Source organism: Budorcas taxicolor, chromosome 20, assembly GCF_023091745.1.
Source record: "Budorcas taxicolor isolate Tak-1 chromosome 20, Takin1.1, whole genome shotgun sequence".
Lineage (NCBI taxonomy): Eukaryota > Metazoa > Chordata > Mammalia > Artiodactyla > Bovidae > Budorcas > Budorcas taxicolor.
In genome coordinates, this window is record NC_068929.1 from 21,758,366 (window position 1) to 22,046,723 (window position 288,358).

Genomic DNA, 288,358 nt, shown 5'->3' on the forward strand with positions numbered 1-288,358 from the left:
ACACTGAAAAGTTTTTTAAATGTGCAGATAAGGCCATAGGCAGCAAGGAGTAATCAATGAGATAAGCATCTGCTATCTTTCTCTTGCAATCTTCATTGGGAATCATAAAGCTGGGAAATATCTAGAGAGGGCATCTAGCCTGCATAATACATACTCTTACCTCATTTTCAAAGATCTCTATTTAGACCTCTAGTCTAGCTTGTTGTTATCTTCAATCTTAGCACCTACAGTCTAGGACTAATTCCTTTTATCTTATCAATGAAGATGATGAATCACTAGGTTCCCTGAACATACTTTCTACATACTTGGAAATCCTTAAGCAACTAGTCTTCTTTCATTAACAAGATAACCACAATTATTTTTATCTTTCCGAAACACCTTATTTACTAATCTTTTCTGCGGCCTATTCTAACTGGGGCATCTAACAGTTTGATACTTTAACATCAGCTTCATAGATTCCCAGGATTTAGATTGTTTCATGATTCATTCAAACACTAACAGCTTTATTTGTAAGTGGTAATGTTGTATCTTGGAATCAATTATTCAAAACAATATTTTAGGTAATGTGGTAACTGATCTCATCTAGCTTATATTATACCAGGGAAAAGATAAGCAATAAACCAATAAACAAATGTCAGATTGAAGTGTTATGAGAAAAATAAAATAGGGGTAGAGAGGGCTTCTGTGAGGTATCATCTGATTTGAAATCTCTAGGAAGTAGCCCTGCAAGGACAATGTTCCAAGAAATTTTTGGCTAAGGTAAGTTTAGCTAGTTATTCTTATACACACACACACACCACAGAAGCGCGCGCGCGCGTGCACATCCTTTTAAATTATATGAACTTTCACTGTTCCCTACTGAATCTTCTTGTTCTTATTTTGAAGACAAATTCTACCTTTTAAAAGCTTTTCATTACCTTCTTAACTGGTATATCCCATTACATTTAAGACACATGTCTTCTAATTTAAACAAGTATTTCATAATAACATCAGCCACTTATTTAGTTTATGATGTGCTTTTGTCAAATTACATCTAACAAAAATGGGTGAAAACTAACAATATTTGAAGAAAAAAAAAGTCTTTGTGTTACTGAAATTTCCAAAAAATAATACTTTGGTGATGCTTTCATTGTAGGGAAAATAAGCAAGTAAGTGTTAGTCACTCAGTTGTGTCTTTGCGACCCCATGGACTGCAGCTGGACAGGCTCGTCTGTCCTTGGGATAGGCTGAAAGCAAATTGGCAGAGTATGACCCATTCAGAAGATGAGGCAGAAGGGAGGATGGAAGATGGAGTGAATCACTGATGGGTTGGTCTAATAGCAGTGAAAGGGCCCAAGAGAGAAGTAGAGATTAACAGAAAGGTCACGGATGTATGTGGGATGAAGAAGCAAATCAACTGGCAAGGCTGGAGAAAACCTACACCACACTAGCTCTTTGAGACATGCTGCCACCACCTGGGCAATGGGCAATTTGGAGTACGGCAAGATTTTCTTGCGATTATTAGTTAAATCAACAATTATAGAATAAAAAATTTACTTTCATTTTATGAGATTGGCATTTTGTCTAATCTCTGGAATTAAACAAGAGCAGGGCTTTTTTGGGCCAGATCTGTTTAGAACTCTGCTCTACTTTTTAAGTCTCTGGTCCCATATCTGTAAAACAGGTATAATACCATCCTGCAGAGTTTAGTCTCAGCAATAGTGATGAGACGCGAAGCAGCTAGCCTAGTACCTGGAACACAGCAGTCAACAAATAGCCTTAAAACATTACAATTCTGCAGTATAATCTCCCAAATATCACTAAAACCTATGACCTTTGTAGTTACATAAATGTGCCTAACAAGAAAATCTATCTGCATTGTGTCTTAATGGTTAGGAAAAACTCATAAACTTAGGGAAGAAACCAGTTTTACCAAAGCCAAAACACAAATTGTTAAGCAGGTAAGAAAACTCTTAAAATCTTTAATCAAGTCTAGATTATTATAATAGAATCTTATGGAGGTTTCAGTCATTCACAATTTTGACATGAGTCAGGGTGAAATGTACCACCTAAGAGAGAAAGACTTAAACAGAACTAATGAAAGACGAGTTCTTACTTAATAATTATTAAGAATAAAAAACTTAAAAATTTGGAAGGCTCCATTTTCAAACTATCATTGCAACAGAGTAACTGGTATGGATATGATGTGATATGCTACAAAGTAATTATTTTTATTCAAAGACAATCCTCATTAATTAAAGTGTAAGCTTTAGTTATTTCGGTTAAAGCTACATGAATGGCTAAGATTTTATTTCTTAAATAAAAATACAAGCAGACTTTATTTCCATGTTATTCTAAGTAAATTCTGAAAGACATCTGAGAGAACACTCAATCAAGAATGTTTTAAATAAAGAACAAGCCCTTATGAAAATTGGCCATGATGTTTCCCTTAAATTCCTTATTCTGCTGCTGCTTATGAAGCTGAAGTAAGAAAAATGGCCAAATCAAGTTTAATCAATAGAATTTTCAAGCTGAAAGAACCCCAGAGATAACCTAACAGCTTTCCACATACAAAAGAGGAAACTTTTTCAGAGTATCAAATCACCAGACAAGGCCTGTGAATCACAACTCACAGGCTAAAACTCCTGACTCTAGGAAGTAGCCTGCACCGTCTGAACCAATCTTGACACCACCTTTCATGAAGGCAAGTCAGGCAGCAGCAGGGAGCTTAGCTGTGGCAACTTCTACGCTATTTCTGGGCTTGTAGCCATTCCTGGAACTGGAAAGGAGACCAGTAATATTAGACAGTGAAAGCCTGATTTACACTAGCGCCAAGGAGCTACAGACGCTTCCTTCTTAGGTGCCTTTCCATCCACTCCCATGCATTTCACAAGGGACACAGCAGAGCGAATTATTGGGGACGCAGTCATCCGGAAAACTGTCTAACCATGATTACAATAACACATACACATACTGGTCTCTGGAGTGAAGGATGTTAAAATAAATTCTGACCCTCTCCTGGAATTACTATTTGGGCAAGTTAAAAAAAACACACAAAAAACCCCACAAAGTCTTACTGCCAGCAAGTCAAGTTTTCTGTACACACAATCCAATGGCTGAGTCTGCTTTTTCTGGCTACTACAGGTACAGGCTAGGTCCAAGCAGCACAAGCTTTGAAACCATCATCCAAGTTTTCAAACAAGAATGAGTAAGAAAACAACTGCTACTAATACAACATACAAACATTAACATATGCCCAACAAACAGTATTTTAGATCATTAGATTATTTGCCAAAAGTCTGTTCCCTGGTAAATAATGGTTACTGTTGTTATCCCTAAACTAGTTATACATGTCACAGCCTGCTCCTCAAAGAGAACATTCTATAGTCTTTCAAGAATAAAAACCTGCTTTATTTGGCACACACCAGTGAAGAGGTCTTGCAACATTTGAAGAGGTAGTCAAACAGAGCAGTTCAGTGCAAGAGATCACAAAACTTGATCACCAAGCAAACCCGAGTTAATCTCTCAGTTCCTGTAGATTAGAAGACAATAAGAACTCACTCTTTCTGCTTTGAATCTCTTTATTTGTGCACTGAAAGAACAAGTACCTCTGTGGGAACTCTATGCCCACACAGTTTAGTTATTTTTCAAGTTTACTTTGGGCAAATATCGATCATTCTTTTGTGAAGAGGTTCTTAAATTGAAAACAGCAAAAACTTCTTCACGCAGCATGGCTGCATTTCCCCTTAGAAACAACGTTCAGTGGCTCCACCACGGTCCTGCTGCGCTTGGTCTCCTCGACGTGAGGCTCTAACTATCGTCCAGCCAGAAGAGGAGAGGGTCAAAGAGTGGATGTGAACCAGAGGAACTCGCTAGAATCCTTCAGGAGTCGCTGGGTGTGACCTTCACCTTGACTCTGGGCGGTTTGTGGGGACCAACTCCTTTCTTGGCCGCCGTTCCTTGGTCGGGGTCTCCGGGGGTCACGGACCTCACCCACCAGGGCCCTCCACCCTTGGCCAGGCTCCCGCAGGGGAGCGGCAGTTCTGATGACCTCGGGGGCAAAGGTAGGGGGTCCTCAGCGCTTCCAGACCGGCTCCCAGAGACCGGAGCTCACCCGCGCCTCAGGCAGGAGGCGCGGGCCTCGGGCTTCGGGCCAGACACCAGCCGGGCGCCGCCGTTCACCTCGAGCGGCCTCACCTGCCTCTCCCCGGAAACCCAGGAGCCGCCCCACCCTCCCCGCTTTCCCGGGACCCACACAGCAATGGCGCAGCCGGAAACTGGCCCCGCGACTTCCTCAGGCCGGATCCGGGCGAGGGCCGGCCTGTGGGGGGGTTGGGAGAGTCGCGGCTTCCGCCTGCCTGCTTCCGGCCTGGAGGTGAGTCGCGGGTTGGGGTCCGGACCCATCGTCCCCGGCGAGGTGAAGGGGAGGCGGCTGGGGGTCGCTGCCGCGCTCTTGCCCCGGTGCTCAGCGGAGGTGGCTGCGGCGCCAGCGGCCCAGGGGGTGGCGGGGACGACCCCTGATTCCCGGGGACCGCCGGCTGTTCGAGCCCCGCCGGGCCCGCGCTCGCCGAGGCGGAGGGTCGGGGAAGCGTGGCCCCACAGGCGGGCCACCGGCTAGGGCGAGGAAGGGTGAGCGAGGGGAAAACGCGAGGAAAGGGAAGTGCGGGTGGCTGTGAAGTGCCCTCCGCTTCAGGCGCCGTGCGGGTCTGATCCGAATATCATGCCCGGTGGATCCTTTTCGGAAGGAAGAAGAAGGATATTTATTCCTTCAAGTGTGGAGGGCGCTTGCACCTGGGGTCCGAAATTGAGGTGGACGAGAGGTGTGTATCTGGTGGATGGTAACTCCTTTCTCTGTATTAATGTCTAAAACTCTGCCATAACTAGGTCCTTCACTTCCCCCTTCCTCTTTATTGCAAAGTTCTTTTGCAGGTCTCTGAATTAGTTAATTCATTACTGGGCTGGAGAAGCTGAAAAAACAGATGGGAATCTGTAGTGTCTAGTCTTCACTGTGTGGGTGGGGGCGTACGAATTGGGGTTGGGGGAAGGCTAGGAACTTTATGTCTTAAGGTAAAAATATGAAGGAATTGTGATAGGATATAATTAAAAACCAAGCATGGTAGTTTTGTTTAGGTAATGGAATTGTGAGTGACATACTTTGTTTTGCTTATCTCTGATTTTTCTGTAAAGGGCACAAATTACATAGAGACTAAAAAACCTTTTTAAGAGTAAAGCCTTGTTTGATTTTGAAATTAGTAAGGCCCTCCCTTACTAACTCGAAACAAACCTAACCCTGTAAAAATATAAAAAGTTCAAGAACTAGGAATGGATATGCTGCAACAGGTCAGTTAGCTTTTTATGAGTGAGCTTTCTAAATTTATTGTTGAAATAAGTAACTGAGTAAAATATTTGATCCCCAGTAATTAGGAGCTTTTTCCAGGGCATTTTGGTTGTGTAATTATGCCTTAAGATTAGAAAGAAATAGATACTGAATGTATTTAATATGCCAGGCAACTTAACATGTTATTTATAGGTTGCATATAGAGAATTTACAGTTTTAACATTTAAAATTGTATTATAATTTATTCCTTAAGGTTGTGACTTTACGGTTTTTCTTTTGTCTATTCTTTTCAACCCAGCCAGTATATAGAATTTAAGCCTTCTCTCAGAAGTGTTTTGGTAGAGTTAAAGAAGACGACAGCCAACCAACCGTCATCTGAAATTGTGACTGGCTGATAATCCCAGGACAAAATTAGAGATCACTACTCAAGCATAAGGTACATGACTTTTTAAATCCCAGCTATTCTAATTCTCTACTTTGAATGGAGATTGACACAAACATGAAAGGTTGAAAAGTCTCTGGGGGCAAAATAGATGATATCACTCAAATCCACAACATCCTGATTTGCAAGATGGCCCTTCTTTACTAACTCACAATGGAACAAAAGGCATGGGACGTGTAATGGTTAATTTTCTCATCTGTTAAGTTTGTTCTCATTTACTATATTATGTCCTCAAAGCTGAAGGAGGGCATAAAATTGCATGTCATCTTTTGCTTTTCTCTCTTTGCATATGAATGGATAATATCATGGTTCCCTTACCTTCTTGTTTCATTTCGGAAACAGCCATCCATTATGTCCCTTTCTCCAGGCATTTCACATACTCCTGACTTTCAGACACCAGATTTGATGACTGTACTTTTGCCCTGGTGGTTCAGAGGTTAAAGTGTCTGCCTGGAATGTGGGAGACCTGGATTCGATCCCTGGTTCGGGAAGATCCCCTGGAGAAGGAAATGGCAACCCACTCCAGTACTCTTGCCTGGAGAATCCCATGGAGGGAGGAGCCTGGTAGGCTACAGTCCATGGGGTCGCAAAGAGTCAGACACGACTGAGCGACTTCACGTCACTTCTTCATTTTGCAACCTCATGGACAGTAGCCCACCAGGCTCCTCCGTCCATTGGATTCTCCAGGCATGAATACTGGAGTGGGTTGCTATTTCCTTCTCCAGTGGATCTTCCTGACCCAGGGATCAAACCCATGTCTCCTACATTGCAGGCAGATTCTTTACTGACTGAACCACCGCTTTTGTTAATTAGAACTTAATAAGGCTGTGTCAGAAAATGACATATGGGATTCAGCTGTTCCCTGGAATAAGCACATAAAACTTAAGATTCTTATAAAACTCTGCTGCTAAAGTTTATCTTGAGTGTAGGAGGCATGTGAGAATGCATAGTCCTTATAGCAGATTTCACATACTTTTTTTTTCCTCTTCTGTATCTTCACATCTAAGTACTACTCTTCTGGTTGTTTTAAGTGAATTATTTTTTCTTATTGGAAATATTAGTCCTTATTAAAATAGTACTAATTAGTACTTTTTAAAACCAAATAAAAAAACTATTGAGTGATAACAGAATTCTGATTTAACTGTTTGGCGTAACCTTTTCAAAATTTGATTAACCACATAATCTTTTTTCTCGTCTTTACCCCCCTTCCCACCCTTTTCCTAAGGCCTCCACGAACATGTTTGATTTAAAGGCTTGGGCTGAGTACGTTGTGGAATGGGCTGCGAAGGATCCATATGGCTTCCTTACAACAGTTATTTTGGCTCTGACTCCATTGTTTCTAGCAAGTGCTGTGCTGTCTTGGAAATTGGCCAAGATGATTGAGGCCAGGGAAAAGGAGCAAAAGAAGAAACAAAAACGTCAAGAAAATATTGCAAAAGCTAAACGACTGAAAAAGGATTGAAGGAATGAACAGGCTGTGCGTCCAGAGGAAAATTGTTCGGAAAATTGTGCATCTTTGAAAGGACCCATTAAGGTTTCTTTTTGGATCTTATGACAGCATTACTAAATGAAGTCTGAGTCTATGGAAGAATCATGTCAGTTCTCACCTGTACTGTAGCAACTTTTCGGCTTCGGTATAGAAGTCTCTTGACAGTTACTGTAAATTGGCATTTATTATGCTACAGACTCTTATAACTGACTTTCATTTGCCTTTTTGCAGCTTATGTATGAATACTAAAATGAAAACATCCTGTGAAGAAAAGTGGCTTTAGATTATGAACTCTGTTCAAAAATGGCTTAAAATGTAGTCCTGTTCTGGACAAAGATTAAGAATGTAAAAATCAACAGTTGTTCTGAGCAGAAGAGCGTGGTTTGGCTTAAAAGATATATGGTGTATTAATTACATCTCTTTATCATTATTACTTATTTCTTGAAATAGAATCATTTCTGGTTTCCTCAGAGCAAACTAATATTATTCAATGAGTACTTCTTTATTTTCTGTATTTTTCTTATTTTAGCTTTTGAGATACTGGTAATTACCAGATAGTCTGCATTTTTAAAAATCTAATTTTATAAAGAATTTTCATATTATTTTGACTATGTAGAATACCACCTACTGGATATAATCATTTTTGTACTTAATGAGCACTGCCATTTTCTTAGAGATGACTTGAGTAGAGTAACACTATGATTTAAAGCTTAAGAGTAAAAACGCCAAACCTTGGAACCAGTTTATTGTCATTTGTGCTAAGTAGAAATGTGAAGTAGTTAACATGTCTCATCAGATAATTTGCTGATTATATAGATACCACTTTTGTTTTTTATTGCATTCTTTGTTTTAATTCATGTGGTGGTGATGTCCTTTACTTTTTGATCAGACAGGTTCACGGTGAAAATTAAAATTTCAGCTTTCTTTTAAGGAACTTTTAAAGAGTTACAGTTATGTCATGTATCATAAATGGTAAAGAAAGTCTTAATATTTGGAAAAATTTTGTTTGCATTGTATTAATTGGGTGAAAAAGGTATAAATTGTGTCAAAATGAGACTGTTAGAAATAAAGAGGTAAAGGGTATTTCCTTCAGTTAAATAGTATAATTGGAACTTTTTACTCTTTAACATGGCTTTTTTAAATGCATGGTTGATAATTTTGTTTTCAGTAATTAATAGCTTATTAATGTTTTCCTCACCTCTAATAATGAATTTTAAATTGCAAAAAATTGTCCAATAGCTTTAATTTAAAAATGAAACTAGATATTGAAATAAATTTGATACTTTTTTATAAAGAGGTCCTGAGCTTTTTTTGGGGAGAAGGGATAATAACTCAGGTTAGATACATTATAGAAGTTAAACCTTTCAAAGGGTTATGAATTTCATTTGTAGATAAGCATTCAGCTGACCCTCGAACAGCGCAGGGTTAGGAACATTTGCCCTCCCTCACAGTTGAAAATAACTTACAGTGGATCCTCACTGTACACTGTTCCTATGTGCAGATTCTCTGTATCTGCAGTTCCTCATCCATGGATTCAACCGACCCTGGATCATGCAGTATTATAGTACTATTGAAAGAAATCTGTATAAGTGACCCCACACAGTTTGGACCCATGTTCTTCAAGGGTCAACTGTACTTGTAAAAGTTGAGAGCAGTGTTTCTCCAATATGAGAGCCTAAGGACCTCTGAGAATATTTATGGACTGGTTTAAACAATAATTAGTATTATTTTAGGTTGTCAGTTTCTTCTTGATGCCAGTGCAAGCAACACACTGCAACTCTAGGCACTGAAATAATTGTGTTTAATTACAAATTAGTTATTCAGGTGATCTAGGATGTGCTTTTTATATTATTGAAATTAAAATTTTTAGTTATCTACTAAACCTATGGTTTCATTGTTCATTTTGACAGTTAAAAGGTATTTAACTAAAATGGGCTTTTCCATGGTTCCTGTTGGTCTTAATACAATTTTGTATTTCTTTGACATAGGCTGTTGTTTCTTCAGCTTTCCCAGCGTTTATGGAGCCAGTTTACACATTTGAGATCAACAAGGTTTTACAGTATTTGTGTCTATATGTTGTGTGTATTGCAGGGGGTAGGGATGTATTACATCTTGATAAACCCATTACAGATTGAAAATTTACTGAATAATGTACTGAAAGTCAACAACAGGATGGTTGTGTGGGAACAGGATGAGTGTGGGTATCAGTTGTTTACTGGCGATTGCGTGACTGGCAGCTGTGGCTCCATGCCACTGCTCAGCATCAAGAGTGTCCTAGTGTATACCACTAGTCTGAGAAAAGATCAAACTTCAGCAGTTTCTGTTCAGTATCATAAAGCTGAAAAATTAAGTTGGGGACTTAATTATTACGGGGTTTGATAATTATTGTGAGGTTTGATATTCTTCAGAAAAGTCAGTCTGTTGTTATACTATTACAGTTGAATCCCATTTACTGTTACCCAGAATACTTTTAAAAACTACCAACCTATTATGTTGTTTCTGAAGTTCTTAGAAGTAGTATAATCAATGACCTTTTATGGCTGGTTTTGAAGGAAAAACAGACTGCCTGTAACAAACATTATACTGCTTCCCTCCCCAGAAGTTTGTGCATCAGAATTTGACTCATAGTGTCCTGTGGTAAACTTCAGTATGGTGTTATTGTATCAGATACACAAGGGCATTTTAAACTTATTTCCTGACATCACAGTGAGCAAAAGAAAATAAGCTTCTGATGCAGTGAGCTGGAAACCCAATGCTGAGGTCCACTATAACAAACAGCTTCTCACCTATCCTTAGGGGCCCTTTATACCTCATCTGGTTTTAAGTTAGAGGAAGTGTGATTCCTATTTAGGAATGATTGTTTTTTTGTTTGCAACTGAGTATGGGCTCACTTTGATGTGCTTCATATCTGTAATAAACGTATAAGAACAAATTCTGTATTTCTCAAACATATTAAAAGGGGTTCTGTGTTCAAATACCAAAAGTTTGGGAAACAGGGTAAAGCAATTCATTTCTGCATGATTTCTTGGAGTCTTTTAGGTTACTTTGATTATCATAGACTTTGCTCCCCTCTTTTCCACCCTTCCTCAAAGAACATAAACAGTTTGAAAAAGCCTAGTCTAAGTGAATTCAGGTTACATTTTAAATAGTGTGCTTAATGAGATAGCATTAAAAAAAATCAATATGATGGTATTGAATCAAGGCTGATGAAAGTAAATGACAGATCTGTTTGTAAACATAGGAATGAAAAAGGATAACAGTGGGAAAATTATTTCCTCCATTTAAAAAAATTTTTTTTAATTACAGATATCTAACAGGCTAGACTTAAATGGTTATACCCAACAAGCTTTACATGCATACTTGAACAATTTGTATAATAAGGACTTTGGGGAGAAAAATGCTATATGCATGTATAGCAGAGGCACAGGAAGTCAGGAAGGATTTACCTGAGAGTAGTTAAGGTAAATATGATACTATTTTAAAATGAACATTTTAACTTCTGAAATTAAAACTGCATGGGTTTGGAGTCTGTCTGGAAGAGATGATGAAAAACATTTTCATTAGAAAACTTGCAAATACTCCAAATATAACTTTAAAATATGAAATACGGTAGACAAGTAAATATTTTATGTAAAACTTTGATTCTGCTGTGCATGTGTCTGGCCTAGAAGCCTTGTATAAAAACAAGATTATTTAGAAAGGCAGTCTTAATTTAGGTCAAGCTTATAGTCTCATTTTTATGTAGGACTAGTCAAGGCTATGATTTTTCCTGTGGTCATGTATGGATGTGAGAGTTGGACTGTGAAGAAAGCTGAGCACTGAAGAATTGATGCTTTTGAACTGTGGTGTTGGAGAAGACTCTTGAGAGTCCCTTGGACTGCAAGGAGATCCAACCAGTCCATTCTGAAGGAGATCAGCCCTGGGATTTCTTTGGAAGGAATGATGCTAAAACTGAAACTCCAGTACTTTGGCCAGCTCATGCGACGAGTTGACTCATTGGAAAAGGCTCTGATCCTGGGAGGGACTGGGGGCAGGAGGAGAAGGGGACGACAGAGGATGAGATGGCTGGATGGCATCACTGACTTGATGGACATGAGTGAACTCCGGGAGATGGTGATGGACAGGGAGGCCTGGCGTGCTGCAATTCATGGGGTCGCAAAGAGTCGGACACGACTGAGCGACTGAACTGAACTGAACTGAAATGTTCTCAGAACCCTGTTCTGATAACACCTAACAGTATAACCAGTCATCCTAAAAATGTTAGTCTAGAGGGAAGTAATGTGGATGGATTACTACAAACTTTATTCTTACCTCTCAAAATCACTTTGAAAGTGCATACTTTAATGAGTGGGCCAGTATCATCTTACTGTTAACTACTGGCTAAGATTTTTTTTTGTAAAACAGATATTTTAAAATGAAAACTATACAAATTAAAATTAATGTAAATTCTGTCATATATATTAAGATACTTCTAAACTCTCACTCCAGTATTCTTGCCTGGAGAATTCCATGGACAGAGGAGCCTGATGGGCTACAGTCCATATGGCTGCAAAGACTAGGACTGGACTGAGTGAGCACACACGTATGCACAGAACAGCCTACACGGCAAACATCTGCAAAAGATGCACACAGAGTACAATCAATGAGCTGGCAGGAATTCGGTAGTAGAAGCATTCTATTCTATCATGTTCGAATTTATAATTTTTCCTGTAATTAAGGATTCAAGGACATGTTACTTTACAGTCAATTCCACAACAAATTTTATGTCTTTATATTGCCTAGGAGCTAGTTCCTTTTTTGCCTAACGTTGGTAAAATGTACTACTACTTTATAATAATGTAAACAGACAGAATAATTAACCTGATAGTAACAGGACTGCTTAAGTGTTAATATTACCTGAGGGCTTTTTTGGTCATTCCTTAAGTATTACGGTGATTACATTTGATTACTTGTTTTAGTATAACATTTTATAAATGTTTCTGTAGTTTATTTCTTAAGCAATTAAACATTTTAACCTTCTATTAAGTAAAACTCTCAACCTATGTGTTTTTAGGAATTCATTATTAAACACTTAACCAGGGATTTTCTTATATTATTCAGAGCATTAAGATCTGAGTCTTTTCTTCAGTCCATGTTTACTGAGTAGTTGTTACAATGGCAAACACTGTTAGAGGATCTCTATATTAGAATTAGAACTATTAGAACCATGTTAGAATTAGAACTGGGAGAGGGGTTAGGGAGAAAATGGATACATTTTATGGCTGACTCGCTTTGTTGTTCACCTGAAACTACCATAACACTGATAATCAGCTATACCTCAATACAAAATAAAAAGTTCAAAGTTTGAGAAAGCAAACCATAAATGGAAAAAAAAAGAATTATAACTATTAACAACAGAAACTTGGTTGCGCACTTCAGAAAGTGTATGACCTTTCTAAAACACTTTTGTATATAATCTGTTTTAATGTTATCATGTGTCTATACTTTTCAATATACAAATCACTGTAATCTTGAGTAACAGTGGAATCACTTTCTGAGAACTCTGCTCTATTTTCTATTTCTTCAAAGTAATTTTTAATCTTACAGAACTAAACTATTACTGTAGCATTTGTTTGTTTACTGTCCTTTCAAACTATTGTGATAGATTCTTTACTTCTACTGGTCCGAATACCTTTCTTTAAAACTCCAACCTCAATCCCACCATAAACTAGCTTTTGTCCCATCTACTCATCAAGATAGTTTTTTTTTTTTTTTCATTTATCAAGTAAATTTTCTTGGCCTCCACATGCCTCATCCAAGTTCATGTTTTTGATTAGTCCTTTAGAATCTTACTGTCCTTTAGAATCCTTTAGAATCTATAGAAATTATAGTCCTTTAGAATCCTTTAGAATCTATAGAAATAGCAGTCTTCTGAGCTCAGTATTTATTTACCCTTACCATTTCTACCAAGATATATGGAAACAAATAAAAGAGGAAAAAAACTAAGCAAATTCATAAACAGAATGATGACTGAATAAGCCAAGTGAAGGATTTAAGCCTACAAGGAGTTAGGTTTTGATGGTTGATAATCTCACACTTACACAACAGTGAAAACAAGATCTTAAGCTTAACGGCAAAGAGAACTAGAGTAGAGATGGAAAGCACAAAGTAACTTTTTACTTTTATTTGTTAAAATAGTCACATACATATAAAGCTTTACCACAGAACACTCATTGACTGTGGCGCTTGTCGTCTTGCGGCATCCAGGATCCTGGCTGAAAGGTTTTGCCAGTGCTGGTGGGAGTCACTGAGGGTTCGTCTTTTCCAAAGTACGGAGCAGAGGCGTGCCCTTTGATCTGAGTTTGAACTGGTGGAGGAAGTTCCTTGTTGCTCTCCTGAAGCAGCTTTTCTTTTTCATAAAAATCTCGGCTTTTCATTTGAATTTCTTCTCTGTATATTTCATTCTTCATTATTTCCTGCATGCATATATAAATGGAAGAAATCATTAAATTTCTAGTTAGAAGAAAACCCAAACTACAGGTTTTATAAAAATAAAATAGCTGGTAAAAAAAATAAAGTACATATAGACATGATTCTTGCTTTGCATTTAAATAATATATAGATACACACAGCATAACTTTGAAAAAGCTATCTGATTATATATTGATGTTATTTTGAATGAAACAGCTATATCCTGGTATACAATAATAAAAAGAAGGGAGGGAACACGAAATAGAGATACTTACTTCCCAGGAAGTGGAACAAACTACTTAACATGAAATATTAGTATATATACCTATGAAGTATTACACAAGGGCATAAAAGTCACTCTTATCAAAAGATTTTCCAAATATAACAGCTATTTACTGCCTCAGTGACTAATCAGTGATGTGTACTTCTACTGGAGATGAAGTGACGGTGAGAAGGCCTCAGAGAGGTGCTCCTGCCAGTCTTTTCTCTGTGGGACTCAATGGATGCCAGGACCAAGACTCATCAATTTTTCTTTTTCCACTGGAGTGCTATGGCAGTGAAGAGGAGGACAGACGCAGAATCAGAGTCCAGCATGCCTTAGACACCAGTTCCACAAAGGCACTCTGCTATTGGAAATGCTTCCTCCAGTAAGTGCAAGCAATTTGTGCGATGCAGGTCTATCACTCAGATTTGCTATTCTATCTGTAAGGATCTATGAAGCAGGGCAAAGGCTAATACAGTTTTGACAAGAGAGCACACTGGTCATAGCAAACACCCTCTTCCAACAACACAAGAGAAGACAATACACATGGACATCACCAGATGGTCAACACTGAAATCAGACTGATTATATTCTTTGCAGCCAAAGATGGAGAAGCTCTATACAGTCAGCAAAAATAAGACCGGGAGCTGACTGTGGCTCTGATCATGAACCCCTTATTGCCAAATTCAGACTTAAATTGAAGAAAGTAGGGAAAACCACTAGACCATTCAGGTATGACCTCAATCAAATCCCTTATGATTATACAGTGGAAGTAAGAAATAGATTTAAAGGACTAGATCTGATACAGTGCCTGATGAACTATGGACGGATGCTCATTACATTGTATAGGAGACGGATCAAGACCATCCCCCCCAAAAAAATGCGAAAAAGCAAAACGGCTGTCTGGGGAGGCCTTACAAATAGCTGTGAAAAGAAGAGAAGCAAAAAGCAAAGGAGAAAAGGAAAGATATAAGCATCTGAATGCAGAGTTCCAAAGAATAGCAAGAAGAGATAAAATCTTCCTCAATGATCAATGCAAAGAAATAGAGGAAAACAACAGAATGGGAAAGACTAGAGATCTCTTCAAGAAAATTAGAGACACCAAGGGAACATTTCATGCAAAGATGGGCTCGATAAAGGACAGAAATGGTATGGACCTAACAGAAGCAGAAGATACTAAGAGGTGGCAAGAATACACAGAAGAACTGTACAAAAAAGATCTTCACGACCTGGATAATCACTATGGTGTGATCACTCACCTAGAGCCAGATATCCTGGAATGTGAAGTCAAGTGGGCCTTAGGAAGCATCGCTATGACCAAAGCTAGTGGATGTGATGGAATTCCAGTGGAGCTATTTCAAATCCTGAAAGACGATGCTGTGAAAGTGCTGCACTCAATATGCCAGCAAATTTGGAAAACTCAGCAGTGGCCACAGGACTGGAAAAGGTTAGTTTTCATTCCAATCCCAAAGAAAGGCAATGCCAAAGAATGCTCAAACTACTGCACAAGTGCACTCATCTCACACACTAGTAAAGTAATGCTCAAAATTCTCCAAGCCAGGCTTCAGCAGTATGTGAACCGTGAACTTCCAGATGTTCAAGCTGGTTTTAGAAAAGGCAGAGGAACCAGAGATCAAATTGCCAACATCTGCTGGATCATTGAAAAAGCAAGAGAGTTCCAGAAAAACATCTACTTCTGCTTTATTGACTATGCCAAAGCCTTTGATTGTGTGGATTACAATAAACTGTGGAAAATTCTCAAAGAAGTGGAAATACCAGACCACCTGACCTGCCTCTTGAGAAACATATATGCAGGTCAGGAAGCAACAGTTAGAACTGGACACGGAACAACAGACTGGTTCCAAATAGGAAAAGGAGTACGTCAAGGCTGTATATTGTCACCCTGCTTATTTAACTTCTATGCAGAGTACATCATGAGAAACACTGGGCTGGAAGAAGCACAAGCTGGAATCAAGACTGCTGGGAGAAATATCAATAACCTCAGCTATGCAGATGACACCACCCTTGTGGCAGAAAGTGAAGAGGAACTAAAGAGCCTCTTGATGAATGTGAAAGAGGAGAATGAAAAAGTTGGCTTAAAGCTCAACATTCAGAAAACTAAGATCATGGCATCTGGTCCCATCACTTCATGGCAAATAGATGGGGAAACAGTGGAAACAGTGGCAGACTATTTTCTTGGGCTCCAAAATCACTGCAAATGGTGACTGCAGCCATGAAATTAAAAGATGCTTACTCCTTGGAAGGAAAGTTATGACCAACCTAGGTAGCATATTCAAAAGCAGAGACATTACTTTGCCAACAAAGATCCACCTAGTCAAGGCTATGGTTTTTCCAGTGGTCATGTATGGATGTGAGAGTTGGACTGTGAAGAAGGCTGAGTGCCGAAGAATTGATGCTTTTGAACTGTGGTGTTGGAGAAGACTCTTGAGAGTCCCTTGGACTGCAAGGAGATCCAACCAGTCAATCCTAAAGGAAATCAGTCCTGAATATTCATGGGAAGGACTAATGGTAAAACTGAAACTCCAAACTTTGGCCACCTCACGTGAAGAGTTGACTCATTGGAAAAGACTCTGATGGTGGGAGGGATTGAGGGCAGGAAGAGAAGGGGAAAACAGAGGATGAGATAGCTGGATGGCATCACTGACTTGATGGACATGAGTTTGAGTAAATTCCGGGAGTTGGTGATTGATAGACAGGGAGACCTGGCATGCTGCGATTTATAGGGTTGCAAAAGTCGGACACGACTGAGCGACTGAACTGACTGAACTGATGCCCCCAACTGGCGAAGGAAATGGCCACCCACTCCAGAATTCTTGCCTGGAGAATCTCATGGACAGGGGAGCCTGGTGGGCTACAGTTGTGGGACTGCAAAGAGTCGGACATGACTGAGCACACAGCACAAACCCCCAAACAACAATGAATCTATAACTGTATTTTACTGAAAATAAGACCATCAAATTTAAAATGCATCACTGATACATACCACTAAAAAAGGCAGTTAAATTTCACATTCTGATTTCAGAGATGTCAAAATTGGAAAAGATAAGCATCTTAAAAACAGGTGAAATAGTAAAAAAAATAGTAAATTTTGCTTATCTGTATTTTCTGATTTTTCTTTAAGAAGATCACAAAAACATCTGATATTTCTTGAAGAATACAGACGTTATTTAAAATGTGTGTGTTAGTCATTTAATCGTGTCCAATTCTTTGTGACCTCATGGACTGAGACCCGCTAGGCTTCTCCGTCTATGCAATTTTCCAGGCAAGAATACTGGAGTGGGTTGCCATTTCCTTCTCCAGGGGAATCTTCCTGACCCAGGGATAGACCCTAGGTCTCCTGCATTGCAGGCAGACTCTTTACTGTTTGAGCTACCAGGTAAGCCCTGAATATTTCTTGAAGAATAAGTATGTTATTTATAATATGTTAACGTAATTAATATCTGACAACATTGTCAAAAACAAGTTCTCCCAAGTTATTTTTTAATATCAAGATTTTTAAAAATTACACATCTGGGTATTTAAAAGCATGATGAAATCTTTCTGTTTCTAACATGAATTTCAATCAAAAATAGTTCTTCAACAAGGTAAACACTGATATTTAAAATCATATTTAAAATAATGGTCTGTACATCTAGGAAAAGATTTAGAGAGGTTATAACTATCACTAAACCAAAATTTCTAAGCACAAAGAAGGAAACTAATGAAACTTCCCCACCAAAGCAAACATGTGAGGGAAGGAATATTTATAAATATTCCTATAATTTCCATAACACAGATCAATTCTGTATGAGTTTAACAACCATAGTAACTATGAGTTTAGAGATAGCTGCTCTGACTGAGAATGAGAATAGTCAGGCTTTTCTTTCATATATATACCCTGTAGAATCCTCAGGCCAGGTGACCACTTGTCACAAAGGAAGTCCCTCAATATGATACTGGAAGTAATGGAAGTAGATGGAACTCCTTTTTCAGTCTGAGGCCATCTCCACTCAAGACCCTCTATGAAGTGATATGTCAGTATGAAAGCTCTTTCTCCTGGGCAGAATGAAAGGATCAGGACTGCGCTAAATTTGCACTAGTAGCCACCACAGGTAGCAAAACCTACTGAGAAGCTGGTATGCAGCTTGCTTTGCTTTGGTGTAAGAGGGACAGTCATAACACCTTTATGGATTTCAGCTTGCCTGCTGTAGTCTTACAGCTAGTGCAAGGCTATGCCTTCTGCATAAAAGGCAACCCAGGGCAGAGGGCTGGTTTGTTTTTTTTCTGCCTTCACTTTTTTCTGCCTCTTTACTCACCATATTCTGCCAAGTAGTATCTTATAGCACCTACTGAGGCAAATAAAAAGCCAATCTGTACATGTTAATTACTTTAACATGAAGATTAAAGATTTTAAAGTTGAACAACATGGAAACCATAGTTTTTCCCTAGAAAATAATTTTTATCTTTGTTTTTTTTTTTAAAACTAATGCTTACCAGACCCCTGCCAACAGCTTCCAGAAGAATTAAACTGAACATAAATCATTTATGAGGGGAAATCTAGTTTTGTAAATATTTGGAGTTGATAAAATGAAAGCAGTTAGGTAGAAAAAATAGGAATTTGTAGACTTAAAGATAAACAGAAGCAATTTTTAAACAAAGCTGATTTTACAGCAGAAATTACTACAAAACAAAGTTTTTCCCCTAAATTATTTCCTTGGAACAAAGTCACCTTAAGTCTCAAAATGGTTATCAACAAAAACATTGATTATTTCAGCATCTTAGGAATAAACCAAGGGTAAGTAGGTCTTACATAAATGTTTATATGTTTAAAACAAATATTTATCCTTTAACATGGGCTTCCCTGGTGGCTCAGCAGTAAGGAATCCGCCTGCAATGCAGGAGACGTGGGCTTGATCCCTGGGTCGGGAAGATCCCCTGGAGAAGGAAATGGCAATCCACTCCAAAATTCTTGCCTGGGAAATCCCATGGACAGAGGAGCCTGGTGGACCTTGGGTCCATTGTGTCCACTGGGTCACAAGAGTCAGACACACTCAGTGACTAAACCACTACCACCTTTTTACATTCTCTAACATTAAAAAAAAAAAAAACAGTTGTATGGTATTTTACCACTTGCATTACACCATGACTTACTTAATGACTACCTCTATTTTTGTTTCCAATATTTCAGTTTTTCATTTAAAAAACAGCACTCTGATGACTATTCACATAGACAGTTCTTTTACCCAAACACACATAGTTTCAATCCCAAATCTACCTTTTACTATCTGTGACACAAAGAAAGTCACCTAATTTTTTCAGGTGCAGTTTCTTTATCTGAAAATGGGAATAGAGTGACCATGTATGTACAAACATTTATATCTCAAATACCCATATGGATACTATTCACATTGTTTGATCTTCTGAAAATTTGCAGCTAAACACATGGGCTCTGAAGCAAGACTAATTGCATACAAATCTCAGTTTTGCCATTTACTAGCTGTGTGGCCCTGTTAATGTTGCTTAGCCTCGCTGTGTCTCACAGTTTCTTCAGCAGGCTACTGCAAAGACTGGGAAATAAACTGGCTACTACTGGGAAATAAGCTGGCTACTACTGGGCAGTTAACAGTACAACGGAACAGCGTATGAGTGAATTTTTAAATAGTGATTGTTTACTCTGTTCCATTCAAAATAAATACACCAAACAGGTGTAAACCTGTCCTTCTTTCTCACCTCAGGGTAGAAATAAAGTCTCAATACTATACCTCTAAGTACTTAAAAATTTAAGCCACTAATTTGTGACATACATTGATTAACTATTTGTTGTGAACATTTTGTAAACAGCAGAATTCCTACATTAATTACTATCTTTATGAAGAATGAACAAAACTCGTAATTTTGCCAGGATAAAAAAAAAAAATCTCCAATTTAATGTGCTACAGTCTCCACAAAGCCAGTAACCATTACCACTGGATTGAGAACTAAGGTGTTAGTAAGACACAGTCTTCTGGCTTGGAAACACAAGATGGAATAACTGGTGCCAGACAAGTTCTTCTGCCATAAACAACTAGTGAGTGAATGAGTGCAAGTTGCTCAGTTTGTGTCTGACTCTGCGACCCCATTGACTGTAGAGTCCATGGAATTGTCCAGGCCAGAATACTGGAGTCGGTAGCCTTTTTCTCCAAGGGATCTTCCCAACCAAGGGATTGAACGCAGGACCCCCGTATTGCAGGTGGATTCTTTACCAGCTGAGCCACAAAGGAAGCCCATAAACAACTAGAAAACTGGAAAAAACACTAAACTCTCCAAACACTAAACAGCAGCCGGTGCCTTAACTGTGATCCTTGAGGGAAGCGAAACAAATGAGATGACCCCTGTTTCACCTCAGCTTTCGGCCTGGAGGCATATTATGGGCTGCTGCACATTAACAGGGGACCCGAGCAGAGGTTGGTGATCTCGGTGAGGTAAAGAGATAGATAGAGATAGTTGGTTAGGGAGTCTGAGGAAGCTGGAATCTGTGGGGCAGAGCATCAGAACACACACAGAGAAGAGTTCTAGAAACCTGCATAGGAGTACCCTTAGTGTTCAGCAGAGTATTAATCTGCGTGTGGATGAGACTCTACAGGGTCACGAAGGTCAATTTCTAGCTAAAGAATAACTACTGAGGAACTATAAACTGAACAGCTGTGGTAGCTTGCATGAGACTAGGAGACATTTAATTTCTAATGGACTAGAGATTCCTCACCAAACCTGAAGGGCATTTAGCATAGAGACTTCAGAACGAAACCTCCATAAGAGTAAAGATAAATTAGCCCACAAATCCTGGAATGTGAAGTCAAGTGGGCCTTAGAAAGCATCACTATGAACAAAGCTAGTGGAGGTGATGGAATTCCAGTGGAGCTATTTCAGATCCTGAAAGATGATACTCTGAAAGTGCTGCACTCAATATGTCAGCAAATTTGGAAAACTTAGCAGTGGCCACAGGACTGGAAAAGGTCAGTTTTCATTCCAATCCCTAAGAAAGGCAATGCCAAAGAATGCTCAAACTACTGCACAATTGCACTCATCTCACACGCTAGTAAAGTAATGCTCAAAATTCTCCAAGCCAGGCTTCAGCAATACCTGAACCGTGAAGTTTCAGATGTTCAGGCTGGTTTTAGAAAAGGCAGAGGAACCAGAGATCAAATTGCCAACATCCGCTGGATCACTGAAAAAGCAAGACAGTTTCAGAAAAAACATCTACTTCTGCTTTATTGACTATGCCAAAGCCTTTGATTGTGTGGATCACAATAAATTGTGGAAAATTCTGAAAGAGATGGGAATACCAGACCACCTGACCTGGCTCTTGAGAAACCTATACGCAGGTCAGGAAGCAACAGTTAGAACAGGACATGGAACAACAGACTGGTTCCAAAAAGGAAAAGGAGTATGTCAAGGCTGTATATTGTCACCCTGCTTATTTAACTGATGTTCAGAGTACATCATGCAAAATACCAGGCTGGATGAAGCACAAGCTGGAATCAAGACTGCTGGGAGAAATATCAATAACCTAAGCTATGCAGATGACACCACCCTTGTGGCAGAAAGTGAAGAGGAACTAAAGAGCCTCTTGATGAAAGTGAAAAAAGAGAGTGAAAAAGTTGGCTTAAAGCTCAACATTCAGAAAACTAAGATCATGACATCTGGTCCTATCACTTCATGGCAAATAGATGGGGAAACAGTGGAAACAGTGGCAGACTTTATTTTTTTGGGCTCCAAAATCACTGCAGATGGTGACCGCATCCATGAAATTAAAAGATGCTTACTCCTTGGAAGGAAATTTATGACCAACCTAGATAGCATATAAAAGAGCAGAGACATTACTTTGCTAACAAAGGTCCGTCTAGTCAAGGCTATGGTTTTTCCAGTGGTCATGAATGGATGTGAGAGTTGGACTGTGAAGAAAGCTGAGCACTGAAGAACTGACGCTTTTGAACTGTGGTGTTGGAGAAGACTCTTGAGAGTCCCTTGCACTCCAAGGAAATCCAACCAGTCCATCCTAAAGGAGATCAGTCCTGGGTGTTCACTGGAAGGACTGATGTTGAAGCTGAAGCTCCAATACTTTGGCCACCTCATGCGAAGAGCTGACTCACTGGAAAAGAATCTGATGCTGGGAGGGATTGGGGGCAGGAGGAGAAGGGGATGACAGAGGATGAGATGGCTGGATGGCATCACCAACTCGATGGACGTGAGTCTGAGTGAACTCCGGTTTTGGCGATGGACAGGGAGGCCTGGTGTGCTGCAATTCATGGGGTTGCAAAGAGTCAGACACGACTGAGCGACTGAACTGAACTGAGAGATAACTCTCGGAGAAGGCAATGGCATCCCACTCCAGTACTCTTGCCTGGAATATCCCATGGGCGGAGGAGCCTGGTAGGCTGCAGTCCATGGTGTCTCTAAGAGTCGGACACGACTGAGCGACTTCACTTTCACTTTTCACTTTCATGCACTGGAGAAGGAAATGGCAACCCACTCCAGTGTTCTTGCTTGGAGAATCCCAGGGATGGGGGAGCCTGCTGGGCTGCCGTCTATGGGGTCACACAGAGTTGGACATGACTGAAGTGACTTAGCAGGAGCAGCAGAGATAACTCTAAACTTGCACTGTCCAATACAGTAGAATTTCAATTAATTAAAATGTAAAATTTAGTTCCTTAAATGTACTAGACACATTTCAAGTTTTTACTATTCAAATGTGACTGGTGGCTACCATCTTGGAAAGTACAGACATAAAACATTCCCTTCACTGCAGAAACTCCTATTGAACAGTACTTCTCTAGATCTACCTGAACAAAACTCAAAAATAAAGCCTCTAAAAGCCTGGGCTGATTCACATGTAAATTAACATACTCCAAAACTAACCAACCAAAAAACAAAACCTCAACATTTTTAAATGGATGATAAAAAATACAGACAGTAAATAACATCCTGTTTCAATGTTCATCATCCAGTCACAAAGAAGGAAAGTGTAATTAAAACTGGTTAACAGAAACATGATAGAAATGAGGAAATTAATAGATAGGGACTTTGTCATAGCTGCTATAAATATGTTCAAAGATGTAAAAGAAAATGCAACATAAAGAAAAAAAAACTAGAAACATTTAAAAAGAACCAAACAGAACTTCTAGAAGTGAAAAATAATACATGAAATAAAAAATGTAATGGATATGGTTAACAGCAGATGAAACACTGCAGAAAAACAATAAATCTGAAAATGGAAAGTATACAAACTGAAGCAAAAGAGAGAAAAAGGTTAAAAACTGAACCAGAGCCTCACTGAGCTCTGGGGCAATATTAAGCAGTCTCACATACACGTAACTGGAATCACAGAACGAGAAGAGAGGAGACACAAAATGATGACTAAAAATATATCAAGTAAATAAACATATAAATCTACATATCCAAGACACTAAAAAACACTCCAAGTAGGAAAATTATAAAACCAAAGCTTATCAAATCAAACTGTGGAAAACTAATGATAAAGAGAAAATCTTTTAAAATCTACAAAAAGACATTTATGAGACAAAGATTAATAATGTTGAGTTCTCATCAGAAACAATGCAAGGCGTATAGAACAATGACATGACTTTAATGTACTGAAAGAAAACAAAAACTGTCTGTTTAGAAACCTATATTCAGTGGAAATATCCTTTAAAAATAAGGTATGATGAGATTTTCAGACCAAAAAAAAAGAGGGGGTGTGTGTTTTTGTCACAAGCAAACCTCTATTATAAGAACATGAAAGGAATTACTTTAGGTTGAAAAATGATACAATATGGAAATGTGAATCTACATAAAGGAATGAATAGTGCCAGAAATATCAGAACGAAGGCCTTCATTGCAGGGAAAAATGCTAGACTTTGGGATACTCTGCTAGGTACTCAGTGCCCTGTGACTTTATGTCAATCCACTCTCAGCTACTTGAGCCCATGAGTAGCATCATCACATTGTGCATTGAAACTACTGCTATAGATTTTGAAGGTTATCATCATTGTATTCCCACCAGAAGGACTTTTCAAGCTTTGCAAAAATGTCAGTAATAGAGGAGAAGTATAGCTGGAAATGAAAGAGGATTGTTGTGAGCATATGCAGCACTCAAATTAATAGCACTACCTGGGGGACAGATGATGCCTCATTCCCTCCCTACTCCCACCTGACAAACAGCCTTTGCCCACCAAACCTTCCATGTCTTGCAAACCTTCCATTGTCCTGGCTTCCAAAGGCCCTTCTCCACTGAAGCTGACTCTGATAGGGTGGAGAAACAGAAAGCCATGCATGAGGTCAACCTGTTTCTGAGAAGGTCACATCAAAGAGTCCCCTGGAGTGAAGCACTGAAGAATACCATTCTCAACCAATCTCAGGGAAGAAGAGGAAAAAACCAAAAAACCACATACTGACAACAGAGAAAGCACAAGCTGTACCAAAATCTGGTGTTTCAGAACTTTCCCAAATATGTTGTTTATGAATGACCATTGCTCTGTGACAGTCTCATTTCAACAGGCACCAGGGGTGTTTAGCTGGAGCAAATTAGCTTAGGCTTGAGGTGTTTACAGCAGAGACTTGATATTGGACAAACAGACACTCATTTGTGAAAAGTATCATGTGAAATGTTTGAATTTCTGTATTTCTTTAGTCAAATTATAAATCACCATTGTTTGTGAAGGATTACATTGAAAAAGAGATTAAAAAAAAAAAAAAGTGTTGTATGCCCTTAACAAGCTTAACCTTGTTTTCATAGGGTAGACAAGTTAATGGTTACTTACTATGTTAGTGCTATTGTTTAGTCGCTAAGTTGTGTCCAACTCTTTGCAACCCTATGGACTGTAGTCCGCCAGCCTCCTCTGTCCACGGGATTTTCCGGGCAAGAATACTGAACTGGGTAGCCATTTCCTTTTCCAGGGGATCTTCCTGACCCAGGGATCGAACCTGCATCTCCTACACTGGCAGGTGGATTCTTTACTGCTGAGCACCAGAGAAGCCGTACTTATTGTGTACTATTTATTAATTCGGTGATAAGAACTCAAGGCCCTAAAATGTTGCAGCTCAAGTCCTTTTCAATGCTGCTTCTTTGCTAAGTTCAGTTCAGTTCAGTCCAGTCGCTCAGTCGTGTCTGACTCTGCGACCCCATGGACTGCAGCACGCCAGGCTTCCTGGTCCATCACCAACTCCCAGAAGCTACGCAAACTCATGTCCATTGAATCAGTGATGTCATCCAACCACCTCATCCTCTGTCATCCCTTTTGCTAACAGCCCTACTTAAGATAAGCCCTTTTAGTAGCTGTACTATTGTTCTCCTGAATGTTGGAAATTAATAGGTGTGGTAATGACAAGAGAGCTATCTCCAGAAGATGGTGAAGGACAGGGAAGCCTGGCATGCTGCAGCCCATGGGGTCACAAGAGTCGGACACACACTGAGCGACCGAACAACAGCAATGACAAGAGTTTTTACAGTTGTTTTTTCCTTTAATGAACAAAATATAGATAAAAACGAAGCTTGAAAATGCAATTTTCAGACATGTTGACTCAAAGACATTAGGAATTATTAATATATAATTCCATTTCAATCATATAGTCCTGTATGTGAAAATCTAGTACATGTGACTTTTCCAAGATGGTGAAGAAATAGGCTCAAATATACAGTTATAGCCATTGGAGATATTACATAACAGAACAGGCTGCTGCTGCTGCTGCTAACTCGCTTCAGTCATGTCCGACTCTGTGCGACCCCAGAGATGGCAGCCCACTAGGCTCCCCTGTCCCTGGGATTCTGCAGGCAAGAACACTGGAGTGGGTTGCCACTTCCTTCTCCAATGCATGAAAGTGAAAAGTGACAGTGAAGTCGCTTAGTCATGTCCGACTCTTAGCGACCCCATGGACTGCAGCCTACCAGGCTCCTCCATCCATGGGATTTTCCAGGCAAGAGTACTGGAGTGGGGTGCCATTGCCTTCTCCAAACAGAACAGGCTACTTGAACTATAAAAAAGAGGTAAAACAACTGATGGAATAGAACTAAAGATCTCTAAGATTATATCTTGGGAGAGATAAAGGGAACTGGGGCAATGCAAACTTGAACCCTGGAACCATACTCTAGTTAGCAGAGAGAAGGGAGAGGGCGATCTCTAAGTGCCCTCTTGTGGATACCCCAGCTTGCCTGGAACAAAGCTTAGATTACTTAGTAAGTATATGGCAAATAGCAGGGGGAGAAGTGGAAGCAGTGACAGATTTTCTTTTCTTGGACTCCAAATTCACTGCAGATGGTGACTGCAGCCACAAAATTAAAAGATGCTTGCTCCTTGGAAGGAAAGCTATGATAAACCTAGACAACGTATTAAAAAGCAGAGACATCACTTTGCCGACAAAAGTCAAAGCTATGTTTTTTCCAGTAGATATGTACAGATGTGACACTCCCTGGTTGTCTAGAGGTTAGGAGTCAGCTCTCTCATGGCTTGGGTTTGATTTCTGGTCAGCGAAGCCTTTCTGGGCTTCCCTGCTAACTCAGCTAGTAAAAAATCCACCTGCAATGCAGGAGATCCCAGTTTGATCCCTGCATTGGGAAGATTCCCTGGAGAAGGGATAGGCTACCCACTCCAGTATTCTTGGGCTTCCCTGGTGCCTCAGATAGTAAAGAATCCACCCGCAATGCAGGAGATCTGGTTTTGATCCCTAGGTTGGGAAGATCCCCTAGAGGAGGGCATGGCAACCCACTCCAGTGTTCTTGCCTGGAGAATCCCATGGACAGAGGAGCCTGGTGGGTTACAGTCCACAGGGTCGCCAAGAGTCACACACAACTGAAGTTACTGAGCACTAGCATAACGTATGGATGTCAGAGTTGGACCATAAATAAGGCTGAGTGCTGAAGAATTAAGCTTTTGAATTGTGGTGCTGGAGAAGATTCTTGCCAGTCCCCCAGACAGCAAGGAGATCAAATGAGTCAATCTTAAAGGAAATCAATCCTGAATATTCACTGGAAGGGCTGATGCTGAAGTTGAAGCTGAAGCTCCAATACTTTGGCCACTTGATGCAAAGAGCCAACTCACTGGAAAAGACCCTGATGCTGAGAAAGACTGAAGGCAAACGGAGAAGGGGGTGGCAAAGGATGAAATGGTTAGATAGCACACTGACTCAATGGATATGAATTTGAGCAAACTCTGGGAGACAACAGAAAACAAAGGAGCCTGGTGTGCCACAGTCCATGGGGTTCCCAAGAGTAGGGCATGACCTAGAGACTGAACAACAACTGGAGAAAGGAAAGGGCTGAGAACTGAGTGAGTTAAAATGGTGACCCAAAGATTTTTCCGTCTCAAGTATCCATGTCATTCCGCATGTCTGGGGCCACGCTGGGACAAGAGGTATAGGAATGAACAATTCTGAGTCTAAATTATTTAACGGAATTGAGTATTTGGACACTGATCTAAGCACACATATAACGGCATTTAGGAATATTTACTATTACACATATACCTTTTGAACAAGAGGAAGATAAATACAAATGACCCATTATTAATAACTGAAGATATGTAAAGTGTCACTAGTATTTTTTAAATTCGTCTATTTGTATGTGCCACATGTACGTATAAATAAAAATGAAAAACTGTTTTCATGATGTAATTCAGGAGCTCAATCCCCTAACCTTATTTCTCTCTTTAGAGTCTCAGCCAGGTCAATGGAAAATTCTTCCGTCATTTTAGTAACATACCCTATATACATATATATGATGGTGTGATATTCATTTAAAGATAAAATTCTGTAATAGACTTCAAAATTATTTTGTAATTTTTATACAAACAGAACTGGAAATGGAATATAGAGCTAATGGTCAGTCCTTTATTAGGAAATTCTACTGTTTATTTTTAAACTGCTATGAATCCAGCTAGGAAAAAAGGCAGACAGAACAGTTACATATAATATAACCCATTTTTTCTTTAAGATTCTGCCTTCACACTCCTCTGGAGTTTGGTATTTATAAATGGTCTCCATTTGGTTTCAAGTACTTGTGAATTTCAAGTATATCACATATAACTATGTTCAAACTTAAGTACAAAAGAAATCTCAAGATTAAAAAAATCTAAATACAGTTTAAAGTAAATTCGGCAGTGTTTCATTGTTAGAAAGTTTAGTATATTCAAAAGCAAGTAAAAGCTTAGGAGTCAGTCTTATGACTAATGATGAAATTGCCCATGGCACTGGATGATTTTTCAGCCTTCTATGGGAACAACAAAAACATGGCTGTTTCATAATGATCCAGTTATATTACATACAAAAAACATGAACCTAAATTCTTTAAAGTCTTAATTTAAAATTTTAAATTCACAATACATTTGTGGCAAAAGCTTAATATAAATGTATGTCGAATAATTACTGAATGTAGATACATACCTTTCAAAGTACACATAAGATAAAGATATTACAATGCTAATTTTGGCCTTAGAAACAGATTAATTTTCTAAAATATTTAAATTACTAAACACATTCTCCCCTATCCATACATTTTTCACCTCTTACTAGATCATGTGACATATACAATATATTTTACTTTGACATCTCTGTGTTCTTTCCATAATTTAAACTCTATATACCAATAAATAATTTTCAGCATAATGGATACCCACTCCAGTGTTCTTGCCTGGAGAATGCTGGGGACGGGGGAGCCTGGTGGGCTGCTGTCTATGGGGTAGCACAGAGTCGGACACGACTGAAGCGACTTAGCAGCAGCAGCAGGAGCATAATGGATACTAAAAATTTTAAGTATGAACATATTGCCTTCGCTTGCTCAGTCACATCAGTCTTGTCTGACTCTTTGTGACCCCAAGGACTGTAGCCCCCAGCTCCTCTGTCCGAAAGATTCTCCAGATAAGAATACTGGACTGGGTTGCCATGCTCTCCTCCAGAGGATCTTTCCGACCCAGAGATGGAACCCAGGTTCCCTGAGTCTCCTGCATTGTAGGTGGATTCTTTGCCCACTGAGCCACCTGGGAAGCCCCATGTTACCTTTGAGTCCATTAAAAAAACATTTTGAAGAATACAAAAAGATTTAATAACTAGATTTAAGTGAAGGTTTGGCATGAAGTATGACACAGGTCCTCAAACCTTAGAGACATTTGGCTTAGTGGTCTCATCCAGAAAGTAGCCTCCCAGTATATGCCACACACTCCACCCCCACAACCAACACATTATAATGGGAATTTGGCTTATAACTGTTTCAAAATATTCTAAAATGAATATTATCTTTTGCAGTGTCAATTCTGCAACATCAGCTCAGTTCAGTCGCTCAGTCATGTCCGACTCTTTGCAACCCCATGAAACGCGGCATGCCAGGCCTCCCTGTCCATCACCAACTCCCGGAGTTCACTCAAACTCACGTCCATCAAGTCAGTGATACCATCCAGCCATCTCATCCTCTGTTGTCCCCTTCTCCTCCTGCCCCCAATCCCTCCCGGCATCAGAGTCTTTTCCAATGAGTCAACTCTTTGCATGCGGTGGCCAAAGTACTGGAGTTTCAGCTTTAGCACCAGTCCTTCCAATGAACATCCAGGACTGATCTCCTTTAGGATGGACTGGTTGGATCTCCTTGCAGTCCAAGGGACTCTCAAGAGTCTTCTCCAACACCACAGTTCAAAAGCATCAATTCTTCGGTGCTCAGCTTTCTTCACAGTCCAACTCTCACATCCATACATGACCACTGGAAAAACCATAGCCTTGACTAGATGGACCTTTGTTGGCAAAGTAATGTCTCTGCTTTTGAATATGCTATCTAGGTTGGTCATAACTTTTCTTCCAAGGAGTAAGCGTCTTTTAATTTCATGGCTGCAGTCACCATCTGCAGTGATTTTGCAACATACCAAGAAACAATTCAAACCTCACAAAAGCAGTAAGGATGCCTAAGCTTGAAAATATTGCCAAATTGTTTCAACTACATTTTCTAGTTCTACAAGTTGCACTGCCAGGATGAAATAATAAGTTATTAGATCACCCTTTCTAAAATACATGAAAGAGAGAATAGGAAGAAAATGGGGGAGGGGAGGTACATATGTCATCAAAGGTACTTTTTGTTCAGACCAGAGGCAACGCCTGTTAGATCAGTAATCAAAAATGAATTTAATCTTGCCTGGATGGGAGTAGAAGCCAAAAGGGTAAATAAATGGCAGAGCTTAGGTGAGAACGATAGCATTGGGTTGCTTAGAAATCTATTAGAATGAAACAACCACGAAGCAAGCTCTGCTTTAACAGAAGCTGCTCCTGCTATGTGTTCCCGCCAGTCACTCGTGTGCTTCTGCCAAATCAAAATCACATTTGATTTATTCACATCCAAGTCTACTGCAAACAGACTTTGATCAATTACAATAATGAAAATGCAGACTGAGTCTCGTTGTTTTGACATGCTTTCTTGAACTTTCCTCCTGCATTTTCTCAAAACATTTCTAATTGCAAGAAGTTGATCTCAATGGTTCTTATTATTTGAGGGAACAAATTGTAAGGGTTGTTTATATTCCTTGCTGGCTAGGAATTTCTGGCATTGAGTTTTCCTTCTTTGAACTTGAGCCAGATTAATTATTAAATCTCAAAATGTCACTGAAATGAACTAATCACAGAGCTCAAGTCATTAATAGTTTTGCAGGTGGTACTTCCCTTAATAAAACAAATGAACTTCCATATATATGAAAAAAAAGACCTTTGAGCATAAAGACACAATTATTTAATTGAAAAAGGAATTTAGCAGTTAAACATTAATAAAAAATTAATTAGAGCCATTTAATATTAGTCCTCTTTAATTGAACTGCCCTGGTGGGAGACAAAGAAAACCTTGCTCCCTGTTTGAGAAATGGTAAAGACCACAATCCCTGGAAGAGAAAGCGATGTCAGGTCCCCACGGCTTTCAAGGCATGGGCTTTGAGAGTGGGAGAGAAATGACAGAGGGGCTGAGCCCTGGAGGCTCCATATGTGAATGACTGCTAACATTTATTGAGCTGTTATATGCCAGCTTCCATAGGGAGAAAAGAGGTCTTCTCCCCTAGGTTGGGAGAGGGAAGTAGTGGAGTTATGTGAGAAGAGGTGAGACACAAGTCAGAGAAGCTGCAGCTCCCACTGTACAGAATCTGCCCTACTAGAGATTCGAAAATGTCATGGTTGGGGGTTTCCCTCCCCAGGACCTAATGCAGCGATAATGTCCCCTGATAGAAGGGATAACAGGACCTGGAGTCCTGCAAGATGTACTCATCCATTCATGCACTCTCCATTCAGTACATACATACTGGGGCACCTACACGTCAAGGCCCTGGGTATACAGAGGATAAAACCTGGCTCTGACTCTTACGCAGCATCCTTGGGGGCAGAGAGGAGGACAGGCCAAGGAAGCAGCTTGCTGCAACACAGACTTACGGAGGAGTCAAGGCAGGGAAGAGCAGAGTTATGGGTTCTCTCCTACTCTCTTCACTCACTCTCATTCATTAGTTCCTTCACACATGAAGAGCCCACTATCTACCAAGGGTACAGAGTTAAAGGAAACAATTTTTACCCTGTTGTTAAGGAACTCACCATCTAGGAAAGAGAGACAGGTAAAAAATTAATTAGATTTGCAATATGAGAAGTTCTCTGATAATATCAAGCAAAGAATGTTACCAGATGGCAGAAGAAAAGCTGGTGTTTCTATTATCATCCACAAGGTGGGGAGAAGGGGGTTAGAAATGACTTCCTATAGAGGATAATGGCTGAGTCTTAGCAACTGGAATTAACCAGAAAACTGAGAAGAGGGGGCATCCTGGGAAAAGGTAAGTGCACGCTCAGAGGCATGAAGGAGTAAAGCAGCAAGCACGGTGAATTCAGGACGCCGTAAGCAGTTCACACAGCACGAAGAGGCCAGGACACTCTGAATTTATAATGTGACGGCAGGACATTCATATTTTACCCTGAACTATTATGACTTTTGAAGCAAGACTGGATTTCTGGACAGAGAGTAGAGAAACCTCAGTTAATTTGAATTTCAGATAAACAAACAATAATTACTCTAAGTATGTCCTAAATGTTGCCTGGGGCATACTCATAATTATTGCCTGGAAGTTATATTTAACTAGGTGCCATGTATTTCTTGGAGGGGGTCTTACCTGGTGGCGCAGTGGTAAAGAATCTGCCTGTCAAAGCAGGAAACACAAGATACATGGCTTCTATCCTTCAGTCAGGAGGATGCCCTGGAGAAGGAAATGGCAACCCACTCCAGTATTCTTGCTTGGGAAATCCCACAGACAGAGGAGCCCGGCAGGCCACAGTCCATGGGGCTGCCAAGAGTTGGACACGATTGAGCACACAAACTACGTGTATTTTTATTTGCAAAATACGCCAACCAGAGCAAGAGACTTAATATTTTTAAAAAAGGTTCTGGAAACTGTGGAAACTGGACTGGAGGGAAGGTGAGGTTGGAAGAGAGAAATCAGCAGGGTGCATCTGCAGAAATATAAGTGAGAAATCATCAGGACAGGAACCAAGGCAATGGGGGTGAGACGGACAGTAAAGGACAGACTGGTAAGATGTTCAAAAGGAGAAAGGTCTTGGTCCGCAAGTACGTGGAGGTGAAGGAGACCAGGACAATCCCTACATTTCTGATGAAGGATGATGGATAATGCCACTAACCCGGTAGGAAGGAGAGAAAAAGAGGAGCTCCATCTTCAGTTCAGTTCAGTTCAGTCGCTCAGTCGTGTCCGACTCTTTGCGACCCCATGAATTGCAGCACGCCAGGCCTCCCTGTCCATCACCAACTCCAGGAGTTCATTTAGACTCACGTCCATTGAGTCAGTGATGCCATCCAGCCATCTCATTCTCTGTCGTCCCCTTCTCCTCCTGCCCCCAACCCCTCCCAGCATCAGAGTCTTTTCCAATGAGTCAACTCTTCGCATGAGGTGGCCAAAGTACTGGAGTTTCAGCTTTAGCATCATTCCTTCCAAAGAAATCCCAGGGCTGACCTCCTTCAGAATGGACTGGTTGGATCTCCTTGCAGTCCAAGGGACTCTCAAGAGTCTTCTCCAACACCACAGTTCAAAAGCATCAATTCTTCGGCGCTCAGCCTTCTTCACAGTCCAACACTCACATCCACACATGACCACAGGAAAAACCATAGCCTTGACTAGACGGACCTTAGTCGGCTCCATCTTAGACATACCGAATTTGAGGTATCTATAAAATATCCTCATATTTTGTATGGAACTGGTAGCACCTTCTCAGCCAAACCTCCAAATCCTGAAGTGCTTTAGGACTCAATTCTAGACCCACTTTGTCTATAGTTTCTCCCCAGGTAACTGTTTCCATATAGAACTGAAGAATCTCAAATTTGCACTTTCAGGTGTGACCACTCTCCAAGCTCCAAAATCACACAGTCAACTGTCTAACTGAAGTCTTCCCTTGGATATCTAAGGGATATTTTAAATTAAATATATCCAAGACCAATGAGGCTCAAAAGGACCAGCTCAAGGTCACATCATTAGCTTAGACTTGAGACGGAACCTTCCAGCTCCACTGTGTTCCTTCCTCTATTCACCATTGCCTCGTGCAGTTCTCAGCAGGCCCTGCACAGTGCTCTGCACACAGCTGGGCTCAGGAGCACTGCCTCACTGCCTTGCTCCCCCAGTACGGGGCAGCTTTGCCGTATTCCCCTTCTTCATGTGTTAAGATACAGACAAGCTCCAAGGTGACACCCCACTGCACGTACATAGAGAGGGGCATGCTGCTAACAGGCAGCCTGGAGAAGTTAACCACCATACTCTGGGAGTATGACATATCAAAGGCAAACCTGGGCAGGACCTGGGGAGGAGAAGAGGCTGCTGGGATGTCCCCATGGTGGGAAGCAGCACTTCAGCTAAGCAGGTACCTCAGCCTCCCTTATACAACTGTGTGCATTTACTAAAACTATTCCTGTTTCCCCTTACCTCCCACATCCTCCTAGCACTAAATCCTCCAAAATGTATCTGGAATTGTGTAGTTCTCTCCATCTTCAGTGCCAACAGCATTTCTTGCCTAGATTATAATAGCTTTCTAACAGCTCTCCTGGGTCCTCTATGATTTAATGTCTACATAGAAACCTCTGATACTTGATGCCACTTCCCATTAACAATTCTTTAACAGGTCATTAGAACAAAACCCAAACTTGCTGATGATAGACATGGAGATACTCGGATCAGCTCCCCCTTCAAGAAAGGACTTGCTTCCAAGGTACGGAGAGTGAGAGTGTGGTGGGCAGACAGCCTCCACTGTGCAGGCATACCATGGCTTATCAACAGATAGATATCTGTGTTGTTCCTAGTCTTTCACTATGCCATATTTTGCACCAAATTATGTATTTTCACCAGCTAATTCTGGGTAGATTTCTAGAAGCTGGATTGCTAAAATAAAGGGTAAATGCACATAAACATTTTGCTATGTCAAAGAGAATGGGTTTCTGGCTGCCTTTGTACCTCTTTGCTCCCTGCACACTCAGTGCCTAGAATACTTAGCATAGAATAGATATTCAATATAATCTTGGAATTAATGGATTTGGTATACGCATTTTACTAACTGCCGAATGAGCAGATTAATTCTGTATTTTGCAGTTGTGTTATAAATCCAAATCTAAACTTCAATAGCTAGTTATCAAGGAGAAATCATATTCCATGGTTAATAAAGCAAATTCTGATTCTAAATGACTTAAAGCCCTTCTCTTCATATGCTAGAAATGCTTTAATAACTTGAAAAGTGAGAAAAGATAGGTACAAATTTATTTGTACTCTTGGTAGCTTACATTCATTAAAAAAAATCAATGTAGTAAGCATGACTCAATTTGCTCTTTTGAAAATTAATAAAATTATTTGTCTCTTTTTCTTTGTATATCTTTTATCTGTCAACCATTAACTTAAAAATATCACCGCTCAAATACAAAGTTCTAACTTAGGAAGACATTAAAATAAGAAGGTTTAATAATAAACCAATTATTTTGGACTTAAAACACTCTTATCCCCTCAGAGAAACAGTTTTACAATAATGGTTATAGTCCCTGTCTAGTATATATTAAGCAATTTAACTAGAGTGTGGCTATTTGCAATAAAAAATACCACGTGATAAATGACAATATCACATCCATAGTGACTATGACTGACTGAGACGTGAAAGCAAGCTGCTGCCATCTGAGAGGGACTGGTGGTGCTGTCCCCTCAAAAAGGCAAGGGTACTGTGGGGAGGCAGGTGGGTAGGTGACCCTTCACTTAAGGTGGAGCTCAGGACTCCACTCTCCACACCTCCAGAGAGTACCCATGTATCTCCCTTCCTATGGAAGGACTGGAGGAGGCAGAAAGAAGAGGACAGGCTTGGGAAAGGTGGAGAGCAGCAGAGAGTAGGAGGAGACCACGTGGCCACTGGAAATGCAGCAGTCAGATAAACCACCACCACTACACCAGCAACAGCAACACCATCCCATCCAGGCAATGGAAGTAGCACCGACAGACCGCAGTTGGGCCTGTCTGTAGCAATTATACTGGGAGCAGAGCAGAATTCCCCGAAGAGTAGTGACTGACGAAACCATCCGAAATGATACAGGGAAGGAGGGACGATAAAAGGGAGGAATCACAGTAACATCTTTTCTTCTAAGAGAGAAATGAAAATGCTAGGATACTAATTAGGATTGTAGAGTGAGTGCCAAAGGTCAGGCAATCAGGTGAGCAGGTAGGTGAAAACTCAGCTGGACATGAGTGGCAGCCCAGAAGCCAGGCTTCCTTTAGGTTTGGTGCCAGGAGAGAAAGAAAGGCTCAGGACTGTCCAAGTCTGATGGAGACAGAAAAGAGAAGAAACAGGCTGGGTGAGAACTCTCACGAGAACTGCGGGAAGGGTGGCAACATGGTCACTGAGAAATAACACTGGGAAATGGCAGCAATGGCAAAAGGAAATCAAGGGCAGAGAAAGAAGGGGCTTCCTCAGACATTCACCAAGATGATCTCAGCTGAAACTTCTCTTTCACTTTCACTTATTAATATATACTCATTTGATACAACTGAGCTCCTACTTTGAGCTGGGCACTGTTCTAGATTCAAGAGATATGGCAGGGAACATGAGGCAGTTCCTGCTCTCATGGGGCTTAAATTCTAGTAAAAGGAGAGAAATGATAAACCAGTGAAAAACATAGTGAATATAAGTTAAGTGGCAACTGCCTGCTATTGCCATATCCTTCTCATTTAATCAGCCTGCCCTTTGGGTTTACTAAGAAACAGGAAATTCGAAACAGTAAACTAGCAAAGGAGTAAACAACATTTTTAAGCTCCTTTTGAATGTTCTTTTTCCCACTCAAAATCACTTTTTTTCCCCTACAAAACTAACACATTTTGAACAAATACTGAAATTTCAACAAAAATCCATGAAGTCAAAAGGTAAATCTTTTATAATTTCATATTCACTGTTGAAAAGTCTGGAGTATATAATTATAGACTTTCCTCTACAATATATACACATTTTACCATACATAGATTGTATAAATATTGTATTATATATTCATTATAATTATATAAATAATATATAATAAACTATAATTAATTATATATTACTATATATTATATAACTATACTATATATTATACTTTATAATATATTTATACTATATATTATATATTATAATTTATAATATATAATTATATATAATAATATAATAAATAAATAAATATATCTCGATCCCTGGGTTGGGAACATCCTGGAGAAGGAAATGGCAACACATGCCAGTATTCTTGCCTGGAAAATCCCATGGACAGAGGAGTCTGGCAGGGTACAGTCCTTAGGGTCACAAAAGAGTCAGACGTGACTTAGCTACTAAACTCATTATTTAACCTGTTTTCTTTTAAAAAATATTAAGTTGCATGAGTTCTTTATATATTTTAAAATTAACCCTTTATGACACCAATCATTTGCAAGTATCTTCTCCCACTCAGTGGGTTGCTTTTTCCTTTAGTTGATGGTTCCCTTCACTGTGTATATTATCCTTCTTAATAGCTGCATGTGTATTTGTGCTCATTCAGTCATGTCCGACTCTGTGACCCCATGGACTGTAGCCCACCAGGCTCCTCTGTCCATGTGATTTTCCAGGTAAGAATACTGGAGTGGGTTGCCATTTCCTACTCCAGGGTATCTTCCCAACCCAGGGATCAAACACATGTCTCTTGCATCTCCTGCTTTGGCAGGCAGATTCTTTACCACCGAACCTCCTAGGAGGCCCTAATAACTGCACAGCAGCTAGTATTCCATTGCACAGAAGTAACATCATTTATTTACTCAACCCCTTATAGATTGATGTTTAGGATGCTTTATATTTTACAATACTACAAACATTCTTGTATAAAATATTACACACTTGCCAATCATTCCGTAGGATACCTTCTCACAACCAAAACCACGATATTAAAAGGTTCCCACAGGACTTCGCAGTGGATGGGAGTCCACGTGGCAGTGCTCAATCCCTTGTCCGGAAAGATCCCGCATGCCTTGGAGCAGCTAAGTGTGCGCACCACGATTACTGAACCTGCACTCTGGGGCCCCTGGGCAGCAACTGTGGAGCCTGTGTGCTGCAACCACTAACGCCCCTCAAGCCCGAGGGTCTGCGTGGTCCAAGGGCCTTAATAAAAGAAGCTACCGCAGTGAGAAGCCCCCGCACCACAAGGAAGAGTGGTCCCCGCTGGTGGCAACTAGAGAAAAGCTCACACAGCAATGAAGACCCAGCACAGCCAAGGAAACAGGTTCCCATATAGAGATGTCCCTTGATAGCCCAGGGAGATTGGCTCCAGAACCCTTGCAGACACCGAAACTTCTGATGCTCATCTCTTACAATTGGCCTCCACATGCGAGCGTTTGGCATCTGTGAATTCAGCCAACAGCAAATGCAATCCATGGTTGGCTGAATCCAGGGATGTGGAACCCATGGATACGGAGGCCCAACTTTATTTGGAAAACTGATTTCTAAAGAGTCAGCATTAACTTATACCTACCTGTACCTATTGCGAATGAGAATACATATCTTCCCACAACGTGATCAATACAAAAAGTCCTTGTCAGTTTTGTATTTAAAAACCACCCCCACCTCATCTTTGTTTTGCCTCCAACCTTGTCTAGGATATTTTAGAGAAAAAGTAAAAATTTCTTACGCTGTCAAATTTGTCAACTCTTCATTATAGTATCTGGCTTAGTTGTCATGCCACTCACTCTTTTCTTGCTTGTTCCTTTTTATTCTTCAAGTCTCAGCCTAAACAGAACTGTCACAGAGTAGCTTCCCTAAACGCTCATTTAAAGAAAGCTGTCCCTATTATTCTGTCTTACTTCGCTTTTCTCCTCAGAGCTCTTTTTACAGTTTGCAATGACCAATTTTGGTAGCTGCTACATGTCTGTTTTCCCCACTAGAGTGTAAGTTCCATAACACTGGAATAATGTGGCAACTGAGTCAGACGAGTTATAATGTGATCTTTGAGGAAATTCTTCTCATGCAGAACCTTGCAATATTGTTTCTGTGACAGTCAAGAGTGCATCCACATCCTATATCTGAAGAATTTTTGATGGTTCCAAAATCTATCACTAGAGTTCACTTTCAAAAATGAACACATACTGCATTACTAATTTAGGATAAAAGAAAGTGTTGCGATGCTAGAGCACTCCAAAACTTAGGAACTGGTAACCTGGTTTCTTCAGATATTTAGGCACAAGCTTCAGCAACAGTGAAAGTCAATTCTTTGAGCAGAACTGGTTAATAAGGATATAGACTGAAAGTTAGGATAGGATGTTTTGCCACTTGCTAGATAAAAGAGTTCACTTCAAGATATGAGGGCTGGACCCTTTTCATTCTGGCAAAAAAAAACTCTGTGATACTCAGGTTAGATGGATTTTTAGAAATATTCTGAAGAATGTTTCTTTCCTTTTAGACTAAAATATCTTTTAATTGTGGCAGGAATTAGTAAAGTTCCTATCTAGGAATTTTTAAAGAATATCTGTGGATTAGAATTCAAAAGTCTAATACAAATATAAGTTGAACAAAAGCTGAGTTCTATTTTCATAGTATAGGTTAATAGTGTTTACAGTCTATGCTATCTTTTATTTTTGTTTATTAAATTGAGAGGCAACTGTGACATTTTGTTGGGTGACAATGTAATATATTAATCTTCACTGACTACATCATTGGACTTACTAGATGCAAATATTTTTCCAATATGCAAATGAATATTGTCAACAAGTATTACTCTAGTGTGATAATATGCTTTGGCTTTTTATAATTATTGCATTCAAATTACTGTGCAATGTAAATTTCTTGGCAAAAATACACATCTAGTGATAAAAATTTGGGAACCATTCAATAGAAAATCTTGTTAGTGATGGTATTTCAACAAACACGTATGAAATGAAACGTTTTTATGATAAACTGTCATGTAATTTGGTGACCACAGATAACACAATTAGTGTGAGTTTGTGGGGGAGATGATTACTGAACCCCTATGCTTATTAGTCCTCACTAAATTATACCTTTTCCCTATCAGAAGAAGAGAGACTGTCACAACAAATAATTATCTAAAAGCCAGAAATAGTTTGAAAGAGGACAGGGAAAAAAAACTTTACTTTCTTCTTGAACATTTCACCAACTGTGCAATTCAGAAAACACTTCAACCTTATTACTACATGTCAAGAATTTCATACATTAAAGATAAAAAGCAATTTTAACCCAATAAAAGTATTTAAGTACAAATAAAAGGAAAACATTTTTAATAAAAAGTAAATTAAATTAAAAGCAGGTACCTAAACTTGTGGCATATACGTAAATAGTATTTCAACATCTTCCATCAGAAATGGACCTTTCTTTTAGTACTACTGTATTTTGGCTTTTAGTATAATCAAGTTTCTAAGCTAATGATAATGACTGGATACACAAGTTTGTGGGAAATGCACTGATTTGAAATAATATTTCTAATGTGTTGGTTATTTATTATCATTGTAGTACTCTTGCCTGGCAAATCCCATGGATGGAGGAGCCTGCTAGGCTGCAGTCCATGGGGTCGCTAGCAGTCAGACACGACTGAGTGACTTCACTTTCACTTTTCACTTTCATGCATTGCAGAAGGAAATGGCAACCCACTCCAGTGTTCTTGCCTGGAGAATCCCAGAGATGGGGGAGCTTGGTGGGCTGCCGTCTCTGGGGTTGCACAGAGTTGGACACGACTGAAGCGACTTAGCAGCAGCAGCAGCAGCAGCCAGGCTTTAAGGTTATTTAAGATCAAAAATAGAAAAATTGGCCCATCACAAACAAAACCATTCATTCCTAAATTTGAATATATAAACTCATAATTAATATAAAACTAGCAACAAGCTTTGTAAACATTCAGTTGGTTTTCTGTTAGTTATTTAGATTGTTTGCATTTAAGTTAAAATTTTCTCAGCTTTATTAAGGTATAACTAACAAATAAAACTGTAACATATTTAAAGTATGCAACATGACTTGACATGCATAAATAATGTGAGAGGACTCCCTTAACTGTGTTAATGAACACATCCACCACCTCAAATATTTAACATTTTCCCTTTTGTGAGAACATTTAAGTTTTACTTTGTTAGCAGTTTAGTTGTACAATACAGTGCTATCAACTATAGTTACCATGTTATACATTAGATCCTTAGAGCTTATTCATCTTATAATTGCAAGTTGGTATTTTTTTTTTTACCAGTTTCTTCCGATTTTCCATACCTCCCAGCCCCTGGCAAACACATTCTATTCTTTGTTTCTATAAGTTTGGCTTAAAAACAAACAAACAAACAAACAAAGACTTCACCTGTAACTTATACTTGTCTTTCTGTGTCTAGCTTATTTCACTTAGCATAATATCCTGCAGTTTCATATGCTTTGCTGTAAATGACAGTGTTTCCTTCTTTCTCGTGGCTGAAACATACTCCATTGTGCATACAGACCACATTGTCTTGATCCACTCACCCACAGATGGACATTTAGGTTGTTTCCTGAGTGGCTCTCATGAATAACACTGCAAAGATGAGACAACTACAAATATCCTCTGAGATAAGGTTTTCATTTCCTTTGAATATATACCGAAAAGTGGGATTTCTGGGTCATATGGTAATTCATACCACAGAGTAGCCACCATACGTCTTTTGACTGGAGAATTTAGTCTGTTTACATTTTAAGTAATTATTGATAATTACGAACTTACTATTTCTATTTTGTTCATTGTTTTCAGGTTGTCTAGTAATTTCTTTTTTTCTTGCTATCCTCCTTTGTAACTTGATGATTTTTCTGTAGTGCTATGCTTTGATTCCCTTCCCTTTGTCTTTTGTGTATCTATCATAGGTTTTTGCTCTGTGATCACCATAAAACATTTTGCATTTTGCGCTTACATAAAACATCGTATATTTATAACAGTTTTAAGCTGACAACAACTTCATATACATATAAAGCTCTACATTTTTACATTCCCCCTCAACATTTTTGTTTCTGATATTACAGTTTACATTTTTACATTGTGTATCCATTAACAAATTATTGTAGTTGTCACTTTTAATATTTTTGTCTTTTAATCTTCACACTAGGGTTCTAAGTGATTTACCTACTACTATTATAACATTATTCTGATTTTATCTATGTATTTATTTATACGTGTTATATGTATTATATAAAATATGTATTATATAAAACATATGTATTAATATGTATTATATAAAACATATAATACATATTATATTTTCATGTTATCCTTTTCCTAATTAATATCCATTCATTTCAGCTTAAAGAAATTCCTTTAACATTTCTTTTACAGCCTGTAGAGTGGTGATAAACTCCTTCAGCTTTTGTTTGTCTGGAAAACCCATTTTCTCTCCTTCAGTTCTGAAGGACAACTTTGCTTGGTAGAGAGTTCTTGGCAGTATTTTTCTTATAGCACTTTGAATATACCATGTTACTGCCTTCCAGTCTACAAAATTTCTCATAGTCTTATGGGGGCTCCCTTGTGTGTACCAAGTTGCTCTTCCCTTGCTGTTTTTACAGTCCTCTCCTTGTCTTTAACTTTTGACAATTTACTTATGTGTCTTGGTGTGAGTCTTTTTGGATTCCTTTTATTTGGAACTCTCTGGGCTTCCTGGATCTGGATCTGTTTCTTTCGCCAGGTTAAGGAAGTTTTCAGCCATTACTTCTTCTTCTTCTTTTTTTTTTTTAAATAACTTTGACTTTTATGTACTTATTATTGAAGAAATTCACCCTACTTACAAGTGAAATACTGTGAGTTTATAAATGAAATTAAAAATCTGAATTGCTGCCACTTTTAGCTAACACCTTCTAAAGGGTTTGAGTTACTGTGTTTTAAAAAGGAAAATAACAACATGCAGAATTTTAAGCAAACAATATTTCAGAGAAAAAAACAGTACAAAGGAAATGTATTTTAAAAAGAAAAACACAGTATTTCAACATAAAGTACTTCAACCTAAACAAATACATTTTTGCGAAAGGCAAACCTCTAGAAAATTTATTAATTTTGTACCAGCCATTTATTTGCAAAAAACAGACAAAATTTAATTCTTCTTCTTTCCAAAATTGATGATTTACCCAAGAATGCAGCTTTGAATTCCAAGGTTATGTTTCTTCAGTGAGAAGATAATTATAATTATTTATGTGGAATATTCATTATCTTGGTTACACAAAGGTCCAAGGGACTAGGAGGCCAGTCCCTGCTAGCACAAAGAAGTCTGGAAAAACACTGCTTTGCCATATGTTCAGATACTGGCAAAAGGAGCTTTCTTTGTTGGTACTGTCTAACAGGAAGGACTTTTAACCACTTCCCTGACAGGCATTGCTACTGCCTCTGAAGTACAAATAAGTAATTTTCAATTTGAGGCTTTGGTTAACCAATTATCATTGAGGCTGCATGCACCTTGTTTTGTTTTGTTTTTTCATTATTCCACTTCATTTACATTTATTAAACTGTCTATGCAGCAACCAACAAAAAGGTAAAAGCTAAAATTCTCTCATTAACTGATTTAACATAAATTAAGCATTCATCTGGAGATATCTGATCACTTGAGCTATCTCTTCTAGTCATCACTGTAGATCATTCAGCATCTGGCTCTGATGTAAGAAGTTCAAATGCATCTTCTTGCACTTTCCCTTAACTAACAGTCACAATCATTACCTAAAAGAGTCAAAGTCCCTTCTATACTTTGGAGCGAGGAATTAGAGCAATGCAAATAAGAACTGACTTTTAGAGACACTGATACTCACGGCAAACTTAACGATAAAAAATTTAATAGATCAAAAGATATATAGTGTCCATGGCCAATAACCTATGATGTATGAGTATGTTTGGAAGAAAGTGATAACAAGAAACAAATCACTTAAAGCCTTTGGAGGTAAGAAGGCTATCTTGGGGACTTTCCCTGTTGGGCCAACAGTTAAGACTCTGCACTCCCAATGCAGGCAGCCTGGGATTCAATCTCTGGTCTGGGAACTAAGATCCCACATACCACAACTAACTCTGCACAGCTAAGCCCATGTGCTGCAACAAAGACTCAGCACAGCCAAAATAAAGATAATTAAGAAATGTATTTTAAGAAAAAAAAGGTTATCTTTTGAGTCATAATTCCCCAGGGGTGGGGGTATCATCCAAACTTCTCAACTTTCCCTGAAAATTCCATTAAGACCTCAGTTTAGGAAAACTGAGAGGAGAGAGTTGGGTACTGCTGCTGCTGCTGCTAAGTCGCTTCAGTCGTGTCCAACTCTTTGTGACCCTACAGACTGTGGCCTGCCAGGCTGCTCCGTCCATGGGATTCTCCAGGCAAGAATACTGGAGTTGCCATTCCCTCCTCCAGGGGATTTTCCCAACCCACGGATCAAACCTGTGTCTCTTGTATCTCCTGCATCGACAGGTAGGTTCTTTACCACTAGTGCCATTTTCAGTTCTGTTCAGTTCAGTTGCTCAGTTGTGTCCAAATCTTTGTGACCCCATGGACTGTAGCACACCAGGCTTCCCTGCCCATCACCAACTCCCAGAGTTTACTCAAACTCATGTCCATTGAGTCGGTGATGCCGTCCAACCATCTCACCCTCCGTTGTCCCCTTCTCCTCCCGCCTTCAATCTTTCCCAGCATCAGGGTCTTTTCAAATGAGTCAGTTCTTCGCATCAGGTCAGCCATTACTTCTTTAAAAATAGTTTAGGGTGTGTCAAGACCTATCAATGTCTCGAAGGGATAACTGCATTGAACACCGAGACGCTGGATGATTGGAAGCTGAATCAGAAAGCAGCTATTGTTGTTCAGTTGCTCAGTCATGTCCGACTCTTTGTGACCCCATGGACTACAGCACGTCAGGCTTCCCTGTCCTTCAGCATCTCTCAGAGCTTGCTCAAACTCATGTCCATCAAGTCAGTGATGCCATCCAACCATCTTATCCTCTGCTGTTCCCTTCTTCTCCTGCCTTCAATCTTTCCCAGCATCAGGGTCTTTTCTAATGAGTCAGCTCTTCACATCAGGCGGCCAAAGTATTGAAACTTCAGCATCATTCATTCCAATCAATATTCAGGGTTGACGTACTTTAGGGTTGATTGGTTTGATCTCCTTGCAGACTTTATTGGGCTCCAAAATCACTGCAGATAATGACTATTTGCCATGAAATGATGGGACTAGATGCCATGATTTTAATCTTTTGAATGTTGAGTTTTAAGCCAGTCTCATTCTCCTCTTCACTCTTCTCTTTCACCTTCATCAAGAGGCTCTTCAGTTCCTCTTTGCTTTCTGTCATAAAGGTGGTATCATCTGCATATCTGAGGTTATCGATATTTCTCCCAGCAAAATCCTGATTCCAGCTCGTGCTTCATCCAGCCCAGCATTTTGCATGATGTACTCTGCAAATAAGTTAAATAAGCAGGGTGACAATATACAGCCTCGATGTACTCCTTCCCCAACTTTGAACCACTCTGCTGTTCCATGTCCAGTTCTAACTCTTGCTTCTTGACCTGCATACAGGAGGAGTATGGTAGTTTGTCAGGAGGCAGGTAAGGTGGTTTGGTATTCCCACATCTTTTTTTTTTTTTTTTTTTTACTATTTATTTAGGTGTGCTCTGCCTCATTTGAGAAAGGATTATAGAGAATTATGACTTTTTGTAGAGCATAGACAATTCTACTGTATTAAGTTTCTGTAATGCTCATTGGGTACAATCAACTGACTGCTTTTTAGGAGACACAATTTTTCATCAAGCGTACCACCATTGATAGTAACACTGTTGTTTGAGCAGCTAGTTAATCCAATGACATTAGGTCCTTTCTTTTTTTTTTTTTTATTTACTTTGTGCCTTCTGGCTTTTATTTTATCTTTTTTTAATTTTAAAATCTTTAATTCTTACATGTGTTCCCAAACATGAACCCCCCTCCCACCTCCCTCCCCATAACATCTCTGTGGGTCATCCCCATGCACCAGCCCCAAGCATGCTGTATCCTGCGTCAGACATAGACTGGCGATTCAATTCTTACATGATAGTATACATGATAGAATGCCATTCTCCCAAATCATCCCACCCTCTCCCTCTTCCTCTGAGTCCAAAAGTCCGTTATACACAGCTGTGTCTTTTTTCCTGTCTTGCATACAGGGTCGTCATTGCCATCTTTCTAAATTCCATATATATGTGTTAGTATACTGTATTGGTGTTTTTCTTTCTGGCTTACTTCACTCTGTATAATCGGCTCCAGTTTCATCCATCTCATCAGAACTGAATCAAATGAATTCTTTAAGAACTTTTCAGTTTGTTGTGATCCACACAGTCAAAGACATTAGGCAGCAGCTAAGCTGTTTCAAAAGTATATAGTTAAGCTTCTTGCAGGGAGAAGCTAGCAGGTGGGTGTTTTTCCTGTTTTCGGTAGCCGTGGGGTTGGGGAGAGAAAAGTGGGTGCTCCTGCGCTCATTAAGAGCTGCTTCTTTGTGTGCTATAGTCCTGTGGGGCTCATGAATGCAAGCCCCAGCGGCTATCAGAGCCAGGTGATTCAGTCCATTTTGGCAGCTGCTGCAAAAGCTGGGGCACAAGATGCATGTACAAGCTTTTTGCAGGGAGATACCAGCAACTCAGAGTGGTCTGGAGGGAGAAGGTAGATAGGTGTCTGCTGGTTTATCCAATGTCCACGGAGGGTTGCTGCTGTCCCCTAGACAGTGTGCTAAATTGAAGCCTGACCCATAGGCAGCAACTTTCAAAGTATGCAGGTAGGCCCCTTTCAGGGAAATGGGCAATTTCATCTGCTCCCTCTGCACAGATGGAGTGAGTATACCTGTCCATTAACAAGCACATCTTTGTTTGCTATAGTCTTGTGTGTCTCATGGATGTAAGCCCAAATGGCTTTAACAGCTATGTGTTTTGGGGGCCCATTCCTTAGGTGGGAGTCTCAGAAGAAAGGGTGCTAAGCACGGCATCCACACTCTTTGCTCCTCAGCGGGCAAATCCAATGATCAGATTACATTTGATAAAAGTGATGAGCAGCAATTAATTCTTCTAAAATTTAGATTGTAAAGAATATCACAATAATGAATAAGGAAAATGATAAGAAATTGTTTTGGTGAGATAACAGAGGAAAAGTGTGACTCAAACAAACAAAAACCCTCATCTCATTTTAACTCCTTTAACCTTTTTCCTCTCTGGAGGTAAACCCAGTTTTAAATGGGACTTGTCTTAGTGACTGGTGACATGACTCAGAAGGTTAACTACTCACAACTAATTCTACACTTTTAAATATGTACCCAGTAGGTTATGATGAATCTCAGAAGAACCTGACCACAAGTATACCCAAAAATAATGAATAATAGCACTTTACTTATATATAACTTTAAAAAAGCTTAGATATAATGCTTTAAAAGTCAGATAAAGGTCAAAATAGTAGAAAATATGTACCAAAACTAAGGTTAAACCCAGTCCTCGGCTTTGTACAGAAGTATATAAGAAGCAATCCTTTCAGACTGAGAAAGGTGGGAGGCTTGAAATTTGAGATACTACTTTTTTGTAAGACTCATCTAAAATCAAGGTTTTGAAAACCAAAGATTTATAGCATAAACTAACAAAAATTTCTAGCACAATTAATAAATAAATACCTATAGTTAGAGATGCTCACTAGCTTATGGTTAGAGTATAGTTTCTGGGGAGCTCAAAACACACAAATGATTCACTTTCATCCTTACTACACTTTTCTAGAGAAGCATGGCAGATTTCATATTTTCTCAGTTTTTACAAAGGTAGAGATCAATACCAAAGGGCCACCCTGGTAGCTCAGCTGATAAAGAATCTGCCTGCAATGCAGGAGACCCCAGTTCAATTTGGATTGGGAAGATTCCCTGGAGAAGGGAATACTCCAGTATTCTGGCCTGGAGAATTCTATGGACAGAGGAGCCTGGCAGGCTACAGTCCATGGGGTCACAAAGAGTCAGACATGACTGAGTGATACCAAAGAAGAGTTGGACACAACTGAGCAATACCAAAGAAGGTACAACAGAAAAGGCATCTCTAAGTGTTATGCTGTTGTGTTTCAAGTGCCTTTTTATATTCCTAGACTATGACAGTTATGTGAAAACATCAGATACAAAGCAATAAACATACTAAAATTACAAATATGTGCCAATGAATACATGGGTAAATTACCTTGTTAGAAGTTAAGAGCTGTGCAGCCAGCCATAGGATTTGGGGTAATTTATTATTTCTAGGAAATATTATTGTTTACTAATTTTTAAATAAAACAAAGGAAAAAAATCAAGTAAGGTCATAGTGTATAGGCCAAGCCATAGAGTCACAAAAGTGCCCCAAAATTACACTGGCAGATATAAGCTTCTGAGCTTCAGGCAGTCCTGACTGGGGACAGGACTGCTCCTGGTCTGATTAAAGGCAGCCACAAATGAGTTAGGTATGAAAGAGGTCAAATAACTGGCATAAAACTTGGCTCAACAGGGACCTTTCATTGTGGATGGTGGTAAACCCATTCAACCACATCTTTTCCTTTGGGGAGGCAGAAATGCTAGTAGATAAATAAACAATGGTACGTTGATGAAGCTCAGGATATATCCTTTCCAATCTTGTAAACCAAAGATCTCATAAGACTATATCACTGACGATACAAAGCTTCTGTGTAAACCTGCAATAAGATCCAGTTTCAGAAGGCAATATGTGACTGTTTTTTCCTTGCAACCTTAAAGAATGAGACTAATTCGGTTTCACAGAGGAAAAAAGATGATACTAAAAATGGTTTACACATAATTTAACAGAGTTAAGATATCTAGGACAAACTGGTACATACGTCTACAAAGAAATTATGTTACCTATTAAGCACATACTAGGTGCCTGATAAGTAACTGAATGAACAATAAAACCATAAAAGCATTAAATATTTAAAAAGGAATTCCCAATACTAAACCACATTGATTCTTTTCCTTTTTTTTAACTGTTTCTTATACATATTGCCATTTAACTCCTTAAGTGCTTTTGCTATTTTAGAATTTCAAGCATTTAATTTTTCAGTTTATTCTGAATATCTTATTTTTCTATCAGGGATCCAACATGTTCACTTAAAATATATTATTATAAGGTTTCACTGTATTCTTTTTAAAGGAAATATTTCACGTGTATAAATAAACGTGGCGGTGGTAGTTTAGACGCTAAGCATGTCCGACTCTTGCGACCCTATGGAATGCAGCCTGCCAGGCTCTTCTGTCCATGGGATTCTCCGGGCAAGAATAGTAGAGTGGGTTGTCATTTCCTTCTCCAGAGGATCTTCCCGACCCAGGGATTGAACCTGGGTCTCCTACATTGCAGACAGATTCTTTACCAACTTAGCTATGAGGGAAGCCCATAAATAAATATAGCTAATAATATAATATATGCCCATGTGCCCACCATCCAACTTAAGAAATAAAACACTACAAATATGACCAACTTAAGAAAGAAAACACTACAGGTATGACCACCATCCAATTTAAGAAAATTAAAACTACAGATATGACCAAGAAAATACTGTGACGCCCTGTCCACACTGTCCTTCCCCAGCAGCAACAACTACATGCATGTTTTTATACTTATATTACATCTTTATAGATCCATAAACAAAACAGCAGTGGTTTTTTAAAACTTTAATATGTTCATCTCCTAAGACCTTTAAAAACTATGTACCACCATGCTTATTTGACACTTAAATAATGGCAGTTTACTGTTGATTGAATGCATGCTTCAAACATTTTTGTCAAAGCTTTGGACTGCAGTTTAGTTTATTCAATTTATGGAAAATATAACCATATAACTTAATTGGCAAAACCAGTTCCCAATGTCAAATCCAATCACCCAAATCTGTCAGAAAAAAAGTCTAACTTAATTTTTAAATTCAAATAAATGTGTTATTATATGTGCCCATGACAACTTTCTCACTTGTGGGATTTTAATTTTAAGATAGATAAGTGGATAGCTAGGTAGACAGAGACACTATAAGGCTTGGGGTCTTTGTCACCTGAATAAAATAATGGGTTGCCCCTTTCAGTAATTTTTATTGAAGCTTTCTGTTTTGTTCTCAAGGGATTTTCCCTCAGGACAGATTCTCCAATGTCTCATTGTTTGGTGCCCTCATTTTTAAATTCCAAGGCAATGCACCATAGTTAGATTTAGGGTGGACAAGAAGTAAGCTTTTCTTCTGAAAGACAGATGATTATGAAAGAAGAAAGAACGGAGTACTGGCAGACCAGAAGGATCTCTGGCAAATCTTTTTTAGGAAGGACTACATTTGGAAAGGGAGAACATGGAAATTAATTGCTTTAAAGCTGTCCATACCTGTATATCCCACAGGAAGTCTCTGTGTACCCAGGGTACAGGTATCACAATTTCAAATCCACCGATCGAAAGCAGGGGTTGACAAACTAGGATCCAGTTGCTGCTTGCCTTGTAAATAAAGTTGTGTTGGGCGTAGTCACACTCACTGGTTTACAGATTGTCCATGAGCACTTTCAGAGAAAAACTGGCAGGGTTAAACAGCTGCAACAGAGATTGTCTCACAATGGCCAAAATATTTATCTGGTGCTCTGAAGAAAAAGTTCTGCTACTCCTCAGCTACAGCATTGTGTATGTGGTTTCTCAAATTCTTTCTTTAAATCAAAGTTATGTAAGGCCACGTTGTCCTAAAAGGCTTATTATGAAAAATATTATTTTCTTCTCCTAGGAAACAACTACTTTATATTCTTCTGGCTGGTATTTACAGTACAGGTCAAATCAGGGAGCCACAAAAGTGTTGACAGCTATCAAGAAGACTTTGTCCCAACCCCTCCATAACATTCTTCTATTATCACTGCTTTATTTTTCAGTTTTAAGCATTATATACTAACTCCTCATTACTGAAAATGAGGATGGCTCATTCCCAGGTGGCTCAGTGGTAAAGAATCCGCCTGCCAACACAGGAGATGCGAGTTCAATTCCTGGGCTGGGAAGATCCCTTGGAGACGGAAATGGCAACCCATTCCAGTATTCTTGCCTGGAAAATTCCATGGACAGAGGACCCTGGTGGGTTACAGTCCAGTCCATGAGACTGCAAAGGGTCGGGCATGACTGAGCGAATGAGCATATCCTCAATATAGCTGTAGGTCAATATTCAATATTTATATTAGTATTATGAATAAACACTATCAAAAAGTGAGTTTTCTGTATACTAGGATTACTTTTCCTTTTCCTACCCGAGGTTTTTCTTGGAAATAATGACATTTATTTATTTCCCACATACTTATCTGTAATTCAACTTTATATGTTCAGTATGTATGTGTTCATTTAATCCCTTTATTTTTCAGAATGTACCTCTTCCTTCATATTTGTCTGAAAAACAGCCTGTACTATGTTCCTTTCTCCATGAATAAAACCTCCAGTTTTCCATTGGGTAGAGAAGTTGTATGGTTTTCAGACTTTCACAAAGGGAATTTAACAGCGTCCTTTTCTTTTTCTTCAGGAGATTTAACACTGATACAATGCTATCATTTAATACATGGTTCATGTTCAAATTTAAAGAAATATCCCAAAGCTATCCTTTATAGCTTTATATCCTTTATAGCAACCCCAGGTCCAAGGAGTGGTGGCTGCATGGGCGCAAGAGGGCCAAGAGGAGCTACTCCATGTTCAAGGTCAGGAGGGGTGGTGGTGAGGAGATACCCCTTGTCCAAGGTAAGGAGCAGCAGCTGCACTTTGCTGGAGCAGACATGAAGAGACACCTCACATCCAAGGTAAGAGAAACCCAAGTAAGATGGCAAGCGTTGCAAGAGGGCATCAGGGGGCAGGCACACTGAAACCATAATCACAGAAAACTAGTCAATCTAATCACACTAGGACCACAGCCTTGTCTTAACTCAATGAAACCAAGCCATGCCTGCGGGGCAACCCAAGACGGGCGGGTCATGGTAGAGAGGTCTGACAGAATGTGGTCCACTGGAGAAGGGAATGGCAAACCACTTCAGTATTCTTTCCTTGAGAACCCTAAGAACAGTATGAAAAGGCAAAATGATAGGATACTGAAAGAGGAACTCCCCAGGTCAGTAGGTGCCCAATATGCGACTGGAGATCAGTGGAGAAATAACTCCAGAAAGAATGAAGGGATGGAGCCAAAGCAAAAACAATACCCAGTTGTGGATGTGACTGGTGATAGAAGCAAGATCCGATGCTGTAAAGAGCAATATTGCATAGGAACCTGGAATGTCAGGTCCATGAATCAAGGCAAACTGGAAGTGGTCAAACAGGAGATGGCAAGAGTGAATGTCAACATTCTAGGAATCAGTGAACTAAAGTGGACTGGAATGGGTGAATTTAACTCAGATGACCATTATATATACTACTGTGGGCAGGAATCCCTTAGAAGAAATGGAGTAGCCATCATAGTCAACAAAAGAGTCCGAAATGCAGTACTTGGATGATGCAATCTCAAAAACGACAGAATGATCTCTGTTCATTTCCAAGGGAAACCATTCAATATCACAGTAATCCAAGCCTATGCCCCAACCAGTAACGCTGAAGAAGCTGAAGTTCTATGAAGACCTACAAGACCTTTTAGAGCGAACACCCAAAAAAGATGTCCTTTTCAGTATAGGGGACTGGAGTGCAAAAGTAGGAAGTCAAGAAACACCTGGAGTAACAGGCAAATTTGGCCTTAGAATATGGAATGAAGCAGGGCAAAGGCTAATAGAGTTTTGCCAAGAAAATGCACTGGTCATAGAAAACACCCTCTTCCAACAACACAAGAGAAGACTCTACACATGGACATCACCAGATGGTCAACACAGAAATCAGATTGATTATATTCTTTGGAGCCAAAGATGGAGAAGCTCTATACAGTCAGCAAAAACAAGACTGGGAGCTGACTGTGGCTCAGATCATGACCCCTTATTGCCAAATTCAGACTTAAATTGAAGAAAGTAGGGAAAACCACTAGACCATTCAGGTATGACCTCAATCAAATCCCTTATGATTATACAGTGGAAGTGAGAAATAGATTTAAGGGCCTAGATCTGATAGATAAGAGTGCCTGATGAACTATGGAATGAGGTTCATGACATTGTACAGGAGACAGGGATCAAGACCATCCCCAAGAAAAAGAAATGCAAAAAAGCAAAATGGCTGTCTGAGGAGGCTTTACAAATAGCTGTGAAAAGAAGAGAAGCGAAAAGCAAAGGAGAAAAGGAAAGATGTAAGCATCTGAATGCAGAGTTCCAAAGAATAGCAAGGAGAGTTAAGAAAGCCTTCCTCAGTGATCAATGCAAAGAAATAGAGGAAAACAACAGAATGGAAAGACTAGAGATCTGTTCAAGAAAATTAGAGATACCAAGGGAACATTTCATGCAAAGATAGGCTTGATAAAGGACAGAAATGGTCTGGACCTAACAGAAGCAGAAGATATTATGAAGAGGAGGCAAGAATGCACAGAAGAACTGTACAAAAAAGATCTTCACGACCAAGATAATCATGATGGTGTGATCACTCACCTAGAGCCAGACATCCTGGAGTGTGAAGTCAAGTGGGCCTTAGAAAGCATCATTACGAACAAAGCTAGTGGAGGTGATGGAATTCCAGTTGAGCTATTTCAAATCCTGAAAGATGATGCTGTGAAAGTGCTGCACTCAATATGTCAGCAAATTTGGAAAACTCAGCATTGGCCACAGGACTGGAAAAGGTCAGTTTTCATTCTAATCCCGAAGAAAGGCAATGCCAAAGAATGCTCAAACTACTGCACAATTGCACTCATCTCACACGCTAGTAAAGTAATGCTCAAAATTCTCCAAGCCAGACTTCAGCAATACGTGAACTGTGAACTTCTAGATGTTCAAGCTGGTTTTAAAAAAGGCAGAGGAACCAGAGATAAAATTGCCAACATCCGCTGGATCATCGAAAACACAAGAGAGTTCCAGAAAATCATCTATTTCTGCTTTCTTGACTATGCCAAAGCCTTTGACTGTGTGGATCACAATAAACTGTGGGAAATTCTGAAAGAGATGGGAATACCAGACCACCTGACCTGCCTCTTGAGAAATCTGTATGCAGGTCAAGAAGCAACAGTTAGAACTGGACATGGAACAACAGACTGGTTCCAAATAGGAAAAGGAGTCCATCAAGGCTGTATATTGTCACCCTGCTTATTTAACTTATACGCAAAGTACATCATGAGAAATGCTGGGCTGAGGAAGCACAAGCTGGAATCAAGATTGCTGGGAGAAATATCAATAACCTCAGCTATGCAGATGACACTACCCTAATGGCAAAGTGAAGAGGAACTAAAAAGTGTCTTGATGAAAGTGAAAGTGGAGAGTGAAAAAGGTGGCTTAAAGCTCAACATTCAGAAAACTAAGATCATGGCATCTGGTCCCATCACTTCATGGGAAATAGATGGGGAAACAGTGGAAACAGTGGCAGACTTTATTTTTTTGGGCTCCAAAATCACTGCAGATGGTGACCACATCCATGAAATTAAAAGATGTTTACTCCTTGGAAGGAAAGTTATGACCAACCTAGATAGCATATTCAAAAGCAGAGACATTACTTTGCCAACAAATGTTCGTCTAGTCAAGACTATGGTTCTTCCAGTGGTCATGTATGGATGTGAGAGTTGGACTGTGAAGAATGGTGAGCACCGAAGAATTGATGCTTTTGAACTGTGGTGTTGGAGAAGACTCTTGAGAGTCCCTTGGACTACAAGGAGATCCTACCAGTCCATTCTAAAGGAGATCAGTCCTGGGTGTTCTGTGGAAGGACTGATGCTAAAGCTGAAACTCCAGTACTTTGGCCACCTCATGTGAAGAGTTGACTCATTGGAAAAGACTCTGATGCTGGGAGGGATTGGGGGCAGGAGGAGAAGGGGACGACAGAGGATGAGATGGCTGGATGGCATCACCGACACGATGGATGTAGTTTGAGTGAACTCCAGGAGTTGGTGATAGACCGGGAGGCCTGGAGTGTTGCAATTCATGGGGTCGCAAAGAGTCAGACACGACTGAGCGACTGAACTGAACTGATCCTTTATAGCTAAGTTTTCCCCCATTCAGGACCACATGTCACATTTAGTTGTTATGTTGATTAGGTTTTCTTTGTCGTTCATTACACTGACATGACTAGCCCGGCATTTCATGAGGTTTTTCTGGTTATTTCCTTGTGAACTGATTAAGGCTGTTAGTTAAAAAAAGAAAAAAAAAACAACTACATGAATGATGTTTTACTCTCACTGCATTATACAAAGAGGCATACTGTGATGTGAAGTCTGTTCTACTTGATACAACTTTTGACTAACTGGTTAAGGTGGTATGGTGAAATTTGTCCACTATAAAGTTACTTTCTTCCCCTTTGTAATTAATAAGTAATCTGTAGGGCCATACCTTGAGACCATGTAAATATCCTATTCCCCAACAAAATCTGATCCAATGGTTTTAATATCCACTAATGATTTTTCCTTGAATCGATTATCACAATGACTGTTGAAAAATGGTGACTTTCCAACTCTATTATTTCTTCTACATTTATTGGTTAATACCTAATTGCTTCTTAAACAGATTTTCAACCAGGTTACTGTTTTTAGCATCAGCCTCAACTCCACTTTCAGGTTCCTGGCACTGCTAATTGCTGAGCATTCTGGGGTTCTGTGGTTTAAACTGGCTTCCTTCTAAGCTTTCTTCTCTGCTAGGAGTGATGCTTCTTAGTTTTGCTAAGTTTGCCAACATTTGCTCATCTGCTTTTCCAGTTTCTAAAACATTGTTACTGCTTTTGTGTCTTCAATTTTTCATTGACCTTGTAAATTTATGCTTTTAAAAATAAACGCTTCACTTTCATTTTCATTAAGCTCAAAAGGAGAAAGTAAACTCCTATGTCTAACCAACTAACTTTACTTAGAAGTCCATTTTTCTTTCCCTGCTTTCAAACTTTATATAAACGATACTGCTTTAGTCACTCAGACATGTCTGACTCTTGGACTGTAGACCATAGGCTCCCCTGTCTATGGGGTTTATCAGGAAAGAATACTGGAGTGGGTTGTTTTTCCTTCTCCAGGGGATCTTCCCAACCCAGGGATCGAACCTGCATCTCCTGTGTCTCCTGCACTGCAGGCAGTTATTTACCTGCTGAGCCGTTGGGGAAGCCCATAAATGGTACTGCAATCTTCTGCAATTTGCTCTTTTTACTCAATATTATGTTTCTGAGATTTATCCATCTTGGTACATGCATCTCTAGCTCATTCACTTTAAATGAATGATGTTACAACTCAGAGTATGAAGTTGGTACAATTTTTTAATCTAATTCCACCGTATTTCCAATAGTGATACTGTGAGCTTTAGGGCAGGGGGTTTATTTTTGCATAAGAACATACACTCCCCATATAACTCTGTAGAAAAATAGGATTATATATGCAAAACGTTAATCCTAAAACATTTCGATTCTGTAACTTATAGAACGAGCTAATAATACTAGGCACCAAGAACATGCTCAACAAATGTCAGTCACCTGGAGACAACAGTGAGATGGGCCTCAGAAATTCAGAAAGAAGAGCCCTCTTTGAAAGTTAAACTGCAAGACAGGCCAGGGCAGAGATATGAAGAGTAAAACAAAAGAAGAGCTGCAGGGCCAGCAACATTTGACCATAATATAATTACTGTAATAGCAAAATAAATAATAGGTCAATTAGAAAAGAGAAGCAAAGAAAAAAGGGAATCATAAAAACAAATGCTGACAATCCATGAAAACACTGTTCATGGGAAGAAAAACCTTAACAAGCACGTGGCAACTTTTTTCTATTCGAAATCATAAGGCTATTCGTGTGGTCAGATTATCCTTATGGTGAAATGGACACAACAGGTGATTCTGGGCCTGATGCAATTAAACATTAATTTTACTACTTTTCTCATCCAAATATCATACTCATATCCTACTGCTTTTTCCTATGCCAATTTAATTTCTTACTATAAATTAATATACTGGAATTCTAGCAACACTTACAAACTCTCTTGTGTTTTAGTCAGTGTGATATCTTTCAGAGCCAAATCACTTTGGACACGGACAAAAAATGAGTCATTGGAGCCTTCAGCCCAGATCTGAGAACATGGCCAAGTTAACAAGCTGCTACCTCACAGCTCCGGCCTCTCCTTCGACTACAGTATCACCATGCAGCTCCATTCTCTACTCGTTTCAAGAATTTCTTCTTCCTCTTTCATGGAGCATGCTTGTGGGGTCATGTCCATCTCTTTGTGACCCATGGACTGTGGCCCACCAGGCTCCCCTCTCCATGTGACTTTCCAGGCAATACTGGAGTGGGTTGCCATTTCCTTCTGCAGGGGATCTTTCTGACCCAGAGACTGAATCTGTGTCTCTTGGGTCTCCTGCATTGTCAGGCGGGTTTTTTTTTTGTTTTTTTTTTTTTACCAGCTGAGCCACCAGAGGAGCCCTTCGATGAGCATATGTATTAAAAAGGAAGTGAGTATGCTCTAATATTACTGCTTTCTTCTACTGTCTGTAAACCTACTTGCTGAGTCATATATTTTGTCAATGCATTGATCCACTTTTTCAAACAGAAAACTGTGTTTCCTACCATCTTGTCAGTATGAAAGGAGAAGCGATATTTCAAAATAACTTGCTATATATGGCTTCTAATAGGACATAGTTAAGACTATGAACAGTCTGCCTTATTACTTTTTATGAAATGTTACTTCAACTTGTATTGAACTGATGAACAGGCATTGAATGATATTGGCAACCTTAAGTAAAATGTGAATTTTCATGAAAAAAAGTACAAGCAATGCTCAATTTCAAAATATATTCAGTGTCTCAGGGTTATTTGATAGTTGGCTGCTGGAAATTCAAACTCTGTCATACAAACCATGTAATATAGTTACATGGCATTGAGATTTTCAAGTCTGTCAATAAGCCTATCTAATAAAGAATCAGGTTCTGTGTTAAGTGTTTATGATATATAAATTAATAAGATATAATCCCTGTGCCATATAGCCCATAACAGACTCTGAAAGATGGATAAATAAGTAATTATAATACTGAACTCAAAGGCTTATATAAGTACACAAGGCAGTGTAGCTATATCAAGAAAGAAATGACTAGCTCTGAGTTAAGAAGCTGGGAGAAAAGCGGAAGAAAGCATTATACAATTTTGTTTTTAAATTTATTTATTTTTAACTCAAGGATACTTGCTTTACAGAATTTTGTTGTTTTCTGTCAAACATCAACACGAATCAGCCATAGGTGTACATATGTCCTCTCCCTCTTGAACCTCCCTCCCATCTCCCTCCCCATTCCAACCCTCTAGGTTGATATGGAGGCCCTGCTTAAGTTCCCTGAGGCAAACAGCAAATTCCCATTGGCTGTCTATTTTACATATGGTAATGTAAGTTTTCATGTTGCTCTCTCCATACATCTCACCCTATCCTCCCTTCTCCCCGTGTCCATAAATCTGTTCTCTCTGTTTGTTTCTCCATTGTTGCCTTGCAAATAAATTCATCAGTACCATCCTTCTCAGTTCAGTTCAGTCGCTCAGTAGTATCTGACTCTTTGTGACCCCATGAATCGCAGCACACCAGGCCTCCCTGTCCATCACCAACTCCCAGAGTTCACTCAGACTCACGTCCATTGAGTCAGTGATGCCATCCAGCCATCTCATCCTGTCATCCCCTTCTCCTCCTGCCCCCAATCCCTCTAGATTCCATATGTATGTGACAGTATACAACATTAATCTTTCTGACTTACTTCACTCTGTGTAATAGGCTCTAGGTTCATCTACCTCATTAGAACTGACTCAAATCTGTTCCTTTTTATGGCCGAGTAATATTCCATTGTGCATAGGCATCACAACTTTACCCATTCATCTGTCAACAGACTTCTAGGTTGCTTCCATGTTCTAGCTATTGCAAAGAGTGCTGCAATGATTTTAAAGGGCTTTTAAAATGAAATTAAGCATGAGCAGAAGAGCCCAGCTGATGGAAAAGAAGACATTCAACTTGGGAAACAGCAAGGAGTACCTTCGAAGGTAGGCTAGATATAGCAAATATAAAGAGGAAAGCTAGAAAGTTGGGCTGGGCATGAATCAGGAAGTTTAAATAGTATTTCAAGGAACTAGATTCTTTTGGTCAGAGCTTCTCAAGAAGTGAGCCTAAAACTGGATTCCTTTGCCTTCAAGGTGGCCTATAACTCCTAGTTATAGGATAGGAAGAAACTGTCAGTTTTTTAACATGGTTATATAATTTCCCTACCAATCAGCACCATATGGTTATATATGTACGTTTACTGTTGCTCTAGTTACGGCTACTGTCAATCTTCTAAATTTTAGCCATTTTCATACATGTGTGATGGCATCCCATTATGATGACGAGTGATGTTAAGTATCTTTCCGTATACTTAGTGGCTATTCTTGAATCTTATTAAAGCCAATTCAAGATTTTCACCCCATTTTTATTAGCTTTGTCTTCTATCATTGAGTTGAAGTGGTTTTTATACAGTCTGAATACAAGTCCTTTGCCAGATACATGTACTGGGATTATTTTCTCCCAGTCTGTTCATTTCTTCATGTTCTCTTTAGATTTTAACATTAGTTTTTAATTTGATTAGGTTCAATTTATCAGTGTTTCTTCTTATGATGGTGCTTGGTATCTCCTGTCTTTCCCAAAGTTGTGAAGATATCCCACTGATCTCTCCTTTTTCTATAATTTTATTTCACTTATTTCTGGCTGTGCCAGGTCTTTGCTGCTATGCAGGCTTTTCTCCAGTTTCAGCGAGTGGGGGCTACTCTTCATTGTGGTGCACATGTTTCTAATTGTGGTTTCTCTTGTTGTAGGGCACGGGCTTCAGCAGTTGCAGTTAATGGGCTCTAGAGCACAGGCTCAACAGTTGTGGCTCACTGGTTTAGCTGCTCTGTGGCATGTGGGATCTTCCCGGATCAGGGATCAAACCATGTCTCCTGTGTTGGCACACAGATTCTTTACCACTGAGACACCAGGGAAGCCCTCCATTATGTTTTCTTGTAGAAGCATTATAGTCTTAACATTTACATTTAGTTTAGGAGCCACACCTTTAATTAATATCTGTGTATGATGTGAGGTAGGGATCGAGTTCAGCTTTCCCATATGGATATTATTCTAGCATCACTTGTTATAAAGACTCTTCATTTCTATTGTGTTCCTTTGGTGCTACCGCTGAAAACCAGCTGGTTGTACACTATCTACTTTTAAACTCTCTATTCTTTTCCATTTATTTGTTTATATATCCTTACACCAGCACCATGCTGTCTTAATTATTATGGTTTTAGAGTAGTCTTAAAGTCAGTTCTCTAATTGTTAGAGCATAAGTTCTCTAATGAGAGCATAAGTCCTCTATTATTGTCTCCTTTTTCATGATTGCTTTCAGCTACTCTAGGCTCTGAATTTCCACAGGTATTTTAGAATCAGCATCTTGATTTCTACCAAAATAAGTCGAATGGGATTTTAACTGGATTTTTACTTGACTGAGTCTATACAGAAGTGGTTCACAAAGTATGGGGTCTGGATCAGCAGCATTAGTTAGCATCACTACGGAACTTGCTATAAATGCAAATATTCAGGGCTTACTCCAGACTTTGTGGATCAAAAACACTGGGGAAAAGGTTCTGCGATTTGTGTTATAATAAGACTTCTCTGTAACTGATTCATAACAAAGTGTTAAGAATTACTGCTGCGAATCAGTAGCTTTTGGGAGAACTAACATCTTAGCAATACTAAATATTCCAATCAATGAACAGATATATCTCCCCATTAATTCAGGTTCTTCCTTAATTTCTCTTACCAATGTTTTATAGTGTTAAGTCTACATGTCCTGCATATAGTTTGTTAAATTTATATCAGGGTATTTTATGCTTTCTGATGCTACTGTAAATGGTAATTTTAATTGCTACTGGCTACCTTCAGCCATGAGCCTGGCAGGCTATAGTCTATGGGGCTGCAAGAGAGTTGGAGATGACATAGTGACTAAATAACAAACCTTCTGCCATAGTCTATAGATGACATGGTGGAAGTCTATTTGGGGGTGGGAGTTCACTAACAGATTTGAAAAAAAGTAGATAACTCAAATTACTGGCAGCATCTTAAAAACAAACTAGTTTCAAAAGATATGTAAGAACAGGAGGTTGTTTCCAATGAACTGACCATACGCATTAAGCATGAGCATCTACAAAGATCAGAAAAAGGACACCAGACACAATGCTCTCCTGTAGTCTTGCCAAACACTTTACACATTCTTCACAAAAAGATCAAACATCAGTATCTAGCTGCTGGATCCAGCTGCCAATTTGGAAGACAGAGGAACAGGAGAACGTGTTGGATTATGCAGAGAACGTGTGCATGCGTGCTAAGTCACTTCAGTCTTGTCCAATTCTTTGAGACCCTTTGGACTGTAGCCCATCAGGCTCCTCTGTCATGGGATTCTCTAGGCAAGAAGACTGGAGTGGGTTGCCATGCCTTCTTCCAGGGGATCTTCCCAACCCAGGGATCAAACCTACATCTCTTATGTCTCCTGGATTGGTAGGCAGGTTCTTTACCACTCGTGCCACCTGGGAAGCCTACACAGAGAGCATAAGATTAGCAAAATCTAGACTGTGGCAAACTTTGGGTGGGTTTTTCAATAGATAAATCGGTCAGGAAATAAAAGGGATAGAGGAAGAATATATAAACTGAAAGAGACTTAAGTATGAAGTTTTTACAAAATAGGCAAGTCTAAACTATAGTGTACATTTGGCTGAGAAGAAAGATTATTTAAACATGTGAGGAAACAATTACTACAAAAGTCAGGGTTCCAGGTTGCTTTTGTGGGTAGAAAGGAGGTTGTATTGAGATGGGGCATATGAGTAGCTGGCAAAGTTATATTTCTTGATCTGGGTGGAATTTGCTTTATAATAACCTATTAAACAACCCCATTTAATTCTTGTGGTTTTCTGTATACATGCCTTATTTTTATTGTAAATAGGTTTTTCCTCTCCCTTAAGATGATATATGTAGAATCTGGGATTGAAAAGTTTGTAAGTTCTCACAGTAGAATGGTGTTTGGTGATGATATGCACTAAGGTGTGGTTATGGAAGTGGTTGTTCTTTGAGCTAGGGATATAGGTGAGGACAAAGTCAAAGAACTAAATGGCTAAAAACTTGGAAAGACAGTAACAGAAAAAAACTGGAAGTCTGGTTCTAATCGCTGCCATCAGTGTGGGAGAGTGCCCTGGACATTAGCAAAGATAAAAAATGATGAATAGGTTGAAAGAAATCTACTTAGATTGCAAAGGTACTACACTCTCCTAGGCCCACAAAATGGAAGAATATTTTAGAAATGATAGGGGCAAGGTCCTACTTTCTTTCTATGCATTGTAGGAAAATGAGCACACTCCAAGGAAAGAAGAGTCTCACTATCTTTTAGACACAGGTAGATTTTAGTAGAGGTTCTGTGGTAGAGAAAGTTCCTAGAACAATATTAAATGTGAACAGTAATTTGCTACTAAAAAATGGAAATTCCTGAAACACAATGGAACGGATCAGGAGGGAGAGAAGAGGATGTGCGTGTGTGTGTATTGGGGGCCCACAGACATGGGGGCTCTTCTGTATAAAGAACACTGCAACTAACAGTTTATTTGAAAAGAGGAAACAGAAGGCTCCTTTTCAGATATTTGAGAATGTGAGCACCATGGACAGAATGACCTGGTCTCACTGTTTTAACTGGAGCTTGTCTGAGATGATGGGATTACCTAACATGTACAGGAGTGGTGACTTAGGCCTGATAATTGCAGTTACTTCCATCTAATCACTTTACATGTATCAATGTTTCTATGAAAGAAGGCTTCCAAAGTCCTGAGGATAGAAGAAGCGCCCTTTTCTGTAAGAACAGTAGCTCTTATTATAGCCAACACAAGAAGGGATATAATAAGCCCTTACCACTGGAAACCACAGAAGATACTTCTGCATCCTGGATCACATTGATTTTTTTTCCTACTTTTATTCCAAGGTCCACTGGATACTAGAAAACAGAGTCTGAGAAGCGTAGGACAAGGGCAAGATGGAAGCAACATATACAGCTAAAAATAGGTTTAGTAATATGCTCACTTAGACCTTGGTCAGACAAACACTGATAGGGTCAGTCCAGGAGGAATGGAACAGTAAAGATAGGTATGTTAATTTACAGGTTATCCTAAACTCTTCCTTGGAGTATCCACCTCTTAAAAAGTGTGGCCTGAGTACTGGAACTCATTTATGTTGTCAACAGGGTTTGTGGTAGGAAGGGAAAAGAAGAATCCTCGATAGTAAAAGAAAAGGAATAGACAGTATATAAATTAATTTGAAAACTTCCCTTCTATGAAATACATTTATGTCTTACAAACATTTTGCTACTGTTTTAAAATAAAAATTATGAAGTAATTGTTTTAAAATTATGAAATAACCTTTTTTTTCTTTTTAAAAAATCTATTTTCAATTGAAGGATAATTGCTTTACAATATTATGCTGGTTTCTGCCACTGAAATAACCATGTTTTAAAAACACAAATACCACAGCTTTGCTATGTTTTTCATTCTGCATACCACCAAAATTATGCTTCTAAAGCTTTTATTTTGGCTGCTCCATGTAGCTTGCAGGATCTTAGTTCACCAATCAGGAACAGAACCCAGGCCTAGACCACCAGGTAATTTCCTATGTTTCTAAAGTTTTAAATACAAATTCAAGTATTAGTTACTGAGTGCTACATATTACCTGTTAATTGTATATTTTAAAGTTTATTCAGCTACCTGATGGCATTAAAATTATGAACAGCATGATTTGGACAGGACCAAGAGATTTAGTGTTTCTCAACTCTTCCACCAAAGCATCCATATCAGAACAGAGAACTCCCAGAGGCCAGGGAAATGTTCTGATGCAAGCCGCTGTAACTCCAAACATCCTCTAAAGTATTTTTATCTTGTTTTAAATTTTTATCACTTCATTTAAAATTTTATATAAATTTTATGTTATATTCCATGATTTGTACATTTATTATAAATATGTTTGAAATTATTTTCTATGGAGTAAAATTAACATTTTGGAGAGGTGGCATCACATATGTTTTAGAGGTTTCACGTATCTCTGAGAGTACAAACTCTCAACTGAGAAGCACAGCATTACAGACACATATCTGAATATTTTCCTTGTGTATTCTTACCTCCATAGTATGTATTCTTACCTCCATAGTAGGCGGAGTCTTTCTTGTTTTTCTGATCCAAGCTAGAAAGAAAAATAATAACTAAATATAAGTTATCTATAAGCTGCACAAACATTTTATTTACCCACGCATGAAACAAATATGTATTAAGCACCTGCTATATATTGTTTCAGGGCTTCCCAGGTGGCGCTAGTGGTAAAGAACCCGCCTGCCAAGGCAGCAGTCGTAAGAGACATGGCTTCGAGCCTTGAATCGGGGAGATCCCCTGGAGCAGGGCACGGCAGCCCACTCCAGTATTCTTGCCTGGAGAACCCCATGGAAAGAGGAGCCTGGCAGGCTGCTGTCCACAGGGTCACAGAGTCAGACATGATTGAAGCAACTTAGCACGCACGCATGTTTTAGGCACTAGAGATACAATAGGGAACCAAACATGTGTTCCCTCCTCTTCTGGAGCATATATACTCGTGAAGGGGCCACAGAAAAGAATCAGCAAAACACATGTCAGGTAATGATCTGCATCATAAGAAATACTTGAGTGTGGGGAGAGTGTAGAGGGGATAGTTTCATAACTAAAATCATACCTCATAAGCATCTGAATTCAATTTAGTGTATATAATGGCATACCGGCCAAATGATAAGGCAGTAAACTACAAGGCAACATTAAACTTATCCTGGCAATGTTAACCAATTATTGCTCGACATATAAAAGAATGGATGGAGAAAAGTTTTCATTTTCAGAGACTTCTCTTCTAATCTGTTCTAGCAAGCAGTCTATCTCCTATGGTTGGTGTAACAGGCCTTAAGCTCCAACACTTGGGAGATGAGATGCACAGCAGAAAGAGTTCATGCTTGTTAAGTTCCTACTGGACACTGGGTACTGCTAATGCAGTGCTTACATGCGTTATAGCAACGGGAAGGGAGTGGAGGCAGCTGCCTCTGAGGAAGCGTGTCAGAATCACATGAAGACATGTAATACAGTGCTTAGGAGAGCAGAGGTAGAATTTTGGGGTTCAAATCCCCACTTAAGTACTTACTAGCTGTGTAACCTGAGGCAAATTATTTAATTTTCTAGACATCAGATTCCTTATCTATAAAATTACAATACTAGTGTCTACATTTTAGGGTTATTGCGAAAGTTATATGAAATAATATATATAAATTCTTAGCTCACAGTCTGACATACAGTAAACATAAAAGTCTAAGTTTTTGCTATTTTTCAACAAACCTGTATTTTTTTTTCTTAACAGACTCCAAAAAACAAAGATCAATAAAACTTGCTTGACTTATGAGAACATATACTGATATACTGCAAGGAATATGGCCTTTGAAACGTAGAAACTATTTTATTACTTTCGTTGGTTCAATCTTCATTACAAATTGTGAAGTATGCTTATTTTATAGAAAAATTAACTAACTTTCCCAAGTTTACACATTAAGTAGTAATGCTGGAATTTGAATCCAGATCTGACCCTGTCTCTGGCCGCAAAAACCATCCATGCTCTACCAAGCAGGTTCTCAAAGTTTATAAACAACAAGCAAGGAACACTAAACTAGGAAGAGGAATAGGTCACAACACGAACTACATGTCAGAAAAATAAGCATTATTAACCCCATTTTACAGATTGGGAAGCTGAGGTTCAAGAAGATCAAGCAACTTGCCAAAACTCACATATCTGGCAGGTAACAGACTGAGAATCAAATGCTAGTTTAACTGGCTCTAAAATCAGCTCTGTCCATTCACCAGCCACCTTCCCTTCTGACGGGTTAGCTCCACTAGCCTGTCTGGACCAAGTAATAGCAGCAGCACCCATTCTCATGACAAGCCCAGTAGTGAATGACTGTGAGGGAGGAAAGAGCAGCATTCAGTTGTGGGCCTGTGACTGGTCATTTCTCCCTGTTCTGTTCATGCTGGCACTAACCCCATACATGTATTTTCAATACAGTACCCAGTGTTTTGCCTTCTCTATCTATTCCTGTTTCTGAACTCCTATCCCTGTTGCCATCATCTGCATTCTCTTCTTTTTGGCTTCCAGCTCTATTTAGTTCATTTTTAGCCACAACTTGCACAGATTTTACATTCCTTTCTAGGCTGGAAGTTTGTCAAGGGCAGAATGTATCCATGGGAGATTTGTTTGTCTACCACCTAAATGCTTCGAAAGAGTAGGTACTTAAATACAGTTGTTGAATGAGTACTTCCACTATAAAAATATTCACTGTAATAGGATTTTGACCTGTATTAAAAAAAAAAATCCAGCTTAGCAATATCAAGATTCTTCTGCACAATCAAGGAAATAAGTAAGCTATGGAATTTTTCAACTGCCTCTTTATGGTCAAAATATTGTCTATATTTATGGGCACTTTCTCCCTAGCAGAGACTGCTTTTAAAATAATTCACTATGAGCCATGTACCTTAAAAATGTTTTAAGCAATAAATATTCAGTTCTGATTAAGATTAGAAAGTTAATTCAGAAAAATCAACTGCTGGAGGGGGGCACTGACAAACTATAGACTACAAGCAAAATTGTAACACGTGGCTTGCTTTTTGTTTTTTATTTTAAAGGCTGAAAAAATAAAAAAAAAAGAAGAATATTTCATGACATATGAAAATTACACAGAATTCAAATTTCAGTGTCTGTAAATAAGCTTTTACTGGAACACAGTCATACTTATTTACATATCTATTATAACTTGTGCTACAGTGGCAGAGATGAGTAAGCTGTAACAAAGACCATACGGCCTGCAAAGTCTAAACTATTTAGCATCTGGCCCTTTAAGGAAAAGTTTGTCAACTTCTGTGCTAGGGCTACCATTAAATATAATCCTTTTAGCAACAATTATATATCTTGATTTTAAAACACTCATGTATTATCGAAAATAAAAGTCATTATTATTACACTTTTTTCACTTTGCTGTATACCTGCATCTAACACAATATTGTAAATCAACTACACTCCAATAAACATAAAAACAAACAAACAAAAAAAAAACCTGAAAAAACGATTACACTTTTTACCTGATTGCTATGTATTCTAGAGTCTGTGAACCCTAGCACTGACATTAGATCATCCAAAAAAGTATAATCGCACAATAACACACTGTCACTATGAGAAAAACAACAATTTGTCTTACTGATAAGTCTATCAAACAGAATTTTCAATTTTTGTTTTCAGAGGGTTGAGAAAAGAAAAACTATTTCAGTAGAATCCAAATCCAAATCCAAATCCAAAATTTTCTAAAGATTTGTTTGTTTATTTATGGCTGCACCGGGCTTCATGGCTGCACGCGGGCTTTCTCTAGTTAGGGGCTACTCTCTAGTTGTGATGTGCAAGCTTCTCATTGTGCGGGCTTCTCGGTTGCTGAGCACAGGCTCTAGGTGCACGGGCTTCAGGAGCTGTGGCTCGCAGGCTCTAGAGTGCTAGCTTAGTAGCTGTGGTGCACAGGCTTAGTTGTCCTGTGACATGTGGGAATCCTCCAGGAACAGGGATTAAACCTGTGTCCCCAGCATAAGCAAGTGGATTCTTAACTACTGGATCACCTGGGAACCCTCAAATAACTTTTTTTTAATTCCAAGGTAGATGAATAGGTTGAAGAAACTCTGATACGTGTTTTTCTAAACTCTATTGGTTTTGTATAAGTTTATAAAATTCATTCGTAGATATAATATTAAGTATTAAGGTAATATATTAATACAACCTAGACTATTCATTCTCATCAGACACTCTTCTCTAAGGCAAGATATCAGGGCTTCCTTTAATTTTGTTTAAATGGTTCAAGGAAAAGAGATTTTTATTTAGATAGATACATGCAATTTCTGAAATAAATAATCCTACAATATTTATAATTCTACAATAACCAGATACTTGAAATGTCTTCTTGAGATGATGGTTGATGCCTGTTCAGTGTTATGTATCCAATAAAAGTTACAGCTGGAAATTTTCAATGTTATCACTCATTTATATAATCATCCCTAGTTTCCCCATCACTACATACAGCAAAGGAAATGTCTTGCTGAAGGCTGGCAAAGGTTATAAGGAGGAAGGAACAGAAATAAGCACTAATATCAAATCATTACATTTCTTTTTTTTAAACTCAGAACAATCTGGAACTGAACCTCTATTCAATTACAAATTATATAATGATTTTGCCATTGCTAATTATATTTGTATGATGGATTCTGTATCAGTCTTCATTATAATGTAACTATTGTTTGAACAGAATATAGCAAGTTAACTGGACAGCTTATGCCTTAAGATCCTAGCATTCTTCCACCAATGTTCATTTGCATTCTCATCAGTATGCATGAGGTTTTCACTGAACCTTAATACTCTTATTGGAATATAACACACTATAATGAGTGTAAAAGTGAACATGCAAGTTGAAGTTCCCATTAACCACTAAAAAAGACTAGAAGATGCAGGTAGGAAAATACTTCACGAGGCATACCTTCTTCAAAATTCGGTAAGAACTGAAAATGGCTAATACACTTTTAGAAGTAGTATCAACAGGGGTTGAGGTAAATGAGACATTTATCAGTAGATTCAGCAAGTGACTATTCAGAACGAAATTATAGGCTGACACACAGTAAAGAACATATAAAAAAAATCTGTATAAACTGTATTAAAAAAAAGAAAAAAAAGACATTTTTAACTACGAAAACTCTTCAAATAATATATTATGAAATGAGTTATTTTCTAATTATTGACTCTAAAAAATTTCTTAAGGATGTTACTAGATTTAGTTGGCATAATTAAGTTACAAATTTTGTGATGTTCATGGCTATTATTGTTCTTTTTCCTTAATCAACTTTACTGAGGTATAATTTATGTACAATATATAGTAAAACCATTTTAAGTGTGTAATTCCATGAGTTCTGACAAATGTATACAACTGTGTGACTAGCACCACAATCAGCGTATAGAATATTTCCATCACCCTAAAAGTTCCCAAGTGTCTGACTACATGCAAACACCCACCTTAACTCACCCATAGCCCCCAACAAGTGGTGCTTTCTGTCACTGCTGATTACCTTTGCTTATCTACGATTTCATTTAAGTGGAATCTTATCTTATATACTCTTTTGTACTCAACATACTGTTCCTTTGTTACTGTATACAGAAAACAGACTCCGAAGGTAGCCTGACAACCCCTGCCACTCGGTGATCATGTCTCTGTATGATCTCTTCCCCTTGAGTGAGCTCAGAACCTGACTTATTTCTAACTATGAAAATATGGCAAAGGTTATGGGATGCACATGCTTGTATGATGATGTTACATAAAATACAGCAATCTTTCTTGTTGAAATCTCTCTTTCCCTCACTGGCTGTAAGGAAAAAAAAAGTCATGCTGGGGAATATCATGTGGCAGTAACTGCTGGTGACCTCTGGGAGGTTATGGTGGTGTCTGGCCAATATCAAGCAAAAACCTGTTTCTCACAGCCCTGCAGCCATGAGAAACTGGATGCTGCCAACAACTCCACCTGTGCAAAAGTGGGTCCTTCCACACTCAAACATCCAGATGAGAATGTGAGACAGGCTGGGACCTGTGATCCTCTGTTGCAGTGCTTGCCCTTGGACAAATGTCTCCTCCAGCAACAAAATACAAAGAAACTATGAGGGACTAAAAATAACTGTGCATGCACAGTTGGGGAAAATTATGAACAAGGCATAAAAAGACCAGAAGAAAGAGTGGGAGCTATTGTTTAACAGAAGATGAAAAGAGTTATGGAAATGGATGGTGGTGACAGCTCTACAACAAAGTGAATGTATTTAGTACGACTCAACTGTACGCTTAAAAATGATTAAGATAGGAAGCTTTATGCTGTACATATTTTACACAATTAAAAAATAGCGTTGCAAAAACTGACTATCCATATCCATGTCCAAACTGACTGATATCTACACCAGGCACAAAATATAATTCAAAATGAATCAGAGCTATAAATGTAAAACCACCAACTCTAAAACTTCTAGAAGAAATCACCAAAGAAAATATTTGTGAGCTTGGGTTAGGCAAAAATTTCCTATGTACAACACCAAAAGCATGATGAGGCATTAAAAAAAAAAGATTAAAAATCTGATTTCATTAAAATCAACAATGTGTCCTCTTCAAGCAGCAAAGGGAAGAGAACGAAAACACAGACTGGGAAAAAATACTTGCAAATCACATGTGTGGTAAAGACTTGTAAAGAGGACATATGAGAAATTCTTAAAAGGAAACAAATAGGGGAAAAAAGCCAACCAAATAAGGCATAGCTGGGCAAAAAGAAGAAGATATACAGATGGCACAGCAGCTCCACTTAACAATTGCTATCAAGTGTAAATGACCCCAATGTCTTTCAGCTGGTGACTAGATTAAACAAACTGGTATATCAACATGATATAATTCTACTCAGCAATAAAAAGGAATAAACCACTGATTCACACAAGAACAAATGAATCTCAAATGCATTAAGCTCACTGAAAGAAAGCTGTCTTCCGCTTCTACCCAAGATGGAACAACAGGGACAAATGATATGAAACAGCAATTTTCAAGACAGTGGATATCGAGTAATAAATGCAGTGGTCCCTGGGAATGTAAAACAAACAAGAATTACCCTTACAATTGCCGCAGCTTAATGCTCTGACAGTTTCTAGGCTGTGGCAACAGGGAGGGGATCCAGCCAAAACCTATCAGACCACCTAAATTATGGAGATGAGGCTGAGAGTCCAGGGAGAGCCGGCGGTGGCGGGGGTGGGTGGGTTAAATTCACAGGACAGACTACCAGACAGGAAACTGCTAGCAAGAGCACACTCCGGATGGAGTTAGCAGAAGACCGAGTATTTAGCAGAGCACTGGTCAGTTCAGGTGCGTGAGCAACTCTGGACGTCAGAAGAGAGCCACGTGAAAGGATCAGAAGGAACAGAACTCAGGATTTGCACAGGGTCAAGAGCAATGTCAATTCCCACCACCCAGAGTGGAAAACCTCATTATCGACGCGGCAGAGTAGTGCACTGAGAAACAATTTGCATCAACAGTGCAGAATTATTAGTTGTAGATGAAACTATGCTCTAGTCCCATCTAACAAATCTTAAAAGTCAGCCCTGAAAGGATCAACCTGTTTCCCAGTAACTGTCTCAGAACAAAGCTCAAATATACATATATATATACACATATGAACACAGAAATATCCACTATCCAATTAGGCAAAAATTTTAAATGTCTGACATCCAATCAGATATTGCCGAGCAAACAAAGAAGCAGAAAAACACTTTCCATACTGAGGAGAAAAAAAAAAACTAACTTACCCAAACCAACTGAAAACAGATACAGATGGTAGAATTAGAAGAAAAGAACATTAAAACAGTTACAACAGCACCCCATATGCTCACAAAGCTAAGGGAAAGTTTGAACATGTTAAGCAGAGACCTGGAAGATATAAAACAGACCCATATCAAACTGGTAGAGATGAAAACTACAATGCCAATGTGAAAAATACTCTGGATGGATTAATAGTTATTTGACATTGTGAAGGAAAAGATCAGTGAACTTGAAGACACAGGAAGAGAAACTATACAAACTCAAAGAGGAAAAAGTTTCTACAAGTAAAAAGAACATCTGGGAGCTGTGACACACCTTCAAGCAGCTTAACACTGTGAGTGGAGGACCTGAAAGAGAGGACAAAGCAGGACCCAGGAAAAAATGCTTGAAGAAATGGTGGCCAAAATTTTTCTAAATTTGATGGAAACCAAATCAGTAGGTCTAAGAAGCTCAAGAAACATCAAGCACAAGAGACTATATTACGGTACATCATAATCAAATTGCTCCAAACCAGTTAAAAAAAGAAAAACTTTAAATCAGCTACAGGAAAAAATACATATCACATACATACGAATAAAGATAAGCATGACAACAGATTTCTCAACAGAAACTTCCAAGTAAGGTAGAATATGTTAAAACTACAGAAAGCAAAGCAGCTATCAACCTAAAATGTTACATGCAGAGAAATATCTTTAAAACATCTTTAAAAATGTATCTCAGACATGCAAAAGTTGAAAGAGTTCAATGCCAGTAGACTCACATTTAAAGAAATGTTAAAGGAAGTCTTATAGACTAAAAGAAAATAATTCCAGATGGAAATCTGCATCTCCAAACAGGACTGAAGAACATTAGAAATGCTAACAATATGGATAAATGTTATATTTCTCTTATTAATTAAACATCTCTAAATGCTAGCTCACTGTTTCAATAAAAATAATGGAGACTGTAGATTATAACATATGTAGAACTAAAATACATGACAGTAACAGAGATGTTAGAAAGAAAAAATGGTTGTATACTTCTATAAGGTTCTTGTACTCTGTATGAAATAGAATCACTACATAAAGAAAGACTCTGATACGTTGAAGATGGTAGTCTACAAATCCTGAAGCAGCCTCTAAAATAAGAAATCAAAGAAATATAGCTGATAATCCACAAAGGGAAATACAACTGAATCATAAAAAAGCCTCAGAACTAGAAGGGGGGAAAGATCATGATGGTGGAACAGAATACTGTGGAGCTTACCTCCTCCAACAAATACATCAAACACATCTGCACATGGAACAATTCTCATAGAATACTTACTGAACAGGGTCAGAAGATCTTGCACATCCAAAGCTGCAAAAATGATCACCATGTAACTGGGAAGGATGAGAGGGAAAAAAAACAAAGGAAATAGGGATAGGTCCTGACCCCTGGGAGGGACCTGTGAAAGAAGAAAGGTTCCTTTACCCTCGGAACTGCCTTCAACAGCTGGGAGATCAGCCAGGACAGACTGGGATCAGGACCCTCCGGAGGCTCAGAGGAAAGGGCAGCCGCTGGCTTGTGGCTGGCAGAACCAAGAAGGACCAGCACAGATGGTCCTGACCACCTCACTGCACTACCCAGCCAAGATGTGAGTCTTCTGCTGGTGTGCACAGGGGCTGGGTGCTGAAACTCGACTTCAGTGGACTGCCCTGGGGAAAGGACTGGGGCTGGCTGCCCAGAGACAGTCTGCAGCATGGCCCAGGCCTCAAACAGGGGTGTGCAAAGGCAGGGGGCTGGCCGGCTATCGGAGCCCCACACAGCAGCCTCACTCTCATGCTCAGGTACTCACAGCAGGTGTAGCTCCACCTCCAAGAGGTCTGGCAGTGTGCAAGTGCCTGTGGGCGGCCCACATGTGGAGGTGGGGTTGAAATCTGAGCCACGTCCTGGTGTCTTTGGAGGATTTAGGTGCTGGCGCCTCTGTAAGCTCAGCGCCCTCAGGACATCCGAGGGAATTACTGGTACTCCTGTGGGTGTGCAGGTCTGGCACTAGCAGCTGCGGGCTCTGCAAGTGTGCACACGTACAAGCGCAGCTGGGTACTGGGCTGACCCTGCAGCTCCCACAATGGGGCCAGGTGTGAGAATACACGCGACTATGGCAGGTCCCAGTACCTACCCAGTGGATCTGCGCCGTCAGAGCTGTGCTGGTGGCTGTGGGAGCACAGTGCCTGAGGGGCTTCTGGGGCGACTGCCTGCATTCCAGTGGGTGAGGAGGGGCCCAGGTCAGCGCCCACAAGAGTGCACTTTGTAAACGCACACATCAGGCAACTGGCAACACCACAGAGTGCATGTCTTGGAATTCTCGGTAGCTCCTCCCCCAGTGGAAGCACTCTAGTCCCACCTACCTCAAGCCGCAACTCAGAAACGGACCTGGGGGCTTCAACAGGTAGGGAGCAGATTCTGCCCCAGACAGGGCTATGACAACCACAGAACAAAGAAGAGACCCCGCTCATCATCCAGTTGCAGGCTCTGGTCCCCGCAAGACCGATGACATCCCCTACCAAGGGATAATGGCCAACAGACGCTGAGGAAAACTGTAGCAGGCACCTGTTCTAAAAACATCCCTGATGCTGAAAAACCTTAGACTCACACATTCTGAATACTGAAAAGTCTGAGATGAAGGTGGTGGCAAGGCTGGTGTACCTGAGGCTTTTCTCCTCAGCTTATAGACTGCAGTCTTCTCCCCGCATCTTCACAAGGTCCCCCCTCTGCTCACACCTCTGTCTTAAAGGACTTTTCTTATAAGGACATTAGTCATATTGGATTAAGACTTATCCTGAGGACCTCATTTTAACTTAATTATCTCTGTAAAGACTGTCTCTAAATATAGCCTGAGGTGTGCTCAGTCACTCAGTTGGGTCCAACTCTTTGTGACCCCCATGACTTTTTAGCCCATCAGGCTCCTCTGTCTCAGGCAAGAATACTACAGTGGGTTGCCACTTCGTACTCCAGGGGATCTTCTCGAGCCAGGGACCAAACCTACTTCTCTTGCATCTCTTGGATTGGCAGGTGAATTCTTTACCACTAGCGCCACCTGAGAAGCCCCTCGTCTGAGGTACTGGGGGTTAAGACTTCACTACAGAATCTGGGGGTACCCACTGTAGCTATAACAACTAGGAATGAAAGAGGTTAACACCACACAGCTTCTGAAGCTATTAAAAGAAAAATAAGATAATACTATAGGCTGTTTTCAGAGAGGGCAATGGCACCCCACTCTAGTACTCTTGCCTGGAAAATCCCATGGACGGAGGAGCCTGGTAGGCTGCAGTTTATGGGGTCGCTAAGAGTCAGACACGACTGAGCGACTTCACTTTCACTTTTCACTTTCATGCATTGGAGAAGGAAATGGCAACCCACTCCAGTGTTCTTGCCTGGAGCATTCCAGGGACAGGGGAGCCTGGTGGGCTGCCGTCTATGGGGTCGCACAGAGTTGGACAGGACAGGAGACAGGGATCAAGACCATCCCCATAGAAAAGAAATGCAAAAAAGCAAAATGGCTGTCCGGGGAGGCCTTACAAATAGCTGTGAAAAGAAGAGAGGCGAAAAGCAAAGGAGAAAAGGAAAGATATAAGCATCTGAATGCAGAGTTCCAAAGAATAGCAAGGAGAGACAAGAAAGCCTTCTTCAGTGATCAATGCAAAGAAATAGAGGAAAACAACAGCATGGGAAAGACTAGAGATCTCTTCAAGAAAATTAGAGATACCAAGGGAACATTTCATGCAAAGATGGGCTCAATAAAGGACAGAAATGGTATGGACCTAACAGAAGCAGAAGATATTAAGAAGAGGTGGCAAGAATACACAGAAGAACTGTACAAAAAAGATCTTCACAACCCAGATAATCATGATGATGTGATCACTAATCTAGAGCCAGACATCTTGGAATATGAAGTCAAGTGGGCCTTAGAAAGCAGCACTACGAACAAAGCTAGTACAGGTGATGGAATTCCAGTTGAGCTGTTTCAAATCCTGAAAGATGATGCTGTGAAAGTGCTGCACTCAATATGCCAGCACATTTGGAAAACTCAGCAGTGGCCACAGGACTGGAAAAGGTCCGTTTTCATTCCAGTCCCAAAGAAAAGCAATGCCAAAGAATGTTCAAACTACCGCACAATTGCACTCATCTCATACGCTAGTAAACTAATGCTCAAAATTCTCCAAGCCAGGCTTCAGCAGTACGTGAACCGTGAACCCCCTGATGTTCAAGCTGGTTTTAGAAAAGGCAGAGGAACCAGAGATCAAATTGCCAACATCCGCTGGATCATGGAAAAAGCAAGAGAGTTCCAGGAAAACATCTATTTCTGCTTTATTGACTATGCCAAAGCCTTTGATTGTGTGGATCACAATAAACTGTGGAAAATTCTGAAAGAGATGGGAATACCAGACCACCTGACCTGCCTCTTGAGAAATCTGTATGCAGGTCAGGAAGCAACAGTTAGAGCTGGACATGGAACAACAGACTGGTTCCAAATAGGAAAAGGAGTACGTCAAGGCTGCATATTGTCACCCTGCTTATTTAACTTATATGCAGAGTACATCATGAGAAACGCTGGGCTAGAAGAAACACAAGCTGGAATCAAGATTGCTGGGAGAAACATCAATAACCTCAGATATGCAGATGACACCACCCTTATGGCAGAAAGTGAAGAGAAACTAAAAAGCCTCTTGATGAAAATGAAAGAGGGGAGTGAAGAAGTTGGCTTAAAGCTCAACATTCAGAAAACGAAGATCATGGCATCCAGTCCCATCACTTCATGGAAAATAGATGGGGAAACAGTGGAAATAGTGTCAGACTTTATTTTTTTGGGCTCCAAAATCACTGCAGATGGTGACTGCAGCCTTGAAATTAAAAGATGCTTACTCCTTGGAAGAAAAGTTATGACCAACCTAGATAGTATATTCAAAAGCAGAGACATTACTTTGCCGACTAAGGTCCGTCTAGTCAAGGCTATGGTTTTTCCTGTGGTCATGTATGGATGTGAGAGTTGGACTGTGAAGAAAGTTGAGTGCTGAAGAATTGATGCTTTTGAACTGTGGTGTTGGAGAAGACTCTTGAGAGTCCCTTGGACTGCAAGGAGATCCAACCAGTCCATTCTGAAGGAGATCAACCCTGGGATTTCTTTGGAAGGAATGATGCTAAAGCTGAAACTCCAGTACTTTGGCCACCTCATGCGAAGAGTTGACTCATTAGAAGACTCTGATGCTGGGAGGGATTGGGGGCAGGAGGAGAAGGGGATGACAGAGGATGAGATGGCTGGATGGCATCACAGACTCGATGGACGTCAGTCTGAGTGAGCTCCGGGAGTTGGTGATGGACAGGGAGGCCTGGCGTGCTGTGATTCATGGGGTCGCAAAGAGTCAGACACGACTGAGCCACTGAACTGAATTGAACTGAAGCAACTTAGCAGCAGCAGCAGCATGGTCTGTTTTATGCCAAAAAAAACCCTGGAAACTTAGATGAAATGGCAGATTCTTTGGAAAATACAACCCAGCAAATATCATTCAAGAAGAAACAGATAACCTGAATATCCTGTCTAGGAAAGAAATTATGCCAAACTGCTTCAGTCATATCCGACTCTTTGCAACCCCATGGACTATACAGTCCATGGAATTCTCCAGGTCAGAACACTGGAGTGGGTAGCCGTTCCCTTCTCCAGGGGATCTTCCCAGCCTAGGTATAAAACCCAGGCCTCCTGCTTTTCAGGAGGATTTTTTACCAGTAGAGCTACGAGGGAAGGCCTAAAAAAGTAGTATAACTTGACACAAACTCTTACAGACTTGTGAAGAAGGAATACATCCAAATGCATTTCACGAGATTAGCATTACCCTGATACGCAAATCACAAAAAGACAAGAAAAAAGGAATTACTAACTAGTATCCCTCAAGAACATAGACATAAAAATTCGAAACAAAATTTTAGATAACTCAAAAATACATTTAAAAAAGTAAAACATAAGGAATAAGACAAGACTGTTCATTCTTATCTCTTCTCTACTAGACAGTTTATTGGAATTTCTAGCCAATGCAAATCAGTGAGAATAAAACAAATTAAAGATAGCCAAGTTGGAAAGAATTAAGAAACATGTTTTATTCACAAATAACATGATCTCCTATGTAGAAAATCTAATGGCATTATTTTTAAAAGGCTACTATAATTAAAAACTGAATTTAGCAAAATAATGGATACAAAATCAATATACAAAAGTCTACTGAATATTTATTCAATAATGAGAAATTAAATTTGAAAAATGTTATCATTATGATATCATCAAAAATATGAAGTAGTTAGGAAAAACTCTGACAAAAAGTGTGCAATATAGGTATAATGAAAGCTACAAACTGATGAGAGAAATTAAAGAATGCCTAAATTAAATGAAGAGATATACAATGTTCAGGGGTCAAGAGATCCTTATTGTTAAGATACTAGTTCTTTGCAAAGAGATCTATAGATTCAACACAATCCCAACTAAACACCTAGGAGGTATTTTTACAGACATTAACAAAGTGATTCTGAAATCCATATGAAAATATAAAGGACCTCAAATAGTCAAAACAACTTCAAAAAAGAAGGACTAACAGTACCTGATATCAAGACTTAGAAAGCTAAAGTTATCAGGGAACTAAGGCCCTAAGTCATATAGCTAGGAAGAACCTGAAGCCAGGCAATGACCATCTGAGTGAGCTTGAACACAGATCTTCCACAGCCTGACAAAACCAAGTGAATGAGCTTCAGAACAGATGGGCCCTCAGAGAAGCACTGAGACAACTGCAGACCAGGCCAGCACCTGGTCTGCAGGCTTGGCGGAGACCCTAAGACAGAAGACCCACTTAAGCCATGCCTAGATTCCCGACTCATGGAAACTATGAGACAATATATGTTCGTCATTTTAGGCCTTTAATTTTGGGGGTATTGTTAAGCAGCGATAGATAATTAATACACGCACCTATCCTATCATCTAATAAAGGAGATGACCATCAACTCTCAATAATTCCCAGCCAAGCAATTTGGTTTTACAGTAGGTCCAGAGACTTTGAATTGGGACATCAGTTGATTAGAGATAATTCTAGATTCATATAATCACAGAACATCAAACATAGGTGGGGCCTTAAAGGATACTGAACCCAGCCTTTTAATTTGACAGATCGAAAACAGAGGTAAATCAATCTGCCCAAAATGACCAACATAATAAATGGACATTGGAGGACCTGAGCATAACCCAGGTCTTTTGATGCTGGGACATGCCCTTACATTAGTTTTTGAAGTTTATTTTGAAAATTATTGGTGGGTAGTCCTTTAAGGCCCCATCTATGTCTGATGTTCCTGTGGTTTGAGAAAAGCATGTTAAAAAATTATTATTTATTAATAACAATGCAATGAAAGTACTTTTATACTGAGATATTCATTATTGAGATATTAAAGCTCAACATTCAGGAAACTAAGATCATGGCATCCGGTCCCATCACTTCATGGCAAATAGATGGGGAAACAGTGGAAACAGTGGCTGACTTTATTTTTCTGGGCTCCAAAATCACTTCAGATGGTGACTGCAGCCATGAAATTAAAAGACGCTTACTCCTTGGAAGGAAAGTTATGACCAACCTAGACAGCATATTAAAAAGCAGAGACATTACTGAGGGCAGGATAAGAAGGGTACAACAGAGAATGAGATGGTTGGATGGCATCACCAATTCAATGGACATGGGTTTGGGTGGACTCTGGGAGTTGGTGATGGACAGGGAGGCCTGGCGTGCTATGGTTCATGGGGTCACAAAGAGTTGGACACGACTGAGCGACTGAACTGAACTGATTCATTATTGTGTTAAGGATAGACAGGTATGGATTAATATATCTGAAAATTAATTATCTGACTTTATTTAGAAATTTATTTTTACAATTTAATGAGTATGTGTGGTTAAGTAAAGTTTAACATTCCATTAAAAATAAATACTGGATCAGAACCTTTCTGTCTCTTCCTATTATACTCTACTTTGCATGTATTTTTAGGGTTCTTATTAACAATGTTTATTATTATCAACAAAAGACTAGTTTAAACTTACCAAAAACAACAAGACAGGAAAAAGGAAGATAAACTGTGATCTGAATCAGAAACATAAAGCTTTTGAGACGCTCTGTATAAGAACTACATATCATAACATGGATGAAACTTAAAGGTTCCCTGAAATTTTTTTATATAAGAAACTTTTTTTTATAAGAAAGTTCAGTAGCTGGTACTATACTACCTCCCACATCTGAACCTTGAGTGTCCTTTATGTTTGGAACCAGCTGCTTTGGTGTACCATTTCATGTCTTTCTTTTTAAAATGGACTATTTTCAGCATGCCCCCAAAATGTTTCTTCCTCGTGTAGTTTCAATGTAAAACACATTCATTCACCAAATATTGACTGAGCTTGCACTTATTTTATGTTAAGTGTTGAACTAGGCCCTAAGAATACAATGATGAACAAGGTAATGACTCTGTTCTAAAGAATCTTCAAGTCCAGGGAGAAAAGGTAGATATTCTACAGTGAATATTCTAAGAGAGTATTCTGCAGTGTGTTGTGTTATGTTTGGGGGGAGGCATAAAGTGAGATGAAAAACCTGAAAGGAGTATCCCACTTAGCATTAGGGGGTGAGGAGTGGGGTTGGAAAGACTTCCAAAGAAATTCATGTCTACTCTAACACTTGAGGGGTAAGTAGAAATAGGCCTCGTCATTATGAGGTGGGTAATACAAGGTAATACTAAGAGTAAAGACTCTGGAGACAGACAAAAGTGAGGGTGAAAGTTGCTCAGTCGTGTCCAATCTTCCCGACTCAGGCATCAAACCTGGGTCTCCCAAATTGGGGGCAGATTCTTTACCATCTGAGCCACTAGGGAGACAAATAATTCGGGTTAAAATCATGGCTATAGCTGCTCTTTGTGTTTAGGAAGCTATTTAATCTCTCTGCTTCATTTGGAGGAATCAAAAAGGAATTAACACAAGTTATCACCACATCACTGATCTGCCTCCCTCTATGACAATATGCTCTAATTTTCTGCAATCCCTCCTGATGAACTTTTCATGCTCTTGTCAAAGGCCAATTCTTCCCCAAGTGTATTAGATTCCGTCCCATCTTGCTTTCTCAAGGTCTTTCTCCTGCGTCATTAATGCTTCCTTTTCAACTGGAACTTTCTCAGCACTATTACAAAATTTGGTTACTTCTATTGCCTTTAAGAACACAATAGAATTCCTCTCAATTCCACTTTCCCACCCAGGTACACCCTCACTCTCCTCTGTTTTTCACAGATAAATTCTCATAAGCGTTACTCATACTCATTCTCTTGAAATTTTCTCTTGCTATTCTTTTTTCTAAAGGCTTTTCTTCCTAACACTCTACAGAACTATTTTTGTCAGGATCGGTGACCTGTTCTTAAAGCGAAGAATTAATTCTTGGTCCTCATTCGATGGTCGATCACCTGTTTCTTCTTGAAGCTTTTCCTTTTTTCCTCCTACTTTTCTGGCTGCTCCTTTTTGTCTTTGTTGCCTCTAAACTTTAGAAAAACCTAAGGCTCAGTCTTTGAACTTCACGCTTTCTTTTTTTCTTCATAATTCTTTTTTTCAACTGGAGTATAGTTGATTTTGGGCCTCTCTGGTGGCTCAATGGTAAAGAATTCGTGAGACACAGGTTTGATCCCTGAGTCAGGAAGATCTCCGGAGAAGGAAATGGCAACCCACTCCGGTATTCTTGTCTTTCTTGCCTGGGAAACCCCATGGACAGAGAAGCCCAGTGGGCTACAGACCATGGGGGTGCAGAGAGTCAGACATGACTGAGAGCACGTGCACACATACACACAGTGTGTATATGTTAATCCCAAGCTCCTAATTTATCCCGTCCTCCTCCCCTTTTGTCTTCCGTAACCATAAATTTGTTTTTCTACATTTGTGACACTATTTCTGTTTTGTAAATAAGTCTATTTGTATTATATTTTTAGATTTCAAATATAAGCAATATTATATGATGTTTGTCTTTGACTGACTCACTTCACTTAGTATGATAATATCTAGGCCCATTCATCTTGCTACAAATGGCATATTTTGCTCTTTTATGGCTGAGTAGTATTCCGTTAATGAAAGAGGAGAGTGAAAAAGTTGGCTTAAAGCTCAACATTCAGAAAACGAAGATCATGGCATCCGGTCCCATCACTTCATGGGAAACAGATGGGGAAACAGTGTCAGACTTTATTTTTGGGGGCTCCAAAATCACTGCAGATGGTGATTGCAGCCATGAAATTAAAAGACGCTTACTCCTTGGAAGGAAAGTCATGACCAACCTAGATCAGTTCAGTTCAGTTCAGTTCAGTCGCTCAGTCGTGTCCGACTCTTTGCAACCCCATGAATTGCAGCACGCCAGGCCTCCCTGTCCATCATCAGCTCCCGGAGTTCACTCAGACTCACGTCATCGAGTCGGTGATGCCATCCAGCCATCTTATCCTCGGTCGTCCCCTTCTCCTCCTGCCCCCAATCTCTCCCAGCATCACAGTCTTTTTCAATGAGTCAACTCTTCTCATGAGGTGTCCAAAGTACTGGAGCTTCAGCTTTAGCATCATTCCTTCCAAAGAAATCCCAGGGTTGATCTCCTTCAGGATGGACTGGTTGGATCTCCTTGCAGTCCAAGGGACCTTCAAGAGTCTTCAACACCACAGTTCAAACGCACAATTCTTTGGCGCAGCCTTCTTCACAGTCCAACTCTCACATACATACATGACCGACCTAGACAGCATATTGAAAAGCAAAGACATTACTTTGCCAACAAAGGTCTGTCTACTCAAGGCTATGGTTTTTCCAGTGGTCATGTATGGATGTGAGAGTTGGACTGTGAAGAAAGCTGAGCGCCGAAGAATTGATGTTTTTGAACTGTGGTGTTGGAGAAGACTCTTGAGAATCCCTTGGACTGCAAGGAGATCCAACCAGTCCATCCTAAAGGAGATCAGTCCTGGGTGTTCTTTGGAAGGAGTGATGCTAAAGCTGAAACTCCAATACTTTGGCCACCTCATGTGAAGAGTTGACTCATTGGAAAAGACCCTGATGCTGGGAGGGATTGGGGGCAGGAGGAGAAGGGGATGACAGAGGATGAGATGGCTGGGTGGCATCACTGACTCGATGGACATGAGTTTGAGTGAGCTCCAGGAGTTGGTGATGAACAGGGAGGCCTGGTGTGCCGCAATTCATGGGGTTGCAAAGAGTCAGACACGACTGAGCGACTGAACTGAATTGAACTGAGTATTCCACTATACCACATTCTCTTTTTTTAACCACATCTTCTTTATCTATGTGTCTGTTGATGGACACTTAGGTTGCTTCTACGTCTTAGTTATTGTAAATAGTACTGAAATGAACATTAGGGTATTTTTATGTTTTTCTCCAGATATGTGCCCAGGAGCGGGATTGCTGGGTCATACTGTATGAACTTCTCACTTTCTATTTACATATATCCTCTCTGTGATCTCATCCTATCTCCTGGCTTTTCAATACCATTTATTTGCTGTCAACTCTCACGTTTTATTGCCAGTCCAAACTTTTCCACTAAATTCTTGGCTTATATACAACTTAATATCTCTACCTGGATATCTAACAGTTATCGCTAGCTTCATTTTCAAAACTGATCTAATTTCTTCTCACAAATTTGCTCCTTCCAGTCTTGCCCCACTCAGTCAACAGCAACTGCACTTTCCCAGGTGAGGTCCAAAAGTTTAAGTCAGCACTGACTGTTCTCTCACTTTCCACATCCAATGTGTCAGCAAAACTCACTTGCTTTACTTTTACAAGAGATGCAGAATGCAACCACTTCTTTCCACTCACACTGTTACTCTGGTCCATGCCACAATTAGCTCTTGCCTGAATTATTTCAAGAGAATCCTGTTTCCAAGGTTTATTTATGCGCCGGCCCCCTCCCCAACCACTCTCTGCAATGTAGCAGCCAGTGATCCTGTTAAATGTAATTCAGAGCACATGAGTACTCTTTTCAAACCTTCCACTGCCTTCCAATCTCAGAGTAAAAGCCAGAGTCCTCACAAAAGGACTGCAAGGTCGGGTACCCTATTGCTCTTCTAACCTCACCTGCTACCACCCACACTGGCTTCCATGCTGTTCCTTAAAAACCAGAGCATGCTCCTGCCTCAGGGCTTCAGCCCTGGTTCTCTAGGAATGCTCCTCTGCTACTTATCAGCATGACTAGCTTCTTCCTCTGCCTTTATCCAAAACCCATGTTCTCAACAAGGCCATTTTTAAAAATTACTTAAAACTGCAAAACCCTCCCCAACACTCCTTACTCCCTTTATCAGATTTATTTTCTGGGGCCAATAACATACCATAGAGTTATTTACCTGATTTATTGTTTCCCACTCCAGAATGTAAACTTCATGAATCCAGAGGTCCTCAATAGATGTTTAGTATACAAATAGATGAAAAGGTTGAGCTGTTTAATACATATTGTGGCAGAAAATGCAGCTTGTGGGAACCTGTACGCTACTACTAATAATTAAATATAATATTCATTTGGACCTGGAAATACTTTAGATTCATTTGGGGTTGACATTATTTAAGGTTTTTGTCTTTCTTTTCCTGTATACAGTGTTTTGTGTACATATTTATATTTTACTTTACTTTTCATGGCATGGAGTTCTTTTAAAATTTTTTTATTGAAGGATAATTGCTTTATAGAATTTTGTTGTCTTCTGTCAAACCTCAACATGAATCAGCCATAGGTACACATATATCCCCTCCCTTTTGAACCTCCCTCCCATCTTCCTCCCCATCCCACCCCTCTAGGTTGATACAGAGCCCCTGTTTGAGTTTCCTGAGCCATACAGCAAATTCCCAGTGACTATCTATTTTAGATATGGTAATGTAAGCTTCCATGTTACTCTTTCCATACATCTCGCCTTCTCCTCCCCTCTCCCCATGTCCATAAGTCTACTCTCTATGTCTGTTTCTCCACTGCTGCCCTGTAAATAAATTCTTCAGAACCATTTCTCTAGATTCCGTACATGTGCGTTAGAATACGGTATTTACGTTTCTCTTTCTGACTCACTTTACTCATGGAGTTCTTATTTTTTACATTTACTTGATATGCAACACTATAAAAATAATTTTTGTTTCAGTGCTTAGATGATACATTTATTTTAAGAGTATGACCCACAGGACACTTATGCTGAATTACTAGATCAGTACAGACCCATAATAAGCATCAGAACTTCATTCTGATTTTTTGGAAGTCTCAAACACTCAAAAATGAATCATTACCTATTTCTTTATTTCTATAAACATTTTAATTCTATACTAATATTGGAAAAAATGATAAAAATAGGTTCATTATAAGAAGGTGGGAGGCATTATCTGAGAATTTCAAATGTAGCTTATAACACTGAAAGTGAAACTGAAGTTGCTCAGTCGTGTCTGACTCTTTGCGACCCCGTGAACTGTAGCATATCAAGCTCCTCTGTCCATGGGGTTTTCCAGATAAGGGTACTGGAGTGGGTTGCCATTTTCTTCTCCAGGGGATCTTCCCAACCCAGGGACTGAACTCGGGTCTCCTGCATTGCAGGCAGACGCTTTACCATCTGAGCCACCCAGGCTTATAACACTGGTGCTGCTGCTGCTGCTAAGTCGCGTCAGTCATGTCCGACTCTGTGCGACCCCATAGACGGCAGCCCACCAGCCTCCCCCGTCCCTGGGATTCTCCAGGCAAGAACACTGGAGTGGGTTGCCATTTCCTTCTCACTTATAACACTGGAAACAGTTAAAATAAGAAAGCTCAATTACTCCTAGAAGTTGCCAGTTTATATTCTGTATTTCTTCAAAAAGTCTCTGTTTTTATGTTCTTTTCTCATAGTTCTACTATTTTCATAGTTAATACGGAAAAATAGAAAAGGTATTTCCAGGGACATATTTACACTTACATGCTGACATAAAAATAACTCAATGACTATAGCTACCATGTGTAAGGTATTATACTAAACCCACTAGGAAACAAAGGGCTGACTGCTTACAGTGCATAGCTATATTACCCAGGTAAGTTATCTAATCTTTCTAGAACTTAGGTTCTCTGTTAAATGGGTAAAACTGCCATGTCTACCTCATAGGATTATAGTGGTAAAGAACCTGCCTGCCAATGCAAGAAACACAAGAGACACAGGTTTGATCCCTGGGTCGGGAAGATTCCCTGGAGACAGCAATGGCAACCTGCTCCAGTTTTCTTGCCTGGAGAATCCCATGGACACAGGAGCCTGGTGGGCTACATACAGTCCATGGGGTTGCAGAGAGTTGGACACAACTGAGCGACTGAGCATATATAGTGTGCGATATATATAATGATTTAAAGCAATGGCATAATATGAGGTATACAGGTAAGCACTTGACAAATATAAGATAGATAAGATAGGCATGGGGCTTCCCATGTGGCTCAGTGGTAAAGAATCTGCCTGCCAATGCAGCAGACACAGGAGTTGCAGGTTCAATCCCTGAGTAGGGAAGATCCCCTGGAGTAGGAAATGGCAACCCTCTCCAGTATTCTTGCCTGGAAAATTCCATGGATAGAGGAACGTGAAGGGCTGCAGTTCATGGGGTTGCAAAGAGTCAGACATGACTGAGCAACTGAGCATGATTTGGTGTTTCAGTTAAGTTTCCTTTAGTTGCAAATAACAAGCAAGAGTTTTAAGTATTCAATATATACTTACTGAGCACTTACTATGTGCCAAGCACTAGGTTAAGAACTAGTAAAGAGAAAGGGAAAATTTATAACACAGAACTCAAAGGCAAACTTGCAGCTGAACATCATTCAGAAAGAAATGGAACTGGGTACTGGAAAGTTGCTGGAAACCTAGGAAACATTCTGTCTTTCTACACAGGGTTAGGAGCACTGACCTCCTTGCACTTAAAAATCCACCCGTAACTTTGCAGTCAGATTTCCACATCTGCAGTTCTGCATCAGTGGAATAAACCAACCAATGATCATGTAATACCATAGCATGAACTGACTGAAAAAAATCTGTGTCTAAGTGGACCTATTTTAAACCTGTGTTGTTCAAAACAAACAAAATCAAAAAACAAAATGAAAACCTGTGCTGTTCAAGGGTTAATTGTACTTCTCTTTCCAGACTGGTTTCCATTTTCTTCTTAATAGATAAAGAGATTTTTTTCTGTAACAAAGGTTAAGTGGTGGACTGAAGATAGTACCCCCAAAGCTACCTAGTTCATAAGTTACTATTCCCAGTCATATGGAAAGACTGCTATTATTAGCTCTTTCTTTGACTTTTTACCTTAATTCCAAAGGCCTGACAGGGATCAAGTGTCCATCCTTGTCTAAACACAGGGGCAGCTAATTGTTAAGTTGAACAAATATTCTAAATGGCATTTAAAATAAATAATGGCATTAAAATAAAAATATTTATTAAAAATAAATATCCACAATTTAGAAAAGAGGAGACTAAGTCTGAGAAGTATGAGTTACTTTCCCATGTTCATGTGGGTTGCTGTTTAGTCACTAAGTTGTACCTGACTCTTTGCGACCACATGGACTGTAGCTGACCCAGCTCCTCTGTCCATGGGATTTTCCAGGCGAGAATACTGGAGTGGGTTGCCATTTCCTTCTCCAAGGAATCTTCCCAACCTAGGAATCAAGCCTGTGTCTCCTGCTTGGCAGGTGGATTCTTTACCACTGAGCCTCCTGGGAAGATGTTCATGTGGGTAGAGAATGAAACAGAAACAGAATTCAAATCCTGAGGCTGGGCAAGTTTAGGACCAGCACACAAAAATGAGTGCCTCCTTCAATTCTGCATATACGGAGCTCTGCTGCCCTCACCCTAGTCTGAACTCTGCTAATGCTTCATAGTTCTTCTCACTGTCCCCTTCCTGAAATGTAACACAGTCACAACTTTCAAAGAACTACAAAAGCTTTAAAAAAGTTTCATCAATTCAGATTATAAAAGTTTCTGCAAAGAGAATAAACATGAAATTATGCATGTTCTTAATGATTTTATATATAAATAATTTGCTTTCCAGGAGTTATAACTAAAAGCAGAAACTTACCTTCCCATTCTGTTGGGATATCCCCCACTTCATAGTCTATTTCTCTTTTATTTGCTGCTTCTACAATTCTTTTCTCTCGAATAGTTTGTCCTGTAAGACAAAAGTGAGTATCACATTTTTAAAAGAACACATGGCACAGTCAGAACTTTCCTGGTAGCCTAGCTGGTAAAGAATCCACCTGCAGTGCAGGAGACCCTATTTTGATTCCTGGGTTGGGAAGATCTCCTGGCAAATGGACAGGCTACCCATTTCAGTATTCCTGGGCTTCCCAGGTGGCTCAGAGGTTAAAGAATCCATTTGCAATGTGGGAGAACTGGATTCAGTCCCTGAGTTGGGAAGATCCCCTGGAGGAGGGCATGGCAACTCACTCCAGTATTCTTGCCTAGAGAATCCCCATGGACCAAGGAGCCTGGAAGACTACATCCCTTGGATCGAAAAGAGTTGGACACTACTGAGCGGCTAAGAGCAAAGCACATGACACAGTCACCACTAAAAGTAGTATTTTCTCTTTAGATATTGCACACTTCCTCCTATGATAAGAGAATGAACAGGAAAAAGAACAGATTTCATTTAGATTTAGGTATATTAGAAAAAGCAGCTTCTAAACTACTTGACTTCAGTTCAGTTGCTCAGTCGTGTCTGACTTTGTGACCCCATGAACCGCAGCATGGCAGGCCTCCCTGTCCATCACCAACGGCCGGAGTTTACACAAACTCATGTTCATTTGAGTCGGTGATGCCATCCAACCATCTCATCCCCTATCGTCCCCTTCTTCTCTTGCCCTCAATCTTGCCCAGCATTAGGGTCTTTTCAAATGAGTCAGCTCTTTGCATCAGGTGGCCAAAGTATTGGAGTTTCAGCTTCAACATCAGTCCTGCCAATGAACACCCAGGACTGATCTCCTTCAGGATGGACTGGTTGGATCTCCTTGCAGTCCAAGGGACTCTCAAGAGTCTTCTCCAACACCACAGTTCAAAAGGATCAGTTCTTCTGTGCTCAGCTTTCTTTATAGTCCAACTCTCACATCCATACGTGACCACAGGAAAAACCATAGCCTTGACTAGACGGACCTTTGTTGACAAAGTAACGTCTCTGTTTTTTAATATGCTGTCTAGGTGGGTCATAACTTTCCTTCCAAGGAGTAAGTGTCTTTTAATTTCATGGCTGCAATCACCATCTGCAGTGATTTTGGAACCCCCCAAATATAAAGTCAGCCACTGTTTTCCCATCTATTTGCAATGAAGTGATGGGACCAGATGCCATGATCTTCGTTTTCTGGAGCTTTAAGCCAACTTTTTCACTCTCTTTTTTCACTTTCATCAAGAGGCTCTTTAGTTCCTCTTCACTTTCTGCCACAAGGGTAGTATCATCTGCATATCTGAGGTTATTGATATTTCTCCTGGCAATCTTGATTCCAGCCTGTGCTTCTTCCAGCCCAGTGTTTCTCATGACGTACTCTGCATATAAGTTAAATAAGCAGGGCGACAATATACAGCCTTGACGTACTCCTTTTCCTATTTGGAACCAGTCTGTTGTTTCATGTCCAGTTCTAACTGTTGCTTCTTGACCTGCATACAGATTTCTCAAGAGGCAGGTCAGGTGGTCTGGTATTCCCATCTCTTTCAGAATTTTCCACAGTTTATTGTGATCCACACAGTCAAAGGCTTTGGCATAGTCAAGAAAGCAGAAATAGATGATTTTCTGGAACTCTCTTGTGTTTTCGATGATCCAGCGGATGTTGGCAATTTGATCTCTGGTTCCTCTGCCTTTTCTAAAACCAGCTTGAACATCAGGGAGTTCATGGTTCACGTATTGCTGAAGCCTGGCTTGGAGAATTTTGAGCATTACTTTACTAGCATGTGAGATGAGTGCAATTGTGCAGTAGTTTGAGCATTCTTTGGCATTGCCTTTCTTCGGGATTGGAATGAAAACAGACCTTTTCCAGTCCTGTGGCCACTGCTGAGTTTTCCAAATTGGCTGACATACTGAGTGCAGCACTTTCACAGCATCATCTTTCAGGATTTGAAACAGCTCAACTGGAATTCCATCACCTCCACTAGCTTTGTTTGTAGTGATGCTTCCTAAGGCCCACTTGACTTAGGATGTCTGGCTCTAAGTGAGTGATCACACCATCGTGATTATCTGGGTCATGAAGATCTTTTTTGTACAGTTCTTCTGTGTGTTCTTGCCACCTCTTCTTAATATCTTCTGCTTCTGTTAGGTCCAAATCATTTCTGTCCTTTATTGAGCCCATCTTTGCATGAAATGTTCCCTTGGTATCTCTAATTTTCTTGAAGAGATATCTAGTCTTTCCTATTCTATTGTTTTCCTCTATTTCTTTGCATTAATCGCTGAAGGCTTTCTTATCTCTCCTTGCTATTCTTTGGAACTCTGCATTCAAATGGGCATATCTTTCCTTTTCTCCTTTGGTTTTTGCTTCTCTTCTTATCCCAGCTATTTGTAAGGCCTCCTCAGACAGCCATTTTGCTTTTTTTGCATTTCTTTTTCTTGGGGATGGTCTTGATCCCTGTCTCCTGTACAATGTTACTACTACTTCTGTCACTAAAACTACTTCAGAAATTTTAAATTTCCTACCATAGTATGAAAAAGTAATTTTGGCAGAATAAGTCTAGGTTCTGTGTAGAAAAAAAGAGAAATCAATTAATTTGTAGGCCAATTAAAAAAACATTTTTATTAACAACAAAGTGTTTAACTCTTTCACATCCTGCAAGTATATATAGGAGAGATGCCAGAGGCTGCTGTTACTGCCTAAGGGAATCAACATTTTTGGCCCCACTATGGAAAATAATAGGGGGTTCCTTAAAAAACTAAAAACAGAGATACCAAATTATTCAGCAATCCCACTCCTGGGCATGTATCTGGAAAAGATGAAAACTCTAATTTGAAAAGAGCAACGTACCCCAATGTTCACAGCACACTATTTACAATAGCCAAGCTATGGAAGCAACATAGGTGTCTATCAGAAGGTGGAATACACTACACTGTGGAATATTACTTGGCCATAAAAAAGAAAGAAATATTGCCATGTGAAGCAACCTGGAAGGACCTAAAGATCAGCATACTAAATTAAGTCACAGAAAGACAAATATTATATATTACTTATATGTGAAATCTAAAAAATAATACAAATGAACTTATTTTCAAAACAGAAAGACTCACAGACATAGAAAACAAACTTATGGTGACCAAAGGGGAAAGGGAGGAAAGTGAGGAATTAATTAGGCATATGGGATTAATAGGAATAAACTGCTATACGTAAAATAGATGAGCAACAAGGATTTACTGTATAGCACAGGGAATAATATTCAATATCTTCTGATAATCTATAATGGAAAACAATCTGAAAAGTATGTGTGTGTATATATATATGTGTCTCTGTGTGTGTATTTATATATATGTGCATGTGTGTGAGTATATATATATCTGAATCATTTTTCTACATACTTCAAACTAACACAATATTGTAAAACAACTATATGTCAATAAACAAAAAGTCCTGATTATATCCTTTTGAAGCAACTTTATCAAAATGATGGTTTCAAAACACATTTCTTTGTCATTGAAACTTTAATCCTGAAGAAACCAGGTAATTTTCTACGGTCCAACAGTTAACAAGTCTGCCTGCCTATTTCAGGCAATGCAAGTTTAAAGAGAGAAGACACTGGTAAATAATGGTGAGGGGAGGAGTATGGCTTAACAATGATCAAACCAGTCAGGGAGAGAAATCTGGGCCTTGCAAAATACTACTTTCTCCTCCCACTCCTAGGCCAACCTTACACTAATCCAAACGGACTAGGTGACATAATTCAAGAAGCTGACTTTGTTCCCTGCAAATCTCTCTCCCATATGACATGAAATTCTACCAATTAAAAAATTCCTTCGGGACTTTCCCTGCTGGTCCAGTGGCTAAGACTCCACGCTAAGATGCAGCCAAAAAAAATTGTTTTTTCAATTATAGACAAGGAAACTTCTAGGAGTGACTGTGCAGGAGATGGGGAACTACAAAAGGGAAGCCTAAGATTACCGAGCGGCTAATTTTATTTCCTTTGCCTTAGTAATAGTAAGTGAAAGGTTAGGATTTCACAGAAAAGCCATTAATGACTAAAAACTCTGAGACGAGATCAAGGAATCTCTGCATTTTATTACGGACTCATTTAATCAGGCTGGTTTAATCCTGAGGTTCTCCAAGAGGAGTTTCCTTTTGCTTATCTTATCTTACCTAATAAATACACAGTAGGACAAGGGATCAGTAGTAAAGCTCCCAGGCTATAGAGACAAGAATTAGGGTAAAAGGAGCCTACAACAATGACCACTGCATTACTTTCACAGCAGAAGCTCAACATATATACATATATTTTTACTAAAATGCTACTTATATCCACATATATAAACACATCATAATAATAAGAGTTCCTATAAATTTAGCATAGACTAAATTTACTGAAGTATGTTTACATGACAATTTTCAAAACGTTTGAGAGTCAAAATATCTGTGCCTTCATATAGTCCCTAACTTAATACTAAGATGTAAGTATGTCTTTTTAGCAATAACAAGTACAGAAAATTATCGTCTAAAATACAAAATGCTAACAGATGGGCTTCTGAAAGTTCATATGTGTTCTATAAGGTTTTAAGTGTATATCAATAAAATTGAGCATATGAGGAGCAAATGGAGAGGTCTACCATTCACAGCAGCACCAGTAAATGTATACACATGTATATCTATACATTTCCTACCCTCGAGTTTATAAACCTCATTTAACCTATCTTAAGAATTTTAAAATCAAAAGTCCTATCTATTGGTGTATATATGGAAAGACAAGAGTAATTCATGAATTAGTCGCTAATAGATGACATCAAAGGTTTATAAAATACATGTACACACCTTCAACAATACAAAATAAGGCCTTTATTTTATTGCATAAACTCTTAGTAACCAGATATGGGTTTTCCCCCTCAAATAAACTGGTTTAAGACTACTCCATTCTTTGGAATAAATGCTACTTGTACAACTATGAACTGGGAATAAAACTTATGCTTTGTACTTAGTAAGAAATTATGCACAAATTGAACACTTACTCATTCTAATATGTTTTCATACAAGAGTTGTAAAGAGAATCCTATGTACCATAGTAAAAAAAAAATTCCATCTAGTAAATGAAGTAAATATAAGTACTTACTCAAGTGTCTAATTTTATGGTCTAATTTACATTTAAAAATTAACTTAATAACAAAGACATTAAATCTAATGTATGTATAGGTTTAATAAGGCCTAATACAACAGTAAACAATGAACAGTGGTATACTCCATGAATATTAAGTAAAACAATATAATACTATATTTTACTTAATATTAAACAATATTAAATTAAAATAGTCAAAAGTCTGAATTTAGGTAGATCAATAATGGTCAATGGTATATGGATTTAAAGTCTGTGTAAGTAATAGTGCTGTGCTAAGTTGCTTCAGTTGTGTCTGACTCTTTGTGACCCTATGGCCTGTAGCCCACCTGGTTCCTCTATCCATGGGATTCTCCAGGCAAGAACACTGGAGTGGGTTGCCATGCTCTCCTCTAGGTGATCTTCCTGACCCAGGGACTGAACTTGTGTCTCTTAATAGGCGGGTTCTTTATCACTAGTGCAACCTGGGAAGCCCAATGTATTGTTTCCCAAACTTAAAACGTTGTTTTAAAAAATATGGAATCCATTTAGTTAAAAGAAGAAAAAAGGCACGATTTTTTGGTATCAGGTAGATGATGGGTTTAGGTAAAAGATTTCATCTGTTCTACTGGGCTTCGGGCTTCCCTGGTGGCTCAGAGGTTAAAGTGTCTGCCTCCAATGCGGGAGACCCAGGTTCGATCCCTGGGTCAGGAAGATCCTTTGGAGAAGGAAATGGCAATCCACGCCAGTATTCTTGCCTGGAGAATCCCATGGACGGAGAAGCCGAGTAGGTTACAGTCCATGGGGTCGCAAAGAGTTGGACACGACTGAGCGACTTCACCGACTACTGGGTTTCTGGCACAGAGCATAAGGACCCTGGACACAGACAAAGGAAAGAAGAGCTCGAGCAGAGAGCCCTGAACTTCACTCATGCAAGTGCCTGCTTTGCAATTTTGGTCACACTATGTGGTATTAATTCCCTAATATTTTTCTTTAATTTTGACTTGCTTTATTCTTCAATATTCACTTTTACTTTACCCCACCTTCCCCTCAAAACCAGAAAAATCACTGATTTAATATACTAGTTGTATTGTGTTCAAACATACATAAAATAGATAAATATCTTTAAAATGCAATGGGTTGTCTTTGTACCTCGTGAAGTCATCTTGAACACTAGTCTGGAGAGACAGGCCCAGTGGCACATATGTTGATACAGGGCATAGGAATCAACATACCAGTAAGAAATTACTATGGATAGGAAATGGTCAGTGAACACTGAAGTATTGTTTGGATTGTGTTTACTCTTCATTGCAAAAAACCCTACGTTATGTACAATCTTAGGTTAGGTTTGAAAGGCGGCGGCAAAGATCTTAGAAGTAGTAAGGGAGTGGTACTTGTCTCAGTATATACTTTTGAATAAGTCTGAAAACATGCTTATGTTCTATATATTCAAAAAATTAAATAAACATAGATGTGAAAGGAAAATAAAGGAAATGAAAGCAAGCTGAAACAAATAAACCCAACTTTATTTCAGACTAAAAACACAACCACACAGAATGGGGAAAGAAAAGAAAGAACTATAGCAGGTAACTTATGAACATGGTATTTGCATATGTACCCTAAGTCTTGGGCAGGAAAAGACCCACAGATACATCCTGAACTGTTTATAGTATCTTTGTTTTCTGTAGTGGTATGGGTAAGGCAATTCTGAAACTACTTTAGATACATGATTCAGCAAATGTGTATATGTATTAATGTTACTGGAAGCCAGAGCTCTCATTGTGGAAGGATATATAGACATGCAATGGGAAAAGGCAAAAAAGACCAGGGGTCAGATTGAAACTGGAGATACTGGCTTATGATAAATAAGATAGACATGTATTTGTACACAGATATATGTATTTTCACATATACATGTATACACTTTTCTGGTTCTATTTGCAGAAAGAGCCTAGAAGCAAAGGCCTTAGTAGCAAGAAGGATTCCTAATTCTCAAATCTTGGTCTCTATGCCATCATCCAGCAAAAGAAATCAGGATTCCTCAGAAAAATGGTTGATTTCAGGCCTAGGGCAGGGTGGATTCAAGGGGAGCCTGGAACATCTTGCTATGCCAAAAATACAAGAGTTAAAAAAAAAAAAATGATGATAATAGGGGCCTGTTACAAGAACTTAAGAGCCAGCTTGAAGGTGCAGACACTGGCTAAATCTGGGATAATCTGAGCACCAAAATAATCCAGGAATTACAGACCAGCAATTGTCAAAGTGTAAAAGAGAGATCTGCAGGGTGCCTATGACCCTTTTAGGTGATTCTGAGGCTTTTAATAATGCTAAGATGTTATTTTCCTCTTAATTTTTTCATGAATGTACAATGGAGTTTTCTAGAGGTTACATCATATGTGATATAGTAACACACTGAATGAGGAAACAGATATGAAAAATCCACCTATCTTTTATTAAGTCACACATTAGGAGGATTTGCATATAAAACAAAGCAATGCTACTCTTTTCTCTAAATGTTTCTGTTTTGGAAAGTATAGTTATTTCTGATCAAAATATATTCTTTCCATAAATATGTAATGAATTTATTAGAGTTATTTTTAATGAATTTTTAAATACTTTTAAAATTCCATTTTAGTTTCAATATAATAAATATTAAATATATACCTTATAAACAAAGCTCTTTCAATAATTATTAAGAGTTTAAAGGGATTCTGAGACCAAAACGCATAAGAACTATATAGCACTGAAAAGAATGGAATCCACAAAGCCAAACCACTAAAAATATAAACAATGAATAAGTAAATAAATTGAGATTAAAACACTCTTGCTTACCACAGTGCCAAACAGGATATGTGCAGTAACTGTAAGAGCTGGAAAATCATCATTTTGTAACCATCCTGGTAAAGAATGGTTCTGGTCAGAATCATTAAGAGGAGAGGATTTTGTCTTTTGTTTTTATTTGGATGTAATTTCCCTTTCCTCTACATTTAGGTTGTCCCTACACATTGGAAAACTAAATAAAACTTACTTGGTTAGAAATTTATAAAATTTCTAATTTGTTACCTCAAATACTGCTTTCCTAGGGTCTCAGTGACCCTGTTGATGAGTAAGACTCTTGACAGGTACCAGTCTGAGGCAGACGACACCAATGGCCCAGAAGAATGAAACTGCAGACTTACGCGTTTCTCCTTACTTGGGCCACTGCTCCTTTCCTAATCCATCCACAGAGGCTAGGAAAAATATTTAAGCAGACTTTAATCTTTAAATGTTGAAGCATCAGACTCACAAAATATCTACCACAGGGGAGAAGAAGCTTTCTCCCATGAACACCAAGTCAAAGATGGAGGCCTATGTTGGTTGTGGTTCACGAGCACATGCAGTCCTGGTGAGGGTTTTCAGCCAGCTGTCTACCTCCAGCCCAGTATTTCCTGCTGGTGGAGCACCGCGAGGAGAATGGACGGAATTCAGGGGCGACTCTGAGGTGGAAAGAGAGACTGGGCTGAGTACAGTGGCACATCTCTCGGATCGCTATCCCCTTGAAAACAAGCAAGATTCAGGCCTTTGATGCCTGACAGGAGGCCCTGGCTTGGAGGAATGGTAATGAAGGAGGCAGAATGGCCAAGTAAGATCTTTGCTGCCTGACTGACGTCTGGTCCTTTACCCCAGTGGCAGAGATCAGTGCAAACCAGGTAATAATTCTCAATCAGTCTGTGTGGTGATGTATAGAAGACTGAATTTTGCATACGAAAGGAGGCTTAGAAGTGTTGATGCATAATATATGAAAGCGTGGGCTACTGAAAGCCAAGACCCATACTATATATGTTAGATTTGGATACCTAAAACCTTGTTATTCTGAACTCTTTACATTTTTTAAAAAAACATCAATTAAGAGTACTAAATAAGAAGCCTTACACTGAAAGTCATTTTCCAATTTGACTTACAGCATAATTTGACTGAAGTTACTCAGAGGTAACTTTTTTTTTTTACTATGAATCTGCTATGTACCAGGCAATGTTTATGTGCCCTTGATATATTATCCATTATCTATAAAATAATCTTTTACAGATGAGGAAAATGAGACATAAGGTGATTAGCTTATCCAAATACAAACAACTAATTAAAGTAGTAGAACCAGTATTTGCCCCCAAGCTTTTTTTGGAATCCTAACAGGAAGCATTTTCCATTTAACACTTTAAAATTAGCATTTACAAAGTCTGCACATAGTATCATTATAGATATCCAATTAAAAACTAACATTTTATTCATAACTATCATAAGCTATTATTTTTCCATAGTGATCAAATGAGGCATTCCTGCTTGAAAATGAAATGATTGTATAATTTGACATATTCTACATATATTTATGTGGGCACTGAAGACTATCTCAGCAGGTCTCAGCAGGTAATACTTTTTTAAAAGTAATTAAAGAGGCCTTCCAGATAAGCTTTCAGAATTTTTAAGACTGCCAACTAGTTCAATGGATTACCTAAAATCTTATTAGCTTCCCCATTCTTACAGGTTTCCCATAAGGAATCTCAGCTTCTTCTATCTTAGAAAATCTGAAATTATATAAAAATGCTGGGTTATTCTAAAATGCCTTATACAATATGGTTTAACTTTTCAGAACTCAAAAGTGAGAGGTCTTAAACTATACCCAGAAAAACAGTGGAAAAATCACAAGGGATCTACTTCCTTTATTATCATAAACATTTTGTGGCAAGTTTATAGCACAACAGTACTCTTTTGTTTAAATCTGACTTCATAAATTTTTCAAAGGCTGTAAATAACATTCGTAAAATTTAGGTCTGAATGTATACAGGAAGAACATCAAAATTTAAGACAAAAAAACATGAACCTACCGCCAATTTGTGTCTGTGCTTTTTCACATGGACAATAAACTCTTATTTACTGTCTTTTTTTAGAGTTCCATAGTAATATTATATGTAGAGTACATCATGCGAAATGCCTGGCTGGGTGAATCACAAGCTGGGGTTGCTGGGAGAAATATCAACAACCTCAGATATGCAGATGACATCACTCTAATGGCAGAAAGTGAAGAGGAACTAAAGAGCGTCTTGATTAGGGTGAAAAAGGAGAGAGAAAAAGCTGGCTTGAAACTCAACATTAAAAAAAGGATGATCATGGCATTGGGTCCTATCACTTCATGGCAAATAGAAGGGGAAAAAGTGGAAGCAGTGACAGATTTTATTTTCTTGGGCTTTAAAACTACTGCAGATGGTGATTGCAGCCATGAAACTTAAAGATGCTTGCTCACTGGAAAGAAAGCTATGACAAACCTAGATAGCATATTAAAAATTAGATATATCACTTTGCCAACAAAGGTTCACATAGTCAAAGCTACAGTTTTTCCAGTAGTCATGTCATGTACAGGTGTGAGAGTTGGACCATAAAGAAGGCTGAGCATTGAAGAATTGATAGTTTTGAATCGTGGTGCTGGAAAAGACTCTTGAGAGTCCCCTGGACAGCAAGGAGATCAAACCAGTCAACCCTAAAGGAAATCAACCCTGAATATTCACTAGAAGGACTGATGCTGAAGTTGAAACTCCAGTACTTTGGCCACCTGATAGGAAGAGCCGAAATGCTGGAAAAGATCCTAATGATGGGAAAGGTTGAAGGCAAAAGAAGTGGGCAGCAGAGGATGAGATGGTTAGATAGCATCACCAACTCAATGCACATGAATCTGCGCAAACTCCAGGAGACAGATGACAACACCTTTATGGCAGAAAGTGAAGAACTAAAGAGCTTCTTGATGTGAAAGAGGAGAGTGAAAAAGCTGGCTTAAAGCTCAACATTCAGAAAACTAAGATCATGGCATCTGGTCCCACCACTTCATGGCAAATAGATGGGGAAACAGTGGAAACAGTGTTAGACTTTATTTTTCTGGGCTCCAAAATCACTGCAGATGGTGACTGCAGCCATGAAAGTAAAAGACGCTTACTCCTTGGAAGGAAAGTTATGACCAACCTAGACAGCATACTAAAAAGCAGAGACATTACTTTGCCAACAAAGGTCTGTCTAGTCAAGGCTATGGTTTTTCCAGTGGTCATGTATGGATGTGAGAGTTGGACTGTAAAGAAAGCTGAGCACCAAGAATTGATGCTTTTGAACTGTGGTGTTGGAGAAGACTCTTGAGAGTCCCTTGGACTAGAAGGAGATCCAGCCAGTCCATCCTAAAGGAGATCAGTCCTGGGTGTTCATCGAAAGGACTGATGTTGAAGCTGAAACTCCAATACTTTGGCCACCTGATGTGAAGAGCTGACTCATTTGAAAAGGCTACAATGCTGGGCAAGACTGAGGGCAAGAGGAGAAGGGGACGACAGGATGAGATGGTTGGATGGCGTCACCAAATCAATGGACATGGGTTTGGGTGAACTCCTGGAGTTGGTGATGGACAGGGAGGCCTGGCATACTGCAGTTCATGGGGTCACAAAGAGTCGGACACGACTGAGCGACTGAACTGACTGACCAGGAGACAGTGAAGGACGGAGGAACCTGGTGTGCTGCAGTCCATGGGGTCACAAAGATCGTACATGACTAAGCGACTGAACCACCACCAACAGTATATTATAAGCAAATAAAACTTGAAAATTCTCAAAATGTTATTCAAACAATAAGGTGGTTTAGTCGCTAAGTCATGTCCAACTCTTGTGACCCCATGGACTAGACTACCAGACTCCTCTGTCCATGGGATTCTCCATGCAAGAACACTCAAGTGGGTTGCCATTTTCTTCTCCAGGGGACTTTCTTGACCTAGGAATTGAACCCTGGTCTCTTGAACTGCAGGCAGATTCTTTACTGACTGAGCTATGAGGGAAGTCCCTATATATTGAAGAGTCTATTACAATAATCTAAAAAGATTCAAAGTCAAAAGTTCAGTAGGTTTTCTGATTCTAGTCCCAAATCAGGCACATACATCTTAGAAATGTCCAGTATTTTACTTCATTTATGTCTTTTCCATTACTGTAGAAATCAAACATTGAAACTATGTTCTTTAAAAAATAGACACCAGAACGTTCTGTATAAAATCACCTAGTTTCCAAACTGCAAGGAATTTTTTATGCTCAGAAAAAGTGCAGCTGTAATTACACTTGTCCCTCACCCCCAAAAGAATTAATCATTAAAAAGAAAAATTCAAATGATGGATTCATACTATTTATGAACATACATAATAATGTGTTCACTTTGAAGAGCTGAAAGAGAAGCAGCCTTCTGGTTTTGATTGATGTTTAGGAAATCAGTATCTTGAAGTACTTTATTCATCTAATATATTCTACAGTTCTTTGTAAAGCTAAATTATATTCAATGTATAAAGTATATTTATGTTGAGAATTGGAGCATTTGAAGAAATAACACAAAAAACTAACATTTGATGATTCTGCTATATAACTATGTCTGAATCATGACAGATGAGTTAAATGTCTTAAATACACATAAAAAGGGAAGGAAAATAAAGGAGGGTATGAAATTTTTTTTAGCCAAATTAAACAGGCTTTAAAACATATACGGAAATTTCAGGTTTTAAAAAGACTATTCTTACAATGAGGAAATTTATAATTGACTGAAAAAAAAATTTTTTTTTCATTTTGAAGTGAAAGTTGTTAGCTAAAGCAAACAAATTTCAATCTGGTACATTCTTAATATAAAAAGGAATAGTATTTTCTCCTCTCAAAATTAGCAAATACTCATAGTGTTGTAAAACAAATATAATCAAAGCATTTGATTTCCATTTGAATACTTGGGTCTGTCAATAGAGAGGCAAAGAGAGAAGCTGAAGGAATTAATTTTTAAAAGTGGCAAATATTATTTAAATTTAGAGAATTATTAAACTACGCTATACCACTTGCAAAGCTTGGGACTACCTCAAATTTTATTTTCAGATTTGAAAGGTAGATGACATGGCTGATCATTTGATTAATTTCTAGACCCAAACAGTTTCACAGAAATCAAATAGTTGTTGGCCATTTCTCAAAGATCATAAAAGCATCAAGGACTGCACTGTTAGCTACCATGACTAATTCACAAAACAGATGACAGTTATAAACATGGATAATTTAGTGAAAATAGAGTATATTTTGTGATATATTAGTCTTAATTTTAAAATATATATATATTTAGTTATTAGTCCATGAAATTATTAATATCTTTCATTCATCTATTTAGTTTGGTTAACATCAGGCACTACTTATGAATGAACAGAAATCTATTCTGATATAGAAAGAGACCACATATACTCATCTAATGAAACATGATACATTCATCTATTTAACAGGAACTATACTAGTATTTGTGAACCAGATTTCTAAGTGTAAAAACTGGACTCAGTTGCTAAGAGACTGAGGTGTCAATAATTTTCAAACTCTTAAGTTTTTAAAAATACCTTCTTTAGTAGATGAATTTATGAAACTGTTCAAAGCAGAGCTTCTCTGGTTGAAGCAGGCAGGGGTCCGTCCAAAGTACAATTTACTCTCCTCCCCTTCCCTGGAGACAACCTCCTTACATTGTTAGAGTCCCAAGAAGCACTGTGCAATTCACTAATGCAGACCACATCCTGCACTTCTGAAACTGCAAAATTCACCCATGAACATATATTCGTTCTCCAGACAAAATCAAGATCTTGTGAATAGCAGAAAGACCATATTGCTTCTCTTCCTACCCAATCTTTCACGTAGTTAATCCTGTGATCTGTCTCAAATCCTGAGTGATCCATGTAAGACAATGCAGGATTGTTCCTTAAATTTCATACACTAAGGAGTGGTGGTGATGTAGTCGCTAAATCGTGTCTGACTCTTGCAACCTCATGGACTGTAGCCTACCAGACTCCCCTGTCCATGGGATTTTCCAGGCAAGAATACTGGAGTGGGTTGCCATTTCCTTCTCCAGGGGATCTTCCCAACCCAGGGATTAAACCCAGGTCTCCTGCACTGCAGGCAGATTCTTTCCTGACCGAGCTACCAGGGAAGCCCTAAGGAGATACAGGCCCACTTCAGTTGTGGAGTACTTTAAGATGGGTGTCTCCAAATCACTGTGCACAGGAATGTGGGGACTGTTTCTAGTCAAAAGTATGCTGGTAATGCTCCTCAGGATATTACCTGCAAAAGAATCAAATAACTGGACTTAAAATTTCTTTTTTAGTAGTAATAAATGATAAAGCCTAACACTTTTTTCCTAAGCCTTGCTACTTCTTTATAAGCTTCCAGAGTCCAGAGACAATATAATTTAGCAACATATCAATAACATTTTGCTAAAGTGGTTTTATTCATCAGTATTATCGGATTCATTCAGAAAAGCAGAATCATATTTATTGAGCAATATTTATGTGCATAGTACTTAGTTGACATTTTTACTTCAGGCCACGAGCAACTTAACTACTGTATGACAATAGCACCACCTATTGGTTGCCAAGGGCTCATAACAATCCAAAATCCACCTGCTTCCTTGCCCTTCAGAAAGACTAAAGCATAATTTGGGCTCTTCTTTTATTCCACCTTTTATTATTAAACCCACTTGAAAAAATTTTCAGCTGAGTTAAACCTACTTGAAAAAGTTATCATATATATATATATATATATATATATATATATATATATATAAATAAAAGTAAGTGTAAGTAAGTGTTGCTCAGTCGTGCCCGACTCTTTGCGACCCCATGGACTACAGCCCACCAGTCTCCTCTGTCCATGAGATTTTCCAGGCAGGGATCCTGGAGTGGGTTGCCATTTCCTTCTCCAGGGTATCTTCCCAACCCAGGGATCAAACCCAGGGGTCTCCTGCACTGCAGGCAGATTCTTTACCGACTGAGCTACTAGGGAAGCTATATACACACAAACATATCCTTTTCTTCTCCTTCATCTCTCTTTTTAGAAAACTGTAGAGTTCACTGGTGGCTCAGAGGTTAAAGCATCTGCCTCTGATGCGGGAGACCTGGGTTCAATCCCTGGGTTGGGAAGATCCCCTGGAGAAGGAAATGGTAACCCGCTCCAGTATTCCTGCCTAGAGAATCCCGTGGACAGAGAAGCCTGGTAGGCTACACAGGTCCACGGGGTGGCAAAGAGTTGGACACGACTGAGCGACTTCACTTTCACTTTCAGATGGTAAAGAATCTGCCTGGAATTGGGGTTTGATTCCTGGGTCAGGAAGATCCCCTGGAGAAGAAAATGGCAACCCATTGAAGTATTCTTGCCTGGAGAATTCCATAGACAGAGTAGCCTGGCGGGCTATAGTCCATGGGGTCACAAAAAGTCAGACACAACTGAGCAACTAATATCTCTCATCCTTCAGAGTTAATGCAACTCTCTTAATTCCACTGCTAAACAATATGTGTTTTTGCTGCTGCTGCTAAGTCGCTTCAGTTGTGTCCGACTCTGTGCGACCCCATAGATGGCAGCCCACCAGGCTCCTCCGTCCATGGGATTTTCCAGGCAAGAGTACTGGAGTGGGTTGCCATTGCCTTCTCCGGTGTTTTTGCTAACATTCAGCAATTCAGATGAATTGAGGGTTAAAAGGGATTTGAGAATTATTCTGGAAACCGAACCGCCATTTATAACACAATTACTACTGAAAAATGTGTTCAATTTAAGCAAGCTGCTTATGTGGAACTTTTGGAATTCAAGTAGGTTGGGAACTTGCTTTAAAACAAAAATATAAAAGCATTAAGACCTCACTGTGGTTTCCAAGGCAAACGCAGGAACAGAATTCTGATACAAAACTATATTGCATATACCTTCCCCCTTTTTAGAGTTGATGAACATCTGTCTTGTCCTGTGGAATCTGAATCTTTCAGTACACACACTGGAATACTCAAAAAAAATGATGGAGGTATATTGCTACTCTACAGTGGCTCATTAAAGTTACACCAATGATATTAGATAATATTAGATCTCATTATTTAAACTTCATCTCTATGATGAAAATTACCAGGATTACATCTATTACTCTAACCACTTCAGTTCAGTCCCTCATTCATGTCCGACTCTTTGCGACCCATGGACTGCAGCACGCCAGGCCTCCCTTGTCTAACTAACCACTTAATGAGCACCAACCATGAACTGAAGTCCTTACACTTCTGTTACACAGAGCTTTGTATCTTTCTGTAATACATCCTTAGTATCTAGCCCCTGAAGCTGTCCTGTCTTCATGGTAAACTCGGTAAGTTCTCATGTGTGGGAATACCATGTTGAAGTGGGGAAATAAGATACCCCAAGCTAAGCAATCAATATGAAGCAACTTTTGAAAATGTAATTTATTTGTTTTGGGGTTTTTCTTGGCTTCATGGCACAGCATGTGGGGTCTTAGTTCCTCAACCAGGAATCAAATCCGTGCCCCTTGCAGTGGAAGTATGGAGTCTTAACCAACTGGACCGCTAGTGAAGTACCAATAGGAGGTCATTTTTGTTTTGGTACCGGTCAAGTAGCAAAGGTTTTGTCCCTTGGCCTTTCCCCTGTACTTTAGTTCTAGAAACTGCTCCTGATAACCTGATTTGAATGCAATTTGTTACAGGCATTTGTTATATGCCTCTGCTCCATATACATTGTACTCGTAACTGCTCTCACCTGTCTGGACAGAACCCATTCTTGGTGGAAAGACAGATCCTACTCCTGTACACCAATTCCATGGTCTACTGAAACTCGTCTATGGCTTAAGGATGATGTCAAGTGCCCAAGTTGCCAAGCCCTCTCTAGCCTTGCAAATCTCCTGTCTAGCACTAACTCATCAGGACTGGAAACCTATGGTCGGGTCTGCTGATTCATCCGTCGTTATGACATCTGGGCTTCCCAGGTGGCTCAGTGGTAAAGAATCTGCCTGCCAATGCAGGACACACAGGTGACTCATGTTTGATTACTGGGTCAGGAAGATCCCCTGGAATAGAAAATGGCCAGCCACTCCAGTACTTTTGCCTGGGACAGAGGAGCCCGGTGGCTACAGTCCAAAGTGTCACAAACAGTCAGACATGACTGAGCATGAGCACTCCTCTTCCCTCCTATGACACCTGTCTTGAGCCTCAGCTGCTTTTCCCTTAAAATCTCTCAAGTCTTTGGACTGTACTATTGCTTTACGCACTTCCTAATTTAAAAACTTCAATTGTTTTCCTAATATTCATAAGAATATACTTAACATTATATTTTTCTTGTTAAATTGGTCAATAGTATGTTTTAAAATTATTTTAAGACAATTTCAATTGATTTTACTACTGCTCGCCATCCATGATGCAAACTTTCAACAAAATACATAAATACTTATTAATGTTCTTCTAATTTAATCTTTTTATATCATTATTACACACACACACCCCCCACCCAGGCCCTTGTTTCATGTCTATATTAATAGACATATTATATTTCTTTCTTATATAACCATCCTGGGTAGACATTCAGGTAAGTCCATCATTTAAGGATCCACACTGATGGCTATTCAGCCACTGTCAACATATGACTTTCAAGGTTTCCTGAGCACTGCCATTTCACTCAGCTAAAAAGAAGAGAGGGCCCCGAGAAACATATATGCAGAGTTTTATTGGCCAGGTCAGGAAGTGACTCACATTACTTCCACTCACAGTGCACTAGAAAAAAACCCTAGTCATAAAAAACCCAGCTATACCTAATTTTAAAAGATGCTGGTAAATGTAGTCTAGCTGTGTGTTCAGGAAGGAGAAAATGGATTTTAGTGGAGAGTAGTGGTCTGAAGTGACTTAGCAGCAGCAGCAGCAGCAGTGGTCTCTACAAATATATTCCTGGATAAAGCCAAATCAACGAAGACATTGAGATGTGGAGGTCAGAGTGGAAGCAGGTGTGAGTGAGCCCAGCCAAAGGAGACATGGCTGCCAAAGTGTCTGAGTCCATTGGCAAGTTTGGCCTGGCCTTAGCCATTGCAGGAGGCGTGGTGAACTCTGCCTTGTATAATATGGATGCTGGGCACAGAGCTGTCCTCTTTGATGGGTTCGGTGGAGTGCAGGACATTGTCATAGAAGAAGGGACTCACTTCCTCATCCCTTGGGTACAGAAACCAATTATCTTTGACTGCCGCTCTCAACCACGTAATGTGCCAGTAAACACTGGAAGCAAAGATGTACAGAAAGTCATCATCATCCTATGCATCCTCTTCTGGCTGGTGTCTAGCCAGCCTCCTCGCATCTTCCCCAGCACGGGAGAGGACTACGATGGGAGTGTGCTGCCAGTCCATCACTACAGAGATCCGCCAGTCCGTGGTGGCTCGGCGGGAGAACTGATCACCCAGAGAGAGCTGGCCCCAGACGGGTGAGCGATGACCTCACAGAGCGAGCAGCGACCTTTGGGCTCATCTTGGATGACCTATTCTTGACCTTTTGGGAAGTTCACAGAGAGGCAGAAGCCAAACAGGTGGCTCAGCAGGAAGCAGAGAGGGCCAGATTGGAGGAGGAAAAGGCTGGGCCTCAAAAGAAGGAAGCCATCATCTCTGTGGAGGGTGACTTCAAGGCAGCGGAGCGGATCGCCAACTCACTCACAACCGCCACTGCCATCGCAGCCGGTGATCCAGCTGCGCAAGCGGGAGGCCGCGGAGGACATCGCATAGGAGCTGCGGCGCTCCCGGAACATCACCTACCTGCCCGGAGGGCAGTCGGTGCTCCTCCTGCCGCCCCAGTGAGGCCCATACCTCCTGGGCCATCTGGACCACAGCCCCCAAGATGTTCAGCACCACCTTCCTTCTGCTACCCCAGAAATCACTGTGAAACTTCATGATTGGCTTAAAGTGAAGAAAACAAAAGTAAAATCACTTCAGATCTTTTAATCAGATAAAACTTTGATTCTTCTCATTTCCATCCCCCTTTTTTCAATCCACCTCCCAACCCAAAATCGCCAAGTGCCTACATAGACCAGCTTGGCTCCTGTCTTTGGGGCCACCTAGCACTCCAGCCCAGGCACTGGCAACTGGCAGAAGAAAGGCAGGGCTTGGTGTGTGAGGAGCTGGGAGTCAGCAAGTAAACTTGTAGCCTCCAACCAACCCTTCATTTAAGACTTGAGGAAGATGGCACACGCAGATGAATGGGGGACACAGGCCTCAGATTTCTCCAGTGGTTCCTGCACAGACCCAGCTGAAGAGAGGTGCTGGGGAAGGTCAGAGAGGAAGTGATCCTTCTCTTACCATAAAGCTGATGCTCTTTAACTGCGGGACCAGCGGAAGCAGGTGTGTACAAACAGCACAGACTGAAGAATCTGCCCCCATGAAGGTGGTGGGCCTGATTTGCTGCCCTCCCCAAAGTCCTGGAATGGACTTGGATAGTGAGAGCAGGCCTGGACTGAAACGAGAGTCCTGTGGCCTTGCTTTCTACCTCCCACCTCTGTGTCTCAAATACCCGGTGGATTTCCAGGTTGAAGGACTGCATCTGCCCAGGGCTGCACGGGCCTGCCGAAGACATGTGCATCCAGGGTTCCTGTCTCCCTGGTTCAGAGACTGTCCTTCTAGAGGGCTCTGTGCCTGCGCCTTGAAGGAAATGACCATGGGAAGAAGACATTTATGTAAACTACTATCAATAAATGACACCCAGACCTTCCAGCTCAAAAACCGCCCCCCCCCCCAAAACCCAAAGAAATAGAATACCAGACCACATCATTTTGGCCCACAGAGAATGTTCTCCCACTTTTTAACTGAATTATGGTGACTCAAAATATCAGTTTCAGGTGTACAACACAGCGATGTTATTTTTAAGGATTTTACTCCACATAAAAATATTGGCTATTTTCACTGTGCTGCACATTACATTTCTGTACCCTATTTTATCTCTAGCAGTTTCTACCTCTTAATCCACTTCGCCTATCTTGTCCCGCCTTCTAATTACTCAAAACGGTTTTTACTGAATTAAAAATCTGGTGAAATACCATTACCCATATTTTAATGCAATTATAAGAAATACTTAAGGAAAACAATGTATCAAATCTATCAAGTGATGTTGTAAAAGACACCTGTTCATTACACTGTATAATACCTACATAGGAAAACCGTGGGAGACTCATATCAGATATGAATACTGAGGATAATAGAAAACAAATATCATTTTTCTTTTACAGGACTAGGAAAAATTAACCACACTGACCCAGTGTTATTATTGATGGTGCAGAAAAATTTATAAGCTCTTATACTATTGGGAAAGTAAATCAGCCAGTAGGAACTGTGTGACCAACTGTTTCCTTTTCTGGACAGACCACCAAGAAGCTCAGCAGAATGTTCACAAATTATCTCTAGCAGGGTAATTACAAGAGAAATTTTGTACTTTTTTGATTGGTTGGCTTTTTTAAAATAAGAAACATGCATTTTTTAAGAACTAAAAGCAAAAGGAGGCTATTTTCATTTTTGTAAACTAAAAATTAGTCATATTTCTCCAAGATAGTTGTTTAGATGACTGATCTCATAGCCACTGTGAAGTTCTGACTGGAAGGTTTTCTCTTTTTGAATTTGCTGCTATAAAGCTCAGAGTTATATTTGTGGTTCACTCTTAGAAAATGTGCAGGTAACGAGTTTATGTGAGAGCCTTATACCTGGCTCCACGTTCCCCTCACGCTGATTTTCCTCTCTCCTTTCATTGCAGTTTTATGTCTTTGTCTTTGAGTCCTCAATCTCATGTCTTCTCCAGAAGGAAGAGAATTATCTTATAAAACAGCTTTATTGTCTCACAACTCTATCACTCTTTGTATACAAAACTTAAAGATTCTACTCCACGTATTTTTCTTTTAAGAATCAAAATTCTTCACTTCATTTACAAAAAAATATCTAAATAGAAAATATAGTTATAAGTGAAGTGAAGTCGCTCAGTCGTGTCTGACTCTTTGCGACCCCGTGGACTGTAGCCCACCATGCTCCTCTGTCCATGGGATTTTCCAGGCAAGAGTACTGGAGTGGGTTGCCTAAACATATATTTATATAAACACACACACAAATACATAGGTCAAACACTTTACTATATATGGGAGAAAGAGAGGAAGGTTCACAACTCTCTGAGTCTGGTTTAGCGGTGCCAGTATTTTTTCACTATGACTCATATCAATCTATGGAGAAGGAAATAGCAACCCACTCCAGTACTCTTGCCTGGAGAATCCCAGGGAGGGAAGAGCCTGCAAGGCTACAGTCCATGGGGTCGCAAAGAGTCGGACACGACTGAGTGACTTCACTCACTCACATCAATCTAATGGCCTCACATTCCGGAAGGGACACCAAGACATACTGCATGTACAGTTCTCAGCAGGATAGTAACAACTTCGGCTCTTTGGCTATTACTGATCTGAAACATACTGGTGGTCTCAGGGGTCAAATGGTTAAGAACAGAGATTGACTACAACACAGAGACAACTGTAAGAGAGAAAATGCTCTATGCTATATCACACACTGGGCTTTCCAGGTGGCGCTGGTGGTAAAGAACCCACTTGCCAATGCAGAAGATTTAAGAGATGTAGATACGGCCTTGGGTAGAGAAGACCCCCTGGAGGAGGGCATGGCAACCCACACCAGTATTCCTGCTTGGAGAATCCCACGAACAGAGGAGCCTGGTGGGCTACAGCCCATAGGGCCGCACAGAGTCAGACACAACTGAAGTGACTTAGCACTCACACACATACCACACACACACACAAATATGGTACCCCAAACTGTGGAGTATAATGGAGTATAAAAGAGTCAACTGGCACAATACTCAAATTTAGGCTTTCGCCATGATCTCGAAACAAGATTGTATATTCCATAATAATGTTCTCTGTGTTAAAGTTTGGCTTAAATTATACTACTATACCTCACACCTATTAAGATATCTACTATTGAAAAAAAAAGAAAATAACAAGTGTCAGCAAGGATGTGGACACAATGGAACCCTTGTGCACTGCTGGTGGGAATGTAAATCTGTACAGCTGCTATGGAAGAGTATGGTGCTCCTCAAAACAGTTAAAACTTGAATTATCATGTGATCCAGATTCTGGGCAAATAAGCAAAAGAACTGAAAGCAGGGTCTTGAAGAGATATGTGTACACCCATGCTCACAGCAGTACCACTTACAACAGACAGAAGATGGAAGCAGCCCAAGAGTCCATGACAGATTAACAGAAAAACAACACTGGTGGTATACAGATACAATTCAGTATTATTCAGCCTTGAAAAGGAAGGAAATTGTGACAAATGCTACAACATGGAAGGACCTTGATGACATTATGCTAAGTGAAATAAACCAGTCACCAAAAGACAAACACTGCATGATTCTACTTATACGAGGTACCTACTTTCTTCTGTGTTCATAGAAATAGAAAACGGAATGGTGGTTGATGGGAACAAATGGGGAAGGGAAGTTTTTGTTTAATGGGTATAGAGTTTCAGGTTTTCAAGATGAAGAGTTTTAGAGATTGGATGTAAAACAATGTGAATGTGCTTAACACTACTAAGTTGTGCACTTAACACTGGCTAAGATAGAAAATTTCATGTTATTTGTGTTTTGCCATAATTACATACATATATGTATGTGTATGTACATGCATGTATGTGCAAGCACATGTATATAAAATTTACAGATTTTGTAGCCCTGTTATGACAGTTCTTCAACTTCTGGTAACTAAGACGTAGTCCCCTGAAAGGAAGTGAATGGACACATTTAAAAGGTCTGGGGCTTATCACAGAAGTAAGAACGAGCATGTTTTTCTATATATTTCATCTGTAGCTTTTCCTCCAACTGAATTACAAACTCCTTATGTATAAACACAGTATCTTCTGCTTATCGCAGACAGTCAATATTCCATGCCAGGCAAACAGAAAGCTGGTTGCCACAAGAATGTTTAGGTTGCATGTTACTCATATCTCCAAATTTTAACAATTTTAAAATAAGCTAGAACTGAAAGGAAATTTGGGAGATCATACTAGAATCATCATCAAGCCGTTTCTTAAAGCTCTTAAAAACCAAGGAATATAAACTTATTCCATCATTACTCATTCAAAGACCTTACACATTAGGTTAAAAAAGTGTCCTCATAAAACATCGTCAAACTATACAGAGGTGATCGCTGACAACAGTGTGAATTAACTAAATGCCACTTAAACATAAACTTGGATCAAGGTCACACAATTTCTCAGTACAGAACACAGAATTTAAATTCTGGTCTGCATGACTTCAAAGCCTGTGCATATACCATTTCCTATCACCCTTTAATGTCAACAAATGTACAACCAAAATAGTTAAACTACTCTATAAAACTAAACGTAAGTTTGGGTACACTCAGTACTTCTTGTCAAGAGCACAGTTAGCTCTGATAGAGGATAAATCAGTTCAGTTCAGTCGCTCAGTCATGTCCGACTCTTTGCGACCCAACGATCTGCAGCACACCAGGCCTCTTGTCCATCACCAACTCCCGGATCCACCCAAACCCATGTCCATTGAGTCGGTGATGCCATCCAACCATCTCATCCTCTGTCGTCCCCTTCTCCTGCCCTCCCATGTTTTACTCCTCAAATAACTTTTTAGTACTTGATGAGATCCTAAATTACTAAAAACAACTTTTTCCCTAGAAGTGATTTTTTTCTTTTAATCTTTCTTAATAAAGGAAACTCTTTCTAACAAGGAAGAGTGGGTTTATTAAAAAATAACTATGTCCTCTTGTGACCTATTTATATTATTTTTAATAAAGGGCTATTTGAATATATTGACTCAAATAGTATATAATTAGAGGATGTAATACCACAGGGATAAACTTGATCTTTAAAATTGCCAGATTAATATCCTTTCTATATATATTACAAATACAAAACTCTGATATAAATCCAAAATGCTTAATTTTGTAGATTAGTATGAATAGGCTTTACAAATATATCTTGGCTTCCACAGAGCTGAAGGAGGGCATAAAATTGCATCTCATCTTTTGCTTTTCTCTCTTTGAATATGAATGGATAGTATCAGGGTTCCCTTACCTTCTTGTTTCATTTATGGAAATAGCCATCCATTATGTGCCTTTCTCCAGGCATCTCACATACTCTGTGGCTTTCAAACACCAAATTTGACGACTGTACTTTTGTTGTGGTGGAGATTTAGTCGCTAAGTTGTGTCTGACTTTTGCAATCTCATGGACTGTAGCCCACCAGGCTCCTCTGTCCATGGAAAGCCTGGAGTGCTGCAGTCCATGGGGTTGCAAAGAGTCAGACACAACGCAGCAACTGAACTGAACTGAACTGGCTTCCACATAGAGATGTAGGGATGGATAGTTTCACTTGCATGTTATGTCAAAAGCAACTTTGACATGCAACCGACAAAGCCTATAAAAGCAGATCCAATTGTGAACGTTCTGCCACCACTCCTCTCCCAAATCGCCCATCTTAATCCACTCTAGTCAGACTCTGATGTCCTTATAGTCTCAAAGATGATATTTTGCACTGCCTCACTGCTTCTAGCAAAAGAATGAGAAACATCTAAATTACAAAGAAGAATGAGGAATGATACTTCTCCACTACCATGTCTTCAAGGAAAAAACACAAAGGTTACAAGCAGAACTCTTATTCAGGTGTTAGGGTTAAGATCAACTTTTCTGACATTGAGAAATAAGGTGATTAGACCAGGTATAATGGCTTGAAGAGGGCTGTCTTGGGAGACAGTTTTGGTAACATTAATTTCTCAATGCAAATTATTAAACATTTCCATTGCCCTTACCCTTAGGAAAGTTCATTTATCCAACAAGAATCTTAAGTTTATAACTCCAACGCCTCATTCTTTACTTCATACAAAAACAAAACCTGTTATGCCTTTGAAACAGTTCAAGGTACCCTATCATATTAAAGAGCATCCACATTTTTAACTCAGTCTCCTTCCCAAAAAGTTTAATCTGAGTAAGCACTAACCCTGGGATACAAAAATAATTTGACAACTGAGTTATTCTGTAAGAAATGATATGAATATTTATTTTTTGTTTTTTCTTTTTACTTAAAATGGATAAACAAGAAAACATATCTCCTCAGTTGAAAGCCGTCCAAACATAATTTCCCAACTCTTCAAATCTTAAAGGGGGGAAAAAATCCAAGGAAATGAATTCTCAAAGTTAGCTCCAGAACATATCAGGAGTTTAAAAATGTATTAGAACTGGCTAGGTCTTATTCAGATAGACACTTAAATTTGTGATATGAAAGAGAATGAGTTCATGGGTCAATAATAAGGATGCCATTTTAAAGGGAAGAAAATGAAAATAAACAAGTTTATCTTGTTTTTTTCACTTCATGTTTAATAAATTACTTTGAAAGTAAACTTTCTTTGCTCTTTTATTCCATACTCCATGAAATGTGAACTATAAAATCACTGATAAACGGCTTGAAAGACTTTCCCTTCACCATAGTGACGGTATACACCCTTACATAAATGCCACTTAAGCTGACCCTAGGCAAACACGGCACCACCAGACACTCCATTTTACTCCTTTTATTTTTCCTGTCCTTAATACCTCAGAGGAAACCCAACTGGGATGAGATAGTATTCTGGGAATAGTTGGGTCGATTCTTTTTTAGGCTGTGGGCTCTGTGGCAGGTTATAATCCTACCAGACAAAGATAAGGTTCTCATCATGGTTTAAACAACATGAAATATCAGAGAGAAAAATGTGGTTGTTACAGCACTGAGGTTCACAGGAAGTGCGCACCTAGTGCAAACCATGATTGGATCAGAAATCGCTGAGGTCAACCCTCATCTCAAAAAGTTATGGCAATGTTTTACTTTGCAGATCTCTACAAATAACTAATATGACCTTGACACCAATTAAGCTGAAAAACATATGCTGAATAAAAGATTTTTTAACTTCATAGGATTGTGGTGCTAGAGAAGACTTTTTTCATTAAATTTTGAGTAAGATTTTTTTTTAATTTATTTTAATTGGAGGCTAATTACTTTACAATAGTGTAGTAGTTTGTGCCATACATTGACATGAATCAGCCATGGGTGTACATGTGTTCCCCATCCTGAACCCCCGTCCCACCTCCCTCCTTATCCCATCCCTCTGGGTCATCCCAGTGCACCAGCCCTGAGCAGCCTGTCTCATGCATCAAACCTGGACTGGCAATCTATTTCACACATGATAATATACATGTTTCAAAGTTATTCTCTCAGATCATCCCACCCTCACCTTCTCCCACAGAGTCCAGAACACTGTTCTATACATCTGTGTCTCTTTTGCTGTCTCACATATAGAGTCATTGTTACCATCTTTCTAAATTCCATATATATGCATTAGTATACTGTAATGGTGTCTTTCTGACTTACTTCACTCTGTATAATAGGCTCCAGTTTCATCCACCTCACTAGAACTGATTCAAATGTATTCTTTTTAATGGCTGAGTAATATTCCATTGTGTATATGTACCACAGCTTTCTTATCCATTCATCTGCTGATGGACTTCTAGGTTGCTTCCGTGTCCTAGCTATTATAAACAGTGCTGCGATGAACACTGGGGTACATGTTATCTCTTTCAATTCTGACTTCCTTGGTGTGTATGCCCAGCAGTGGGATTGCTGGGTCATATGGCAGTTCTATTTCCAGTTTTTAAAGGAATCTTCACACTGTTCTCCATAGTGGCTGTACTAGTTTGCATTCCCATCAACAGTGTAAGAGGGTTCCCTTTTCACCACACCCTCTCCAGCGTTTATTGTTTGTAGACTTTTGGATAGCAGTCATTCTGACTGGTATGAAATGGTACCTCATTGTGGTTTTGATTTGCATTTCTCTAATAATGAGTGATGTTGGGCATCTTTTCATGTGTTTGTTAGCCATCTGTATGTCTTCTTTGGAGAAGGGTCTGTTTAGTTCTTTGGCCCATTTTTTGATTGGGTCGTTTATCTTTCTGGAATTGAGCTGCAGGAGTTGCTTGTATATTTTTGAGATTAATTCTTTCTCAGTTGCTTCGTTTGCTATTATTTTCTTCCATCTGAAGGCTGTCTTTTCACCTCATTTATAGTTTCCTTCATTGTGCAAAAGCTTTTAAGTTTAATTAGGTCCCATTTGTTTATTTTTGCTTTTAATTCCACTACTCTGGGAGGTGGGTTATAGAGGATCCTGCTGTGATTTATGTCAGAGAGTGTTTTGCCTATGTTTTCCTCTAGGAGTTTCATAGTTTCTGGTCTTACATTTAGATCATTAACCCATTTTGAGTTTATTTTTGTGTATGGTGTTAGGTGTTCTAGTTTCATTCTTTTATAAGTAGTTGACCAGTTTTCCCAGCACCACTTGTTAAAGAGATTGTCTTTAATCCATTGTACATTTTTGCCTCCTTTGTTAAAGATAAGGTGTCCATAGGTGCGTGGATTTATCTCTGGACTTTTTATTTTGTTCCATTGATCTGTATTTCTGTCTTTGTGCCAGTACCATACTGTTTTGATGACTGTAGCTTTGCTATATAGCCTGAAGTCAGGCAGGTTGATTCCTCCAGTTCCATTCTTCTTTCTCAAGATTGCTTTGGCTATTCGGTGTTTTCTGTATTTCCATACAAATTGTGAAATTATTTGTTCTAGTTCTGTGAAAAATACCATCGGTAGCTTGATAGGGATTGCACTGAATCTATAGATTGCTTTCGGTAGTATACTCATTTTCACTATATTGATTCTCCCAATCCATGAACATGGTATATTTTTCCATCTATTTGTGTCCTCTTTGATATCTTTCATCAGTGTTTTATAGTTTTCTATATATAGGTCTTTTGTTTCTTTAGGTGGAGAAGACTCTTGAGAGTCCCTTGGACTGTAAGATCAAACCAGTCAATCCTAAAGGAAATCAAGCCTGAATATTCATTGGAAGGACTGATGCTGAAGCTGAAGCTCCAATACTTTGGCCACCTGATGTGAGGAGCTGACTCACTGGAAAAAGACCCTGATGCTAGGAAAGACTAAAGGTAAGAGAACTGCAGGGCACTTCCATGGTGGCTCAGACCGTAAAGAATGCCTGCAGTGCAGGAAACGCTGGTTCAATCCTGGGTTCAGGAAGATCCCCTGGAGAAGGGAATTGCTACCCACTCCAGTACTCTTGGAGAAGGCAATGGCACCCCACTCCAGTACTCTTGCCTGGAAAATCCCATGGACAGAGGAACCTGGTAGGGGTCGTTAAGAGTCGGACACGACTGAGCAACTTCACTTTCACTTTTCACTTTCATGCACTGGAAAAGGAAATGGCAACCCACTCCAGTGTTCTTGCCTGGAGAATCCCAGGGATGGGGAGCCTGGTGGGCTGCTGTCTCTGGGGTCGCAGAGTCGGACACAACTGAAGTGACTTAGCGGCAGCGGCAGCAGTAGCAGCAACCAGTACTCTTGTCAGAATCCCATGGACAGAGGAGCCTGGCAAGCTACAGTCCATAGGATCGTAAAGAGTCAGACACAACTGAGCAACTTTCACTTTTGGGTTCGTATCCCATCCTTGGCTTCCCTCATAGCTCTGATGGTAAAGAATCTATCTGCAATGAAAGAGACCTAGGTTTGGCCCCTGGGTGGGGGAAGATCCCCTGGAGAAGAGAATGGCAACCCACTCCAATATTCTTGCTGGAGAATCCCATAGACAGAGGAGCCTGGTGGGCTACAGTCCATGGGGTCACAAAGAGTCAGACACAATTGAGCAACTAACATTTTCACACTCTCAAGAGAAGGGGGAGTGACAGAGGATGAGATGGTTGGATGTCATCACTAACTCATGGAAATGAGTCTGAGCAAACTCTGGGAGACAGTGAAGGACAGGGAAGCCTGGCGTGCTGCAGTCCACAGTGTCACAAAGAGTCAGAACTGACTTAGCGACTGAGCAACAAGAAGGCAATTGGTTAAGAGCACAGTCATGGGAGCCAGACCATGTGGCTTTGTAATTTGCGAGGTTACATAATTTAGTATTACTTAAATTCCCTGTGCTCTCTGTTCAGTTCAGTTCAGTAGCTCAGTCGTGTCCAACTCTTTGTGACCCCATGAACTGTAGCACACCAGGCCTCCCTGTCCATCACCAACTCCCGGAGTTCACTCAGACTCACATCCATCGAGTCTGTGATGCCATCCAGCCATCTCATCCTCTGTCATCCCCTTCTCCTCGTGCCCCCAATCTCTCCCAGCATCAGAGTCTTTTCCAATGCGTCAACTCTTCACATGAGGTGGCCAAAGTATAAAATAGGAAAAATAAGATAAAATACACTAGCAGGATAATTTAGTGACTGTATATAAAGTACTAAGAATAGTACTTGGCACTTAGTGTTAGATGTATTAGCAATTATTGTTATTATAAATTATTCTGTTGGCCGATTATAGTTTAAAAATCATACTACAAACCAAATAAATAGTTTTTTATACTGAACTTATTTTGCTGTTGAAGGGGAGTAGTAGGCAAGGGAAGTTCTGACACATTGAAGTTCAAATTTGCCTGGAGCCCTGCAGAGTGTAGTGACTTCAGGATCAAAGAAGTGTTTCAGAAAAGTTGGTAGGAAGGTCAAAGGTGAGGTGGCCAAGATGGGGAAGGAAGACCCTGGGCTCACTTCCTCTAAACAAACATATCAAAATTGCAACTATTTACAGAGCAATTACTTACGACAACAATCTGAAAACTAGCAGAAGACTGTCAACAACTAAATACATAAAGAAGGAACCACAAAGAAACAGGAAGGAGGGGTAGAGATATGGGAGTGCACTCCCACACACTTTGGTAGGCAACATACAAATAGGAGAACTATCACAAATGCAGAGGTTCTCCTCAAGGGGCAAAAGGTCTGAGCCCCCCTTGCCTGGGGGTCTTGCACTGGGAAGATGAACCCCCAAACATCTGGCTTTGAAGGCCAATGGGGCTTGTATACAGGAGAGCTGGAAAGCTGCAGGAAGCACAGACTCCACTCTTAAAGAGATTATGCAAACTTTCACATGCTCTGAGTCCTGGACTTTTGTTTGGTTGGAGATTTTTAAAATTACTGATTCAGTTTTGTTACCGATACTTGGTCAGTTCATATTTTCTTTCTGGTTTTCAGTCTTGGAATAGTATATGTTTCTAAAGATTTATCCACTTATAAATAGTCTATTTTACTATGCATAATTATTCACAGTAATCTCTTATGATTCTTTGTATTTCTGTGGTATTATTTGAAACTTCCTCTCTTTTATTTCAATTTTATTGATTTGGACCCTCTCTTTTTAATGAATCTGACTAAAGGTTTATCAGATTGTGTATCTTGTCAAAGAGCCAGCTTTTAGTTTCACTGATCTTTTCTATTGTTTTATTTCATTTATTTCTGCTTGGATCTTTATGTTTTATTTTCTTTTACTGACTTTGGTTTTTGTTTGCTATTCTTTCTCTAGTGGCTTTAGGTATAAAGTTAGGTTATTTAAGATTTTTCTTATTTCCCCAGGTAAGCTTGTATTGTATAAACTTCCCTCTTAGAACTGCTTTTACTGTGTCTCATTGGTTTTAGATCATTGTGTTTTTGCTTTCCTTCATCTCTAGATACTTTTTTATTTTTTCTTTGATTTCTTCAGTGATCCATCTTGTTTCGTAGCATATTGTTTAGTCTCCACATGTTTGTGTTTTTTTCAGTTGATTTCCAGGGACATAATGTTGTGGTTGGAAAAGATACTTGATGTGATTTCAGTCTTAAATTAACTGAGTTTTGTTTTGTGGACTAGCTTGTGATACTGAGAAATGTGAGAAATGTTCATTTCTCAGTGTGTGCATCTGGAAAAAAACGTGTATATTCAGCTTCTTTTGGATGAAATGTTCTCTATATATCTATTACGTCTATCTGAGCTAATGTGTCATTTAAAGCCAATATTTCCATATTGATTTTCTTTCTGGATAACCTATTGATGTAAACGGGGTGTTAAAATCTCCTACTATTACTATGAGTCTGGCTGAAGGTTTATCAGTTTACCGTTTCAAAGAAACAACTTTTCCCCTCCTTCCTTTATATTTGTCACTTCCTCTCTTTATATTAATCTTTGTTTTATGTATTAAATGGTCCTATGTTAGTGCATATGTACTTACAATTATTTTATCTTATTGGATTGATCCCTTACAATTATTATATATTATTTAATTGGAAAGGCTTTCCAATAAATGATAAATAACTCAGAAACTTTTAAGAAAAGTGCTGTATATTTTTCTTTCTAAAAAAACTTCTAGGGAGCAAAAAAAAACCAAAAAACTATTAAACGAAGTCAAAAGACCAAGGAAAAAACTGGATGTTTAACCAACTGAAAACTGAATGTGGTTATTTCAATGGGTTGAGAAAGGACTATGGTAAACTTTTGATGCTTATATTAAATAACTTTTTTTTTTATTACTTTCATAATTAGAAAAAAAAGGTAAAAATATAAGAACAAAATGCTGACATCCAAAATACAAACACTTCTAACAATTTCTGCAGATGGACACTACTTAATTTGAAGAATTATTTACTTAGGTTAACACACCCTTCTCTAAAAGACTATCTAAAGAGAAGGCATCCTTCTATATATAAATTGCTTTTGGTAGGGCTACATTGGATTTGCTACCAACATTGAGGTCCCAAAGATGATTATTTCCATTGAATACACAGAATTGGGATGAGGTACACAGAAAAAATGATCAAATATAAGAAAGAAAGGTTATATACTATACATAAGTCCTATTTGCTGAGTGCTCATCTCTGCACATACACATAGCTGGCAACTTCCTTTTATTAGTTCAACCTTCTAGAAATTATTTTCATGCACACAAAGTCAACAGAAAAGTCAACATATGTATTAATATATATATATATGTAAGTTATATATCTTCCCCAATGGCTCAGACAGTAAAGAATCTGCCTGAAATGTAGGAGACTCAGGTTCATCCCTGGGTTGGGAAGATCCCCTGGAAAAGGAAATGGCAACCCACTCGAGTACTCTTGCCTGGAGAATTCCATGGACAGAGCCTGGTGGGCTAGAGTCCATGGGGTCACAAAGAGTTGGACACAAACTGAGCGACTAACACACACGCATGCGCGCACATGCACACATGTATCTTATACATATCTACACACATATAATTTTACCCCTTTTGCTTTTCCACAAAAAAATAGCTAACTCTACAAAATTTCTGCAATTTTCCATTTTATGCAGTTCAGTTCAGTTGCTCAGTCGTGTCCGACTCTTTGTGACCCCATGAATTGCAGCACACCAGGCCTCCCTGTCCATCACCAACTTCCGGAGTTCACTCAAACTCACATCCATTGAGTTGGTGATGCCATCCAGCCATCTCATCCTCTGTCATCCCCTTTTCCTCCTGCCCCCAATCTCTCCCAGCATCAGAGTCTTTTCCAATGAGTCAACTCTTTGCATAAGGTGGCCAAAGTACTGGAGTTTCAGCTTTAGCATCATTCCTTCCAAAGAACACCCAGGACTGATCTCCTTCAGAATGGACTGGTTGGATCCCCCTGCAGTCCAAGGGACTCTCAAGAGTCTTCTCCAACACCACAGTTCAAAAGCATCAATTCTTTGGTGCTCAGCTTTCTTCACAGTAATATCTATTGGAATTTTTTATACAAAATATTAATACACAAAGCATGCCCTCGTTATTTTTTACAGCTGCATCCACTGCATATATATACTATCATTTATGGTACTGGCTTGCTAATGATAAGCACTTGAGTTAAAGAGGAATTTAAATTACAATCATAGAATTATTCCTTTATCAAAGACCAACAAATTTCAAGGACTTCCCAGGTAGCTCAGTGGTAAAAGAATCCACCTGCCAATGCAGGAGCTGCAAGAGACGCAGGTCCGATCCCTGGATAGGGAAGATCCCCTGGAAGAGGAAATGGCAACCCATTCCAGCATTCTAGATGGGATAATCTTATAGACAGAGGAGCCTAGAGGACTACAGTCCAAAGGGTAGTAAGGAGTCAGACATGACAGAGCTCAAAGGCATGTACAACAACAAATTTTGAACAAAAGGTAAAAATCTTATATGGTTAATATAGTACCATCAAGGTTATTGGGCTTATTGGGGTATTAGAGTAACAGTAGTAGGTCCAAAAGTACAAATATATTTCTAAAAATATATTCCAGCATATTAGTTACAGATCTACTTGCTCATATTTAGATTTTTAATTCGAGTTTATTATGGATAATTTTACCCATATGATCCAGTCACAAGATATGTCAGAGAAACTGTTAGAATTCAAGAAGGATACCTGGTTTGCCCATGGCTGCCACAGAGATTTTTATTTTGATCTATGGAATGTGAAAACATCGTTGGAAAGCAGAAGATAATTACCAAGTGGCCCTTAAAATCATCTCTTTCCTCTAGAAAACATAATGAACAAATGTCTAAAAAGATATCCTTTACTAACTAAAATCAGTGATCCTTTTCTTATTAGTAGAAGATAACTTGAGTGTCCACCCACAGATTTGTATATATAAAGATTTAGCCATTACAAGAGATGTTTATATTCACCTTGTTGGATAAACTAAATTTTGATTATAATTCATAATTTATTAGTTTATGTAGCTAAAAGACATATACATTTAAGTATTTGCCAATTTTTAAAATTGGCATTCTTTTTTTTTTCTAATACTGGTCCATTTCCTGTAGTGAATTAAATCAGTATTTCTTACTTAGTCTCTATAAGAAGGGTGAGAATTCAATATACAAAGACTAGGAATTCCTATATGCTAAAATTCATGGAAAAAACTCTCAAAACCTGAGACAGGTTAAAACAACCTACAAGCACCTAGAAGAGTCATTAGTGCCTCTACTAGCAGTATTTCAACTACTGGGTAATAAACTCTCCAAGGGACAATTTAAAACTACTTGTAATCAGAGAGAAACAAAAAAATGATACTAGCAAATGGAGAATAAATTTAAACTGAGACATAAGAATATTATTTACTGACCATTTTTTCATTTCTTAGAAATTCAGGCTATAAGCCAATCCTTTAAGAATAAAAATTAAAAATTTTTATATATCCCCTTGAATGTTATTTTGGAATATCAGTTCTTCATAAAATACCATGACTTTAAATTACATATTTTAGTCTTTTTACTAAAATGTTAATCTTTATAAGTGATCTGTACTTTGGACAAAGTTTTGATAGTTAAGCAATCATTTATTTTCAGTTGTGCTCTATAAAGTTAAAGCAAAATTGTGACAAACTGAATATTCTCTGGAAAATTCAGATTGACAGCTCTTTAGAAATTTCATTTACTTTAAAATTCACTTCAGATCTTATCTTTCATATGAATGGGATCTAAAAGTGGTAGTAACAGCTAGCATACCTTTGCTAACTATAGAAACCTATGCCTGGTAATTATCTCCAACCTTTTCCATACAGAATATCCTTATGATTATTTATACTCTTGTCTTCCTCGAATATCCAAATCTAATTTAAAAATAACATGTTTATTCATGAAGAATACATTTGGGATCCTTAAAAAATAAGTGTCCACACACTTATGTGATAACTATTTGGGGGACACTGAATCATGTGCATACTATGGATAAGTATAACATGGTTTCACTTGCAAGGACCTCACAGTATAGCACACAGGACAAACGTGTAAAAGTAAGTAGTAAAACATATGTTCTTAGGAGAATGGTTAGGAATACTGTCTTAGTCTCCTAGGGTTGCCATAACAAAATACCACAAACTGGGTAGTTTAAAACAAGAGAAGTGGAACTTCCCTGGAGGTCCAGTAGTTAAGAATCCACCTATCAATGCAGCGGATGCAGGTTCGCTCTCTGCTCTGGAAGCTAAGATCTCCCATGCCACAAGGGCAACTAAGGCTGTGTGCTGCAAAGAAGATTCCATGCGCTGCAGTTAAGACTCAACGCAGCCAAAAGTAAATCAATACACATTAAAAATGGAGAAATCTATTCTCTCAGAGTTCTGTAGACTAGAAGTCCAAAATCAAGGTGCAGGCAGAGTCAGGCTCCCTCTGGAGATGCTAGGGAAGATGTCGTCCTTGCATCTTCTAGCGGCCCTGGCATTCCATGACATTTCTGGGCTTGCAGCTGCATCACTCCAGTCTCTGCCTGCATCATCACAGGACAGTCTTCTCTCTGTGCTCTCTCCTCGTCTTGTAAGGCACTAGTCATTGGATTTAGGGCCCGCTCTAACCTAGCAGGACCCCACCTCAACAAATTACATTACACAAAGACCTTATTTGGGGCAGATAAGAACTTCTGGGGGATACTACTCAACCCATTACACTAACCATGTATGAGGAAAAAAAGGAGAAAAAAAAAAAGACTTATCAGACTGTGTAAACTTCAGGTTGAAGTGTTTTATAATTTGTTCTTGGTTGAAGCCAGGGAAAGAGCACAATTTCACAACTACTTAAAACTTTTTTAAACATGTTCAGTTGTTGTTGTTGGTGGTTTAGTCACTGAGTCGTGTCCAACTCTTGTGATCCCCATGGACTGTAGCCAGCCAGGCTCCTCTGTCCATGGGATTTCCCAGGCAAGACTACTGGAGTGGGCTGCCATTTCCTTCACCAAGAAAGGAATCCTTCTTGACTCAATGATTGAACCTGTGTTTCCTACACTGTAATCGGTCTTCTGAATTGCAGGCAGATTCTCTACAATTGAGCCACCAGTTGTTGTTCAGTCACCAAGTGGTATCTGACTCTTTGTGACCCCATGGACTGCAGCACGCCAGGCTTCACTATCTCCCAGAGTTTGCTCAAACTCATGTCCTTTGAGTCAGTGATGCCATCCAACCATCTCATCTTCTGTCGCCCTCTTCTTCTCCTGCCCTCAATCCTTCTAAGCATCAGGGTATTTTCCAAATGGGTCATGGTGGAGTTCTCACAAAACATGAATCACTGGAGAAGGGAATGGCAACCACTTCAATATTCTTGCCTGGAGAACCCCATGAACATTATGAAAATGAGCCACCAGGGGGTTGTGCAAATCTTCATTTCAACAATGGATCTGAGATGATTTAATAGAGTATCCTCAAAGTCCAAAAGAGTTATTGTGCTTTGATCTATATCAATGACCCTTCAAAGTTTCATCCTATAGTATGAAAAATGACAAAATAAAGTAGAAATGACAGTCCCATCTGTTGTTACCTGTAACACCATGTATCTCATCACAATTAAGGGCAAGGTTGTTTTTCTCTTTGATGAGCCATAAGTAAGATGCTGTTTGATTTTTATTGAATGTAATTATTCATACTTGCCAGAAAGAATAGAAATATAGTCATAGTCACTGAAACAAAAGAACCAGCTATCCCATCTCTTGAGGAATGCTTAGGGCTATCAAAAGTCCCCCAAACCACAATTAGGTCATAATCATTCAAAAAAGAGGAAAAACCCAGCAACAACTCTTAACATTGTTTTCAGGAGTCATATTTCTTAATTGATGCTTTTATTCTGGTTGTAACTTTTTTTTTCATGTTTGTTAGGTGTTTGACAATTAACATCTAAGTTAATTGGCAAAACAGAGGTTAAATATAATTATTTCTTTACTTGCACTGTTCACTAAAAAGCATTCTGTGGTAAAAAATGACAAAATTATTCATGCACATTCAGTTTGAAACTTGGGTTTAATTACTATTTTCTAGGAGGTAAATATATTTCTTTGAATTTTGGGATAAAAAAAAGGTTTATGTCACAACAACATTCATGATTTCTAGCTCTTTTTGAGAACTATTATCTATTTGTTTTGTGTGCTTTATAAAATGCCTGATAGATGTTATATCTTCTTCAAAAACATGATACTTTAGAAAATGAATTCTACAGTACACTTGCTACAAATATGGTCTCTTCCCACCCCCCTTTTCAACAGTAGCTTAAATAATGCAAGTACAAATGCCACTTCTTTAAATATCTGATGGGTCCTCAGCACTCTGGCATGTGCTAGCTTTGTCCCCAAGCTTTTTTTTTTTTTTTTGGCCTGTCAGCTGTGAGAAACAGTTTTCTACCAATTACTGTCACAATATGAATAAATTCAAAACTGAAAATATAAGCACTGAATATTTTCAGTAAATTTATCCCAAAACTACATTAAAATAGGGATTTAGCATGTAAACAAGGAATTTAGCAAGTAATAAGAAGCATCACATTGTACTTTGTCTTCTATAAATAAAAATACAATAGAAGAAGATAAAGGGAAATGCGCTCAAGCACAGAGAGAAATGGGCAAATGACAGCGAGTATATAAAATGAAAAGAAAGTTACAGGCAAAAAAAAAGCATCAATTAAGAAACATGACTCCCCAAAACAATGTTAGAGTTGTTGCTGGGTTTTTCCTCGTTTTCAAATGATTATGACCTAATAATAAATAATTTTAAAAAGATTTATATAGTATTTCTCTCTTTGTCCAACACTGGTTTCTTTAGTATGTGCCTTTAGACATTAGGCCAGCAGCTGGTTGCTAACATGATTATTGTTCAAAAGGTGTTAAAAAAAACGTGCTATAAAAATTACCAACATTCTTAGGTTATGACTGTTAATAAAACATCAAATAAACAAGATGGAGTTGGCTCTTACTCTAGACTGGTTCTCTGCCAAAAATTGTGTGGGGAGAGGTTTAACAAAAATCCTAAATTTACAGGTACAACTAATAAATATTCAGTTTGTGTGGGCGCTATATGTATGATCCCAATGGTGCAGCAGAACATTGCTCTTTTAGTCCTAAATCACTATTAAGTTTGTATACCGTGGTGATGATGACCATTATTTCCAAGACACACACTTTTAAACTTATTTTCAGACTAGGCATTATGGTGTCCTTTGTGTACTGTCACTTTTTTTTTTTTCCCCACAAAGAACTAGAAGATTGGGCCTGAAAATCATAGCTTGTGTCGTTACTTACCTCTACCTGTCTCTGACTTTCCCTCCCTATTTTTAATTCACCCATATTCAGTCGAAGTCATGTTATCATTTCTTTCCCCTAAATGCCCCTCACAAGTATGCATCTTTTACAGACTACCACCACCCTTTACTTCAGATTGGCACTGTTTGCCTGTATTATTGCAGTAGCAATAGCTTCCTAAATAATCATGTGCATCCAAATCCATACTGCCAAAGTATCTCCCTAAATTCCCCCTTTAATCATGTCATAGCTCTTTCAGACCTATCCAAAGGCTTACCATTACCTATACCGAAGCATTTCTCAAAACATGTTTTATAGAATACCAGGGTTTCACAAGATTTTAACCTGTTTCAGTTTTTTTAAAAAAGGACTTTTTTTAGCCACATGAAGCTTAGCCGCAAAAGTGGTTTCTGCTTTTGATGTACTAAAGACATATTACATATATCCAAGGGTGGGAGAGTACACATTCCCCAAATTTATTTCATTGCATAACTCTTCTACCACACAATACCTTGCCATCTCTCCTAGAACACTATGGCAGTTTTTAAAAGCACGAACTCCTTAGTTTGCTCTTTATAACTCTCTAACATCTGACCTCAAACTATTTCTAAACTTACCTCTCACTGACTTCTATATGAATTTCCACCTTCAACTAGACTTCACATTCGCTATATTCTGAGCAGGTTATACGTAGGACTCTGTCCTCCTTGTCTATACAATCTCTGTAAACCTTTCACAGCCAAGTTCAAGATTCAGGTCTTTCACAAAGCTTCCTCTAACAATTCAAAGGCATAAAATCTCTTTCTCTTCTGAATCACACCACTTACATTTCCTCTAATGCTCCATGTGGCACCTGATCACTGCTTGAACACAAATCTTCTAGAGACTTGCCTCTGAATCTAGTTTTCACTTGAGGTTCCCTCTTGCTTACCAGACAGCAAGAGGTCCTTGAAGGAAAAGGCATACCTTTTGTACATGCCCCATAGTATTTACAGCTTTGCAATGAACAGGGCCCAGATAATATTTGCAAAACAGATGAAACAAATTTTAGAATAGTGTGCTGTTTGCCCATCTAAATCCAGTCCCCCGCCTTTCTGCCCTTTGCCCTAGAAAGTTGACCAGTATGGATTACATCAAAGGTTCCCTGACTTCTACTGAGATTCGGATATTAGGGAATACCAATGAGACTAGGGCTTCCCTGGTGGCTCAGTGGTAAAGAATCCACCTGTGATGTAGGAGTCACAGGTTTGATCCCTGGATCAGGAAGATTCTTTGGAGAAGGAAATGGCAACCCACTCCAGTATTCTTGTCTGGGAAATCTCATGGACAGAGGAGCGTGGCGGGCTACAGTCCATGGGATCTCTAAAGAGTTGGACATGACTTAGTGACTAAACAATAACGAGAGACTAGAGGGAAGGAGGAGAATGAGGTCAGAGAATTTATTTTGCTGGCTCACTCCCTGCAAGGTCAAATGGGCTGGCTGTTTCCCTTAGCTCAAGATCACAACCCCAGGTCCAAGAAACCACTTCTCCTCACCCTTTCACCCTTAGTGGGGAAGATTCCCTGGAGAAGGGAATGGCTGCCCACTCCAGTATTCTAGCCTGGAGAACCCCATCAATAGAGGAGCCTGGTGGGCTACAGTCCAAGGAGTCGCAAAGAGTCTCACACAACTAAAAGACTGGCTTGGAAATGGTAGGGACACCGTGCTGTTAATGCTCCAGTATTGCACTTGTGGTTTCCTACACCCTGTGGTTTCCCTCCTAAACCCTGCCCACACCTTTATACAGTCCCTTTATTATCTAATTTGAATGTACCATCTGTTTCTTACCTGAATCCTAACTGATACAGACGGTATACAGATCGTTTGGCTGTTTTAAAAAATATTTCTTAGTCTTGTAATACTGAGAATAGGCAACGGATTTGTTTTGAAAATATAAAACTGAATACAGGCTATAGTCTGCGATGAGTTGTGGGTTATGGTTCAGTTGAGGGAAGAAACCATGACTTATTCATCTCTCAATCCAAATCCAGGGCCTAGAAAAGTACAGGCACATTGTTCACAATAAACATTCATGTAGCTGGATTAAACCAACCACGGCAAAGACAGCTGGTACGCACCTATTAGGCACAGGCTCGCCTTATCTTCCAGCCTCCCCTGCAGTGTGGTGTTAGTCACGTGACTGGGTTCTGGACAGCGGAATGTGGGGAAAGGTGATATATGCCTCCTCCAGCCTAGCCCTCAAAATCATCCCAGGGGAACTTTCAGCTCTCTTCTCCTCTAGTCAACCTTGAAGATTCTTCCAATTGATGAAAATATAAAATAAATGACAGATGCCTGACTCAAGAAATAAATGCTTGGGTTAAGCCACTGAGTTTTGTAGTTTATTTATTATCTATCTAATTGAGTTCAAGTATCCCCTACTTGTAACAACTTTGCGTTTTAAAAACAACTGATTTTTCATTTCTATTTGGATATGATAGCTTTCTCATGATTTTGTTTTTTTGCTATTCACTATATTCAAGATATAGTGAAGACTAATCACTGACCCAGACTATGCAATGAATGAAAATAAATGCCTAATGTATTACTGTCAGAAGAAAAGAACCAAAGGTATTCTTGTCATTTGTTTGCCGTTAAGTACACCTCAGAATAAGATAACTGTAACATGATGTGTCATGACCTGAGGAGTTCTACTTCCAGGCTGAGTCCCCAGGAGCAGGCCCATGTTTCATTTCTTTAGGTATTGCAGTGAAGGGAAGAAAGGGGGCGGTTCTGTGGTTGAACACAGAAAGAGTAAAGAATGGTCTTTCTAGCAGTTTGGAACATTTATAGATTTTGTAAGTATTTTCTTTATGTTCCCTCTTGCCTATGCATGCCTTATATTTTCAGCTTAAAAGCATTTCTCAAAAAATAAGAGAAAAAAAAAAAGAGAACTGAGCTGTCTTATTCTCTTTCATCTATTAAAAATACACCATTTTCTTAGGCAATGAGTTAAGCTTTTGAAATTTTCAAGCTCCAAATGTTGTTAGTTTTTTCTGGCTACTTAATACTATTTAGACTATGGGATATTATCAAAGAAGAACATATTTGTTACCTATATATATTTACCCATCTAAGAAAAACCAAATGCATACATACATAAATTTATATACATGTATAAATTCATACATAAAAGTAGATGAGCATTTTGTGTCATTTGAGAACCTTGAAGCTCTCATCTTTTTGAGATTTAGTCTTTTAAGTATTATGCTTCATTGATTTGAGCCACTGCCTCCTCGGCTTTGTGTTCTGTTCGCAGACTGAAGATGCCATTTTGCTGAATTTTGATGATTATGTGGGAACACATCAGGCCCCCTATCTTGCTACCATTACATTTCGTCTGGCTACAGTTACAGGCATTTTTGTGTTCTTGGCCTTTTAAAACACTAGTTAGAATACTGCCTTTAGCAGACTTTCCATCTCCATCTCATTAGGATTAGGAACAGATATATTGTCAGTAATTTTTGTTTGTTTGTTTGTTTAGATCTTTTCCACTCCTCTTGAAATATAAATACATACCTGTTTCTCCTACAGAGCTATCTGAAGCCACCTCTTCTAATGTATGGGTTAGAATATTCTTCTAAGTCTTTATAGCACTGCTTTCCTTAGCAACAATAAAGTCTAAAATTATATACTGACTTCTCTGAAGTTTCTACTTTACTGGTCAATTTTCTCCTTAATGATCAGAATTAGACCACGAATAAGAGATGTTTTACTCTCCTTCCAACAAAACAAATGAGAACCTCAGTCACTGATTTATCATATGGAACAGGGGTGTATGTGTATGTGCCCACACTATATACATGTAACTATTCCCCATGAAGTTAAAGATAAAAAACACTCCTTTTGTTTGTCTCACCTCTCCCATTCCTTCTGTGAGAAGCCTTAATGTCTTTGAAGTGGTCTACTTAGTATAGCTTTGGTTTATCCCTAATCTGATTTTTAAAAATACGTATAAACTAAACATTTTCCAAAAAAGAAATAATTCTACCAAAGGAGAGTTTAAGATTATCATTGTCAGGACAACTGAATTTCTGTTGAACAAATATTGAAATAAATAAATTTATAAATAAATTATACTTGTATGTATAAAAGAACTTTCAATACTTATCATACAAGAAGTATCCTATGTCATCCTAAGTTTACTAATTAGAGGCACCATTAAATGAAAATGTAAAAAATTTTATGATAAAAATTAAATCTATATCACAAAATGGGTATCAAATGGACTATAAAGCATACTTGTATCATGAGAGATAATATATAAAAAAGGCCATACCTGAAATGATACCTTTAATATTTTCCATAGTACTATAATAAATTATGTACTGGTATAAATAGATAGCATAAAAATCTACATCACTATCTTCATATAGTGCATAACTAAGGTTCAAAAAAACTCTATATAAACCAGCTTCTTAGAAGTTATCTGGGTGAAAGTATAATAGTTATTTGATGGTTGCTGAGAGATACAGAACTTGCCACCTATATCCATAACTCTCACATGAATGGAAATGGTTGATAAACATGATGGATACTATAAAAGAGTCTGTACAAAACTAAGTCTAAAAGAGGTCAAAGGAACTAATGAGAAGAGATGACAGTGATAGGGCAGCCAGGAAAAAGAGCTAAGGAGGCAGAGAAATGGGATACCAAAGGCAAAGAACACTGTAATGATAACAAACGAAGAAATGGGTGTTTGGTCAAAGGAGGCTCAGGAAAAATCTTAATGTTCTCAGTTCAGTTCAGTTCAGTCGCTCAGTCGTGTCCGACTCTTTGCGACCCCATGAACTGCAGCACGCCAGGCCTCCCTGTCCATCACCATCTCCCAGATTTCACTCAAACTCACGTCCGTCGAGTCGGTGATACCATCCAGCCATCTCATCCTCTGTCGTCCCCTTCTCCTCCTGCCCCCAATCCCTCCCAGCATCAGAGTCTTTTCCAATGCGTCAACTTTTTGCATGAGGTGGCCAAAGTATTGGAGTTTCAGCTTTAGCATCATTCCTGCCAAAGAACACCCAGGACTGATCTCCTTTAGGATGGACTGGTTGGATCTCCTTGCAGTCCAAGGGACTCTCAAGAGTCTTCTCCAACACCATAGTTCAAAAGCATTGATTCTTCGGCGCTCAGCTTTCTTCACAGTCCAAATCTCACATCCATACGTGACTACTGGAAAAACCATAGCCTTGACTAGACGGACCTTTGTTGGCAAAGTAATGTTTCTGCTTTTGAATATGTTCTAGTCAAAATAAAAAGGTTACATTACAGAAACTGCTTGATCTTCTGCTATTTAAAAAAAAAACCTCATTAGCTGTCTGGAGATTTAGAAGTAAACTTCAATATGCTTTCAAATATTAAAGAAAAAAAGAAAAAGAGGAAGGAAGGGAGAGGAAAACAGAGGAAACTTAAATATTTAGATATTGTATAACCTATCTTACTTGTGAATTTAGGTTTATTAATCTTTTAATAGATTGAAAACACTTCAAATTTTAAAAATGCTTAGAAAACAGTTAATGCAAAAAGCTAAGTAGAAAACACAATCAACAATTCTACACATTAAAAAATCTGAATTAAGAAATTGATATGTCACAAGAAAAGTGGTCCAAACTAACAAAATAGTAAGATTCAGTAAAGGATCTTAGAGCTGAGGTCTGCTGGTGACAGCGGAGCTTGAAACAGTTTATTCCAAGTCTCAATTTCTGAACTACACCATGAATCTCTAACAAATAGTAGAAGAGCAATATATACATACTCTGATCACATTAAATGATAAAAATGAATAAAACAGGGAGTGAGAAAACCCAGAACAGGAAGGCAAAGCAGAACTGGCTACTCTGTATAAGGCAACTCCAGACTTAACTTAAAGAGTTGGTAAGTTTCCCTACTTGTCATTCCCATTCTGCCTATATTCTCAAAACTCTATTTTTCAGAAGTCTCTTGAATTAACCAATATGCTCTCCCTAACTACCCATAAAAGACAGTACAGCTTATCCCCTAAGATACCTATATGCCCTCTTACTAAAATCTACTCCAAAGACCTCCATGCTCATCCAGTGCTATAAAAAAAACTTGAAATACCATCAGGGTCCTTACACTTGTAAGCAACTGAATAAGCTTTTAGACCCACCATTTAAAGGCATGATCTCAATCAGAGCTTCATCAGGATTTCACTTTCCCTTTTCTCTAAGATCCAGTTGCTAATGCAGTCTACAGTCACCCAGGCTCTTGCTGGATTGTCATAGCCTCCAATTAAAGAATAAATACAGGCAGAAACTGAAATATACTATAAACATAACCTTCTGGAATGGGTGGCTGTGAAAAGAAGACTGAGCTAGCTGACAGCAAAGGGACATTTCAACATTAAGATTCTAAAATGAAGAGACTGGTTGAGACTAGATATGTAACTTGTTTATACTTTAAATCTGAAAATGGGAATACACTTTTATCTGGTTGTAACAAACTGCTTGGCAAATGACAAACAGCTTTCCCCCTTACCTGACCTCTGTTTACTGGTGCACATCACATACTCAAGTGAAGACACTTGCCCAGTAAAATGCTCACAATATCACTTTAAAAAAATCATAGAGGACAGGCCTAGACTGTGTATGCCATTTCAGAGCCAGAAAAAAATGAATAGGAGCCAAGCAACAATCTGACAAATAGATCTATGCCTTGATCATAGCAATATGCAACATAGGGAAATGCATGCTTAAACCCCAGAGAAAAACAGTGTGAAGGAAAGACTATGTTTGATCTCTCAGGTAACAACCTCTAAACGTAGTGAACTCTTATGCGCATTGACAAAAGAAGTCAATGGTGCAGATAATCCAACAGGCATGGCAATCGAAGATCTCATTCATTTGGTTTTGAAAGCAAGTATTCATCCTTACCACTCACCTACAATGTGCCAGGCGTTGTGTTACTGAAGTGCTGAGGGTCAGACTTGGTGAAGAATGTAACTTAAACATGTTAAAACCCAACATAGTAAGACTGCTAAAAAGTGGTCTGTATAGTTCCATAAGCACACACTGTCTCATTATTTCAAAGGGCATGCCCAGGGTACATGCAAGCTGAACATCAGGGAGACAGATGACTGATGAGTTACAATAGTCAGAGGCAATAAATGAAACATATTACAAAAGTCACCTAATGCTAGTAAGGCTGTAGAGGAAAGGGACACTCACACTGCTGTGAGGGATGTGAATTGCTCAGACTTTTCTGGAAGGTACTATGGTAATATTTATTAATAAAAATTAGACATATCTTTGGTTCTGCAATGCTCACTCTGGGAATTTATCTTACAGATGTAAAAACATCAGTAGAAAAGGATATTTTATAGGGTGTTTACTGAAACATATTCAATAGTAGCAAAAAAAAAACACAAAACCTGCAAGCAACTGAAATATCCATTAGTGTATTAATGAAAGGTTAAATAAACTGTGGCATACCGATACTATAAAAATAAAAATTTCAAAGAGTTGAACTTCCCTGGTGGTCCAGTGGTTAAGAATCCACCTGCCAATGCAGGGGACACAGGATCTACCCCTGGTCCGGAAGATTCCATATGCCGGGGGGGATCTAAGCCCATGCACTGCAACTAGAAGCCCTCCATTCGCTGCAACTAGAGAAAGCTTGTGTGCAGCAACAAGCACCAGGCAAAGTCAAATTTTAATTAATTAATTTTTAAAAAGAATTGCTTTTGATCTGTAGCTTCTAAATCATGGTCATGCTATTGAGTAAGAAACACAAGCGCCAGGCAAAGGTAAATATAATGATTCCACTTTTATTTAAAAAAAAAAATCCCCCTTCCAAAAAACCTTATTTGTACATATCTATATATAAATATATACAATGTAATGAGCATGGAAAAGCTATGGGAGCTGTGGAAACATAATTTCAGACTACTAATATCGAGGGTGACTAGAGGATGGGGATAAGTGAGAGAGAACCACTCATACAGCAAAATCGGGGAAAATGTTCACACTGTACAAACTAAAAGGAAAACACATAGAACTCCAAAGTATTACACATTCCCTCACTTCACTCAGGTTTCTTTACAAATGGGACATCCTCTGAAAGATCCTTCCAGAACTCCCTATTTAGTCACCACATCCTCACTCTGTCTCATTTTAGCCTCTTATCTTGCTTTATAGTTATTCATATACCTGAGTAGGATTATAGTACATATTCATTTATTTACTGTCTGTTTCCCAAGAAAATGCAAACTCTGTGAAGGTAGAAAGGGGGCTTTGTGTTGTTTACTACTATATTGCAAGGACCTAAAATCATTTCTGATACATAGATACCAATAATAAATGTTTGCTGCATAAAGAGAGAATAAATTATATCTCATGGATTAAAAACTAAAAATACACATGAGCAGAAGCAAGAAGCTAAAACAGCAAATGAAGATACTGATTTGATTTCATGACGGAACTGAAAGCAACTTAAAGAAAAAGGTGACTTTTAATGAGCCGTAAATTAAATTACCTAGGCTCATATATTTTGGAATGTTAAATACCACAAATCCGCTAATGGGCAGACAGGGAGAGAGAAGAAGAAAGAGGGCCAAGTCTAGACTGAATGACTGACCAACAAGTGTACATGCCTGAGTAATGCTAGCAAGAAAATGCACAAATAAGAAAATGATTGTTCTGTACACCTGCAAAATCTATGCTGGACACAGTGGTACCTCTCTCATAAAACAGTATTGCTTTGGTCCAGAAAGTAATAATGCATAGGAAGTAAAAATGTATTTAAACGGCAGAGTCTGATATTAACATAAAAGAGTAAAATAGTAGCAAGGATGTTGAAAAAAGCAAGCCTTCATAAACTCTTAGCAGAGTAAGCACACTCTTGTTACTTACTCTGAAGATGCTCTTTTAACACCTAAAGCAAATTCTGAAGCTCTGAAAAATGTCCATGTACATATTCTAAGTACAAATGCCAGAAATGTATACTGTTCTTCTCAAATTAAAATAGTTTATGACATAGGTATAGTAGATGTTCTCAAATATAATTAAATATAATAAAACAAATGAAATAAGCTTCTATATTCTTATTCTTTTAAATAATCCAGTATGTTAAAAAAAAAGGTAAAGTTTAAAAGTTACATATATATTCTCTGGGTAACAATCTCACTTTAATACTTAGACTACATAATTTTAAACAAAATACTTTTTCACAGTAGGGATACTACATTTACATACAGTTATGAAATACTAATTTTTCAATAAAGCTATCTGAGGGCATCCTATTATGGTTAAAACACACACTGTCGACAGAGACAAAGAACTCTGCAGGAACAATGAACAAATTCTTAAGTTGTTTAGTTCACCTAAAATTCATGAATCTTTTAAAATCGTGTACAATACGAAATCGCTATAAAACAAGCATTAAACAAAAGAATTAACTTTTTGTCAATTTTGCTCAAAAAAAAAAAATCAAAAACTTTGAAGTAAGAATGAAATAATCTCCTTGAAAAAGCAACTCGTTATCTGTGATTGTTACCTGACTGTCTGTTCAAAATTTTTTTTAATATTTAAAATAATGAGTTGGTATTCTCAAAAAGTGAATTGTATGTTACTTGCAAGAACACAGAATGATTTTTCAGTCCCATACAGAATAAGCTTGTAACTCTGTTCCTACAATACTTATCTTTTATCTTGAAAGGCTCTTACGAAAATAACCCACACAATAAAACCTTCTATAACTTTAAGAACACCTTATTTTTCCTGTTTAAATAATAAAGATGAATAAAATGACTTTTAGGTATGTATTACATTTTCCACATATGACTAAACACATACTAAGATATCAAATGTAGACATATTTAGTTAAAATCAGTTAAACTGAGAAGTCCTTCCCTTCTGGCTGTCCATATTTTTCTTTAATCCTGGTCAGTGTAAACCCTTATTACCAGTAATTTGCCACTATAACACTGAGGAAAAATGCTAGCCTCACAATTTTTGTCATTTCTCCCCCCCTCTTCCCCTGCAGGCTGCTACTGTTGATGGCCTTTATGGAAATATAAATTCAATCAGCAGCTGCAAATTTCATGAGACGTCCATCTTCATGCTGAATTTCTAACTGAGTGTCAAAACAATCTGTGGATTTCTCCCTGATGAAACACACATTGAATTGTAAATTTCTGCAATTTCCTCATGTTTGAATTTCAGCTGCAACAAAATAGTGCTAGCCCAGATACACTGCCTACCAGGCTGAAACAAGTAATTTTTCTCTTCTTATCCCTGCATGCTTGTTAAACAGTTAAATATTTTTAAAAGCCATGAGACAAAATATTTCCTCCCAAATTAAACAATTAAATTTCCTATACTATTAAAAGAAAATGAGGATATACAAATCATTAATATATTTGTATGTTTCAAAAAGAGTTTTTTTTCCCCTTCAAGACATTTACTTGTTCTATATGGTTGCTTTTCATTCTTTCTTTTGAATTTGGTGGTGAATAATCCTACGAACTTTCATAAAATTAATACTTCTTATAGAACTTACAGTACAATGTCAAGATAGTACATAAATGTAGTCACAAAATAATGACTAGTAACTTCAAGTTTAATGAGGTATATTTTCATTCAATATTTCAACTTAAATATTGCCAAGAGTAGCAATATTAAAACAAAGAATTATACCAGCTAAAGTAGGCATTCTCTTTTTATTTTTTGGTCACACTGTACGGTATGCAGGATCTTAGTTCCCTGACCAGGGACAGAATCTGCTTCCCCTTCAGTGGAAGCATGGAGTCTTAACCCCTGGACTGTCAGGGAAGTTCCAAGGCATTCTTCTTAACACACAGTTATAATGAGTTAATTTTTTCACCAAAGAATCATTTACAGCTGAGTAGCTAAAAAGAACTGCTTTTAAGTAACATACTATTAAGGAACCTATCTTATTTTACAAATAAATAAGCAAAAATATTATGTGCTTAAAAAAGATATCTTAAGAAATCCATTAAGTGGCTCATTCCAATATAGCAACTTCTTATTGGTATATAAATATCTTTTCATTAATGTCACTAACAAAATAATTCATAGCCCTAGAGTGAGAATGTCACAAGTTACATGTGAATGAGTTCATAGTCAATAAAATACATGTCTACTAGAAAATACCCCAAAAATGTACAACATAAAATAAAAATTCAACAAGACACTGCAGTAAGCAAATCTTTTTATGGGGGGAGGTGGTCTGTAAAACAAGTTATAAAACAGCAATCATTCATCCTTTCAACAAACATTTACTGAATATCTCCTATTGGCAGGTAATTTTTACCAGGCCATGGGGACAAAGATATGTGCAGAACACAATCTTTTACCTTCAAGAAGTTAGTCAAGTTGAGAAGAAAATCATTTATTAAAACATAGTGAAATAAGTGCTTTAAACTGGTACATTAAAAAAAGTATTTTGACTGCATGCATACAAAATCTCAGTTCATGTCCCCTGCAGTTGGAGAAAGTCTTAACCACTGAACTACCTAAAGTGGTACATTAGGGGAGGAAAGTGAAAGTGAAAGCCACTCAGTCCTGTCCAACTCTTTGCGACCCCATGGACTGTATAGTCCATGGAATCTTTCAGGCCAGAATAGTGGAGCAGGTAGTCTTTCCCTTCTCCAGGGGGTCTTTCCACCCCAGGAAATCGAACCCAGGTCTCCCGCACTGCAGGCGGATTCTTTACCAGCCGAGCCACAAGGAAAGCCCACATTAAGGGAGGGAAATTTAGGAAAGCACTAAGGAGACAACTATTTCATGAGCAGTTATGGAAGCTTTCAGAAACAGTTATAGTTTCTAAGGACATATAGGAGTCAGTCAAGAAAGAAAAAGAAGGAAGACACATTCCAGCCAGAAGGCAGCATGTAATACAAAAAACATGGAAGCATGAAATAGCATGGTGCCTTTGGAAAATTGTTAGTGACTGGAGACAGAGAACAGGGTTGATATGTGATATGCTGGAGTAGAGTAGGCTGGGATAATGGTCTTGAAGAGCTAAGAATGCCATTTAAACTATTTAGTTAAACATTATACAGAAGGCAGTGGGGGTTCTCGGAAGGATGTAAACAGAGGTAAAACAATAATGAATGATATTTTTCAACAGGATATAAAAGTTAAAGTATAATGATTAAGAATACAGACTGCTGGTCAAATCCAGCTTTGCTATTTTCAGGCCATAGTTTTGGGCAAGTTACTTTTTCTATGACTCAATTACCTCATCAGTAAAATGGTAACAATACTACTACATGGCATAAGATTAGCATGAGAATTAAGTGCCTTCTATTTATATATTTGAAGCTATTTTATTATCATCATCATTTTACAGGTTGGTAGGGTCTTTAGGTCTAACTCTAACACACAAGAGTCCCAAAGCATAGAATTTAACTAAATCATCTGGAACACTCTGTTTGACACAAACTACACATCAACTTATCTTCACTTAGAAAACATTTATTAAATATTTATGTACAGATACGTGCAAAAAATAAAGTCTAAAAAATCTCTCTAAAAGAGGAAAAGTTTAAGTAATTTTAAAATAACTTAAAAAATATATTAATATAGGAAATCAATCAATAATCTTAAAACATAAAGATTATTTCTTTAATTAAATTAAAGAAATAATTTATTAATTAAAACATTATTTCTTAGTGAAATAATGAAATAAGAAATAGACAAGAAGAAACTATAAAATTGAAAGCTAGGTCTTCAAAGAATTATAGACAAGTTTTTATTAATTAATCAAGTTTTAAATGAGATGATAGAAACAGTATTAAATGTATAAAGTGAAGTGAAGTCGCTCAGTCGTGTCCAACTCTTTGCGACCCCATGGACTGTAGCCTATCAGGCTCTTCTATCCATAGGATTTTCCAGGCAAGGGTGCTGGAGTGGATTGCCATTTCCTTCTCCAGGGGATCTTCCCGACCCAGGAATCGAACCCAGGTCTCCCACATTGCAGGCAGACGCCTTACCGTCTGAGCCACCAGGGAAGCCCTATTAAATGTATAAAAATATATGCAAAAGTAAAAGAAGACATTGTACACAACTTTATGCCAATATATTTGGAAAGTCAAATTAAACAGTTTTCAAAACTGTATCAATTATAAAAATGGATCAAAGAAGAATTGGAAAAATTAAATGGAACCTGCAACTATGAAAGAAATTGAAAGTGCAAGTGAAGTCACTCAGTCATGTCTGATTCTTTGTGACTCCATAGACTATAGCCCATCAAGCTCCTCTGTCCATGGGATTCTCCAGGCAAGAATACTAGAGTGGGTTTCCATTTCCTTCTCCAGGGGATCTTCCCACCCCAGGGATCGAACCTGTGTCTCCCGCATTGCAGGCAGAAGCTTTACCCTCTGAGCCATCAGAGAAGCCAAAAGAAACTGAACTCACTGCCAAAAATCTTCCTGTAAAAAACACCACTGAGTTCAGAAAGTCTAACAGGTATATTTTCTAGGCCACACAGGCCTAGGTCACCCTTCTTTACACAATCTATTCCAAAGAATAGAGAAAGAAGAAACATGCCTCAGTTCTTTTTAAGAAGCTAGCATAATCTGATACCAAAAGTATAGCAGATCAGTACAAAAAAAGGAAAAATAAACTGATCTCATTTATAATAGTATATGCAAAAATCATTTATTTAAAAAATACATATGTATATATATCTCAGCTGGACAAATTTTTTTAAAAGTTGTATTTCATTCAACGCTATGAAATGTTTTGTAGCAGAAGAGATTTTCAGGGTTTAGTCTATCTTGTCACTGGAAAAAGAAGTTTTACAAAGATATTTTAAAGTTATTCTTAATCTGTTATAAACTTACTGAAGTAATCTGCACTTTTAAGTTATTTCTCAATACTCTACTTGTAAAGAAGGAAAAGGCTGTAGTTTATTTTTTTGTTTGTTTTTGGCTGGTAGTTTAAAGTGAACCACCAACCGTCCATGAAAAGGAAAGGGACAAAAAAAGAAGAGTAAGTTACAGCAGGGGAAGAAGTAGAGGCAGGCAAAGTAAAGGGAAGGAGGAGGGAAAGGAAAAGAGGAGGAAGGTGGAAAAGTAGGTAATAATTATACAGCATGTATCCTGTGCCAGAAATTCTTTCAAACACAAATGTATTTACATCCCAAAACTCCAAAATAACACTGAAATGATGTGTACTATTATTATTCCCACCATACAGAGAAAAAAATAAGTGAAAAATTGCAATCATTCTAATTTTCTTTGTTGGGTTAAGATACTCAGTGGACATAGAAGCAGCACTGGAAAATAAATCCCTATGAATGCAAGGTAACATTTAATCAATTATCCTTTCTATCTTAAAGATTATCTATTATAATCTCTTAGTGTGTACAGATACTTTATTTGGACAGTTTTCCTAGTGATAAACTAAAAAGACCTTCACAGCATATTACTCAAAGTAGTCTAACAGTACCATCTCGACACATGGGACAGCATCATTAAACTCAACAGATGAACAGCACAAAGGCTGCAGAACTTCCTTGTATCATTTTTATTTCACTTGTTCCAAAGCGTGGCTGACTGCTGCCATCAAAGGAGGTATCTAAAACACCAAGTTCTTTAAACCCATGGAATCAGGATCTCTAGTACACAACTCATGTTTTTGTTGTCATTGTTTTTAAAATTTCTGCTACTTTGATCAATCACTTATGGAACTTCTAATATAAATGTTGTCGAGGATATTAAAATTTAAGAAAACCATAAGCTAGCTTTTTGTCATAAATGCATAAATACATGTCACGTTCTGGGTAATAACTTACATTGGATGAATAAAAGTATATTTTTATTATACTTTAAGCTGCATATATTATTTATGCAGCTTAAACTTAAAGCACTTTGTTAAATCCTAATTTGTTAATTAAAAAATTAACAAAGTTTGATGAATTGAAACCAGCAATATGCTGGCAAATACTTAACACCCACTCTGGGTATAATTTCATGAATGCTGACTGAACTATAGTTTTTTAATATTGAAAGAATCTTTCCTCAAAATTTATACAATTTATAACATAATGACTATGTAACATTTTTTCTATTACCTTAAGTGCCAACAATCAACAAAACAGTACATCAAGCTCTGATTAGTAGCACTTGCTAATTCTGTGCTATAAATTCCCTACCATGGCCGAGTTCAAGCTACTAACACAATGCTGAACACGGAGTTTATAGAGATGTACAGTAGCTTATCCCTACACAGTATTTCTACCATAAAGACACAATAGGCATAAATAACCTCATGAGAACAGATAATAGCAAAAACCAGTCAACTAATTATAAGGGAATGAATTTTAAGCATTTATTATCTTTGTTTTTAATGTTAACAATGTAAGTATATGGTTACACAATTTAATTTTTAATAATGTCTGTGTTGAATAAGCAGCACAGGAAATTCTTGAAAAGTTAATAATTAGCTTTTATAAGACAGTGCAAGCTGACCCTGAAACACTTGTAACTACTACTGCTGCTTCAGAAATTTCACATAAAATCCCACATTCTATTTTAGTACAAAAATTCTGCAGTTATTGGATTTAGCAAAAGTCAATTTATAACAAGTTACCAGTATGCCCAAAGAAAATCCAAATCAATAACCTATTTGATTACACTGTAGTTCAAAATTTCTACAAAGATTTTTAATTTAGATTATAAGTTTATACAGAAAAGACCCTAATGTATAATTCTGAGTATGCGGTTTTTATTTTGCTCTTATATCAACTGTCAACATAACATTAATATGTTTTTTAAACATATCAACATGGTTCCAAATAGGAAAAGGAGTACGTCAAGGCTGTATATTGTCACCCTGCTTATTTAACTTCTATGCAGAGTACATCATGAGAAACGCTGGGCTGGAAAAAGCACAAGCTGGATTCAAGATTGCCGGGAGAAATATTAATAACCTCAGATATGCAGATGACACCACCCTTATGGCACAAAGTGAAGAGGAACTAAAAAGCCTCTTGATGAAAGTGAAAGAGGAGAGTGACAAAGTTGGCTTAAAGCTCAACATTCAGAAAACGAAGATCATGGCCTCTGGTCCCATCACTTCATGGGAAATAGATGGGGAAACAGTGGAAACAGTGTCAGACTTTATTTTGGGGGGCCCCAAATCACTGCAGATGGTGACTGCAGCCATGAAATTAAAAGACGCTTACTCCTTGGAAGGAAAATTATGACCAACCTAGACAGCATATGGAAAAGCAGAGGCATTATTTTACCAACTAAGGTCCGTCTAGTCAAGGCTATGGTTTTTCCTGTGGTCATGTGTGGATGTGAGAGTTAGACTGTGAAGAAAGCTGAGCGCCGAAGAACTGATGCTTTTGAACTGTGGTGCTGGAGAAAACTCTTGAGAGTCCCTTGGACTGCAAGGAGATCCAACCAGTCCATTCTGAAGGAGATCAGCCCTGGGTGTTCTTTGGAAGGAATGATGCTAAAGCTGAAACTCCAGTACTTTGGCCACCTCATGCGAAGAGTTGACTCATTGGAAAAGACTCTGATGCTGGGAGGGATTGGGGGCAGGAGGAACAGGGGACAACAGAGGATGAGATGGCTGGATGGCATCACGGACTCGATGGACATGAGTCTGACTGAACTCCGGGAGATGGTGATGGACAGGGAGGCCTGGTGTGCTGCAATGCATGGGGTTGCAAAGAGTCAGACACAACTGAGTGACTGAACTGTACTCAACTGAACATGTTTAACATAAAACATTAATAATTTGTGTAATATACAAATAATAATAATTAGTGTTTTACAAAATAATTTCATTAGCACATAGTCAATTCTTGCAGAACCTACTGCTTTTTAAAAATTTTTATTGGCGTATAGTTGATTTATTGGAACTGGCTATTTATTGTAGGCTGCTGCCGCTGCTGCTGCTGCTGAGTCACTTCAGTCATGTCCGACTCTGTGCAACCTCATAGATGGCAGCCCACCCGGCTCCCCTGTCCCTGGGATTCTCCAGGCAAGAACACTGGAGTGGGTTGCCATTTCCTTCTCCAATGCGTGAAAGTGAAAAGTGAAAGTGAAAAGTGAAAGTGAAGTCGCTCAGTTGTGTCCGACTCTTTGCGACCCCATGGACTGCAGCCTACCAGGCTCCTACGCCCATGGGATTTTCCAGGCAAGAGTACCGGAGTGGTGTGCCATTGCCTTCTCCTTGTTGTAGGCTACCTCATGCTTAACTCATCTTCATAAGAGTAGGAGTAAAAAATGAACTAAAAATAGAGAAAAGATATTTATGATCAGAAGTTGAGTTACTAAACTACAAAAGAGGGAAAGAGGAGAAAATAAATACTTTTGCTGGGACAGTGCTGATAGTTATATTATCAAGAGTGCCCAGGCACTTGGGGGCTAGACATTCCAGATACATCAGAGATACAGTGAGAAGTACAGGTTACTCAGGCACAAGCAACCCATCAATTCTCTAGAAGAAAGCGTACCTAAGAGTCACTGTTAGTCTTTACCTTTCCAACATAGAATTGGCCCTGAAACACAAACTCCCTTATTATAATCTACATTCATAACTTAGGTTCATATTTAAAACTATAAGCTTTAGCCACTTTAGGTGACATTTAAATAATTAAAAAGCAAAGTAGCATTTGATCTGGGATCCTCGTGCTTTGGGGAGAGAACTGTACCAGGGACTCCTACCAGGACAGCAAAGGAAACCATAGTAAACTATTCAAGCATTTATCTTTACCTTAAGAAACACCTTTCAAGACAGAATATGTTAGTGCAGTAGAACGCAAAATGAGTCAAAAAAGAACAAAGCTTCAAATTCTCTCCTGACAGTTAATCTATGCTTTTTCCCACTTCATAGTTATTTGCTACCAGCTTTTGTGCTACTGGGCTGCCACCTACCAGAAATGTCATTATTAGAATTTCAATACACATGCAATCACAGCAATAATCCAACAGGATTTCACTGAAATTAGTCCTATTTTCCCCAACAGATAGTTATGTAATTTCAGCCTTCTGCGTCTCCAATTTACATAGTATCTCACTCCCTACCTCTGCTGCCTTTTGTCTTTCTCTACTTTTATGTAAAAAAAAAAAAATTACTTTGTACTTTTGTATGAATCATTTAAAAATCCTATTAGCAAACTATCCAATTATTAAAATATAACTCATAATTATTGTTGTTGTTTAACCTCTTCCCTTCAGATTTTAAATCATCCTTTAAATATTAATAGAAACTTGGAAATTTAGAGCACGATTGCTATTCTGACATGTAGAATTTTCTGTGCAATAATGTGGAAAGATTTTTGAGTAGCAGTGAAGGTCAAGAAATATTTAAACAATCTACTTGCTTGCATGAATCTCCTATTAAATATAGTAATATATACAAGAGATTGGGTATTATATTTAGTAACTTTCTAAAGTAATTTAAAACAGTATATCAGGTAAATATATACTGGTTCAGTCACTCAATTTAAAAAAAAATCTACCATTAGTAAATACACACTTCCAGGGTTGACAGGAGTTCATACCTAAGCATATCTATTTCAGAAAAAAGTCAGAAAATGTCCCCAAAATTAACCTTGCTTGTGACAGTTCTTTTATTTAAGTCAGGTCTCAACAGGTAATGAACAAGAAATCTGAGCAGAAACGAAGGATCTACATTCTTAGCAAGCCAGGCTTCTTTGGCTATGGGATTCTCTAGGCAAGAATACTGGAGTGGGTTGCCATGCCCTCCTCCAGGGGATCTTCCCAACCTAGGGATCGAACCCACGTCTCCTAGGTTTCCTGCATTGCAGGCAGATTTTTAACAGCTGAGCCATCTGGGAAGCCCATATCATGAGTGTTCGATATTAAACATATGCAAAAGAAATTATCTTCTCCCTGTAGGTGGTTAGGAGTTTAACATTACCCTAAACTTATAAAATCCAGGGTCTGCTATGTGAGTGACTAACAACAACAGAAAGTTTATCAGTTTTGGCATTTCCAAAACAGTCTCAAATAAGAGTAACAACTATACCAAAATAAAAACTGAAAAATGGCCTACAATTATACTGAACAACCTCTAGTAGGAACTGTCCCAAGGTCAGTTGTATAAAACAGTTAGAATACCTATAAAGATGCCTTGTACATGACATACACATAAATTATACAAACCTCACTGAAACTTCTTGTACATTTTCCAGTTCCTAGCTTTGTGTTTTCTACTATTTCTTTGAATGCTGATTTTACTCTCATGAATTCCTAACTCTACAAAAGGAAGAGATAAACTTGAGAACAATCAGGACCAAAAGATATATTGGCTAGGCTCCAGTGATGCACAGCAACACTCCATAGACTGTACAAGCATATTCAATGCCATATGATTCATAGAAATTAATTTAAAAACTGGTTTTATTCAGAATCTTCAAACCTTCAAACAGATGTCTAATAGAAAAGAATAATAGTTAGAAATAAATCCATTAGCTTTAATATAATTCAAGTGTACAACACACAGAGCATTTTATCAATATATCAACAAAGGGAACTCTTAAAATATTTTAAAAGAGTTGAAAGAAATTATTACAAAGGGGAAATTTTCTTTTTATGTACTTTTGAACAAAAGACATTAAACAAAATTAAAATCCAAAAGAAACTACTGTTCTGCCATAAATTGTTTGGAAAAAATCTAATTAAGCTTAAGGGTTTCAAATGAACAAAATGGCACTAACACATTTTTTGCATCAGCTGTTTTCTGAGGGTGGTTAAATATAAAAAGCTATTCTGCAAATTTCAATAATTTTCTCAACTTCTGTTTGAATGTTTGCAACATTAACAACCAATTTTCATTTGTTTGTATGGCTTAATAATTCCCCAATATGAAGAAGTTTTTCTTACAAGGTAACCAAGCTGTTGAAGTGTTTTCTAACTGAAATTTCCTGTCATGCTATTTACGTGATTGGTACCTAGAGAGTTCAAGCAAGATACAGATCAGTTGAAGTAAATTATTGTTATAATTTTCAAAACACTTAATTGAAAATGTCAAAGTGAATAAATGAGATTATAAGTGAAATCTTTACGTAAGAAATAAATATGACTTAGTTTGACTACTTTCTCAACTACTATGCCCCATTTCTTTGCATGTTTTTATCACATCTTTCTGAAAGCTAAATTCTACTTCAAAAAGATTAAAAATTTTATTAAATAAAAATAGTAAATTAAAATAGTTTAAAATGTAATTAAAATGATTTCTCAAGGTAGACAAATATAGATGCAAATGTATTCTACAGTTTAGGTCTAGTCAATATGTTAATACTAATATTTGTGTCTACACTTAGGTAGTAAAGTCCTAGTACTAACCAGAATTTTGGAAATTATAAATAGTCCTAATTCTAGTAGAAAAATAGAAAGTACTAGGCTAAAATGAAAAAGAATATATAAACATATGTATAATTAAATCTCTTTGCTGCCCAGTAGAAGTTAACACAAGATTGTAAATCAACTATATTTCAATAAAATAAATCTTTAAAAATGAAAGTACTAAAAAAAGAAAAATATCTGAAAATAAATTTCAATTGTGAATTTGCACATGAATATTAACTTAATTTCAGCTAATCTATGTGAAGAGAAACTAAACAGTCTCTTGATGAAGGTAAAAGAGGAAAGTGAAAAAGCCAGCTTAAAACTCAGCATTCAAAAAATGAAGATCATGGCATCTAGTCCCATCATTTCATGGCAAATAGATGGGGAAACAATGGAAACAGTGATAGACTTTATCTTCTTGGGCTCCAAAACCACTGTGAATGGTGACTATAGCCATGAAATTAAGATGCTTGCTACTTGGAAGAAAGTCACTCACTCAGTCGTGTCCCATCTTTGCAACCCCATGGACTATACAGTCTATGGAACTCTCCAGCCCAAAATACTGGAGTGGGTAGCCATTCCCTTCTCCAGGGGATCTTCCCATCCCAGGAATTGAACCCAGGTCTCCCACATTGCAGGTGGATTCTTTACCAGTTGAGCCACCAGGGAAGCCCCTTGGAAGAAAAGCTATGACAAACCTAGACAGAGTATTAAAAAGCAGAAATATCACTTTGCCAACAAAGGTCCGTATAGTCAACACTATCATTTTTCCAGTAGTCATGTACGGATGTGAGAGTTGGACCATAACGAAAGATGAGCACCGAAGAATTGATGCTTTTGAATTGTGGTGCTGCAGAAGTCTTGAGAGTCCCTTGGACTGCAAGGAGATCAAACCAGTCAATCCCAAAGGAAATCAATCCTGAATATTCATTGGAAGGACTGATACTGAAGCTCCAATACTTTGACTACCTGACGACTCACTGGAAAAGACCCTAATGCTGGGAAAGGTTGAGAGCAGGAAGAGAAGGGGGAGACAGAGGATGAGATGGTTAGATGTCATCACTGATTTAGTGGACATGAGTTTGAGGAAACTCCAGGAGGTATTGAAGGACAGGGAAGCCTGGTGTGCTGCAGTCCATGGGGTTATGAAGAGTCAGACATAACTGAACAACTAAAGAACAACTGACAATTAAGCGAATGACTTCATAGCCATATCTATAACATCTGTCTGTTGGAAGAACAGCAGCTTAATTTTAGCCATGTAGGATATGTCGAGTTCGATAGGTCTGTGGGATATCCAGATGGAGATATTCAATGGGCAGTCAGATATAATGGTTTAAAGCTCAAAAGAGAGGTCTGGATAAGTATTGGAAATCATCATCGTGTATAGTAACTAATGCCATAGGAACGGGGGAGCTGAAGAAGGAATTCTGGGGAATCACTAAAATATAACAGCTGGAAGATAATGAAGAATACCCTCAGAAACCTGAAAGAAAAGAACCAAAATGGTAAAATGAGAACCAGGAAGGAATACTGTGTTTAAAGCTTTAAGGAAGTTAATCAAGTTAGAGTGAAACACTGGATTTGGAGGGCAGAATACTAGCAGTGATCTTACCAAGGGCAATTTCAGGAGATTAATGGAGCTAAAGTGAAATTACTGGGGTAGGCAAGAGAATTTAAATCAAAGGCATAGGTTTCTCATTTATGAAAACAAAACAAAAACTGAGCACCTATTTAATGTACCAGATATTGAGCCAGGATACATTGAGATGCTAGGCACTGTGGGGATATACTGAAAAGAAGACAGTCCTCACAGCATTTATAATCTGCTAGAGAAGACTGAGCTGAAGATCAATCATGACTATATCAGTAAAGGATTTTAACTGCATGCAAAAGAAACCTTTGCTTAGTTTCAACCAATGTTAGTTTACAGAATTGTTGGCATGCTGAAGAAACAAGCTCAGAAACTATGTAGTGAAGGAGAAAAGCATGGAAAATGATGCCACAGAACTAGTCCAGGGATCAGTCACCAAGCATTAGCTGCTACAAATGGTATCCCACTGGCACTAAACAAGGGATGGCACCTCCACCCTGAGTGCTCGATTGCTGTCCATGCCCATAAGTCTGACCCACCTACCGCCACTGCCAGCAAGAGCTCACTGTGCCTCCGTTTATTTGTATCACTAACTCATGAACTCAAAAGTGACACAGACATTTCACATCGGCTAAGTCTAGATTATACATCATACCTCAGCGACAAGGGAAGCTGCAGTAGTGATTATACAAGCTCCCCTACTGTGGGAGGAAGGCTCTCACTAGCAGTACTAAGACTCACAAGGTACAGAACTGTCCAAACACAAGAAGATCGGATGAGGAGCAGCTGTATCAGAATAAAAATACACACTGGAGTAAGTAAATAACACCAGCTTAAAAAAAGACGTGGGGCTTCCCTGCTGCTAGGGTGGTGAAGAATCCTCCTTGCAATGCACGGGACACCGGTTTGCCCCCTGGTCCGGGAAGACCTCACATGCCACGGAGCAACAGCCCATGCGGCACAACTACCGAGCCCAGCACTGCAACTACTGAGGCCTGCACACCAAGAGCCTACGTTCCTCTATAAGCGAAGTCACCGCAGCGAGAAGCCTGTGAACCACCACGAAGAGGAGCCCCTGTTTACTGCAACTAAGAAGGCCCACGCACAGCGATGAATAAAAAAAGACTCGTACAGCCGAAAAATAAAAATAAATCTTTTTTAAAAAGATGGAAGCTTATTTTTTCATTCACATAAAGGAACTATGAAAGGCAAGAGTCCAGAGCTGATATGACAGTAAACTGTCATCATAATATGATTAAGATGAATCCTAAGGAATCCAGGCCACTTCTACCTGGCTGCTCTGTTGTCCTCGGTGCCACTTCATGACCTAGTGTGGCTACTGCAGCGCTAGTCAGCACACTCACATACTAGTCAGCAGAGGGAAAAGAGGGAACAGGCAGGGAAGAGCATGCGTCTTCCCTTTAATGATACTTTCCAGAAGTCACACTCAACTTACCTCATTTCCCAAGACTTAATCATAAGGCAAACATAGCTGCAAAGGAAATGAGAGAAGGTAGGCACTGCTATGCAGCAATGCACCCAGCTAAAAACAAGAATTCTTACAAGAAAGAAAGAATGACCCACAGAGATGTTATGGGGAGGGAGGTGGGAGGGGGGGTTCATGTTTGGGAACACATGTAAGAATTAAAGATTTTAAAATTAAAAAAATAAAAAACTATTAAAAAAAAAAAAAGAATGAATGAATGCCCAATGGGTGGTAAACAGCAGCATCAGCCACAGCAGGCCCACAGTGAACAGCCACTTGAATGAAATGTGTAGTAACAATCAAGTGCCAAGAATTCTGACCTGGTCCAGAATACAAGGATGATCTCCTTGGGAAAGATGTATTTAAATGAAAAGTAAAGGATGAATATTTAGCTGATGGAAAGGTTAGAGGCTAGAGAGAACGAAAAGGCAGTTAGAGGCAAGGGAAAAATGTACAAAGGCCTGGCCTGATACACAGAGAAGGAGCAGAAAAATCTCTAGTGGGCTGAAGGCTGTAGTTGAGGCCGGTGAGATAATGCTCATTAGAGAGGCCGGGTCCCAATCCTGTGAAATGTCTCAAGTTCAGCATCTTGGACTGAATTCTAGTGGTATGAAGTCACAGATCAAAGCACCACAGTGATATAACCAGATCTGAAATGCAGAAATATCAGTAAGACTGTGGTACGGAGTGTGGATTAGAGGAGAAGAAGGTTGGAAATGGAAAATCGAGAGGCAGTTGTTGTCCAGAGGCCTAGACTGGTGTAGAGGTACTGCTGGTGGAGGGACGTGGCCTATGACTTCAAGAGCTATTCCGAAAGTGTAACTGGCAGGCCTGGTAACTGAAGGGATGCTGAGGATAAGGGAGAAACCTGGCTCTCGGGTTTCTGACCTGGATATTGAGACGGGGTAGGCATCATTCGCTAAACAGAGAATACTAGAGAAAAAAGCAATTTTTAGTTGTTGTTCACAGGAAGGGAACAATTAGTCTCAGTTTTAACATGCTGCCTCTGAGGTCCCATTGAAGTATCTCATAGGAATTGTTCAGTAGGCTGCTGTTTCTGTCTAAAGTCAGAAAACAGGGGGAATGGATCTAATATGTTTTGGAGCAATGAGTACTGAAGCCATGGGAGTGAAGAGGATGTACAGTAAGACTGGCAGACAGCTGGGAATAGAGCTCCAATTAGCCCAATCATTGAAGAGATGGGAAAAGAAAAACTAGGAGCCATTTCACCTCACTTCTCCAAGATTCTGTTTTAATAGGACTGGGCTGAAGCTTAGTAACCTTGGAACTTAAAACACTAACTAATTCTGATATAATAGGTCCAGAGTTTTCTGGCAATCATTGCTGCAGATGTGTGGGTTCCAATAAAACTAATCCCCAAAAATGATCTAGGGGAAAAAGTAAAAAAAGGATTCCTTGGCCAAATCAGTTTAGGAGATGTCATGTACTATACCCTACCTACTACATACCCACCTTCCTTCCTACAGATTTTCAGTGCCCAACAGCCTATAAAAAGCCTGAGGAGTTCTGTGTTTTGTTACATAATCTATGTAACTCTATTGAACAAATTGTTCCTAAACTATACTGGCTTTGGCATAGTTCTATCTTGTAAAGCCTAAGAATACTCTGTGATCTCAAAACACTGGTAGAGATTTTTAGCAAAATATAGGGAATCACTGTAAACCATAATGATGATAAAAGGCACAAAATTAGCAGTGAAATCCACATAAAAATATGTACATGACATGTAGTAATGATAATGTAAGAAGACACAAACAGGAATGAAGATGCTCAAGAAGAAGACACACAGAGCAATAAATATTAAAATTTGAAAAACTCGTGTGAGAGACAATAAACATAGTTCATAAAAAGTCTTGGATGCTACAAAAGCAATCTGTCTTTCACTGCCCTGTGTCAAGATGTTTTCTATACAGGCTTTAATATGATCTGCCTCTATGGACAAGATAACAATAGAAAGAGATGACTATTAGCTTTGGAATGAGCAGGACCGATGTTCACATCCTAATTCTGTCACTGAGGGGCTAAGTCTACCAGCCAATATGTGCCTAAAATGTCTCAAGAAAATAATGATGAAGGTGATGATAATAATACTGACTACAATATATTGATTACTTACCATGTACCAAGCCCTTTACAGACACAGTTAGTACTTACAATGCTTCAAGATAGGTGGAATTATCCTAATTTTATAGGCAATGAAACAGGGTCAGTGAATGCAAGCGATTTTTCTAAGATCTTAAGAGGTCATTTTGAATATCAAGAGGAATAAGATGGAGTATTCTGAATAAATGAAGTATTCTAAAGACTGAACAGTGTCATACAAATTTTAGACATTATTAAATAAAAATGTATATAAGTACCTTTTCTATTTTTGTATGCATATGTATTAACGTTCCTCACAAAGATTACTCTTAGTAATACCAGTTATCAAAGTTTGAGAAATGTGAATATCAGTTCCTCAGGAACCAAACACTGATTAAAGATGTCTTTCCACAGTATTATTTTAAAACTGGAAATAGTATTACTAGTATTTTTGAAAGTTCCAATCAGTCAAATGCTTTGACCTAAATGATCATTCAATTTAAATAAATAAAAGGTCATGTTTCTATTACAATACTGACTAGCCAGATGATAATAGCCTTACTCCAGTATACTCTCTAGACTATCCTCAGGAATGATTACGCGTTAAATACAGTTTTCAAATTAAAAGAATAAATGTTGAAGTCCTATTAAAGCAAAGGACATTTTACCACCATATAGGATTAGTATCCAGTGTCTGAAATAGAGGATGACTTAGGGACTTGACTGGATTCTTTCAGGTCCAGTGCTATGGGTAACCCATCTTATCTCAGACAAGCTTTCAACTTCTTATGTATGTGTCTTTGATATGAAACAGCTCTTTGTATGTCTCTCTCCATGGCTGGTGGTACTTGATCACTCAGACCCTATGTGTTCTTCCATAAGCACAAAGCGATTTACCTGGAAAAGCGCCAGTTACCATGATAAGCGGCTGAGGATACAAAAATGGATAAGCTATAACATCTATCTTCAAGGAACACTCATAGGGAAGACACTATCACCACTGAGATTACTAACCAATATTAATTATATTTTGCATTCTTGGTTTTCTAGATTAAACAGAAACACCAAATAGTATAGCTAATCCCCTACTTCCATATTAGAGATTAAATTTTTAAAAACAACAAAAAGGCTTTTCAAAAAAACTGAAAGGCTAAAAGGCAAATCCTATCATGCCATTATATTTTAAGCAGGGAAACTTGCTAAGGGAAAAGTTCTTAAATGTTCCCACTGCAAAAAAAAGTAATTATGTGAGGTGATGGAGATGTTAACTCACCATACTAATACATACATGTCTCAAATCATCATGCTATATACATTAAACTCACATAAGAGTCTCTGTCGATTCTTTCTCATTAAAGTTGGGAGAAAAAAATTAGAATACCATGAGACAAATGCACCTTTTATATCTTGCTTCCCACAGTATTCCAGCACTTAGAATAATACCAGGCACAAAGGAGGTGCTCAACAAATATTTGTGAGTCAATCACAGAACCACTAAGTGGTTGAGTTAGGATTCAAATCCAGTTCTAATTGGTGCCCATCCTAAGAGTTTGTCAACTGTGACAGACAGCTTGTGAAGACAAGAATGGATCTGACTTATTTTCATGTCTTCCATATCCCCTAGTACACTGCTGTGTGTAAAATATGCTATCAATATATACTTAACAAAATAACATTTAGACTTCATACTATAAGTTCTAAGGTACTAGAAATAACAAACAAAAATAGTATGTGAGTATCTGTGGGTAGAAGCAATTCACACCATTTCTTCCTCCTAGTGTCAGTCACTCAGTCGCGACTCTTTCCAACTCTTCTTCCTAGAATACATCTCTAATCCCACTGCCTTCCTTTTTCCATTTAAAAAATTCTTACTTTGCTTTCAAGAACCACATCTTTCTTATTTTTGTTTTTTGGTCTTCCTCAGTATTGAAAGAAAAAGTTAGACATACAATTTCTGAACACTCAGAGCAATTTTTTCCCTCTCTTATAAAGCCTGATTTTTTCCTACAAGACTATGAGTTAAGGCAATAACCCGACTCCAACTCTTTTGCTTTCCTTTATCATTCCTTTCTTCTGTCATTTTTTCCTTCCCTTTTTTTCTCTTTCTCTCTCCTCCTCTGTTTCCACTCTTTCTCTTCCTTCCTTTCTTTTATTTTTAGGTGATTAAAGAGCAAGGTTTAAAATGCTTTAAAAACATAAACATCTATAGTTGTAAAATTAGAAGATATTATAATCCTTTAAATGATGTGATTATGTCTTAAATACCAACCTAGCTACATTTCTCCAAGAAAGCTGTCCATAAGGGTAGACTCTGATGAATTAAAACATTCCCAATGAAGCCAAAACACCAATAACTGATCAACAAAATAATACCTAAGATCCCAAGGACTTCAAGTACTAGATTTAAATTTACTTAGACTCCTATAAAAGCATCTATAAATTTCCATATTATTATAGCTAAAAAACATCTAAGATCTGAAATCTTTTACTTCTGACAATTAACATTCTCAAGAACGTTCTTTTACTCCCTTATATGATATTCCAACAAATTTCACAATCACAGCTTTTGAAATACTCCATATATTGAGTAATCTACAGTTGGTTATCCATTATATCAAAGACTCTGTATGACAAAAACATTAATTTCAGTTTTAAAGTATCATTATTTACATTGGGTAACATCACGTATCATTGGTATACAGTACTCTAACTTACTCAGTGATTTGACCCACAGGAGATCATATTTGCTATAGGAAAGTACAAAAGACATAGGAAGGTAAAAGGGACATGTGTAAGCCAACAGCATGGGAAAAGAAAAAAAATAAAAAACAACAAGAATAGAAAAACTTAGTGAACACAGGCATGTAGGATAAATAACATAGATGGAAACAACTCAATATACCTCAAAAAGGCTATGAAGGCACAAATATTCTATCGAACAGAAAAGTAAGTGCTGGTCATTATTATAATATAAGCCATCATATAATATCTTCAAGAAAACAAGAAAGGGTATAAGATATCAGAGGTGCTTATTAACAGTGCACATACTACAAAGAAACCCAGCTAACTAGAATAATTTTTTTTCAGCATCACTGAAGTTTAGTATATTGCTGAGTCTATTTTACATTGTCACAAAAAGTAGTTATTTTAACCTGATCATGCTGTTACAAAGGTATAACCTTTCATTTGAGAGACAGGACCTTGTTTAATTCACTGCACTTATAAGTTTTACCTGGCCCATAAATACAAAGGGCCTGGGGGGCATTCATTTAAATTGAAATATTAATAACAGAAATCTTTCTGCCATTTTAGCAATAAAACTTATTTGAGGCAATATTCTTAGTTCTTTAAGTAAAGAGTTAACAACTTTAGAGGCAATATTATTCCAAAGACCTCCTTAGCCAATTTTCTAAAGTACAGAATGATCAATAAAAATCAGCCTGTAACAGTATCTTCCAAACATCAATTGGAAAGAGTCTGTGTTCAGTGGAATGCCAAATAGTACCGCCAGACTTTTATAGAAAGAAAGGGCTATGTTTGCACTGTTCTGTTAATAGCATGCTAACAAGTATGTTTCCTGTCGGGTCACTAATGGACAGAAAAAATACATAATAAAGCACTGAACAGTGGACAGCCATTCATGCTCTACTGGTCTACCATTACTAGAGAGAAGAATGAGTAAGTCCTATAATCTTAAGCAGCTACAGAAAAGAATATCCTCTTGTTAAAGCTCAAGAGAATGTGAAGAGGGAATAAAAGAGAAAAAAGTCAGACAGATTATGCTGTCAATTTTAGTTGTCATAATGTGCTTCAGAGATAAAACATTCCTTTGAATGGCAATTGAACAGATGGAAATTTTCATTTTTGGTTAACTGGATGGAAGAATTGGACCAGTACCTAAAATGACATTGAAATGAAGCTCAAACCCCCTCCCACAAGAAGGAAACAGATGCATCATTCCAGATACAAAATAAATGATTGAACAGTGCATATATTATATTGGCATCACTGTATCCAACTGTACATCTGCACAATGTTTTAGTCTCCTGGAGAGAGAACAGACATTTCTAAAAGGGAAAATAGGCAACTATTGAAGTGAATCAGATAAGTATACCATTTGGGTAAGAAAAGCCAAACAACACTTCACTGAAATTGAAGTTGTTCATGCTGAGATGAAAAAAGAACCATAAATTATACCGATTCCAATGCCCTTGAACTTATACACTGATTTAAATGTAGTAGACTTAGAAATATAAAACCACATTTTGAAGATTTTTATAATCTTAAATCAGAATGAATTTTTTTAAAAAAAATGACCACTTAAGACTCTAAAGAAGTTAGGGTTGAATACCCGCCTAGCTTGAGTTGAGAAAGAAAAGAGTGACAAACCAAAGCTATATTCCTTATCTTAAACTATGACTGCAGAAGTTTCACAAGATAGGTAACAAAAATGAAATCTTTGATAATTTGCAGTTAATAACTGATCCTGTGAGTTGTGAACTAAGGCAATGGGGTGATGAACTCCTTTTTACTCTTTCATCGGTCTCATTTCCATTTTCTGACAACACGGTCCTGGTTGGTGTTTCCTGCTGCTTTCCTGCCAGCTCCTGCCAGGGCAGATCCAGGCAGGTAGCTTACACCACCCTACACTTGCACCTCAGTCTTCCTATCAGTCTTTTCCTGTCTTTCCTAAGTCATTAAGTCCTCAGTCCAGCTGCAAAGAAATTATGAGATACCAGCCTTAGAGGGCAGATAAGCAAGGTTTGTCATTTTGTTTTAAGGTATAATCTCAGGTGGCACAGGACCAGCATCACTCCTGCATTAGAAAGTGACTGTATAAGAGGGTCTCATCAGGGGATGAGATGGTGCCTGAGGATGCCAGCAGAATAAATCTTGAGGTTAGAACCTAAAAGAGAAAGAGGCAAAAGGAAAAGTGTGTCTAACACAGAAAGATTTTATACTTAAATAACAGAAATTCTGGCTTTTTTTAATATATTAAGCCATTCATCACAATGTAATGAGACTTTACTATGTATCTCGAGTGACAGAATATTCTATCAGATATGACTTCCAATCAAACTATATTTAATAAGGATTCACTGTCTTGAAGACTGATGGAAATATGTCTCACAAGACTGTGAGAAGAGCACAGGTGAGAAAAATAAGTGCAGTGCAGCCCTACAAAATATTCATGGAGAGCAGATACCATGGGCACAATGAATTGAGTCTGTACTGGTGTGTAGTATTCACCATGGTATTCCCTCCAGAAATAAAGTTGCACAGGGATGTCACTGCATTCTCCCAATCATTTTCAAACACAGGCAAATGTGAAGCAGAGCTCATTAAAGATACAGAAAGACAAATATAACCTAAAAGTAAAAGTATAAGGAGGTTGGGCCCATCTGGACTTATTAGACAGAAAAAAGCCTTGAGGGGAATAGCTGGGAATGTGGGATAGGAGAAATAGTTAGAAGGTAATTGGGAAAGGGGAACTCATGTTGGCTCCCTCCCTGGGGTGTTTCTGCCAAGGAAGGAGAATAAGAATAGAACTTTCAGGAACAGTATCATGTGGTGGCTAAATGCCCAAAGAGTGTCTGTTGCTAGAAAAAGGCCAGGGTATAATACGGTAATGATCCACAGAAGAATAAGCAGAAGAAGTGGACCAGGAATCATTTTTTGTTCCTCTGACTCATTCTGATACTCTATGCTCCAAGCCACTCTATCACCCACTCTCTGTTAGCGGCATCTCTGTCATTCTATAACCATTTGCAAATTAACATGAGCAGATTTAATTTGAAAGATAACCTAAATCAAAAGGCTTCACAACATACATGTCAGGTGTTTTACGGTCACTGGTCATGGGACTAACAGAGGATCATCATTCAAGGAACCAGGTGAAAACTTCCAATCCACAGGACAAGAGGACAGGCAGGAGTCCCAGGTCTTCTTAAACGAGGGCACAAAGAGCGCGAGGAGGACCAACCTAAAGGAAGCAGCGTGTTCTCATTTCAAGCTAAAGCTCACCTCTACCTGTACTGCACTGTCATCAGAGACAGATACTTAGGATTCTTATTCTGGTATTTTATGTTTTCTTATCAAACATGATCACAGCATATCATTTATTGACTGTAAGTATGAAATAAGCTAATTTATGAGGAAGGCATTTTTAAAGATGGTTAGGAAAGTGCTAAAATATAACCTTTGAATAACTAGTGAGTACATACAGAAATGCTGGCAAGTCTGACTGGAGGCTGAATTTACCGAAATGCAAAGCCTCAAATGGGGCAGAGAAAAGCTGAAGTGCTATTAATGAAACCGTATGTGGCAAATGTGCATCAAATCTACTCATCTCTCGTTGAGAAGGAGCACTAGAGACTAAAGCTCCTTTAATCCCTTCGTTCATCTTTTTTGTTGGGCAGATGATTAGCACATTTTTCAATGCTGACAAATTATATACTCTATTAAGTACTGGACCCTTCAACACTATGAAGATTATGATCTTCAGCAATCATTTACAAAAAATTTTTAATTTTTTCTTCTATTATGTTGTCTTTTGACATTGTTATTTTTCCTCATCAAATATTATTACGAAAATTCCCGCCATGCAGAAAAAAGCTTTCTCAATCTGGAATTCTAAACACTGTTAGCTTTTCTGTAAAAAGCAAAAAATAGGAACAAACACCACTCCATTCAACAAGGTAAAATAACAGTGCACCTAGTTTTTCGAGAACTTTCTTTAAATAATTCCAGAATTAGTACTCTGACTCTACAGCAAACACTTCTCAAAATACACTGTATTTGATGATGCTGATATCAACAACATTATTTCTGTGTAACTAGTTATCCTTTTTTAAAAAAACTGAGGTGAAATTCATTTAAGATAAAATAACTATTTTAAAGCTCACAAGTCAGTGGCATTTAGTACATTCAACATGTTGTGAAAACACCCTGCCTAGTTCCAAAACATTTTCATCACCCCAAAAGAACCCCAGTAACCACTAAAGCAGTCACTCCCTGTTCTCAGCTTTCCCTAGCCCCAGTAATCTGCTTTCTGCTTCAATATACTTACCTATTTTGGATATTTTCGTATAAATGGAATCATACATTATGTGACCCTTCTTGTCTAGATTCTTTTATGGAGCATATTAAACTGCTCACAGTTCACCCATGTTGTAGCATTTATCATACTTCATTCCTATTTAGGGCTGAGTAATATTCATCTGCTGATGAACATTTGGGATGTTTTCACCTCATGGCTATTGTGAATAGTGCTATTAACATTCATGAACAAATATCTGAGTACCTGTATCGATTTTCTGGACATATATTTAGGAGCAGAATTGCTGGGTTATTCTATGTTCTATGTTTAGCTTTTTGCTGCTACTGCTAAGTCGTTTCAGTAGTGTCCGACTCTGTGCAACCCCATAGACGGCCTCCCACCAGGCTCCTCTGTCCCTGGGATTCTCCAGGCAAGAACACTGGAGTGGGCTGCCATGTCCTTCTCCAATGCATGAAAGTGAAAAGTGAAAGTGAAGTCACTCAGTTGTGTCCGACTCTTAGCTTTTTGAGGAACTATCAAATTGTCTTCCAGAGCAGCTGTACCATTTTACATTCCTACCAGCAATGTAAAAGAGTTCTGATTTCTTCCAATTTTTACCATCAATTTTTATTTTTTTTCCAATTATAACCATTCTAATGGTTGTGAAGGAGGTATCTTACCATTGTTTTATTTTGCATTTCTTTAAAGAATAATGCTATTAAGCATCCATTCTGTGCTTGTTGGTCATTTCTTCTTTGGAAAAATGTTTATTCAAATCCTTCACCTATTTTAAAATTTGGTTCCTTCGAATATTACTTAAAATACATTTAAAATTTGGGATACTTATACCGTTTGAGATATACTGTTTGCAAATATTTTTTTCCCATTCTGTAGGCTGACTGTTCACTTTGCTAAAAACATCTTTTGATAAATGGAAGTTTTTAATTTCGAAGTCCAATTTTTCAACTTTTTGTTGCAATTTTCAGTGCCATATCTAGTAATCCACTGTCAAATTCAGGGTCATAAAGATTTACCCTATGTTTTCTTCTAGGATATTTATAGTTTCAGTGCCTACAATTAGATGGTGCAGCATGCAGGATCTTAGTTCTGAGACCAGGGATCAAACTCATTTCTCTGCGTTTGGGAGCACAGTCTTAACCATTGGACTCCTAGGGAAGTCTGGTTGATCATTCTGAGCTAATTTTTTTATGTGGTGTCAGCCGGAAGCCCAACTTCATTCTTTTGAATGTGCATATCTAATTGTCTCAGCACCATTTGTTAAAGAGATTATTTTTTCCCCCACTGAGTGGTCGTAGCACCCTTGTTGCAAATAACTGGCCATGAATGCATGAGTTTATTTCTTCTAGTTATTCTACTGGTCTGTAGTTATTCATTTACACTATATACGTCTCTACATGCTAAAAGCATAAATACAACAGAGTCTGGCTAAGACACAATACTCTAATATCTTTAGTTCGACTTAAAGTTTCCCACAAGACTGGTGACATGTTTTCTCAAGTGCAAGTACATATGCGACCTGAGTTGTACCTTTGGTAGGGACGATACCACCCTACCAAAGCACTGTCTTCCTGTAGCTGACATGAGAAAAGACAGATTACTTAGGTTCTTGCAAATCAACTTCAGGCACTCTCTATCATAAATGTACGTGGCACTGAGATGCCACTACCAACCTTCCTCTTTGTGTAGCTCATCATCACTGGGAGCAGGAAAGGTGATAAAAAAGGGGAAAGGTGACACAAAGGAGGCACAGCTTCTACCCTCAGGAGATCTGTATCACTTGTTAGCAATAGCTAATAAACTTGGACTAGGTGACCAAGAATTCAGTTTATCACATACTTATAAGCATGTGCAGTGATTACTTGTAACCTCATAGCCACAAATACCGAAGATTTCACTGAAAATTGTGTGAACTCGATGTTTGCTGCAAATATTCTCGATATATAAATTCAGAAAACAAAATATGGAAATGGGCAAATGAAAGATGTGAAGGGGTAAAATACTGTTTTATGTTAGTTCCAAAAATGTTTTTTGAACTTACTTTTTTAAAGACTCATTTTCAAGATAGTTTTAAAGAAGAAAAGTCTTAGGAATTATTCTACGAAAGTACAGGAAAAAAATAATATAGGAAATTTTTTTTTCGTTTTTTTTATTCTCACTAATATTCTAGTGACAAAACGTAACTTATTTAGGCCTGACCTACCAAGTCTACTGTTTTCAACAATGAACACTATTAATGGATTTACTTACAACTCACAGTACAATGACATTAAAAGATATGCAGAGAGTCATAAATTTTAAAACTGTGGTATGATCATGGAAATACTGATCATTTTATCTTTAAGACGGAAGAAGGTAGCCCTTTTGACGCCAAAGATGCCATTAGAATTAGACGGTGCTTGAACTTTACTCAGGAGATACTTAAGTTAGAGTCTTTCTTTGTATCAGCCAGAGAACCAGAACAATTAAGAGCAACTTAAGAACCAGTCATCTGGCTGGAAGCTGAAGTCCTTGTATTAGGCACTGTGAGAATACTACCATGCAAAAGCTCTACCCTAAAGGCCCCTAGGATCTGATAATACCACTAACTTACAAGAGAGGCTCTCTGAATTTACAAGGAATCAATTCTGAAAAACTGTCCCATAAGAAACTCTTCTACCATCTGATAAATCACAAGGGTCATTTAAATGTGTCACATAAATGTGATGAGGGTCATATGAGAGGGAAATTTGACTTATTTTACCAACCTCTTTCATGCACTGGAGAAGGAAATGGCAACCCACTCCAGTATTCTTGCCTTGAGAATCCCAGAGACGGGGAGCCTGGTGGGCTGCTGTCTATGGGGTCGCACAGAGTCGGACACGACTGAAGCGACTTAGCAGCAGCAGCAGCAGCAACCAACCTCTTTTAGGTGACATATTCCTCAGCACACTTTCTCTTCTTTCTCTCCATTTCTCAACAGGGACTTAACCAAGGATACACAACACTGAGCTTAAAAAACCAAAAGTCTAGAGTAGCCTGAACCAGGAAGATCAACTTAAAGCTATGGAGGGAGGGGGACCGGGAGAGTGGAAGGGCTTCTTTCTAAACTAACCATGCTTGTTTATTTCTCACATATCAGTCACTTGGAGCAGTGCTTCTCAGACTTTAACATGAGAAGCACTTGGTATTTAATATGCATGTGAATCACCTGTGGATCTTGTAAAAATGAATATTCTAATTCAGTAGGTCTGGGATGGGGTCTGAGGTTCTGCAGACTGTACCTGACAAAGAGAAAGATGATTTTCAAGGAGATACTACTAGGACTCTGACCAAAACCGCTAAGTCTTTCTCCACCATTCTTTCTCTGTCAAGTGTCTCACTCGTTTTACGGTTCTTCATTTCTTCTGTGGGCTTCGCTGATGGCTCAGTTGCCTACCAATGCAGGAGATGAGGGTTCAATCCCTGGGTCAGGAAGACACACTGGAGAAGGAAATGGCAACCTACTCAATTATTTTTGCCTGAGAAATCCCATGGCCAGAGGAGCCTCGGTGGGCTGCAGTCCATGGGGTTGCAAAAAGAATTGGATGTGACTTAGCAACTGAACAACAACATTTTTTCTGTATCTAAAGTCTTCCACCTCATAGAGATAAGCCTCACAAGTAAGAGAGAGGAAGATCCCTCTTCTTAACCTTCCGTAACAAGTGCCAATTTAACTGCCCTTTGATCCAATTTGTTACTATATTCAAGCATATTGTTACCTATCATAATGGTTGAAGCAATAGACTAAAATAAGAATTAATGATAACTTTCCTCCAAAGGGGCACTTGTATTTTAAAAGATTATCTAATAAACCTACATTAATATTTATTAAGGAGACTGCTATGTGGAAAATATTTTCGAGATCCTCTGGTCCTTATTCGTCTGGTAACATGGTATCATTTCCATTTAATTGGTCGGGATGGGTTTTAAGTACATAGAATCTACATTAAGAATATGTGTAGCCTTGTAGCCTCAACAAACAGAGTTCGAGAAAAACATCTATTTCTGCTTTATTGACTATGCCAAAGCCTTAGACTGTGTGGATCACAATAAACTGGGGAAAATTCTGAAAGAGATGGGAATACCAGACCACCTGACCTGCCTCTTGAGAAATCTGTATGCAGGTCAGGAAGCAACAGTTAGAACTGGACAGGGAACAACAGACTGGTTCCAAATAGAAAAAGGAGTACGTCAAGCCTGTATACTGTCACCCTGCTTATTTAACTTCTATGCAGAGTACATCATGAGAAACGCTGGGCTGGAAGAAACACAAGCTGGATCAAGACTGCCGGGAGAAATATCAGTAACCTCAGATATGCAGATGACACCATCCTTATGGCAGAAAGTGAAGAGGAACTAAAGAGCCTCTTGATGAAAGTGAAAGAGGAGAGTGAAAAAGTTGGCTTAAAGCTCAACATTCAGAAAACGAAGATCATGGCATCTGGTCCCATCACTTCATGGGAAATAGATGGGGAAACAGTGGAAACAGTGTCAGACTTTATTTTTGGGGGCTCCAAAATCACTGCAGATGGTGACTGCAGCCATGAAATTAAAAGACGCTTACTCCTTGGAAGAAAAGTTATGACCAACCTAGATAGCATGTTGAAAAGTAGAGACATTACTTTGCCAACAAAGATCCATCTAGTCAAGGCTATGGTTTTTCCAGTGGTCATGTATGGATGTGAGAGTTGGACTGTGAAGAAAGCTGAGTGCCGAAGAATTGATGCTTTTGAACTGTGGTGTTGGAGAAGACTCTTGAGAGTCCCTTGGACTGCAAGGAGATCCAACCAGTCCATTCTGAAGGAGATCAACCCTGGGATTTCTTTGGAAGGAATGATGCTAAAGCTGAAACTCCAGTACTTTGGCCACCTCATGTGAAGAATTGACTCATTGGAAAAGACTCTGATGCTGGGAGGGATTGGGAGCAGGAGAGGAAGGGGACGACCGAAGATGAGATGGCTGGATGGCATCACTGACTCGACAGACGTGAGTCTGAGTGAACTCCAGGAGGTGGTGATAGACAGGGAGGCCTGGTGTGCTGAGATTCATGGGGTCGCAAAGAGTCGGACACAACTGAACAACTGAACTGAACTGAACTGAACTGAACTGTAGCCTCAAAGCCTCCAATCTCACTTCCTCTACCACTGTTAAGAGGCTTCATACTTCACAGTATACTGAAAACAGGATTTGATACAGTCTACTCAAATACTGGAAATTTTAAATCATAAATCTCTGACTATAATGAGTCTCCATTACTGAAAATCTCATCTTAACAGTAAATTATATTGCAAAAAAAAAGCGGGGGGACTTATGAAGGTTTGGTAAGGACCTTTACAGAGACGGGTCATGGTATGGAAAGGAAGCAGGGAAAGGTATCACCTGCTGTGCAGTGAGTGTCCTGTAGAGAGAAAAATGGGATTTTTGTAGAGAGGAAGGAAGATCATAGAGATTAGAGCTGAGTCATAGTATCTTTCACTTTGGAGGGAGCACATGACTCAAACCTTTATAACATTTTTGTGGTTTACTCATTAATAACCAAAGCCTTTGTTAAGTTTCTAATTCCAGCATTCATTCCTATTCATAAAATAAAGTATGTTTTCAACATGTTAGTACAAATGAAATTTTCCAAGTCTATTCTATATATTTATTAAACAAAATGAACAATTTTAAAGGTCATAAAACTACCATATTTCCCAAACAGCAATAATTTCTTATTGCTAAAATGATTTATTTGGATTTTCACATATTTTATTCCATAATTTTCAGAAAACACACCATTTAGGAATAATCCTTCAAAACGATACATACTGGAAAGAAAAGAAAGTGATCATTAAATTTTTTGCTCCTATAGTATCAGTTTCTTAAAGGACACAGTTAATGTTAATGATTACAATTGACATTATTAAAATTAAAGCTTTAAATTTACTGGTATATTTATCCACTCATTTAAGTTTATAGTTGCCTAAAATGTTACTGAATATGTTAGCTTTTCAACAATTTAAGCAGTAGCTACAATTTAATTATGCTGACCTAGACGCATTTCTGAGACTCCCGGAATTTAAAAACTCGACTCCTTTCTATAACACTCCCTCCAAAAAGATATAGGTGAATCCCACTTACTGACTGAGAATCATATTAAATATATGCTTGCCATTAATTAGCAGGATACTTGGCAGGTGGCCAGAGAATAAGCCTTTCTCCAAGACACTAACACCTAATTTAGAGGCTATTTTAGACATTTAAAAACTTTTGTTCTTGCATGAGCATAAAATTTAAAAATATAAGGAGGAAGGAACTCAAGCAAAATAAAAGTAAGAATGGAAAGGAATATCCTGAAAAGGTTTTATTTGCTAATGTGAATAAACTGATGGTTATTCAAGTAATATAAAAAAGGAAATATAAAATTTTAGCAGTTGTAAATAATTATGCATCATTCTTTTTCTGATTAAATTCTAATGTCACATCAACAAGATTTATTTCAGCAGGTGAATCAAAAGTAAGTTATCTAAATAAAGTACAATTAAACCTTTAACTGCAATGTCAGCAGCCTTTCCAGCATACCCAATCTGAACTATTATACAGTTGACTAAAATCATAAGCTGGCTTTGACTCATTTTCCTTTCTTACAGCTTAACCGTTTGGGCTTGTTTATTTCTCAGTATTTGTCAGTATTCCCAGTGTTTCAGTTATTTTCCTCATCTGGACATCTTGCCTAAATGAAAACATCTTAGTGAAGTCAGAGAGTTACAGGAATACTGCACAACAGGGTCAGACAGACTTTTTCATGAGTTTCAAAAGGGACTTATCGGAAAATACACAGCAATCACCAAATCTGTCTTGATGAACGTGCCACATTTATAACACTGGGCTTCCGGGGTGGCTCAGTGGTAAAGAATTTGCCTATCAATGCAGAAACCAGGGTTTCACCCCTGGGTGGGTAATATCCCCTGGAGAAGGAAATGGCAATCTGCTTCAGTATTCTTGCCTGGAAAATTCCATGGACAGAGGAGCCTGGCAGGATATAGTCCATGGGGTTGCAAAGAGTCAGACCCCACTAGGTGACTAAGCACACACGCTCACATGTGCTATCTTACCAGTAAGCACTCATCTTTGGTACAGATGGTTGAGTGGTCAAAAGAAGTCTTAAAGGTAAGAGTACTTTGGAAAATACAGAAATACATGTGAGGTGAATGTCTATTAATGATGTATTCCAAATATAATTTATATTCTATTATTCCATAATTCAGGTCATTAATGAGAAAATCTGCTTAATAAAGGTACATTGCCTACATCTGCATAAATTTTACCATAGACTTGAAGCATTTTGCACATGCTCTCAGTTCAGTTCAGTTCAGTCGCTCAGTCATGTCCGACTCTTTGCGACCCCATAAATCGCAGCACACCAGGCCTCCCTGTCCATCACCATCTCCCAGAGTTCACTCAGACTCACGTCCATCGAGTCAGTGATGCCATCCAGCCATCTCATCCTCTGTCATCCCCTTCTCCTCCTGCCCCCAATCCCTCCCAGCATCAGAGTCTTTTCCAGTGAGTCAACTCTTCGCATGAGGTGGCCAAAGTACTGGAGCTTCAGCTTCAGCATCATTCCTTTCAAAGAAATCCCAGGGTTGATCTCCTTCAGAATGGACTGGTTGGATCTCCTTGCAGTCCAAGGAACTCTCAAGAGTCTTCTCCAACACCACAGTTCAAAAGCATCAATTCTTCGGCGCTCAGCTTTCTTCACAGTCCAACTCTCACATCCATACATGACTACTGGAAAAACCATAGCCTTGACTAGACGGACCTTTGTTGGCAAAGTAATGTCTCTGCTTTTGAATATGCTATCTAGGTTGGTCATAACTTTTCTTCCAGGGAGTAAGCGTCTTTTAATTTCATGGCTGCAGTCACCATCTGCAGTGATTTTGGAGCCCAAAAAAATAAAGTCTGACACTGTTTCCAGTTTCCCCATCTATTTCCCATGAAGTGATGGGACCAGATGCCATGATCTTCGTTTTCTGAATGCTGAGCTTTAAGCCAACTTTGTCACTCTCCTCTTTCACTTTCATCAAGAGGCTCTTTAGTTCCTCTTCACTTTCTGCCATAAGGATGGTGTCATCTGCATATCTGAGGTTACTGATATTTCTCCCGGCAGTCTTGATTCCAGCTTGTGTTTCTTCCAGCCCAGCGTTTCTCATGATGTACTCTGCATAGAAGTTAAATAAGCAGGGTGACAGTATACAGGCTTGACGTACTCCTTTTTCTATTTGGAACCAGTCTGTTGTTCCCTGTCCAGTTCTAACTGTTGCTTCCTGACCTGCATACAGATTTCTCAAGAGGCAGGTCAGGTGGTCTGGTATTCCCATCTCTTGATAAAAGTTGGTTATGTTTAAAAGGTGTATTAAAATGTACATAACATTTAAATACCTCTCTTCTACATTTAACAACTTCTCATTGGCCCATAATTTTACTTTTGACTTTTACTGACAATATATACTAATCTCCAATGCTTGAGGAAAAGAATTTTCAGTTTTAACGATGCCCATATTTGACTGTATTGCATTATTTTATGATTTTGATCATTAACTAGTCAAAATATTTGATTAGAAACTAGACCTTAATAGAAATATTTGATTAGAAACTTATGAAAATAACATTTCTAAGAAAATAAGGTCTATTTTAAAGACACACATCTTCTAGTATATGCCTGGTACTTAAACAATAGTAATTATTAAAGAGGTGAATGAAAGTGGTAAGAGGTGGTTCTAGTCTTATGAACTGTACATTTGTCCTCTTATCATACCATGTGTCTTCCTAGATGGCACATACTCATAAAACACTATATCTGATTCATTTTTTAAAAGGTATTGCTAAGAACAGTCACTAAATGCAGGTTCATTTCAAAAGCAGAAAAGGGGGTCTCAGAAATAACATCTTAGAAGAAGAAAATCAAATTTCAGAGGTAAAAATGATAAGAAATCTCTAGGTTTAAAGTAAAACCATCTCAAAGACTTTCATATTCTCAAAGGAACTACTTTTCTCTTTATTCTGCTGCTGCTTAAGAAAAGCAGCAGAAGCACCATGAGAAATAAGGTAACTACAACTTTGTGTTCTAATCCAAAGTCTGAGGATGTCATACCTTCAGCTTTGTTCTTTTTTCTCAAGATTGCTTTGGCAATTCAGGGTTTCTTGTAGTTCCATATAAATTTTAAAATTATTTGTTCCAGTTCTATGAAAAAGTCATGGGTATTTTGATAGAGATTGCACTGAACCTGTAGATTGCTTTAAGTTGTATGAACACTTTAACAATACTGATTCTTCTAATCCAAGAACATAGGATAGCTTTTAATTTCTTTGTATCATCATCAATTTCCTTCATCAGTGTTGTATAGTTTTCAGAGTGGAGGTCTTTCACCTCCTTTGTTAAGCTTATCCCTATGTATCTTATTCTTTTTGATATGATTTCAAACAGATTGTTTTCTTGCTTTCTTTTTTTTCTGACAGTTCATTACACATACTAGTGACAGAATCCTGTATATTAACCTTGTATCCTGCAAATTTACTGAGTTCATTTACTAGTTCTAGTAGTTTTTTGGCAGAGACTTCAGAGTTTTCTATTTATAGTATCATGTCATCTGTAAATAGTGACAATTTTACTTCTTCTCTTCCAATTTCAATGCTTTCTATTTCTTTTTCTTCTCTGATTGCTGTGGCTAGGATTTCCAGTATTATGCGAAACAGAAGTGGTGAGTGTGGGCATCCTTGTTTCATTCCTTATCTTAGAGGAAAGACTTTTAGCTTTTCACTGTTGAGTATATTAAGCGTGGGTTTGTCATAAAGGGGCTTTTACCATGTTGAGATATGTTTCCTCTACACCCACTTTGATGAGAGTTTTTATAACGAATAGATGCCGAATTTCATCAAATGCTATTCCTTCATCTATTGAGATGATCATGTGATTATTAACCTTCCTTTTGTTAATGTAGTAGACTGCATAGATTGATCTGTGAATAATGAACCATCCTTGTGTCCTTGGAATAAATCTCACTTGATTGTGGTCATAATCTTTTATATATGGTTGAACACAGTTTGCTAATTTGCTAATATTTTGTTGAGAATTTTTGCATATATATTCACCAGAGGTATTCTCTTGTAATTTTTTTGTAGGGTCTTTGTGTGATTTTGGTGTCAAGTTAATGGTGACCCCACAGAATGAGTGTGGGTGAGCTCAACATTATTTGGAGCAGTATGAGAAGGATAGGTATTAGCTTTTCTTTGTGTGTTTTATAGAATCTTCCTGTGAAACCATCAAACCCTGGACTTTTGCTTGCTGGGTTTCTTTTTAGTAACAAATTCAATTTCACTATTAGTGATGGGTCTGTTTATATTGTCTATTTCTTTCTAGTTCACTCTTAGAGGCTGTATGTTTCAGGAATTTGTCCATTTCTTCTAGGCTGTCCAATTTGCTGGCATACAACTGTTCGTGGTATTTATTACTTTTTTATATCTCTGTGACAGCTTCATTTCTTACTTTATTTGGGTCCTCTCTCTTTTATTCTTGATGAGCCTGGCTAAAGTTGCATCAAGTTTATCTTTTCCTGAAAAAGCAGCTCTTGGTTTCATTGATCTTTCCTCTTGCGTTTTCTTTTCTTTTTCTGTTTTCTGGTTTTTTCCCCTCTCTCCTCTTTATTTTTTCCGTCCTTCTGTTCATTTTGGGCTTTATTTATTCTTCTTTCTCTAATTTCTTTAGATGGTAGGTTCAGTTGTTTATCTGAGTTTCTATTGCTTCTTGAGAAAGACCTGCATCACTATAAACTTCCCTTTTACGATTACTTTATCTGCATCCCACAGGTTTTGGAACATTGTCTCCATTTTGACTTGTCTCAAGGTAAATATTTTCTCATTTCTTCTCTGATTTCCACATTGAACCACTGGTTTTGAAATAGCATATTGTTTAATCTGTATATTTTCCCCATACGTCTTCCTGTAATTGATTTCTGGTTTCATACCATTGCTTTCAGAAAAACATGCCTGATAAAATTTCTATCCTCTTAAATTCATTGGGGCTTATTTTGTGGCCTCGCATATGATTTATGTGGAGACCATTCCATGTACATTTGAAAAGAAAGCATATGCTATTGTTTTGGGATAGAATGTCCTGTCAGTACTGGTTAAGTCCCACTGGTCTAAAGTGTCATTTAAGATCAATTTCCTTATTGATTTAGTCTGAATGACCTGCCCACTGATGCAAGTGGAATGTTAAATGCCCCTACTATTACTGTATTGCTGTCAATTTCTCACTTCATGTCTCTTAATATTTGCTTATATATTTAGGTGCTCCCTGTATTAGCTGCATACTTGTTATCTCTTCTGCTTGGACTGATCCCTTTATCCAATAATAATGCCCTTCGTCTTTCGTGATAGGCATTGTTTCAGTGTCTGCTTTGTCTGAGCATTTGTTACCTTTGCCTTCTTATCATTTTGATGAAGTATCTTTTTGCATTACTTTTAGTCTCTGTTCAGTCTCTGAAGTTCCTCCCCTACAAGCAGCACATAGACGGGTCTTGTCTTTCTATCCAGTCAGCTCCGTACGTCATGTTACTGGAGCATTTAGCCAGCTGACATTTGGAGTGATTACTGACAAGTATGTACTTACTGCCACTTGTCACTTGTTTTCCGCTTGTTTCTGTAGATCTCTGCTCTTTTCTTCTTTTGGTTTCTTCCCTTGCGGTGTGATGATCTCCTTTAGTGGTATGCTGCTACTTCTTTCTAGTTTTTGTGTATCTGTTGTAGGTTCATGATTTGCAGTTACCACGGGACTCATATACATTGACTTCTAACTGTAACTACTTGTTTTAAACATGTGGTCATTTAAGTCCAAACACATTCTAAAAGGTCTACCTTTTTCACTCACTACCCTCCCTACATTTTGTGTTTTTGATGTCATATTCTACATCTTCATGGTCCCCTTTACTGAATATTGTAGTTTTAATTGATTTAACAATATTTTATCTTTTCATCTTTGTACTAGCTTATTTACTTGGTTGATCCTCGGCCTTTAACTATATATTTGCCTTTACTAGTGGGATTTTGCTTTTCCTGTAGATACTTACTTCTTGTTAAAGCTTTTTTTTTTCCATTTAGAAAATACTCTTTAACCTTTCTTTAGAGTTTTGCCAAGAAAATGCACTGGTCATAGCAAACACCCTCTTCCAACAACACAAGAGAAGACTCTACACATGGACATCACCAGATGGTCAACACCGAAATCAAATTGATTATATTCTTTGCAGCCAAAGATGGAGAAGCTCTATACAGTCAACAAAAACAAGACCAGGAGCTGACTGTGGCTCAGATCATGAACTGCTTATTACCAAATTCAGACTGAAATTGAAGAAAGCAGGGAAAACCGCTAGACCATTCAGGTATGACTTAAATCAAATCCCTTATGATTATACAGTGGAAGTGAGAAATAGATTTAAGGGCCTAGATCTGATAGATAGAGTGCCTGATGAACTATGGAATGAGGTTCGTGACACTGTACAGGAGACAGGGATCAAGACCATCCCCATGGAAAAGAAATGCAAAAAAGCAAAATGGCTGTCTGGGGAGGCCTTTCAAATAGCTGTGAAAGAAGAGAGGTGAAAAGCAAAGCAGAAAAGAAAAGATATAAGCATCTGAATGCAGAGTTCCAAAGAATAGCAAGAAGAGATAAGAAAGCCTTCTTCAGTGATCAATGCAAAGAAATAGAGGAAAACAACAGAATGGGAAAGACTAGAGATCTGTTCAAGAAAATTAGAGATACAAGGGAAAATTTCATGCAAAGATGGGCTCGATAAAGGACAGAAATGGTATGAACCTAACAGAAGCAGAAGATATTAAGAAGAGGTGGCAAGAATACACAGAGGAACTGTACAAAAAAGATCTTCATGACCCAGATAATTACGATGGTGTGATCACTCACCTAGAGCCAGACATCCTGGAATGTGAAGTCAAGTGGGCCTTAGAAAGCATCACTACGAACAAAGCTGGTGGAGGTGATGGAATTCCAGTGGAGCTATTTCAGATCCTGAAAGATGATGCTATGAAAGTGCTGCACTCGGTACGCCAGCACATTTGGAAAACTCAGCAGTGGCCACAGGACTGGAAAAGGTCCGTTTTCATTCCAATTCCAAAGAAAGGCAATGCCAAAGAATGCTCAAACTACTGCACAATTGCACTCATCTCACATACTATTAAAGTAATGCTCAAAATTCTCCAAGCCAGGCTTCAGCAATACGTGAACCTTGAACTCCCTGATGTTCAAGCTGGTTTTAGAAAAGGCAGAGGAACCAGAGATCAAATTGCCAACATCCGCTGGATCATGGAAAAAGCAAGAGAATTCCAGAAAACCATCGATTTCTGCTTTACTGACTATGTCAAAGCCTTTGACTGTGTGGATCACAATAAACTGTGGAAAATTCTGAAAGAGATGGCAATACCAGACCACCTAACCTGCCTCTTGAGAAATCTGTATGCAGGTCAGGAAGCAACAGTTAGAGCTGGACATGGAACAACAGACTGGTTCCAAATAGGAAAAGGAGTACATCAAGCCTGTATACTGTCACCCTGCTTATTTAACTTCTATGCAGAGTACATCATGAGAAACGCTGGATTGGAAGAAACACAAGCTGGAATCAAGATTGCTGGGAGAAACATCAATAACCTCAGATATGCAGATGACACCACCCTTATGGCAGAAAGTGAAGAGGAACTAAAAAGCCTCTTGATGAAAGTGAAAGAGGAGAGTGAAAAAGTTGGCTTAAAGCTCAACATTCAGAAAACGAAGATCATGGCATCTGGTCCCATCACTTCATGGGAAATAGATGGGGAAACTGGAAACAGTGTCAGACTTTATTTTTGGGGGCTCCAAAATCACTGTAGATGGTGATTATAGCCATGAAATTAAAAGACGCTTACTCCTTGGAAGAAAAGTTATGACCAACCTAGATAGTATATTCAAAAGCAGAGACATTACTTTGCCAACTAAGGTCTGTCTAGTCAAGGCTATGGTTTTTCTAGTGGTCATGTATGGATGTGAGAGTTGGACTGTGAAGAAGGCTGAGTGCCGAAGAATTGATGCTTTTGAACTGTGGTGTTGGAGAAGACTCTTGAGAGTCCCTTGGACTGCAAGGAGATCCAACCAGTCCATTCTGAAGGAGATCAACCCTGGGATTTCTTTGAAAGGAATGATGCTGAAGCTGAAGCTCCAGTACTTTGGCCACCTCATGCGAAGAGTTGACTCACTGGAAAAGACTCTGATGCTGGGAGGGGTTGGGGGCAGGAGAAGGGGACGACAGAGGATGAGATGGCTGGATGGCATCACTGACTCGATGGACGTGAGTCTGAGTGAACTCCGAGCGATGGTGATGGACAAGGAGGCCTGGTGTGCTGCGATTCATGGGGTCGCAAAGAGTCGGACACGACTGAGCGACTGAACTGAACCGAACTGAACTTAGAGTAGGTTTAGTATTGCTGAATTAGTTTTATTTTTGCTTGTCTAAGAATGTCTTTATATCTCCTTCAATTCCAAATAATAATCTTGCTGGGTAGAGTATTCTAGGTTGCAGTTTTTTCGCTCTCCGCACTTTGAACATATCATGCCATTCCCTTCAGGTCTGCAACATTTCAGCAGAGAAATCAGTTGACTGATAGACTTATGACAGGACCTTTGTATATAACTCTTGTTTTTTCTCTTGTTTCCATTAGAATTCCCTCTTTAACTGCTGTCATTTTAATTAAGATATATGTGGATATGTTTGAGGTCATCTTGTTTGGGACCCTTGGTGATTCCTGTATCTGGATATCTTTTTCCTTCCTCAGATTCTGGAAATTTTCAGCCATAGTTTCATCAGATAGATTTCCAGTCCCCTTCTCTGCCTATTGTCCTTCTGCATGCATGCATGCTCAGTTGTGACCCCACAGACTATAGCTTGCCAAGCTCCTCTATCCACGGGATATTCCAGGTAAGAATATTGGAGTGGGTTGCCATGCCCTCCTCCTGGGGATCTTCCCAATCCAAGGACTGAACCCACGTTTCCTGCATCTCCTGCACGGGAAGGAGGAGTCTTTTCCACTGCACCATCTGACTCCTTTAACGTAAAGGCTGGTATACCTGATGTTGTCTCAGGGTTCCCTTAAATTGTTTTCATTTTTAAAATTTATCTTTCTTTTGGTGTTTTGAATGGGCAATTTCCATTATTCTATCTTCCAGATCACTTATACATTCTTCTATATCACCTAATCTGTAAATTCCTTCTAGTATGTTTTTCTTTTCAGTTACAGTATTCCTTATTTCTGATTGGTTCTTTTATTTATATTGTTTAGTTCCTTGTTACAATTCTCACTGTGTTAATCTGTTCTTTTTCCAAATTCAGTTAGCATTCTTATTGCCAATGCTTTGAACTTTTTATCTGATAAACTGTTTATTTCTGTTTCATTAGTTGTTTTTTCAGGACTTTTCTGTTGCTCCTTCAATTGAAACAAATTCCTACCTCCTCATTTTGCTTAACTTTCTCTGTCTCTATGCAATGAGGTGGAAAAGTCAGCTACTGCAGTTTTAAAGTGGTGTCTTTGCATGGGAATATCCCTATACAGGTTATTCTCTGTACAGGTTATATGTACCCACTGGCTTTGGTGGGAGAGTTGGGTCTAATTTAACACAAGTCACGTCTTTTCCCAGGGTGAGTTGGCAGCTATCACCTTGGTAGGAGGTGGCCCTGGAGATGCAGGTGCCAGAAAACCAGGAGACAGGCATTCTCTTCTGCTCAGCGTCCAACACCACTTTACTGGGGTGGTGGGTCCCAAGTTGCTGGAGCAGAAGCCCCGAGGATCATGTTTGAGCTGGCTCCGTTCTCTTCAACTGTGTATTTTTATCCCTCTCAGTAAAAGCACCCTCACCCCAGAGGTGAGCAGGGCGGGAAAGAGAGGGGGCTGGTACAGGCCCTCAGAGTGGGTCTGGGCATGGGCAGTGTTGACCCCGGCTACTGTCAGCAACCAGACAGCTTCTGATGAGCTCACTTTGTAAAAACCAGTAATGGCTTTTCACTGGTTTTGTAAAATGTTCCCGCCCTGTTCAGATGCCACTTTGGGTATGAACTGCCTTTGTTCCTCACAATCGAACTCTTCCTCAGCTGCTGCAGTCCTCTCCATATCATGGAACTTTGTTACTGCACAGGTGGGGCAGGGGCCTGCAATGAGCAGGTCGGGACATGGGCTGTGTCAGTCTAGCCCAAGTCAGAGTCCCAGACTGCCACTGATGCGTGGCCTGTTGAAGCGTCCACAGTGGCTGCCACTGCCACCACAGGTCTGAGCCACCTTTCTGCCTCCTAGCCAAGTTCTCCCCTCAGCCATGACAACCCTCACTCCAATGTGGAGCTGCACCGTGGGGCAAGCAGGGCTGGGGCACGTGCCAAGCCAGCTGGGGGAAACCAGCCGGTGACGGATGCAGTTTCAGTCCGCCCTGCTTCAGGAGTAAGCAAGCATACACATACTCCTCACAAGAAGGGTCAAGGCTTCCAACAGCTCTCCTGTTAGTCTCACTTTCCCTCCAACCAAGCGCAATCAGCTTCCCAGTGTCAGACCCCAAGGCTGGGGCACCCAAAATATGACTCAAATCGCTCACTCCCCAGGGAGGATCTCCTCTTCTGAGTCCCTTCCCAGAGGCACAAGTTCAACCTGACTGCCTCTCTACTTGATTCTGAATCCTTCTTACAGCCTTGGTTGTACAGGAGTCCTTCTGCTACTCTCCAGTTAAGTTTTCACTGAACATTTCTTCACCTATAGAAAATACTTGGTATTTTTGATGTGTTTATGGAGGAGGTGAGTTTTGCATCCTCGTACTCTACCATCTTAATCTCCTCTTTCGATTTTGTAATTCTTAGAATAACTGATACTTAGTCTCCAAATAGCAGCAAAAATGAACTGCCGAACTGAGAAGTACTTTGGAAAGTGAGAGAGCTAACTAACAAAAGTAAGTTTCCATCGTTAATATCTTGTAATAACCTATAATGAAAAATAATATAAAAATAATATGTGTGTACATATATAACTGAATCACCTCCTGTGAACCTGAAACATTTTAAATCAACAATACTTCAAAAATATATATATATTAATTAAAAAAAAGAAAAATAAGAGTAAGTTCAACTGATTTACTTGGACAGAGAAACTTGGGATCCATAATGAATAAAAATGGAGCTCACCACTAAATGACCTTGACAAACAAAACTAGAAATATTACTTTTTCTCATATGTTGTAATTCTTCCACAAATACAATGAATCATGACAAATGCTAGGAAGAATGTCTAATTCATAGAATTTAATAATACTAATTATAGTTAATGTTGTTGTTGACATTATTATTCTTCATGTAAAGCAATTATGAAATTCTCAGAGCAAAAAAGGACAAGTAACTCTTTTTCTCTTGCATCAAGTATTTTCATCCTCACTTAGACATAGATGTACTTAACTTAGTCACTCATCCATTATTAGTTTCCATTTCTGATCAAAAGGTCCCATATTTCCCTGGCAGGGAAAGGCAGAATTGAAGATTAAGGTTCCTTAAATTCCTTTTAAAGATAGTAAAAAGGTTTTCCTGTATAACTGAATAATTTCACCCTCCTCTCCTGTTTCTCTCTTAGGTGAAAGTATGACACTGATGTGGTTCTACCGGTATGAGACAGGAATGCAACCAAGAACTACAAGGAAAATGCTGATTATTTTACATTTACCAAAACATAAGCAAGTGTTTAAGTACATGCATGTATATACACACAAACTAAGGGAATGCAATACGCAATTTAAATTCTCTCAGAGGCAAACACAATTAAGAAGTGAAAATTTTAAATGAAAATAAGAAAATGAAAATTCCAACATTCAGACAACCCTAAGATAATCTATACAAAAATAAGAATTTCTATTACTTCATATTCAACAAAGGATTTTAAAATAAGTTCAGCCTTTTTTAGGTGTAAGCCTTTCACTGTATGGATCACAATAAACTGTGGAAAATTCGGAAAGAGATGGGAATACCAGACCACCTAATCTACTTCTTGAGAAACCTATATGCAGGTCAGGAATCAACAATTAGAACTGGACTTGGAACAACAGACTGGTTTCAAATAGGAAAAGGAGTACATCAAGGCTGTATATTGTCACCCTGCTTATTTAACTTCTATGCAGAGTACATCATGAGAAATGCTGGGCTGGAGGAAGCACAAGCTGGAATCAAGATTGCCGGGAGAGAAATATCAATAACCTCAGATATGCAGATGACACCACCCTTATGGCAGAAAGTGAAGAGGAACTAAAGAGCCTCTTGATGAAAGTGAAAGAGGAGAGTGAAAAAGTTGGCTTTAAGCTCAACATTCAGAAAACTAAGATCATGACATCTTGTCCCATCACTTCATGACAAATAGATGGGGAAACAGTGGAAACGGAGGCTGACTTTATTTTTCTGGGCTCCAAAATCACTGCAGATGGTGATTGCAGCCATGAAATTAAAAGACACTTACTCCTTGGAAGAAAAGTTATGACCAACCTAGGCAGCATCTTAAAAAGCAGAGACATTACTTTGCCAACAAAGGTCCGTCTAGTCAAGGCTATGGTTTCTCCAGTGGTCATGTATGGATGTGAGAGTTGGACTATAAAGAAAGCTGAGCACTGAAGAATTGACGCTTTTGAACTGTGGTATTGGAAGACTCTTGAGAGTCCCTTGCACTCCAAGGAAATCCAACCAGTCCATCCTAAAGGAGATCAGCCCTGGGTGTTCATCGGAAGGACTGATGTTGAAGCTGAAACTCCAGTACTTTGGCCACCTGATGCGAAGAGCTGACTCATCTAAAAAGACCCTGATGCTGGGAAAGATTGGGGGCAGGAGCAGAAGGGGATGACAGAGGATGAGATGGCTGGATGGTACCACCGACTCGATGGACATGGGTGTGGGTGTACTCCAGGAGTAGGTGATGGACAGGGAGGCCTGGCGTGCCGCGGTTCATGGGGTTGCAAAGAGTCGGACACGACTGAGTGACTGGACTGAACTGAACAAGAAGGTATGTTTTAATTAAAATCATAAAACATTTTAGGGTATTCTATGAATTTGATGATGTACATGGTTATGGTTATATTATCTCTGACAACTCAAGACAGAATATTACTCCCTGCTGGGAAAATTATATGCATGAGTTTTTAAAAAATTCTGGCTAATTCTATAAATGTCAATTTCATCACAGTGCATTACTGACCAGGAATAATCCACAGCACCATTTTGAAATTCTTGTCTTAAGATTAGCATTTTATAAAGCAATAGTGTAGGATTTATTTGGAAGAAAAAAGAAATAAATCCAATTATTTTAGAGAAAAGATTCTTTCCTCAAATCAGCTCAAAGGAAAATAATAAAGTGGCAACTACACTTTTTTAAAGACAATGCTGCCACCTGCTGGAAAAATATGAAATGTCTTCATCATTTCCCAAATGTTAGTGTAAACATATAGGTACATTCAAGAGACATATATATTGTGATCTACCAATTACCTACTGAAAAATGATAGACCTCACTTGATTTGTCTGATTTTTAACTAAGTCTTAATTGAATGCCAATTAATTATAGTTTTTAGTGTACTCAAACACTAAATACAAATAGGCTGAAATAACATGAAAAACAATGCAGCTCTATAACCACACATAACTGTTGGATGATGCAGGTTTTAAATTATCAGATGATGATATACTCACTCTGAAAGGAAAACAAATATGACCATGTATTTTGACATAAGTTTTATGCTAGGAACTAAGTTAAGTTAAAACTGGAACCACACTAGAAACGTTAACGGAAAAGATAACCTTAATATTAATGAGAATATAAGAAGCACAAGCTGGAATCAAGATTGCCGGGAGAAATATCAATAACCTCAGATATGCAGATGACACCACCCTTATGGCAGGAAGTGAAGAGGAACTAAAAAGCCTCTTGATGAATGTGAAAGAGGAGAGCGAAAAAGTTGGCTTAAAGCTCAACATTCAGAAAAAGAAGATCATGGCCTCTGGTCCCATCACTTCATGGGAAATAGATGGGGAAACAGTGGAAACAGTGTCAGACTTTATCTTTTTGGCCTCCAAAATCACTGCATATGGGGACTGCAGCCACGAAAGTAAAAGACGCTTACTCCTTGGAAGAAAAGTTATGACCAAACTAGATAGCATGTTGAAAAGCAGAGACATTACTTTGCCAACAAAGGTCTGTTTAGTCAAGGCTATGGTTTTTCCAGTGGTCATGTATGGATATGAGAGTTGGACAGTGAAGAAAGCTGAGTGCCGAAGAATTGATGCTTTTGAACTGTGGTGTTGGAGAAGACTCTTGAGAGTCCCATGGACTGCAAGAAGATCCAACCAGTCCATTCTAAAGGAGATCAGCCCTGGGTGTTCTTTGGAAGGAATGATGCTGAAGCTGAAACTCCAGTACTTTGGCCACCTCATGCGAAGAGTTGACTCTGGAAAAGACTCTGATGCTGGGAGGGATTGGGGGCAGGAGGAGAAGGGGACGACAGAGGATGAGATGGCTGGATGGCATCACTGACTCAATGGACGTGAGTTTGAGTGAACTCTGGGAGTTGGTGATGGACAGGGAGGCCTGGCGTGCTGTAATTCATGAGGTCGCAAAGAGTTGGACACGACTGAGCGACTGAATGAACTGACTGAATGAGAATGTTTCCGTCCCTGAAAAGCATCAATTCTTCGGCACTCAGCTTTCACCATTCATCATAAATAAAAATATGCCTTAATAGCCTCTTTTAAGATCTTGTAATACTACTTCATCATTTCCTATGTTTTTTTAAATATTGCTTTTTGTTTTCACAGATCTGGGTCCATAAATATCTCAGTTCATTGAACACCCGTTTTCTGTATATGTACTCTGTACTCAGGCACATATACATAAAGTTCATTCAAGTATTCAAGATGAAACAAAACCTCATGTTTAAGATAAGGATAATAATCTTTAGTTATATGGTTGTTATAAAGACATGAGATTATCAGTTAACACTCAATGAATGACAGCTATCGTTAATGGAAGTATTAGCAAAAATAACACCCTGGAGACTATGGTGAGTTGAGAACAAAATAGAGGAAAAAAGTGTTTCTAATTGGTATTACAAACTAAATAAGTAAACTTTAGTTTAACATTGCTATTAATTTATGTTAACCTCATTTATCTTTCCAAATCCTAATGAAGTTATTAAAAAATACAGGATGCAGCTACACTGTAAAGCTGATACCGTTAACCATCAAAAGCTGAGAAACAGACCAACAGATCTGAAGTACATAAAACAGATATGTTCTGCATAAAGCCATGATGAATAAATATCTGTCATCTGAGAAAATTAATGAAAGATTCAAGAGAACATGGAAGTAAAACCAAGAATGCTGACTGGTCTGTAAATCAGCACAGACAAAACAGGTCACACTGGAAAGAATTTCTATGGGTTTTTCCAAAAAAGAAATACTGAGAAAACCTCAAGTTTAGAGCAACAGGTATAAGAGCAAGGGGCAAATAAATGAAAAGGGTCAAGTCAAAGGAAGCTGGGAATGCCACAAGTGCTCCTAACATGGAGGCCTAGTTATCACTGATGTGAAGAGCTTGTAAGATGTCACAAAATGAGATCTTTTTTTTTCAAAAGCTTCCAAACAATAGCATGTGCTAAGTACCCCAATGAGCCCCTTCCCTATTTCTCATAGGCAACTATTAATAGGACTCTGACCTGATACTGACATTCTTAAGATTCCCGCTTGCAGGAGGTCAGAGTGAAGGCATCCGGAGTACTGAGTACAGTACTCCCAGAGCAATTCTGCCAGGGCCCTGTAAGAAGCCACAGGCCTGTACCATTCACTCAGGTCTCTCTCAGTACAGTCAAGTTCAGGTAAAACGAGCACTCTGCTACAAAAGACATCTACAAAGGTAGTCAGGGATAAGAAGACATAAACAACAAAGCCTTAAAAAATATGATGATCAAAGAAGAAATAGACTACTTCTTATAACAAACATTAATAGGCTAATGCCATTAAAAAAAAGTGACTTGTCAACACCCACTCCAAAAAAGCAGGGGTATGTGAGAGAGAGAGAGAGAGGAAAAAGTTTTTAACATAAAGAGGAAACTTATAAACTACAGGATACTTTAAAGTTCTCTTAAAAAGTCCCATATTAGTGGGACTTTCTTGGTAGTCCAGTGGCTAAGAGTCCACACTCCTAATGCGGGGGCCTGGGTTCCATTCATAGCCAGGGAACAAGATCTCGTATACCACAACTAAGAGTTTGGCATGCCACAACGAAAGAACCCATGTGCCACAAACTAAAAAAAATATAAAAAAGATCCCACATGCCACGGCTAAGACCTGGCACAGCCAAATAAGTAAATATTAAGAAAAAAACCATATTAGTGATAATAATGCAAGGATTTTGTTTGGAGCTCAATGTATACCAACTGCAAAACTAAGTAAACCAATAAAAGAATTATAGGGAACATAAGAATTCTCTTATAAATAAGAGGATTATAGACAACTAGGGAAATGGGAAGGACAGAAAATTTGATATTAAGAAATACTTTATTTCTATATGTGATGATGGTGTTATTTTTATAGTTACAAAGAGGTACTTCCCTAGTAGTCCAACGGTTAAAAATGCACCTGGCGGTGCAGCAGACATGGGTTCAATCCCAGATCCAGGAAGATTCCACGTGCTATGAGGCAACTAAGCCTGTGCACCACAACTACTGAGCGCTCACGCTGCAACTACTGAAGCCCGCGTGCCCTGGGGCGCACGCACCGCAGTGAAGAGTAGTCTCAGTGTGCTGCAACTAGAGAGAGCTCACGGACCCAGCACAACCAAAAAAATTTTTTTAATTTAAAAAGAGGCGTCTGTGTTCGAGACATATAAGAAATGTTTAGAGGTAAACTGACATGATGTTTGGTATTTGTTTCAAAATTAGAGGAGAGGTGGGTAGCAGGGTGGGAAGAAAATAAAATTTAGTCATGCGTTAATAACTGTTTCAAGTGAGTGATGGAATTAGTCATGCGTTAATAACTGTTTCAAGTGAGTGATGGAATTAGTCATGCGTTAATAACTGTTTCAAGTGAGTGATGGGTAGGTACATGTGTTGGGAGCCGCCTTAGGCATTTCTGACAAAATAGAGGCACGGCCCCCAGCCCCCTCTCCTCATTCCACAGGCACGGACCCAGGATGAAGGAGTTAGGCCTTGTGACTCTGATTTGATTTTTCCTCTCCTCGGCTGAGTTGACTGAAAAGGAATATTAAGGTGCTTATTGTTCTTGAGAGGAACATGAGAAGGCACAAAGCCTTCTGCAGCCACGCTCAGAGAATAATTCATAAAGTTAATCACTGACATTTGTTTAAGGACTTTTACAAAAGAGTGCTCCAGGATGAGCACATAGGCAGCTTGAGGCCATGGGAGGGATTGCTATCTGAAGCCTATTTGTGAGGAGAATGTTTATGGCAAAGGAGTTTACTGAATTTAGGGCTTAGAAATAATTAAAATAGTTAGAAGTTAAAGATTTGAGGAATGTTGTAAAGTTAGCATATTTTACTATCGCTTATAGAAGTTAGGAATTTTTAGAGACACTATAGCTAGGAGCCTTTTTAAGAGATAGTGAGCTCAGGATGCTAGGGGCAAACAGGATTTAGGAAGATAAGTAGTAAACTGAGGAATGTAGCATGAGTTACAGAGTAATCACAAGTCAACTATAGGACACATTAGAGGAAGTAAATAATAGATGGTAAGGCTGGTTCCGAGAATCCCTGAAGCAGGAACTCTGTTTGAAGAGCAACAATGATTTATGGAGATAATAAATCTGGGTGAGGGGGAACTGAAAATGTCAAACCTCTGACCTAATGCTTTTGTAAAAGTATAAAAGAAAATCTTAAACTTGAAATAAATAGGCAGTCCAAGAAAACTGAGAGGCTGTCTCATTACTCGCCGACACCATTCATCTCTTCAGGTTGAATTCCTGGCTGCTGGAGCTGGACTCAAGCAGGTACATGGAGGTTTGCACTATCATTCTATTTTTTATATTAGAAATATTTTATAATTCAATAAAGATAATTGAATAAATAAACAAAATAAATGATTCTCAGGTTAGAAAAGAGGTAAAATCCAACTAATTTTTTTAAAAGGAAGCACATAGACATAAAATAAACTTTAATTTTAAACAAACTTTCATTTTAGACGGACAAACTTCAATTCTAAATTATCACCTTTAAAGTGTAGTTTATTTGACTTCCCAAAAGTATCTGGAAATGCCATATTCAAAGGCCACCTTCTTTTTAAAACCAAAAAGCATGAAATGTAAAATTTGGGAAATGTTATTATAAACACATCTGGCACACTGATAATCTAGATATATGTGACTCTAAACACAATCAAATAAATATAGAAAGTATAAATATATAATTTGGTAATAAATGCTTTCACTAAAATCTTAGCATAGATTTTTCTTTGTTCACAATTTCTATAAATATACAATAATGCTTCATTAAAAACCTGAACACAAAGTGAAAAAAATCTTTTAGAATGTAAGATTTTCTAATACAATGCTGAACTTGAATAGATTTATTTCTTAATTATTAAACTATGAACAGTTCAAAAGTCACTGCCAATAGCCTGGTGTAAACCATTCACTACAAAAAGCCCTAGTGAAGGTTCTACAGGTTTTTTAAATGTGTAAATGTTTTAAATCCAAAAACATATCTACCATGTTTGATGAAATATTTGTCCTGGATTCTAGAAGAAAGAGTCACTGCTATCTAATGCCCACTGTTATCCCGGCCTTGCCCCCAATCTATTCTATTTTGGGAATATCATCTAAAGCTCAGTATTATGCAAAGTTACAGACTAGATGCAAGACTAGGGCTTCCCTGGTGGTTCAGATAGTAAAGAATCCGCCTGCAATGCAGGAGACCTGCGTTCAATCCCAGGGTTGCAGATCCCCTGGAGAAGGGAATGGCTACCCACTCTAGTATTCTTACCAGAATTCCATGGACAGAGGAGCCTGAGGGGCTACAGTCTCTGGGGTCACAGGAGTTAGATACAACTGAGTGACTAACACTTTCAGTATCAGTGTATAAGATGCAACTCTCATATAAGTACATTCAGTTAATTTTAATGTTATTTTTTTGAATGCTGAAAATTAAATACTATCTGACTCAACTCCCTGATATATCGGAAATCACGTAAGCTTTCAGGTTTGAGATCTCCTAATAGCATAAACATCCAGGCTTCTTACAAACCATTGATCTAAAGATTAGATTAAAAACAAGTATCACTTTCAAAGTGAAAATGAAGTCACTCAGTTGTGTCCGACTCTTTGTGACCCCATGGACTGCAGCATACCAGGCTTCTCCATTCATGGGATTTTCCAGACATGAGTACTGGAGTGGGTTGCCATTCCCTTCTCCAAGGGATCTTCCGGACCCAGGGATCGAATCTGGGTCTCTCTCATTGTAGGCAGACGCTTTACCCTCTGAGCCACGAGGGAAGCCCAAGATCACTTTCAAGATGGACTCAAAGGTCATGAATGTCTGCCAGGTAGTTTGGATTTACTCTCAGGTGATAAGAAGCCACTGAAATGACCAGATTGCATATACCTGTCTCTTAATCTCATGTTATTATTTTTTTCCTGCCTGAATCTAACTATTCCTACAGTTTTAGTAATCACCTATATTAAGATGGCTTCCAAATTTGTACTTTAATTGCTGACATGTTTGGAAGTGCAGATCTGAGTATACAACCGCCTGCTTATAAAGCTGCCCTCTTATAAGCAACAAATTATGTATTCTTTCACCAACCCCACCCTAAAGGCTGCTTATCTGTTTTCATTAGTCCCTGTTAGCCTCTGTTTGCATGGGTCAATACACCACCATCCACCAGTTCTCCAGAATTAAAACAACAAAATCATCTTTGGCCTCTCCTCTTTTCTTTCCCTTCTGCCAGTCCAATTCATTACCAAGTCCAAAAGCTTTGCTAAATCAAACTTTTCTTTCCATTTCCTCCACTTAAGTCCAGTAAGATCCCTCTCTAGGATGAGGGCAAATCCAGCAATGCTCTCACCTAGCAGAACTGTAGTTCCTCCCTTTCCCCTCGAGCTCATCTTTTGCAGAGCTTCCAGAGCCATCTCTCTAACAGCTCTAATTATGTCACAAACTTCTCTCTGTTGAAAAGCTTTCAGTGGTTACCTACTACCTCAGAATGAAGTATAAACTTCAAACCTATGTAAGGTCTTTTATAAGCTGACCTTGTCTATCACCTCACTAGAACAGCTTTCTACTGTTCTTCTGCACTGAAGTCTACCCACATGGGACTCACCTTCTCATCTCTGTGGTATTTCCCATCTCTTCCCACCACCGACCACTCTTTGTGAAATCCTATTTATCCTTCAAGGTACTGATCAAATGTCTCCAGCTACTTATCTCCCTAAATTCTCCCAGTACAATCAAACATTAAGCACTCTCTTCCTTCTCTAGCATAGCCCAAAAGTCTGAAAGTTGTTTCTTATTAAAAAACGGTTAACATCTACCCTCTGATCTAAGTTATGAGTTAAAGGCTATACAGATGAGCCTAATCCTTTTCTACACCACAATTTTTCAAATACTTGAAGCTTCTCCTAAAACTGATCTTCACAGGGTAAACCTGCTCAAGACTTGCAGGTAATAAAACTTATGGACATAATCTCTAGAAAATCTCATCATCATAATTATTCCCGTCTGGACTCTCTAGATTTCCAAGCATCTAAAGCGTGGTGCCCCAAAATAAACACAATACTCAAAACAAAAAAACAGGTGCTTTTGCAAATTATCCACAATATTCACCCCACCCCCCCAAATCTGTATACTCACAATGTCTATTAGCAAATTAACAGCTCAAGATAGTTCAGTTAATAAACTTGTTATTTTTTAGGGGTGCAGATGTTTAATAAATGTGCAAAAAAGAAGTGAAAATAACAAAACGAGGTTCAAAAAGGTTCCTGTAAGAATCAAGTATACAAATACAAGAATTTATCTTGGAAAGGAAGAGAATTACCTTTTGAAACATGAGATAAGTGGAACTGGATGGATAAAAACTCAAGTAAATTACACATAAGAAGGGTACAATAACAAAGGAATTTTGTAGATAAAATTTAAGGAATCTTTTACTAAATAATCTACTCTAGAGTGGCAAATTTTCAATCAAAAATATGTTAATCAGTACTTTGTTATCAAAAATGCCAAATACATGCGAAGTTCTTAATCTTTTTATCCTGAAATGTCAATAGGTTTGTTTTTTTTTTTAAGTTAAAATTTCAACAATTCTAAACTTAAATTCAGCTGACTGGATAATACTCAAGACTAATTTTGAACTACATAACAACAGATTTTTCTCTTATTAAATAATATCCTATGTAGAAAATACAGTAGTTCTTTGATGACTAGCACCAGAGTAATTAACTGAATTAAAAGAAAAATTAATTTCCTCTAAAGGGTTCTTAAACACTACTCATTGGTGGTGTTCAATTTATGCAATTCAAAGAAAACTCCTGGAGACCTGTAAGAACCACCTTTCATATCCAGGAAATAAAAAAGTTAGATGACTTATTTTTGGAAAACTTGCTTGAAAACAAACTAAAAATATTTTCCCTTGATTTATAGCAGAAGGCTTAGGAAACGTGTAATGGTATTTACAGACTGTACAACATATCTGTGCCACAGTCCTCAATTATCCAAGAACTGAGATACACAGAGATATTAAACAGCTGCATACAGTGACTGTACTACATTATTAATAAAAGCCGAATTTTTCTCACAATCAAGAGTACCTGGATTCAAAATATCAAGCTAACTGAAGTACAAATCAGCATAAGCACTTTGGAAAACAACTTGGTATTGTAATAAAATTAAACATATCCTTTGACTCACAGATTATTTTAGAATACACATGATTTTGCTACTTTAAGTCTTTCTTTAATGATACTGTATTTTCAAAGAAATGAAACTAATACAAATTTTTTTAATGGTCAAAAGACTTAACAGATACTCCACCAAAGACCCATGGTTGGCAAATAAGCATATGAAAAGATTCTTAACATCCTCAGTCATTAGGAAAATGGAAGTTAAAACCACAATGAGATAACACGAGCTACCTGTTGTTGTTTAGTCACTGAGTCATGTCTGATTTTTGTGACCCCATGGACTGGGGTCTGCAAGGTTCCTCTGTCCGTGGAATTTCCCAGACAAGAATACTAGAGTAGGTTTCCATTTCCTTCTCCAGGGGATCTTCCAGACTTAGGGACTGAACCCTCATCTTCTATATTGGCAGGTGGGTTCTTTACCACTGCACCACCAGGGAAGCCCTATTTACCCATTAGAATGGTTAAAATACAAACAAAAATTTAAAAACTGACAGAACCTAGTACTGGTGAGAATGTAAAACTAGAACTTTCATGTGTTGCTGGCAGGAATGCAATATGGTACAACCAGTTTGGAAAACAGTTTCTTATAAAGTTAGTTATATATATATAGATAGATAGATAGACTTACCACAAAAGACAGCAATCCCACTCCTAGCTGTTCACCCAAAAGAAAGAAATCCTGTATGGGAATTTTTATAGAGGCTTTCTGCACAGTCACCAAAAACTAGAAACCACCTACAGGTCATTCAGCAGGTGAATGGATAAACTGCCGTAAACCTGCACAATGGAATGGAATACTACTGAGTAACAGAAAGGAACTACTGACACAGGGATGAATCTCAACTGCATCCTGCCACATGAAATAAGCTAGACTCAAAACACTGCATCTTCTCTAACTCCATTTACATGACATTCTGGAAAAAGCAAACATAGGAAAACATCAATCAGTGGTTGCCAACGGCAGGGTATGCGGTGAGGGAAGGAGCTACTAGAAGCTAAGAGGGACTTCTGGGGGTGATGCAGCTGCTCTGTATCTTGATTCTGGTGATATTTACGACTATGCATTTGTCAAATATCATAAAATCATACATCACAAAGGATGAATGTTACCATATGTAAATTATACTTTAGATCAATCCAATGTTTTTATATTTGTTTTTAATGTTACCTGACAACTTATGAAAAAGAAACATCGTTCCCTTTGTTTGAAATCTTTCAAGAAATACTTCACCATCATGCTAGGTTCTTTGTGGACTTTTTTAAGAAAGAAATACTTTCTGCCCTGATACATTTTAAACGCTCATTAGGGAAACAAGTCTAAGATATTAAAATAATTTACAGAAAACGGGTAGGCAAAACAATTTTGAGTAATAATAAATATACTTTACATGTACTCTACGAGGAAGAAGAAATGTCCTCTATTAAGAGTTATAGGAAGTGAATGAAACACCACTTTCAAAGGTCTTTTAGTGCTTCTCAATATTATCATCTCTTTCAAGTAAGGATCCTGATACTTGGGAGGACAAATACTTTGTCCGTGATCCCTCAATTAAACGTCAAAGCTGAGATCCTAGAACCCAAGCCTTTCTGACCCCAAAGCCTGAGATCTGCATCCTGGTGATACAAAAACACAGAAGAGATTACTGCCACGTGGTGTGATTTCAAGGACCAGGAACGCCCCCTACCTCCGCAAACACCAAGACTTTGCCGCAAGATTCCTACACAGAAACACGATTAGCGCCATGTATCTTAAAGTGAGCGCAACAGGGTCTTGGGAATGCAAACTCGAGGGAAAGGTAACGTGGGGTCTGGTGATGGGATCTCTTTTCCACACTGTCAGTGAGCATGGACCTACTTCTGACAGCTTTGTCCGCGAGGAAGGTGACGCTCGGGGCCAACGCCGGAGCCACTTTAAAAGGTCAACGCCAAGAAAGAGGAGAGCAGAAGCGCTCAAAATAACACCTCTTCAATTTCCCCCGACCCCTCGGTCGCAAAGTGGGCACTGGCGACCAGGGAGGAGGAAAGATACGTCCCTATCTCTCCCTGGACCCTTTGGTGAAAACCTCCCTGGACTTGTCCCTATCTACACTGCCGATCGCAAGGACCCACACAGGGCGCCGGCAAGGCTCCCGGCGCTAGGCGGAGGAGTGTGCGGAGCTAGCGCCGCGGCGGCCGGGCTCAAGACCTAGACGCTGCGGCGCAGGGACTCAGGCACTTGGCGGGCCACTCAAGCCAGTGGCCAGCGCAGAGGGCGCGGCGGGGTGAACAAACTCGGCGGGCCACTCTGCTGATTACCACTAGTGCCGCAGGTCGTTTTCCGACCACCCAACCGCTGCCCTCGCTCTCATCTCACCTCTCCAGTTCTTGTACTCCGGGATATAATAGTATTTGTTCCCGAACCGGTCTGTGCCCACTTGCTCTTTCACTTCCTTTGACAGTGCTCTCCGCAGGACGCCGAACAAATGCTGAGGCCAACCCATACTGTCCCACCAGCTCCGGCGCGGCGGGCGGCGGGATCTGCCGGAATCTGCCGGAATATCAGCAACCAAAGCGGGAACGCCCCCGCCGCTGACCCCGCCCACCAACGCCGAGGAGTCCCATCCACCTTCATCCGCGTACTCTCTAATAAAGGCGCTCTCCATTGGTCGGATGGCATCACGCTTAACCAATGGGAGGCTCCGCTACTACAACCCCGCCTCCGAGTTCTGTCATGGCAGCGTCCAGTTCTCAAGCCAATGTGAAAGAACGGGATGCTAGGGTTCTTGTCGGCTCGACAAGCGGGTTTAGAAGACCCTCTTCGCCTCCGGAGAGCAGAGTCCACACGGAGGTAAAGAAAGCCTTACTTTTTAGTCTAACCCGTGCTAGTTAAAATGTAGACCAAGACTGTGTTAGCCTTGCCTTTCATTTTTCCGCCTCATTATCACTTTCCTGCCGCCACACTGGGCTTTACTCTCTTCTGCTCTGTGAGTTGAGAAAACAGGTTACCTTTTATACACCCATAGGCAAGTGGGTGCGAAAGTAGGCTCGGGTGAGGGCGCTTTACATCGAAATGAGGATATTTTTATTTTATTTCATTCCTTTTCTCTCATGCTTTCTCCCCGCCTCCCAAGGAATAACTATCGTTCAAGAATTTATTCTTTCATTTAGTCAGCGTATTTAGTGAGGTCCTACCATGTGCCAAGCAATATGTTGAAGGCCGAGCATAGGCCAGAAATTGAACAAAATTTAGCGTGACTCGAGGCAGAGAACTGTGAGGAGAGGGCCTTTGACAAAAGATGAAGCTGGAGAGATAGAGGGGGCTAGATGGGGAAGAGCCTTGTATGCTTGGTTATGAGGTATGAAGATCAGAAAAAGGTGACAGCTGTTGCATTTTGTCATCAGCTTGGAGAATGGATTGAAGTTGAGAGCAGGAGTGGGAACCAAATTAGGTAACTGTTGCAAGGAGAGTGTTGATGGAAGCCTGAGCCAGGGTTGTGGCAGCTGGAACCAAGAGGGTGAAGATATTTGAAAAATATCTGAGAAATAGAATCACAGGTCTTTTTTCAGCCCTATGAAGAGTGTTATCTTATATATTGTATTTACACACATTGTAAACTCCACTGGACAGTGTTACAATTTTTGTTTTCAACCGTCAAACATATTTTAAGAAAAAGAACAATCTGTTTAGATCCGTATCATTTCTGTTGCTCTCTCTTCATTACTGATATCCCAAGTTTCCTTCTTATATCACTTTGCTTCTGTCTGAAGAAATTTGTTTAGCAATTTTTATAGAGCAAGTCTTGATGGCTCTGTAGTTTGTGGAAAGGAATCTGCAGTCATTTGAACCATTGTTTTTCTATAGGTAATTTGTTATCCTCTGGTTGCTTTGAAATTTTCTTTGCTTTTTGTTTTCAGCAATTTGATTTTTTTTACAACTTTTTTATTTTTAACTGAAGTATACCCAGGTGGCACAATGGTAAAGAATCCACCCATTAATGCTGGAGACTTAAGAAACATGCGTTCGATCCCTGGGTCAGGAAGATCCCCTGGACCAGGGCATGGTAACCCATTCCAATATTCTTGCCTGGAAAATCCCATGGACAGGGGAGTCAGGCAGGCCACAGTCCATGGACTCACAAAGAATCAGACATGACTGAGTGACTGAGCACACACACACACAGTTTATTTATAATGTTGTGCCAATCTCTGCTGTACAGCACAGTGACTCAGTTGTATACATATATACATCTATGCATGTACAATATATACATGATTGTATACATATATACATTCTTTTTTCATCTTTTCTATTATGGTTTATCACAGGATATTAAATATATTAAGTTGGTACAAAAGTAATTGCCATTTTGGACCGTAAATTTTAAATCATTATGTGCTGTGTTTAGTTGCCCAGTTGTGTCTGATTCTTTGTGACCCTACGGTCTGCAGCCCATCAGGCTCCTCTGTCCATGGGGATTCTCCAGGCAAGAATACTGGAGTGGATTGCCATGCCCTCCTCCAAGGCATCTTCCCAACTCAATGATCGAACCCAGGTCTCCCACATTGCAGCAGATTCTTTACCATCTGAGCCACCAGGGAAGCCTGAGAATACTGGAGTTGGTATCCTATCCCTTCTCCAGGGTATGTTCTGACTCAGGAATTGAACCAGGGTCTTCTGCATTGCAGACAGATTCCTTACCAGCCGAGCTACCAGTGAAATTCAAACTAGGGTCAAATACATGTTTATTAATCAAAATAGTAACCATTACATACAACACTTTTTTGCCAACAAGAAATAGGTTTGTTTATTCAGGTAGCATAAAAATACGTGCTTCACGATTCAGTGAATTCTTGGAAAGCATTTTCTGCCTCCTGCTGGTTGTGAAAGCGTTTTCGCTGCAAAAAGTTGTCAGGATCCTTGAAGAAGTGGTAGTCATTTGGCAAGAGGCCAGGTGAATATGATGGATGAGGCAAAACATCATAGCCTGATTCTTTCAACTTTTGAAGCATTGGTTGTGCAACGTGTGGTCAGGAATTGACGTGGAGAAGAATTGGGCCCTTTCTGTTGACCAATGCCAGCTGCAGGCCTTGAAGTTTTCAGTGCATCTCATTGATTTGCTGAACATACTCCTCAGACATAATGGTTTCGCTGGAATTCAGAAAGCTGTCATGGATCAGACCAGCAGCAGACCACCAAACAGTGGCAATGACCTTTTTCTGGTGCAAGTTTGGCTTTGGGAAGTGCTTTGGAGCTTCTTCTTGGTCCAGCCACTGAGCTGGTTATCTCTGTCATATAAATTTCACTTCTTGTCGCACGTTGCAATCTGATCAAGAAATGGTTCTTTGTTTTTGCAAAGAATAAGAGAAGATGACACTTCAAAACGATGATTTTTTTAAAATTTGTGATCAGCTCACGAGGCACCTACTTACTGAATTTTTTCACCTTTTAGTTTGCTTCAAATGCCGAACAACTGTAGAATGGTTGACATTGAGTTCTTCAGCAACTTCTCATGTAGTTGTAAGAGAATCAGCTTCGATGATGGCTCTCAATTGGTCCTAGTCAACTTCTGATGGCTGGCCACCACAGTCCTCATCTTCAAGACTCTGTCTCCTTTGAAAAACTTCTTGAACCATGACTGAACTGTACATTTTCTAGCAGTTCCTGGGTCAAATGCATTGTTGATGTTGCAAGTGGTCTCCATTGCTTTACAACCCATTTTGAACTCAAATAAAATCATTTGAATTTGTTTTTTGTCTAACATCATTTTCATAGTCTGAAGTGCATATGAAATAAACAAAGTAATAAGTCATTAGCAAAAAAAGATAAGGCAAGAAAAGTGAATTAAAGTAATGTATAACAACCACATTTATTTAAGAATATATTCCAATATCAAATGGCAAAGTTCAACAGTGCAAAACTGCAATTACTTTTGCACCAATCTAATATTCAGTAATTGGTGTGACATGGAAAGCAACCAATCAAAATGGATTCTCACCATTAATGACCAGTATGTGATGTCTCATAGCAAAGAGATTGGAAAAATGATTTTAAAAGACACCAGGACTCATTCTTTTCCTTACCCTCCTTACCCCAATTTCCTCTGCCTTCCCCTATATCTCTATTCTTTTACTTCTTTTCCCTTCATCCTCTCTCCTTCACTTTGTCTCTTCTTCCTCTTTTCTCCCCTGTTCTTGTCACCGCCTTGGCCCAAGAGTCCTCAAGACCTCCCCCAGGCTTGAGGATTCTCGAGAAGGACTCAGTATGCAGCATATAGTTGTACCAAAATACTCATAACTGTGATTTATTACAGCAAAAGTATACCAGGTAAACTTACTGGAGGGAAAGGCACATGCATGACTTGAGAAGGAAACCAAGCACAAGCTCCCAGTGGAGTTGCGTAGGACACACTTAATTTCTTTAGCAATGAATTGTGATAGCATAGATGAAATCTCTATCAGAGAAGTTCATTACAGACTCAGTGCCTAGAGTTTTTAAGTACAAACTGGCCACATAGGCACTTTCTGCTTAGCATGTACCAAAATTCCAGACTCCTAGAAGGCATGTAAGAATTCATAATGTACACTGTTTGCTTCAAATAGTTTAGGCACAGTGAGCCATTCTTACCCAGAAATAATGGGAACCCTCCTGAAATCCCAGAAGGCAGGTAAGGGCCAGTCTTACAAGCAGGCCTTTTTAAGGATAGTAGCCTCAGGCCTGCCATTTTAATTATTTTTTGCATACCTTGCCTCCTTCCACACAAACCCTACCCCTGTTTCCCTGTTTTAGAAACCTCCCCTTTCCCTTTACCTTAGCCCCTTCTTCTGGTTCCCAAATGACACAGACCTAAAGTATTTAGGTTGGGTAGAGGTAGGCTACCTAAAAGACAGGGATTAGATTGGTCTAGAGTGAGATTTCACAGGCTAAGGAAAAAAAAAAAAGAAAATCAGAAACAAAAGCAAGCAAGACTGTATCAACTAAAAGCCTTCTGTACAGCCAAGGAAACCGTCAACATAGTGAAAAGACAACTCACGCTATGGGGAAAAAGATTTTCAAATCGTTTATCTGATAAGGGCTTAATATCCAAAATATGTCAAGAACTCATTCAACTCAATAACAAGAGGAAAAAATTAAAAATGGACCCCCCCCAAAAAAAAACCTGAATATGCATTTGTCCTAAGAAGATATACAAATGACCAACAGGTATGTGAAAAGATGTCCAACATCACTAGTCATCAAGGAAGTGCAAAAACAACAGGCAACACCCCATACTTGTTAGAATATCTGTTACCAAAAGGAAAAGACATAACAATTGCTGGAGTGGATTTAAATGCTGTAGAGAATTTAAAACCCTTGTGCACTGTTGGTGAGATTTATAAATTGGTACAGCCACAGTGGAAAACCATTATGGAGGATGCTCAGAAATTAAAAATAGAGCTACTATATGATCCAGCGATTTCACTTCTGGGAATATATCCAAAGGAAATGAAAGCAATAACTTGCAAAAGTATCTGCACCTCCATGTTCATAGCAGCATTATTTACAATAGCCAAGACATGGAAAACTAAGTGTCCATCTATGGATGAACAGATAAAGAAGTTGTGTTACATATATTCAATGAAATATTATTTAGCTACAGAAAGTGAAGAAACCCTGCCATTTGCAGCTACATGGATGGACCTTGAAGGCATTATGCTAAATGAAATAAGTCTGACAAGGAAAGACAAATACTGTATGATCTCATTTAAATATGTGGAATCTTAAAAACCCATAGAAAAAAAGATCAGATTTACCAGAGTCAGGGAGTGGTAGGAGGAAGAATTGGAGGAAAGTGGTCAAAAGGTACAAAATTCCAGTTATAAATACGTAGTACTAGGGGTGTGATGTCGGAGAAGGCAATGGCACCCCACTCCAGTACTCTTGCCTGGAAAATCCCATGGATGGAGGAGCCTGAAAGGCTGCAGTCCATGGGGTCGCTGAGGGTCGGACACGACTGAGCAACTTCACTTTCACTTTTCACTTTCATGCATTGGAGAAGGAAATGGCAACCCACTCCAGTGTTCTTGCCTGGAGAATCTCGGGGACAGGGGAGCCTGGTGGGCTGCCGTCTCTGGGGTCGCACAGAGTTGGACGCGACTGAAGCGACTTAGCAGCAGCAGCAGCAGCAGGCATTTACTGTATGCTGAGCCTTGTTATGAGCCCTTTTTATGTTTAAACTCATTTAATCTTAATGTCCTCACCAGGATAATGATGTTTTATAGTTACTGAATATCAGACATTTCATTCATCTTAATTTGTGTGAGTACTTCTTAATCACTTTTATTTATATTTAATTTTATTTAAATGTGCTTATTTATTGAGTTGAACATGCTCATTTTATATTTCTGTAAGAAACAATTCAGGGAAATTTTTTTAAACTGTAATTTAAGCTTTTGTTCACTAGATGTCCTCAGTTAAGTTTTAAGTTACTAGAATTTAGCTTTTTGTTCATGAAAATTTGTTTCAGGTTCTAGATATCTAAATTTAAATTAGTAAAATACACTCTTTAAATAAGATTTAAGATAATGCTTCAGGAGAAACTCTTTACATGTAATTGTTAATACCCTTAATACTTCAAAAATTTGTATAAGGCTTTTAATAATCTATATACATCCTTGGATGTATGTTGAGATTTAAGCATTGTATTTAAGCCACTTTTAACTTCATGTGGTTTTGGTGAAATAAGGACCTTTTAATGTTAAATTGCTTTCCTGTTGTTTAGTTTTATCTCCCCCTACTTCTGTTAAATTACTTTTGAGGGGAGCATAGTTGCTTTACAGTGTTGTGTTAGTCTTTGCTGTTCAACAAAGTGAATCCGTTATATGTATACTTGTATCCTCTCTTTTTTAGATTACATTCCCATTTAGGTCACCACAGACCACTGAATAGAGTTCCCTGTTCTATACAGTAGGTTCTCATTAGTTATGTATTTTATACGTAGTAGTGTATACGTGTCAACCCCAGTCTCTCAATTCACCCCACCAGCCCCTTCCCCTCTTGGTATCTGTACCTTTGTTCTGTACATCTTGGTCTCTTATTTCTGCTTAATGAGTAAGTTCATCAGTACCGTTTTTCTAGATTCCATAACCAAGTTATCACTTGGTTATATATGTATATATACATATATATGTGTATATACACACATATACACATATATATGTATATGTATATATATACTTGGAAGTTATATATGATATTTTTCTCTTTCTGACTTACTTCACTCTGTATGACAGTCTCTGCTGCTGTTGCATTGCTTCAGTCGTGTCCGACTCTGTGCGACCCCAGAGACGGCAGCCCACCAGGCTCCCCCGTCCCTGGGGTTCTCCAGGCAAGAACACTGGAGTGGGCTGCCATCGCCTTCTCCATGACAGTCTCTAGGTCCATCCATTTCTCTGCAGATGACACAGTTTCATTCTTTCTATGGCTGAGTTATACTGCATTGTGTAATAGCACATTTTCTTTATCCATTCCTGTGTTGATGGATATTTAGGTTGCTTCCATGTCATGGCTATTGTAAATAGTGCTGCAGTGAAGATTTGGTGCATGTATCTTTTTGAACTACGGTTTTCTCTGGGTATGTCCCAGGAGTGAGACTGCTGGGTAATTTGGTAGGTCTATTTTTAGTTTTTTAAGGACCCTCCATACTGTTCTCCGTAGTGGTTGTATCAGTTTACATTCCCACCAACCGTGTAAGAGGGTTCCCTTTTCTCCACACCCTCTGCAGCATTTATTGTTCATAGATTTTTTTTTTTTTGATGATAGCCATTCTGACTGAGATAATACTTCATTGTAGTTTTGATTTGCATTTTTCTAGTAATTAGCAATGTTGAGCATCTTTTCATGTGTTTTTATTGGCCATCTGTATGTCTCATTTGGAGAAATGTCTGTTTAGGCCTTCTGCCCATTTCTTTATTGAGTTGTTTGTTTTTTGATATTGAGCTCCATGAGCTGTTCGTATGTTTTGAAGGTTATCAGTTGCTTCATTTGCAAATATTTTCTCCCATCCTGAGGGTTGTCTTCATTTTGTTCATGGTTTCATTTGCTGTACAAAAGCTTTTAAGTTTAATTAGGTCCCATTTGTTTTTATTTTCAGTACTCTAGAAGGTGCATCAGAAAAGATCTTGCTGTGGTTTATGTAAAGAAGTATTCTGCCTGTATTTTCCTGTAACAGTTTTATAGTGTCCATCCTTACATTTAGGTCTTTAATCCATTCTGAGTTTATTTTTGTGTATATATTAAAGCATGTTCTAATTTTATTCTTTTACATGTAGATGTCCAGTTTTCCCAGCACCACTTATTGAAGAGACTGTCCTTTCTCCATTTTGTAGTCTTGCCTCCTGTGTCATAGTTAGGTGACCATACATGCATGAGGTTTATCTCTGAGCTTTTTATCCTGTTCCATTGCTCTATATTTCTGTTTCTGTGCCAGAACTATACCATCTTGACTAATATAGCTTTGTGGTACAGTCTGAAGTCAGGAAACCTGATTTCTCCAGCTGCATTTTTCTTGCTCAAGATTGCTTTCGCTTTTCAGGGTCTTTGTGTTTCCATACAAATTGTAGAGCTTTTTCTTTTAATTCTGTGAAAAATGCCATTGGTAGTTTGATGGGGATTGCATTGAATTGGTAGGTTGCTTTGGGTAGTATAGTCATTTTCACAATAATGATTCTTCCAATCCAGAAACATGGTGTGTTTGTCCATCTGTTTGTGTCATTGATTTCTTTCATCAGCATCTTATAATTCTCTTGAGTATAAATCTTCTGCCTCCTTAGGTAGGTTTATTCCTAAGTTTTTTATTCTTTTCGTTGTGATGGTAAATGAGATTGTTTCCTTAATTTCTCTTTCTAATCTTTCACTGTTAGTGTATAGGAAAGCAAGAAATTTCTTTTTATTAATTTTGTGTCCTGCAACTTTACCAGATTCATTGATGAGCTCTAGTAGTTTTCTGGTGGCATCTTTAGGATTTTCTAAGTATAGTATCATGTCATCTGCAAACAATTTTACTTCTTCTTTTCCAATTTGGATTCCTTTTATTTCTTTTTCTTCTCTGATTAGCATCACTAGGACTTCCAAAACTATGTTAAATAATAGTGATGAGAATGAACATTCTTATCTTGGTCCTAATCTTGGAGAAAATGCTTTCAGTTTTTTACTATTAAGAATAATGTTTGCTGTATGTTTGTCATATATGGCTTTTATTATGTTGAGGTGGGTTTGCTCTACACCCACTTTCTAGAGAGTTTTTACAATAAATGTGTGTTGAATTTTTTCAAAAGCCTTTTCTATATCTATTGAGATGATCATATGGTTTTTATTCTTTAATTCATTAATGTAGTATATCACATTGATTGATTTGTATATATTGAAGAATCCTTGCATCCCTGGAATAAATCCCACTTGATCACAGTGTATGATCCTTCTAATGTGTTGTTGGATTCTGTGTGCCCTCCCTTTTAATTTTTATATATATATGTTTTTAGGGTTTTGGGACTGGAGTTAAACAAAGACAGAGATGTTGAAAGGATCCATTGCAGTGGAGTTAACACCCTTGACATTGAACCCGTTGAAGGGAGATAGTAAGTTTCTTATATAATCATTTTTGTTCCTAAGTGAGATCCAGTAAAATCTTGCTTTCAGATTAATGTTGTAAAATTTCATAAAAATTAATAAAAATTCTACATTGTAACATTTAAATCTGGCATTATTAATTTCAAATAAATACAAAAGATTGACCCTATGAAATGTTGCCAAATAAGTATTTCCAGAGTACTTTAAATATATTCATTGTTAAATCAACAAATATTAAGTTTTTTGTTTTGATGCAGAGAGCGTGTAAGTGCTGAGGTATATCAGCTATTTCAAAACAGTTGTTGCTCTCAGATAATCTTGTGGGAAAACAAATACAAGAAGCAAAAGTATATGAAGGACACCAGACTTGTACTTGACTTCCTCCTGGCTTTATATTTATTAGCTGTGTGGCCTTGAGCAATTTGTCTAACCTTTCTAATTCACGGTTGTCTTAGCTACACAGTGTAAGAACAATACCTAATTAACAAGTTTGTTGTGAAGATTAATTACAATAATATGTATAACATGATTAGCATAGCACATGGCATATTGTAAATGATTGCCACCATTATTGTTAATCAAAACTATTATCACCTATACTTTCGATCCGTTTTCCACACAACAGCTGAAGTGCTTTGAAAAATGCAAATATGTACGTGCCACACACACATCCCCACCCACTTAAAGCTTATCTACCCCACATTACTTTTACCAAAATGTTCAAAACCCTTGTCCTTCAATTAGGACAAGCATAAAAGTAACTAAAGAAGTGTGTCTTGTTATGTTTTGTTTAGCATTTGCCCCAAATCATTGTATTATAATGAGGTATTATTACTTGCATTAAAATAAGCCAGGATAGGTTTAATAGAATTCAATTTTTTAAATTCCAGCTTCTGTCATTGTCTCATCTAGTATATGAGAAACATGTACAGTGAACAAATTCTAACTTTAACACATGGTTAAATGTAAAAGATGACATGTGATCTTTTTTTTTTTTCCCCTAACCTTTTCTAGGCTGAACATACTACCTCTCAATCAAGGACAGCTTTGGGACATTTGCTTGTAAAATAATCCTGACATAAGCAGCAAGGGATAGCTGATTTCTTTTGGTCTTGGGTGCTGGTGGGATAGTGATCAGTTGTTTGACCTGTAAAGTTCATGAATCCAGTAGGCTACCAGTTGGGAGAGTTAGTGAGAAATGTGGAAAGTTATGGATTATATGTGCATTAAATATGTGTGAGAAATACAGGCCGAGGAGTCTTTGCAGATCATATACAGAAAAGTCAAGATTCTTACTATAGTAGTTTCCCCTTTTATTGTATAGTGAAAATCTACAACTGTTTCATTGTTTGCTGAGACTTGTATTTTGCATTAAAAACCCTTTTGGCAGCAAAGAGAAATAAAAAGCAAAATGGATGTTTAATGGAAAATTAAATATAGGTCTTCTTTTTCTCACAAAAATCAACTCACATACAACCTGCTGAAAACACTTATTCATATTTACCAACTACCTTACAGTTAAGTAACATCATTGCCATTAGATACTTCAACTACAAAATCAGTTAATTACAGTAATGTTCAGTTTTATTTTCCACCCAATTAATGTAATCAAAAGAAAGCTTTTGGAAGTCACTCTAGCAAAGGTGAAACATCTGACCTTATTATAAATACGATTTAAATTAACTTTAAAAGTTGAATTTTGAAAACAGTTGTTTTTCCATTGATAATACATGTGCTGTGGTTAAAAAAAAAACAACAGTGTTGTACAAAGCTCAAATGTTCAGCAAAATGTTTTTGGAATTAGAAATGGTACACATATAACTCACAACTGTTTCCAAGCAAGCTGCAACATTTTTTCAACTAAAATAAAAAAGCTGTAGTTGTTAAACTTTACTAAGATTACTGGATATACACAATTAGAATAACCAACCCACAAAATTTTGTAATGAAGCTAATGTTAAAAATTAAAAAAACTCTTCAGGATAGCTTTACTGCCCTATCATCAATCAGATATAGAACCGTTTGAACAAAAAACTTTGAAGAAGTACTTTTAAATTAACTAATTGTTCTACATATCAATATTGAATTTTTCTTAAAACAGTTCTATAAATCAGTGCTTGTTGGACATGCTGCTATTTCATGAATCCTTTGTAACTGGTTCATAACATGGTAAGGCACTTGTACCAGAATGTAAATTATTAAGTCTTTAAGCACAGTTTTGATGAGCTAGAATATTTTTGTAGCTTTTTTGTAGCGAGACTTTCTCAGTGAAGAAAGAACTGTGATCATTTCTGGTGCAAGTTCCTTATGTTGTTGCACTACAATAACAGAGAAACTAAAGGTGGCAAAATTAAAAGAAAAATGATTACTTATAACAAATATGAGTGATCAGATATCCCTGCAAACCTCAAAATATGGATGAATGAGAGCAACACACTGATAACTACAAGATCTGTGTGGTATCAGCATCTATACCAGGTGGGGTAAGAAAAACCAATGGGGCATCTAATAGACCTGATAACTTCAAAGTGACTGACAGCTACTTGAAAGCTCAGCGATTCAGTTTGACTACAACAGTTGAAACTGGGAAAGGATTGTGTACTCTTGATGTCCAAGGGGTTCGCAGTAAGACCCAAAGAGGCTGGAGTAATCTAGCCCCTATAATCTCTCCAGCTAACCAACTAAAGATGCCCTAATAGATGAACCCCATGTTCCCATGTTGAGGAGAAACTGTTTGGAATAGAATCCAAAGTGAGAAGTACAGTGATGATAGAAACAAAGAAAAAAGATGAGTCAGATAAAAATTGGAGAGATGACTAGAACTTGGAAATCTGAAAATTAGCTGCCATATTTGGAATATCTTATTTTAAAAAGAAGAGGAGGAGGATGTTCTAGGGATATAAATTTTAAATATTGCCAAACTAAGCCTCCCTTTTAAAAGTTTAAGAAAATTAATTTTATATAAAAATAAGCAAAAGAATAGGATTAAGGTCAGAGTTCATACAAAATTATTTTAATAACAAATAAAATAAATAATGTTCCTATAAACAATATATTTGTGCCAGAAAGATATGTCCACAAAATAGATGAGAACTGTAACCTAATATTTTAAAAATAACTAAAAGTCATTTTTAAAAGGTACAGTGTATGAAAGAATAACATAAGTTATAATTAGAAAAACTGAGAAATGAGATGATCAAACTTAAGAAAAAATTATGAAAAAAGTTAAATACAAGAGGTGATGCTTTAGAAATAGAAGCAAATAAATACAAGAGGAAACATAAAAATCAAAAAGAGATGGAGATAGGAAAAGGAGTCAAGAGAATTAGGTATATGTAGAAGATAGACAGAGAATATCCAACATACATATAAGAGGAGTTTCCAGAGAAGAAACCAAAGGAAGAGAATGGAATAAAGACTGAAGGAAACATTGTGAGAATGAACAAAATCTGAAACTACTACATATAAGGGAAGAAAATCATGTTGTAACCACAGACTTTGATTTTGAGCTTTATGCTCAAAGAAATGAAGTTTCTTATTTAAGATGTTCAAGGAAATAAAATCTGAGTCAAGGATTTTATATCCAACCAGACTGATTTTCAAGTACAAAAGGACTAATGGTTAGTAATATACAAGAATTCAAGGAATATTGTTCTCATTAGTCCTTTCTTAAGAATCTACCAGAGAATAAAATTAGAGAAAAAGAATGAATAGAGAGATACACCAGAATTGATGGTGAGCAATAATATTAGCAAATAACAATACTTTCTGTAGATTCATACATATCTACATATATAGATATATAGATTAAATTCATGGATCTGTGTGTCTTCTCCACTAGATTATAAACTGAGGAGTCAGGAATCATACCTGTCTTGTTCACAGTTGTATTAGCATAATGCCTAGCATACTGTAGAAGCTCAGAGTTGAATGAGTTGAAGTAAATGTGTTTATAATGGAGGGAACGAATCTAACACTTACTGATGTCCTATTTTTTTTTTTTTTTCTTATTTTGCCAGGCAGTGTAAAAGACTTTTGTGTACGATTTATCTTTATTTCAGCTTTATGATTTAGGTGAAAATGTTCCCCTTTTCATAAATAAACAAGCTTAAGTGAAGTAACTTGCCCAGGGTCAGATAGTAATATCTGTAATATTCCATCAGTAATAACTGGTCTGTCTGATTCCATTTTCATTTAACACAATTATAATTGGGACATTTAAAATGACTTTGTAATGTCTTACTTTCTGAAATGAGAAATATCTTTTGCCATCTTGTTTCTCCTGTTCATTTTGGTATCTTGAAGGTAAATTTTAACCGATCACAGATTAAATCTATCTATTTTTATTTTTCCACAAATATTAAATTAAAGATTTTAGCTTATTATAGTCTGCTAATGAAGATTTACTCTGTATTTATGGGCATAATAAATTTGAGAGTTTGTGGATCAGTAAGTTTCAGAAATATGTAATCATAAATAAATGAACTATATAAATGATAAATTAATTTGAACTTTTTTATTATTAGCATGTTATCAGGTGGTTCAGATGGTGTGATTGTGCTTTATGATCTTGAGAACTCCAGCAGACAACCTTATTACACGTGTAAAGCAGTGTGTTCCATTGGCAGGTGTGTATTAAAAACGTAATTCATGAATTTATAAACATTTGAGTATTTTTGCATCAAATACAAAACATGAAATATGAATGTTTCAAGCAAATTGTTCAAATGATATATTTACATAGTTATCCCTTGACATCTTCTTGCAAGTAATAACTGAAATTCGAATATTGCTCTTTTTTTTAAATTTTTTAATTAAAGGATAATTACTTTACAGAATTTTGTGATTTTCTGCCATACGTCAACAACAATCAGCCATAGATTCACCCATGTCCCCTCCCTCCCAAACCTCCCTCCCATCTCTCTCCACCCCACCCTTCAGCCAGTCACAGAGACCCTGTTTGAGTTCCCTGAGTCATACAGCAAATTCCCATTGGCTATCTGTTACACTGTATTGTAAATTTCTGTGTTACTCTCTCCATCCATCTCCCCTTCTCCCTCCTCTTCTCCCACCTTGTCCATAGGTCAGTTCTCTATGTCTGTTTCTCCATTGCTGCCCTGAAAATAAATTCATCAGTACATCTCTTCAGATTCCATATATATGTGTCAGTATACGATATTTATATTTCTCTTTCTGACTTACTTCACTCTGTATAATGGGCTCTAGTTTTGTCCACGTCATTGGAACAGATTCACATGCGTTCCTTTTTATGGCTGAGTAGTAGTCCATTGTATTTATGTACTACCGCTTCTTTATCCATTCATCCTCAATGGATATCTAGGCTGCTTCCATGTTCTGGCTATTGTAAATAGTGCTGCAGTGAACACTGGGGTACATGTGTCTTTTTCAGTTTTGATTTCCTCAAGGTATATGCCTAGGAGTGGGGTTGCTGGGTCATATGGCGGTTTTATTCCTAGCTTTTTAAGGAGTCCCCATACCATCTTCCTTAGTGGCTGTATCAGTTTACACTCCCACCAGCAATGTAAGAGTGTTCCCTTTTCTCCACACCCTCTCCAGCATTTATTGTCTGTAGACATGATGATGGCCATTCTGACTGGTGTGAGGTGGTATCTCGTTTGTAGTTTTGATTTGCATTTCTCTGATAATGAGTGACTTTGAGCATCTTTTCATGTGCATGTTCGCCATCTGTATGTCTTCTGTGGAGAAATGTCTCTTCAGGTCTCTTTGATATTGCTGTTTTTAACATATGACTTCTCCAAAACAACTGGGGTATCAGTTTTCAAAAGGACTTTATTTTAAGACTTTTGATTATGGTCTTTTTGTTCTCCACCTACATGGCACACCTCAGTAACTAATTTTAGTTTTTAGAGTACTTAACATAAGATTCATTTAAGTCTTTCTAGCTAAATATAAACACAAATTAGTTTTTTCAACTATTAGTAGAACAAAAAGATTAATAGCTAGAAGCCATAATGTACTCGCTTCTAGCCAGTACAAAACACACACACGCACACACCCCTCTTCTCTTACCTACTTACTTAGAGCTGCTTGACTTAACATACGTTTCTACCTTGAATTTTTTGGCTGTTTAATAAAGTGTTTTACGATTTTAATTTGTTCATAGTGGTCACTTAATTCTTTCTTGTCACCTGTATTTGATCTGATTTTAAGCAGACCTTGAATTAACAGAGAATAAGAGTTGAAAAAATGTTTTCAAGAGGAAAACATTAATATCCACAACTGCTATGTATTAAAGCTGTTTCCAAAGTGCTAGTATAGATACATAAGTTCGTGGAATATTTGTGAGGAGAATTATGGTTATTTCTTGGCTCTGACACTTCACTTTGGAAATACAGATTTAAGGAAACTATTTCTCTGAACCTCTGACAAAACTGTTTCGTCTTAGAGATAATTATACGTGGCCTATTATTCTTGTAAGTTTTCTATGAGACTGAAATATTATCTTCAAAAAGCACATTAAAATTTTAAAGCCACTATATAAATGGGAAGCAGTATAATTATAGATACACTTGGTACAACACAAGATGCTGCCTCAAGTACTCTGGAACTTGGTTCTAAGAGGCTTATACCATTTTATCCTCTCTCCACTCCCACCAAACAAACAACAGCAACAATAGAAGATCTAAATTCTAAGGTGTAAGGCAGCCATTGATTAGTTTAATTCATCTTTGTCTTATTTTATCTTAGCTATTATTTTAGCATTGTTTAATTTGTTATATGGTAAAATAGTGTCTTCATATATACCACATGCTATATAATATTATTCCATTAGTGGCTGTGATTTGCTTTTCTGTTATGTAAGGTCAAGTAAATGCTTAGGACATCAGTCTTACTTATTATGACTTTCTTCTTAGATTCAAAGTCTTATCTTCAAAACCATCACTTTGAATGTAAATGGACATATAGGAAGCATCTTTACAAAATGAGTTAAAGTAGCATTTTACATCCAAAGACTTTATAATCTGACTTTAAAAAATAGTTTCAATAAAAATTGATACTAAATTAATGTGGCTTACACTGTTTCCTAATAGTTACTTTTGCTTTATTTAATATGTTTATTCTTGAGCACCAAAAAGATTGCTCAACTCAAATTTTTGTTAAAAGTTAAGGAGAATGATATATCACACATAGTAGGAGATTGATTTGTTCTCTTTTAAAATCTAAAATATAAATGAACTTTTATTTGTGATCACTACATTAAAGATTTATTTGAAATTAGATAATCTCTGTGTAGATTCTTAGGAACAAATAGAGACCAGTTCTCTTTATATTCAGCAGAAATTTACTGGAAAGATATTTCATATCTCACATAACAGCAGGAAGGTAGAAGAAACAAATGTAGAAAATGAGCAGAAAATAAGAGAAACCAGAATAAGAGAACACAGTCAAGGTCATACCACACGAGTTTGGGATCTGCTGCATACCACCAACACAGACTCTTGACTCCACAACTATGAATAATTGCTAATATATCCCTGGTTTGCATTACTAGCTGGAGTTTTGGAGTCCCAGGCAGGATTGATTAAGCCCAGGACACGTTTGTGCCCCTGCTGCCCAGAGCAAGAGAAAGAGAATATATGGAGTCTCTTTGTTTTCTGTTATTTGTTGTTGTTTTAGTCACTCAGTCATGTCTGAGTCTTTTGTGACCCCGTGGACTAGCCCACCAGACTTCTCTGTTCATGGGATTCTCCAGACAAGAATACTGGAGTGAGTTGCCGTTTCCTTCTCCAGGGAATCTTCCCTACCCAGGGATCAAACCCACATCTCCTGCATTGCAGGTGGATTCTTTACTGCTGAACCATGTTTGGAGTCCTTGCTTTCTGTAACAAGAGGCAAGGTCCTACCTTTCAATAAAGGGAGTTTTCCCCCAAAAGGCAGAGTTTGAATGTTCAGTCAAGAAAAGAGCACACATCCACTACAATCTACCCATTTGTCCAGTATCAGTATATACCTTTCTTCCCGTACTTACCCTTCCCTTAAAAAAGTTAAGTTTCATCCTAACCTAATGCAAATATCTATTACTTGACCAAAACTGTAATCATTCCCTTCCCCCAAAAGCTGTGATTCCAAGTGTATTTAGTTACCAGATCCAGTTCAAGATAATCTCTATTTTTCCGCTAGTTTTATGTGTTCTTAAATTAGGATTATGCAACTTGTAGGCTCAGTTTGTAGGTAATCTGTATAAAATAATCGAGGTAAGAGAGAAGAAAGAAAGGGGAAATTAGTTAAAATATTTATATGACGTAGAAAGTAAGAAAATATGGATAGGAACTGCAGTTGTTTTTTGCAGCTAACTCAAGGCCAGAAATGGCATATAAAGCTTTTCTTCTTCATATTCTTATTTCTTCAAGTAGCAACACGTGTGAGGCCCTTTATCCTATATTGTCATCTAAACTTTCAGCTTAAAGAATCATAACTCATGATGGTCCTATCTGTTTTGGGTTGCAATAGTCTTCTGTTTACTTTTATATTATCATGAATATTTAATATATATAAATAGTAGTCTAATGAACTATGTACCCATCACCCAGCTTCAGCAGCTATCAGTCATAACCAATCTTATTTCATCTTTACCCCACCCACCTACCTACTCTGAAGATTATTTTGAAGCAAATCTCAGAAAGATATCATTTCATTCATAATTTTATCTCTAAAAAATAAAAAATGTTTTATAAGCATAACACCACTACCACTGTCTCACATATACAATAATTAATGACATTAAGTATCCAGTTGGTGTTCAAATGTCCCTCCACTGTCATAAGTATTTCTAAACATCCAGTGTCTTTGAATTAAGTTTCAATAGAGGACACATACTGTGTTGATCACTAGTTCAGAGCATATACTGCGTCCTTCAGGATAGCACATCATCATCACAGGTGGTGTACTGTAACTGACGTCATAACTGAGTCTTCAACAGAACATGCATTTGTCGGCTATGGGCTACCTAAGAGTAGTGAACCCCATGGGCATCTCCCCGTCACATTCTTTTGCTGTAGAAGTGAGGTTCTTAATCAGAAGCCGTACTGTGTGGGACACTATGGAGGTATGGGAGGCAACAATTCTAAATGATAGTGCTGATAAAATGATCAGAAAAGCAAATCCAAAACCAAAGTAGGTGTCTCCTCCAGTAAGGAGAAATCAGTTTCTTCCGTAAATCAGTCCAGTGTAGTTGGCTAATCCGTCCAAGCTCTCATACAGAAATAGGAAGTCTCATTTTAAGAGCCTTAGTAGGAAGCAGGCCTCCACATCATACTGTGGGCACCTAAAACTAGAGATGCCTACATATTCTTTCTCTAGACAGCTAGGGCATGGCGAGTAATCTAGGTTTGTATCATTCTTCCAAAAACTGTGACTTGTTAATATGGTATCCATTTTGAAGCTCAAGTAAATCAGTTATCTCTAAATTTTGATTGCTGTTTTGTAGAAGCCATCCTGATGTTCACAAATACAGTGTGGAGACCGTACAGTGGTACCCTCATGACACTGGCATGTTCACATCCAGTTCGTTTGATAAGACTCTGAAAGTATGGGATACAAACACATTACAAGTAAGTACGTTAAAGCTTTTCTGAGCTGTTCTGTACAATGAAGGAAAATTTAGTCCTAAACAGTTTTAGTGTGATTATTTGCTAAGATGTCCAGTACTCTTGCCTGGAAAATCCCATGGACAGAGGAACGTAGTAGGCTACAGTCCATGGGGTTGCAAAGAGTCGGACATGACTGAGCGACTTCACTTCATATGTTAGATGTGAAAGCAGTATAGTGATTGAGGAGAGCAATACTGCTTGAGTTCATATCTTGTCTCTGCTGCTGACTGCTGCTGGTTAGTCACTGAGTCATGTCCAACTCTTTGCAACCCCATGGACAATGCCCACCAGTCTCCCAACCAGGGATTAAAGCTGAATATCCTGCTTGGCAGCCAAATTGTTTATTACTGAGCCACCTGGGAAGCCCCTGCTGCTAACTAGCTATGTGATATTGATTGGGCAAGTATCTGAACTTCTAAAGGGAGTAATGATTGTACCCTATAGAATGACTATGAGGATTAAAGAGGTTGATATGTGTAAAGTACCTGGAAACAGTACCTAGCATAGTAAGTACTTAAACACCATTGCTGCTAAGTCACTTCAGTCATGTCCGACTCTTTGTGATCCCATAGACGGCACCCCACCAGGCTCCCCCGTCCCTGGGATTCTCCAGGCAAGAACACTGGAGTGGGTTGCCATTTCCTTCTCCAGTGCATGAAAGTGAAAAGTGAAAGTAAAATTGCTCAGTCGTGTCCAACTCTTCATGACCCCATGGACTGTAGCCCACCAGGCTCCTCCGTCCATGGGATTTTCCAGGCAGGAGTACTGGAGTGGGGTGCCATCGCCTTCTCCATAAACACCATTAGCTGTTATATATTTTATTACTCAAAAACTTCTATGGTGTAGTGGTGTAGGGAAGAATATTGGATTTATCTCCTATTGACCTAAAAAAATAAGGAAAAAGAAAGTTATTAATATTAGAGCTGAGTAAAGTAGACAGTGCCTGCTTGCATGCTAAGTTGCTTCAGTCACGTTGACTCTGTGCGATCCTATGGACTGTAGCCCTCCAGGCTCCTCTGTCCATGGGATTCTCCAGGCAGGAATACTGAAGCAGGTTGCCATGTCTTCCTCCAGAGGATCTTCCTGACCCAGGGATTGCGCCCACATCTCATGTCTCCTGCATTGGCAGGTGGGTTCTTTACCAATAGCGCCACCTGGGAAGATACAGTAGATAATAGCTTTTATGCTATTTGATCAAATTTTATTTTTCTTTCTCATGCTAATTCTTTCCCTGAGCTCTAGTTCCATATGTCTCTACCTGTATACAGAACCTCTCTTACTTAAATGTAGTGTCATCATCTCAAACTAAATATATTCTAAATTGAAGTGAATGTGATGGCTCCTCATATCCATTTAGTCCTCAAATCTTAGCTAGTCTTCCTTCAGACTCTCAGATTTCTCCTTTCTATTTCCCTTACCATCACTGTCCGTCTGGACTACTACTATAAACTCCTAAATGATTTCTTTTTATTATTTTTCTTCTCATAGTTCCACAGTAAGTTCTACCCTAGAATTAATTAGAATAAAGCAGTTTCATCCTGTCTCGACCCAAACCACCTTTGGTGAGTGATTCCATTGTCTAAATTCAGCCTGGCATTCTAAGTTCTCTGTAACCTCACTTCCTACTTTCTCAACCTTAGCTTCTACCTCTTTTCAACATAAATAATGTGCTGCCACTAAACTGATCTCCTTTTGCCTTCTGAACACATCTTATATGTTGTATTCCCTACCTCAAGTTTCCTTCCCTATGAAACTTCTACCTTCCCTTGTTCATGTTATAACTGGAAGTTTATACTCTTTGGCCAACATCTTTCTATTTCTCCCACCATTCACCAGCTCCAGTAATCACCATTTTGTTCACGGTTTCTTTCAGTTTGGCTTTTTAAGATTTCTGTTTGTGAGTGATAGACAGTATTTATTCCTCTTTGTTTGACTTATTTCACTTAGTATTTAATGCCCTTAATGTCTGTCTGTATTGTCACAAATGGCAGACGTTCATTCTTCCCCATGGCTGAATAATATTCCATCATATATGTGTGTGCATGTGTGTATACATATCAGGTCTTCTTTATCCCTTCCCGTGTTGATGGGCACTTAGGTTGTTTCCATGATTTGGCTATTATAAACAGTGCTGTTGAAAACATGAGGATGCAGCTGTCTCTTTTGAGACAGTGATTTCATTTCCTTTGGATATATACCCACAAGTGGGATTACTGGATCATATGGTTCTAATTTTGAGGAATCTCTGTATTATTTTCTATAATGGCTACACTAATTTACATTCCCTCTAATAATCACAGAGGTTTCCTTTTCTACATATCCTTGCCATCACTTGTTATCTCTTTTTGATAATGGATATTCTAACAGATGTGAGGTGTTATCTCATTGTGGTTTTGATTTGCATTTTTCTGATGATTAGTGAAGAGGCGCGGTTTCTGTCTCTCTGTGGGTTGGGAAGGTCCCCCGGAGAAGAAAGTGGCAACCCACTCCAGTATTCTTGCCTAGAAAATCCTATGGACAGAGGAGCCTGGTGGGTTATAGTCCACGGGATCCCCAAGAGTCAGACACAACTGCAGCAACTGAGCATGCACGCAGTCTGCCCTATTATAAGGTTTTCTTCACCTTCATGAGGCAGAGGCCAGCTAACTGCAGCCAATAGGCCAAGTCTAGGCTCTTGGCCAAGGCTTCTCACGGACTCTTTTTTGTAAACAACGTGTTATTGTAACACAGACATGCTCATTTGTTGTCTGTGGCCACTTTGACACTGCAGTGACAGAAATGAGTAATTGGTCTTCAAAGCCTAAAATATTTTCAGTCTGACTCTTTACTAAAAAAGTTTGTTGACCTTTGGTGTAGTTAAACCTGAAGAAGGTGCACAGAAGGCAGACATTTGAGTCATCCAGGGTTGAGGCTTTGACAGGTGAGATGATGATGGCAAAGGAGTTGAATATCCTTGAACTGAAGCATTTAACCTTGGAATCCAAGCTGAAGGAGGAAAAGTGAAGACAGGAGGAACTGATAGGGCTGCTGGGCTTTGTTTGGGTGTCTTAGAGGTGGTGGAGGGAGCTGAAATAATATAAAATTCTGGTCATATGTAACTGAAATATGTGATTTCAAAGGAGCAGTTTTTGGTGGTGAGAGTATCCCGGGTGTGGTAGCTGAGATTATATGGAACTGAGAGGCAGAGTACTGACTAGATCCTTTCTGTAGGTGCTGAAGTTCTCCAGGATGGAGCAGAAAGGAAGATGGTGAACCAGGAGGTTATCTTGTCTTAATCTCTGGAATTTATTAGAGAAAGATAAATTGCTAACAATTTAAAAATTACTAACAGTGTGACAATAGGTAAATAGAAAATTTGCTGCTTTTGTGATTACACTTATTTTAAATGTCTTTTGATTATCAGATTGCCGATGTATTTAATTTTGAAGAAACAGTTTATAGTCATCATATGTCTCCGGTTGCCACCAAGCACTGTTTGGTAGCAGGTTTGTATTTGTGTTCTTTTGTTTTTTTAACATACTGAAAACTTTTTCCCTTTTAATATCTAGTTAGTTTTGATATAAACATTTTAACCCAGATGAAGATCACAATTCTTAAAAAAAAAAAACTTAAATATATATTACTATTTATATTCATTCCGTTTAACAGATATTGTACAAGTCAGGCACCATGCTAGATTTCAGAGTGGCTAGGATTTGAAAACTAAGAAAGCACATTTCTGGGACTTCCCTGGTGGCTCAGTGGTATAGAACCTGCCTGCCAGTGTAGGAGGCATGGGTTCAATCCCTAGTCCAGGAGGGTCCCACATGCCACAGAGCAACTAAGCACGCGTGCCACAGCTGTTGAGCCTGTGCTCTGGAACCTGGGAGCTGCAGCTGCTGAACTCTCACACTGAAGCCTGTGCACCCAGAGCCAGAGCTCTACAACAAGAGAAGCCACGGCAAGAGAAGCTTGCGCGCTGCGTCTAGAGGGTAGAGAAAAAGGCCGCACAGCATCAAAGACCCGGCACAGCCAAAAAGTAAATATATAAATAAGTAAAAATAAAATTATGAAAACGAGTATCACTTGTGGGGTGTTTTTAAGAAAGAAAGAAAGCACATTTCTGTTCCCTTAATTACTTTTTTTCCCCCGGTAGCTCAGCTGATAAAGAACCCGCCTGCAGTGCGGGAGACCTGGGTTTGACAGATTCCCTGGAGAAGGGAAAGGCTACCCACTCCAGTATTCTTTCCTGGAGGATTCCATGGACTGTATAGTCTGTGGGGTTGCAAAGAGTTGGACATGACTGAGTGACTCTCACTTTAAAGAACTTTTTTAAACCACCAAAGTTCAAAGATTCTAAGTGAACACTAAGTGAAGTCGCTCAGACGTGTCCGACTCTTTGCGACCCCATGGACTGTAGCCTACCAGGCTCCTCCCTTCATGGGATTCTCCAGGCAAGAGTACTGGAGTGGGTTGCCATTTCCTCCTCCAGGGGGTCTTCCTGACCCAGGGATTGAACCCGGGTCTCTCGCATTCCAGGCAGACGCTTTAACCTCTGACCCACCTATGAAAACAAAATTTGGCAGCCTTTTCATTCAGTACAATGAAACAAAGAAATAATTTCCTTCTCTCTGAGAATATGTGATTCAAATTAAACATCCATTTTTTTGAAAGCACATGCAACAAAAAATTTTCATGTATGAAGATGAAAAAATATTTTTCTGGTATCAGGCATCAGGTCCCTGTGATATTATTTCTGTGGCACTGCATGAATCTCCTCACCTCTGGGCACCAGTCAGCTACTTCATCTGTAAAGAGTTTGGGCACTAACTCGTCTTTGAGGCTCACTCAGTCTGTGTCCAGAGTTCCTGTGAATCTGTTAATAGTGATTTAGAAGTATATTATTAACATGGAACAGCTAAGCTATTAAAATAAAATAACTTAAGTGATAAAATAACGTAGAATTATACACACATTGTACCAGTACACGTTTCGTGGTTTTGATACTGTGCTATAGTTACTTAACATATAACCATTGGGACAACCTGGGTGAAGGGTACATAGGGCCTCTTTGCACTATCTTTGCAGCTTCCTGTGAATCTATAATTATTTCATTGTTAAATATTTAAAAATAATAATAGTGTAATATAGAATAATAGAGTAATCTTAGTACAACTAAAATAATTTTCTAGTTATAAAAAACTAAAGTATATTATTAACATACATTTTTATATTTTTGCAAGTGAAAATGTCATGATTCATAATGGTAGTTTCTTATTTCCTTTTGGTGATCATTTATAATTAAATGATCTTAAACCATTTTTGTTTTTGTTTTTACAGTTGGTACTAGAGGACCCAAAGTACAACTTTGTGACTTGAAGTCTGGATCCTGTTCTCACATTCTACAGGGTATTTTATTTGAAACAACAACTACTTTGAGTAAACCATTCAATAAAATGAAACATTACTAACAATGCAGTCTTTGTAAACGACATGACTGATGTATTTTGTGCTAGTTGTTAGAAGTCAACAGGGAAATAAAGATCCTTCTGTGCATTATTCTTATAAAACTAAACTATTAAGGAGACATTTATATGAACAATGACTGCAGGGTAAGCTTCAAGGATACAGAAAGTCAAACTCAAAACATTGTGTTATTTCTACATTGAAAAAAATGAACTACTTATGAAACTTACATCGGTATAGCTGTCTCTATGAACATTATTTAATATTGTTCTGGCTGAGTAGACGTTCTTAATATTTAGGTACTTCTTTTCTCAATAAAAATATTTTAGAAAAAATATTGAAATAAAATTTGGTAAAGGTTTACCAGCTTAAACTGTTTTTGCTACTGTTTTAAATCAGTATTAGATTGTCTAATTCCAAACAGTGAAAAAAATAGGATATAATTCAGAAATTCTGTTTGTATTCATCTCTGAGAAACACATAGTAAATATATTAGGAAAACTTCATGAGATGGATAACATCTGTTTTATATTATGAATCTCTATGAAATACACTAAGCTGATGAAAATATATAATTTGAATAGTTAGGTAGAAATAATTTAAAATGCTAAATTTACTTGTCCTATGAACTTATCACTTATGCTCTAGACAAAAAATTTTATATAAATGCTTTTTATAATCATGAATTAAAATAATTTTTTTCTGCTACAACTTTCTAAAAAAAGTTAGGAAACATTTTTAGTCTTTGAAATGTTTGTCTTATAAGTAAGCTTGAGCTATGTCATTTATTGATGGACTAACCTACTAGGCTAGCAGCTATATTTAAAAAGACAGACTCACTTGCTCTGGCTGTTCTTTCCAAAGCAAACCCAAGCCTTTTATAATAAAATACCATATGTGAGGAATGTCCCAGAGACTTCATATTAGTATTTAAATATAGATTATTATAAATGTGAAAAAATGATTATATCAGTTTACTTTTAAAATTTAGTCTGTGCTTTCTTCATAAGCAGGCAAAGTTAGTTAGAAATATCTTTTGATATTTCAAAAGATTTCAAAATGCATATTTCAAAATGCAAGTCATTATATACAGTTATTCTGCAGGTCACAGACAAGAAATATTGGCAGTTTCCTGGTCACCACGTTATGAATATATCTTGGCAACTGCAAGGTAAAATGCAAGCTATTTGGGTTTGAGATTAATAATTAGGGATAAGCATTTTGAAAAGATTGTTTTATATTAGGTACATATTTAGCTATTAAGTAAGTCCTGAAAAATAATTGAGTTAAAGATTTTAATTCATATTACCAAAAAAAATCTTTCTATTCATCATAATCCTAATCCTGACTATCCAACTTGAAGATACTCACTTTTAAAAACAGGTAACAACCGAATCTGTGTAGCAAGGCAAATCTCCTAACACTAGCTATGAAACGCTGTGTTGTGTCATTTTTGCATACAAAAGTGTAGCACTCTGTTAATTTAAAATTAGTAACATTTTAATTCATTTTCTTTAACCCAAAATTATTTTAAATCTGATTCATCACTTCCATCCACATTCGTTGATTCAGTTTGCTGACAGTTAATGATTCCTGTCATGTGCCAAGCATTGTACCAGGGACACAGAGGTAACGCAGGCAGAGTCCCTCCAAGAAGGTAATAGTCTACTGAGGGAGTATAGTCAGAAAAATCAGTGATTGCAGGACATCCTGAGAAATGCCTTAACAGAGGTACATCTCTGAGAGTTTCTGTATGGGAAGAAAGAACAAGAGCACTTAACTCTTGAGGATCATGGGGTTTGGGAGTTTTGTTTGCTGGAAGGAAGAATCTTGTATATTTGAATGCTGAGGGAAGAGTATTGGTGGAGAGAAATTAGTGAAGATAAGAAATGGAGAGAATAATTGGACCTTGAATAGACAGGCAAAGATAATATCAAGGGTCCCATTAGAAGGGGAACACTACATGGAAGGAGGAAATAGTGTCAGTACAACTAAATATGTGACTTTGGCAGAGTTCAAGAAATGCAAACCCAGTTTCTTGTATTTTAGAACTTGATGTCATCTATTGAAAATACATGGATCACTTTTCAGAGAAGGTAGTAAAGGTTTGAAATAGCAATTTTAATGAATGGAAGAGGGAGCTGATTAGGGGCACATAGGATTGCTGGTCAGTATTGTGTGCACTGTTGAAGGTGTAGTTCACAGCTGTGCTGTGACCCAGAAATTAAAACAGTGAATGACACAAACTTAACAATTGTCTAAAAATTGTTGAAGTCATGGGTATAAGGAATGAAATAAAATCACTTGAAGGCTTATAGGAGGCATCAATGACCTAATGAGATAGACGCATGGGTGTCAAACAAAATTTTGAAACTTGAAGGGATAGGAAGTAGTAATCAAATTTTGATATAGACATTTTAATAAAACTTTTTGCAGAAGAATTATTAGAAAAGCTACTTTTTTAGGTTTATAAAGAAATGTATCTGTATTTTTGTAAAGCTGCTAGCCCTCCTTCTCTGTCACAGTTTGTTTAGTCCCCAGAGAAACTTGGGTTAATAGTTTACAGATTGTGACATTGAAATTTGTAATGTCTGAAGTAGTATAAAGTCTAGTATGTAGCCACAAAGTTAAAGTTGAAGTGTTAGTCTCTCAGTCATGTGTAACTTTGCGATCCCATGGACTGCAGCCATGGAATCCTCTATTTATCTGTGGAATTGAATTCTCCAGGGAAGAATACTGGAGTGGGGTGCCATTCCCTTCTCCAGGGGATCTTTCCGACCCAGGGATAGAACCCTGATCTGCATTGCAGGCAGTTTATTTACCATCTGAGCCACCGAGGAAGCCCCAGTGTAGCCACAAGAGGTTGCTAAAGAGTTTTGAAGGTGAGGAGCTAGGCATTGGTTGTGTTCCATGCTAGAGTGGATTTACATTGTTCTTTTCTAATTTGGTTTTCCTCAAATCAAGAGGGAAATTTAGAGGCTCTCAATTCTCAGAGTACCCCAGGAATTCGAATCAGTTCTGGAATGGACCTGGTAGTCAGTTAGGAGTCAGATGTGTCCAAATCTAATGTTTCAAAAGAGACTTATGTCTTCAGACTCATACCATTGCAGACCTATTCCCCTACTGAAAAGAAAGAAAACCAAATTGAGAATGGGAAACACTAACTTTTTGCCGGCCATTCCAGTTTGCTAGGTTTGCTTGTGATCTGTGAAAAGAATCAAAGTTATAGAAAGAGATAAACCCTGTATATATACATTTTAAAAGATTTTTAAATGAGAAATAGGCTTATAAAATGCAGTGTAATGCTCTTCTTGATTAAAATGGCCTAGATAGACCCAATGGGTTAAGATATTATTAAGGGCTTTGTGAGGATATGATAGCATACTTGAACTGATTTATGTTTTCCTTAGGAGTAGTTTATAAGCTGAAATTGATTTATGATCATGGTTCTACCTTTTTATTTTCACTTGAAGTAAAATACAAATAACTCTCTAATTCTAGGAGACATTAAATGTATTTCCTTTGTTTCGGCAAAGATTGATTTGAGTACAGGAAATCAAATAAAAATATATTGTCCTTATTATTCACCTTATTTTCAGTTTTTTTTTTTTCATATAAAAAGAAAAACCATTCCTACCAAATTTAAGCAAAAAGTGAAATTAGTTCACTGCATGATTCTGTAAATATTTGAATAACAAACAGTAGAAAAGATATGGGGATTTAGCAGCAAACTTACCAAGGAAAAAAGCTCTTAGCCTGTCTTGTCTTGTCTTTGGAGAGAAGGATGCTCATGTCATTAAAAACAGAAAGAGCAACAGAATCCCCTGTGATTTAAAAAAGGTTACTTTTTTCCTCTATTTTTTTTTCACTTCTTTGTGCTTCTATTGACTATTGGATATTTGCTGGAAAGTCAAAAGTATAGCCACCCAAATATACAAATGCATTTGTGTTAATATACTGAGATTGTGTATGCCAGTAATACAGGAAAGGTGGGTGAGGAGTAGAGTCCTTATCCTAGCTATATGTCAATGTAACATTTATTTCCTCTCAGTGCTGACAGTAGAGCAAAACTATGGGATGTGAGGAGAGCATCAGGATGCTTGATAACTCTTGATCAGCATAATGGGAAAAAGTCACAAGCAGCTGAATCAGGTAATGAAAAATGCATTAATATACGAATATGACATTGACAATATTTTTATATTGAAAAATTTGAATTGAAACCAGATAATAGATGTTTACAAACTATAGATTTTATATTTTTTTAAAAAGGCATTCACAATGAGTCAATTTCTAAATTTACATCAACTAATTATGGTTGTCTTTCTTCAAAATACAAGTATGTCATTCCTTCTGTTCCTGAATTTTTTAATGTATTGGTAGAAACTTTTTTTTTTTGCTCACATGAGGCCAACTAATAATGCAAATTCAGTACCATTTAAGAAGTTATAATAAATTAAAGGAATGGTAACATTTTGTGGCAAGTTTGTCACAATAAAATTTGCGGTTGTATAAAATTTGAGTCCACTGCAATCTAGGAGACAAAGTAATTCAATTGCATTTTTACAATAGAGTGTAATTTCTATGTAGATTAAAATTCTGATTTAGAATTAAATTTGGACCAGAAATACATTCAGATGAACTATTTAAAACCTATGTTTGTTTTAATAATCTTTTAAATTAAGTTAATCAGACTATTGAGGATTATGGTTTCTTAAACCTGTTCATTTTGAAAGTAATATCACTTTTGATTGAGACTGGAACAGTTATCTTTAAGAAGGAAATATTGGTATTATTGATTTTTAATAGTCCATGAAGTGATTTTTCAGATTGAAAATAGAGTATTAATATATAAGAAGTTTAAAAGGTATTTAATTAAAATTTTTACTGTTTCTGTATTTGATTAAGAGTTGACTCATTGGAAAAGACTCTGGTGCTGGGAGGGTTTGGGGGCAGGAGGGAAAGGGGACGACAGAGGATGAGATGGCTGGATGGCATCACCAACTTGATGGACGTGAGTTTGAGTGAACTCTGGGAGTTGGTGACGGACTGGGAGGTCTGGTGTGCTGCGATTCATGGGGTCTCAAAGAGTTGGACACGACTGAGCTACTGAACTGAATAGCACAGCTTACTTCTTGAAGAAAAATTTTATTTGGCAACATTTTTTCCATTTGGTTTTCCTCTATTATTATGGTTCTAATTGTATAGCTTATCATATTCAAATAATTGAAAGGATTCTTTTTATTTAATTGAAATGTAGTTTATTTCAATTTTGTGTTAGTTTCAGGTGTACAGCAAAGTGATTCACTTAAACATATGTATGTATTTAAATAATTTTAAATATAATCAACTTACGTATTTTACCTAGTTCAGATAATTGTTCTTTACTGTGTTTAAAGGACATTATGTCCTTAATGTGTTTAATATATTTAACAGCTATGTCATCAAGCATTACCTTTGTTGAATTTATAAGAAGAGATAATCTGAATTGTGTTTTTCATTGCAGCAAACACTGCTCATAATGGAAAGGTTAACGGCTTATGTTTTACAAGTGATGGTCTTCACCTACTCACTGTTGGCACAGATAATCGAATGAGGCTCTGGAATAGTTCCAATGGAGAAAATACACTAGTAAGACCTTTTTAAGTACTTTGAACCTTTTGGATGTACATTAAAGAAATGGATCTGTGACATATACTTGGTGTTTTTCTGTAGATAACTTTGTTTCTTGCCTCTGAATCATCGCTTTCATTTTATATTATTTTTCCATTAGTGAACTAGTAATTCTCAACTCCGGACAATCCACTCCACCTTACCCCCACCACACTCTCCTCACTTAGTGGAGAATCACTGCTCTACTGAGCCCCTGTGCATAGTGAGAATGTGCCATGTCTCTTAAGTATGTTGACGAAGAATAAAAGATTGAGAACAACTGATATAAATTAAAGCTATATAGTTAAATAGTCAAATTTTGTACTGCATCTGACTTGTAAGAAAATCCAAAATGAATGTTATAATATGAATTGTTATAAAATGAATGCAAAATGTATGGCACTTTTAATACTGGAGTAGATGTGTTCTAAAAGTGCTATATTCTTTTTTTTTTAATTGAAGTGTTGTTTATTTCAATTTTGTGTTAGTTTCAGGTATACTGCAAAGTGATTCACTTAAACATATTTATATATCTGTATATATCTATTTTTTCAATTCTTTTCCTTTATAGGTTATTATAAGATATTGTACATAGTACCCTGTGCTATATAGTAAATCCTTGTTGTTTATATGTTCTGTATATGGTAGTGTGTATCTATTAATCTGTTAACAACAACAGCATCTATTAATCCCATACCTCTAATATTTCTGCCCCACCCCACCCCACCTCACCCTCTCTTTGGTAACCATGACTTTGTTTTCTGTGTCTGTGGGTCTGTTTCTGTTTTGTAAATAACTTTATCTGTATAATTTTTTAGAACTCACATGTAAATGATAGCATATAATATTTATCTTTGACTCACTTCACTTCCCACATGTAAATGATAGCATATAATATTTATCTTTGACTCACTTCACTTAGTATGATAATCTCTAGGTTCATCCTTGTTGCTGCAAATGACATTTTTTTTTAATGGCTGAGTAATATTCTAGTGTGTGTGTGGGTGTGTATATATCTCACATGTTCTTTATTCATTCATCTGTCAGTGGACATTTAGTTTACTTCTGTGTCTTACTATAAATAGTTAAGCTATGAATATTGGGGTCTGTGTATCTTTTTGAATTAGCATTTTCTTCTTTTCCAGATATATGTCTAGGAGTGGGGTTACTGGATCATATGATAACTCTATTTTCAGTTTGTTAAGGAACAGCCATACTGTTTTACATTGTGGCTGCACCAGTGTACATTCTCACCAACGGTGTGGTTCCCCTTTTCTCCACAGCCTTTCCATGAAAGTGCTAAATTCTTATGTGGTAACTAATTTTTAGTACTTTTTAAAATTTTTATGTTATGGTCCTTACCAAATGTACCTTTTGTTTTAGTAACTTTCAGAATAGGCTTCCAAAAGTTTTAAATTTGGTGATAATACTAACAGCTAATATTTATCAGGCACTTATATCCTATTTACTATGCTAATAAAAATTATCTTTTACTGTATAGGCCAGGCTATATATGGTCTTATTTAATGACCACATCAACACTCTGAAGCTTCTTCTTATAATATTATTATAATATCTATTTTACACATGAGTAAAATAAGACATAAAATTGAGTAACTTGCCTGAGTTTACATAGCTAGAAAACAACAGAGTGACTCTAGATTCCACTGTTACCATAATGGTGATTATACCCAGACCCCTTGAAGCATTTATTAACTACCTTAAGGTTCATATTAATGTTAAATCATATTCCTTTCTTTTATCCATTCTAGCTAATTCTCTCTTAGATATTCTGTATATTACTTTTATTATTAAAAACTAACTTTAAAGTCAGAATTGTTTGTGCTAGATTACTTTGGAGTTTGCTAATCCCTCTTATTCTTTATGAAATGTGTCTCCGTCATGTCCCAGGCTGAAAATACAGGCATTGTGAGGTCTCATTTAGACTCTCTTGTTCATTATATTGTACATGCCCCTGATTAGGTCATTCCTTCCTTTTCTCGTTGTATTCATTTGTTTAATAAGTATTTACTGAGTACTTCCTATATGCCAGGCAGTACTATACAGCAGTAGACAAACATAGAAAAGTTCTATCCTTGTGGAGCTTACCTTCCAGGGAGAGAAAGAAAGACATCCATCATTCAAGCAATGGGTAGATGGATGGATTGGTAAAATATATATTACATGCGATGAGGACTATGAAGGGGCTTCCCCGGTGGCTTGGATGGTAGAGTCCGCTTACAGTGCAGGAGACCTGGGTTCAGTCCCTGGGTTAGGACGATCCCCTGGAGGAGGTGATGGCAACCCATTCCAGTGTTCTTGCCTGGAGAATTCCCGTGGACAGAGGAGTCCGGCAGGCTACAGTCCATGGGGTTGCAGAGTCTGACATGACTGAGCAGCTCAGCACAGCACAGCACAGCAAGTTCTATGAAGAAAAGCAAAGCAAGAAAAGGAGCATAGAAAATACTGGGAAGTTGGGGTGATGTTTTATATAGGGCAGTCAAGCTAGGTCTCACTCAGAAGATGACATTTGACCTCAAGAAAATGAAGGAGTGAGTCACATCCAACTTCTGGGAGGGAAAGCATTCCAGGAAGAAGGAAGAAAGTACAAAGACCTTGAGGCAGAAGCATGCTTGGCATACCCAAGGAGCATGTATGTGGCTCTTGTGTTAGACTAGAGTAAGCAAAGGAGACGGTAATAGGAGATGAGGAACAGAAGCAACAGTATACCAGAGCTTATGGCTTGTAGCCCTTTATAAGGGCTTTAGCTTTTTTTGTGGGTGAAATGGAAAGCTGAGCAGGCTTTTGAGTGGAGAAGAGACAGTGTCATTTTGGAAAAGTAAGTTGACATCTGCATCAAAGGTGAATGTGACAGATATAAATGGTAGTGAGTATATACATAAATTGTTAATGTGATTTTATTCCATTTTTCTCTCCTTTTTGAAGGTGATACTCATACTCTATGGATTTTTGCTAGAAGTCCATATTTTGAACAGTGTGTTTATGATGGATGTATGTTAGTTGCTCAGTCATGTCCAACTCTTTGTTACCCCATGGACTGTAGCCCACCAGGCTCCTCTGTTCATAGAGGATCTTTCCAAACCAGAGATTAAACCCGGGTCTCTTGCATTGCAGGTGGATTCTTTACTGTCTGAGCCACCAGAGAAGCCATTATAATGGATAATACATTTTAAAAAGGACTTGACCGAAGAAAAAGCCATTGATGTAAAAATACTACAGTGGCCCAGAAACTCACCTACAAAGACACTTAAAAGAATTGAGACACTTATCCCAGTAAAGTAATTCTCAGGGAAAACACTGTCTTTAAACATTTAGTGGGCTATCAGACAGAATAGTAAATAAATTCCAGTCTTGCCATTTAGTAACTTGGAGATATTAGTCAATTTATTTAATGTGAGTTTATGAAGGACTATGGTCAGTTTCAATGTCTCCATTCTTGTAAATCAGGATTCAGTTCAGTTGCTCAGTCGTGTCTGACTCTTTGTGACCCCATAAATCGCAGCACGCCAGGCCTCCCTGTCCATCACCAACTCCCAGAGTTTACCCAAACTCATGTCCATCGAGTCGGTGATGCCAACCAGCCATCTCATCCTCTGTCGTCCCCTTTTCTTCCTGCCCCAAACCCTCCCAGCATCAGAGTCTTTTCCAGTGAGTAAACTCTTTGCATCAGGTGGCCAAAGTGTTGGAGTTTCAGCTTCAGCGTCAGTTCTTCCAGTGAACATCCAGGACTGATCTCCTTTAGGATGGACTGGTTGGATATCCTTGCAGTCCAAAGGACTCTCAAGAGTCTTCTCCAACACCACAGTTCAAAAGCATCGATTCTTCGGCACTCAGCTTTCTTCACAGTCCAACTCTCACATCCATACATGACCACTGGAAAAACCATAGCCTTGACTAGATGGACCTTTGTTAGCAAAGTATGCTGTCTAGGTTGGTCATAACTTTCCTTCCAAGGAGTAAGCGTCAAAATTTCATGGCTGCAATCACCATCTGCAGTGATTTTGGATTATCATGTACCTAAACAGTCATTGTAAGGGCAGAATAGAAATAGGTAAAGAGTTGGACCATAACCTGCCGAGTAATAGGCATATCATAAATGATAACCATCTTCATTGTAGGGTGCTGCCTGCTGAGTAGTACCCTTACTGTTTTGAGAAAAATGTGTAAATACGTGCTTCTGATGTATATATAATTATTTGTAAATTATATACACCTAATATTCTTGCCTGGAGCATACCAGGGACAGAGGAGCCTGGTGGGCAGCCGTCTGTGGGATCGCATAGTCGGACACAACTGAAGCAACTTAGAAGGAGGAGGGGGAGGAGTGTTGTGAATCTATATATTTTATTAAAGCTTATGTTCTTTTTTTGTTTTAGTTAAAAAGAAACAGAAATTCTCACATTTTCCTCTCACACCATAATGGATCATCTTACAGACTCCTTGAGCTGCCAGCTGCACTCTGGAGACCATTGCCTTGGAGTACAGAACACATACCCACAGTCAAAATTCACAGAGAGATAGCATTTGGCACAACAACAAAATTTTTAAATAACTATTCTGCTATTTACTGTTTTAGTTTCTGATGTCATCATTTACCCAGTTACCAATGTCTAGAAACTGGGAGTCTGTCCTTTATTCTTCCCTCCCTAAAGCCCACCTTCCTAATTAAGTCAAATTACAGGTCCTGTTAATTATTTCTTCTTAATTTTTTTCATAGTTGTCTTCCCTTCCAGCCTTCCTCTGGACTGTCAGGATTGCTCTGTTTAATTACTCTAAGTCCTAACTTTCCCCAAACTCAGCTCCCAGTGAAAGTCTTTCAGTGTTTCGTCAGTACACTTTCAGGTCATTAAAACTGAATGTTTTTGCCTGTTGTCCACAAGGCCTTCGTAAGCTGGCTCTTCTAACTCACCAGCTTTATATCATCATATCCTGCCACTTCCCCATTTTTTCCCTGTCCTTAGCCCTATTGAGTTACTTAGAGGTCTTAAATATGCCAGGCTTTCTCACCCTTCCATTCTGCTGCATAGACCGCTGCTGCCCTTGCTTTAGAATACTCTCTTCTTCTGTGCTAGCTGCTTCTCAGCTTTCAAAGTTCATCTCAGGCACAACCTCTCTTTAACTCCTCTAGTTTAGCTTACATGATTCCATAGTACCTAGTGCTCACTTATATTATAGTAGATTGTGATCATCATTTAGTGGAATGAAAGAAAAATAATTTACAACAGTGTAGTACTGTACTTTTTGATTACTGTAACCTAGATTAGTTTCTGATTCTGTCATTTACTAGCCAAGAGACCTTGCTTGAGATACTTAACCTTTCTAAGTGTTTTCTTTTTGTTTAATAATGCCGCCTGTCTCATAGTATTGTTTCGCATATTACATGAAATAATACATGTAAAATATTTAGTTCACATTGTTTGATACTTACACCAAATGTTAACATTCAGTAAATGTTGAAAAGTGAAAGTGTTATTTGCTCAGTCATGTCCAACTCTTTAAGAGTAGGAGCTCGCCAGGCTTCTCTGTCCGTGGAATTCTCCAGGCAGGATTACTGGAATGGTTTGCCATTTTCTTCTCCAGGGGTTCTTCCTCACCTGTCATTAATTATGCTGGTAGTTGTTTGACAGTAAAATAAGCTGCCTTATGATAGAGTCACTGCATCACTGCAGGTATTTACTCAGTGACAAGATGTATGTATTTCTGGGACAATAAAAGGAATTCATAAGATAGGGAATTGTATTTGCCATCATCCTGTCCAACATCTATGAAATTTTCCTCCCCATCAAAATCTTTTCAAAGCCTGTACATACCTACTTGAAGACATCATAACCCAAAGTAGCCTGTTACTCAGTTCAGTTCAGTTCAGTTCAGTCACTTAGTCGTGTCCGACTATTTGCGACCCCATGAGCCGCAGCACACCAGGCCTCCCTGTCCATCACCAACTCCTGGAGCCTACCCAAACTCATGTCCATTGAGTCGGTGATGCCATCCAGCCATCTCATCCTCTGTTGTCGCCTTCTCCTCCTGCCCTCAATCCCTCCCAGCATCGGGGTCTTTTCCAGTGAGTCAGCTCTTCGCATCAGGTGGCCAAAGTATTAGTTTCAGCTTTAGCATCAGTCCTTCCAAAGAACACCCAGGACTGATCTCCTTTAGGATGGACTGGTTGGATCTCCCTACAGTCCAAGAGACTCTCAAGAGTCTTCTCCAACACCACAGTTCAAAAGTATCAGTTCTTCTGTGCTCAGCTTTCTTCACAGTCCAACTCTCACATCCATACATGACCACTGGAAAAACCATAGCCTTGACTAGACGGACCTTTGTTGGCAAAGTAATGTCTGTGCTTTTTAGTATGCTGTCTAGGTTGTTAATAACTTTCTTTCCAAGGAGTAAGAGTCTTTTAATTTCATGGCTGCAATCACCATCTGCAGTGATTTTGGAGCCCCAGAAAATAAAGTCTGTCATTGTTTCCTCTGTTTCCCCATCTATTTCCCATGAAGTGATAGGACCAGATGCCATGATCTTCGTTTTCTGAATGTTGAGCTTTAAGCCAACTTTTTCACTCTCCTCTTTCACTTTCATCAAGAGGCTCTTTAGTTCTTCTTCACTTACTTTCATAATAATATATAGTATGATATTTGTCACACACTGCTTTTTATGGTAAATACTTATAAAATGGGGAGCTTAGATAATCACCTAGCACAGTAAATGGTAGATCTCTCCTTCCCTTAATCTGTTATTAGAACTTCATTCCATAGACGTTGAAAAGGTATTGATAGTTTAGAGCCCAAAGGTGATTTGATCACAACAGTGAGTTACCAAGATTAATAGGACAGTAAGTTGCAAGATGGATTACAGGGGGAGCACCTAAAAACACAGACAGAAGTTAGTGAGCTAGTTCAGTATTTATAGCTCATTGAACACTTTCCAGTTCACATTTGGGATGGAATGTGGTATAATGGAAAGAACATAAATTTTGTAGGTAGGTGTTCTGATGTATGAATAAGACCATTACAGTCTAACAGTTCATAATTTTTCTAGGAGGAACAGAAAATTGCTAGTTGAGATTTTTTTTTCTGCTAGTTGTGTTTTTTCTCCATCCTCCCACCCTGATGTTATTCTACAAATTGTTGTACATGAAGGATCAAAATACACAAGTGGGGGAATGTTATACTTTTAAATATATAAGAATTAATAAATCTAGGGACTCACTGAATACTTTCATATCCTAGGTTTTCTCTTAGGCATTATTGCTTTTTATTTTTCACAATCTTTGGTAAACAGTGTTATTTCCTTTTAATATATTAGAAGAATGAAACTCAGAAGTTAAGTCATTCATTACTCATAAGAGACAAAAAAAAGGTAGGGGGGGAGTTGGTTTCAGAAACCCAAATCTACTGATTTTAAGTTTAACATTCTAGCAATTCACTATACACTTGCCTGGAGAATCCCAGGGATGGGGGAGCCTGGTGGGCTGCTGTCAATGGGGTCGCACAGAGTCAGACACGACTGAAGCGACTTAGCAGGAGCAGCAGTATACCAGTCCTTCAGTGGGATTGCTGAATACATGTGCTCATTTCTGTCACATGTAAATCTCAATGGTGCGTAAGCCGAGTGTAGTATCCATAATTACCATTGCATATCCCTTTGAGCCTTACACATACAGATGCACACAAACACACACACACACACACATACACCACTCCCCCCCAACCTTTAGAAAAAGAGAAAAAAGGCAAATCACTCACTGTTTAAATTCCAGTATTAGCCATATTGAAGGGAGATTTTGGTGATCTCACTCGTAATTCTCAGATCATTAGATACTGGTTTTATACTTACCTTAAGCTGCTTATCTAAATTATCAGCAGAAAGTAAACCTGTCAATATCTTTAGCCCAAAGCTTCTCAGACTTTGATGGACTCATCTGGGGATCTTGTTAAAATGAAGATTGTAGTTCAGTAGGTTGGGATGGGGTCTGGAATTGTTTCTAATTGTGCAGGTGATGCTGATATTGTTGGGCTTGCAACTTTGGTGTACAGATGCAGAATTATTATTTTGTTGCAAATATATAATTTTTTATATAAAGCTGCAACTAGAGTATATATACTATTTGTGTTCTTTTCTTTTTATACTTTTATTTCTATTTTCTGCATAATTTCAAACATATAATTTTTAACTGCTATATAAGCTAAAATTAATATAATACTCTTAGGAATTTACATCTGTTCTCAATTACTTTGCCATTCTAGATAAGGCCACATTGAATTCCTCTGGGCATATACCTTTTTGCTGTTTAATTATTAGCCTAAGATGAATTCCCAGTAATAGTTACTAGGTCAAGGAGTAAGAATATCTTTGTTGTTTAATGGGTACAGAATTTCAGTTTTGTAAGATAGAAAATGGATGGTAGTGCTGGTTGCCCAGCAGTGTAAATATACTTTACGTCATTGATAAGTGTCAGTCGTGTAGGACTTTTTGTGACCCCAGGGACAGTAGCCCGCCAGGCTCCTCTGTCCATGAGATTATCCTGGCAAGAATACTGGAGTGGGTTGTCCTTTCCTCCTCCAGGGATCTCTCTGACCCAGGGATCAAACCCACATCTCTTGCGTTTCCTACATTGGCAGATGGATTCTTTTCCACTAAGCCACCTGGAAATCCCTAATGTCACTGAACTGTATACTTAAATATGGTTAAGATGGCAAATTTTATGTTATATAAATTTTTTTCTTTATACTATATATTTAAATTTTGTTACATGTATATTTATATATAAATTTTGTTATATGTATTTTATATATGTATAAAAAGAAAGTTATTCTCTCTCCAAAAATGTATTTCTATATACATATGTGTTAATATTAAGGTATACTTTATATTTTGTTGCATAATAAACCATTTGGCCTTTTAGAGGGGATGACCAAATTACAGTGCCATCTACATATTTTCCTCACTTGTACTAATATTGAGTGTCTTAATGGTTTATTAAAATTTTTGCTAAACGGTCGAAAATGATTTTTCAAGGTTACCTTAATTTGCATTTTATTTCTATCAAGGTTGAAATGTGAACATTTGTTTTTGTGGGTCATTTTAGTATTTGTACTTCCTTTGTATGCAAAATGTACATGTATGTCATTGGTCCTTGTTCCTATTAGGACACTGATCATTTTCTTTAGATTTTCTGGAGCTGTTTCTATAGTATAATATTTTAAGTAAATAGTTATCTTTATTGTCTTTTTAATTCATACTTAAGTAACTTTATGCTTTTACATCCTGCAGGTCAACTATGGAAAAGTATATAATGATAGTAGAAAAGGATTGAAATTCACTGTCTCCTCTGGCTGCAGTTCAGAATTTGTTTTTGTACCATATGGTAGCACCATTGCTGTTTATACAATTTACTCTGGAGAACAGATAACTATGCTTAAGGGACACTATAAAACTGTTGACTGCTGTGTATTTCAGTCTAATTTCCAGGTAAGAATGATACTTAAGGGAATTTAAAACGTTTGGGTAGCTAGCTTGCCAAAACCTATGGGTTTTGTTTTTTTAATATCTTAATCTTTCTCTTTAGTCTCACCAATGGAACAGAGTGTTTTCTCCATAGAACTTTTGCATAGATTATCTCATATGCTCCTTTAAGTGATTCTTAAGTGTAGCAAGATTGTTGGGATTTTCCCTGCATTGTAGATGAGGAAAATGAGGCTTATAAAAATTAAATACCAAAAGAATGAAAATTATGGGTTATTGCTGCTGCTGCTAAGTCACTTCGGTCATATCCGACTCTGTGTGACCCCATAGATGGCAGCCCACCAGGCTCCTCTGTCCCTGGGATTCTCCAGGCAAGAATACTGGAGTGCCATTTCCTTCTCCAATGCGTGAAAGTGAAGTCACTCAGTTGTGTCCAACTCTTCGCGACCCCATGGACTGTAGCCTACCAGGGTCCTCCATCCATGAGTTATTACTTGGAGGGACTTTATCACCTGTTCAGTCGCTCATTAATAGGTATTACTTAATCTGTGTCTGACACTGTGAAGTAAGATATACAGGGCTAGTTTTCAGCTGCTGCTGCTAAGTTGCTTCAGTCATGTCTGACTCTATGCGACCCCATAGACAGCAGCCCACCAGGCTCCCCTGTCCCTGGGATTTTCAGCTAGCACACATCTATATGGCGGTATTCATTATTAAAATACTCAAACACATATCCTTTAGTTTGTTACATAGCTTTTGTACTAAGCCCCTTACATGACCTCCAGCTTCACCTTATTTTTTGGAGCCTCCTAGACCTCACTTCAACCCAGTAACTAAGCGGGACCTTTAAAACCCTGCTTCTACTCTATGTCCAATAAGATCTCTTCTGATTGGCTACTGTCTTATACTACTTATTAACTATTTTTAGTGTTACTTCTGGGAAAATAGTACTAAGGCAACCAGGGGGTGATATAACTTGCCTCAAATCTGCAAGTAGATTGACAGAGGGTGATTATCCATTCAAATAAATTTATAGAATACAGTACTTTTCTTATCCAGAGCCATTAGAGACAAAGCCAAGATTTTAATTCAAGTATCTGACTACCAGCTATTGCTTTCCACCATATCCTGCTAGGAAGATTGGACTGAAAGTGAGTGAAGAATGGATTAGAACAGATTAAAAGTAAGTAAAGATAATTGATTCCTCTCAGTCCCTGAAATGGCTGGAACAGGTCTAGCCAGAAAGCTGAGGCCAATTGCCTCTTGACAAATACCATTTCTGTATGTGCTATGTACTAAGAAAGATTTTAATTACTTTATTATATCAGAAAGCTTCCAGCTTTTATCCCATTCCATCTATTATGACTTCTGAAAAGGAAGATAATTATAAATCTAAATTATAAAAGAGCAGTGCTTTTGCATCCATTTAGCAGCAGAACCCTTTTACCAATTATATATTACACAAAAACTCGCTATCTGAAAATAAAATTGATGTTTATAGTAATTCTGCTATAAATATAAAAATGTGAAGATATATCCAACATCAAAATAAATAATGATAATAGTTGATTATTTTCTATTGACTAGAATAGGGATCCCTGAATCCATTCTGCTACTAGTAATTAACCTAATAACTTTCAAGTCTGATGAGGAATGGAATATTTACATAGTCTCAAATTTGCACCCTACAAAATATTAATTACAAAGATAAAATAATTTCACCTTGACTAAGACTGGCATGCATCAGCTTAGTCAAATTGCCAAAGTGTATGTGATATTCCTGGCAAAGATATAACACCAAATTCATTTAATCATGAGAAAACAAGGTTACCTCACCTTAGTTTATCTTGAGTATATAATCTTGTCTTCTCAGGCAGGAACTAAATTGCTCTACAGCACTGGGCATATGAAAATATCTTTGTACCATCCGCAGTAGCCATACATTCTAAATTTTAAACAGTATAGTCTGTAGAATTTTGTTCCGTTTAGGAAATTGTTTAATGTGTCAGTTCAGTTCAGTCACTCAGTCGTGTCTGATTCTTTGCAACCCCATGAATTGCAGCACACCAGGCCTCCCTATCCATCACCAAACTCCCGGAGTTCACTCAGACTCACGTCCATTGAGTCAGTGATGCCATCCAGCCATCTCATCCTCTGTCGTCCCCTTCTCCTGCCCTCAATCCCTCCCAGCATCAGAGTCTTTTCCAATGAGTCAGCTCTTCCCCAAAGTACTGGAGTATGTTTTTGAGGTGGCCAAAGTACTGGAGTTTCAGCTTTAGTATCATTCCTTCCAGAGAACACCTGGGACCGATCTCCTTTAGAATGGACTGATTGGATCTGCTTGCATAATTTACTTAGTTTTCTTTACATCTGTATTCCCTATAAGTTACTTCATAATCTTATTTTCTCTTTACCAAGAACGTTTACTTTTATTTTTTTTTAGAAAAATACTGATTTTACCATGCCTCAAATCGCTTTTGAGATGAATAAAAATAAAAATAAATAATTTAATACCAGATCAGAAAGAAAGTTGTAGTGTTAGGAATATTTGTGTAGAAATACATTTATGAGAAAAGTAAACAGTCAGTCAGAGTTTTAACTTAACGTTTTGCTGATTTTTCTTTTTGGCCCTTATTCTTTGCTGAGTAGCTCTTAAAAAAATTGACATAGTGTTTTACATCCTGTTTTTTTCATTTCACTCTGTATTTGGTTTATATCCTGCTCCTTTCTCTTGACAATATGAATATTTTCCAGTGTCATTAAATATTCTTCAAAAACAAATTTAGTGGCTATATAATATATCATATTAATGCAGCATAAATTTATATATAAATCATAACCCTGGACAATAATATTTGGGAAATTGTTGTTTTATTATAAATACAATATTGGTGATAATAACCTTGAATTTCATATGTGTCTTTAGCATGACTTCTTAGAAATGTATACAAAAACTTCTGACACATACAGAGATTTCAGTCTCTGAAAGGATTATATCAGTTTATACCCTCTGTATGTGAGAGTATCTATTTCACTGCCCCATAGAAATATTTTCAGTACGAGCCAATATAACATATTTCTGAAGTTTTGTCAGAAGAATGAACATTGTTCAGCATGTACAGACACCATATCCATAAAGACATTGCCATTGACTGCATCAATCCAAGCTTATAAAATAAGCTTCTCAACAAGCATGGCATATGAATCTTAATGCTCTTCAGCAGCTAGTTAGGCAGTTTTGAGCTAAATAAAACTTTTTTTAAATTTCTGGCCTATTTTAGCTAGAAACTCTTATGGTTTCTGCAAAGTAGTTACCTGAGGAGGCTTTACAAATAGCTGAGGAAAGAAGAGAAGCAAAAGGCAAGGGAAAAATGAAAAAATACATCCAACAGAATGCAGAGTTCTACAGAATAGCAAAGAGAGATGGGAAAGCTTTCTTAAATGAACAGTGCAAAAAGATAGAGGAAAACAATAGAATGTGTAAGACTAGAGATCTTTTCAAGAAAATTGAAGATGTCAAGGGAACATTTCATGCAAGGATGGGCACGATAAAGGACAGAAATGGTAAGGACCTAACAGAAGCAGAACAGATTAAGAAGAGGTGGCAAGAATACACAGAAGAACTATACAAAAAAGTTGTTAATAACGTGGATAACCACAGTTGTGTGGTCACACACCTAGGGTTGGACATCTTGGAGTGTGAAGTCGAGTGGGCCTTAAGAAACATTACTACCAACAAAGTTAGTGGAGGTCATGGAATTAAGCTGAGCTATTTAAAATCCTAAAAGATGCTGCTGTTAAAGTGCTGTACTCAGTATGTCAGCAAATTTGGAAAACTCAGCAGTGAACACCGATCTGGAAAAGTTCAGTTTTCATTCCAGTCCTGAAGAAGGGCAATGACAAAAAATGTTCAAAGCACTCGTTTCACTTACTAGCAAAGTTATGTTCAAAATCCTTCAAGCTAATGGCTCCAGCAGTACGTGAACCAGGAACTTCCAGATGTACAAGCTGGGTTTAAAAAAGACAGAGGAACAGAGATCAAATTGCAAACATTCATTGGATCATGGAGAAAGCAAGGGAGTTCCAAAAATACATCTACTTCAGCTTCATTGACTATGCTAAAACCTTTGACTGTGTGGATCACAACAAAATGTGGAGAATTCTTACAGAGATGAGAGTACCAAACCATCTTACCTGTCTCCTGAGAAACTTGTATGCAGGTAAAGAAACAACAGTTAGAACCAGACTTGGAACAACTGACTCATTCCAAATTGGGAAAAGAGTATGACAAGGCTGTGTCCTGTCACCTTGCTTATTTAACTTATGTACAGAGTAGAAGTAAAGTCGCTCAGTCGTGTCCAACTCTTTGCGACCCCATGGACTATAGCCTATAAGGCTTCTCCATCCATGCGATTTTCCAGATAAGAGTACTAGAGTGAGTTACCATTTCCTTCTCCCTGGGATCTTCCTGACCCAGGGATCAAATCCAGGTCTCCCGCATTGTGGGCAGACGCTTTACGCTCTGAGCCACCAGAGAAGCCCATATGCAGGGTACATCATGTGAAATGCCAGGCTGGATGAATCCCAAGCTGGAATCAAGATTGCTAGGAGAAATATCAACAGCCTCAGATATGCAGATGATACCACTCTAGTGGCAAAAAGTGAAGAACTAAAGAGCCTCTTGATGAGAGGGAAAGAGGAGAGTGAATAAAGCTGCCCTAAAACTCAGCATTCAAAAAAACTAAGATCATGGCATCCACTTCCATCACTTCATGGCAAATAAAAGGGGAAAAGTGGAAGCAGTATCAGATTTTCTTTACCTGGACTCTAAAATCACTCCAGATAGTGACAAATTAAAATTAAAGCCATGAAATTAAAAGACACTTGCTCCTTGGAAGAAAAGCTATGACAAACCTAGACAGCATATTAAAAGGGAGAGACATCATTTTGCCCACAAAGGTCCTTATAGTCAAAGCTATGGCCTTTCTAGTAGTCATGTATGGACGTGAGAGTTGGACCATGAAAAATGCTGAGCACTGAAAAATTGATGCTTTCAAATTGTGGTGCTGAAGAAGACTCTTGAGAGTCCCTTGGATTGCAAGGAGATCAAACCAGTCAATCGTGAAGGAAATCAACCCTGAATAATCACTGGAAGGACTGATGCTGAAGATCCAATACTTTGGCCTCCTGATGCAAAGAGCCAACTAACTAGAAAAGATCCTGATGCTGGGAAAGATTGAAAGCTAAAGAAGAGGGCAGTAGAGTATGCAGTGGTTAGATAATATCACCAACTCAATGGACATGAATTTGAGCAAATTCTGATAGTGGAGGACAGAGGACCCTGGTGTGCTACCATCCATGAGGTCACAGAGAGTCAGACACAACTCAGCAACTGAACAACAACGTATGGTTTCTTCATTGAAAGCCTTTATTAAAGTTCAGTTATTGATACAACCATTTTTTTATTCTCTGTCACTTGAAATATATGGATACAATTGATTAAAAAAAAAAAACTATAGCGATGGTTTTTGTGAATTTTAACCATGTAAGCAAATTCCAATATATCCTAATACTATTTTAAAATACAAAACAAAGTTTTGCTATTTCTTTAACAGAAAAGGGCATCAATCCAGTTTCTTTGGGGAATAGAAACAGATTTCATCTAATTTAACCTAAGAATTAGTCGTTTAAAAAATTGTTCATTTCAAATTGGCATCAGCTTTCAGCTGACCCACAACCACATCTTTGTTTTCTGTATTATAGGAACTGTACAGTGGTAGCAGAGACTGCAATATTCTTGCGTGGGTACCATCCTTATGTGAATCAGTTCCTGATGATGATGATGAGGTAAATATTATTCATACAAGTTGTACAGTGACTTCTAAATCATAAAAAAAATTTACTAATTTACTTTAAATGGGAGGGGCTTTTAAAGCATTTCTTGCTATTTTCTGATTGTTTAAATAATTTACCTGTATAATACATTAGTAAAATTCAAAAAAAATTGAGAATGAAATAAATTTCTGAAGTTAATCAATTTTAACATTTTTATTTATTTCATTCTTGTTTTATCCTGTGCATATTTTTAACATAGTTAATACCACGCTTGAACATGCAACTTAGCATCCTTCTTAGACTTTTTACATGTCATTAATAACTATTTGTAAACGTTGTCTTTTATAATATAGCTTTCTGTCATTCTTACTTACTTAGTTCAGTTGCTCAGTCGTCTCCGACTCTTTGCGACCCCATGAATCACAGCACGCCAGGCCTCCCTGTCCATCACCAACTCCCGGAGTTCACTCAGACTCATGTCCATCGAGTCAGTGATGCCATCCAGCTATCTCATCCTCTGTCATCCCCTTTTCCTCCTGCCCCCAATCCCTCCCAGCATCAGAGTCTTTTCCAATGAGTCAACTCTTCGCATGAGGTGGCCAGAGTATTGGAGTTCAGCTTTAGCATCAGTCCTTCCCATGAATATTCAGGACTGATTTCCTTTAGGATGGACTGGTTGGGTCTCCTTGCAGTCCAAGGGACTCTCAAGAGTCTTCTCAAACACCACAGTTCAAATGCATCAATTCTTCGGTGCTCAGCCTTTTTCACAGTCCAACTCTCACATCCATACATGACCACTGGAAAAACCATAGCCTTGACTAGATGGACCTTAGTCGGCAAAGTAATATCTCTGCTTTTGAATATGCTATCTAGGTTGGTCATAACTTTTCTTCCAAGGAGTAAGCGTCTTTTAATTTCATGGCTGCAGTCATCTGCAGTGATTTTGGAGCCCCAAAAAATAAAGTCTGACACTGTTTCCACTGTTTCCCCGTCTATTTTCCATGAGGTGATGGGACCAGATGCCATGATCTTCATTTTCTGAATGTTGAGCTTTAAGCCAACTTTTTCACTCTCCACTTTCACTTTCATCAAGAGGCTTTGTGGTTCCTCTTCACTTTCTGCCGTAAGGGTGGTGTCATCTGCATATCTGAGGTTATGGCTATTTCTCCCAGCAATCTTGATTCCAGCTTGTGCTTCTTCCAGTCCAGTGTTTCTCATGATGTACTCTGCATATAAGTTAAATAAGCAGGGTGACAATATACAGCCTTGACGTACCCCTTTTCCTATTTGGAACCAGTCTGTTGTTCCATGTCCAGCTCTAACTGTTGCTTCCTGACCTGCATACAGATTTCTCAAGAGGCAGGTCAGGTGGTCTGGTATTCCCATCTCTTTCAGAATTTTCCCCAGTTTATTGTGATCCACACAGTCAAAGGCTTTGGCATAGTCAATAAAGCAGAAATAGATGTTTTTCTGGAACTCTCTTGCTTTTTCCATGATCCAGCGGATGTTGGCAATTTGATCTCTGGTTCCTCTGCCTTTTCTAAAACCAGCTTGAACATCAGGGAGTTCACGGCTCACGTATTGCTGAAGTCTGGCTTGGAGAATTTTGAGCATTACTTAACTAGCATGTGAGATGAGTGCAATTGTGCGGTAGTTTGAGCATTCTTTGGCATTGCCTTTCTTTGGGATTGGAATGAAAAGGGACCTTTTCCAGTCCTGTGGCCACTGCTGAGTTTTCCAAATGTGCTGGCATATTGAGTGCAGCACTTTCACAGCATCATCTTTCAGGATCTGAAATAGCTCCACTGGAATTCCATCACCTCCACCAGCTTTGTTCGTAGTGATGCTTTCTAAGGCCCACTTGACTTCACATTCCAGGATGTCTGGCTCTAGATGAGTGATCACACCATCATGATTATCCGGGTCATGAAGATCTTTTTTGTACAGTTCTTCTGTTTATTCTTGCTGCCTCTTTTTAATATCTTCTGCTTCTGTTAGGTCCATTTCTGTCCTTTATCAAGGCCATCTTTGCATGAAATGTTCCCTTGGTATCTCTAATTTTCCTGAAGAGATCTCTAGTCTTTCCTATTCTGTATTACAATCTAAATCTGACCTCTCATCAAGAATCTTACTTTATTTTGAGAGTTACACAGTATGTAACTGTTGTATTTAGATGTATAATCTTGAGGTCTTTCCTGGTAACTCTGTGGTAAAGAATCTGCCTGGCAGTGCAGGAGACACCATTTCCATTCCTGGGTTGGGAAGATCCCCTGGAGAAGGAAATGGCAACTCACTTCAGTATCCTTGTCTGGGAAATCCCATGGACAGAGGAGCGTGGCAGGCTACAGTCCGTGGGGTTGCAAAAGAGTCAGAATAAACAACAGCGATAAGATGTATAATTACTGTCTATATTCAGACAACCCTATGTTCTACCTTTAAAGACTTTCCACTAATTACCAGTAAAAGAATTTTTGAATTTATCAAATTAAGTAAGATATATGTGTGGGAGATGTTAAAGTTGGTTTCATTCTTCCTTCGCATTCTATGGACCTGAACTAGAGCCCCTTTAACTCTTACTTCCCTTCCCAGCTATCTGCAGAACAGGCAGGCTGGTTAAGTAGAGATGGACACGTTCAAGCATAGAAAGAATGCCCACTAGGAGGAGATGTTGTAGAGAAAACTGAAGTAATGGATGGAGGTTAAGTTGATCTCTGTGTTTGGCCTCAACAGTACTATATCATGTGTGACATTTTTACTGCAGCTTTCAATTATAATGATGTTTTATTTGTGATTTTTAGCAATAAAATGTACTTCTAATAATACAGTAATACATTCATATTTTTTCTTTACTACTATAAATACAGTAAAATTTATATCCAACTGCATTTCTAGTTTTCACTTAATTATTTTTGTTTGCCTACCATAGCAACAATAATTTACATTAAAATATAATTCTGCTTCTCTGTTGATTCTTCAAATGAAATTTAAGTGTTTAATAGGTTAATATATTGAGCTTCCATAGTGAAATTAGGAGACATGGCCTTTCTGTGACTTATCTACCTAAGGACATTTTTGGTAGACATCTAAGGCAGAGTTAAAGGCTCTTAGAGATAGAGTAGGGAAAAATAATCACCTCACCCCAGAGGACAATGCATCTTTAAATAAACTGTCACTGAATAACCTAACTTGGTAGTTAAATCATGAACCCAGAAAGGTAGGAATTTCAGTAAATGCTTGGTTGAAAGAATAAACGAACAGACTTCAGCATGCTACTCTTGCATATCAGTGGACTGCTACTAGAAATAGGTGAATAGTTAGCTAAGCTTTGATAATAGTTTTGGATCTGGACACAGGGTATAATGGAATTTTGCTTGAACAACTAAGTAACAATGGCCAACATTATTAGATTAAGTAAAGGACTCAGATCTATACCTTTCACAGCTATAAAGAATACCTAAATTAATATATTGTTTTCTGACTCTCCTGGCTGACGCTTGGGAAATTTACTGGAAACACTTTTTTCTACTGTTATTACTGTTTGAATCTTAAGAGTCTAAGTCGTCATGTTCATCAAACAGGAAATGAACATTCTCAAATATGTAGTAAGGGTTACCCTTAACATAAAATATTGGTATATGTTGTAAAAGGTAATATTTATAAAATAAGAATAATCTAAGTACTAATATGTTACTGGATTTGGGATGTGAACAAACTGACAGCAAATGTAAAAACTGCAAAATAAGAAGCACACATGATTCAGAAAACCTAGGTACTCAAAAACAACAACACAGATCATTTTAAAGTCCCGTAATCATTCACCTAAGAATAAGAAGGTAGCCATTCAAATTCCCCAAACAAGTGAATTGATTTGAACTACTACAAATAATTAAAATTCCTCTACTGCTGATTACATTTATTTAGGCACAGCTCTAAAGTTGTAAGAATACTGTGATGTTTGTTGTTTTTGAAACACCATCTAATGCATATTCTCTTTCAAAGAATTCTCCCAGGGAAACCTGTGTGCTAATGACAAAATGTTACCAAATCCAACATATTTTGTCTGTCTTTTTCCACTACTTTACTAGCTATAATAGCAAACCTCACTACTTCATACCGAAAAGGGTATTGCTCCATTTGATGAACACCTTATTCCCTGTATATGAATTTTGCTTATTTATAAAAATCAGGTCCATCAAAACAGTAAAAAATTGCTCACTTTAATATTTTGGGCTGTCAAGCCAGCCTGCAGATGAGTCCAGTCTTAGCCACATGGATATGATTGTGCCCTGTACTCCTGGTAACTCCAAAGGGTTATTAAAAAAAAAATGCCTTAATAATAGTAGCAGCATCGTGTGTGTGTGTGTGTCTGCGTGTGAGGTAACTACTTTGAGGGAAATGTAATTTGAATAAAGCCTGATATGTCTACTTAAAATGAAGTTGCATTGTTTTATATTGAATGTAGGTGTTTCTTAAGTTACTTTTGGTTTTAAATGAACAGTTATATAGTTTCTTTCAAAATAATCTAGTTGCTTTTTATCTGATTTCATAATTATATTGTAAGCCTAAAATTATGAGGTAGAATAATTGAATCTTTCTTTTTTGCTTCCTTTTTTAGACTTCAACCAGATCACAGTTAAATCCAGCATTTGAAGATGCCTGGAGCAGCAGTGATGAGGAAGGATGAATATCATTCCTTAGGACCCTTTTTGTCTCTGTCAAAACTTTTAAGACTGGACTATTTTATCTTTTCAGTTGTCCAGTTCAGTTCTGTTCAGTCGCTCAGTCGTGTCCGACTCTTTGCAACCCCATGGACTGCAGCACGCCAGTCCTCCCTGTCTATCACCAACTCCCAGAGTTTACTCACACTCATGTCCGTTGAGTCGGTGATGCCATCCAACCATCTCATCCTCTGTCGTCCCCTTCTCTTCTTGCCCTCAATCTTTCCCAGCATCAGAGTCTTTTCACATGAGTCAGCTCTTCACATCAGGTGGCCAAAGTATTGGAGTTTCAGCTTTAGCATCAGTTCTTCCCATGAATATTCGGGACTGATCTCTTTTAGGATGGACTGGTTGGATCTCCTTGCAGTCCAAGGGACTCTCAAGAGCCTTCTCCAACACCACAGTTCAAAAGCATCAATTCTTTGGTGCTCAGCTTTCTCTATAGTCCAACTCTCACATCCAAACATGACTAATGGAAAAACCATAGCTTTGACTAGGCGGACCACTGTTGTCCAGTGACAGCTAAATGAGCCGTGAATTTGAGTAATTGTTTTCCCTTTTGTCTTAAAATAAGGTTAATATTTGCATGAAGTCATAAAACAAAGTTCAGTATAGTTTATTTAATCAGAACATTTTCCCTTAACCCCAGTTGCTGTGGGCTGCTGCAGCCGCTATAGTACAAGGAGACAGGTTGTGGTATCCCCTTTGTGGGACCTGAGCAGATTGTGTGAATGATAAGATGCAGTCTTAGAGGATGAGCAAGCAGAGGGTATCAGCACTGACTTTCTCCTGCTGGTTGTACAGTCACTTTGCTCATTTTCACCTTCAGGGGTGATTTTACTGAGGATTATATCAAAAATTATAGTTGAAAAGTTAGAATCAAAATTAGTTAAATTAGTTTATTAATATGTTCAGTTTTTGCAATGCTTTCATTTATTTAATAACCATTTTCTAGCTTTATGTTAAATATTTTTGAATTCATTGCCTTCCACAATTGAAAAAATGCATTATAGGAGGTTTTTAAGGAAAAATCCTACATTTCCTTTATTTTAATGCATCAGATGGCAGCTTGAACTACTTTTCTATGAATCTGGTTACTATGTGACCAAGTCCTACTGCATTCATCAAAGTAGAAAATATCCTGTCAGGTAATTGGATTTAAACATAAAATGTCAGAAAATTTCTTTTTTTGTTGTTGAGGTATAGCCAGTTAATGTTGTCAAATGTCAAAAAATTTCTATTTTATGTTCCGCTCTTGTGTCATAACCCACAGGTGATTATCATGAACCTAATCTTATATTCCCTTTCTTTCTGATTCTTATCAATAGGAGACTAGTTAATGAGGTTTTTGTGAGCTTAACCAACTATACAGTTGAGTTTTTCAATGTATAACTGTTAGGCCTCATATCAGACCTTTAACCTTTGAGAATGCTGTTGAAATTGGAAATTTTTTTTAATTTTAAGAAAAAAGAAGCCTTTCTACAAACTGCAAATACTGTATAGATAACTGGCTACATTTTGAAAAGGTCCATCTGCTGAGGATGAGGAATGACAGCCCTCCCAGTGCCGTGGCACAAGTCTAATCCCCTGACCAGGCAGTGCTGGCAAGCATTGAGGCTATATTAGTACCTAGTGTCTGTGACTTTATATGTTTCTATAGGCACCCATAAACAATTTCCCTTCCCCCTCTGAGCTTTTCTGAGTCAAATTTCAGCCTATTCCTCAAAGTAGTAAGAGATGAGTCCACCTGAACACTTGCTTAGGTATCGTGGGCCATTTGTGGGTTTGGTGTGAGAGCCGTCTCAGGAGATCATGGCTTCCCACAAATACTATGTTCAGGTCACAAGCTTCTCTGCCGTGTCTGCTTGCTGCTGTCACGAGCAACTCATTCCCCAAGCCAGTAGGGTGTAAGAGGTCCCATGCCCAGAGACCTGTGTCTCAACATTTAATGAAAAGGAGGAGAGAGGTCAAGGAGCACCTGGTTCCAGCATGCCCCGCCAAAAAGCTGAGGAGTTGGTCCAATTAATGCTAAAAATGCAAAGCACTTGATCCATGTACATGGGCTCTCCTAAGAGCTGCTACTTACCAATATGCAAGGAGTCTCATACGCAAATGTAAAAGATAAGCTGATGCCACCATTGCTTTTCTAGATGTAGACACTAGCCCCACTAAGGTTGATTAGGACACCCTAGAGAAGGGGCACTGATCACAGAGAGGCTACTAGGGACCAACAGGAGCTGATCAGGTAAACACTGAAAAGAAAATAATGGAAAAGTTTTAGTCAGCTAGAGAGAAGTCTTTCCGTAAGTTTTTAAAAAGATGGCAGCGTGAGAAGGGGACTGATTATTTCTTTGTTGTTGTTGCTAAGTCACTTCAGTCGTATCCAACTCTTCGCTATCCCATGGACTGCAGCCTTCCAGGCTCCTCCATCCGTGGGATTTTCCAGGCAAGAGTACTGGAGTGGGGTGCCATTGCCTTCTCCAGATTAGTCCTCAGACAGGGGCAATCCCAGGGATAAGTTGACTAGAAGCACCTGACCCCTTCAGCTTCCCTCTTTTCCTCTTAACAGCCACAAAAACAAAGTGAAGACTGTGCCTTCAGGGTACAAAAATCTAAAACAGGAACAAAGCAGAAAAACTGACTGCCACTTTAGGTGACTACAGCCCAAGGGGAAAATCTTAGGTACTAAGCAAGCGCCAGTTTAGCAAACAATGCTAATTCTAGATTATTTACTGATTTAAAAGCAAAAACAGAGAGAAAAGGTAATTGAATAATATATACATAAATATAATATTAAAGCTTTTAATTTTATCCAGTTGGAAATCCAAAATTTATATACTAAATGAATATACTAAAGAGTTTGTATAACAAAAAGTTTAAAATGGTACCTTATGTTGGATTACTACAGTATTAATGATATCCCACCCATTGGGGGCCCCCATACTCAATATCCAGTATTATTTCTTTTAAATTTTATTGAAGTATAGTTGATTTACAATGTTGTCTTAATTTCTGCTGTAACAGCAAAGTGATTCAGTTATATCCATATAAATATTGTTTTTCATATTCTTTTCCATTATGGTTTATATCACAGGGTATTGAGTATAGTTCCCTGTACACTACAGTAGGACCTGTATTTTATCCATCCTGTATATTATAGTTTATATCTGCTACTCCCACACTTCTTCCACCTCCCCTTTGGCAACCGCTAGTCTGTACTCTGTGCCTGTGAGTCTGGTTCTATTTTGTCCCCTCCTATGCTCAGTTGTGTCTTACTCCTTGCAACCCCTTGGACTACAGCCCGCCAGGCTCCTCTGTCCTTGGAATTTTCCAGGCAAGAATACTTGAGTTGGTTGCTGTTTCTTTCTCCAGGGGATCTTCCCAACCCAGGGATCAAACCCGCATCTCTTACGTCTCCTGCATTGGCGGGTGACTTCTTTACCACTGCACTACCTGGGAAGCTTATTTTAGATTCCACATATGAGTGATGTCATATGATATTTCCTATCTCTTTCTGACTTTCCTTACTGTGATAATCTCTAGGTCCATCCATATTGCTGCAAATGACATTTCATTCTTTTGAATAGCTGTGTGTGTGTATATATATATACCACACTGTGTGTGTGTGTGTATATATATATATGCCCCACTGTGTGTGTGTGTGTGTGTGTGTGTGTGTGTGTGTGTGTGTGTGTGTGGCATATCTTCTTTATCCATTCATTTGTTGATAGACTTTTAGGTTGTTTCCATGTCTTGGCTATTGTAAATAGTGCTGCTATGAACATAGAGGTGCAAGTATCCTTTCGAAATATAGTTTTGTCTGGGTATATGCCCAGGAGTGGAATTGCATATGGCAACTCTATTTTTAGTTTGTTGAGGAAACTCCATACTGTTTTCCATAATGACTGCACCAGTTTACATTCCTACCAGCAGTGTAGGAGGGTTCCTTTTTCTCCACAACCTCTCCAGCATTTATTTGAAGACTTTTTAATGATGGTCATTCTGAACAGTGTGAGGTGGTACTTCATTGTAGTTCTGAATATCCAATATTACTGAAATTCCTGATTCTATTCAATCAACAACTGGTAAATATTTTGCCCCTGAAAATGTGGCTAACATGTTCTGTTCAGTGCCTGTTTCACCATCCTCTAACTGCTCTTTGCCTTCACTTCAGAGAGACACAATACACCTTTTCCGGACTGTCCGTCCTCAGCAGCTTTGCCGTCACACACAGTCTTGGCAGACAGGATCTCAACTGCATCCACCTTCTTCCAGGAGCAGAGATGTGGGTTTACATTAATTATATCCTCCTCCGGGGAGACTCATTTGATACACATTTAAGGCATACAGGTCTAATATCTTTAATACTTTCGGGGTTCTGATGGCAAAAATATTCTTTCTTTACAGATTTTAATACTTCCAAATTAAAATCAACAGTTACTCCTGTTAGTACCCTGAAGGACTCTTTCACCAAGGAAATATTGGTAACCTCTTGTCATACCTCCTGGAATTGCCAGACCACTTAAGATGGATATAAGTTACCCAAGGGCTTCTGAGGCAAGAAACTGCTCCTCTTAGCTCCATACTGTGCTTCATTAGAAAAAAAAAAATGAAGTACATGCTGAGCTCTCTGGAAAATAGAAGCTCTGAGCCTGTGATTTTCCATACCAACTGCTTGTTAAACATTGGTCATAGAAATAATATACCAGAAACATGGCACAGCTACTAAGGCCTCTTAGTAAAGCCTTATAGAGCCTCATAGAGCACGGAGCCAAACCTGAGCTCTCTGGTGTATTCCACCTGCAGAAGGAGGTGGTGTCCGCTGTCATCTATCCCTGTCTAAATGCCATGGTGCTGGAGAATATCACCCCTCCTCCAGTCCAGTTGGCTGCTCAGAATCCACTAGGGACTAACTGAGTGAACAGCAGTGGATGTTTATAGACTATGCAGATAGCACTGGCAACCATCATACATGATGGAGCTTAATGGGTTGCTGCTGCTTTCCATCTCTTAGCCAGGATGTGCCTAATGAATGACAGAACCCAAGAAACAACACACTTAGCTAAACTGCTGGCCAACAAGTAGCCCCGTTTCACATTGATTATAAACTGTTGGGTCATTGCCTAAAATTGTCCCTTTAAGGGAGAAAAAGCTAACAAAACTTGGAGTGTCTAGCCTCACAAGATACCCAAAATATAAATCACAACCACACATCTCCATATAATATTTATTGAGGCCATAATACACAATATAATGTACTCCATACTATCAGAGTTATAAGTGATAATAACCAAGATACACATTTTACCTCTCTATAAAATGCATGGTGCTAATCTCTTGGAAAAAGTATTCAATAGAATTTTCACGTCCCTGGAAGGTATCAAATAGCCAGTTTAATTAAGAGACATAGTGGTCTCACATGGCTCCTTTTCAAGTTCCAGTCAGGTAAATGGACCCCTAAATGGGTCTGTATCTTGCTCTAGGCCTTCACTCAAGGCTGTACACCTCACATCAACTTTTTAAAATTTCCCAACCCCGTTACATTTAAAGTGGATGTGCATTGCCTTCACGTATATAAAGATTCATTTTATATGAGGCCCTTTTTATAGTGTCTTCCCATATCTTTATAATTTTTTTATCGTTTCCCTCATCCCAGAAGGGCTGGAAGCCATATCGAGGGGCCCATTAAGCAAATTGTCCATACACCAGACAGCTGTTCATCTGATAGGGAACCTATTAGAGCCTAAACCCACCAAAAACAAAAGCCCTGTCAGTGCAGCTGCACATTTTTTCTGTTGACTGTCAGTCTTATTGCTATTAGTGTGTGTGCTTTTATTAATTTACGTCTAAAGGCCCAAATCATCTATAAATAAGCCGTAGTTTCAACCAAACATGGCAAATGTGAGACTCACATGCCCTCAAGTGGACACCCTCTTGGAAATGATACCCTAGTCCCACCTCCTAAACTGAGACCTCGCCGTTGGAGATGACTTCATCCTGACACTAAAACCTCAGCTCCATCAACATACATGGGGTTCCCTCTTCTAAGGCACAAATTGGACACAAGACATTCTTACTAAGGATCCCATTACATCTCTGAGTTTACTGTCTGCTTAGCCCGTGATCCTACTTGTTCTCTGCCAAAATGCACCCCCACACACACACACACTCCTGTGCCTAGAGAGGAATCTAGTAGAGGTCATTGCTATCTGTGTTTTAAGTATTAGTGGAGACTGTTGCTTTCCCTGAAAGCACTTGCCTCATAGTCAAATCCTTTAACGCTCTGGGGAGAGGACCGCTGAGTTCCCAAGGCGTTTTCTTACTCTCGCCTTGTGTGTCTCGCCATGCTCACCACAGCCACTCTTTCTCCTTGGTTACACACAATCTCACTAATCTTACATATACTTCACTAATGTGTTAGGTCATACTGCCCAACAGAATAACTGCTGGACCTGTCAACATGAGAGATGTAGATATCATATATACATATTTTATATATATATATATATACACACACAGATATTATCATACCTTTAGCACACTTTCCAACTCCACTTAGAGCCTGTTGGAAAAAAAAATCTTCAACTGAAGCATTCTTTCTCTTCAGTTTATACTAAAAAGCCCCATTTCAACTATATAAAAACCTTTAAAGAAAGCCCTGAAGGCAAGCCCTTAAACTGTACCAGTTGTATTAATAGATAAAAATAGCTTCAAAGTGAGGACTCTTCAATAAAGGACACAGAGGTATATGAAGCCTACTGTTGATGAGACACAAGGAAACAAAAACCTGTAGCTCTATTATTTAAAGCCTCAATGAGACAGTAATAGAAAAAGCTTGTCTCAACAAACTAATCTCAGTGATCTTTTAAAGAAAAGTCACTATCTCATCGATTAGATATTAAACCTAATGACTGCATAGTTCTAACTCAGTAGTTCATCACTGTTCAGTCATATCCTAATACCTGGTTGTTTCTATAAAAGTGATTAGCTGTGGAAGATTAGAAAAGGGAAAGAGATTTCTGTAAGTTATAATTATTATAAGCATATTGATAAACTTTCTTACAATGTAATTTTTCTCTATATTCACAGCCTATTTACTGAGCCTGTATTTTAAAACCCTTGAGTATCATTAGAACAGTAAACTTAAAATTATTCAAATCATGCCAGAAATTAAATTGGCACAAAGCCTAGCATGCTTGAGATTTTTCCTTTATAAAAAGTATAGCAGGGAAAGCTAATTGCAAACTAGACAATAATCACTTTGTATAATGAAGAAGGTTCTAGACATCTGAAAGATAAATCTATTGCTAGGATAGAGTTTCTTCTTCTGTTTTAGCTCTGCAAAAAATATTACATTTAAGGGACAAACAGTTCAGTCATAAATATGGCTTTTATTTGGAAAAACTATGTATGGTCCTGTGCTGCCTAGATTGCTGTATTAAACCCTGGTGCTCAGATTTTATTACAAGTCATTTCTGGGAAGGCAAGCTTGTCTTAGAATATCAGCAACATTCTCACATACAGGAGGTATGGTTCTTTTGCTGCCATCTAGTTCCTTACTTTCTGCTGTTTAAAAACTGGACAATTAGAAAATAGAAAGAAAAAAAAAAAAAAACCACCAAGGGAAATAAAAGACAACTGTGCTGTGACCTCTGTGATTCTGTGTGTGGAGTCTGCAAATGCCCTGTATACTCCTGACAAATCAGTCTTGTTTATCTTTAAGAGAGTACTCATCAACTTTGTGCTAATGGGTTAATACAGCTGTCCCAGTCTGTGCTCTCCCTAGACTTGGAACTAAGTAAATGTCACAGTCTTCATGTGGTTTGTTATTTTATCACCAAAAACACAAGTCAGTGTTTAAATACCAAATTCCTCAAGCTCCTCATGTTTTCTTATGCCTTGACAGTCTGTTAGCGGTTATTGCATAGGATCTATAGCCTTGGGCCTGGCCAGTAGCTTTGTTTCCTAGGCATTTTGGTCAACTGTTGAAGGCAGCAAATGTCCAAATGTGGCACAAGACTGATTGGCACAAGCCCCTTCTCTCCTGTTTACCTCATTCTTATAGCAGGAGTTAGCTACAGCACTGCTATCACCCTTCTGTTCAGACACCAGCAGGAGCAGGAGAGCTGACCCCTCCCTAGTGGCTCACGCCCCACTCTCCAGCTTCTCTCCACCTGTGTAGTCGCATCATCCACTGCCATGTGAATCTGCATCACCTGTACACGTGTACTGTTAACGTGCGAAAATGAGGAAATAGATCTTTGAGAATCAAGTTATTAACTTTTTATTGTACTGTTTTAATGTTTTATATATATATATTTTGTGTGGAAAAATGTGACATTCAGTAAATATGGTAGAAAAAATGTGTTAAAAGTAAGTAATTCGGTAATACTGCTCTGAACATTAAAGAATGGTAAGTTTATTTTAAAATTGTACTGCTTTCATAAAGAAGTCGGAGAAGGCAATGGCAAGCCACTTCAGTACTCTTGTCTGGTGAATCCCATGGACAGAGGAGCCTGGTGGGCTGTAGTCCATGGGGCCGCTAGGAGTCGGACACGACTGAGTGACTTCACTTTCACTTTTCACTTTCATGCATTGGGAAGGAAATGGCAACCCACTCCAGTGTTCTTGCCTGGAGAATCCCAGGGATGCGGGAGCCTGGTGGGCTGCCGCCTGTGGGGTCACACAGAGTCAGACACAACTGAAGCGACTTAGCAGCAGCAGCAGGTTGGTCATAATTGATTATGCTGTTTTTAAAACTAAGAAATTTTATATTATTAAATATTCGTTAACAACTTGGGTGTTGCATTAATCTTGTAGTCTCTATTCTCAGGCAATGGGAAAGGGTCCTGTTGGCCTGTACACCTATCATAGATTCTCCGTGAATCCTTTAGAGGGCTGCTGTTACACTGGAGATTTGCTGTATGAAGCTCAATAGCTAAACAAAATTAGAGGATCTTTATGAAACCTTGAATTCAGACTTGTGTGTTCCTCTCCAATTCTAGCCCATTCCCACCTGGTAATATGGTTAGACTGAATTTCTCCATTGCTTTTGGCTCTAAAGTTGTGGGCTTTCTACTCTCGTGTACCCTCATTATGGAAAAATGACAAATATATTTGCAAGTTTCACCTACTAAGGTCATTGATTAGCTTTGTAACCAGAAGGAATGCAAGAAAGGCAAGATGAGGGCTCGCAAACTCAAACACTTGCAAAAGCCAGGAGAACATGGTAAATGAGAAAAGAAGCAGATATGAGAATTATATCCCTTATTTTTATTGCACTTTGCTATAAGCATGTAACATAAATACATGAAACTAAAGATTAAGTATTCTGCTATAAATCCAAATACTAATAAAGTATTTTATGTGTTTCTTCTATAATTCATTATTTTTCATCTTGAACCAAAGAAATGTGGCTTTTTTCTTCATCTGTGAGCAATACTAATTTTAGTAAAATTAATATGTTTTTCACAGATACAGTTTTTCCAAAACAGATTCCTCACTCAGTTTTTTTCCTTTTTCATATTTAAAATATCTGAGTTATTTATAGAGTTCAGTTCATGGTTAGTTTTATAACTATAGTATGTGTGTGTGCTCAGTCACTCAGTTGTGTCCAACTCTGCAACCCTATGGACTGTAGCCCACCAGCCTCCTCTGTCCATGGAATTTTCCAGGCAAGAATACTGGAGCAGGTTGCCATCTCCTTCTTCAGTGGATCTTCCCAACCCAGGGATCAAACCAGTGTCTCTTGTATCTCCTGCAGTGACAAGTGGGTTCTTTACCACTGTACCACCTGGGACTCCCCACACTTTACTATACTTTTTTTTAGGCTTATTCACATTATCAGTATTATAAATGAGAAAAGGCAAACTGATTTAAGTTTGTTTTTATAAATTTCAAAATCATATAACTTAGAATTCAGCTCTTAGGTACACAAGGGTTAATCATCACTTAATTTCTGGAAAATGATTTCTGCATCTGAAAGTAGGCCATGTTTTTTCTGGTTTAGTGAGTTTCCCAAAGGCACAGTTTGATTAGAAATTACATGAATAAAAGAAATGATTTGTTTGTGTAATTGATTGTAAACACACTTGCAGAGAATTAAAGTGTCTATGTCAGCTAAAGGCATAGACAATCTTTGAAGAAATCTTCACTGAGTTCAGCTGACACTTTAGATAACACAAACCAATTTTTAGAAACATCCAAAACAAAACTCAACATTCTCACACCACATCTACTTTGCATACAGTTCACCAAGTAAAGAAAGCATTGATGTGTCTCCTATGGTTTAAACCTTGCTAGTACATTCATCTCATAGTACTCATTACTACATTCATTTTATCTCTTTTTCCTAAATTAAATTTGATTTCTATTTAGTTATGAAATAAGTACATGTTGTATGACTTGCGCAAACTGCCAGCATGGACTTAAGTTTTGAAAAACAAATCCAGTAGTAGCTCTGACCTGCTAAAGACTGTGGCCCTATTTACTGACTTTACTCAACACATAAAAATAATGTCTTGATATGCCTATTACTGGTACAATGTTCAAAAGCTATTCAAACACTTAAAGTCTTCCAGACACCACAAATGACTATAGCTACTTGGGTGGTATTTATACCTTTTATAGCTATACTTTCATTGGCTGGAAGGGGAAAAAACTATAAATGATTTAACCTTTTCATGCTACTTTGTACTATAAATCCCTTCACCCCTAAGAAATGCTAAGACATATTTAATGAGATTAAACTTACGTTTGAAATGTTAGTTTCTGTTCAGTAGACAATTTCTGTTGCAATCAACCTTTTCATCAACCCATCACTGGCAACATGTTTTAATGCCAAGAATTTCTTTTTCACTTGATACATTTTACACCATTATCATTGCTGTAATTCCAGTCCTTGTTTTCAGTCCATTTAGTTATTCACTAAGTTAAGTTTGTCATTAACATGTCTTTGCTTTTCTGGGCATATTTCTTGCTGTGGGTAGTTTCATAATAGCTTCTGAAGTCATTGTATATTTAATACATAAAAAAATTAATTTAGTCACTAAGTCGTAATTTAGTCTGACTCTTGCAACCCCATGGACTATAGCCTGCCAGGCTCCTCTGTCCATGAGATTCTCCAGGCAAGAATACTGGAGTGGGTTGCCACTTACTTCTCCAGGGGATCTTCCTGACCCAGGAATCAAACCTGGATCTCCAGCACTGCAGGCAGATTCTTTACTGACTGAGCTACAAACTTGAAGCAGAATTAATCATATAGAAATAATCTCTAATTCCACAATGGCATATGCTCTTCAACTTTCTTTGAAACACATGACTATGTCAGTTCTTCAACTTTCCATTTTTAATGGAGAGAAAAAAGTATAATATGATAAATGTCAACTCGCGGTCAATATTAAGAAATACTACATAGTGGTGGGATTTGTAATAAACCTGAGAACACCTGAGCAGGTGTTATGAATTAGGAATAGATTTGCCTGAAAGCCCAAAATAACATAGCTTAAATAAAAATGCATTTCTTTTGATAAAAGTCCAGGAAGGCAGTCCTCAGAGGTGTGCTGATTCTAAGATCATCAGGAAACTCAGCACTTTCTTTTTGCTCTTGCACCCTCCATCACCAGCTTCCCTCTTGAAATACAACTTGATTTTTCTAGCATTAAATCCACATTCCACCCAACAAGAAAAAGGAAAATGAAGAAAATGGCATCCTTAAGGACACTTCTATCTTTCACACACCACAGTCAGTAACATCCTACTAGTTGGAACTCCTGGTCAGACCCAACTGAAACGGAAACTGCGTTGTGCTGAGCTAACAGCTGGGAGCTTGATTACTGTTGACATTGAGGAAAACAAATATTGGGGAACAACTAATAGCCCATGTCATAAGACTACTCAACTCCAGGTAACCAGCCATGTGTGAATGTGGACCTACTGAAACTAGAAATGCTAATTATTCAAGAGAAGTGAAAAATTCATATTCTGTGAAAAACTACAATTTTTAGATGTTGACAAGCAATTCAAAATGTTTTATGGCTTGAGGGTCAAAAATCAATGATCTGCATCCAGTTGAGTGTACTACTTGTGACCATTTATGCAGATAAGAGTAGAACACATCGTGAAAAAGAGACCTCACATTAGCAATTAGGATGGCCAAGAGACATAGAGTGAAGTCACATAAATAGCCAAAGGGATCAAGAACCATTTAACCCAGAGAAAAGAAAATCTGCTGTGGACATGATAACTATCATGCATTATATGAAGAACAGTCCTATAGGATAAAGTTCAGATTTATATGTGACTCTAAAGGGCAAATTAAAAACCAAAGTACAGAAACATAAGTATAATAGAGGAAACAAAACATAAACATAATATAGGAGTTTTAAAGTATCTATTTTTTGAGATCTGTTTGGATTGACATTTTTTAAAAGCCTGTGTTTTTCTTTAATATAAAGCCCATCTAACCTAGAGCCTGTTGCACTGTTTTGTATTTATATTAGTACATATAGATAGATAGATAGATAGATAGATAGATCTCTTCCCTCCTAATGTTTCTCCTAGGAACAGTCCCAAATGAATGAGTTACTCAAGACAAGCTTCCTTTCAAATTTACATTTTTAAGACTGGGCTTAAAGTTAATAATAAAGTTATTAAAATTGCAAATTTAAAAGTTTGTCTTATTTAAGACCAAATTCATCTTACAAATCTTATTATATTTATAAATCTAATAAATTTATAAATCTAAAAAGCATATCAATCAACTGACCTTAAAGAACTCAACTTCTCTCTTTTTTATTGGTATCAGTCACACTACATTTTTTAAAAATCACCCTTTAAAAATATGCAATTCAGCAGTTTTGGTGTACTGGCAAACTTGAACAATCACCACGATCTAATCCAGAAAATTTCCGATAGCCCCAAAAGGAATCCCATACCCCTTAGCAGTCATTTCTCATTTGCCCCCAAAATCCCTAGCCTTAAGCAATCTCTATAAATTTGCTTATTCTGGACATTTCATACATATGGATCCTACTACATGTGGTCTTTTGTAACAGACTTTTTAAAATTAGCATGCTGTGTTCAAGATTCATCCATATTGTAGCATGCATCAGCACTTCATGTTTTATTTATTGTCAAATAGTATTCCCTTGCAGGGATATACCACATTATATCTAGCAATTCATCAGCTGATGGTCATGTCAATTGTTTCCACTTTTTGGCTATTATGGATAATGCTGCTATGAAAATTGTGTACAAGTTTTTGTGTGGATATACGCTTTCAGTTCTCTTGAGTACACAAGAGAATATCCAAGAATTGCAGGGTCACATGTCAACTCTGCATTTTACCTTTCAAAGTGTAGTTGATTTGGGCTTCCCTGGTAGCTCAGCTGGTAAAGAATCACCTGCTATGTAGGAGACCCAGTTTGATTCCTGGGTCGGGAAGATCCCCTGGAGAAGGGATAGGTTACCCATTCCAATATTCATGGGCTTCCCTGGTGACTCAGATGGTAAAGAATACACCTGCAATGCAGGAGACCAGGTTCAATCCTAGGTTGGGAAGATCCCCTGCAGAAAGGCATGGCAACCCATACCAGTATTCTTGCCTGGAGAATCCCCATGGACAGAGGAGCCTGGTGGGCTACAGTCCATGGGGTTGCAACAAGTCTGACATGACTGAGCAACTAAGCACAGCACAGCGTAAGCACATAGTTGATTCACAATATTGTGTTATTTTCAAGTATACTGCATCTTACTTTTTGAAGAATTGTCGAATTGTTTTACAAAATGCCTACACCATTTTACATTCCTACAAGCAACATACGCAAGTTCCAATTTCAATTTTTCTACTTTCTTGCTCACATTTGTTATTGTCTATCTTTTTTATTATAGCTATATTAGTAGCTGTGAGTGTAACTCACTGTAGAACTTAACTTCTCTTAAACGATAAGCTATATTCACAAATCTATTCAAATTCCCTTTAAGCACTGAAAATTTTAACAACCGATGTTTTTAAGCACTTCAAATGTCTTAGTAGATAAATGAATGTGCAAAACTTCCAATAATTTAAACATCTCTTATGTGTGTGTGCTCAGTCGTGTCCGACTCTTTACGACCCCATGAACTGTAGCCCGCCAGTCTCCTCCATCCATGGGATTCTTCAGGCAAGAATACTGAAGTGAGTTGCCATTCCTTTCTCCAGGGGATCTTCCCGACCCAGGGATCGAACCTGCATCTCCTGCATTGAAGGCATATTCTTTACCAATGTGCCACCTGGGAAGTCCAAACATCTCTTATAAATCCAATAAATTAAACTTACAAAGACCTAACTTTTCATTTCAAGCATTTAGTACTGATTATAAACATTTTTTTAAAAAATGTTTACATTCTAATTTTTAAATGTATTTGAATCCAGAATGATGCTAAAGCTGAAACTCCAGTACTTTGGCCACCTCATGCAAAGAGTTGACTCGTTGGAAAAGACTCTGATGCTGGGGGGGATTGGGGGCAGGAGGAGAAGGGGATGACAGAGGATGAGATGGCTGGATGGCATCACTGACTTGATGGACATGAGTCTGAGTGAACTCCGGGAGATGGTGATGGACAGGGAGGCCTGGCGTGCTGTGATTCATAGGGTCGCAAAGAGTCGGACACGACTGAGCGACTGGACTGAACTGAACTGATAAAACTCAAAATGGAATCATAAACCTAATCTGTGAAATTTTAAACCCTAAATACTCATGTTATCTATAATTACTAACAAATATCTATCATCATTATAGGTATTTAACATTTCTATATTATCTATATTTATCAATTATTACTATATCAATAATACTATAAAGATAATTTGCCTCATTTTAGCATCTTTTAAAATTTTAACTCTTCCTGAGGTTTGAAGAACATCTACTTGATAAGGAGAGTTTTACCAGCTCTAATTAATTTTGATCCATTCATTATAATGAGTTGAACACCGACTATGTTTCAGAGAACAAAACAGACCAAATCCTTTGCTATGCTCAGATATTTCCACTATAAGTCAGTGTTATTAGCATGACTTTAAAACTGACTGAAGAAATGAAAATGGGAGGAGACAGATGCACCTTTTAAAAGGTGAGAGTTATGGTTTCATACTGAAGTGGAGGAAAAAGACAATAGATAAGGCAAATATGAAGATAAAATACATAACTGAAAACCTCAAAGAAGGAAAAAAAGAGAAAGGGAATGAGAAGTGGAGGCAGGAAACCATTAAAATCTTAGAGAAAGCAATCAAGAAAATCCTCACTGAAAAAATGAATTTTTTAAAAAAAGATGAATTTTGAGGAATGACTGAAGCCAGTGAGGGAGCTAGCTAAGCAGACATCTGGGGAAAGAACATTCCAGATAAGGAATATCAAATGCAAAGGCTCTGAAGCAAAAGCATATATGGAATAGCCAAGAATCAGCAAGATAGCCAATGGAGAAGAGTAATGAGTGGAATCGTGGTTGGAGATGATGTCAGGTCAAGGAGGGCCTTGCAGGTCCCTGAGGGCATAGGAGAAACCATTGGAAAGTTTTGAGCCGAAGAGAGACACGGTGTGACTTAGGCTTTAATAGGATCAAGCTGGTGTCAGTGTGAGGACTGGCTGAAGAGCAGCAACAAGCAAAAACAAAGTCACTGGTTAAGAGGCTAGTAGCACCCAAGCAGTCCCAGAGTGCTGGCAGTGGGGATGCTAAGAAGTGGTTCTGGTTATATTGTGAAAGTGGCATTGGCAGAGGAGGGGAGAATTAAAGATAACTCCGAGGCTTTTGGCCTGAGCAACCAAAACAGAGCTGCCATTAAATGAGATCAGGAACACAAGGCAAGCGGGAAATAGAGGCTCTGTTGTGGGCATTTACGTTTGAGATACTTATTAGACATCCAAGGGGAGAGGCCCAGTAGGCCCCCCCGATACACAGATACGGAGTTCAAGGAAGAGATACCACTTAGAAGTATATGTTTGATAGTCATGAGTATACAAATGGCATTTAAAGCCCTGAGATTAGATCAGATACCCCGAGGAACGAGCGCAGAAAGATGAGAAGAGGGCCAGGACTGAACCCTAGGTATTCCAGCATTCAGTGGGGGAAATGGAGGGAAACTGCTAAAGAGCCTGAGAATGGACTGCCAAGGAAGTAGGGGAACAGCCGGGCAGGCGTGGTACTCTGAAGACAAGTGAAGACCACGCGTCAGGAAAACAAGCACAGCTGTGTCAAATGATGCTCATAGGCCAGCTAAGAGGAGGACTAAACAGTGACCACTGGCTCAGACTCCTAGCAAGTACATCAGCTTCCAGACCCAGAAGAAGAAGTTTCTCCAGGAGAACTTTCCTTGCTAGACCCCGGTGGGAATTAGAAGTTTCCCTTTAGTGCTCTTCTGGCACATGGCACTGATCTATTTAAGAGCATTTAGTCATTCAACAAAAATGTATCTATTATTTATTACTTGCCAAGTGCTACTCTAGGCTATAACAAAAAGTCAGAAATCCTTTCTCATGGAGCTTTCATTTTAATAGGGGCGTGCAGGGGAACATACAGTGAACAACGTTAAAAAGGAAATGTGTGTAGTATGTTAGAAGGTAGTAAGTGCAACAGAGGAAAGTAACAGAAGGAAGGGGTTAGAGAGTGAAAGCAGCGGTCATTTTAAATAGCATGCTCAGCAAAGCCTCTCTGAGCAAAGAGCGAACCACAAGGACATCCCGGAAGAGAGTATTCCAGACAGAGGAAACAAACACAGAAGCTCTAAGGCAAGAGCATACCTGTTCTGCTCAAGCAATAGCACAGGAATCTGTGAGGCTGGTTCAGAACAAGGGAAAGGGAGAGTGTTAGGAGAGAAGCACAGAGAAGTGAGGAGAAGTGGCAGGTGGGCAATGGTCTTGCAGGTCATTGAAAAGACCTTAGCTTTTTCTCTGAATCAAATGGAGAGCTTGGAGGGAGTTGAGAAGAATGACATGAGATCACCCTGGTTTCTGCTTTGATAATAAACTATAGAGGAGGGTACCAACAGAAGCCAAGATCTAGTTAGTAGGCAACTGCAATAACAAAGGTGAGGTTGGGAAAACTTGTCCAAAGTAGAATGCCAAAGAAGGTCTTATCCAGCAAGTACTATTGAAGAGGCAACCATTTCCTGCTTTCTACAGGCTGAGAAGCAGAATCGTTGACCAATAGTACTATTCTGTTGTATCAGTTGGGGCAGGCTAACTGCTGTATCAGATGAACTACAAAATTTCTGAGACTTAACAATATACATTTGTTTATAGCTCATATAAAGTCCCTCTCTTCCAAATGGTAATTTGAGAACTTAGGATCCTTCCACCTTGTGGCTTCACCAGTCAACAGAAGGCTTTCTTATGCTGCAGGATAAAGAGAAGAAGGAGTCTTACTTGGTGAGTATGAATGAGGCAGCCCTTCCGCTCCAATGCCATTGGCCAGAACTCTACAATATGGCCACACTTAAACTGCAAGGAAGGCTAGGAAAGAGAGCCCCGCTGCATGCCCCAGAGGAAGAGGAAGCTGACCCAGTGAAGAGCTAGCCATCTTCTGTTCCAGCTGTGAATGAGCATGCTCTTAATCACCACACATTCTGAGACCTCCTTCTTCAATGCACCATGAGCTAATTCCTTTGCAGATTTTTAAATTACAAGGAGATGGCTATTTTTATGTCCACCACTGAGGTTACTTACTCGCCGCATCTCTTTAAGCTTTCTGAAAAAGACCACTTTTTCTTCAGCCTAGTTCTAGAAGAAAGAAGCTGAAATGAATGAAGTTGTAGCAAACTGAATGACTAACAAACTGCTTTGGGGAATAGAGTCCACAGCTGCTGCACCCGCATTTCCTAGAGCACTTTGCACAGTTGCTTTATCACTTGGAAAGAGATACTTCACATGCATTAGAATAGATATGTAAAACCAAGAACAGAGATGAAAGATACATATTTGCGTTCACAGTCAGCTCTTAATAATCTGTGTGGAAGAAAAAGAAACATGGATAATTTAAAACAATATACACATTATCTTTTCTTCACTTAAGAATTTAGTCACAAATGCACCTATGCATGTCTCCACTCAGTTTGATTTTCAGAGCTGGCCCCTACTGTCATTAATGACAAATAATCAGTAAACACTGATTAACTGGCTACGGGTTACACTCATAGGATAGATTGTTTTGAAGATATATCTTAAGCTATAAAAACATTCCAGTGACAGTTTAAAATGCTCATTTCAATTAAAGACAATTTCATTGTTTTGATATTCTTGTAGGCAGCCAAGGTGCACACACTTTGTTGATAAAACATAGTCCCTGGTGCCTCTTTTTGCTTCAGTTCAGTTCACTTCAGTTGCTCAGTCGTGTCCGACTCTTTGCAACCCCATGGACTGCAGCGCACCAGGCTTCCCTGTTCATTACCAACTCCCAGAGTTTGCTAAAACTCATGTCCATTGAGTCGATGATGCCATCCAACCATCTCATCCTCTGTTGTCCCCTTCTCCCCCTGTCTTCTCTTTCTGCTTACTTATTACAATTTTATGATAGTAGCAGTCTGAAGGAAAGACCCAAAAAGCAACAAAAAACATTTTTAATTGTTAGTATATGATATAGGATTTAAAATGTAATGATATTTCTAATATTTTTACAAAATCTTACGTGATACTCTATTAATAGAAGTGTCCTTAGTATCTTCTCTTACCTCAAAATTATAAACTTTTCACACACAAAAAATGATTACCCAATCATCCTGAATGCATAATAAATTATACAGTTTATCTCTTCAGTAGCAAGTATATGTATGTGTGGGGTGGGGGCAGGAGAAGATATGCAATGTTTAAAGAGAAAGAGAGAGGAAACTTATCAAGATTCTTACCATTGGTTATTTCAGAGTTGTTCAAGGTAGGGTTGGATCACTAGGGAGGGGCTAAAAAATCTGTGTTTTTTAAACATTTATTTCTAGTGATTATTAAAACCAGACAAGTTTGTGAAACACCAACCTAGTATAAGTGTTAAGTCCTCCAAGAAGAGAGAACTTCCATCTGCTGAATTGTTTTGTAAACCCATAGGTACACTGAACGATTACCAATACATAAAATTTAGAGTAACATAGTATAAATGTGGAATATCCTAAACATTCCAAAAGAATCATGCCTGCTAAATAGTTTTACAATGTAAATTTTTTAATGCTTTCTTAATGGTTGCTCTGTTTCAACACATCATTAAAATGTAACCTGTCTTGACGCTACATTATTTAGTCATTCAATAAGATATAGATCATGATAGATCTCATGCTTCCCTGGTGGCTCAGTGGTAAAGATCCGCCTGCCAATGCAGGAGACATGGGTTCAATACCTGGTCCTGGAAGATTCCACATGCTGCAGAGCAACGAAGCCGGGTGCCCCAACTATTGAGCCCACGTGCTGCAACTACTGACGCCCAGGCGCCCTGGAGCGCGTGCTTTGCAACAAGAGAAGCCACCACAATGAGAAGCCTGTGCTCTGCAGCTAGAGAGTAGCCCCCACTCGCCACAGCTAGAGACAAGCCCACGCAGCAGCGAAGACCCACCACAGCCCAAAGCAAATACATAGAATTATTAAAACCTTAAGACAGTTCACCTATTTGAGAAGCATTTTTTTATGAAATGAAACATATAAGAATTTAAAATATTGTTTAGACTGGGTCTTCCCAGGAATTTGTGGTATCAAAGATATCAATTGAATGCACAAAATAAGCTGCTAGACTTTACCTTCAGGTAATATAGTTGATTCAGAAAGCAGTTCCGTAATATTTAAAATCGAATTAATCATAGCTAATGTCAAAATCACAGTAAGTGACAATCCTTCACAGTTGAAAACCATTTGTTATTAACATTTTCAAGTGATTGGGATTTATAGGAAGATAATTATAATACTGATTGTTAAGATAATTTAAGGGATGTTCTTACTCCATATCTCACTTATATCCTGTCCTGAGAACATAAATTTTACAAACATCTTAGATATCGGAACAGAAAGATACCAAAAAGAAAATGATTTGTCTGAAACTATTTGTCATAATTTGCATTTTCAGTGCCAGAAAGAATTGAGGCCATTAAGCTTGGCAAGAGGTAAGGGTTGGTAGTCACTCAGTCAATGGTACTTATCAAATTGCAATCATTGTTCTTCCTCTATGATAGCAAAGACAGCTTTTGAATGTATATAAAATGCAGATGAGAAAATATTTTTATAGCATTTAAATTGCAATTTCACACAAAGTCCTTCCAACAACTTTCCTAAAATTCCTTTTTTACCATCTGCACACTTGTTTAGCATCTATTGTTTGTAACTATTCTAGGCTCAAAGAATACAAAGAGGGATTCGATTAAATCTCTGTCATCAAGAGTTTATAATTTCATTGGGGAGTCAATAATAAATATAAGAAGGGATGGGTTATATGTAAGAAATTTTCCAAACTGTAGCTCTCTGAACAACTATAGCAGAATCACAAGGGTGTGTATTAAAATGCGGATTACTTATCCCACTATTTCAGTTCTGTTCAGAACAGTCGCTCAGTGATTTGCAATCCCATGGACTGCAGCATGCCAGGCTTCCACTATCTAGACCTATTAAATCAGCATCTCTGGAGAGATATTTCCAGGAATCTGCATTTTAACAACTCCAAAATTCTTACTCTCACTAAAGTTTGTGAATCACTGCTAAAAGTTAAATCCATAACAGACTGACATAGAGTAAGAAGTTGCAGTTAATGACTTAGGCTTACTTAAAGAGTGAAAAGTATTGAAAAGAAATAAAATTGTAATTATTCACAAGAGTTACTATAGACTTTCCTGGAGAAAGAAATGGCAATCTATTCCAATATTCTTGCCTGGGAAATTCCATGGACAGAGGAGCCTGGTGGGCTACAGTCCATGGGATTGTAAAGAGTTGGACACAACTTAGTGACTAAACAACAACATTATTGTCTCAATAAAAAATCAAAGAAATTCTACAAATTACTAAGAGTTTAATATAGATGAAGGATACACAGTCATTAAACAAAAATTAAAACATATCTATATTTACAATTAGAAACTGTAACTTTAAAGCACATATACTATTTATAATAGCCACATAATTATAGGACTCCTAGGAACAAATCTAACAAAACATGTGATAAACCAAAACAGGGAAAAATAAAAACTTTATTAAAAGACAGAGAAGATTTACATAAAGAGGAGTAACGCCATGCTCATAGATGGATTACTTCAATATTCTAAAGGTGGCAATTCTTTCTAAACAAATCTTTAAACTTTAAGGCAATTCAAATCAAAATCCTAGCTTTTCATTTAAAAACAAAAAAGAAGAAACTGTTCTAAAATTTACGGAGGAGTAAGAGAAAATCCACGGAGAAGGCAATGGCACCCCACTCCAGTACTCTTGCCTGGAAAATCCTATGGACAGCGGAGCCTGGTGGGCTGCAGTCCATGGGGTCGCGAAGAGTCGGACACGACTGAGCGACTTCACTTTCACTTTTCACTTTCATGCATTGGAGAAGGAAATGGCAACCCACTCCAGTGTTCTTGCCTGGAGAATCCCAGGGACGGGGGAGCCTGGTGGGCTGCCGTCTATGGGGTCACACAGAGTCGGACACAACTGAAGTGACTTAGCAGCAGCAGCAGCAGCAGCAGTAAGAGAAAATCCAAGGCAGGACAAATAGACAGTGGAGTAGAACAGAGAGCTTACACAGAAAGACAGGTATGTGACATCTTAGCAAAGGCGGAGGGAGGGCACAAGATACCTGCTACTCATTAGCAAAGGGTTCATCTTCATACATATATATTAGAGTCCTCCTAGAAATTGATAAGGGGAAAAAAGGGGCTACATCCTGGTAGAAAACTAGAGAACAGAAAGAGTCTGTAGATATGGAAATATAAATGACTTTTTAAACTTAAGAAACAGCTGTTCAATCTCACTCACCTTAGTGAAAGTGAAGTCGCTCAGTTGTGTCCTACTCTTTGCCACCCCATGGACACCAGGCTCCTCCGTCCATGGGATTTTCTAGGCAAGAGTACTGGAGTGGGTTGCCATTTCCTCCTCCAGGGAACTTCCCGACCCAGGAATCGAACCCAGGTCTCCCACATTGTAGACAGACGCTTTACCATCTGAGCCACCAGGGAGGTCACCTTAAGGGAAACACAAATAGAGCAATATCCTGGATCTCTTTTATCAAGTTGACAAAGATCCAAACATTTGATAACAAACGTTACCTTAACTGTAGGTAAGGCTATGGAGGAAAAAGATACTGTGATATACTGCTGTCAGGCATGTACATTAGTGCAAGCCTGAATAGAGGAAATAGCCAGCACAATTATACAAGCTTGCTCCCTGAACCAGCAGGTCTACTTCTGGGGATCACATCGTGTTTGCAAGGGTATTCATTGTAGCACTGTATGTGGTGAGGGGCGTGAAGGCTAGAGCATGGTTTCGAATTCTAGCTCTCCCGCTAACTAATATTATGCTCTCAAGTAAGTTACTAAATCTCCCTATGCCTTGGTTCCTTCATCTGCAACATGGAGGTAATAATCGTATCTATTCTTCGGGCTGCTGTGAGAATTAAATGAATTAATCAATTTAAACAGTCCCTGGCACATATTATACATGTGTTAGCTCTTGATATTAACATCACAGGACTACAAACAGCCTACATATTTATCAATAGGAAACTTGCTGAATAAATCATGGTGGAGTCATGCAACATAAAAGAGGAATAAATAAGGCTTTTTATGGAAGTATCTCAATATATATTGTTTAGTGAAAAAAATAGGTGTAAGCAATGTCTATAGTATTAAGAGTTACCATTTGTATAAAAAAGACAGAAACAGGAAGAATATGCTGTGTTTAAAAAAATATTTCTAATCTTTCAAAGTATATCAGAAAAGCACAGATGAGATAAAAAGGGAAATTTTCACTGTATGACTTTTTGATATGTAAGGCATGTGAATGTGTTGCCTGCTCAAATGTAACAATTTAAAAACAACTCCAGGGACTTCCCTGGTGGTCCAGTGGCTAAGACTCCGAGACCCAATGCAAGAGGCCCAGGTTTGCTCCTGGTTACCCCAATGCAAGAGGCCCAGGTTTGCTCCTGGTTACGGAACTAGATCCCACATGCCACAGCTAAGACCTGGGGTTAGCAAACGACTTCCCGTGGCTCAGCAGTAACGAATCGTGGCTCAGCAGTAACGAATCTGGCGCAATGCAGGAGACACAGGAGATGGCGGTTTGCTTCTTTGGTCAGGAAGATCCCTTGGAGGAGGGCATGGCAACCCACTCCAGTATTCTTGCCTAGAGAATCCCGCGAATAGAGGAGCCTGGCTGGCTACAGTCCATAGGGTCACAAAGAGTCGGACACAAGTGAAGCGACTGATCATGCACGCACACAACCAAATAAATAAAACAATTCCAGATGGATTAAAGACCTATATTTAATGAGAAAAAATATAGATTTTAGAAAACAAAAATGATTATATTTAAAACTGCAGGAAAAGAAAACATTTATTTGAGAAGCAAAATGCATAAAACATAGGACAAATATTGATAAACTTATACTTAAATTTAAAAATAACAAAAATCTGTATAGAAATATAAGTCCTAGATTGAGAAAAGATATTATAAAACATGTAATGCACATATCAATAAGAAAAATATAAAATAAGTTTGTATGACTAAACCAGTGCTTATTTTTATAAGCAAATGATAAGAAAAAGCATTTCAAAGAGGCTATCTCGATGAATAAAAAATATAAAAAAGATGCTCACTATCACTAGGAATCCTGAAAATGTATATTAACAGTGAGGGGCTTCTTTGGTGGTCCAGGGGTTAAGAATGCACCTTGCAAGGCAGGGAACTCGGGTTTGATCCCTGGTTGGGGAACTGAGATCCCACATGCCCACGAGCCACAACTAGAGAGCCCACGAAGCTCTAACACACTATAAGTAAGACCTGATGCAGCCAAACAAAATAAATACATTAATTAATTAAAAACCAAAAACAGTGAGAAATCACTTCACACCCATCCAGCTGGGAAAAATATAAGGTCTGAAAACATCAAATGCTGGCAAGGATTTAGGGAAATGGGAACTATTAATACAAGGTTGTAGGGTGTAAATTGGCATCACTTAAGAAAGTCTGTCAGTCAGAGTCTTCAGTTGCAGGAAATAGAAACAAAGTGACTAATTTAAATGGGAAAAGGTGTTTATTGAAAAATATTGAGAGCTTACAGATTCTCCACAAAGCCTGGATAACAGGTTTTGAAAAGGTAGGAAGAAAGGCAAGCTTTGCTGACAAACTAGAGCTAAATGTATGCCAGTGAGTCAGTCTGAAGAGTGACAGCTTCTTGTGTCATTGTTCTTTGCTGTTGTTTTGTTTGCTTGTTTGGCTGTGCTGGGTGTCCTTGCAGAGTGATGGCTTAGTTGCCCACAGAGGTTGAATCCATGTCCCCTGCAATGGAAAGTGGAGTCTCAACCACTGGACTACCAGTGAAGTCTCTCTTGTATCACTAGCTTCAACTTCAGAATCCTGGGAGGAGGTGATCAGGGAGTGGAGGTGGGTCCCCTTGTCCCAGTCTCTGTCATAACTGTGAGCTCTAGGTGTCCAAGGTGGGGTGGCAAAGTGAGTATCATGCACTTTTAATTTCTCTAATGGGAGGTGACCTTGGTCTCTGGGAAGTCACAATAGGAACTTCCTCAAATAGAGACAGAGGGTTCAGATACACGGCAGTTAAAAAACTGCAAATGTCCACAGGAGAGAACAATCTATCCCATGACCAACAGTTCCATTTCTAACCATAAACCTTAGAAAAATTTCTCCATGTATACAAGAAAATCTTTACTTCTACATTCCGTAACACATCATCTCCAGAAGGAAAAGATTAGAACTAGCTCAACTCTGTTTATCAGCAGGCAAATAAATAAATGGTTTAGTTGTACAACAGAATACTCTATAGTAGTTAAATGAATGAATAAGATCTATATGAATCAACATGACTAAAGAGCAAAGCTGCAGAAGAATACATACAGTATGATACTATTTACATTAAATTTAACCATATACAAAACTACAGTATATATTCAGATAGATATACTAAGAAAGTATAAACACACACCGAAATTATATATAGCTACTTTAGGATACCTTTGGGAAGAAGAAAAGGATTAAGGCAGGGTAGAGCTTTAATTGTAACATTTCATTTCTTTAAAAAAAACTTCAAAAATACTAATATTTGCCTAAGGGCTGCCCAGGTGGCACTAATGGTAAAGAATCTGCCTGCCTGTGCAAGAGATGCAAGGGACATGGTTTTGATCCCTGGATGGGGAAGTTCCCCGGGAGTAGGAGATAGCAACCCACTCCAGTATTCTTTCCTGAAGAATCCCACGGACAGAGGAGCTTGGCAGGCTATGGTCGACAGGGTTGCAGTCAGACATAACTGAGCATGAGTGCTTGCGCACACACATGCACGCACACACACACACACACACACACACACACAGCATTTGCGTAGTGGACAATATCATTGTTTCACCCAGATCTCTTTGGATCCCTTATTGACCTCAATAAATCCCTTGCACATGATTTCCTGCCTCAGGTCAGTTTCTGGGAAATCTGACCTAATCTATTAATCTAACCATCTCCTATGTGCCAACCATCCAAGTCTATACCCCAATCAGTAATGCTGAAGAAGCTGAAATTGAATGGTTCTATGAAGACCTACAAGACCTTTTAGAACTAACACCCCCAAAAGATGTCCTTTTCATTATAGGGGACTGGAATGCAAAAGTAGGAAGTCAAGAAACACCTGGAGTAACAGGCAAATTTGGTCTTGGAATACTGAATGAAGAAGGGCAAAGGCTAATGAAGAGTTTTGACAAGAAAATGCACTGGTCATAGCAAACACCCTCTTCCAACACCACAAGAGAAGACTCTACACATGGACATCACCAGATGGTCAACACCGAAATCAAATTGATTATATTCTTTGCAACCAAAGGTGGAGAAGCTCTATACAGTCAGAAAAAACAAGACCGGGAGCTGACTGCAGCTCAGATCATGTACTCCTTATTGCCAAATTCAGACTTAAATTGAAGAAAGTAGGGAAAACCACTAGACCATTCAGGTATGACCTAAATCATAACCCTTATGATTATACAGTGGAAGTGAGAAATAGATTTAGGGACTAGATCTGATAGACAGAGTGCCTAATGAACTACGGACAGAGGTTCGTGACATTGTACAGGAGACAGGGATCAAGACCATCCCCATGGAAAAGAAATGCAAAAAAGCAAAACGGCTGTCTGGGAAGGCCTTTCAAATAGCTGTGAAAAGAAGAGAAGTGAAAAGCAAAGGAGAAAAGGAAAGATACAAGCATCTGAATGCAGAGTTCCAAAGAATAGCAAGAAGAGATAAGAAAGCCTTTTCAGTGATCAATGCAAAGAAATAGAGGAAAAGAACAGAATGGGAAAGACTAGAGATCTGTTCAAGAAAATTAGAGATACCAAGGGAACATTTCATGCAAAGATGGGCTCGATAAAGGACAGAAATGGTATGGACCTAACAGAAGCAGAAGATATTAAGAAGAGGTGGCAAGAACACACAGAAGAACTGTACAAAAAAGATCTTCACGACCCAGATAATCATGATGGTGTGATCACTCACCTAGAGCCAGACATCCTGGAATGTGAAGTCAAGTGGGCCTTAGAAAGCATCACTATGAACAAAGCTAGTGGAGGTGATGGAATTCCAGTGGAGCTATTTCAGATCCTGAAAGATGATGCTGTGAAAGTGCTGCACTCAATATGCCAGCACATTTGGAAAACTCAGCAGCGGCCACAGGACTGGAAAAGGTCCGTTTTCATTCCAATCCCAAAGAAAGGCAATGCCAAAGAATGCTCAAACTACCACACAGTTGCACTCATCTCACATGCTAGTCAACTAATGCTCAAAATTCTCCAAGCCAGGCTTCAGCAATACGTGAACCTTGAACTCCCTGATGTTCAAGCTGGTTTTAGAAAAGGCAGAGGAACCAGAGATCAAATTGCCAACATCCGCTGGATCATGGAAAAAGCAAGAGAGTTCCAGAAAAACATCCATTTCTGCTTTACTGACTATACCAAAGCCTTTGTGTGGATCACAATAAACTGTGGAAAATTCTGAAAGAGATGTGGATACCAGACCACCTGACCTGCCTCTTGAGAAATCTATATGCAGGTCAGGAAGCAACAGAACTAGACATGGAACAGCAGACTGGCTCCAAATAGGAAAAGGAGTACATCAAGGCTGTATACTGTCACCCTGCTTATTTAACTTATATGCAGAGTATATCCTGAGAAACGCTGGACTGGAAGAAACACAAGCTGGAATCAAGATTGCCGGGAGAAATATCAATAACCTCAGATATGCAGATGACACCACCCTAATGGCAGAAAGTGAAGAAGAGCTAAAAAGCCTCTTGATGAAAGTGAAAGAGGAGAGTGAAAAAGTTGGCTTAAAGCTCAACATTCAGAAAATGAAGATCATGGCATCTTTTCCCATCACTTCATGGGAAATAGATGGGGAAACAGTGGAAATAGTGTCAGACTTTATTTTTGGGGGACTCCAAAATCACTGCAGATGGTGATTGTAGCCATGAAATTAAAAGACGCTTACTCCTTGGAAGGAAAGTTATGACCAACCCAGATAGCATATTCAAAAGCAGAGACATTACTTTGCCAACAAAGGTGCATCTAGTCAAGGCTATGGTTTTTCCTGTGGTCATGTATGGATGTGAGAGTTGGACTGTGAAAAAGGCTGAGCACCGAAGAATTGATGCTTTTGAACTGTGGTGTTGGAGAAGACTCTTGAGAGTCCCTTGGACTGCAAGGAGACCCAACCAGTCCATCCTAAAGGAAATCAGTCCTGAATATTCATGGGAAGGACTGATGCTAAAGCTGAAACTCCAGTACTTTGGCTACCTCATGAGAAGAGTTGACTCATTGGAAAAAACTCTGATTCTGGGAGGGATTGGGGGCAGGAGGAGAAGGGGACGACCGAGGATGAAATGGCTGGATGGCATCACTGACTCAATGGACGTGAGTCTGAGTGAACTGGGGGAGATGGTGATGAACAGGGAGGCCTGGTGTGCTGCGATTCATGGGGTCTCAAAGAGTCGGACACGACTGAGCGATTGAACTGAACTGAACTGAACTGAACTTGCAGCATTATCAATTGTTCCACATCTACTAAAATTTTCCAAAATGTACAAACATATTTTAGATGTCATCCACTGACTCGATGGACCTGAGTTTGAGCAAGCTCTGGGAGTTGGTGATGGACAGGGAAGCCTGGCATGCTGGAGTCCAGGGGGTCTCCAAGAGTCAGACACAACTGAATGAGTGAACTGAACATTTTTAAAAAGCCTCCTTAGACTCAATTCTTCTTCCTGCCATTACCTCATTTCTTCTTTTTTACCACAAAAGGCCTTGACAGAATTGTCTAAACTTATTATCTCCAATTTCCCTCTTCCCACTCACTCTTTTAATTTTTTGTTGTATTTGTTTATTTTTGTCTTTGTCCAACCCACTCCAGTGTTCTTGCCTGAAGAATCCCAGCCTGGTGGGCTGCCGTCTATGGGATCACACAGAGTCGGACACGACTAAAGCGACTTAGCAGCAGCAGCAGCAGCAGCAGTGTGGGGTCTTCATTGCTGTGGGGGGCTTTCCTCTAGTTGCTGTGAGCGGGAGCTAGTCTCTAGCTACCGTGCTTGGACTTCTCGTTGTGGTGGCTTCTCTTGTTCCAGAGCACAGGCCGTATGGTGCAGTGGGCTTCAGCAGTTGCAGACCTTGGGTGTGCAGGCTCAGTAGCTACGGTGCAGAGACATAGTTGCTCTGTGGTATGTGGGATCTTCCCAGACCCGGGATCAAACCTGTGTCCCCTGCGTTGGCAGGTGGGTTTTTGACCACTGAGCCACTAGGGAAGCCCTTTCCACTCACTCTTGAAACTCATCTCATTTGGGTTTTTGCCCCTTCTGTTCCTCCAGACCTGTTTTTTTGTCACAGTTAACCAATGACTTCCGTATTGCTAAATCAAGGACCAATTTCTCATTCTCAGTTGATCACTTCCCTTGCTGTGACAAAAGTATAGTTTTTTTTTAAGCAAATAATCTTTCTTCTCACCATTCCATTGTGGGTTGAATACGTTCCCCACTCCCCTCCGAGGTTGGATTTACCCATGTGACCTACTCCAGCCAATGGAATATTAGCAGACTCGATGTGAGCAGAGTCCCCAGGAGCATGCGCGTTTTGGACTGGTTCTTGTACTCCAGTTATCTACCGGGGGGAGATCTTTTCCCTGTGGCTACTGACTCTTCATTCTGAGCTTCAGAAATAACACACTTGGAACAAACTGCAGCTAAATGTGCAGCCTAAAGCAGAGCCATTCATCTAGGTCCACGGAACCTCAACCAGCCTGCTGACTTGCAGGCATGAGGACAGGTATATTGCTATAAGCCGTGGATTTCGAAGTGATTTGTCATGCAGAACTGTTGTGGCAATAGCCGACTCATATGTTTGCCTGCCAGGAGACCACACTCTTCTGATTTTATTCCAGGCTCAGGACTGTTCCTTCTCACTTCTGACCGCTTAAAAGTGGGGTACCCCAGTATGAAGTTCTAAAATCTCTTCTCTAGTCCCCTTTGTGGTGCTCTTAGCCATTCTCAGACCATTAAATATCGTGTGAAAGCTGATTTCTCCCAAATTTATATAACCAGGCCAGACCTCTTTCTTGAACTCCAGACTGGTAGAAACAACTTCCTACTTGACACTTCCACTTGGATATCTGATAGGTGTCTTAAATCAGTCCCACGAACAGTCCCCTCCCAACAGTCTTCTCTCAGTCCCTCTTTTCTTAGTAAATGGCAGCTCTTTCCTTCCAGCTACAAACACCCTGGAGTCAACCTCCAGTCGACCTCCCCCCGCCCTTCACACTGCATGCCAGCTCCTCTGGAAATCCTTTTGATATTACCTTCAGTGTATATATATATATATATATATATACACACACATAACTATATATATATAGTTTTATATATATATATATATAGTTTTTCTGTTTTTGCCTTGTAGGATCTTAGTTCCCCAATCAGGGATTGGCCCTGGGCCCTTGGCAGTGAAAGGGTGAAGACCTAACCACTGGACCACCAGGGAATTCCCTAGAATATATTTTAAAATTTTGATTCTCTCTAACCACTCCCAGTCAAGCAGGTGCAAGCCACCTTTCTCTCTCACCTGGATGTTGAAAGAGCCTCCTAATTACCAACTTGCCTCTACCTTTCCCATCCTGCTCCTGCCCTACTTTCAAAAGAGTTGTCTTGGTGCTCCCTCTAAAAACTTCAGTTACATGATGTCACATATTTACTCAAAATGCTTCCCTTGACCCTTTGGCCTCACTTATTGAGGTTCAACCACTCTGGCATCCTTGCTATTCTGTGAACTTGATCATCTGATGCTCGCCCATACCATTAGCCTCATAGGTCCCACTGTTTGGAATGCTGTTACCCAGACAGACACACAACCTTGCCACTTATCTTTTTACAATTTTGGCTCAAATGCCTCCTTCAGCTGAGGACTTCCCTAGCTACTTTAACATTCCAACTCCCTATCTCCAAAAGCCCCTATCTCTTTCCCTTCTTTATTTTTCTTGGCAGCACTGACCATAACATGACAGCTGTATTTCACTTGTTTAGTTCTCTGTGGTATGTCATCCCCAACTAGAATGAGGTAAGCGAGGGTACATTCCACAAGAACAGAGAATTTTTGTTGTTGTTGTTATCTGTTGAATTTCCAGAGCGTGGAACTTAAAAGCACTGAATATATATATTAAATGAATGAATCCACTTGACCTTTTTGTGTATTTGAAATTTCGTAATTATACGTAGGTAGGTAGATAGTGATAAACACAAAAGCAAATATTGTTAAGCAATTGTCTCTAGGTCACAGTAGCCACGTCTATTAAATGGCATGTTTTTATGATGAAAGCAAAGTTTATCTAAACAGGAGGAGAAATCTTTAGCTTCTCTAATACTTAATAACCTATTTTAACAAAGAATTCCAGACTTCAGGATCACAATAATCAAGAAGCAAGAATATCTAAATGATTAATAATATTATTTTATTTCCATTGCCTTTAGTTTCGCTGAAGCTGGGATTCTCTTAAATTTGAGCTTTTATGTTCCCCACTGGCTACTACGAGGGCTCTCAACATTTTGTATAAAATCTTTAAAATCTGTTGATGCAGTAGGATTAGGTGGTGGAAGGCCACACCTGTTCCTGAGTGAAACATGCTTTTTCTCCCTCCCCTTCCTCCTGGGTAGTCTGGACCTTCCAGCAATGATTTCATGCTTAAAACTCACAGCAGAAACTCACAGACCATGCTTGTGAAGTGCGGGGGGTCAGGACTTCAGCCCCTCCTGCTACATTCTGGCTTCTAGAAGACAACTCAATTCTCCTTCTTGAGTTTTTGCCTCCACAATAATTAACTTCTTAGGATTCTTATTTTACCTTCCAGATATTGATGCCAGGATTTCCAGACATGACAGTGGTTAGGAGGATCAAGATCAGACACAAAGCAAGGCAACGCCTAATCATCCTCACCCCGCCATTCAGTCCAATCCAGGATACGGAGAAGTCAATGTGCTGGAGTGTGCTGGCTACAGCAGCTGCGGTTACTAATCAGAACAAGAAAGTTAACTTAGATTATATAGGATTTCCTCTTCATTGCTCTAATAGCCCCCTTCGCTCCCCCATATTCGCCGCAACTCTAGTTTTTAATAAGTAGGGGTGAAGCTGACCCGCACTGGGCCTCTCACGGCCGTCGGGTCTGGTCACCATTTTAGATAATGAATTAACCCTCTGAAAGAGCCTTTTCAGGAGCGAGAACTCCCTTTTTTTTCTACCACTCCGCCGCCAGCCTCATCCTCGGCCAGGTTTTCCTCATTTCAGATTTTTCTGCAACTTAATCCTGAGTCATGCTTGACAACAGTTTTCACATCATTTAAGCCTTTATTATTTAAGCCTTGAGATGACCTCAGGTGATGACATCTGTGCTCAAAAAGAAATGTCCAGAGGTCAGAACCGATCTTCCCGAGCAACCCTCGGTCCCCGGTCCCAGCCGCGAGGCGAGCGGCGGGGCGCCGAGCCAGGCGGAGGAGGGGCGCCCGAGGCCGCGCGCACCTCCCAGCGGGTCCTTGCCAGCGGGCGGCTCCTCCCCGCGCCCCCTCGCGGGTACCTGGCGGCCGCGGAGGGCGGGCAGGGGGCGGCGCTGCGCGGCGTCACGCGGCTGGGTGGGAGAGCGGGCAGGTGACACCCCGGCCGCCTCCGCCCCTTTCCCAGCTTGGTCTGCGGCCAGGGCAGCAGGGGCCGCTGTGAGGAGCTCCGCGTTCGCGCCGCCGCTCGCCGCCGCCCTCTGCTCGCGCGCCCAGGCGCTTCGGCTCCGCTCCTCGCGGGGTGAGTGCGGGGCTCCGAGCCGGGGGGCCGGGGCCTAACTTTTCCGGGACGCAGAGGAGGAGGGATGGGGGAGGAGAGGGAGAGGACCCCAGGACCGGGCGATCGAGGGCAGCCTAGTGGAAGGAACTTGGGCGCGGCGCGCGAGGAGTGGGATCCGGGTCCGGAAGACTCGGGAGCCCGGCCAGGCCCTGCCTGGACTCTGGGGGGCGCTTCGGAAGTTGCGGCCGCGACGCCGGGGAGTGCCCAGGGTCAAAGCCCTTCCCGCCGGCGGGCGGGGCCGCGGAGCTCACCTGCGCCCTCCCTGGGAGCCCCCCTACCCGCTCCCCCCAACATCGCACAGGGACGGTGGCCCCCGCCGTCCCTGGGTTTTGAGCCCTCCCGTAGCTTGCCCTGGGGACTGGGCCCCGCTGTTCCAGGCGAGAGGACAAAGGTGCTTGCTGGTGGGACGGGGAGGAAGAGGGACCTCCTCGACCTTGACCGCCGAGGTCATTTTCCCCGCTCCGGGATCTGGCCTTGCTCGCCACAGCCTACCCCTACCCCGCCTGGCCGAGCCCCTTTCTTTCTGCTTCTTTCCCCTCTGGGGTGCTTTTGTGTCCTCGAGGCCAGAATTAACTCGGGGCGCTGCTCTTGCAGCGGGCGCTGCCTTTTTGGCTCCCTGAACTGCATCCTGTCCCGGCAGCGGCTGTTGGCTGAGGAGAGTGATGAGTACAGAGCGGTAGAACAGGTCGTGCCGGAGATGGAAATCGGAAAGCCTGTTGTTTCATCTTCCGAAGTATCGTTGGTTAGAAAATGGGCCTTCCCCCCTAATCAACCAGCGCTGATTCAAACTTACCGGATGCCAAGAGAGCGTTCGTTAGAGCTCCCTGGGGAAGGCTGGGACAGGAAGGATCTGGTCTCTACCCCTGTCCAGCTTGGGGAAAACAAGTGCCACAACGACTGAAGAATAGTTTCGGCGACCAAGCCTTTTTCCTCTTACTGATCTAGTCCCTCGAAAAGCTTTTTCATTTAACCCTATATTCTCAGGTTACTCTTTCTCGCTCTTACTGTTTCACTGCCTTGAAAGAGTCATCAACTTTTGATTGTCCCCAGTCTTCTTGCCCATCACTTGACTGTTAATTCCCTTCCTGTCAATTCCCTTGACTGTTAATTCCCTTATTTTGTAGTTTTTGTTTCTACTACTGGCTTGAAATTGTTCCCCTCTAGGTCACTGAGGATTAAAAACAAAAAATCCCCTCCACCCCCAGTGGCAGCCATGTATTGAATGCTTCTTGGCCTGGCACTGTTCTAAGAACTTGTATCAAATCTGTTAATGCTCACAGCAGCCCTATGGAATAAATAAATGAAAACATGATGCTTTTTCAGATAAGGGAACTGAGACACAGGAACTTGCCCAAAGGCACACAAGTAGCTGGAGGAGATTGCAACTGAGATGCCAACTCAGGGGTCTGATCCAGGACTGAGGCTGGTAACAACTACTGTGGGTACCCACTCACCTAGAGTTCCTTTCTTTCCTCTCTGACTTTCCTGAAGTCCTGTGCTGTTTCATGCTTCACTGACCAGGCTCTCATTCTCTGGTTCCTTTTTTCCTTCTTGTGTACAAAGGTACTCATTTAGGTTTCCTTTTCATAGAACTTTGTTACTTAGGTTATCACTGCTACTTACTCGCCTTAAATTCTGTGGTTTCCATGGATCTTATTCAGTTTTAGTGTATATTGTAATATAGCAAGTCCCCCTCATATGAAGAACCTTCCCGATTGTGAACTTTCGAAGGTGCAAGTGTGCATCTGGTTCCAGCAAGAAACCACAATCTGCGCCATCAACATCAGGTGTGAATGAAACAGCAGCTTGCTCTCCATTTCCTTTTGCTGATGACCCTTCAAGTTCTATCATCTCGAATCTCTTCTCCCTCCTCCAGTCAGTGACTCGTCTTGCCTGTTCACTTGATGCCAGCCCTTATATGCCAGCTGTTGTACAACTGTACACGTTTTCTTTACTTTTTGTGTTTGTTTTTTATGTATTATTTGTGTGAGAAGTATTATAAACCTATTACAATATAGTACTAACTCTGTTGGACTTAACAAACACAGTCTTGGAATAGAACTTGGTCTTTTGTAGGGGACTTACTGTATTTCATTTGGATTTGTCTTGCTTTGCCGCAAAGCATTTCTAGTTAACACCAGTTAGTTATGTTAGCCTCCCTCCCCTTTATCATAGTCACCCAGGTGCAAAACTCAGAGGTCGTGTCTCAGATTACACTTTTTTCAGTTGGAAACCTCTTTTCAGCTTTTACCTTGTCTCTTCCTTCTAGCCTTCCTCATTCTCACCTCTGTTCCCCTCTTCTTTTTACTAGTCTCCCTCTTCCCCACTCCTGAACATTTGTTTATCACTTATATCATTTTTTGTTGTTGATTAGCTTCTTCCATCAATAGTCATGGTCCATAGAAAGATTGTAAACAAAGTAAGGCTAATTTTTCAAGCCTTGCAACTAGTATCAGCTTGATAAATGCTTGCAGAATACGATGATATTGGGTGGGTTGGATGATGGTAGAAAACTTAAAATTTTTTAAGCTGGGTTTTAGAGAATGTTAAGGAGTTTGTTTCAGTAAACATGGGGGAGCTGGCAGACAATGCAGAAGAAGAGGAGTTGGCCTCTGTCAGCTACATTGCTGCAGACAGAAACCCACCTATCCTGGCTAAACATTCCACTTAGAAGTGTAATGAATAAGGACCATATCAACAGAGAATCATGAATCCTAACCTTATCCTAGCAAAACAAGAGATGAAACCACAGTGAGTTACATGAAAACCCCAATTTTACTGACAAATATAACACATACATAAAAATGCAGAAAACATAAATGAAGAGATTACCACAGTAGATAATTTAGAAGTAGAATAACTGTCTTATTCTGACAGTAGATATGATAGTTGGATATTCTGAAGATAGGCTAAATGGGAATCTTTTCTCAAAATCTCTGTGTAAGGTGATGTGGGCCTGGATTGATCCCGAAAGGCATTGTTGAAGAAGAACTGGCTGTACTTGGGGAGGTCTGAGGTGAGGAGAAAAGAAAACTGGAAGGTGTCAAAGTGGTGAGACTGGGGAGCCAAAAAGAGAATTTCTGCCCCCGAGCATGATTCTACCACAGTAAACATTTTGCCATTTTACCTTTATCTCTCTCATTTTTTAAAATACATGTTTTCCTCTATCATACTACATATAGAGTTTTAGTATTTTATATTTTCCTTGTAATATATAGTAAGCATTTTTCTTATAATTTCTAAAACTCCTATTGCATTTATTCCAATAATTATAATATGATTTCCTTAACTAATCCTCTGTTGTTGGATAGATGTATTAGCAATAATTATAAACAACTCACATTGCAGTAATGCTTACCTTTGCAAATATGTCGTTGTACAAATTGGGATTTGTTTCTTTATGGTAGGCAATGGAATGTACGTAAAAGAAAGCCTCTGTCTTCAGATAATTACTATTTGAGTTGAAGAAATAAGACTTTTTCTAACTTGTTTAATTGTTTATTCTTCTTGGTATGCTACATGTGCAAACATCAGCTTTAGAATATGGAAGAATTTTGGAGCCTTTGTATATATAGTTGGGTAAACTCTGGGAGTTGGTGATGGACAGGGAGGCCTGGCCTGCTGCGGTTCATGGGGTTGCAAAAAGTCAAACACAACTGAGTGACTGAACTGAACTGAACTGAACTGATATGTAGCAGCATGGTAAATTGACAACTGATCTTGAATTTCAATAAAATACATCATAAACCAGGGAAAGAAGCATCCCATAAACACAAATTGGACTCATCCAATTTGGACTACTCACATTATGAAAAACTGAACACTCATGCACTTTATAGGATCAGTCTTTTTTAAAAATTGAGATTTTTTAATTACTCCTAATTGATTTAGATAGGATAAGGGGACAACAGAGGATGAGATGGTTGGACGGCAACACCAACTCAATGGACACGAGTTTGAGCAAGCTCTGGGAGTTGATGATGGACAGGGAAGCCTGGTGTGCTGCAGTCCATGGAGTCACAAAGAGTCAGACACGACTGAGCGACTGAATCAAACTGATTTAGATATATCAAAAGCACATGTTATTGCCTTGACAAATAAAATTATCCTTTTTCTTGGTGATAAATATGTCCAAAGAGATAGATATTTCCATTATTCAGATGAACTAAGTTACCATATAACATATAACTTGTATGACTACCTTGTTAAAGACAAATCTGCATCCACTTGGAGAAGCAGCCACAGGCCTTGACCACCAGCAGCCCAGCTCCTTTGTTTCCTCCAAGATTAACTATAGAGTCAAACTCAGCCAAAATTTGGGCATTGCAGAAGTTCACATTCAGTAAACATCTGAGTATTAGGTTTGCATCAGGCAGAGTGGTTGGCAGGATGCTGAAGCTCGTCCAGGTCTGTGTGGGTTCAAGGGAGGTAAATACAGTACAGTGTGAAAAACTGTGATTAACAGAAACAGAGCATGGGGGAAGCCAAACGGGAAGGCAGGCAGAACTGCCCTCCTGAGCCAAAAGAAGGAACACTGGAGTAGAGAAATGGGCTGAGGGCTGGAAGTCAAATTCGGGCTGTGGTGCGTTCAGAGAACTGGAAACACTGTAAAAATCACTGCAGAGCAGGGTGTGATAGGAGGTTGCTAAGCGTGCTCGGCTTACTGAAGGCTGCATTTCACCTAGTAAAAATTTTGGATTTTATCATACAGGCAATGGGGGGGGGGGCGTGCGGGGAGCGGGCTTTGGAGCCTTTTAAGAATGGAAGGGACCTGTTGGTATTGGTATTTCAAAAGCACCCCTCTGCACTTGCAGCTTCATCATTCTGGAACCTCTCCCTCTCCTGTGGAGCTTTATCTCTTTTCTCTATCTGACCCTGGAAAGGACAGCTCCCTTCCACAACGATTTGGGAACAGAAAATGAGCTTGTGCCAAATGTTTATAGAATGCACGCTCTTGCTAACGATTACAAGGGGAAAAGTTTGCGCATCTTTTAGGTATCAGTCAATAGTTGCAGTCAGGCACTTCTGTGCATTTTCTCATGAATTGTCTGAAGACAGCAAGGTCTGTACCAGAATCCTCACAGCACACATGGATGCAGAAAAGTGAAGAAAGGTGCTCAAGTGAAGGAGCAGAAATTGTGCTCAGCAAGGGTCCAGGGTTACAAGTGTGCAGCCAGGATTTAAACCCAAATATAGTTACAACATTCAGGCTCTTCTGCCTTAGTATACTAACTTTGTGGGTTGATAATTTAGAGGGTGTCTCTTAAGCCACTAGGGTTCTAATATCCAACACTAGTTTTGTGAGGTCCCAAGTAGCTAAAATGGTAAAAAAAAAAAATCTGCCTGCAATGCCGGAAACCTTAGTTCAATCCCTGGGTCAGGAAGATCCTCTGGAGAAGGGAATGGCAACTCACTCAGTACTCTTGCCTGGAGAATCCCATGAACAGAGGAGCCTGGCGGGCTACAGTCCACGGGATCGTAAAGTCAGACAGGACTGAGCGACTAATACTTACTAATACTTAAGGACAACCATAAACATAAACCTTATTTTAGACTTTTTAGGGTCGGTGGTAGAAATACGAGAACAAGAAAAAGAGGGTTTGGCAAATTGTCCCTCATCTAAATACAGCCCCCCGTTCCTTTGTCTTCTTCCTTTCCATCCCAGATTGTGGGATTTTTGTCTTAATAGCACATTTACGATGTATTTGTTTGCTTGTTACAGTTACATGGCGTAACACGGACAGATGAGAAGGAAAGGCTGCTTGTATCTCACGGGGTCCAGGGCTTCTCCGCTCAGTCCTCTTCTTACTGGTTCCTGCCTTCTCTAGGCAGACAGTGCTGTGCTGGATCCTACAAGCCCAAAGATGTGTGTCTGAGGAGCAAACAAACTAATGCTGACCTCACACATTAGTCCCTCCGCTTTTACCCTGCGATTTGCTGCAAGGCATATTCTTATACCTTCAGTCTTTGAAAAATTTCTTTGAAATTCTAACCAGTGAGACTTTAACCTGGAGAAAGAAAGAAAATAGAAATCACATTCTTAGGAAACCAACCTCAAGTGACTGCTTATAGAATAACTTATTCCTGAGCAAATGTGGAATTTAAAAAGTGAAGTGTAAGAATCACTATTCATTGTTCAAAGGGAGGAGAAAGGGGGTAATAGATGTAATATTAAACATTAAGTATAATCAATATTTTTATAATTAAAAAATAGAACTATATTAGGTTGAACATATTCAGTTGACATTTCTCTAGGAAAAACTGTTTGGATATTGGCAGTTACATATGATTCATCCTAATATGGGGCTTCCGAGTTGACAATAGCGGTAAAGAGCCTGCCTGCCAGTGCAGGAGACATAAGAGACAGGGGTTCGATCCCTGGGTCAGGAAGATCCCGTGGAGGAGGGCATGGCAACCCACTCCAGTATTCCTGCCTGGAGAATCCCATGGACAGAGGAGCCTGGCGAGCTACAGTCCTTAGCGTCACAGAGTCGGACACGACTGAAGCGACTTAGCATGCACACATTCTAATATAAAGATAATCCTCTTGACACCTAACTGGTTGACCCCATGAGCCCGTGTTCATTTCTCCATAAAACACACCAAATGCTGCCCAGATATGAATATGGGCTTCTAGTAGCCTGTTCCCTGCTCCTACAACTGGGTCAGTGACTGTCTTTGTTGCAAGCCTATTGGTGTCAATTATGCTTGTTATTGGATGGCATCACTGACTCGATGGACGTGAGTCTGAGTGAACTCCGGGAGTTGGTGATGGACAGGGAGGCCTGGCATGCTGCGATTCATGGGGTCGCAAAGAGTCGGACACGACTGAGCGACTGAACTGAACTGATGCTTGTTATCGTGATTAGGTAATTTCAGTTCAGTTCAGTCGCTCAGTCATGTCCGACTCTTTGCGACCCCATCAATCACAGCACGCCAGGCCTCCCTGTTCATCACCATCTCCCGGAGTTCACTCAGACTCAAATCCATCGAGTCAGTGATGCCATCCAGCCATCTCATCCTCTGTCATCCCCTTCTCCTCCTGCCCCCAGTCCCTCCCAGCATCAGAGTCTTTTCCAATGAGTCAACTCTTTGCATGAGGTGGCCAAAGTACTGGAGTTTCACCTTTAGCATCATTCCTTCCAAAGAAATCCCTGGCTGACCTCCTTCAGAATGGACTGGTTGGATCTCCTTGCAGTCCAAGGGACTCTCAATTTAAATGTGTGTAAATCTATAAAAGTACAAAAGGAAAGAGTGTTATTCCTGTGAAGAGAATGTTGTATTCTTTGGAAAGTTTCCTTTAAAGCGAGTGACTTAAAAAGTAGGCAGGAGAACTGTAAAGAATTGGAGAGAAGATTTTGAAAGCTTGAGAGATAATATCCCAAGCTTGATTTGCAATTTTTTTCTGTTTGTTTTCTTTTTGTTTCTTAGTTTTCAGTCCACATAGAACACTAAAGTTAGAACTGTAGAAAATAAATTCTGACTGTGGTTTATGTGAGAAAAATATTGGGCAGGAATTCTTCCTCAAGGGAAATCTTGAAATTACTTTGGAAAACTGGGAACTTAGTGCCTATTAATATGTCTAAAGGTAAAGTACATATTTATGGTATATATATAATTTTTGATTCTTCAAACAATTTTTTTTGATTAATCAACCGGAATTAGTCAAAATTGCAGCAGTATTTTTTTTTTAATTCCAGCAGTTAGACTATAATCATTTATGCTGTTACATAGTAGATTGTCGGAACCTTTGCCTCTGAAGGTATTTTATGCACCTCATTAATAAAGACTAGTGAAACTTTGCCATTTAGATTGTAAAAAGCAGAGTACATGTAGATTTTTTTTTCCTTTGCTTAGCATACCATACGAATGGTACATATTCAACTCTACTTCTTATTTTAAATTAAGCTTTTAGTATCCATATACTATTTAAGCTTATTTTAATAATGTGAACCAATACATAGAACCTAGAGCTGGTTCCTACCTCCCTTAAATGACTTCTATAAAGATTGAAAGCAAAAATACAAAGGCTAGAGTTAGCTAGAATCAGTTAAACTTGATCAACTTCTTAGTGTTATTAAGTTGGTAAGTTGAATTAGGCAAGGTATAATTTATTCTAGATCCAAGTGTTTGTTATAGTGGTATGATAATTATTTTCTGAAACATTATAACAGGTTAGTGAAAAAAAAAACAAACATAAAATGTGAAAAATCAAAATACATTTTACAATAATAGCATTTATTGAACACTTGCTGTATGCCAGGCACTTTGCTAAATTCTAACGTGCCTTATCTTATTTAATCTTCACAGAAGCCCTACTAGGAGGATGGTAGTGTTTCTAGTGTATAGAGAAGAAAACTGACGCATATAGAAGTTCAGTGACTTGACCAAGATCATGTGGTTAGACACAGCATTGGAAATCAGACCCAGTTCAGTCTGGGCTCCAATGCCCACGTGCCCTAATATAGATTGTTTTTCTTTTTGTAAGCAGTGTATTTGAGAGGTGGTCCTAGGCAGTAATAGCAGGGACAGGGGAAGGGAGGCAGCCAGTACAAAGAGTGTCAATGAAGTTGGTACTACTACTACTGTGGGTGCCTAGGCCTCCTTCCCACAGGGATACTTCCCAGACTTATCTATCCAAGCGGCAAGGAAGTGAAAACTTTGTTGGGGCATGTGCATGTCTTTTAAAAGACATGTTAAAGCGTTTTGCACTTGGAAAGGACCTTAGAGATCCTTTAGATCAACTTCTTTTACAGATGAGGAAATCAAGGCCCAGCAAGTACAGGTCATTTGGCCAAGGCTATGTGTGTGTTAGTCATTCAGTCATCTCCAACTCTGCCCGCCAGGCTCCTCTGTCCATGGAATTCTCCAGGCAAGAATACTGGGATGGGTTGTCATTTCTTCCTCCAGAGGATCTTCCCGACCCAGGGATCAAACCTGGGTCTCCTGCATTGCAGGCAGATTCTTTACCGTCAGAGCCACAAGGGAAGTCCAGTCAAGCCCATAAGCCTATTTAAAATGTGGGACCAGAGTCACATATGTAAAAAACAAGCTTAAGGTTACCAGGGGGAAGAGTGGGAAGGTATAAACTGGGAGATTGGGATTGATGTATACACATTACTATATATAAAATAGATAACTAATAAGGACTTTACTGTATAGCACAGGGAACTCTGCTCAATAGTATGTAATGACCTATGTGGGAAAAGAATCTTAAAATGAGTAGATACAGGTATATGTATGGCTAATTCACTTTGTTGTATACCTGAAACTAATGCAACATTGTAAGTCAACTATACTTCAATGAAAAAAAATGTTTTTAATTAGGAAATAAAAATGTGGGGACTAGAAATAAGTTCTCCTGATTAGAGTCTAAATGGTTTTCTGACTTGCTAATTATTTTGTCTTCATTAACCTTAACTCTGAATATGACTTCACTACTGAATCTGTTTTTTTAAGATTTTTTTGATGTGGGCCATCTTGAAATTCTTTATTGAATTTGTTATAATATTGCTTCTGTTTTATGTTTTGTCTTTTTGGCCCAAAGGCGTGTGGGATCTTAGCTCCCAAGCAGGGATTATACCCACACCTCTGCATTGGGAGGCAAAGTCATAATCACCGCCAGGGAAGTCCCACTACCGAATGTTTAAAGCCCCTAAATTGCCCCATCCATCCTTGTCTGTAAGTAACAATATTAATTAGTCCTGTAGATTTTACTGTACATCGTGACCAGGGCAAGGATTATGTTTCCCCTGTGTGATGAGTGGGAAACGCAAAGCAATGTGATGTTTCTCATTCTGAGGCCCATGAATTATAGAACCTAGCCCTGAACCATGACTGAAAATGTAAAAGAAGAAAAATACATTATCTTAGCTAACACAGCTAAACCATCCAGCCCAGCCCATGCTGGCTCATCTAACAGGCCCTAACACTCATTCTCTGTCCTTAGCCATAGTTTATCACCTTAGGTGACTGCCTGAGAATCTCATGGAAGTAGCATCTGTGGGGCTGGATGGGGTGAGGTCGGAGGAGAGTTGGTGCCCACTGCTTTTCTGGGCACCCCTTAAAAAATCTGTCAACCTGCAGTCTTTCACTGTTTCATCAGTAGACACAGCAAGGATGGGTTGTTAACCATTTCCTTACTAGCAAACACGTATGTGCTGCTGTTTCTCCTCCGTGTCCTTCTTTGCTTGTACATGCCATAAAAGAAATTCTTTGCATGCATAATCTCAGTTCTTAGTGTAACCCTAAGTGATGTGTATCTCAACTCAATTTTACAGATGAAAATTTGAGACTCCAAGAAATTTAGGTGATTTCTGCTAAGGTCACTGCAGGGTGAGTGGCAGACCTGCGTCTGTGCTTAGCCACCCGGTCATGTCCGACTCGTTGATCCCATGGACTGTAGCCCACCAGGCTCCTCTGTCCATGGGGATTTTCCAGGCAAGAATACTGCAGTGGGTTGCCATGCCCTCCTCCAGGGGATCTTCCCAACCCAGGGATCAAACCCAGGTCTCTCCCATTGCAGGCAGATTCTTTACCATCTGAGTCACCAGGGAAGCCTGGACCTGGGTCTAGAATGCAGATATTCTGATTACACAGCCTGCCATTTATTCTGTGTGACCTTAGAATCTATTTCCTCATCTTTAGTAAAGAATCATGGAGGATGGCAGATAATATGCTTATGAAATAGGACAGTTACAAAGTTTGTACGTGATAATATGTAATTTACACATTAAAAAGAATGTTTGAAATGCTCGCAATAAATATATTAAGATCCAAGCACAGAAAGGGAAAATCTAGGTGACAGAATTATCATAAATGGAACTCTAAATTTTAACTTCTAGCTGGGAGTAGATGAAAGAGTAAGATGGTATTATCACAACTCTACTGGTTTGGTTTTTTAACACCAAAGATCAAATTTTAAGGCAATTTTTTCTCCTAGAAATGAATTATAGGAGGAATTTATTTATCAAGTAGGTTCTTATAAAAAGGATCTTGAATCACTTCATGTAAATATAATGCTTTCAATAATAGTTTTGGTAAAGTTGGAAAAATATTCTTTAATATTGATTCTTTATGTAAAGTTTATTTCCTTTTGGCCCAGCCATGTGGCATGTGGTGTTTTAGTTCCCTGATCAAGGATCAAACCTGTGCCCCCAGCAGTGGAAGAATAGTATCTTAACCACTAGACCACTAGGAAAGTCCCATATATTAATATTGGCTCTTGATAACTAATTTATTATGGACAATAATGAAGGTAAACTCTGAAGCATCTCTTCAAAGGCGTCAGGGTTAGGCTAATAAAGTTTTATTGTTCAGTTGCTAAGTCATGTCCAACTCTTTGTGGCCCCATGGACTGCAGCACACAGTGTTTCCCTGTCCTTCACCATACACTGAGTTGCATGATGCCATCCAATCATCTCATCCTCTGTTGTCCCCTTCTCCCGCCTTCAATTTTCCCCAGCATCAGGGTCTTTTTCCTGTGAGTCAGTTCTTCCCATCAGATGGCCAAAATATTGGAGCTTCAGCATCAGTCCTTCCAATGAATATTCAGGATTGATTTCCTTTACAGTGACTGGTTTGATCTCTCTGCAGTCCAAGGGACTTTCAAGAATATTCTCCAGGACCACAGTTTGAAAGCAACAGTTCTTTGATGTTCAGCCTTCTTTATGGTCCAACTCTCACATCTGTACATGGCTACTGGAAAAGCCATAGCTTTGACTATACGGACCGTTGTCAGCAAAGTGATGTCTTGACTTTTTAATACTTTGTTTAGATTTGCCATAGCTTTCCTTCCAAGGAGCAATCATCTTTTAATTTCATGGCTGCAGCCACCATCTGCAGTGATTTTGGAGCCCAAGAAAATAAAATCTGTCACTGTTTCCATTGTTTCCCCATTTATATGCCATGAAGTGGTGGGACTGGATGCCATGATCTTAGTTTTTTGACTGCTGAGTTTTAAGCCAGCTTTTTCACTCTCCTCTTTCACCTTCATCAAGAGACTCTTAAGTTTCTCTTTGCTTTCTGCCATTAGGGTGGTATCATCTGCATATCTAAGGTTTTCTCGTGGCAATCTTAGTTGTGATCCACACCATCAAAGGCTTTCACATAGTCAATGAAACAGAAGTAGATGTTTTTTTGGAATTCTCTTGCTTTCTATCATCCAGTGGATGTTGGCAATTTGACCTCTGGTTCCTCTACCCTTTCTAAATCCAGCTTGTACGTGTGAAATTTCTCAGTTCATGTACTGCTGAAACCTAGCTGGAAGGATTTTGAGCTTTACCTTGCTAACATGTGAAATGAATGCAGTTGTACGGTAGTTTGAACATTCTTGTAGACTTCCCTGGTGACTCAGGTGGTGAAGAATCTGCCTGCAGTACAGGAGACCCAGGTTCAATCCTTGGGTCAGGGAGATCCCGTGGAGAAAGGAATGGCTACCCACTCTAGTGCTCTTGCCTGGGAAATCCCATGGACAGAGGAGACTGGTGGGCTACAGTCCATGTGTCAGACACAACTGAGTGACTAACACTTTCACATCTGAACATTCTTTGGCATTGCCTTTCTCTGGGATTGGGATGAAAGCTGACCTTTTCCAGTCCTTTGGCCACTGTTGAGTTTTCCAATTTGCTAGCAAATTGAGCGCAGCACTTTGACAGTATCATCTTTTAGGATTTTCAATCGCTCAGGTGAAATTCCGTTACCTCTACTAGCTTTGTTTGGAGCAATGCTTCCTAAGGCCCACTTGACTTCCCACTCTAGGATGTCTGGCTCTAGGTGAGTGACCACACCATTGTGGTTATCCCAGTTATTAAGACCATTTTTGTGCAGTTCTTCTGTGTATTCTTGCCTCTTCTTCTTAATATCTTTTGCTTCTGTTAGATCCTTACAGTTTCTGTCCTTTTAACCATTCAGCATCACAATAATCCAAGTCTGTGCCCCAACCACAAATGCTGAAGAAGCTGAAGTTGAATGGTTCTATGAAGACCTACAAGACCTTCTAGAACTAACACCAAAAAAGATGTCTTTTCATCATAGAGAATTGGAATGCAAAAGTAGGAAATCAAGAGATACCTGGAGTACTAGGCACATTTGACCTTGGAGGACAAAATGAAGCCGGGCAAAGGCTAACAGAGCTTTGCCGAGAGAATGCACTGGTCATAGCAAACACTCTCTTCCAACAACACAGGAGTTGACTTTACACACGGACATCACCAGATGGTCAATACTGAAATCAGATTGGTTATATTCTTTGCAGCAGACCAGGGAGAAGCTCTGTACAGTCAGCAAAAACAAGGCCTGGAGCTGACAGTGGCTCAGATCATGAGCTCCTTATTGCAAAATGCAAACTTAAATTAATAAAGTTTAGGTTCTTATAATGATTACAGTAACATCCCATCCTAAGTAAAGCAGCTTTTTTAGACCTAAGATTAGTCTAAGGATGGGCATTAGAGGGTTCATACCATCTCAAAAACATCAAATCTATGTATACATTGTTGTTTCTGGAGTAGCAGCCCACAGCACCATAGTCTCAAAGGCTATTGATTTAGGAGAGACATGAAATAAAATATATAAAATGCTTAATAAAGTTTCACTTATAAACATGTACAGGGATTAGCTTTTAATGTTAATGTTAGAATTAAGCGTATAGTGTTTATATGAACTGACTGTGTAGAATTTATCCAAGTTGCAAGGACACAGCACTAATAGCGAGGCCTCTGAACAGAGGTGACCTTCATCCATGATAGTTTTCATTTCTGTTTTCCTGTTTCTCCAGGAAAAATGACTTCTGCTTTAAGTGTTAAATCAATATTCACTAGTTTATGAAATAAACCTTGACTATTTTCTGTGAGTTAGACACTGGAGATGTAGAAATCTGGAAGTCAACTCCCCTCATTATTTCTTTCTGTATCTCATGCTCACATCCGATTTAGCAGCCATCATGTCAGGTACGTCCCCAAAGTGTATCCTGAATCCATCTACTTCAATAAACTCCTGATCCTGCTGCCTCCCTACCATCAATTCTCTACCAAGCAAGCAAGTTAATTTTTAAACACATAAATCAGATCATGTCACTGCTTTGCTTAAAAGCTTCTGATGAGAGTTTCAGTTTTGTAAGATGTAAAGAGTTCCAAAGATGGATGGAGATAATGGTTGCTCAACAATATGCATGTACTTAATACCACTGAACAATGCACTTAAAAATGGTTAGTTGGTAAATTTTATGTGTATTTTATTATTTATAATTAAAAATAATCATACAACAACAACAAAAAGTCTTTGATGGTTTCCCATTGTACCTAGAATAAAAACTCTGACTCTCTCACTGAGGCCTCGAGACCCTGTATACTCATTTCTCCGAGTCATCTAGTCTCTTCCTTGACTCTGCTTGCTATTACTCCAACATACTGTTTGTCCCTGCCTCTAGCCTTTGCCCTTGCTTTTGTCTCCTCCAGGACTGTTCGCCCCTCAGATCCTCTCAAATGTTCTAGAACTTTCTGACTCCCCTCCTAGTGTTGCTGTCTTCTGAATCTGTTGACCCAATCATATCAGTCTGTCATGTTTCATTTCTTCATAACTTTTTGTTTTGTTTTGCTTCTGCTGCTGCTGCTGCTGCTAAGTCGCTTCAGTCGTGTCCGACTCTCTGCGACCCCATAGACATCAGCCCACCAGGCTCCCCCATCCCTGGGATTCTCCAGGCAAGAACACTGGAGTGGGTTGCCATTTCCTTCTCCAATGCATGAAAGTGAAAAGTCAAAGGGAGGTCACTCAGTCGTGTCCGACTCTTAGCGACCCCATGGACTGCAGCCTACCAGGCTCCTCCGTCCATGAGATTTTCCAGGCAAGATTACTGGAGTTTTTTTGTTTTAAGTTTGGCTAATCTTTGTTTTGAGCTTCCCTGATGGCTCAGTGAGTAAAGAATCCACCTGCAATGCAGGAGACACAGGAGACGCAGGTTCAATTCCTGGGTTGGGAAGACCCCCTGGGGAAGGGAATGGCAACCCACTCCATTTTTCTTGCCTGGAAAATCCCATGGACAGAGGAGCATGGTGGGCTACACTCCAAAGGGTCATAAACAGTTTAGTTCAGTCACTCAGGCGTGTCTAACTCTTTGTGACCCCATGGACCACAGCATGCCGGGCTTCCCTCTCTGTCACTGACTCCCGGAGTTTACTCAAATTCATGTCCATCAAGTTGGTGATGCCATCCAACCATCTCATCCTCTGTCGAACCCTTCTCCTCCCGCCTTCAATCTTTCCCAGCATCAGAGTCTTTTCAAATGAGTCAGTTCTTCACAGCAGGTGGCCAAAGTATTGGAGTTTCAGCTTTAGCATTAGTCCTTCCAATGAATATTCAGGACTGATTTCCTTTAGGATGGACTGGTTTGATCTCCTTGCAGTCCAAGGGACTCTCAAGAGTCTTCTCCAACACCACAGTTCAAAAGCATCAATTCTTTGGTGCTCAGCTTTCTTTATAGTCCTCACATGCATACATGACTACTGGAAAAACCATCACTTTGACTAGACGGACCTTTGTTGGCAAAGTAATGTCTCTGCTTTTTAAGATGCTGTCTAGGTTGGTCATAACTTTTCTTCCAAGGAGCAAGAATCTTTTAATTTCATTGCTGCAGTCACCATCTGCAGTGATTCTGGGGCCCTCCCACTGTTTCCATTGTTTACCCATCTATTTGCCTTGAAGTGATGGGACTAGATTCCATGATCTTAGTTATCTGAATGTCGAGTTTCAAGCCAACTTTTTCACTCTCCTCTTTCCGTTTCATCAAGAGGCTCTTCAGTTCTTTGCTTTCTGCCATAAGGGTGGTGTCATCTGCATATCTGAGGTTATTGATATTCATTTCTGTGGAACACTGCAATCCTGGATTAGGCTGGATAAGTGAATTGTAGGGGGACAGCAGAGAATGAGATGGTTGGATGGTATTGCTCAAACGTGAGTTTGAGCGATTCTGGGAGATGGTGAAGGGCAGCAAAGCTTGGCATGCTGCAGTCCTTGGGGTTGCAAAGAATCGGAGATGACTTAGTAACTGAACAACAACCAAATGCAGAAACAGAAAGCACAACGATTTCATTTAATCTTACTGTTGGTTACTTTTCTTATACACACTTCTTTTTGAGGACCATTTGTTTTTCTTCATTTTGTGAGCTTATCTGTATATGTTGTGGGTGTGTGCTGTTATGTACATGTATGTTATAATACTTTTCCTATGTTCTGACTTGTAATGGGGGAGACCGGTACAGTTTTTGTTCTCTCCAGGAGTTGTTAATCCACATGGCCTACCCGCCTACTCTGGGTACCATCTCCCTTCCCCGATGAGACACCATACTCTATTCCCATCCGCAACCAGACTGAACCTGTTACTGCTAATTCTGGCTTATCTTAAAGATGAGGGATTTGGGTCAGTTGACTTCCACCCTTGCTCTCATGATTCTTGGTTACTGCCTATAAGAGAAATGCCTTACTAGGCATCACAGCCTTTCTGTTGCCTCCTCCTGCTGTTAACCACACTTCCACTCTGTCTTTTCTTCTTTGAAGCCCTCTTCCACCGTGTTCAAACTCTGTCATATCCTCATTGCCATCACCTGCCAAAAATAACAGTCATGGCTCTTCCCCATCCCGTGCCTATATATCCCTTATAAGAAAGTCCATCCATCGAGCCATCCAACAAATACTTTCTGGTCTGACATACTCCAGGTACCATCTCAGGTGCTGGAGAGGCAGCAACACACAAAACAGAAAAAGATCCTGTTTACCCTGAGGAGCTTATATTCCAGGGTGTTATTAGGGAGTGAGCGGAAATCAGATAATAAACAAATACATATAGAACATTGGTGAAATATATAAAAATCATGATAACAACTGCTACAGGGAAAAATAAAGCAACAAACGGTAGTCCATGGTGGTGGGGTGATGAACGTGACATTTTAGCAGAGATCCAAAAGAAGTGAAGGAGTATCATGACAAGTATCTGCAAGAAGAGAATTCCACACTGTTGGGACAGTGGTTTCAGAAGTTCTTGCAGTGTTCAAGAAAGGACCAGGAGCCCAGTGTGGCTGATGCCCTCTGTGTAAGAGGCTAGGTGAGAAAAGGAGAGGTCAGAGAGGTAGTCAAGGCCACTTAGGACCTTGGAGGCCATTGTAGGAACTTTGACTCAGTGTGAGTGAGGTGGGAAGACATTGGGGCATTTTAAGCAGAGAAGTGATGTGAGGGTTTTCATTTTATTTTGTTTTATCCTTTGGTGTGTTAAGTACATTGAAGAGGAACAAAGGTGAAATAAGGGAGAGCAGCTGAGAAGCTATTGCAGTCATTCAGATAAGGGAGGACCACTGTTAAGTGAAAAGCGACTTGGAGTCCAGAATTTATTTAGGAGGGTGTTGTCAGGATTTGCTGGTGGATTTGATGTAGGGGTAAGAGGACTGGAGGATTTTTTTTGTACTCTCAATTACTCCGTGTTTGGATGGACTGGCCAGAATTCCACTGTCTTGCCATTGCCACATCTGAGGCAGACTACCTTTTTCATTTTCATATGCAAAGAGAACACAATGCTCCTTTTTTGGATGCTTCCCTCTCCAGCTTTGCTCTCTCTGCTGTTCTTACCCCACTTTGTCCATCACTTCTCCTCCTGATCTCACATGCTTTGGACTTTGACATCTGACTTGATTTGGCATCTCCCCATCAGCTATTGCTCTGGGAAACTTCAAAACCCTTTCAGAAGCCAACTTAGGAGTAGCCTTCTCAGAAAAAAGTTCATTGTCTGACCCAAATGTGATAAGCTCTACCACACTGAAACTGCCTGCTTTCATAGCCTATTTCTGGGACTTTTAACCTGGATATGTGCCAAGAAAAACAT

At 38.8% G+C, this 288,358-nt stretch overlaps 2 protein-coding genes and 1 pseudogene across 3 annotated transcripts; 2 read left to right on the plus strand and 1 right to left on the minus strand.

The window, feature by feature from the left end:
• Positions 1-13,407: 13,407 nt before the first annotated feature.
• On the minus strand, positions 13,408-188,170 carry NDUFAF2 (NADH:ubiquinone oxidoreductase complex assembly factor 2). The gene is made up of 4 exons (XM_052658972.1): positions 187,949-188,170; positions 87,047-87,136; positions 63,684-63,724; positions 13,408-13,703 (listed from the first exon to the last, which is right to left on the minus strand). Exons 1-4 carry the CDS (start codon positions 188,073-188,075, stop codon positions 13,458-13,460), a joined length of 504 nt encoding a protein of 167 aa, XP_052514932.1. The 5' UTR covers positions 188,076-188,170; the 3' UTR covers positions 13,408-13,457.
• On the plus strand, positions 105,058-105,864 carry LOC128065931 (prohibitin 1-like; annotated as a pseudogene).
• A 127-nt stretch (positions 188,171-188,297) lies between the features above and the next one.
• On the plus strand, positions 188,298-237,971 carry ERCC8 (ERCC excision repair 8, CSA ubiquitin ligase complex subunit). Of its 2 annotated transcripts, XM_052658968.1 has the most exons (12): positions 188,298-188,422; positions 197,092-197,187; positions 201,706-201,807; positions 206,649-206,772; positions 210,215-210,296; positions 212,131-212,199; positions 213,361-213,427; positions 216,308-216,408; positions 217,763-217,887; positions 227,203-227,400; positions 233,158-233,241; positions 237,845-237,971. In XM_052658968.1, exons 1-12 carry the CDS (start codon positions 188,346-188,348, stop codon positions 237,911-237,913), a joined length of 1,194 nt encoding a protein of 397 aa, XP_052514928.1. In that variant the 5' UTR covers positions 188,298-188,345; the 3' UTR covers positions 237,914-237,971. The 2 variants fall into 2 exon arrangements, with proteins under 2 accessions (XP_052514928.1, XP_052514929.1); XM_052658969.1 differs by lacking the exons at positions 197,092-197,187; positions 201,706-201,807.
• Positions 237,972-288,358: the final 50,387 nt, after the last annotated feature.

Coding starts and splice junctions, on each gene's coding strand:
- ERCC8 (XM_052658968.1), top strand. CDS start 188,346: ATGCTAGGGTTCTTGTCGGCTCGACAAGCGGGTTTAGAAGACCCTCTT. Junction 210,297..212,130: donor CAAGCACTGTTTGGTAGCAG/GTTTGTATTTGT, acceptor TTGTTTTTACAG/TTGGTACTAGAGGACCCAAA. Junction 233,242..237,844: donor TTCCTGATGATGATGATGAG/GTAAATATTATT, acceptor TTCCTTTTTTAG/ACTTCAACCAGATCACAGTT.
- NDUFAF2 (XM_052658972.1), bottom strand. CDS start 188,075: ATGGGTTGGCCTCAGCATTTGTTCGGCGTCCTGCGGAGAGCACTGTCA. Junction 63,725..87,046: donor TATCCCAACAGAATGGGAAG/GTAAGTTTCTGC, acceptor TTTTCTTTCTAG/CTTGGATCAGAAAAACAAGA. Junction 13,704..63,683: donor AGACTCCGCCTACTATGGAG/GTAAGAATACAT, acceptor ATATGCATGCAG/GAAATAATGAAGAATGAAAT.